Source organism: Magallana gigas, chromosome 3 (genome assembly GCF_963853765.1).
Source record: "Magallana gigas chromosome 3, xbMagGiga1.1, whole genome shotgun sequence".
In the NCBI taxonomy this organism is placed as follows: Eukaryota; Metazoa; Mollusca; class Bivalvia; order Ostreida; family Ostreidae; genus Magallana; species Magallana gigas.
Window position 1 is genome coordinate 46544750 of NC_088855.1, and position 233799 is coordinate 46778548.

The 233799-nt window shown below is 34.0% G+C and overlaps 19 protein-coding genes and 1 long non-coding RNA gene across 37 annotated transcripts; 10 read left to right on the top strand and 10 right to left on the bottom strand.

The window, feature by feature from the left end:
• Positions 1-8273: 8273 nt before the first annotated feature.
• On the bottom strand, positions 8274-22381 carry LOC105317636 (interferon regulatory factor 8). Of its 3 annotated transcripts, none has more exons than XM_011414342.4 (9): positions 22194-22381; positions 13608-13794; positions 12377-12554; positions 11218-11273; positions 10685-10901; positions 10315-10410; positions 9794-10088; positions 8707-8968; positions 8274-8572 (listed from the first exon to the last, which is right to left on the bottom strand). In XM_011414342.4, the coding sequence occupies exons 1-9, from the start codon at positions 22217-22219 to the stop codon at positions 8462-8464; spliced, it is 1428 nt and encodes a 475-aa protein (XP_011412644.2). In that variant the 5' UTR covers positions 22220-22381; the 3' UTR covers positions 8274-8461. The 3 variants fall into 3 exon arrangements, with proteins under 3 accessions (XP_011412644.2, XP_011412645.2, XP_011412646.2); XM_011414343.4 differs by lacking the exon at positions 22194-22381 and adding an exon at positions 18107-18244; XM_011414344.4 differs by lacking the exon at positions 22194-22381 and adding an exon at positions 17938-18065.
• Positions 22382-25053: 2672 nt separating this feature from the next.
• On the bottom strand, positions 25054-30976 carry LOC105317637 (mitochondrial import inner membrane translocase subunit Tim21). The gene is made up of 6 exons (XM_011414346.4): positions 30691-30976; positions 29637-29699; positions 29433-29530; positions 29199-29272; positions 28273-28372; positions 25054-25557 (listed from the first exon to the last, which is right to left on the bottom strand). The coding sequence occupies exons 1-6, from the start codon at positions 30932-30934 to the stop codon at positions 25468-25470; spliced, it is 669 nt and encodes a 222-aa protein (XP_011412648.1). The 5' UTR covers positions 30935-30976; the 3' UTR covers positions 25054-25467.
• A 220-nt stretch (positions 30977-31196) lies between these two features.
• On the top strand, positions 31197-34045 carry LOC105317638 (mediator of RNA polymerase II transcription subunit 10). The gene is made up of 4 exons (XM_020062957.3): positions 31197-31356; positions 31544-31627; positions 33519-33621; positions 33768-34045. The coding sequence occupies exons 1-4, from the start codon at positions 31226-31228 to the stop codon at positions 33861-33863; spliced, it is 414 nt and encodes a 137-aa protein (XP_019918516.1). The 5' UTR covers positions 31197-31225; the 3' UTR covers positions 33864-34045.
• A 3259-nt stretch (positions 34046-37304) lies between these two features.
• LOC105346025 (uncharacterized) lies at positions 37305-50335 on the bottom strand. 9 transcript variants are annotated; one of them, XM_034443232.2, is made up of 19 exons: positions 49844-50335; positions 47658-47829; positions 46896-47103; positions 45767-45904; positions 45350-45621; positions 44518-45039; positions 44062-44226; positions 43805-43958; positions 43403-43583; positions 43024-43119; positions 42507-42761; positions 41890-42017; positions 40660-40898; positions 40232-40370; positions 39798-40038; positions 39374-39494; positions 38883-39033; positions 38541-38653; positions 37305-38365 (listed from the first exon to the last, which is right to left on the bottom strand). In XM_034443232.2, the coding sequence occupies exons 2-19, from the start codon at positions 47746-47748 to the stop codon at positions 37545-37547; spliced, it is 4035 nt and encodes a 1344-aa protein (XP_034299123.2). In that variant the 5' UTR covers positions 47749-47829; positions 49844-50335; the 3' UTR covers positions 37305-37544. The 9 variants fall into 9 exon arrangements, with proteins under 9 accessions (XP_034299123.2, XP_034299122.2, XP_034299119.2 ...); XM_034443231.2 differs by having other exon boundaries at positions 40663-40898; positions 46896-47106; positions 49844-50334; XM_034443228.2 differs by having other exon boundaries at positions 46896-47106; positions 49844-50334.
• Positions 50336-62867: 12532 nt separating this feature from the next.
• On the top strand, positions 62868-86346 carry LOC105346022 (calbindin-32). Of its 2 annotated transcripts, XM_011454471.4 has the most exons (12): positions 62868-63259; positions 63338-63423; positions 76531-76620; positions 77231-77317; positions 77516-77572; positions 78463-78546; positions 80750-80805; positions 81695-81740; positions 82589-82621; positions 84276-84332; positions 84512-84583; positions 84762-86346. In XM_011454471.4, the coding sequence occupies exons 1-12, from the start codon at positions 63064-63066 to the stop codon at positions 84924-84926; spliced, it is 1029 nt and encodes a 342-aa protein (XP_011452773.3). In that variant the 5' UTR covers positions 62868-63063; the 3' UTR covers positions 84927-86346. The 2 variants fall into 2 exon arrangements, with proteins under 2 accessions (XP_011452773.3, XP_011452774.3); XM_011454472.4 differs by lacking the exon at positions 82589-82621 and having other exon boundaries at positions 62869-63259.
• On the bottom strand, positions 86173-90406 carry LOC105346023 (fatty acid hydroxylase domain-containing protein 2). Of its 2 annotated transcripts, XM_011454473.4 has the most exons (6): positions 90233-90406; positions 90007-90142; positions 89236-89357; positions 88095-88300; positions 87469-87741; positions 86173-87343 (listed from the first exon to the last, which is right to left on the bottom strand). In XM_011454473.4, exons 2-6 carry the CDS (start codon positions 90062-90064, stop codon positions 87220-87222), a joined length of 783 nt encoding a protein of 260 aa, XP_011452775.3. In that variant the 5' UTR covers positions 90065-90142; positions 90233-90406; the 3' UTR covers positions 86173-87219. The 2 variants fall into 2 exon arrangements, with proteins under 2 accessions (XP_011452775.3, XP_065936115.1); XM_066080043.1 differs by lacking the exon at positions 90233-90406 and having other exon boundaries at positions 90007-90180.
• Positions 90407-90605: 199 nt separating this feature from the next.
• On the top strand, positions 90606-117647 carry LOC105346024 (large neutral amino acids transporter small subunit 2). 2 transcript variants are annotated; one of them, XM_066080042.1, is made up of 10 exons: positions 90606-91347; positions 93176-93301; positions 96016-96121; positions 96680-96724; positions 97651-97774; positions 97964-98164; positions 98424-98573; positions 102670-102847; positions 102958-103024; positions 117513-117647. In XM_066080042.1, the coding sequence occupies exons 1-9, from the start codon at positions 90897-90899 to the stop codon at positions 103008-103010; spliced, it is 1434 nt and encodes a 477-aa protein (XP_065936114.1). In that variant the 5' UTR covers positions 90606-90896; the 3' UTR covers positions 103011-103024; positions 117513-117647. The 2 variants fall into 2 exon arrangements, with proteins under 2 accessions (XP_065936114.1, XP_065936113.1); XM_066080041.1 differs by lacking the exon at positions 117513-117647 and having other exon boundaries at positions 90608-91347; positions 102958-103205.
• LOC136274031 (uncharacterized) lies at positions 109527-117043 on the top strand. Its single transcript, XM_066080040.1, has 2 exons — positions 109527-115576; positions 116075-117043. The coding sequence occupies exon 1, from the start codon at positions 110839-110841 to the stop codon at positions 115231-115233; it is 4395 nt and encodes a 1464-aa protein (XP_065936112.1). The 5' UTR covers positions 109527-110838; the 3' UTR covers positions 115234-115576; positions 116075-117043.
• On the bottom strand, positions 117527-128734 carry LOC105334517 (uncharacterized). Its single transcript, XM_020069851.3, has 6 exons — positions 128483-128734; positions 127591-127678; positions 120094-120267; positions 119660-119833; positions 118248-118418; positions 117527-117750 (listed from the first exon to the last, which is right to left on the bottom strand). Exons 1-6 carry the CDS (start codon positions 128498-128500, stop codon positions 117527-117529), a joined length of 849 nt encoding a protein of 282 aa, XP_019925410.3. The 5' UTR covers positions 128501-128734.
• Positions 128735-130603: 1869 nt separating this feature from the next.
• Positions 130604-145500, top strand: LOC105334519 (neuronal acetylcholine receptor subunit alpha-7). Its single transcript, XM_066080044.1, has 6 exons — positions 130604-130864; positions 133163-133314; positions 137171-137215; positions 138099-138208; positions 143650-144194; positions 144285-145500. The coding sequence occupies exons 1-6, from the start codon at positions 130810-130812 to the stop codon at positions 144743-144745; spliced, it is 1368 nt and encodes a 455-aa protein (XP_065936116.1). The 5' UTR covers positions 130604-130809; the 3' UTR covers positions 144746-145500.
• LOC136274033 (uncharacterized) lies at positions 133174-139458 on the bottom strand. The gene is made up of 2 exons (XR_010712297.1): positions 138881-139458; positions 133174-133347 (listed from the first exon to the last, which is right to left on the bottom strand). It is a non-coding gene; the product is annotated as an uncharacterized lncRNA (long non-coding RNA).
• A 7274-nt stretch (positions 145501-152774) lies between the features above and the next one.
• LOC105334520 (uncharacterized) lies at positions 152775-154018 on the bottom strand. The gene is made up of 2 exons (XM_066077887.1): positions 153650-154018; positions 152775-153377 (listed from the first exon to the last, which is right to left on the bottom strand). Exons 1-2 carry the CDS (start codon positions 154016-154018, stop codon positions 152775-152777), a joined length of 972 nt encoding a protein of 323 aa, XP_065933959.1.
• Positions 154019-154087: 69 nt separating this feature from the next.
• Positions 154088-171639, top strand: LOC105341736 (abnormal cell migration protein 13). 2 transcript variants are annotated; one of them, XM_066080045.1, is made up of 5 exons: positions 154088-154142; positions 160045-160317; positions 168375-168515; positions 169157-169395; positions 169671-171639. In XM_066080045.1, the coding sequence occupies exons 1-5, from the start codon at positions 154103-154105 to the stop codon at positions 169896-169898; spliced, it is 921 nt and encodes a 306-aa protein (XP_065936117.1). In that variant the 5' UTR covers positions 154088-154102; the 3' UTR covers positions 169899-171639. The 2 variants fall into 2 exon arrangements, with proteins under 2 accessions (XP_065936117.1, XP_034299129.2); XM_034443238.2 differs by lacking the exon at positions 154088-154142 and adding an exon at positions 155434-155594.
• Positions 171640-172633: 994 nt separating this feature from the next.
• LOC105341735 (sorting nexin-16) lies at positions 172634-179696 on the top strand. Its single transcript, XM_011448415.4, has 9 exons — positions 172634-172746; positions 174828-175012; positions 175400-175643; positions 175958-176044; positions 176423-176571; positions 176929-176998; positions 177357-177493; positions 177599-177751; positions 177967-179696. The coding sequence occupies exons 2-9, from the start codon at positions 174843-174845 to the stop codon at positions 178151-178153; spliced, it is 1197 nt and encodes a 398-aa protein (XP_011446717.3). The 5' UTR covers positions 172634-172746; positions 174828-174842; the 3' UTR covers positions 178154-179696.
• A 603-nt stretch (positions 179697-180299) lies between these two features.
• Positions 180300-187416, bottom strand: LOC105341734 (coiled-coil domain-containing protein 149-B). 4 transcript variants are annotated; one of them, XM_011448413.4, is made up of 12 exons: positions 187259-187416; positions 186903-187061; positions 185899-185949; positions 185472-185579; positions 184851-184973; positions 184399-184571; positions 184243-184315; positions 184013-184097; positions 183778-183916; positions 183593-183669; positions 182922-183476; positions 180300-182579 (listed from the first exon to the last, which is right to left on the bottom strand). In XM_011448413.4, exons 1-12 carry the CDS (start codon positions 187328-187330, stop codon positions 182293-182295), a joined length of 1902 nt encoding a protein of 633 aa, XP_011446715.3. In that variant the 5' UTR covers positions 187331-187416; the 3' UTR covers positions 180300-182292. The 4 variants fall into 4 exon arrangements, with proteins under 4 accessions (XP_011446715.3, XP_011446714.3, XP_034299135.2 ...); XM_011448412.4 differs by having other exon boundaries at positions 182922-183479; XM_034443244.2 differs by having other exon boundaries at positions 183593-183684.
• Positions 187417-187643: 227 nt separating this feature from the next.
• On the top strand, positions 187644-197637 carry LOC105341733 (exosome complex exonuclease RRP44). Its single transcript, XM_034443241.2, has 23 exons — positions 187644-187981; positions 188864-188926; positions 189572-189666; positions 190021-190205; positions 190378-190451; positions 190583-190735; positions 190842-190997; positions 191455-191580; positions 191975-192112; positions 192315-192461; positions 192874-192990; positions 193088-193189; positions 193542-193606; positions 193823-193907; positions 194049-194176; positions 194491-194577; positions 195498-195654; positions 195918-196138; positions 196277-196367; positions 196490-196567; positions 196684-196830; positions 197043-197165; positions 197323-197637. Exons 1-23 carry the CDS (start codon positions 187766-187768, stop codon positions 197401-197403), a joined length of 2835 nt encoding a protein of 944 aa, XP_034299132.2. The 5' UTR covers positions 187644-187765; the 3' UTR covers positions 197404-197637.
• Positions 197638-198146: 509 nt separating this feature from the next.
• Positions 198147-204383, bottom strand: LOC105341731 (DENN domain-containing protein 11). The gene is made up of 9 exons (XM_011448410.4): positions 204181-204383; positions 203751-203850; positions 203410-203568; positions 203052-203199; positions 202412-202550; positions 202054-202176; positions 201679-201829; positions 201448-201516; positions 198147-201330 (listed from the first exon to the last, which is right to left on the bottom strand). Exons 1-9 carry the CDS (start codon positions 204356-204358, stop codon positions 201132-201134), a joined length of 1266 nt encoding a protein of 421 aa, XP_011446712.1. The 5' UTR covers positions 204359-204383; the 3' UTR covers positions 198147-201131.
• Positions 204384-207431: 3048 nt separating this feature from the next.
• LOC105341730 (uncharacterized) lies at positions 207432-208992 on the top strand. The gene is made up of 5 exons (XM_011448409.4): positions 207432-207615; positions 207740-207836; positions 208036-208294; positions 208396-208465; positions 208561-208992. Exons 1-5 carry the CDS (start codon positions 207512-207514, stop codon positions 208691-208693), a joined length of 663 nt encoding a protein of 220 aa, XP_011446711.3. The 5' UTR covers positions 207432-207511; the 3' UTR covers positions 208694-208992.
• Positions 208993-209414: 422 nt separating this feature from the next.
• LOC105341729 (hypothetical protein) lies at positions 209415-214846 on the top strand. Its single transcript, XM_011448408.4, has 4 exons — positions 209415-209604; positions 211579-211888; positions 212141-212342; positions 212446-214846. The coding sequence occupies exons 1-4, from the start codon at positions 209533-209535 to the stop codon at positions 214574-214576; spliced, it is 2715 nt and encodes a 904-aa protein (XP_011446710.3). The 5' UTR covers positions 209415-209532; the 3' UTR covers positions 214577-214846.
• Positions 214847-216414: 1568 nt separating this feature from the next.
• On the bottom strand, positions 216415-220108 carry LOC105341728 (ras-related protein Rab-22A). Its single transcript, XM_011448407.4, has 7 exons — positions 219928-220108; positions 219380-219459; positions 218234-218315; positions 217461-217532; positions 217179-217302; positions 216797-216889; positions 216415-216653 (listed from the first exon to the last, which is right to left on the bottom strand). Exons 1-7 carry the CDS (start codon positions 219961-219963, stop codon positions 216532-216534), a joined length of 609 nt encoding a protein of 202 aa, XP_011446709.1. The 5' UTR covers positions 219964-220108; the 3' UTR covers positions 216415-216531.
• Positions 220109-233799: the final 13691 nt, after the last annotated feature.

A 233799-nucleotide genomic window follows, 5' to 3' on the forward strand; every position in this document is an offset into this window, starting at 1 on the left:
AAGCTCAAGTGAGCTTTTCTGATAACTTTTGGCCGTCGTCCGTCTGTCTGTCTGTAAACTTTTTACATTTTCGACTTCTTCTCCTGAACCACTTGGCCAAATTCAACCAAACTTGGCACAAAGCATCATTGGGTAAAGGGGATTCAAGTTTGTTAAAACAAAGGACCACGCCCTATTGTAAAGGGAAATAATTAGGATTTATTGAAAATTTAGTGATATTTTTAAAAAAATCTTCTCAAAAACCATTTGGCCAGAAAAGCTGATACTTGTGTGGAAGCATCCTCAGATAGTGCAGATTCAAGTTTGTTCAAATCATGGTCCCCGGGGGTAAGGTGGGGCCACAATGGGGGGTCAAAGTTTTACATAGAAGTATATAGAGTTAATCTTTAAAAATCTTCTTCTCAAAAACCATTTGGCCAGAAAAGCTGATACTTGTGTGGAAGCATCCTCAGATAGTGTAGATTCAAGTTTGTTCAAATCATGGTCCCCAGGGGTAAGGTGGGACCACAATGGAGGGTCAAAGTTTTACATAGGAGTATATAGAGTTAATCTTTAAAAATCTTCTCAAAAACCATTTGGCCAGAAAAGCTGATATTTGTGTGGAAGCATCCTCAGATAGTGTAGATTCAAGTTTATTCAAATCATGGTCCTCAGGGGTAAGGTGGGGCCTCAATGGGGGGGGTCGAATTTTTACATAGGAGTATATAGAGTTAATTTTTAAAAATCTTCTTCTCAAAAATCATTTGACCAGAAATGCTGAAACTTGTGTGGAAGCATCCTCAGATAGTGTAGGTTAAAGTTTGTTCAAATCATGGCCCCTGGGGGTAAGGTGGGGCCTTAATGGGGGGTCGAATTTTTACATAGGAGTATATAGAGTTAATCTTTAAAAATCTTCTTCTCAAAAATCATTTGGCCAGAAAAGCTGAAACTTGTGTGGAAGCATCCTCAGATAGTGTAGATTCAAGTTTGTTCAAATCATGGTCCCTGGGGGTAAGGTGGGGCCTCAATGGGGGGTCGAATTTTTACATAGGAGTATTTAGAGTTAATCTTAAAAAAATCTTCTTCTCAAAAACTATTTGACCAGAAAAGCTGAAACTTGTGTGGAAGCATCCTCAGATAGTGTAGATTCAAGTTTGTTCAAATCATGGTCCCTTGGGGTAAGGTGGGGCCTCAATGGGGGGGGGGTCGAATTTTTACATAGGAGTATTTAGAGTTAATCTTTAAAAATCTTCTTCTCAAAAACCATTTGGCCAGAAAAGCTGATACTTGTGTGGAAGCATCCTCAGATAGTGTAGATTTGTTGTTTCAAATCATGGTCCCTGGGGGTTAGGTGGGGCCAGAATAGGGGGTCAAAGTTTTACATCGGAGTATATAGAGTTAAACTTTCAAAATTTATATCTCAAAAACCATAAGGCCAAATAAGCTGCTACTTGTGTGGAAGCATCCTCAGATGGTGTAGATTTAAGTTTGTTCAAATCATGGTCCCTTGGGGTAAGGTGGGGCCACAATGGTGGGTCAAATTTTTACATAGGAATATAAAGAGAAATTTTATTTTTAAATCTTCTACACAGATCAAGACTGGCCAGAAAAGCTGTTACTTGTGTGAAGTATCATCAGGTAGCAAAATCATATTTTATTAAGGAGTAGGATGGAGCCACATGGGGTGGAGGGTCCAATTTTACAAAAAAAACAGTTTAAATTCACCAAAGTTCAAATGTTATAATATATGGTTTAACTTATATGCAAGCATTTTGACATATTTTTGATTCTTTAAAATTGTTTAGACTTTGGCCCCTGGACAATTCTTTGGCTGACACAAGTTTGATGCAGGTTTATATCCCAGTTGATTTTGATCTTCTTGAGAACTGTAATGCTCAATATGTGAAATGAATATACTGTGACAAAAAGGGATCAATGATAAACAGAATATCTTGGGAAAAAATTGAATTTTTGATATACAGGATCTGTTAGACTACATTGTCCATATTTTTTTGGTATATTATTACGTAAAGCTGATTTTATAATGTCTATTGTTGCTCAGGTGAGCAATGTGGCCCATGGGCCTCTTGTTTAAAAATCATGTTGCAACAATAAAAAAAATAAAGATAATTTTCGAAAATCATTAATTCCTTTATTTTGGCCTTTCACAGCTCAGATTTTGTTATTTACTTATCATGCAAAAGTATTTAAAAGTTGCTATATGTTCCTTTGTATATCTCGGGAGACATTTCATCTTTATCATTAAAGCGCTCTGATTTTAAAAATGTTTACCCAATTAATGATATTTTTTAAATCAGTTCTAGTACTGTCGCCTCTTTAATACATGCCATTTGCAGTCACTTAGTCTACTCATCTACTAGATAGTAGATGCGATATACATGTAAATGTTTGATGATAGATATGGATTATGATGCAATATTTATATGAGATAGCAGGTGAGTTGACGAACGATGTACAGGTTAAATATGGGACTCTCGACCCACCAGTTACATGTATGTCACATGTATGTCAAAATGCAACCTGGTTATGACGACATGGGATATGCAACTTATTTTTATTGATATACAACAAAGTTATGTCGACATGCAACTTATTTATATTGGTATGCTGTTTGTTTTCAAAGAGTATAGTCTAATAAAAAAAAATAAGCTGCATGCCAACATGAATAAGTTGCAACATAAATAAGATGCTTGTCAAGATAGGTAAATGCATGTTGACATAAATAAGTTATTAATATATTTATCTCGTATGTTGTCATAACTAAGTTGCATGATAAGAACATGTCAACATAAATAAGTTGCCTATTGGCCTAAATAAGTAGCATATTGGAAGTCTTATGAAGGCGAAATCGATATTTTGGAAAAAAAAAATTCTTATCAAATTGCAATTTTTTTATTTATTTTTTTTTATTGTCAACAGAGTTTTGTTACCTGTTAACATAACTATTTTGCATGTCAACATATTTATTTTGCATGTCGACACATTTGAAAGAAAAGGAACATATTGCCACCAAAGTTGTGAAATTGATGATGTTATAACTTAAATATACATTTCTGGATAAAGTCAGACAAGAGTCACTGCTCTCAGTGTATCCGTATTTACTAGACAATGACTTGACAGTTAACCGTGAGTTGATCCCGCCTTCATCAGATCTAAGTTCTTGTTAAAACGGCTCTAATTGAATGTTAAATGTGATCCTATAGTCTGTCCCAAGTTATTGCTTCCATATCACGTTCTGATAATTTTTAATAAAAATACACATACCTGTGAAAGAAGCACAGTTGAAATTGATGAAATGGAAAATATCCAAGATATCTTCTTTGACAAATTATCCCATTTCACACATCAAATTTCACAGGAACTAAAACACATTTCTTACGGAGATTAATAATCGGAAATGTTTACATCTTTTCTCTATTCGGAAATACTTGGGATACCTTGCGCAATTTTTGAACGTTATCATCCGGGCTTATTAATGGCTGATGCAATGCGAAATCCCCGTAGACTTTCTATTTTTGGATGTGTATTGAAACCTGAAGCGGTAGAGGGGGCGTTTCAAAACAGATAATCTGGACATTTTTCATATTAGTGGATGAACGTAGTTTAAGGTACTTCACTACACCTAAACTTATACTTTTTAAGACACTACGCCACAAGATGGCGATTTAAATATTTTGTTAAACTGTTTGTATCAATCAGTTTAGATGTATATCGTCATAGCTCTTGGTTAAAGTATCAGGAATGTGAACCGCAGATCATGAGTTCGAATCCGCCTGTGGCTTTTTTTTCATGTTTACTGAATGAAATTTTTAGAAATATTATTTTTTCCAAAATTGCACAATTTTTCGCCTGTTTGACATATATACTTCTTATCCATCATGCTCTCTATCATAATCAATTAATTTTCTGCTGATTTGAGAAACTATTTGAAGGTGTAGTGAAGTACCTTAAGCACAAAGGGTATTTATTATAAGCGAAATATCAAGGGAAAAGAGGTGAATGCAAAAACTCGGTACAGAGTATTGTAGATGTATGTGAGATATGTGACTGTTGACATGTTGTGAAATATAGTACTTATATACTAGAAATAGTGTTGTGTTGTGCATGTACTATGCCTAAATAGTAGTCAGGGTTCGATATATAGTGCACGGCTCGTGCACTGTGCATCTAACCCTGACTACCATTTAGGCATAGTACATGCACAACACAACACTATTGTTATTATTATGCTGACTGTTGTATAGCCTACTGATGTGCTTCGCTATAAGTAGCTGTGACGTTTGAGTGTTGTGTAGTCCCTAAAAATAATCATCGGAAAAGCAAACGTTTGCTCTTTCATATTAATAAATTTATTTGATTGATTATCTTATTAACAAGTTGCTGTACACTCGCAAAAAAAAAATCATTTCTTAGAAATGAGACACGATTGACCTTACCGAGAAAATTCGAGTTGATTAGCAGACGAAATCTCATTGAATGTTTGTCTATAAAAGTTTGTATATGCTTTTTTTTTTTATAACGCGTTTTCATGATTCTCATGTACAATTTCTGTGCAAAATGATTAATCAATTTGTTAAAAAATTTACTAGATATATAAATTTAAAAATCCCGTCAATAATTAGGAGATTTTGGAAAAATTTATGAATTTAATTGCTTATAATTGATATCAATTGTATGTATAAGATCTACGGAGAACCGTCTCTTATGTCATCGACTGCTGTGGCGTAACAGTAGCGCATTGGGCTCTTGGGTGTAATGATTTTGAAGTCGTGAGTTCGGAACCCGCAGTCGACGCTTGTAAGATTTTCATCAATAAAAACATTTGCCGTGTTCTTTATCGGCATAGTAAGTTTACGCTATATAAATCCTTTGTATACTATGCGAAAATAGATTAGTAGTGTATAGATCTATATAGAGACAATTTGACAGGAGGCATAAACATGTCTGATATGTGACTGTTGACATGTTGTATAATTGTAAAGTGTAATATGTGACTGTTGTATAATTGTACTGTATGATATATGACTATTAACTTGTTGTAAAGTCTGTGGAGTGTGATATGTGACTGTTGACATGTTTTATAATCTGTACTGTGTGATATGTGACTGTTGTATAATTGTACTGTATGATATGTGACTGTTAACTTGTTGTATAATCTGTAGAGTGTGATATGTGACTTTTGACATGTTTTATAATCTGTACTGTGTTAAATATGACTGTCAATATGTTATATTTACATTCCACATATATTTTGCATGTAAAGCTACTGCAGATATAGCACCATAACACAGACAGGGTACTAAAAGGTTAAATCACGAGTTTTAATTGTGACGTCACAAACGTTGAACGCTAAAAAATACAACGTCACAAGCAAAAATCAAAGGTCACGCTTGTGGCTGTTACTGTGGCTCTTCCATTAATTTGAACTTACCCATAGGATAATACAGTAATTTTGAGGTATATTTCGCATTTGCGTACAAGGCAATAAGGTAAAAAAATGTAAATATAAGCATTAAATCCTTATTTTTTGAAAGATATAGTCTCATAACTGCAACGGTGTGTGCAAACAAATTTTCATAACACGCTAACGCGCGTTATTCAATTTGTATGCACACACCGTTGCAGTTATGAGACTATATCTTTCAAAAAATAAGGATTCAATACTTAAGTATAATCTTTACTGTGTGATATGTGACTGTTTGACATGTTGTATAATTTGTACTGTGTGACATGTGACTTTTGACATGTTGTATAATTGTAATGTGTGATATGTGACTGTTGACTTGTTTTATAATTTGTACTGTGTGCATATGACTGTTGACATGTTGTATAATTGTAATGTGTGATATGTGGCTGTTGACAAGTTGTATATTCTGTAGTGTGTGATATGTGACTGTTGATAATGTTGTTTAATTTGGACTGTGTTAAATATGACTGTTGACATGATGTAATATCTGGACTGTGTGACATGTGACTGTTAACATGTTGTTTAATCTGGACTGTGTAATATTTGACTGTTGACATGTTGTATAATCTGTATTGTGATAAATATGACTGTTGAATGATGTAATATCTGGACTGTGTGACATGTGACTGTTAACATGTTGTTTAATCTGGACTGTGTAATATTTGACTGTTGAGTTGTTGTATAATCTGTACTGTGTTAAATGTCATTGTTATACCCCTGTAAAACAGTTACTATATAACTCTATACGAAAAAAAGTCCAGCATTTTGACTGTTGGACTGGAACTGTTAGATTAGAACTGTTAAAAGCGACTGTTAAAAAAGACTGTTGACCGGTGACGTCACATTCCGGGAAAACGTGTTATTGATTAGAAGGGGTATAACAAAACAGTTGTTGACTGTGTCTCGGGCAACAGTTGATCTGTCGGACTGGCTCGCAAACTGTTGGCCGCGGTCTTCGGCCTTGGGCAACAGTTTGCGAGCCGGTCCGACAGATCAACTGTTGCCCTCGACCCCAGTCAACAACTGTATACTGTTGACGTGTTGTATAATTTGGACCGTATATATGTGACTGACGATATGTTGTATAATCTGGACTATGAAATATGTGACTGTTGACATGTTGTATAATCTAGACTGTGTGATATGTGGCTTTTGACATGTTGTATAACTGTAATGTGTGATATGTGACTGTTGACTTGTTTTATAATTTAAATTGTGTGACATTTGACTACGGACATGCTGTTGTATATTAGTTGTGTGAAATGTGACTATGAACGGTTATTTTTAGGACTGTGTGATATTTGACTATAATTAACATGTTAAGCATAGTAGTTCTATTCAAGTATCTGCACCCATTTAATGAAATAATTGATGTCAAAATTATATGAATATATGCTCCCTTTTTCTATCCTTTTTACAACTTACATGTACCTGATTCAGTTCATTTATTTGTTGGTTTCCCAAAACTCATCTTCTAAAATGTTGTGACAAAAAAAGGAGAAAAATTGAAAACAAAACTATTTATTTATTTTTTATTTTTTTTTGTAATATTTTCATAAATTTTACAAATGTTATTTTTATGCAAGCAATTTTGATGAATATTTAAAATTATTCCTTACATTTTAGATTAGAATATTCAATTAATCATGTCTAGCCTTTAAGATATTATTTGCATTATCGATGAAAATAATGTTTTTTGGTAGTAGCATGACCAAACATTATAGATTTTAAAAAATATAAATTACAGTAGCGGTAAACATGAAATGATGCTACAATTTGAATAAATTTAAAGTTCATGCTACATACTTGCATATAATGATCATTTTTTTTTTTTACAATATATACAAATTCAAATCATATTGTTAAAGATTACATACATAATATTCATATTTTCATTATGTTGTAAAATGCATTATAATGTATCGGGGGTAATCATTCTGCAACACTGCATTTCATAATATGAATATCATGATTCAAAAACAATAACCATTAAAACCAATAAAAACACATAACAAAAATTAATATTGCGGAAAACAATGCAGCATTGCTAGTTATTATATAGTTGAATGGGTTCCTTCAAACTCTTTTAACACCAGATCACAAAACAAAGGCTATTACAGCAAGTGCTTAGAGTAGGAAGACTGAATACATGTGAATATACACACATTTATTTCAACAAATCAAAATAGCTTAATTAAAGATATCATCAATTCAATTTAAAAATAACATGTTTATTTACACCTGACTGTTAATATGTTACATAAACCAACCATTATAAGTAACTACTGTAGATTCCTCATTAAATGCAAGGAATTAATATCTGCGTAAAATCGCAAGAGGCACATCTCGCGAATTTTAAAATCTCACTTTCATTTTTCAGACATATGTAAACTATATGAAACTATGATTAGAATTTGGCATTCACGATTTTTTGTTCTCGCAATTTGATGGAAAACCGTTGAATCGCAGAATTAAGTGCTCGTGTAAAATAAGGAATCTACAGAATGTAGTATCTAATCATCATGATTCTAGCAATCAATTTTCTTGCATGTATGTACTGAAAAGCTTTTCCTAATGAGTAAGTTCACTATAAAGAAATATTGTTTTGTAAGTAACTTAAGTAACTAATTTGGTTTCACTTTTAAAAGTACTTGACTTGGTCTCTTATGTATTTAGGAAAACACTTACCGGTATGTCACCATTATGAAACAATAAATCTCAACAAATGTTTAGACCATCTGATAGACCAACTTTGAAATCAACATTAGAATGAAAAAAAAAATCATAACCATTGATGGTTACATATTTTTATCAGACTGAAATAGGTAATATCAATGTCCCACAAAACACAATTAATGGGTGTCACTGTTCTTAATATAAAAGTAAATTAGCACTAATCAAAATCAAAATAAAATGTCTAATGTAATAACCAAAACAACCAATGAAAACAACCAAAGATGATGAAACAAGGGATCCACACTCTGGGCGTTATGATCAGGTTTCCATTTGTCCATGGCATCTGTCTTTGACAAAATGTAGAAGCCTGTCATAATCATCCGGCAAGGAGATTTTGATTGAGGATGACAAGGGGCTCGTACAAGCAACCTGAAAAGAGAAAAATATAATCAACTTTTTGATATCAAATTTTGACAAAGATTATGCAAGAATTCATATTTGTAAGTTTTTGTAATCTAATTTACAACATATACACTGCATGTCCTTAGAATCATCCATTGTACCTGATTCAGGCGATGTTTGGCTCTGCTATGGAACACCTGAGCTGATATAAGCAGGCCGCTGAGGTCAATATTGTTAGATGTCAGTTTTTGTCCAAATCCCACGAGAAAGTGGGCCAGAGGCTTCTTGGCAGCCCCAGTCAAATATTGTTGTAGCGCCGTTTCAAAGTATTGGAGGAAATCATAGACTGCCGTTTTTGTATTCCGCTCCAACTTAAAAGGTTCACCATTGTTAATACAGGGAGATGAGATAAAAATAACACATCTGTAAAAAAATAAAACTATTAATGTATATTAGCTAATGAAAAGATCAGTACATGTACTACTAAATAAACAGCAGTCAATACTATATGTATTGGTAGGTCTATCAAGTTATCTTCATGTCTATAAATTGTAAATTAATACATGTAAATGTCATACATGACCTATACAGATATATTTCATCTTTACCTGTTGATTTACCAGCAAAGATATCTAAATCTACATGACTGAGATTTTTATCAAAATGATAAATGAGCTACTATAGTCTGTCCCAGGTTACAGTTTCCTTCACTTTTTGATGAATTTTAACAAAAATACACATACCTGTCAAAGAAGTACAACTGAAATCAATAACTGGGAGGGGGGGGGGGGGTCATCCAAGATTACTTCATTGACAATTCATCTATTTTTACCCAAAGAAATTCACAAAAATTAAATCAAATTTCTTATTGAAATTTATAATGGGAAATGTTTACATCTTTTCTCCATTTAGTAATACAAAAATATACATGTACTTGGGACATGTTGCACAATTTTTCAACATTTTTATCAGGGTACTTTTCATGTCGTTTGCAATGCAAAGGCCCATAGACTTCCTAATTCTGGTTTTGTATTTAAACATGAAGCAGTAGAGGGGGTATTTCGAAACACAATAAATGGACTTTTTTCATTCCAGTGGATGAATGTAGTTTGGTACAAGGATATTAATAATTACTGAAATATTACCAGTAAGCAAAAAGTGGTGGAAGCAGAAACTTGGGACAGAGTATATCATCCAAAAAACGTTCAATGCCCTAAATAAAACTAAATGCAGCAAAATTACACAAACCTGGATTTTCGAGTTGCATAAATAACACCCTCATGGCACTCCAAAAGCAGCCCCCTGTCTAACGCCACCAAAAGTTGGGAAGTGTGCTCCCTCTGGCCAGGGTTGCTTGTTTCACAGGTGGGGAACTGTAACTGTTCAAACAGCTCTGGTCCAAAGAGTTCCTGTTTGATGGCACCATCTACAAACTGGTCATTCCTCTCCGGATCATAGAAAAGCCGACATCCATACGGACTGCAGACCCCGTAATTACAAACTTGTTGTTGGCAATATCGAAGTATTATCTCCATTTCATGGTCTAAACATATAGACAAGAATATGATTAATGTAAAAACTTTCCTAATTAAAAGTACTTGTATCTTACAAGCTTCAAGATTTCATGTTACCTGCATGTACTTATATTTCGGTAAGTTACATAAAGGTTCTTTTCAAAAGGGTTTGAAAATATAACTAAAATCATGGAAGCAAGTTGCACTAAATTGTGGCAATTAAGAGACCCCAACTTTTGTTCAGGGAGTACTAACCTGGAGGGTCCTGCAAGAATGGCGTGGTCTGTGGGGATATCAAGGCGGGAAGTGTAGGGCCCCGGGTTGTCATCTGGGTATACTCCTCACACAGATCTATAAAATATAAATAGTCCATAAATAAAACCACAGTTTCTGAAAGCATTACCTGTAATTGGTACCGGTAAATTGTTGGGAATGTTCATTTATGGGTAAAGAGTACCCATGAAGTCCTTGAAAATTGAGCCACCACAAATACTGAATGATTCCACAGTATTTCTATAAAATTCAGCAGAGAACTACAAACATACTTTTGAGTTTCCATTGATTGTTGATTTCATTTCTCTTATTTAGTGAGGTCCATCAAGCAGAGAAATCGTCGGATAATTACCTTTCATATCCTCATCCCCTTGTTCTTCCTTTATGTTATCTGCTGGAGTTGGGATTAATTCTGACTGAATCATTGGTGCAAGATTTGGATCAGACTTTATTGGTTCCAACATCAAATCCTCTAGATCAGATGGAAAGTTTGGCATTTCAGACACAGGTTTCACCTCCGAGAGTACAATAACATCAGATGAGGTTATTTCCTTGGGACTTGAAGCCTTCTACAGAAAAATAAGAAAACTGGATTTATATATCAAATACAGTCAACATATTACACTTGGCCATGTTTTCTTTTAGGCATTTTTGGTGAAACTTGGCTTCCACTAATTAAAATACATCATCAAATGCAAGCATAAATATGTTGATATATAGACTCAGAAATGAGCTAAATCAAATCAGTCTAACTTATATGTTGAAAAGTCAATTTCTGCCAAATACTAAAACAACCTTGATATAATACAATATCTTTTAATATGGAATGTTGCTGAAAAATTCTATACATTTTCTAACAGGTTCTAAAGAAATAAGTAAACTTACATTTAAAGTGCAAACCTCCCGGTATTCTTTGTTATTGGATTTCATCTCAGTAAGTTCTGTAATATTAAAATTTCATATTTAAACACAGGACCAAAAAACCCAACTCATTTGCTGTACCTTTTCCATAGAAAAAAGTGTAGGCACTTTTATGATGCTATTATCTAAAGATAAATACCTCCTTCAATGCTCTCTATTGGTTTCAATTAAAAACAGAATTTGATGAAAATACCATTCTGAATCAGTGATCTTTATCAATTACTAAGGGGCTGTGTAGCAGTAAGGGGCAGTGTAGTGCCAATGGGTTGTGTAGTTTTGTTTAAGGGCTGTGAAGTGCAATGGGGCTGTGTTGTGCTAAATAGCTGTGTAGTGCTATGGGGCTGTGTAGTTTTGGTTAGAGACTGTGAAGTTCTATGGGGCTATGTAGTGCTAAGGGGCTGTGTAGTTTTGTTTAGGAATGTGTAGTGCTATAAGGCTGTGTAATGCTAATGGGCTGTGTAGTACTAATAGGCTGTGTAGTACTAAGAGGCCGGTTAGTACTAAGAAGTGTATAGTACTTATTGGTTGTGAAATACGAAGGGGCTGTTTAGTGCTAAGGGGCTATGTAGTGCTAGGGAGCTGGTTAGTATTAAGAAGCTGTATAGTACTAAGGGGTTGTGTAGTGCTATAAAGCTGGTTAGTACAAAGAGTTTGTATAGTACTAAAGGATTGTGTAGTGCTAAGGTGCTATGTAGTGCTAAAGGGCTGTGCAGTGCTAAGAGGCTCTGTAGTACTGAGACGATGTGTAGTACTAAGACAATGTGTAGTACTAAGGGACTGTGTTGTGTTATGATGCTATGAAGTACTTAAGGGCTGTGTAGTGCTAAGGGGCTGTGTAGTAGTAAAGGCTGTGTAGTACTTAGGGACTGTGTAGACCTTAGGGGTTGTATAGTGCTAAGGAGCTGGTTTATACTAAGGGTCTGTGTGGTACTAAGGGGTTGTGTAGTACTAAGGGTCTGTGTAGTACTAAGGGGTTGTGTAGTAATAAGGGGTTGTGTGGTGCTAAATAGCTGTGTAGTGCTAAGAGACTTTGTAGTGCCAAGGAGCTGGGTAGTTTTTTTTTAGGGGCTGTGTAGTAATAAGGGACTGTGTATTACTATGAGACTCTGTAGTAGCATTATACCTTCTTTATTGAGGAACTTATAGGCCCTGTAGGGATCACTTCCATCCAGCTGATTGTGATCCTTCATTTCCTGGATATCAGGGAGTTTATTGAGGGCACAGCGGAATCGTGTTTTCCAGGTGGGCCAGTCTGCATGGTCCACCCCCTCTCTATAACGGCCCGTGTGTATGGCCCATTCCTGAAAGAGTCAAGTGATCAGCCATTACAGTAAGAAGCAATTATAGTTCAGTAGAGTAATATCAGTACATGTACATGTATGCAATCAACTGAATACAAAACAGAATAGGTAGAATGCAGCTAGGTTTAGAAGGTCCATGTGAATGAAAAATTTTATATGTGTATACTTTCAAAAGGTGATCAATTTTGTTTTGAAGTTAATTGTCTTACTTCTGAATATCAGAGAGTAAAACATACACACTTACTGTGAAAGATGCATGTTTATTTTAACATGCATCAATCATTTCATTATGCAATTTAAACTTACACTAAAAATAATTAACTACTAACTGAATCAAAATTTGTTAACATATGATACTTTTTTTTTCAAAAACAAAGAGAGGCCTCATTATTTTGCATGAGTTGGTACGTATATACATAGGCCTCAACCTTATTACCCTGGAAATGTCATTACATTTATGTCATTACATTTCTAGTATTTTGCTGAACCTCTGATATGTTGTGTATTGGTTGACTAGTTGTCATTTGTGTCCAAGTGTGCCGGTAGCCCACATGTAGACTCATAAAGCATCACAATCATATAAAGGGATAATGAAATCAAGTGTTGCAGCTTAATATTTCTTTACCATATTGAAAATATATTTCAATTAACTCTATACATGAATTTCAATTATTCACTTTTCATGCTGATAATTTTAACAAGCAAGTTTTAGTTTTGGTCTCACACTGTGATAACAAGGTCCAATTACGTAATAGATGTATATTATGACAATTTATGATTCATTGTCAATATCATGCATTTTAAGATTCCATGGCTCACAGAATATTGTTTAATTTTTTTTTTTCATTATGCAGATTGTTTCATTTTGAAAGTAACAAACTGCTTCTATGTTAATGATCTAGTATTTAATTTTTTCTGATAATCAGAAAACTTTTACCAAAAGATGACAATAAACATCGTTAGAGAAGCATCCTTCCACCTTGAAAAGTTTCTGGTGCAACATTCCAGTTCCCTACATCTAAACCCTGTTCATTCTAAACCCTGTTTAATCACCTTGAATATTGTGGAGTCTGCCTCATTCCAGTCATGCTTGCCCCCGTGTTTCCAGGGAACCCTGAAGATCTTTTTTTCCCGGTCTATCCAGGCCAGACCCGGAATTTGTCCAGACTCCACTTTGGACTCGAGCCACGGCCTCATTCTCTGTCGTGTCTGACCACTGTCCATGGTGACCTCTAAAAATCTGAAATAGTAAAGGAAAATGATTTATATTTTAACATGCAATGTGCATGCATGCTGGAACTTTAATCCATGATACCGAAACCTAAACTCCTGTATATTTTTACCTGTCATCATTTAATGCTAAAAAATTATGACATAACTCAAAGTGAGACAAAAGTGTTTGCAAACTGAATTTTACCAACGGTTAAAGGGGCATGGTCATGGTTTCAGCTAAAATGTTTTACAACAAGAGGCCCATGGGCCACATCGCTCACCTGAGGAACAATAGGTATAATAAAATAAGCTTAATGGAGTCATAATTAATACAAACTATCTGGACAATGTACAATAATACATGTAGATCCTGTATAAATAAAATCCATTTTTCCCCTGGATATTCTTATGTTTATAATCATTAGTCCCTTTTCTAACAGGATGATTTTATAGTCATATCATATGTTGAGTATTGCAGTTCTCAAAAAGATCCTTAACAATAGTTTATATATGGGATATAAACCTACATCAAACTCTGAACCTTCTTGTAAAGCCAAAGAATTGTCCTGGGGCCAAAGTCTTCACAATTATAAAGAATCATCTGGCTGATTAGTTTCTGAGAAGAAGATTTTTAAAGATCTACTCTATATATTCCTATGTTTAATTTCAACCCCCCATTGTGGCCCCATCCTACACCCGGGGTCATGATTTTCACAACTTTGTATCTACACTACCGGAGGAGGCTCCCACACAAGTTTCAGCTTTCCTGGCTGATTAGTTTCTGAGAAGAAGATTTTTAAAAATTTACTCTATATACATGGATTCATGTGTTAAACTTCGACCCCCCATTGTGGCCCCACCCTACCCCCAGGGGTCATGATTTTCACAACTTTGTATCTACACTACCCTCCACACAAGTTTCAGCTTTCCTGGCTGATTAGTGTCTGAGAAGAAGATTTTTAAAAATTTACTCTATATATTCCTATGTTAAACTTCAATCCCCCATTGTGGCCCCACCCTACCCCTGGGGGTCATGATTTTCACAAATTTGAATCTAAATTACCTGAGGATGCTTCCACACAAGTTTCAGCTTTCCTGGCTGATAAGTTTCTGAGAAGAAGTTTTTTAAAGATTTACTCTATATATTCCTATGTTAAACTTCGACCTCCCATTGTGGCCCCACCCTACCCCCGGGGGTCATGATTTTCACAAATTTGAATTTACACTACCTGAGGATGCTTTCACATAAGTTTCAGCTTTCCTGGTCTTATGGTTCATGATAAGAAGATTTTTGAAAATTTCTCGAAAATTTTCATAAATTCCTAATTATCTCCCTTTGCAAAAAGGCGTGGTCCTTAATTTTCACAACTTTGAATCCCCTTAGGCTAAGGATGCTTTGTGCCAAAGTTGGTTAAAATTGGCCCAGTGGTTCTTGAGAAGATGTTGAAAGTGTAAAAAGTTTACAGACAGACGGACAGACGGACGACAGACAAAATGTGATCAGAATAGCTCACTTAAGCTTTCAGCTCGGTGAGCTAAAAATACAAACTATGTAAACAAGCATGGCATGAGCCTTGTTCACAAAATAAATGTGACCTCGCTAAGTATCTCTCTTGCATATTATGACCATGCCCTTTAAAAAAAAATTATGTGGATGAATCATTCATTGTCAAACCTTTTTTCTGAGAACTAGATGTGCTAATTAACAACAAAGTAACATATTACTCTAGAGTTACTATAATCATAATTTCACTTAAAGTTTTTAATTACTGCACTTTGCATGCATTATTATCTGTACATGAGTGCCAACACTAACCACATAGAGATAGTAACAGCTCAATCTTTTTCCTCATGCCAGTATTTGACAAGGAAGGCTTTGTCATATTCACAGTACAGGTTTCCTCTCCTTTATCCATACTTTAACATGACAATCAATATTATATAAGATTGGAAACTGAGTAACTAAATTTCTTCTCCTTTATTAATATATATGACAACAAATATAGAATTTGGTTCAGGAGTTGAATTGCCTGCTCCTAAGCAAAGTTGGACAACTCTTGAATCTGGGAAATATTTGTTCAAATCATGTTCTGCTTTTTACTGTGTTAGACAAAATGTGCAGTAGTCTAATATAGAATGGTCATAATTCTCACTAACTTTAAGTCAGTGGTTAAAAGGAGATTAATTATTTATCAATTACATCTAAACTTTGTGAGTTTTACCTCCAGTATGTCTTTAAAATTAAGTTCAATATATATATTTCAGGGACTGCACTGACAACATTATATATATAGTGCATGCTTGGAAGGGTAACACCTCAATAACCATTGTCAACCTTCGCTTTGCGTCGGTTGACAATGGTTGTCAATTTCAAAGGCTATCCTCCCAAACAGGCAATATTTTTTTTTTATTATAATAAATGTCTTAATTTTAAAGAAAAATTTACTGCTTTTATAAAGGAATCATATGAATTCTACGACAAAGTGTATGCGCAAAATTTATGCGCATGTAACAATTCGTTTTATTTTTCTTTCATGTTAAATACTGAAATCTGATTGGTTTAGATGCAATTTATAATCAGTTCTATTACCCTCGACTGGTGTCATTTCAAACTGTTACCCTCCAAAACAGGCACTATTTATGTATTATTATACTTTCATGTTAAATACTGAAATCTGATTGGTTTAGACGCAGTTGATATTACCCTCAGTGTTAGCAACACACTTAGCAACGGGTAACACAACAAATTGTTACATGCGCGTAAATTATGCACATACGGTTCACTGTGGAATTCATGTCATTTCTATATAAAAGCAGTAAAAAATCTATAAAAGTAAGACATTCAGTATAATAAAATAAATAATGCCTGTTTGGGAGGATAACAGTTGAAATTGACACCCCTCGAAAACCATTGTCAACCGACGCGAAAGACAATGGTTTCCTCAGGGTGTCAATTTCAACTGTTACCCTCCCAAACAGGCACTATTTATATAGTATTACCCAACTGCCAAGTGTAACTGCTAACGCTCAGAGTAATAAAACAAATTATAAACTGAAGCAGATTTCGGCAAACTACATGTAGAACCTATTCTTTTCAGATACATGTATATAATACATGTATTGTTTAATTCAGGATATATCTTCACTATAGCAATAGTCATAACAAAGATATTCAAAGTCAGTATTTCATAAATAATGACTAACTAAAAATAATACACAGAGAAAATTTCAATGCTAGTAAAATGCTTCTCATTGAATGTTACCCTCCAAAACCATGAGCATTGTGATAAGGTCAGATCAGTTCAATTACTGCCATTGCTAGCCAAAGATCGCTAAGTTCATAGAGCACATGACTAGAGATTCAAAGGGCCCATCCCATTACATATCATGATATGGTGCCATGCTGGTCCCTGGAACTGACAAGTTAACTCCTGTCAGGGGAAAGGACCTCAAATATTGATCTTCTGGCAAAGATCAATAAGGGGGAAGGAATGTGACAATTTGACTTGTTTATTTGCCAGAGCAAGATAGCTCATAAGAGAACTTGACTAAATATTCAATTGGCCCGGGTTCAAATCCCAGCCTGGTCCATCATTAATTCTCCATTCCAATACACTCCCCTTAATTCCTTCTTTTGTGGCAATAGGGGAAAAAAAAAATGTATGCATTGAAACTTAACTTTATTTAACCTCATGAGTACCAGTTAATTCCCTTGAAGTACACAAAATTATTAAAAACAATGGTTTTAATTTCTAAATGAGAAAAAAATCAATTAACCAGTAGTTTTATGTATAAGTACAAAATAAAGACCCCACTAATCCAGCTGATTTCCATGAGTTCAGAAATGAAGTTCACTATCAAGCTACACTGTACATGTATGCCTGAATTATTATCATGCATTTCCACTTTGTACAATAGACCTAATAGATCTATTATCAATTAGGGTTCCACACGATTTAGAAAGCATTCCATTCTATAATCCTGTATAGTACAGCTTTGATAATTACGCTGCTCATTTCATACACAAATAGGCCTTTGTGTTATTTAACAAAATAACGTTAGCTTCCATTGCTCTGTGATTTTCATCGCATATTAATTTATAATTCTTAAGATCTAACTTTGTGTCATTATATTGTGCTAAAAAAATCAAAAGGCCAATATACAAACTTACCTGTGTATATAGAGAACGACTATTAATAAACTACAGCTATGTAGGTGTTTCTGTTCTAATTAGACCGCTCTAAATCCACGTCAAAAATGTAAAATGTTATATTAGAGGGTGTTCTAACTTAAGTATTTCAAATGTGCTAATAGTTCTTGAAATAATATAACATACTAACCTGACTGTAGATTGCTTTATAAATAGATACTCTCATGTAAATATTGTCTTCTTTATACTTGTATTTTTAATGTTTACTATTCCAGAAATATGCATCGAAAGCGAAAGTAGGAATTCCCATTCGGATTATAGTAGTCAGTGATATAACGGATTGGAATTTCCGGTAGACCAGTTTGACCCCAGTAGATAATGCCATTGTCAACTTGTATTAACAATGATATAGAATGACTGGCAAATAGAGCAGTGGGTGTAATTGGGTGTCAATTCTTAAAATTCGGCATGCAGTTCCAGTACTCAAAATCTTTCTTTGGAAGTAGACTTATAATAATACTTATATATATACATGCAGTAGTTTGCACGGTAAAAATAGTTTAATCATGTTAATTGTACATTGCTTTGCAAAAAAGAGCCGGTTTTTCCATTTTAAGTGCAATTACAGGTAAAAGTAGGTCAATTTCAGGGTGCTTAAAATATAGCCCATTTATTCGACTCTGAACTTGCAAAGTCCATGATGGGCACATTTACAAAATAATGATACATTTTTGGGGGGTTAATTAATATGAAAGTTGCGACGATGCAAAATAAATTACGTATCGGTGGGTATATACATGTACTTTTTAGATCTTTATATCCTCATAGCCTTTAGGTCCACCATCTCTCTCTCTCTCTCTCTCTCTCTCTCTCTCTCTCTCTCTCTCTCTCTCTCTCTCTCTCTCTCTCTCTCTCTCTCTCTCTCTCTCTCTCTCTCTTTTAATTGTCAATATAATATGAATCATTTTGAAGTACCAGTATTTTTTGACATTAAAAAAAAATCATCGACCAATATAACATTCTTATTTTTCTTTTACATCAAAAGAGAATTCTAGATGTCAACAAACAATTTCTTGATGCATACAATTTTTGATCTTTTTATGGCAGAAACTCGTTTTCATCAATTGATATCCGAATGAACTACCAGTTTCTTTCACATAATTTTAATCAACAAATAGTGCTTAATAAACTGAACACTATTAAAAGGCAGTAAAATGGAATGAGCATGTAACACAGCTCGAGTCCTATATATTTGTGTTTAAATTACAAAAGATTGTAAAGTAAAGAAATTACCATTTCTTTGACAAAATAACTTGTGCCAAACAAGATGAACTGATTCAATGTCTTCATAAACTATTTTTTTTATCAACGACAAAACATTAGATTGAAACCTAGTCTAATACAACACATAAGTAAACAATAACAAGGTTCAAGCTATGTTTGAAAAGGATTCTAAAGGAAGAAAAGGATTTGAAAAACAAAACTAAGGATTCTATAACTCGCTTGCAATTCAACATTTGACTTTAAAATTTTGACATACCATTAAAACAGCCTTATTGACCATTCTAGACAATTAAAATGAAAATTTGAAGTTCAAATTGTGACGAAGTCACTTCAACATTGAAAAGTTGTGTGACAAAAATAAAAAAAAATAAATAAAAAAGCCCTGCAGTAAGAGATAAGATTTTATTTTCTGGTATGACATCATCGTCGGAAACCCACGGTTGATTACGCGTCGTTCCTCTCTACATCACCGGGCGATGTGGAACGACGCGTAATCAACCGTGGGTTTCCGACGCTGGATGGCATGATACAATTCCACAGACTGTGCTATAAAAACAGAGAAATACTGTTCAAAGCTAAATATTTACATCTACCGAGCATGCTTCCGTCCATCTCTTTCGGAAACTTTAGTGAACTGAACTCTACACGCCCGTTTATCGATTGGTCGAAACCTACAGCGACTGAAACTGACAGGAAATTGACAGGACTGAAATCTACACGGACGCCCCATTCATCGATTAGTCGAAAAATAATATGTAGCGACCTAAGAAAAATCCCGAAATGCACGAAATAATCATGATGATTTGGCTCTTTCTTTTAGCTAACATACTAATGTACAGTACTTAAACAGTAATTCAGTTAATTTACCTTACTTTTTACAATCAATTTATTAATTTGTTAAAAGAAAGCTGTAAATATATATAAACAATAAAATGCTTATAATTAACGCGAGTTATGTGTTTTTTTCTGCAATGTCGCCAACTTCATATCTCGCATGAATCACCAAAGGAAGCATTTTATCGTTTTTAAAAACGTTAACGCACATTTGGTTTAAGAGGTAGTTCTATCTTATTATTTTAGCTATGTCTGATAAACTATTCTTGAATGTAAAATTAGTTTGATTTAATGGTTGGTGTAAACAAAACGCAGTGGCGGATCCAGCAATTTGGAAAAGGGGGGGGGGGGTTCCAATTGATGATAATCAATACGTGCAAAATTCATTATTTTTCAACAAACAATGCCTTTTGAACGTTTTCCATGCGTAAATTTAATTATCAGTTATCTCGTCAATATCTAATGCATTTCATACCTATTTTAATATCAGAGTGCACTGCATTTATTAAGCGTTTTGGGTTAGGTAAGGAAGATTTGCACAATTTCTAGCCTTAGAAAAAAAACCAAGTCTCCAGCAATGAGAACGTGCGTCTATGCTTAATAGAAAGAAACACTAAAAACAAAAAAACAAAAAAAATGATTCAGACTTATTACGATTATTATTATTATTTATGTCTTTGATGTTTAAATTCTGAGCTATTTATCGATTTTGATTTCTATTGATTGCCTTCTTAAATAAAGGTCTACATGATAGGATATGACAAAAAATGGGGATACTTTATCTGCTGAATAGATTGTACATGTGTTATACAATGGTACAAGCAATAGTCGTCCCAGGGAACTTGATGTGACCTCTGTAACTGGTGCGCAACATCACCCGGCACTAGTACAGATGAGATCATATTCAAGAAAGTTGTGAAAAGTTGTGCATTTACATAATGGTTTACATATAAACCCCTTACACGGTATTTCTGTAACGTAATTTCCGATTCTTTGGGGAAAAAAAAGCTTCGTTTGTGATTCAGGTATGAAGATAGCTAGCATTCTAGAAAAATAGCATAACCCGCATAAGAAATTCTTTAAATGAGCAATTTTAAAAGCATTTATTTAAGATAATTAAAGTATTTATGGTATAAATGGGAAAAATTGCCTTTAAATAGGCATTACAAGTTTTCGAAAAAATACATATGTCCCAGAGAAAGGGGGGGGGGGTTCCGACCCCCGGAACCCCCCTCTGGATCCGCCAATAAAACGTTAGAAATCTCTTAAATCCACGCCGTGCATTTATTATAGTTAATGACATGACTCTGCAATTTATAGGACTCAACATCTTTAGAAAGAACAAAGATTAATGATAAATTTAGCAAAAATGTTCTTTGTATTTTTCTTTCATTTACTGTTTTATATCATTATGCAATTAACAAAAGCAATTTTTTCAGTTTGATTTTTTTAACAAACCAAAAAAAAAAAAAAGAAAAGACCCCCCCCCCCCCCCCAAAAAAAAAATGTCGGAATTTTTGGTTGTATTGAAACATCATCTTGAATAGTTCAGCTACTTCAGAATTTGTGAACCGACAATTTTATGATTTGGGTTCGCATACACAAGTTCGTATCAATATATTTCAAATATTGAACTTATGCAAGGGTAATTTTTTTTATATAAATTATCTTTTTATTTCATATATTTCAGTTTTCTTGCCCGTACTATTATAGCATTATTGAGTCTATTGAAAGTTTGGTAGTACATTGTAAATGCCAGGGTGCTCTGAAGTATGCCTTTTATTTTCGTTGACATACAGTAATAAGAAAAAATAAACCCCTTCGTTGGTCTTCCTTAACAAACAATTTTAATGTAAACAGTCATATAATATATGTTAATAAAATGATCGTGCATTTCTTAAAAACATTAAGTACAAGTATGTAGTACTAAATAGTTTTCTTCCAAGAAATTCGACTCGGTAATATGATTTCATCAAGGTTACACCTTGCCGCACTTCCACGAAACATTGAAATATGTTGGAATAAAAATAGAATGCACTGAACAAAGATACTACGCAGTTAATCATATTAACATTCATGAATGCACTGCAGAATATAATGCATTAAATGTACAATGCTAAAACTGAGATACTAATGTTACGTAACTTTATCAAAATTACCTGCGAATATCAATTTCTGTTGCCATGTAGACAAGGGGTAAAAGTTACGAGAAGATACGGCTAACTCTTTTGTAAGAACGTAGTCCAAAGACTGCTAGGAGTTGAGTGTTGGATCGTGTTGGAGATACGAGGCGCCTGGATGCATGATGACTGTCATGCAATGCTAACAAAGGCCATACAGGAAGTATGCTTCCTACAAGGAGGAAGTATTTCTCTAAAATACCCCTTATTTGACTTTTTTTTAAATTCAAAAATCGCACCGAATTAGTCGATATATTAAATACCGAGATAATTTGAATTATTTCCTTAATTACTTCGAGGTTTAGACAATGAATGTTGAACATGGTGAGAATAAACAACACACGCACTTGGTTTTGTAATTGAATTTTTTGGAAATTTCATACAAAAGCTGAGCTTTTCAGTACACGTGCTTGAGATATGCGTGCAATGACCAAAAAAAATATACAAGAGGCTCATGGGCAACATTGCTCACCTGAACAGGCTACAATTTGACGAACATGAAATTTATCCAAACTCTGGATATATCTCCACTATAGACCTTTTACATTAAGAGGGTTCGATGGTCGTAGATATTTTAGACTGTAGTGATCTCCGCTAGAAGAAGAAGAATTCTATTTGTATATAAAAATGTAGGAAAACACACAAATTTAAAAGGTAAAATATATGGATTTTATCGTTACTTAATACATGTAATAGTTTTTAGCTAAACAATTCTTAACTAAAACTATTACGTAGATCTGTTGGTCAATTTGTTGACCATCCAGCCTCCTTAACATAATAAATAAAGCATCACATTCCTTATTTCCTCTCCATGGTCCCCAATAATGACTGTGAACATGAAGTTCCTTCAAACACGCAACTTTCATTTTAATTTATTGTCCTTAAAAATATTCTACATGAATAATTCAATGTAAATACACCCTAGATGCAGGTCTAAGGCTCCCGGTCTGAAAAATTCTGATGAATGACAGTTTCTTACGTCGTAAAAATTTGCAGTTTAAGACGCACAAAAACGTGCGCTAGTTTTGGATTGAGTAATCTTATTTAACAAAAAATATGTGGAAATAATTAGAACCAGTAATTTTTCAAGACAATTTACAACCAATTTCGTCACAGTACTTGCCTCAGTCTTTCTCTTAAACATAGCAACCGACCTCAGAAAATGAAGTATGTCAAATTGACGGGCAGATTGAGAGTCGCTATTTTTTGCATGTAAACAAACAACACTACTTATCTTTACGGGTCTGGTGATCGTGTTTAAAAGAATATGAGAGGCAAGTGAAATGATGATACAAGTAGTATAATGTCGACCCATGAATTTTTGGTATTGAATATTTGTACAAAATGTTCGAGAAATTAAGTTAGTTTAAAAGTTCAAAACTAGCGCAATTTTTGTACACTAAATTTTTGTGTTTGAATGGGAGAAGCTAAAGCTCTACGATCTGAAACCTGAATTTTCTCCGTAGAGGTAAATAAACCCATGTCCATTTTATCCTATTTAACATCATTTTGTTTAAAACTTCATTTTTACCCTACAAATCTCTGGAATTTTTTTGCTATATTTTAGGAGCTTCAATAGCTCATGGTTTAAACAAACTGTATACTGAGTAAGTAAGAAAGCTTACAGTATGAAAAAGATTTTATATAACTTCCCATCTTGTTTGGGAGATGATTTTTTAACACCTCACTTGTTTTTCATTATTTCTTAAATAATCACCCTTTGTGATGGGTGGAATGTGTCTGGTCCTTTTTTTTTTTTTAAAAATAAACCCTTCACCCATTAATGCCTAGTGCCAATTTCAAGTTTTCCAGAGGGTCCTTGAGCAGATGAGAAATGATATGAATGATGCTGACACATACAGAGTAAAGCATACTACAGCTTTTGGTTCAGGTCAGCTAAGAACAGTGTGCAGATCAGCACCTTACTTTGTGTAGGAATTAGTTATATCTGGGCAAGATTTAGAGGTAGGTAGGGTTTGAATATTTTAGAAAAAAGTCTTAACTGATAATCTTTGGGAAATGGGAAAGACTCAGCAGATATGAGGCATCTACAGGCTCAGATACATGTACTGTACAAATTTAACCACACAATATGCAATGACAAAATACTTGGGAAAGGAAATTACCGGTAGTAATCTGGTCTTGTTATCCTATGATAAAGCTAGTTATACATCTGCATTATTATCTATATATTTTTTTTTAAAGCATGTGTTAAAAAAAATATTACTATTTTATATATTTTTATCTTCTGACCTTTTTCTTAGAATTACGATTCTAAATATACTCTCAAAAATAAATCCCACCACAAATGCGCTTAAAAACCATATATATTTGTTTTATTATTTTTATCTCTGCAACATATATAAGAAATGGTAAAGAACTACATGTGAAAATATATGTTTATCAATCCTCTGAAAAAATCAGTCAAGTACTGACAGATTTCATCATGATTATCTATAATTATAGAAGATAACTAATTACCACTCAATATGGAAAAAAATGCCACAATCTAAACCTAGAGACTTGCTTGTGACACAAAATAATAATTATATAAATGGAAACTTGAACAACAAGTTCTATTATACATATAAGGAGATAGCTGTAGCTCGCAATCTAAAACAATTTGGATGATATATTCAGTCAAAAACTAGTTTTTGTGTGCAATATAAATACACAATTTTTTCAATGAGTGGCACTGTACCTCCCGGGTCGTCCACCCATATCTTTTTTCAGACTTTGAGCTACAGACCTGCAGCTAGGAAGGGGAGGGTAGAAAAAAATCTTAAATTTCTTTGAACATATCCCCAATTTGAAATGTTATCAAGAAAAAAATCTTAACATGTATTCAAAATTTATTCCATCTAAATAATGCAAAACTATTTACATGGTTTTTTCTATTACGGTATTTAACATTTTACATTCATTTGAAAGTCATCAGAATCTACAGTCATTATATACAAATAAAGACCGAGACACTATTCACAGCATGAAAGTTTACATATGTTCCATGGTATTCTCTATAGTTTTGTTTATTCTGTTGTTTTTGGATATTCTTATGTTCATTTCCAGGATAAATAATGTGTCAGCTCTGTAACGGAAGCTAAGTAGTAATTACCAAATGTTAGAAAACCTAGAGAGTGTTCGATAGTTAAGGAAGACAAACATCATTTCTTTATTCTTATCCAAATGGTCCTATAAGAGGCACTATGATTTAAAGTCTGAAATCGTGGCTTATTGCAGGCTTCAGTAGCTATCATCGCCTGTCATATATGACGATGGTTTTGCTTGGGAATCCTTTCATTTCTACAATCAGGTAGACATACTCGCTCTCTTTGTCTGGTTCCTGCAAAAAAAAAAACTCAGTTTAAAATCCATAAAAGTGAAAGTTGAAATGCTGGATTAAGATATTTTTGACTCTGCTTAGTGTACATAAGATCAGGAAATCTTAAGTTCTAAAAATACTTTTCTATGATTAGCACAATGACAATCCAGTTAATTACTATTCCTACCACAAACTTGATTCAGTTTTCCTTATTGATTTTTTAATCATTCAAGTACTGCTATAAATACAAATAGGAATACCTGTAAATTAGGCCAGATGTATTTTCTGTGATGTGTTCTTGAATAATAAAACTAGCCACTAGCTGTCTCGATTTAAATAGATCATTTGCAATAGGATCCTCTCAGAAATAGATAATTTCATCAATTGTGTGGTGATTTTTTTTTTGGTACTGAGAAAATTCAATGTACATATGCTCCAACATGTATGCAAATCCAACATTTAACTGATTAAATAAACTAACTAAAATTATCAAGGTATAGAATGTGGCCTTATGGAATGCAGTTGAATCATCATATTTTCAAAATTTAAATTTCTCCGAAGGAGAGGGGGTATACTGTTTTACCCTTGTGTGTCTGTCTGTCCGTCTGTAACAAAAATTTCTGTCGCATTTATCTCAGCAACTGTTTATCGCAGATGCTTGAAATTTTAACACACTATTTGTATAGGCATGCTATATCGTGGGATGTATTTTTGTACCAATCGGACGTCAACTTCCTGTTAAATGAGTACTTTGTTTATTTTTAGCCAAAATTTTCAAACAAATTTCAGTCAAAGATTTCTCAGCAATTATTTATCGCAGATGCTTGAAATTTTAACACACTATTTGTTTTGGCATGCCATATTGTGGGATATATTTTTGTATCAATCGGACGTCAACTTTCTATTAAATAATGACTGTTTATTTTTAGCCAAAATTTTCAAACAAATTTTCGTCAAAGATTTCTCAGCAGCTATTTATCACAGATGCTTGAAATTTTTACACAGTGTTTGTTAAGGCATGCCATATCGTGGGATGTATTTTTGTACCAATCGGACGTCAACTTCCTGTTAAATGAGTACTTTATTTATTTTAGCCATAATTTTCAAACAAATTTTCCTCAAAGATTTCTCAGCAGCTATTTAACGCAGATGCTTGAAATTTTAACACACTATTTGTTTAGGCATGCCATATTGTGGGATATATTTCTGTTCTAATAGGATGCCAGCTCTCTGTTAAATGTCGACTTTGCTTATTTTGCATATTCACATCAGTGCGGGGGTATCACTAGTGAGCATTGGCTCACAAATATCTTGTTTAATTAAAAGAGCAATATTACATTCTTGGATACTAAAATGCCATTTAAATATTATTAATTCCTCACAAATGATATTTTTAAAAATTGGCTATACATGTATATACATATGTGTTTAAACTGTGATAAACAGAATCTCTCATGTGATGTATTATAATACTCTCTCTCTCTCTCTCTATCTCTCTCTCTCTCTCTTGTATGAATAGTGAACAGAACCAAGTTGGCAGCATGACATCAGGATACTTCTAAGTGAACAATTCACATGCAAGTATCCAGACCATCTACTGGTAATTTCACTTAAATATTACAGAAACAGAATTGTGATAGCAATCTTGAGTTAAATGTACTGGTACAATTTACATGAAATAGATTCTGCATACAACTTTGTTTCACTCATTCTTAGACAAACAGAATGAAAGAGATAATTGGATATATGTGTGTATAGTGATAACTCCATCCCGGTTACCAAACAGTAATGTGTGGATAAGGGTGTGTAAAGGGAAGTGGTAATGTTTATATTCAGCTTGGCTGAGAAATATCAATGTGACGTTAAGAAAAATGTCAAATGTTGTAAAAAGACGTCTGACAATGAGGTTCTTTTTTGTCCTATCACATATAGGTAAATACATGTATGGATAAAATACACTGATCTGAAAGAGAAACATGTACCTAATTGGGCTTATGTACTGGTGTCATATAATTTTTTGATAAAACCCGGGTTCAATAATCTATGTGAAATTATGAACCCGGGTTCAATATATCGCTGCGAAATATTGAACCCCCCTTTAAAATATTAAACCCCGGATTCAATATATTATGGCCATGATATATTGAACCCCCCTCTAATTTTTATTGCTTTTGGAGAGAGGGTTCAAAATATTATGGCCGCGATATTTTGAACCCCTCTAATTTCAGTGCTATCAGAAAGGGGGTTAAATAAATATCATAGCCATAATTTTGTTTAATATTTTATTGGGGGGTTCAATATATCACAGCGATATTTTGAACCCAGGTTCAATATATCACAGGGTTCAAAATATTATATGATACTGGTATTTTAAAGGCTTTTAAGAGTTGGGCAGAGCTAAAAGTCTATTGGAATACCAGTAGAATGTAAACAGTGCACCACTACCATATATAATGATGGGTCTCTTCCAAGTGGTTGTTTCATCTTGGATAAAAAAGGGATTCTTTGAGGGTACATATATTAAAGATTAAGTACAAACAAAATGAAGCAGATATTCCAATATTTATTTCTTCATAAATTAACTGGGGGTCGTATTTCACATCATCCTTTGTTTTGAGCTCAAAACATGACAATGTTGCTTTAAAGCTAGGATAATAAAAACTCTGGTGACACCCAGGCATGGTTGGGTATTAATGGCAAGTCCTTCAGGTAGACCTAAACAATGTAGTCACTTACCTGCTTAACCTCAGCGTATACTGTTGCCATTTTATGAGAACTCTGGAGATAGAACTTCATTCTCATGTGTTTAGCCCCATCAACTATGAACTCTTCATGGCTGGAAGAAAGCAACAGTAATCAGTCAAAAAGTTCAGATTAAAATGAGCAAATGGCTGATACTTCGAAGAAAATGAAAATGGGAATAACTGCATATCAAATGCAGACCTAAGCCCCAGTAACAGTACAAAAGAATTTCATGTAACCATTGTATAGCTATTAACTGTTTTAAATACATCATATTTCATCCTGCAACAAAAAACTTATATTTTTACCCATTTCGCTCAAGTCTTAGAATGCAATATAATGTCAGTTTTATCTCAATGTTGATGCTAGAGACAGCGGAGTCTGATAGGAAATATTCTTGAAATCAGAAAACATAGTACTGTACATCAAATCACCAAAAGGAACTTTCGTATTGAAAATTTTGGAGATGCAGATATCATTTAACTGTTTTTGCAGATTTTCTAATTTGAACATTAAACACTAATCACTTCTACAATGAAATGTGAAATGATAGCACCTGTTGTTACAGAGTTATTGCCCCTGCATTCTCTATGCCAGGTAGATCATGCTTGATCATGCATTGTCTATGTGAAAAAGTTACTGTCCCTGCATTTTTTATATGTGACCAGTGTTAGTTACACTACTGCATTCTGTGTGTAGGAGAGTCATTGTCCCTGCATTATCTGTGTGAGAGACCCTGTATTCTGTGTTTAGGATGTTATTGCCCCTGCATTTTCTGTGTTATGTAGTTACTGTCCTTGCATTCTCTGTGTGAGAGAGTTATTGCCCCTGTATTATCTGTGTGAGGGAGTTACTATCCTTGCCATCTCTTTGTGAAGGAGTTATTGTCCCTGATTTCTACGTATTTTTTCAGGGCTTACCTGACATGTCTCCGTCTGCCTCTTCTGTCTGTCTCTCCATACACCTTGATAGGTTCACCCATTGCATTAATCACCTGTAAGGAAAAAAAAGATCAGTATCAAATACAAGATAGTTTTCATATATACTCTGCATGTATGTATCTATCGTCTTCAGGCTGTCAAAATTAACAATTACAACAGGTTCTCTAGAAACATGTCTTCTTCCTCCTTTATAATACTGGAGACTATGCTTACTCTGCCATCGTTTTTACAGATTTCTGCGGCAGCACTGTACACACTGGTGGCGCCATCTGTGGCACACAGCTCTTGATACAAGTTGTACAGGATGTAGCCTGAAACAAGTAAACAAAAAGACTTCTCAATTTTTATCAAAATCTACATCGTTATTACAGTTCACTGACCGTATACCAAACTGATTTGTATGGTAATATATATTACCGATTAATCCGCCGCCTACCACTATCACAGCTATGTATGTCAGGTCTTTTCCTGCCTCCACAACTATAATGAAATAAAAGTAAAACTTGATAGTTGCATGTCCAAGACGTTAAATAAAATGGGATGGGGGAACACATACGACATATATATATATATAAAGGAGAGAGGAGTGTAGTGATTGAAGTTGTATGGACTACAGTATACATAAGATTTCGGCCTAGATGATCGGCAGTAAGGATTGTATAGTCCAAAATATCTGACGTTTTCCTGGCCTTTCTAACGATTGCGATTTTTACATGCCATAAAAAGTGTCAGGACTGGGTTATTACAAAAACTGGAAATTCACCGCCTCCACCTAAAAGCGGCATGATTTTAAATAAATAAATATTTATAAACTCAATTATACACCTTAAAAATATAATTTTACTGCACATTTTAATAATCACAATGATAAACAATAGTGATGTTGACCTATTTTCTCGAGAGATAAAAAAAAATGCACAAAATCCAAATAAATCTCAACGGATTGAAAGAGTCTGTTTATGGGATGTAAGGACCCATAAACAATATTAGTGAGCAGTAATATCATCGTTTATTACGGTAATTAGTTGTGACTGAAACATTTGATTTAAGTTATAAATATTTAAAATCAAGCCAAGAATAAACTGGAGGCGGCAAATTTTCAGTTTTCGTAATGGCGCTGGTTCTGACGTTTTCCTGGCATGTATATCAAAATCGTTAAAAAAGTGAGGAAAACGTCAGATATTTCGTACTAAGATCTAACTAGAATAACAGAGATCCCTGGTTTGAGTCCCTATTCAGTCATTATCGTTTCCTCACTTATTACAATATTGACGGATCAATGGAAAAGGGCATTTGACCTGCTAACATGCCTTCTGTCATCTGTAGATCCTAAACCTATACATGTGATGTCAAGCAAAACTTTGCACAATAGTTCAATATGACATTTACAATTTAACATTTGACGATTCATGATAATATTTTCATGACATTCTTTAAGATATATTCATCCATATCCATAAAAATCCTTTACCTTTCTGACCCGCTGATAAACCTTCGTATGGACTCTTTCTCTTTACATCCAACTCTGCACCGGTCTTGGGTTTCGAATTTTCTCTGGTTTCTTTGCTTGATTGCTCTTGGTTTTGGGTTGAATAACATTTTAAAATATTTCTTTTACAGTTAATAACATCCACAGAAAGAATCCTTCCTGATATGAGCACTGTTCTTGCACTGTTGCATTGTGATAAAGTTTGTAGTAGTTTTAACGACAACATGATGATGAATCGAGGTGAACTGTTGAAATGAAAGTGAAAGCAGTTTTTCTAAAAAAAACAATGCGCATTCGCATCAGTAAAAAAATTAAAGCAATTATTCTAAAACTTCGGTTATTTTTATCACCATTTGTTTGTTCTAATGACTAAGTTGTGCAATATTTGAATATCAATTCTTGTGTATATTAGAAGATAGATTCGATTTTTACTGGATCATTTTTTTTATAAAGCATAGAAAGGGAAATCATACAAAATGCGACCGCGCGCATTTTAGCAGGTATTTTTTTTTTAAAGATGGCGGACAAAGCAGATAAATTCGAGGCATTGGAGCAGCAATTGGAGTTGTTTATTGAAAATACAAGACAGCTAGGGATAATTGTTAGCGATTTTCAACCCCAAGGACAAAATGTTTTAAACCAAAAGTTGTAAGTTTTAGCCATGGTACCAGTAAATTAACATCAAAACGTCACCTATCTTGTCTATTATTCAGTTATATGCAAAATGTTACAAAATGATCTCAGGAGGTTTGATTATTATCAAACTTATTAAGAATCATTTGTTTATTATTATTGATTATTATCAAACTTATTGAGAATCATTTATTTATTACAGGCATACTATGGTAACTGGTTTGCAGGAGATAGACAAATTGAAAACACAGATGGGGGATATTCAGGTTCCTCTTGAAGTGTTTGAGTAAGTAATGATTGGAAACAGAATATGCGTTGCCCACAAGGACTTGTGTAAAAATAAATCGTTAAAAAAGTGGGTACCTCCAAGAAAAAAATCAAACGGGGGGAATTATCTTGGATATTGCCTCGTTTTATCGGCTAATTTCTCATGTAAATTGTTAACACTTACAGTCTAGACAGACTCCCAAAACGGAGTCAACGGAAGTGAATTTCTGCAAGTATTTTGAACTCCGTTTTGGGAGTCTACGCATGTGCACATGTACAAAAAATGGCGATTTTTTTTTTGGTTAAAACATGGGGTCCACAAGAAATCATCTTGCAAAGTGCTGCATGTGTTGGCAGACTTCTAACATGTTTTAAAATACCCAGGATATAATTTACTATCGATCGTATTTGCACGAAATAGGGGTTTATTTACACTTAAGAAAGTTATTTATCTCCGAAGTTGGTTGTTTGGACGATGCTTAAAAAGGGATATTTTGTGTTTTTCACAGAAATTTGTCGTTAAACTAAAAGGTAAATTGCATGAAATTGTACCTTTTTCGTATTGTAAAATTGATATGTGCTTAAACGAAAAGAGCCCCGATCACTAACAAAAACTGGCTGCTCTAGTGATGATTAAAAACGTCTTATTTGTATTGAAAAAATAGGATTGATTGTTTAAAAACCTAGAAAAAGAAACAAATTGTCACTCTAGATACAATAACTCTTTGAATTAAACAGATAATTATCATCAAAACAGTTATAATCGCTCGTGGCGTTTCCGATGTTAGGAAACTATGTTAAATACATAATTATTTAAAATAATTGAATAATTAAGCCTGAAAATGATGTAAATGAGACTATACTTTAACAAACAATGATAAATAAATAATCATTTCCAAGCATTTGATTTATTTCTAAAAAGTTATAGTTATGCGCGATCAAAGATATGGGTGAATTTTTCATTTCAAAAATTAATCTTACATAATACAAGTAAACAGTTATAAACATGTGACATAAATATGACACATAAACGTTCAGAAATGTTTTTGAAAGTTTAAAATTAATTTTTGTCGTGTTTTTGGCCAATTTTAGAGATTTATTTTGAACTAAGGGGCATAACTCATATGTTGTTTACATTAGAAACGCCATTTTACAGCAATGCATGATGGAGCCAAAGATTCCATTTTGGGAGTTAACTCCATTTTGGGAGTTCCGTCTAGACTGGTTAAACTATAGACATATGTGCCGATTCATATTCCTTAATAAATGATTCTTCTTTGAGGCATCACCTCAGGGATGCGTTTTACAACGGGACTTATGACTTACGACCAAATTAATAAATGCTTATTCATCAAAATCTAATAAATGTTTTAATTTAATGGCTGTAAAATATGATTACAGAAATCAAAATAAGATAAAATTACGGTAATGGTTTCATACAAATTTTGTAACTCATAAAGCATTCCATGAGACTGAAAGTATTTACGACTTTATCGTAAGTTCTTTTGTAAAACGCAGCCCTGGTTTAAACTTGTTGATTCCCTGCGTAAACATCAAAATCAACAACTCCTTGGCTTTTGCAGAAAGCGAAAGTACGGTACATGAGTTTTGTTTTATGATTGGTTATGGGAAAAGCCAGGAGATAAAATTGGTTGATGTAAACGTAAATAAAATTAAATTGGAGGTGAGATCCTAAAGAAGAATCATTTCTTGAGGATTATGAATTGACTCAAATTTCTAGTTTAACGTTAAAATCAAAAGGAAAAAGTGAATATTGATTTATTTATTTTTTAATTTACGTTATTACTAAATAAATACATATTGAACCATTTCAGCTTTTTAGTACATGTACTATCATTACTATTTATATAAGACAATAACAAATTGAAATAAATGTTTACATTTTTTAGCTACATAGATCAAGGAAAGAATCCAAACCTGTACACTAAAGATTGCTTGGAGAAAGCTCTTGCCAAAAATGAACAAGTGAAAGGAAAGATTGACAATTTTAAGGTGACTTAAAAGAATAAGTGTATTCATAGTTTAATTTACATTTGATTTTTAATCTATATAATCAATAATTGAATTTTTTATTTATGTTCTCGACAAATCGCTAAGGTGGTCTCTCTTAAAAGTGGTTTATTAAATTTGAATTTCAGAAATTCAAGGCAGCCTTGTTAGTGGAGCTGGACAAGGTCTTTCCGCATGAAATCAACAATTACCGAGCCATGCGAGGAGATGACAAGCCATCCTAGTAATAGGCTGTGTATTTGTGGAACATTCTGTGGAACACTCAAATTGGTTTTTGATGTTTGTAATTAAGTAATGTACTACTGTGTCCAAAACCCTCAATTTTGTTGTCAGAAAGATGCATTAAAATCCAGCTGACCAAAGGGGGCCTGAATTTTTACAATAAAATAGTTAACAAAAAAAGATATTGCTTGTACATGTAATATATTGAATTAGATGGAATTTGTGTGTTCAGTAAGAGGGTCAGTTCATAAATTTTAACCGGGTTTTCAAACAAAGAATCTGATTATTAAAATGATGAAAATGGCGGGCAGCCGGGCTGTCGGCTGCCAAAAGGGTACCCTTATTGTACGGATAACTCCTTCTACAGTTTTTAAGATAGGAAGTTGTTCTTTTGTAAATTAATTGTGCATATATCAAAGGTGTGCATGTTGCTAGGATTTTGATTTCTGGTCATTAATGGAGAAAAAAAATACCAGCTTGTGAACTTATTCATTTTTTGGCAAAATATTGCATATAGGGTGCCCCTATTGTACGGATAACTTCTACAGTTTTCAAGATAGGAAGTTGTTCTTTTGCGAAATAATTGTACATATATCAGAGGTGTGCATGTTGCTAGGATTTTGATTTCTGATTGTTAATGAAAAAAATACAGTGTACCAGCTTTTGCACTCATTTTTGGCAAAATATTGGATATAGGGGACTCCATCTCTGGATACTGTACCATAGTTATTGTTTATTAATTCAGGGTTGACATTGACTATGGTGTAGTTCACATACCGATAAAAGATAACCTAGTTTACGGTAACATTGCCAGCTTTTCACTTATTTTAAGTTAGAAAACACTGTAAATTGCAAGTGTTATTTAGACAAATGTCTGATCAGCAAGCAAACTTAAAATAGGGCATGTCCATTGGTTGGTCATAAAATAGTGACTCCATAGAAATATGCCGGTATCATAAGAGGACAAAAGTTTCCAAAATTTTCTTTTTATGAGGGCCAGGTAACAGTATGCCACTTTGGATTTATATGTCTCAGCATTTTTGATGTAGTAATTTGCCATCTGAGTTTATTAGATGACTTGAGTATGTCAAAATGAACAAATTATAAAGAATTTTAACTTGTCACACAAATTGTCAGTTTTAATGATCTAGAGCTTTAGATTTCAAGTGATAATAGATATTTACTTTGAATTACTTTACATGTATTACCCGGTACATTCAATCTAATTAAATCAGAAAATTAGATTAACCCCTTCAATATATAGTTTATCATTGTTCAAGCAGCTCACACAGCAAAGTCTTCAAAGTAAAATAAAAATAGAAGAAACACCATCTAGGCTTTATACGTGTAGCAATTTCATTTAATCCACAGACATAGAAAAAAGATCAAGGATGACATCCTGATGATATAATGTCAATGGGAAAGGGTTCATTTTTATTAGTTGTCTTCATGTTGTTTCTGCTAACTGGAAGACACTGGACTTTGTTCATTATATACATGTATTCTTCAAGACTAAGCACCAGCTGAGTTACAGCCCTTGGACTGTGAAAAGTTTAGAACATTTCTGAAAATTTAAAGACCTGTTTTTACACCGTTGATACATAAAGTGAGCTGACTAGATTTCTGTATTCTTTTTTTTTTTTTTTTTTTAGGAAATATCCCTTTAACATCCTTAAAGTTTTAGTGTACACTATGTATTTTATACAAAATCAAAGAAAAAATGATTTTAAGAGAGCTGGTTGAGTGTGGCCATTTCTAGACTTAATTAATCTCCTCAAGAAGAAGAGCTCTGTATAAAGATAATAGCAAAATGATCAAATTAAAAGGTAAAATATAACAATATTTTCTCCAGTGAATTGAAATTTATAGCTGAACAAATCACATAAAAATCTAAAGAGGAACTGATGGTTATTAATTTGTTGACCAACCAGCCTCCGTAAGTTAACAGCTGTGGATGTTGTATTTGCCTTTAGTTATGTTTCAGAAGTCTACTTGAACATGGATGTATTCTCCATGCTATATGGTTATCATATTTATAATGCTTATGTACTTTATTGCAAAAATAAGAGGATGACTTATAAGTTAAGTATAATAATTGCCTTTCATGTTTGGGTCTATAACACTTTCTGTTATGGGTATCAAAATTCCTTTTGTTGGGAAAGTTCATCCCTAAAATGAAAAAAGCAATCCCTTGATAAAAGCAAACAACAATGGAATTTTCCATTTTTTTAGTATTATATAAATTTACTTTAAGAGTCGGTGTACTGATGTAATGAACAATTGAAACTTTAATGATGGTACATTGAAAAAAAAATGTCAAGAAGTACTTTCATGGAAAATTACAGGAATATAGCACTTGACATTCTAAGTGGTGTAAATATACAATGATATTTATTCTGAATACATGTATTGAAATTGATACCCCGGCATAAATTTTTTATTTCCTAACATAATTGAGTTTTTTAAAAATACTTATGCGAGTTTGGGTTCTGACAATCCAATTAAAACCAGGTCCTTAGGTTAGCTTTTACTTATATCTGTATGGATTTTCTTTTGTTAAGAACGGGGTCTTGAATGTACAAGTAGTCCAAATTCATACACATGATGATGAATCAATTTCATATTTACATCTACCAAGTATTTTCTACTCTATTTCTTAAAAAATTATAGACTGCATGAAATAATCATAATGATATCAGACTCAAATTCCCATATACATGTATATGTAAGACAATTTGGCTATATATTTCTTTTATCTAATGTACACTGACAAATAAATTAGTTACCTCAGCTTACTCTTTCCAATAAATTCATTAATTTGTTGGAAAGAGTAATTATAAATAAGAAAATGCTTTCTCTGATGATTCATGCAGGTTATAAAGGTATAGTCGATTGCCGAAAAAATTACATAACCAGCTAACACATCATATTCAGCATGATTCACATAGAAAGCATTTTAGTGTTTAAATAATTAAAAAATTAAATGTCAAATAAAAAACTCAAATCAAGGTTATAAATTTTTGAACTCGTATAGGCTATATCATTTTCTTTAATAAAATTTAAGGATCACAGTAAAAAAAATTTCATTGTATTAGAAAAAGATGCATTCAGTCTTGCATAGCTAACTGATTTCTGTTCCAAAGTTTTTGAGTGAAAAAAGAATTTTATCTCATAATACGAATAATAAACATGCTTGCTGGTACATAAATCATACATGTAAAAATAAAATCAGTCAATACTCATATTGACAAATACAGTTACTCAAAACTACATATATACTAAGTAAAACAATGATTGACATGAAAAATATTACAGGTGAAAGGTCACTGCATTGTTGTTATAGTAATGCTTTATACATACACAATGTAAGGTGGCAGTTTTTTTCCGCCGGCGATAATAATGTAGTTAATAAATATCACAGATCCTAGAGACAACTCCTGCCCTCTACAGGGGCGGGATAACAGCACCGTTTTGTTTTTTTTTTTCAAAATGGACAGTAGAGAGGCTTCATAAATTAAGGTGGCAAGCTTTTATGTTCTTATGAATCATGATTCATGGAACTGATTAAATGGGAATGTTTGCGAAAATGGAAGACAGTCTTGTCAGTAAAATTGTGTTCACTACATATTGTTTGATTGACTTATGCAAGGCCAATAAAAAACAAATGTAATGACTGTAAAAAATTATAGTGATGTGATTGTTTGACAAAACTCAAACGTCAAGTTTTGAACTATCTCTTTGGAATTGTCGCTGAAATAATCACTGGTAGCGTCTGCTCTTTCCCCTGCTGTGGGATAATTGTCCATCAGTGAAATGCTAGGATCAAGCTGTGTGTGTTCCCTTTGGATTTCCAAAGAATGACGATGAGGCTTTTCCAATGTATTGGAGGGACTTTCGTCATGGATTTCAAAATATTCATGATTTTTCTGACTAGGTTGTGGGGAGCTAATGCTATTGCTTCTGGGTCGTCCAAGTATGGCCGGCACAAATGTTTTAATGGAATACTTGTTTTGAACTTTCCCCCCTTGACTGGCCCCACTGAGTCTTTTGCCATCATTAGAGGCTGTGGAGAGCCTATTTAACAATGTTGTAAGGTTGAGAGAATGGGATTTTGTGATGGTGTTTTGTTGAGATGAGGTCAGAAGTTCTGTATCATCCGTGTCCTCCACACTTGTAGTTGGGGCGTCTAGACATGGCAACAAGAAGTCTGGATGCTTCAGAAGCTGGTCTATGACTTCACCAGCATCAGGTCTGTCACATGGCTCATAGGCCAGACAACTGTAAATAAATGTACACAAGTCCTCGGAGCACTGTCGCGGCAGCATCAGGCGGGATCCTGCCTTCACGTACTCCACCACTTGACTGTTAGACAGACCCTGGTAAGGGAAGCTACCAAACGTCACAATCTCAAACAACAGGACTCCATAGCTCCACATGTCGGACTTGGCTGTGAAGAGTCCATCCGACAAACTCTCAGGAGACATCCATCTCACTGGCAGCATACCTAGGGGCAGAATAGAGAGGCATATCACTTAATATGTAAGTACTTGGGTAGTATACTTAATTACACAAAAGAGATATATATTTAACATCTATCTCCTGGCTACATTAATATAGTAGGATATTCTATGGGGTTTTTTTATGGCAACAGTTTGGCTGCTTTGTATTACTGCTGTTACCTTTCTTTGTAAATCTGTAGTATTCTGACTCAATAATCGGACGTGTCATCCCAAAATCTCCAATCTTTACACGACCACTGGAGTGGACCATACAATTCCTGCATGCCAGATCTCTGCCAAATGCATGGAAAAATGAGAAAATGTTTCACTTTTCAAATATACTTTTAAAACTGGCTATCAAAGCATCAAAATATCATAATAAGTTTGCAAATTTTACATAAAATTATAGTGAAAAATACAGATTCTGGTCTAGTTCTCTTCCAAAGAATGTAGAGACAATCAATCTAACAAAATTAAGAGTCTACCTGCAATCATGTTAACAATTAAACGTAGAGTGCCCACCTATGTACGTATTTCAAGTCGTGGATATAACGTAATCCGCAGGCAATGTCCAGTGCCATCATGGTCAGCCGCTCCGGTCGGATTTCATCTGCCTCCTTACACTCCAGACCGACCAGGTTACGGCGAGACAACAGGTAGGTCTTCAGGTCACCTGTACACATCAATATAAGTACATGTACACTCAGAATTTTGGGAAATGATTGCAACTACATGTACATACCTAGATCTTTACTTTCATTTATCATAAAATTCATTAATTATCAAAATATCATTATATGGAAAGTAGAAGCACTGCATTGGATTTGATGGGTTTTGCATTTCAAACATCAGTTGCTACTAAGAGGATATTACACATAAAAGCAGCCTTTTCCAATCTAATTAAAATTAGATCTTTGATCTGCTCCTAATAGATTGCTATACAAAGATAGATTCTACTTTATGAAATCAACTGCTTGTGTTATCATAGGGTGGCTCTATAACTCTGTCCTTACCATACAGGTGGAACTCCATGATGGCCATGAAAGGCTCCCCTCTGGTACACACCCCCAGGAGTTGTACGATGTTAGGGTGGTGAAATCTCTTCATTACATCAGCCTCACTGAAGAAGTCAATCTAACGAGAAATGTTGGACAGGATATCAATTAGTGTGAGTGCAGTTCATGTAAAAATCATAGCAACAATCCAAAAGAAATGTGTTCAAAGGGGAGTAACTTTGCCTACAAACTGTATATCAATGGTCATAAAATGTGTTAAAGGGGGGTAACTATTTATTTCAATTCATTTTTAAAAATAATTCAAAAGCTAATTTAGCATCAATTTATGATTTGCTTTAAAAAAATAAAATTTCAAACAAAGAATGATATGAAGAGCCTTTGATTCACTGCACATTAAGTGTAAATACAGTATCATACAAACCTTTTCTTCCAGGCGTGAGTTAGGTTTGAGGGTTTTGACGGCTACAGCCACCCACAGTTCATTATCTTGGTAGGCCTCCCCACCAAACACAGTGCCAAACGCCCCCTCCCCTAGCTTCCTGTTCAGCACCACCTTGTCTCGGGGAATCTCCCACTCGTCCAGGGTAAAGCACTTGATAAAGTCCGGCATCAGCCCTAACTCTTTCATACGGTCATGTGTGCTGCGCATTTTCACGTCATACCTAGAATATCGAGAGCAATGGTAACGAATAATTCTGCTAAAAACAGGTCAAGAGTTGAAAAATCTGTTGCAAAAAAACTTGATCAAATAACAGTGACTAGTTTAACCTAGTTTAGCCTTTTGAATTTCCTTAAACTGAAAACTTTGATAAAATATCCTGACCTATTAATATAAAGAAATGTATAATGTCTGACCTGCATTTGATGAAGAATATGATAATCAGAACCACAAAAAACAGAAAAGCGAAACCAAGGACATTAGCGATCACAATGGCCATCTCACAGTTGACACCGAAGAAATTTCGGAAGTTCTCAATCACACAACGCTTATTCACTGAAACAAAAAAAAGGACTATAAATATAGGTCTAATCTAATGTACAACTTACAATTTCCAATGAAGCCCTTTGGCAAAAGACTTCATTGACAATATCAATATTTCTGATAAATTCTGATTTGTAATGAACATATATAAAGTGTATAAAAATTGTACATTAATAATTAAAAAAAAACACATCTGATAAACTAAAATTCACCTGGTCCCAAATTATATCTTTATATAATTAGTTAAGAAGAAAAAAATCAATGGCTTTATAAATAAAGAGTAATAAACTTTGAACTTTACCACCTTTCTGCCCATCATTAGGAGCCTTTCCCCCGGGGGTCAGCCACTTGATTTTTGACCTGTCTAGGATTAGCTGTCCCTGGTTGCCCTTAGTGATCGGGTTGTAGGAGCCGATGACACAGGTGCCATTGTGAAAGAACTGCATCACATCAATGCTGCTGAAGCGGTCCGAGCCTTCAAAGTGAACATCTCCTGATGCCCCTGGGAAGTGAACCCTTCCTATGTTTTCCACTAAATGCCTGCAAAAAATTTTCTTTGACTTCTGTTTGTACATGTACATACACGTGTACATTCACAAAATTTTCCTCATGGTTACAATTTTTCTATGTACATACACTTGTATATTCACATAAAATTTTTCTCAAGGTAAAAATTTTTCTGTTTGTAATTGACATTAATAAACTTTGTTTGACAAAAGGACTATGTGCGGTTTTGTGCATTTTTTGCCCCCAAAATCAAAGTTTTAAAAAGAGCTTTAAAAATAAGGTGAAAGATAGTTAAAATCATATTGGAAATAAAGGTGTAAAAGGTTATCACCACAGTGACGTCATAATGTAGAAATGACGTCATGAAGATTGCATTATTTTGATAAATTGTTGTTTTGTAGCAAAATATGGGTGTTTTCCGATGGTTTTTCGACTGGGAAACATCGAGCGCAGGCTTGCTCAAGTACCATTTTTTAGTATAATGTGTATAACTATCTGAGGAAAACTATATGTTAAAATCGCACTTGAGCAGACCTGCGCTCTATACTTCCGAATGCAAAATATAGAGCAAAAATGAGAATATTTTCATTTGTTTGCAAATTTGCGGGAATTAGGTCATTTAGATGATGTCATAGATAAACAGCGAACAAGCAATGATGACTAAAATTAAGATTAAAGTTATAGGCATCCTCTATACAATGATTTGTGAAGATTTGATTTTTATACGACACTGTTTAAAAATTGGTTGAAATTGGGGGCAGATATTTGACCATACCGCACATAGTCCTTTGGCAGAAATTGATTACTTCTTATCTTTAATGACAATTTTATATAAGAATAATAGAAAAGGTAAAGGTATATTTTAATTTATACAAGAGAGAGACCTTTCTTGTATCTAATTCAACACATCAACACACACACTGAAGTATTACCCCATTGATGAGAGCTTAATTTGCTGTCATTGACGAGCACCTAGTACTGTTGATACTCTTCTTGTATCATCACCTTCTACCATTATACCAACCTTGTGTTTTCATCGGAGTGCAAGTGTTTGACAGCAATGGGGTCGGACTCCAACAAAGTATTCAAGGCTAAAGCGTAGACCCACACAGCATCATATACAAAGCTTGCAAAGGAACTTGGTGTTGTTTTCTGTAAGAACAAATAAAAAAGACTTGTTTTTTTAAGAGCAGCAGTCAATAGAAAATTAAAAAGAAAATTCAGTTTACAGTGAAGACAATCGATTTTATTATATTGAAGTAAAAAAACACCAGTAAAAAGATTTCATTGTCAAATAAAATAGTGGAATTAACTGCATAAAAATTGCGAGAAGAAACCCTCATTTTTTAAAATCTTGCCTTCGTTTTTCTGACAGTTTTGAACTACAAGAATTACATCACAAGTTTGGTGCTTGCAATTTCATATCCTTATACTCTGATACAAAAAGAAAAACTCATGGAATAAAGAACTAGATAAAAATAAGGAATCGTCAGTATCATAGATTATATGTACTCTAGACCACATTGTGTATCATAGATTATATGTCCTCTAAACCACTTTGTGTATCATAGATTATATGTACTCTAAACCACTTTGTGTATCATTGTGTATCATTGTGTATCATTTGCACGATTCCTTTACCTCCTGCCCGATTTTTTCGGTGTACAGTTGTTTGTATCGTCCTACAGTAAGATTCCCTATCACCAGAGACTTGATGGAGCCTGAGAACGCCTTCGACAGCATGAAGTGTCCGTCCACAGCGTATCTCAGCATCGCAGTATCGCAGGGAACCACATCGTGCCGGTTCTCTTTTTTGTTGTGGTGGTCAACATCCCACCAATCGTGCTCGTACCACCCAGGGAGGAACCAAACATACCCCTCATGGGCGGTCATTCTCTGAAATAACAATTTAAATTGATAAATATAAAAATGCTATAAGGTAATTTTTATCTTTATTTTGTTTACTCCTTTATCACAACAGTAAAAGATTTCACTCATTTTACCCTAAACATTATTGTTTAAAGACTTTTAAAGATATAGCATCATAATATTTTATATTTACTCTTTTTTTATGAAAGCAAGTTGGGCAATAAAATTCTGTTGTAAAGTTCTCTCCTTGCATGGCCAATAAAAGAAATATCAGGGAAATAGTTCCTACCTGTTTGTATGCTTCACACATGACGACCCTGGCCGTGGAAGGAAAGAAGTCGGCAATGATGATCTTTATATTGGCAGATCGCAGGTCTGCAAACACCTTCAATTTAACAAAAACAAAATTATATGAGTCCTTAAGTACAATTTTTATGTTTTACATAATGTCTTCTTCAATATGTACATGTAACTACACAGATTATACGTGCCAGTCATTTATCTGTTGGGTTTTTTGTTTGCAAAATGCAAAAAAATAGATCATCTTTAAAATTATGAAATATACCGGGATAATAGCTCATGCAACAATGAAGAAGGCATTAAGCAAATATAATATACAAAATACAGTAACAAAAATAAATTTTGTCAAACATGTCATCTGTAATTACCTGTGTGAGGTCAGTGTGAGAGCCGACAGCTTTGAGGTTTTGTTTCACCACCATGTTGATTCCATGAAGCTTGAGGTAGTCCTGTAAAGTCACATGGTAGGCGGGAAAGTCCTGTGTGTCTTCTGCCAGAGCTCCAATCTGTTCCCAACCCATCTGTGAAAACATTTGCTGGTAGATGTACCTGGAGAACGAGTGACAAAGATACTGATTACAAAGTCAATTTAAACATCTCTTTATTGCAAAGATGATTTTTACAATTTAACTGATTTTCTATGAAGTATTTTTGAATTGAGAGAATAGCAAAATAGATAATATAAGTAAAACAAAAATAACATTTTTTATTGATTTTTAATATTTCAGTTATTATATTAATGATAGCATTTTCTACTTTTCTTTTCTTACTTGTGTAGCCCTGCATGTGGAATGGTTCTAAAGAAATAAGGGTAGGTAACTCTGTCGGACAAAGAAGAGGAGTCTGCCCCATAGCTGACTGTCAACATGTTGAAATGCTTGGAGAGTGAAGCTATTGGCTCTGCTTCATCAGAGCAGGCAGGGCCTACCAAAGAGGCATCAAAACATCCATATACGGTATTTGTAATCTATTAAATCAAGTTTTACAATATTTCAAGAGAAATCAAAAACAGTCAGTGATATATTACCTAAAACTCCAACAATGGGTCCCATTTTGTCATTCTGGACATATTTGATGAACTCCTTCATGGCTACGTCTGCCTTACACTGGCTGTTGATATAGAGGATCTGAAGGTCGTACTTTGGAAGCACTGCTTTATCCTGGTTGACTCTACTAATGGCCAACTCAGCAGCTATTTACAAACAGAATGAATAATCATTTAGCTAGTTGCTGTGAATTAGCATTGAATATATCAAGCAAGATATCTTCATGGAAGTTTTATAAAAAATTGCATGGTCATTTAAATTAACTATCTTATAGATATCATTTCTAACCTATATCATTGAACTTTTACTTTTTAAACTGTTACCATTTTCCAAAAATAAAATTTCTGGTACTAATACCCAAAATCAAGTCAACAATTATTCTGGAAAACCTTCACATCAAATATACATGAATGACTTTAGAGAAGCAAGAATCTCACCTGCTTTAAGTCCAGGTTGATTCCACAGACCATTTTCCAGGGGAAACATTCCCAACAGAAAGATACGAGGCTTATGGGATAGATTAGGTGGTATCCACGACCTCCAAATGACCTCATTGTCCTTCAACCAATCACAGGCCACTTTTTCTGCATATGGCTTCTTTGAGTAAGCTTGAAGTAGTGCCTGATACTGGTGAGCTGAAAAACCCAGCTTTGAGATCACATGGGCAGCCTCTGGAGTGTTCACATAGATTTTGTTCCACACAAATTTCTCGTAGGTCCTCTCCCTGAATTCACAGCCTATGGTGACTGGGTCTTCCGAGGGGTCGCATGCTATCAGATGGAGGCTGGTCAGGTTGTAGGTGGAGGTCAGAGGGCTGGGGTCAAAATCAAAGAACAGGACCGGCTGCTGTCTCTGTAGAAGGTCAGAAATGAAGGGAATGAAGTTCTCCCCAATCCAGGCCACTATGAGAGGAAGGTTGAGCTTCTCTATCAGAGGTTTCAGGATGTACCTATCATACTCTGGAAGCATAAAACAAGCTTGATCTCAGAACTTTATGTAAGTTTGCTCAAGTCTCAATGTTTAATTTCCACTTCTCCATTTTAAACTTTTGATAATGCCAAAAATAAATCCATTTTAGTAAGGTGAGGTTCAGATTATTTAAACACAATAAAATATTTACAGAAACAAACCTGTGGTAACTTGGTAACTCCATGACCACGCAATGATTGAAAATACATATGTACTTACACAAAATACCACCATATGTATTAAGAGGTATTTTTGAATGGTTTTTTGAATGGTCATTCAACATCTTACACAAATATTTACCAGGATATGTTGAAAAGAGCACGGAACAGTTCTGGTGTTGATTGCTGCAGCCTGGTCCATAATACAGTCCTCCATGACAGCCCGTCTCGCAAAAGTGTTGAGGGTTGTCACTGATGTCGCTAGAAAGAGTTAAGTTGACCAGGGCTGAGAACGAGGATTTAAAGGAAAATTTCTCAATAAACCTGTCCAGGAACAATGATCTCCAGTGGTCAGTGATCACTTCCTGTTCCCACAATTCTTCCACTGTGTACTGCGGCATGAAAATCCCCAGCCTACAAAACCATTGATAACAATGAACATTATATTTTATGTACCAACAACTAGAGTTATCTCCCTTTTGCTTTGAATTCCTCAGTCTTTATATGAAAGACATTTAATGAAATATGAAAAGATAAAACTTGATATAAAACCGTTTACCTGGCTGACGGTCCAAGACGACCCAAATCCACTACATAACCAGGGGTGGTCCATTTCCATGTGTTTAGTTTTGAGGTGACTGGGACCTCAATGTTAACCATGGACTTGGGTACAATATGGGTCCCACTACTGGTACAACTGTATGAAGGCAAAACACATGTACCTGTTTAGCTGCAATAATGTAGCCCTCTCCTATTTTTATATCTGATGTTTACTGGAGAGGTCTACAATTCCTCTCCCAAAAAATAAAAAAAATCGGGAGAGGGCTACATTATTGCAGCTAGTACCTGTTATACACTTCATATTATGAATGAAATATTCTGTACCATGCAACAAGCTTAAGAATATTCCCAAATATACACCTACATGTAAATGAAACAAGTTCTGTGAGTATACCCATACAAAACAAAACTGCTATATATCAATGCACAGAAATCTCTTAAAGAAAAGGTAGCTTCTTATTTGAAAATACTTTCATCAGCTTATTTAAGCTGTTATTAGAAGTGAAGCCATGTTCCAATTTTACCTACACTTTTTTGTATTTGTTAGTAAAACAAGTTATATATAACTGTAAATCCTGTAGATAGTTGAGGATGATTGAGGTGTTGTATGTGGAAAATAACAGCGAGATACTAAACACACCCTTGTAGACACAGTTAAGGATGAGTGAGGGATTGTATGTAGTATGTATCACTTACATTGTAAAATCCTGTAAATGGTTGAGGATCAATGAGATACTGAAGGGGTTAATTATAACACTTACTCTGTACAGCCGTGTAAATGGTTTAGGATCAATGAGATACTGAAGGAGGTATTATACTTACTCTTTACAGCCCTGTAAATGGTTGAGGATCGATGAGATGCTGAAGGGGTTATAACACTTACTCTGTACAGCCCTGTAAATGGTTGAGGATCAATGAGATGTTGAAGGAGGTATTATACTAACTCTTTATAGCCCTGTAAATGGTTGAGGATCAATGAGATGTTGAAGGGGTTATAACACTTACTCTGTACAGCCCTGTAAATGGTTGAGGATCAATGAGATGTTGTAGGATGTATAACACTTACTCTGTACTGCCCTATAAATGGTTAAGGATCAGTGAGGTGTTGTAGGGGGTTTAACACTTACTCTGAACAGCCCTGTAAACGGTTGAGGATCAGTGAGGCATTGTAGGATTGGCCATGCTCCTGTTGTACCTCCACTCTGCTGTAGCCCACCACCTCCTCCAGTAGAATCTTTAGGACGTTGTTAGTGATATCATGAGAAATCCGACCACTGCTTTCCAGCATGATTGTCAGGGTTTTGGCATTGAAGTAAAACTGCCGCTTCTGCACAACTGCTATTTACCACAAGGATAATTTTTAAATAATTACCGGTATATTAAAAATATATAATCATATAAATGATGAATAATTACAGAATCTTAACTTTATAAAACAATACCAGGTATGCTATTAGCATTCTGATTTTGAGTTCATGGTTATAGGAAAATATATATGTCAAGAGGAGATAGGCCTCCTGGGGTCATGATCAGTTTGCAGATCTCCATAAATCAAGACAAGTTTACACCTCCTATCAATGAGACCTCAGCTGTGTTTTAAAAACTACCAATATATATTGAAACAGGATATATTGATTCACCCCCTCTCAGTTGTATATGCATGGAAATGAAAATATTTCTCTGCAATTTGTTGAACATGTACTTAATATATTCTTTAAAGAATATCTGAACTTAATTTAGCAGTCTCTTCTACAATCTTTTCTTATCTAAGGAAAAAATATCATGAAAGGTATTTTTTAACCATTTATTGATTGAAGTTATTTTCTGTTTGCTTTTTTGAAAGAATTGTGCTAACAATACTCAATGAGACAAAATAAAGATATGCATACCTGAGGTGTTGAGGCATTCCGAGTGTGCTGGGGTGGGGATGCATGTGGCACAAAGAACCACCCACAGACACACAGACAGGACAGGAGCCATCAGTGACCTAGCAGTGCCCTCATCCCGGGGGACATCCCAATCTCCTCAGAGGAGCACGACAGCGACACATCCATACAATGGCTGAAACACAAACAAAGATACAGTTGTGTAATCTACTGTCAACAAGTCTGGCAATGGATTCAAAAAACAAGCTAGCCCTCTCCTAAAATGTCAGTCAGGCTGGGGGGCTTGTTGTGCACTGTATGTACCCTGACTGTGAACTCAGTGCCGAGACAATCTGGGGCCTGGCTCCCATTCTGTTGCAACACTTCAACATGCAATGTAAATTCACTTGCAGATCAATGTGCATTGAAAAAATAAAGGTTTTACCTGGCGCAACCAAACTTTAATTTGCTAGCCGTCAGTTTAAGTTAAAAAGTGCCATAAAACGAATTCTTGCAATCTAGATAAGGATAATTCTCTGTGTGTGTGCACTCGCAGGTGTGTTCAGGGCCTCCCCTCCATTGTGCTGTGCAGGCCTGAGAAACCTTGCCTCATTGATCTGTTACCAAGTCTGGCGCTTGGAGAAATGAAAATGTAGACTTGTTTTTCGGCATAAACAGTCCGTAAGGACTCTTTTAAGTGTTACAGCTTATCATATGCCTATTCACAAAGGAATGATACAAATCTTATGTATTAATCAGAAAATCGCTTGATTTTACCGTTGGCCTTGTCAACTAGGGTGTACCAGTGGGTGTGTTTACACTGACTGTCCCCATTTGATGACAAACCGTCATATATTAAGCACAGTTAACTGCCTGATTACTTAATCTGATATGTTTGTTTAAAAACAATGTACGTGTTTGCATAATGGAAAAGAAATCTTAACGGTCCTTCATCAGTGCAATGTGAAACGAGCTCATGTCATGGTAGTGAATAACCATAATGAAAAAGCTCAAATAAAAATCTTTGCAGACTTAAAACTCAGGCCCCACAAAAATAAACACAAGAGCATTAAAGCTTTTTTTCAAACTGTAATAAAAACCTATATACATACACATTCTTACAAGACCATGGGAAATGTGGCAATGCTTTGACAACATGCCTTTGCACACAAGAGATTTCTCCATTTGGAGTGCTCTCTCAGAAAACCATTTCTTTAGAAATAATTAACAAAAAAGCAATATACAGCATAGTTTCCCTCTGACGTTAAACATTTCAATATTTACCCTTTTAGAATAAAAATAAACTTTTTTTCCTTTCCTTGTCAACCTTTAATGCCTCTATCACGACACCTCAAAAACTATGAGAGCTTTCATGTTGAAGATAACATATCACTGTCATTTAATACAATCTGTAAAACACCGTTTTTGGATGTATATGAGGCCAGGATACATACATATCGGAGCAAGCACCTGCTGCATAATGACAATAAAACCCCGCCATGACAACTGCTCTGATGGCTGGCGAATTCTGACATTGACGGGCTCTCACCTTCTAACTCGCTGGTCAACACTGGCTATATTTATCCTATGGACTTTACACGACAATTATAAGCCATGCAGCGATGACAAATAAATTGTATCTTTGTGTGATTTAATATTAATCAAATAAACAAAGAGTGTCAAATTTGTCAAGAGGAAGATATAGTCCTAGTTGTGTTCACACAGAATTAATAAGGCACAACTTCACTGTTATATAGTGTACAGGCCCAGTAAAAAAATCTTTAATCCTCAGGAATGTATAAAAACACTCACAAACAAACACACCACCGAGTTGTACTGACTGGTCACAATAACTAGCCTATTTGAGGTATTAACAGTATTAAATACTTGTATGCATATTGTCATACATTTAAATCTCCACTAATATTTCATTTACACCTGTTTATTGAATACTTGATCTACACACAATGAGGCCCAGTGATTAATCTTTGTTTGAAATCAAACTTTTAATAAAAGGTGTACGCACAATACTGAATCATACAACAAAGAATACACCTGAATACACCTGTGAAGGTATGTAAGGTATCATCAGTCACATGTCACAGGCCAAACACGAGGTCCCATCAACAGCCAGGGCACAGTGTTAATTCCCAATCAGAGTAATTAATCCGGTGCAATAAGGTCACTCTACAAAAGCTTTGTGCACCTACCTGAGGAATCTTGATGATAAATGCTTCAAAGCAATGGCTCACAGTTGTGAAAACCCCACTACTGTGTACAAGTATAAATTCCAACAGAGATAAAGCCACTAGATATCATCTGGGATTTAAAAGTCCCTTCGCATTCTCTACTCAGCCAAAGACTGCAATCTTCAATCCATCTTCCCACCTCAATTTTCACATAAAATTCCTCAGAACACAGCAATAAATGTACATAGATCTCTTCTGACCTTATCTGACATGGGCCAGGTCTATAGCCATATTCACCACTCGTATATAGCGCGGCACTGTTCTCTAGAATGCCAGCAATTTTTATTTTCCACTTTCCTTTCAGAAATCAAAACTTCCCACCAGTCCACATCAAAGCCTTTAACACAAATAAAATAAATGTAAGGAATAAAAGCCGAGTGTGTGTGTGGGTTAACGGAGAGTAAGGGAAGAGTACGCGGCCGCCTAGAAGTTGGTCTTTGTTGGCTGCTTGGAAGGCCTCCAACCCCAGATTTAAATCTTTCTGTCCCAATCACAAACACCCAATTGTAACAATAACGCCCCTGTCTACCTATCCATAAAAATCTCACAAATTCCGAATTCCAATTTAAATTCATATAGAATGGACCTCATATACAGGTTTAATTGAAGAACTCTCTTAATGCCTACTTTAAATGGTGGTATCTTATTTCTGTGAATTGATGAAAGGGAATCGAAGAATCTGTTGACTAAGAATGGATTTATAAATGCATTTGATGTCGTCACCACATACAAAATGAAATGTAAACTGTTAGTACTCTTACGTTCAGATATCATTTCCTGAGAATAGAATCTATTCGCAATGTACCTTAGCACAAATATATAATTATATATACATGTATGATACAATTTTTGGTATTTATTACAGGCATTATCGAGCTCTTTTATTGCTGTTATGTTACATTCCGTTGATTCATGTATGCATGTAAAAAGAAAGAGATGAATTTATATATTTTTGCAGTACATTTCCTTGACGTGTTATTTATAGGTGAAAGATGACTAATAAAGGGCAAATAAACTATCAGTCTTCTTCTCCCAATCAAGGTTACAAGACAAGCTCTACCTTCAATTTCCTTTTTAATGTAGATATCTTACAAGTTCTAAAAGTTCTTTAATCAGTTCAATCCAATTCAATTCAAAAGGAAAAAAAAAGGGGGGGGGGGTATTAGACTGGTCAAAATTTTCTCATGATCATGATTAAGCTCGGCTGGTTATGGGTTTTACCTTTGTTTGATGCTTTTTACGACCACCTCAGGTAATTATGGGTACTTAATTGTTTCCATACTGTACCATAACTCCCTGTAACACCCGTTTTATTTATATTATTTACTGATTTGTAGATCCTGATCCAGCCTTTTGAAAATGTTATACAGTGTAATTTTATCGACACGGGCGTCTTCCATAAACTCTATCCTTCCAAGCTCAGTCTTAGAGCTTAAGAAGCCATATTTCTAATAGTACAGGGATTAATGAATGAGATGCTTTATCGACCACAGTAACTTAAATTAATTTACGTTCTAGGCTGCATTCTCCATATAAAGATTATACGTAAAATTTTTCGATTTTTTGCTCATGAAAATTAAGTAACAGTAGATTAATTGTATACCGAAGCCCTGAGTGAAGACCTTGATCCAGAACCCGTAATTGTGTAGTGGGAAAGTCTACCGACCAATTCACTGTAAACTAATCTCCCCCTCTACAACTTGATTACACGATGCTCTCTAGCCAAAGCAAGACAGCCTCATTAGAGGTCAGCAAGGATCAATGCTGGATGCATGGCTGGGAGCTATCCTCTTGTCACCGACCCGCTTCCCACATCTCATTATTAGAAGCAGGGGAGTCAGCGGGAACCCTCTAATCCCCGCCATGTTTACCCCCATTACACAACTCTAAAGAAAGGCAAATAATAATCCTCCCCGGCGAACGCTATAGGGAGCTGGCTACTTTTGGCAATAAGTTTAATCTGTCATTATGATCCCATACCCGTCTGATTAATCCCACCATCCCGTTAAACATCTTCTTGCACAAGTTGTCTCTCTTGGTTTACAACGTGAGAACAGAGACCCTCGGTTCTCTTGTACACATACAGAAACCACATGAAACATCGGATCGCTTAATTTATATTAAATTTATCTGTTGATGGTTCCAGCGACATTCCTGTGGCCGCCGTTGTGGTTTCGTATTAAATTTATTAGTATTCAGTAATCCGCCAGTGTGGTTCAAACTGGTTACGGAGTAATAATTTACCTTTTTCTCCGGACATCAGGGATGAGTATCTTTGTCATTACAAGATCAGTTTGTAAGATAGAAAATTGTAGTCCTTATGATAATCAGTAAATATATATAATGCACGGTCGATGAATATACATAAAAAAGTTCATGTACATCTAAATTCATAAACATATTTGTTAACACGGTCACCGACCCCTTTTAAGTTATTATAATACTTTTGTATACTCTTGCACTTTTAATACAGCTAGTTTTTTGTGGTTAGTGTCTTAAATCACATACAAATTTCCTAAACAGGGCGTAACGAAACAATTTTAGATGCCATATATCGAAATACATTGTACATGTATTCGTAATAATCAAAGGAATGAAAGTACTTAACGGGAATTTCGTCATGTTTTGCATCAATCTGATGAATATGCATGCCGCCTTTCTTGAAATGTCATGTTAGCTAGAAATTGGAAAAAATAATTTTCAGTAAAAAATAAAATATACCTTTATTCTAATTTGGGGAAATGGTCAAAATAACAGGGACTATAAGGCGTTGGATACCTCCTCCTAAAACAATGAAGACGAAACATTTTCAGAGGTGATAACAATGTTCGTTTTTGGCTTGTATATATTTTTTACAGTATAGATTTCCTGAAACAAATCAATAGCGCGCTTTCTTTTGTTATCATGAAAAATATAATATTCAGAATATAGCGACACTGACTTTTATGCATGAATCTTGATCATTTACTGTGCTATATTGCATATAACCAGATCTTGAAGTGATGAGCGGAGTCATGTACACACTTTTTACTGGCTAAGAGAGTGTTCGAATCCTAATGGACGTTTTAATTTTTGAGCCTCTGCTTTCTTTGTCAGTAAAACACCTTTTTGATATTTACTTTTCTATGTAGCAGGATTGTTTACTGTGGAAATTATTTAAAATCTTAAAGAAAACGATTGAATATACACAATGTTCAGTTAGATATAAAAGAAGAACAATAACATATATCTATTGTTTTGCTAGATAATGCAATTTCTATATTTATGCATGCACATGTACATATGCAAACCTTTCAAACTGGCTTTCTATTATCCTGGCTGTAGGGAATTTCCTCCATAAAAAAAACCAAGGACCGAAAATGATGATTTAAAGGATAATTTCGCCTGCATATCTCACATATCGTCTGGATCTGCTTTTAGTTGCAATACTCTGGCTATTGAGATCAGAAGCTTCAAAATAAACACAGAATAGCTTTACATACATGTATTTGCTTTCTGTTAGCTTAAATTTACACGTAAAAATATTTTTAAATGTGAATAATTATTCTTAAGCAATTTGTCAGTTAATTACGCCAATCCGTGGGTGGCATTTGTGAACATTTAAAGGGCAGTTTTAAAAAAAATGCCATACCATTGCTTTAACAATTTTTGTGATATAACTCTTTTGAAAAAAAAAATCATACGAGAAATTAAGAAATTCTAAAGAATATGCATCCCTCTGAACTATATTAAATAGGCAAACTTTAAGTTTTTGGGTATATGATGTCAATTAAAAATGTATTGCTCTTTTGTGTTATGAGTCTCTGATCCCATTCTGGTATACCCCGTCACCGTCAGACATGACTATTAAAGTACAGCTGGTGTAAGTGTTAGGTCATCCATTTACAAGAAGGCAAGGGTGGTCAACAATTCTCCATCAGATCTACCTTAGAATTTTACATATGCTATTTTTTAGCCATAAACGCTTATATATTCTAAATATTTTAGATTTAATTAGAATATAAATATTTTCTTTATTTTTAAGCAGAAATGGCTCTTCTTCAAAAGGAGTCTATAAGACCAAGTGGCCATGACCGTCTAGTCCTCAAAAAGTCCTCTAACACAAACTGTCTGTGACTAAGTACTCGACTCGTGTTGTACTGTACAGTAGACGTATGGAAGAGTATGGTTCCAAACACCTCATAAACCAGACGTACGAGCAGTGTACTATGGGGGAAACTTCACGTGGTATTTAAATTATCAGTATTATGACAATCTTCCTCTGGTGATTACCCAGAGACATTTTCCCTCAGTCATAGAAAAGGATGCGTTGACAGCCACCAAGCGCTTCTTACAGAATCTGAGAGTGCTCTAGGGTTATAGTGTAATGGAAAAGCGAGAGACTGCAAAGTTCAGATGTAGGAGTACCTCCGGTCGATACAAATATCACAGCGTCAGACTAAAGAAGCATCTGTCTTTATGACATTTCTAAGTTTATCAGTAAATTTATCATTGACTATAATTGATTAATGCGGAGGGGGGTATGCAGGGGAACACCAGTATACACAATTACACATATGTAGCATGGAATTGATGTATCTCCATGAACTAGTATGTTATCTGATAAAACAACCACAATACGAAAACATGAGCAAATTTTTGTACTTCAAATTATCAATTTTAAACTATTTTTATTGAATTGTGTAAACTTGCATCATATTTCATCTCCCGGGTAAAAATTACAAATTACAGGTTGATGACATATGACGACCGGGAATGTTTTCAGAAAAGGTATTTTCTGTGAAATTAAAACACATCTCAATATATCTGTTATTTATAAAACAAAATTAGAAAGGATAAAAAATAACACATAGATGGACTTTTAGTTTAGGTCCTCATTTCTTAATCGCCACTGAAAAATAATTTACCTTAAGTCTGTTTCTTAAGAAAATGAAGTTTCATTAATTTGGTCAGAAACATGTTTTATTATTACAAAATATTATACGTCTATATATATATATATATATATATATATATATATATATATATATATATATATATATATATATATATATATATATATATATATATATATATATATATATATATATATATATATATATTTCTCTTTACTGTATATTGCAATTTTATGTGTTTTTCTGGGTTCCATAATTCCCGTGCCTGTCCTATGTTTATTTACGTCGTCTTCTATTTGGTCAAAATGACGTGTAAATCATGGTTAGCTGTAAGCTCTGCTATAAACATTGAATGCAACAAGAAATTGGTTATTTCCTCATGGTAAGATATTACCACAAAAACCAGACAGAAGACAAGTAAGTGATATAAAGAAATCAAAGTACTTAAAGTACTGGAAAGCGCTAAGCCGGGAAGAAAGTGTTAAATCATAGACAGTCTCTTCTGCGGTATATTTTAGGGTATATCATTAAATTTAATGAAGTCTTTAGCTCACATCTTATCATACGTAAAAAGTAGCGTGTTCCGACATAATTTAATTTAATTTAAAGGGTGTTGTCATGGACACCGAAAAATGATTTCCGATTTTTCCTTCGAATTTGGGCCATTTCCACCTGCGACAAGGGATAATCTTTTATGTAATGAAAAAGCATGTGTAATGTGTCTGACGATCCAAGTTTTGTAATAATGTAAGATCATTTGAATTTTTTTTGCATGTTTTTTTTTAAGGGGAAGACGGTTGAAAAGTTCTTGACTTATGGTCTTGTGCTTTTTAAGCTCACGTGTAACTTCGACGTAACAAACTCTCACGCCTTAATGGGTGCACATGTGTTTTTTGCTAAATTATTCCACAATTCACAAATAAATGCATTTTTCCCCAAAAATTATAATTGGAAAGAAATCATCATCATGAATGTGATATCTTTAGGAGCACCCATATCCGATATATGATAATAATATTCATTAATTGAATTTATTCCCAATTTAATACTGATAGAACAAATGTATTTGCATGCAGGATAACTTGAAGAAATGTTTTCCGTACTGCATAGTTATGAGTTCTCCCGAGTACGACTTCTCCAGGGTACGACTTCTCTAGCATCCGCCAGTAGGTGGCGGTATTTCGGAAATGCAAAATCGAAAGTGGAAGTAGGATCAGAAATCTGGCGACAAAAAAGCGCTGCAGCTATGCTTAGCGCTTTAAAAAGGAACTTCATTACCAAGAACATTGTCAGAGAGAATTAGAGACCAGCGGTCCCGACAGGTTACAATGGAATCGTGGAATAATAACTCATATTCTCACGGAAAAATTTAATAACAGAAATTTTTATCAAAAATAAAGGTTAATATTACTTGGCAAAAGAAACAGTCAATATTAAACTCAAGGTTATGTGAAGGTCACATATCAAAGAGCATGTGTTTGATACTATGTTTCGTGAATCTTATGTTTACCAAGAAAGGGGGCTTCCAGATCAAAAAGTAAAAAAAAAATATGGCACCATTCATTTACTAGTAAACTTGTACAACATTGTCCTAATAACATGTTCTTTTTTAATAATTCATAATAATACAAAAAGAAGTCAATGCATGTAAAAACAAAACTTCATAGATCAGATATATCGATATATTTTTCAGAATTATCGCGACTCATCATGATACCTTTAAATTTTCTTCCTCGCAATGCACATCCGAAATAAAAACTATTTATTAACATCTTAACCCCAATATTTGGTTATCTTCGTGTTAAAGAGTATTTTTTTATATGAAGAAAGTATTTAATGTTTTCAGATCTTTACAAACTCATAGTCCTCAAATTTCGTTTGATTTGTTCTCAAAAGCATCGATATTTTTCATAAACTCACCAGTGACTTGCAGAATTACAGAGTAAAGGTCAGATGAAATTACAGACAATTCCAAGAAACAATCATTAGTCAAAGACATGGCTGGTTAAATGACAAAGTTGAAGATATTGGGTTCACATATCCTAAATAACGTCTCCTAATGATCTCAATTCAAAATAGTAGATAGCTTTATTTTTCAAGATGTCAGACTTTAGAGTTTAGCTAGTTGTACCACTTTACAGACATTCAGTACAGTACTCGTAAAGATTCATCACTTTACACAAACATTTTTTGTTGTTGATGCAGATGCTTGCAATATATGACCTTAATTAAAAGAATAAGTTGAAGCTTATCAGATAATATTACACATGAAATTGTAATCGAAGGCCTTGGATGAATTTGAATCGTAAATGATCATTCTCTTCAAAAATTACACGCATAAACCAAAGCTAGAGAAAAGTTGATTACTCCTAAGTACTTATTGGCACTGTAGACTAAGTCATTCGATTTCAAGATTTGATTGAAATCTGGTGCAAACTCGATTCATTAATTAAGCGGGTCTTTAAAGCTCTATGGCCTTGGATAGAGGTAGATAATCTGTTGAAAGCAGTTGATAGCGTGTGATCTGATTACACTGACAAAAGTCGGTTGCTTTTATACACAGAAAATTACATCAGGCACTAGGGCATCTTGTTGTAACATATTAATACAACCATATGTCATTTATATCGGTCATTTTTAAAGATTGATTGTTAGAGGATGACAAGCTGGTCGGGGCTATTGCAACTTCTCTGGTCTTTCTGACAGGATTTGAAAAAAGGCCATGAAACATTAAAATTGTTTACAAAATGGCGCTGTTAATTACATGTCTCTTCATGTATCAGTTTTAGTGTGATTAATGTTTGGTTTAAGATTTTTTCTTGTCATTAATAAAAGTAGGTTAAAGTTAATAAACTTAATCAAAAATTTGCCCATACAAATACATTGGCTTCAATATTACAAACAATGATAATCATAGATTACAAAGGTCATCGAAACGATGCAACATCCTCGCGAGATCACCTTTATTATATTATGAAAATCATAGTTAATGATCTTTAATAAAATATTGGATACTTTGCCAAAATATCATATAAAATCATATAAAACATAATTTTATAAGAACAATATTATATGTAAATTTTATACTGTATTGTATGATACAATACTTACCAATGCACTACTATACAATACAATATCGAATCCTATGATAATATACAATATTGTGTCCAATTATAAATCATATGGTACAATTAAGAACTGAATAATATCATGATATTGTATAATGATATGACATTGTATCAAGATATGAAAGTGTATCATATAATGTGACATTGTATCAAATTATCTTATACTGTATCATATTATACGACAATGTATCATTTCAAATGATACAGATTCGAATAATATCATATAATGAATATATCATATTATATAATACAATATCGTATCATATGATACTATTGTACTAAAAATATTGTATCATATGATATTGCATCATAAAATATAAAATTGTATCGTATGATACAATATCATGATACAACATAGTATTATTTCATGAGATTCAATATCTAATCATACAATATCATAAAATACAAGATCTATTTAGACAAAATTATATAATTTCTTATATCTTACATATAAATATCAAACAAATCATATGATATATAATATTATATATAATACCATTTATACAATTTTGTACTATTTCATAAATATCATATAATACAATACCATAGGATACAATATCATATGATGCAATATCATATCATATGATATTTTACAAAACCTTGATTCAATATCATATCGATATCATATAATATTTTACAATTATATATAATTGAATATGATATTGTATCATATTATACAATACCGTTTCATATCATACAGTACAATATCATAGTAATCATAAAATACCATATAACAACAAACACATCTATAAAGCAAGTTCGACTGAGGTAGTGCAAGGTTTTCTTAGCATTCTTGATAAAAAAAAAAAAAAGATCTGTAGCCCCTTTCACAATAAAACTTAAGTTTAATCTTAACCATTTGACTTACGAACTACCTAGAATTTTTTTTACTGAAGTCAAATATTTGTCGTAAGAATTTTTGTGAAAAGGGCTGCAGGCTGTATCTGAAGCTAGCCTTATCATAAAACTTAGCCAGGACAGCACTTATGTAACATTCAAACCTGCAGTTAACTACTTAAAAAAACTTACAAATGTTCCAGCATCAAGACAATCAATATCAAACTCTATTCACACATCCAAAATTATTTTAACTGTTTTAGTCTGACTAGGTATGAGCAGCATTTACTTCATATTTTAACCAGCTACAAGAGGAAAACACAGTTTGATCATGAGTTGTTCTAAAATCTTAAACCAGTATAAGCATCTAGATAATCAAGATCACTCTCTGTATCTGAAGCTACTTCTGTGATTCATTTATATAGTTAAATCAATTATGCACTGTTAATTAGTGCTATTATTTATATAAACATGTGACCATCTCTAAAAAACCTAACCTTCTGCAGCACCCGAAACCTATGGCTTAGATTCAGCAGCCATGCCTGTGGAGTGCCTTAGTATCACAAGATGCGCAGCATCCATATTTGGGAAGGATTGAACCAATTATAACTAAGATCTATCAATCAAAGGTTACCTGCTCCAGAAACTTTCACCAGCTCCATAAACCTTAACCTCATTTAGCATCCGAACTTTTGCATTCAAGCCAGTAAAGCGCATAAGCATTATAAGATGCATCATCCATGCAAGTTGGGTGAAGTGAGAACCAGTAATAAGTAAGATATACTGTAGTCATAAAGAAGCATATGCTCCAAAAACTTTAGCCGGCACCAAAAATTTTAAATTCCTTCAGGATTTAAAACAAATGGCTCAAATTTAGCATCCAAGCCTATCTCGTGCATGAGTATTATTTCACCATGCAAGTTTGGTAAAGTATGGACCAGTAATAATTAGGATAGAGTCATCAAAGAGCACCTGCGCCAAAAACTTTAATCAGCTCCAAAACCCTGAACCTCATTCAACATCTGAAATCTTTAGCTCTGATTCTGCATTCAAGCCTGTCAGGTGCATGAGAAATATACATGTAGGACGCACCATCCACGCAAGTTTGGTGACGTTAGGATCAGTAATAACTAAGATATATTCATCAAAGGTCACCTGCTCAAAAAATCTTAACCTGCTCCAGAAACCTCAACCTCCTCCAGCATCTGAAATTCACGGCCCAGATTCAGCACCCAAGTCCTTTAAAGGTCCAGATACACAATCAAGGTAAGTTTGGTGAAGATAGGACAAGCATTAACAGAGATACAAGTAATAACTTAGATACAGGACCTGCAACAAAAAATATAACCAGGTCCGGACGCAAACGCCAACGCTGACCCCGGGCCGGGGGTCTCGATGAGCTAAAAAGAGCTGTTTTTAGAGGCGTGCGTAATACAATTTCCCCCTGTTGGAAATGCTCGAGAACTTGCGATCGTATCATGGCAGTGATTCCAAGATGAACAAAAAAACTCGATGGTAATTCGTGGTCGTGGGACATAGAACTCCTGACGTCTAAAAGAACAGACAATAACGGAAAACATTTCAAGTTTAACGCTTCTTTATTCATTTCAGTCATTTGAATCGAAGGAAAACAGAACACAAACAGAACATCGGCATCTACCGAAAAAAATTTCAGCTAGCGGAGCAAAGATGCAAAATTATAACCCCAAAACGTATTACTTTCAATTTGTGCACAACATTGCGATTGAATGCGCTAATTTCACAACGTATTAATTCTACTGGGGACTGATATTTTCAAATTGCGTTAAATACTGCGACTGAATGCACTAATTTCACAACGTATCAATTCTCTTGAGGACTAATATTGTTCTATATAAAATTGTTATTAAGTAAAGGTTTATAAGTCTAGCAAGATAGAAAAACTCATTTCGAATAAACATGTATACGTATATGTACCAAAATCCTATATCAAATTTAAAGAAAAAGTACATGGCGTGCTGAATGTAAGATTGTTGATTGCACTACTGAATTAAAAGGCACGTTTATTGGACACAACATTGCAAATAATACATTTAAGAAGATGCTGCTTGCTTACTGTCATACGAGTTCTTCAAATGAAATTACAGGCCATTCACCGAAAGGTTTAATCTCGTCACGCATTGCATTAAGCAAAGTTAAGTCATTGATTGGAATAAAACGACTTTTTCAGGCTTATCTTTATTGTACCAGCTCAAAATGGCACTTAACAACGAACTTTTCGATAAAAATTTCACAGAGAAGCGACTCGGGCAACAATTGGGTGTTTTCTGCAAGGCAATTATAATCGTCGGCACAGCGAGCTGTCTGGTCTCGTCAACACCATAGCAATCTCAGCCGCTCTGGAACTTCTGGTCAACATCTTAGCTCAGAAGTTGTCTAACTACTTGTGATAAGCATGGCGGGATAAAATTCAAATTTGTGACGATTAATCATTCATCTCTTGAAAGAAAGTCGGCCAGGACCTTTCACATTGTAAGAGAAAGCGTAGAAACATGCATTTCGGGTTTTGAGATTTTGACCTCTCTTAAAATGATACTAATCTAATTTATCTTTCTATTTGATGTTTTGAATTAAACGGGAGATTATTGATCATATTGCTTACATGGGTATACATACACATTTATTTTGGAAAGCAACAAATCGAGGAGATACCACTATTATTTAAGATATACGGAAATAATCTTTGAGCATTATGAGGTGATAATTTTGGTCGGGGCGTGATCAAATCCAATGAAGCCCGAAGGGCTTTATGATAGATTAGATCACGCCCCGACAGAAATTATAACCTCATAATACTCAAAGACTGATTCCTTATTACTTATATAATTTTCAGCGTATTAAATGTTGGAATATAAATAAGCAAACCCCGAATGCGCCCCAATTATTGTACATCATTTGAATTTACTGGACTGTATAGTACAAAATCGATGCATAGTGTTATCACAGGCAAAAACACTGAAAAATGTAAATATATGCGTTAAAATATGATATCCAATAGGTTTCTTCAAATATTGTTATATTACATACATTGTGATAATTACATACTTGCCGGTTTAACAATATATAAATAGTGCCAGTTTGGGAGGGTAACAGTTGAAATTGACATCCCTAGAAAACCATTGTAAACCGACGCGAAGCGGAGGTTGACAATGGTTTTCGAGGGGTGTCAATTTCAACTGTTATCCTCCCAAACAGGCACTATTTATATATTGTTATACTGAATGTCTTAATTTTTAAGAAAATTTTACTGCTTTTATATAGGAATAACGTGAGTTCTATAGCGAACCGTAGGCGCATATTTTTGCGCATGTAACAATGTTACCCGTTGCTAAGTGCGTTGCTAACGCTGAGGGTAATAGAACGAATTATGAACTGCGTCTTAACCAATCAGATTTGAGTATTTAACATGAAAGTATAACAATACCAACTGGAACAAATATAGAGGTGGAGAGATATTGGGCACCGAAATCTTCTTAGAACAGAAACTGACAAGATACTGTTTAACCTTTGAATTTTGTACCAACAGGATTGATTGCAGAATCATACGACTGTTAGAAAATAACTAATACAACCGACGACTTTAGCATTACTTATATAAATTTACTCTATTACTGCACGTAGACTGTATCATAAACAAGATTTACTCATAAAAATAAGTCTAGGCACTCTGATACACTTGAACACACCAACAAAGAAACAAAACCTAATAATCAATGATTACCCATGAACACTGTTTGTTTTGTATGTAAACTTTCTGTTTTGAGGACGCCGCCTATTCTCCACGAATGTTGATCTATTTGTTCCTAACACCCTTGGGGTATATCAACAAATTGCAGTTAATTGTACAGATATCGATCACGTATCTCAGTGTACGGTCGTAAAGATGTAGTAGATGGGAACATACGTATAGAGTTTGATACGTATAGATTAAATAATCCAATACGAAGATTAATTTTCAGTGATAAAATTGAAATTTTACGCCACAAGTCGCAATTTTTTTTTCATTATTCTGGCTCAAAGTGCATTAACTGCGCCTTGTATACTTTCCTGTCGCTTATTTCCTGTCGGAATCAATAAAAATTACAAAACTGTTGTGAGAATGCAACTTGATCCTCCGCAAGTCAATAAGCCGATATAGGAGGCTGGGCGGACTCTGGGCCACAGAACTACTCAGATCAATATCGACCCCGGTTCAAGTTGGGGATTTATTTCTTAAAAAAAAAAATGCAACCTGTTACTCCTGCTCTAACGTCAAAATATTTTGGTTAGTGCGCATGCGCGGATGACAGTTGACATCTGTCAAAAGAGCTGCAAAGTTGTGAAGAAGTTGATACAGGAGATATTCTCAACCATGGCTACATCGGCGGAAGACAAGAGCTCTAACTTTCTGCGTCAGTTCAGAGATTTAAAAACTCGTGAATTTAAACTGTTATCCGCCCAGCAGTTTATGGAAGTTTGGAACCATTACGATACTGATGGTAAGTCACCAACACGAGGACTTGCGGTATGAACTGTTGTATTTGATTTACTTTTCATGGACTGTTTTTCCTATACAGGTAATGGATTTATTGAAGGAAGCGAGTTGGACAGTTTCCTTACTCAGCTTGTGACTAGCATTAACTCACAAGACATAGGACCAGAGGTAAGTGATTGGGCTAGAAGTACATCTCTCTCTCTCTCTCTCTCTCTCTGAAGCTTAAAGTCGATAGCGTTTAATAATTATGTCGTTCGAATGACACAAAAAGCTAATATTTGCATGTTTGTCTTTACAATCAAAGCGACGTGTAATTGAAAAGGTTGCAGTGACTGTGACATTTCAGTGATCACGCTGCAGGCCTTTCCCTGTAATCACGGCACTACGGTTACAGCAACATTGCATGCTGGAAACAACCATCAACAATATAAAGCAAAAATTCCTTGAATGTAACACTACGCACATTAGCTTAATAGCCAGTATGCTTATTACAAGCAATTGTGCTTAAGAACCATATTTGAAAGAAAACATACCTATAAGTTTTTGTTTTGTACAAAAAGTTTCGCTTGAATATCCTTTCCGATCAAAATTTTGCAGAATTACAAATTCGATTGTTTTGTTTTATCTAAACATTTCTATTTCCTGGGACCCAGACAGACTGTGGTATATCTTAAGTCCAAAAGCTACAGTTGTCTGTCATTTGACTAAGGGATATTGGAAAATTGCTAAAACGTGACATTCATTTCCCTTGTGGTGAATACGGTTCTGTTTTGGTCCTATGATTATATAACACTCGATTAAAAGAGGCTCGACTTAGGAAGTTAGGCTACTGTACGGAAGAAATTGGGATGTAATAAGAAATCTAGCCACCTGCCCCAACATTCGGTTTCTACGTCTTGGAACCCCTTGATTTATCGAAGACTCAGACGCCCCAACGATAGTACGCTTGAGAATAACAAAGGGGAAACACTACATGTTTCCTTTCAAACATTTTCCTTTTTAATTAATAAATTGATCATGAGAAAAATGAAAATGTATTGACTCTCTATGTCAGTGCACGCTTTATTGACGGTGCACGTTTCTGCTGTGAGGTCTTTTGAAAGAGAGATGAATGAACATTCTTCATATAGTTTGGGAACGTTTTGTGGCAAGTCTACGAAAAGAATTCTCCAAAGTAATTAACAGTGATGAAAAAGAGGATTGTTTAAAGAATTAAGTCGCAACAAAATGCCAATTTTGTTTTAAGCAAAAATGAGGCCGACACACAATTGGCAATAAATTTGGTTGCATTGACTTGAACATTCGATCTAAAAAACCTCGTTGCGATGTAAAACCATTTTATTGCGAAAATTAGACACATCTTGAATTGGGAAGTGTCTTAATCTCGGAATTCAATCAGCTTGTGTGACTGTTAAAAGTTATTTGGTAACGTTACAAGAGAGAGAGAGAGAGAGAGAGAGAGAGAGAGAGAGAGAGAGTATTTTTCGATTTTTTTGTAAACTCTATTACCTTGATTCTCCTTGTCAGTTGTATATAAACCATTTAACCCATACAAAATAGAAAACATAATCATTATTTAATCATAAAAGTAGCTTCAAACTCTAAGGTTGAATCATGGAATATGTTTCATCGCTATATGCTATAAAAAATTCATCCACCTTTGAAACGTTTCAAAAATAGGAGTTTCTAGCTAGTCTATCTAGCTAAAGACTTTCAGATCATTGCTTGCATAATAAATAAAGTACAATGAGGAGATATAAGCCTAGAAACGAACTGCATTCAACTCGTCCCCAAACTGACCGGTATCCGGACAGACTCAAATGGTCCGCTCCTACATGTACCCAAAACTCAGGGTTGGTACTGATACACAAGATCTATTGTTAAATTTGAGTTTTTTGCAAAAGGTTATTTAGGAATACTTAAGAAATCGTGAAAAATGTTTACCTTTTGCAGCAAACCAGATCTGCATAAGGAATAAGGAATCATTGTTTGAGTATTATGATATGATAATTTTGGTCGGGGCGTGATCAAATCCAATAAAGCCCAAAGGGCTTATGATAGATTTGATCACGCCCCGACCGAAATTATCACCTCATAATACTCAAAGAATGATTCCTTACTACTTATATTTATATAATTTTGTGCCATTGTACGATTAAATATTTAGATATAAATAAGCAAACCCCGCTGGCGCCTCAATTTGGCATTATTTGAAGTTATGGGTTTTATAGTACAAAATCGATACGTAGTGTTATCACAGGCAAAGACACTGGAAAATGTAAATATATGTTTTTAATGCAAGTAGTATATCTTCGATGAATCATGGTGAGCAGGCTTAAAGAACAAGCATTAAATTTTCATCAAGGATATTCATATCAACACTAACTTACCAGAAACTGGTTTTTTTTTCAGCTGTTCTCTACATTTCAATTAAAAGTAACGATTTTATTTTTTGACGGCATAAAAATTCAAAAGCACATAATGGGGAAAACTTTTATCGGATATAAGCTTTATAATTATACAATAATACATATGAGTGTACGCAAACTGCAAGATTTGTAAGGACTTTTTGCCTATATTTTTGTAATGTTCACCTTATAAGTGCTATAAGGCGTATGTCTTTTGCAATAAAGAAATTGAAATTGAATACCATACAACATACTTGCAACTTTTTTTAAAAGTAACGACGGGATCGACTTGAGTGAAATCTGCGTACCTAGCATGTTATGATACATGTATTGTTTTTCAAAAATACAATCGCTTTAACTGTCCTGATTATGAAAGTTAACGAACATGTGTTCAAAATAAGTACAAACTTAATGCAAAATTTAAAGATAGTATCGCTTCTGAATTGATCAAACTATAACAAAGATGTTAAAATACATTTAGTTTATTGCGCAAATGCAACATAACAAAATCTATTCAAATATACATGTAGTATAACATTTTCATATTGATCAGCCACATCTATTTACGGCGAGTTTTGATATATAAATTAACATCCATCGTTTGTATTTGTAAAACAATATTCAATATTGAAATACAAAGGAAAGTTTTTCAGGCAACTATGTTGCCAAAAATATGTATGGCAAATACTTGAAATGTTTTAACAAAATCTCTTTTAGTTTGAGTCCTTTGAAACTCTGTACTTCAAATGGTTGATACTAGTAATTTTGACTTCTTGTCTTTTATTTTCATTTACTTTTAGATTCCTAACACGCTTTTTATATGCTTTATAAACACTATGCACAGTGGCTTTTAAAACGGTCAGTTATTTGATCATTATTTTACAAAAAATACGTTGAATTACTCGAATAGTTCTTGTTTGTTTTACCCTCTAATGTCTATCTTACATCAGATAAATCTATTTACGGTTTTTACTTTACTCAGGGGGACATGATCGACCACAACCACTTCACGGGGGGGGGGGGGGGGGGGGTATCGCACGAATTATATAAGTAGGTACACATTGATAAATAAGCAAAGCCGAATGAAGTTCCGATAGACCGAGTGTACTGTAAAAAGAATTTTCGTTCTTTTATAATTGATATTGATCATTGAGTTGTAAACGCTTAACTCTATTTAAAAATATATATAATTTAGTGATTAACGTACTGTAATATTGTTTACTTAAACATGAAACATTTGTGTTGGTTACAACAAAGCAAATACAATAAATATTTCTTTTACGATGTAAATTCAAATATTCGCTTTCTTTTGATTTTAAACTGAACAAAAGAAAAAAAGTTTTTAAAAACACGTCATAATTTTCTAATAATTGTTTGGCCAAATAGTATTTCCGATTATTGTTTAAAGAAGAGAAGCTCATATATAATTCGGATTTTACAACAAACATTTTGAAAACAGCTGCGTCGTAATGATTTATTTTCTTCAAAAATCACGATCTACAGCAAAAATTGCCGCCAACTGAGTATTTTTTTCCATCACATTTATATTGCATTGACGAAATTTATCTTTCATTCTTTATGCATGAACTTAAAGATTTATACCTCATGCAACATCACTCTTTGGATGAACACCCAGAAATACGTGTACACTTATGTGCCAAAAGTATGTCAATTTTTTCCGCTATATATTTCATTGAAAACAAGACTTATTTTTAAAAGGTTATCTGGTGTTATTTTTTTTGTCCGATTTTAGAGAAACTTGTAGTGATTAAAGTAGATTTAATTTGCAGTTTTTTTGAAATACATTTACATTGCAACAGTTCTTAGACAACTCATTGTAAAATTTGATATTTCAAACACAACTCTAAGATATTTTTCAGAGCTCTACTGTATATCTTTTGCAATCTGCCATCCGGAAAACCTTATTTTGGATTGTTAAAATCAAATCTAAGGAACAGAAGGTTGGAAAAATTATTTCAATATGATCCCTAAAAAAAGCTAGAGAAATTCTGAATTTAATATCAATCTTAGTCTTTACAATTGGTCAAGGGGTTAATATTCATTGTTATACTTTCATGTTAAATACTGAAATCTGATTGGCTTAGACGCAGTTAATAATATTTACTATTACCCTCAGCGTTAGCAACGCACTTGGCAACGGGTAACATTAAAAAATGTTACATGCGCGAAAATTATGCGCGTACGGTTCGCTGTAGAATTCACGTTATTCCTATATAAAAGCAGTAAAAATTTCTTAAAAATTTTAAAAAAGACATTCAGTATAACAAAATAAATAGTGCCTGTTTGGGAGGATAACAGTTGAAATTGACACCCCTCGAAAACCATTGTCAACCTCCGCTTCGCGTCGGTTGACAATGGTTTTCTCGGGGTGTCAATTTCAACTGTTACCCTCCCAAACAGGCACTATTTATATAATACTTATTTAAAAATGTTGGTTTTCAATGAAAAATATTGCAAAAAGAAAAAAAAAGTTGACCTACTTTTGGCATCTGAGTCAGCGTACTTGTATTTTGCAATATGCATTCATTAAAGATGTACACGTAATCAATTAACAAGCATAATTCGTAAGATATTTAATTTGAGTTTTGATGTATTCTTCTTATCTTTCTGAAATAAAATATTCATAGATCGGTGGCTGATATTGTCTTTGTTTAAAGTGTTCCTTAAAAAAAACCCCAGCTTTTCAGATTTCACAAAGGTGATTACCAAGTAAACCGTTGAAGTGCCGCAATGCAATTAGTTGAAGCTTGCATAATTAATAACCAGGTTTTCTTTTTGATTTTCCATCAAAGAGAAGTTTAATTACGAAGAACAAAAGTCTTTTTGTTTAAATAATACACAGATAACCAAAATTAAAACACTAATATTAAGAACTCAAAAAGCAATAAGTTCGATCATAATTAAGTTTTTCTAACTCATATCTAATTAGCATGCATGATACCAAGATTCTTATGTACAAAGAAATTTTATTAGTAAATAAAGATATCAATCCTGCATCGCTTCTTCGATTGCATGGACATGCATTTCAGTGAAAAGAACCTTCTGTCCAATATCTGCTATGCATTGATTGTTGTTGTTGTTTGTAATGATAGGAGCCTGTATTTTGTAAATTCTCGGGAATTTATTGATTTTCAGGAACCTTTTTTTTTTTTTAGAGTAGATGAGTTCGTGTAAATTTGACACTCACCGTCCCCACTTCATTTCTATATCACAGACACCACGGCGGTAAGCCTTGTCTAGCTAGGAATCAATACATCGGCGGGGTCTTATTCAACGCTGTCACGATTTTGTACGAATCACATCTTAATATCACCATCAATCGTAATTCCTTGACTATTTGCTCAGTATTTTAAATGCTTATATAATTAACATTGCAGTTTTCCTTCATTGAAGTAGAAACTTAAATAATTAATGTCCTCAAAACATAACTAATGAAATAAAACAAGTAGTAAAAGAACATTTAGATAAGTAAAGCATTAGTACCGGTGACCATAGTCGTAGTACTATATGTAGTATGCAATATTGCAAGCGATGTTCGATCGCTTGCAATATTGCATAAAAATTGTCGTTCACACCTTTGACTGAAAATCACTGTGTGAAATCAAAAATATTTCTTTGTTTCACCTTCATTGCGAGAAAGATTGAACAAAACTCGACGTCCTTACGCCAGAATTGTAGAATTCGGAATATTAGACTAAATGATTACCAACCATCCAGGGATTTATAGCTGAATCAGAATAACCAAAAGAAAAACTATTGTCGCCAATTTTCCTGTCCAATATTTGGTTGCATATAGATATAAAATATATAGTAGGTGTAGAACACAGATATAAAACAAATTCCACACACACACACACACTCTGAATCCAGGGATCTAGATTCACGTCTTTTTTGACGTCATTTTTGCCAAATAAAATCGTACGAAAGAATTGATCAATCATTTATTGAATCTTCAGTGATATCAAAAGAACACGATATAGTTCGTATTTTAAGTAAGTAAATCAATTGGTTGCTTTCGGGGAGTATTCAAGGTCTTAAATTAACCGTTGTACTCGTGTGCTAAAGTGCGCAAGCGCAGTATAACGTAAGCGTTTGCTGAATTGGTGCCTTGTAACCTCTGTTTGCTTGTTAAAATTGATAATAAAAGTACATAAATGGGGTAATAACTAATAACTTGACATAGTCACATTGTATGCAGTCATTTCTAAAGGTATTTTTAATTTTGGTAGAAGATCCAATATTTTATTACGTAATACCAGTTTATTTACTAAAATTGGAGCTGATTGAGCTAGAATAACACCAGAAGGAGTAAAGAAGAATTAGTCACACTAGTGACACTGCTTTACGGGTAAGAACCCATTAAAAGACGCGTAAAAGACAAATCTTTGGCTGTAAATTATTGGACTGCAAAACCGGGAAACAGAATGATCCAATTAAAAGACCCTGAATAACATTTTGAAAATTATTTTCCAGGTTTTAAATTATCTAGGTTTGTTATCTTTAAGCTTCGTTTTAACAAAATATACAACCAACAGAAATAGATAGATAAAAACGTAGAAAGGAACCCATGTCCACTATATTTGAAACTAGAGAATCGAAGGATTGACCATGGTAAATGCAGACATAGTACAATTTTCCTGATGTCGATTTGTTCGAATCAAACAGTGCTCTTAGAACTCGTCATCCATTCCTAGGCCCATCAATGTGACAATGCAAACCACCGGCTTTCCATCAGAAGAAAGAAAACCATAAAGATCTTTTATAATTGTCTTTAAAATACGGCATTAGCTATGTGTTTAACACGAATGTTACATGATATGTGTTAACTAGTTGTTGAATGAATGCTGTCGATTTTGATACATTAATTAGTAATTACTCTTATTTTCTTGGTGAACAACAATACGTACATTAAGGTAAATCACTACACCTAGACTTCTACTTTTTAAGACATTGCGTAACCAGATGGAGATTTAAATGTTTTGTTAAATTGTTTGTTTCAATCTACTTGTTGTATATTGTCATAGCTCAGTGGTTAAAGCATCCAGATTGTGAACCGCAGATCATGAGTTCTAAATCTCCTGGGGCTTTTGCTCATATTGACTGAACTAAATTTTTAAAATTATGAAGATTTTTTTTTATCCCAAATCGCATTTTTTTCGCCTTTTTGAATTATATACATTTAATTCATCATGCTTTCTATCATAATCAAGAAATTTTCTGCTGATTTGACAAAATATGTGAAGTCAATCCCCTTAATTAATATGCAAATGTATACTGTCAACCCCCCCCCCCCCCTCCCCTAACAAAAAATACCTCTTCGGAAACATATATTCGAAAACAAATTATTTATAAGATAAAGATGAAAAACTATAATGAAACTGTCGCCGAAACATTAAATCAGATGAATGAATCCAGGAATCTTAAAGAACATCTTGGTCAGTCTAACAAAGAGTCAATGCATCGTCTGTACGTGTACGTATCGTTAAATCAGATGAATGAATCTAGGAATCTTAAAAAAACATCTTGGACAATAAAGCCTAATAAAGAGTCTACACGATGTCTGTACGTAAATTTTATTACGTATCGACCATATGATGTCGAGCAGTGTAATCCCGTGGTACCGTCCCCGTAATCCGATATCTTGATTACTCTGGCTTCTCCGACGTTTCATGGGGCTGAGATATACACGTACACTACGACACTAAATTGAGAGGAGCTCGAAAATTCTGGGAAAAATAACATATTAAAGGCGAGAGGCAAACAATACTTTGATGTATATACGTGTTACATTACTAGGCATACTAGTCTGTCTCGCAAACTTTTGAACGTTTTGTCTTTTTTCAAAACTTCGTGAATAATTAACAAATGCATCTTTGAAACATCATTATGAAATAAACATCAAAGTCAACCATTGACATATTACATGTTGATGCATATCTATTATTTATAATTTCTCCATTTTCTTCTTTTTTTCTTATTTTTGGATTTTAAAATAAAAGTATCTATGTTTAGTTGATTGCTAGGTCCAATATTAACGAAAAGGGTAAAATTCATATATCTATCATGACGAACATAGAATAATCTCTCTTAAAATAGGACGACAGTTCTATAGCAATAATTTGCTTTGCTGTACTTTTCACTCATGTGATAAGTAGACCAACGGTGTTATGTACATGATGAAAAAAAACCATAACAACGTTTGACATTAATGCGTAATCACTCACAAACATTGATTTCATTTCGTATATGACACGGCTATTGTAATATGCCGTGTAAACATTAATTATAAACATGAATCATACTGGCCTCTATGTTGATTCAGCTGAGGCCAACAGGGTTTATTGATGCTGGATGTATAATGAAGTCATTTCATTAGGCTGGCGACCGTCCGACACAACAGGGTGTCAGATGAAAGAAAAAAATGTGAGCTCTTCTCATTAAAGCTATTCCGCCGTCTCTCTGTGTCCCGTTTCGTGTAATGCGACGCTTGTCATCTTCAGATACTATTCTAGAATTATCATTAACCTCATGAATTGTAGATTTCTTGCGACTTTTCTTTTGGTTTCCTAATACGAACCTTAAGGAGGCTGGGTGGTCAACAAACTTAACCAGCAGATCCACCTCGAATTTTCAAGAAGATTTGTTTAGCTAAAAACTATTATTAAGGAAAGAAAATATTCATAGATTTTAACTTTAAAACTTTAAAGTTCTAATGTTTTCCTAATTCTTCATACAGAGCTCTTCTTTTAAAGAAGATATATACGGTCTAAAAATTGACACGACCATCCAACCCCTTTAAACTTGTTAAAGTATTTTTACCGTTTTCCTTGGAAGAAGGTATAAAGAGTGGAAATAATTAACAGTCTCCGGGTTGTGCACTTCCTCTCCTTTGTGATTGGTAGAAAATGCATGATGTGAAAATTTACATTTATTTCATTGGTTGAAATACCGATGATCGTTTTTACGTACGACTTAACAATTTTCGTAGATTTCAAATCTTAAAAAGTGAGAAAACGTAAGAACAATAAAAATGGCTCTTAGTGAAAATCAGGCTTTCTTTTTTCTGTTAATTAGTTGAAAGCAATATTCTGTAACATCTCTTGAAATGATTTGTTCTTTTTTTTTTAATTTTGATTATACAAATACCAATGAAATTTGATACGGCATGGCTAATATCAGTAAACAAGTTTGTATATTAGATACGGTGAAACTAAGTAATGGATAAATAACGAGATGGTGTTGAACAGCTGTTGAATAGTTTAGAGAAAACATCCCCTCCGAGGGCCTTCGGCCCTCGGAGGGGATGTTTTCTCTAAACTATTCAACACTATCGAGTTATTTATCTTACTTAAAAAAATTCCCCCCATTGAACCTCAAAGAAGCATTGACCCATTCAGATATCCAACTGTGCTGTAATACAAAAGCATTTAGCTCATGTTATGATTCCAATAGTACCGTACACAATAGCCTAACCAAACACACCTTTTATTCATGGACGAGTGAACAGGTGCGCATGTTATAGTAAACCATTCCGCTGTACTGAGCAGACTAAATTTAGATGAATAAAAAGTGATGAATTTTTTTTAACGCAAAGTACATTCGATGTGTATAGAAGTCTACACTACCGGGAAAGACACGGATACCATTTGATATTTTAGACTTGCAAGGAGAAAGGACAAATCGAAAATTTGAAGAAAATTAACAGACGATGATTTGTTAAAAATTTTGATAGGAGTTAATGAAGTCATAGTGCGACAATATTCCCTATATTGTTAAAACTAAGGAAAAGGATTGATATGGTTCAAGGTTCAAAGAGGAAGTCTAAAAGTGTTTATGGAAGTGATTTATATGTGATCCCAAATCTATCAAAATTAAGAAAAGGAGATATTTCTGCTGAAATTTCATTCGTGGCTTATCGGATATACATTTATGGATGACAAGATTCTGTGTTATAAATTTGGATTTCTGTTGGAAATACACGTTTCAACATTTTGTCATTTTTATTTGTTTTTTGCACTGTTGGATGTTTGAATATCCAACTGATGGGCGGTTGGATATTAAAAATATCCAACTGCCCATCAGTTGGATATTTATATATCCAACAACTGTTGATTGAATAGTGAAAATAAACGTTGACTAAATACAATGGGTGACGTCATAGAAGTTTTTTAATATCAGTTAAACTGAAAGATACTGAATGCAGTTGTATTAACTTTGACTTTACTATAGTGATACAACCCTTCCTAAGACCTCTATTACCTACTACAGTCGATTTCAAATGAATATCACGCTGTAAATAATTTTCAATTTTAAGCACACACGCTTAAAAGATCGGCGCGCTATTGCATGGAGAAGAAGGCGACATTTATATAAAAAATAATTAAATTGTCTTTGATATCTTATTGCTGTTAAGAGTTTGCTCTAAAGACGGTAAGCTTTTTTTTTTAAAGCTAAACTTGTTTTAAAATAAAGATTGACTGATGTTGTCCTTGCTCGGAGACGTCAATAACTTGAATGGAATGAAATCCCCGGATGTGCATCCCACAGAAAATATAAGTGCAAATCGTGGTTCTCTGTTCATTGCGTCTGTAGCAGATACAGTAGATAACCACTCGCATGAAAATTGAGATTAACGAAATACATTGAAATCAGTCAGTGCTTTCTTATTTTTAATGACGTTTGAAAGAAAATCTTGCTTTTTTTTATATTGATTATAACCATTGAAGTTTGTTATAACGGCCATGTTTCCAAAGTTATTCCCGGCATTTCCCGATAAATATTTCATAATATGCTTCAAGATTAATTTGCTGATGGCGATCGTTTATCATAGATAATGTTACATAATATCGTTCATGGGCTGTGGTAAGGAATTCACATCGAGCGGAGTAGAGTTGGACAAGCATTTATCACACATAGTTAAGACGAATCTCAATCTAGGCCGCAATTTGTTTTTAACAATAACTCAAGCCGCGTTTATGTACTTTTTATTGAAACCGCTGAACAAACCAGCAACATTGCTTTATTTTTATTATAGCTATATTTTATTCTAAAGGACCATTCGAATTATGTAATGGTTTCTGACGAGGAAAAAAAAAAGCTCGAGGCAGTCATAAATGTATTAAACGGACATAGTCGGTATTGACATATTAATTTCCTCTGAGAATTCAAATTCATAAAACAGACTCTTTTTTTGAAAAGAACATCAATAAAACCTGACAGTGTTCGACTTATATTTTAATCTTGACCTGCTCAACAGTCCGACACAAATCCGTTATCATTAACTAAATATTGTATAAATGACATGCATGTATAATGCTAATGCACAGCAATTTCAAGTCATTTTCTTTATCATACATGATACAGACTCTATATTAATTTTGTTCTGAGAGAGAGAGAGAGAGAGAGAGAGAGAGAGAGAGAGAGAGAGAGAATATTGATGTCCTACGGACCCGGTTTAACGATAGAATTTGTCCCCTGTACTTGCTTCGTAGCAAAAGAGAAAAATATCGCGTTGCATAGACGTCGGAACAAGGGGGGGGGGGGTTTAGACTTTTTGCAAAGTTATACATAACCATAACCAAAGACCTTTTTTTCTTTTTTTATTCTTCTTTTCTTGTTTGTCAAGATTTTTGATAAGTCTAGCCTCACTTTCAATTTGCTTCCCTACAATGTTGCTCTTTTATAATCCCATTTTACCACATTGACTATTTTTGTGACCTGAGCGTAGCCCTAGTTACGGTAAGATCTTGAGAGAGAGAGAGAGAGAGAGAGAGAGAGAGAGAGAGAGAGAGAGAGAGAGAGAGCTCTGCTGTGTGCATCAATCCTATATGGCACTGAATAACACCATCTCGTGCCTGTCGTCTCTACAGAGCGCGATTCCAATCACCATCCCTTTAATCTCCCATTTAGTTACGGCCTTACAACTATTTTCCTGACGATTATTCCAGTATTGATGTGGCAGGACTTATATCAGGGCCCGAACTCTACCGCCCAGATTGTTTGAACCATCATTCCGATTCCACGTCCCAATGCCGCTGGCTTTACAAGTTTCTTCCAAATTAAGAGCAATTACATGATCAATCTAACTTGCTCTGAATGGAGGCTGTAGCAAAAAGCTAGACTAGATGAAAAGGAAAAGTAAGGGTGGAGTCACTAGATATCCCTATTACTGACTTCACCGTATGACTAAGTGTGTAATTTCATTATCAGTTCCATTCGATTTATCAAAAAGTTCGTTAGAAAACTTTACTTTCCTATAAAGATGAGGCTTAAATTGAAAAATGATCCTTGACCGCCCAAAACTATTGATAGCGCCATCGGGCGGTCACATCGATGTTGGTTCGCCGTATACTGTTTATAGACATTTTTTAGATCAGTCTCTCATTATATTAGTATGTTACGTTATTATAGTGGCAAGTCTAGACAACGCTTCCGATCCCAGTTTATTTTCTGGTGGGAATAAGAAATGACTTTTAATGATTTAAAAGACTTTTAATGTATTTTTCTATCTTTGTGGAAAATTAACAGTCGAATATGATTGTTGATATCGACTGGAATAATACACCAATAATACACGCGACGTATCAACCCCTTAACTAAATTCACTAGTGCCGTTTAACTTTAAATATATTTTAACGTGTTAAATTTGTTTTTTTTTTACTAGCAATTTACCCGTCTACCTAGCCGCTAAAATGCACTTTTGTAGACATGACATCCTTTTTCTTGACCCAACATTTTCCATTTATTTCTTGTGCTGCTTTTACAAAAATTTGTTACTTGACTTGTCCCTAGTAGTTTTGACAATGTACTTCTGTATAACATTGGTTGTGTATTGTATCTCTTTAAGGTGGTGTCCCCAACCGCTCTAATGGATGCTAAAACATTACTGATGAACGCCTTTGACGAAAACAGCGACGGCAAAATTGATATCGCAGAAGTAAGGTCTAGTTCTAGCTTGATGATAATGGTAACTGAAAGCAAGAGCTTTTCCTTGAAGCTAATTTCGGAGACACTTGAATTAGGTTGCGCTTGGTTACGAGTAAAACCCACATTGTGTTTAAGCATACGAGTAGGAGAAAAAAGGAAAAAGTATAAGTATACAACTTTTGTAGCAAATGAGCAAATGAATTATTTTTATTTTTTAAAAAATCTAAGAATTATTCGACGAAAGAGTCGTAAATATCCAGATAATGATAAGATTTACGGGATGGCATTGAGCGTTCCTTTTCAACGGAGTCATTGATGACCAAATGGTCAAAGGAACTCATTCGTCATTGTCATTTTCTTTTCAGATCTCGTTAATCGTATCAGAAGTTTGATCTGTGTAAAAGGGGTCTTCACCCTCAGTTTTTTTCTTCAAATTGTCTAGATTTATTATCCGCTGTCGTTTTTCCTGAATGATATAAACTTCATCTTAAAAGTATTAGAAATGTACTTTTAAAGTATTAGAAAGGTACTTACATGTATATAAATGGTAATAATGATTTATTTTTTTACCATATGGCACAACATTATTTTAATGGATTAAACTGTATCATTTACACTAGCTTGCCCAGATTTTGCCCACAGAAGAAACCTTTCTTCTTCTGTTCCGTAGAGACAATCCATTAGAATCCAGTGTAGAGTTTATGAAGGTAAGAAATTGAGCTTTATAGATTATCTTGACTACCATTTGATTCATCTGATGAACTATGTTTGAAGTACCTGGATCTTTACTAAGAAGCTAATATTTGTAATCGCTAATTGGTTTTTGTAACACGGTTGTGTGGCCAATCCTCTGATATCCGTTATTAAATTTTCCATTTAAGCATGCTTGTAGATGATAATTTCAGGTTTGGAGAGAGTTCGACAAAGACAGAAGTGGGTACATCGAGGCCGATGAGCTGAAGGTACGCTTCTGGGTAAACCATGAGCTCAGGGGCTCGCACTGGAAACGAATCGTTAGCAATTGCTCTTGGCGAAATCATTAAACCCATACTAACATCGTAAAGGAAGTCAAGAATCACGGCTTAATGATTTTATATCTGATGTTTCCTCAATTTTGTTTGGATAGGATGAGAATGTTTTTTCCAGTAACTGGTAGTGTCGATAGCATAGAGTTTGTTGGCCTTGAGAATTCCGGCCGCATTATGCTGTAATCTGTTCATGATTTCTCGTAATGACATAATTACGAAATCGCAGACATGTCACATGTCTGGTACACGAAAACTCATTACACTAGAAACATTTTTCGTATAATCCTGAAAACTGAATATTTTACGATTTTACAATCCATGAAAATTATTATAGTTTAGAAAAAATGTTTGCTTTGATTTATCATTTAAGAATTCAAACAATAAATCCTTTATATTTAAAACTCACTTTTAACCAATTGATAAGTTGATCGTTAAAAAAAAATAAGTAGAATTAGCTAAATTATTGTTAATGTGCATCAGGACGTTAGATAAAAGGAAAAACCAATTCGTCTCCTAAGGGAACTTGAGTATGACTCAAGTCATGCTCATAATGTGAAAATATTATCATTATTTCGTTCAGTCCGTGATATATATGTAATTAAATTACAATTATTTTCCGTATAAGAAATAGAGGGAACCATACATATACGTAGGTGATGTAAATATATATATATATATATATATATATATATATATATATATATATATATATATATATATATATATATATATATATATATAATTGACTTCGTGATTGATTTGAGTTTTTCACTAATAAAATGCATAAATGAATTTTGCTGATTGCATGTGTGTTTTCTTTGTAGAACTTTTTGTTACATTTGCTGAAGCAGTCCAAAAGAGATAATGATGTATCGGAAGAACAACTCATTACATACACAGACACCGTGGTATGTTTACAACTCATTACATACACATACACCGTGGTATGTTTACAACTCATTACATACACAGACACCATGGTATGTTTAACAACTCATTATATACACAGACACCATGGTATGTTTAACAACTCATTACATACACAGACACCATGGTATGTTTACAACTCATTACATACACAGACACAGTGGTATGTTTAACAGCTCATCACATACACAGACATCATGGTATGTTTACAACTCATTACATACACAGACACCATGGTATGTTTAACAACTCATTACATACACAGACACCATGGTATGTTTAACAACTCATTACATACACAGACACCATGGTTTGTTTAACAGCTCAATACATACACAGACATGGTGGTATGTTTAACAACTCATTACATACACAGACATCATGGTATGTTTACAACTCATTACATACACAGACACCGTGGTATGTTTACAACTCATTACATACACAGACACCATGGTATGTTTAACAGCTCATTACATACACAGACATCATGGTATGTTGACAACTCATTACATACACAGACACCGTGGTATGTTTACAACTCATTACATACACAGACACCATGGTATGTTTAACAGCTCATTACATACACAGACACCATGGTATGTTTAACAGCTCATTACATACAAAGACACAGTGGTATGTTTAACAACTCATTACATACACAGACACCATTGTATGTTTACAACTCATTACATACACAGACACCGTGGTATGTTTAACAACTCATTACATACACAGTCACCATGGTATGTTTAACAACTCTTTACATACACAGACACCATGGTATGTTTAACAACTCATTACATACACAGACACCATGGTATGTTTAACAGCTCATTACATACACAGACACCATGGTATGTTAAACAGCTCATTACATATACAGACACCATGGTATGTTTAACAGATCATTACATACAGAGACACCGTGGTATGTTAAACAGCTCATTACATACACAGACACTGTGGTATGTTTACAACTCATTACATACACAGACACCATGGTATGTTTAATAGCTCATTACATACACAGATACCATGGTATGTTTACAGTTCATTACATACACAGACACCATGGTATGTTTAACAGCTCATTACATACACAGACACCGTGGTATGTTTACAACTCATTACATACACAGACACCGTGGTATGTTTAACAACTCATTATATACACAGACACCATGGTATGTTTACAACTCATTACATACACAGACACCATGGTATGTTTAACAGCTCATTACATACACAGATACCATGGTATGTTTACAGTTCATTAAATACACAGACACCATGGTATGTTGACAACTCATTACATACACAGACACCAGGGTATGTTTACAGCTCATTACAAACACAGACACCATGGTATGTTTAACATCTCATTACATACACAGACACCATGGTATGTTTACAGTTCATTACATACACAGACACCATGGTATGTTTAACAGATCATTACATACACAGACACCGTGGTATGTTTAACAGCTCATTACATACACAGACACCATGGTATGTTTACAACTCATTACATACACAGACACCATGGTATGTTTAACAGCTCATTACATACACAGACACCATGGTATGTTTACAGTTCATTACATACACAGACACCATGGTATGTTTAACAGCACATTACATACACAGACACCATGGTATGTTTACAACTCATTACATACACAGACACCATGGTATGTTTAACAGCTCATTACATACACAGACACCATGGTATGTTTAACAGCTCATTACATACACAGACACCATGGTATGTTTACAGTTCATTACATACACAGACACCATGGTATGTTTAACAGCTCATTACATACACAGACACCATTGTATGTTTAACAGCTCATTACATACACAGTCACCGTCGTATGTTTACAGCGCATTACATACACAGACACCGTGGTATGTTTACAACTCATTACATACACAGACACCGTGGTATGTTTAAATTAATTACATACACAGACACCATGGTATGTTAAGCTTATGGACCAACATGTGTAGGCAATCTACTTAAGTCGATTTTTTTAGAAAGAAAACTAACATTAATGTCTATAGCTAGTACTGATCAACCAACATATACTTGATAAATGCCATGGCATAAACTTTAGACATGTACATAATCGTGTAAAGTAAATGAAATTGAAAACATATCTCTCTTTGTAGCTACAACTTTTTGACAGAAATAAAGATGGGAAATTACAACTGAGTGAAATGGCAAAGTAAGATTACCAACTGTAACTGTAATATATTATATTAATGAAAATCTGGTACAGTAATGGTTTTGTTTGCTATGGATCAATTTAAAGATTACCTTTTATTAATGTAAACTAAATTGAAGTTACTTATCTGTATGTTAAAAAAAAGTGATAATCATTTTTAATAGCCATAAGATCATGACACTTTGGAATTACAATGATACAAGTATACCATAAAAATATGATTATATGTTGTTCTAGTTTTCAAGTAAATACAGTATGATAAATGAATGTGAGGAACCTATTTCTAAATCTGTTATAGGATGATGATTTTTAAGTTATTGTCCATAAGTGTACCAGTCAAATTATACAGCCTTCCACCTCCCCTATCCCAATGGACATTCGATGTTTGCTCATAAATTTTACAGCAAGGCGCTCACAGATAGCAAAGAATAGAATTTTTAAATATAAACTCAAGTTTACTATTGGCTAACAGTAGTCCTTTAAACTGTTCGAGTCTTTATACGTCATAATTGATGGGTCACTAAAATTAGTGCAATTAATTTATTCAAAGAATAATTGTATGTTCTAAATCAAATACACATGTACACTGCAAATATAACTTTGTACTCAGAAGTTTTACATTAGAGCCAAAGTGCAACAGAATGTGATTTTACGTTGTACAGTTTGGCAGTATTAGGGACTAATAGTTTCTAGACAGTATGATGTAAGGAAGTTAAATATGAATGGTAGAGTTTTCTGCGACATTATCGATTAATGACAATTAGATTCAGATTACGTCCATCACAATGCTTTTAAAAGGTCAATTGGTCTGGAGGACAGGCGTAGATTGTTTTAGATTACTGTCAGGCAAAATACTTTCTGTAGTAAAATATCTAATGCTACATTTCAGGCTTCTTCCAGTGAAAGAGAATTTCTTGTGTCGCCCAGTATTTAAGGTATTTAGATATCTTGTATTTCAAATAAATCAATGCTGTCTAGTTGAAATACGCAGGGAGATATTTCATTGACATTGAATGTAAAATAATATGCTGGGATAATGATAAAAACAACATCATAGCATACAAAGGCAACTGCACTGAACGGTACAAAAGATGTAATTTACGTAGTGGCAACATCATTAACTTGCTGACACATTTTTGCTGTACTGCAATACATGTATCTTCTTTTTCATACTTTTTCTCTTAGACTAAAATGCTTTTCAAACACTTTCACGCTGAAAGTTTTTCTTGTCTTGTTTTGTTAATTTCTGTAAAATAGCAAACAAAATGTATAACTATAAATGTTCAAAAATACAATATTTTTTCTTTGTAGTACACGCAATACTAAATATACAATAATTGTATATCCTTGTACATGTAAATTATACTAGAACTACAATACATGCATGTACATAATACTAAATATAAGCCCAGGAGCTCCTGGGATATATGCACATAAAAATTGTAGCGAACTTCTCAAATATTACAAATACAGTCAAACATTATTTTCTACAAGACGACAAGTAAACAGGAAAATTGATTCTTTATAAACAGCATTCATTTAAAATTTCGTTAGAAAATATTAATATCTATCAAAAAATGGTATCAAACGGAGTCCTTTCTTGCAAATCATTTCCTGAGAGATAATCTACATCCATCATTCTCACAACACAAAAATTCCAACAAGTACATAGACGATGCTTGTAACTAAAGATAGAACAATGTGGCCACTCACACGTTACCTTACACCATATCTCACCCGTTTCTTGATAAAACGTCAATTTGTTACATGACACTCTTTTCAGAGACAGTTCAGAAAGAACAGTTCTGTGTCTGGTGTAAGTCTTTGTATCTCTTTACCTACCGTTCCTTCATCTCTTTACCTACCGTTCCTCCATCCTCACCCTCTGCAGTTATTGCATTGCTTCTCATCACGTTCGCCACGGGAAATCAATCGGTTCGGTTTTATAACGGACAACAAACGTAGGATGATCAGTATATAATTTCCTCGTAGAATTTTTTTTTTATATATTATAAACCTTGAAAAATGATATATATATATATATATATATATATATATATATATATATATATATATATATATATATATATATATATATATATATATATATATATATATATATTATATATATATATATATATATTAAAATCATAATCAAATGGTACTTGGAAATGTTGCTGAAGAATGAATAATTGCTATTCTATTCTAGACTTTCCAAAACCACCAAGTGAAAAAAATCTGGCAATCGGTTTTTTTGGAACGCAGTTCGCAATTGAATAGTGAACTGCGTTCTAGAACGCAGTTCGCAATTCAAAATTTAGAATTCATATTTGGAACGCAGTTCATTTTTCAATTGCGAAAGAGCTAAAATCTCAAAAACTAGAGAAGACCACGTCACCAAATTTTCACGGTGGCAGTTGTATACTACCATTAAATGCCCCTGAAAATTTCGAGCTCCAAATATGAATTTAAAATTTTGAATTGCGAACTGCGTTCTAGAACGCAGTTCACTATTCAATTGCATATAAGCCCGATTCTCAAAATCTATAGATAACTGCATCACCATATTTTCACAGTAGTAGTGATATACCACTAGTAGATGCCCCTGAAAATTTGGGGCCCCAAATATGAATTCTAAATTTTGAATTGCGAACTACGTTCTAGAACGCAGTTCACTATTCAATTGGAACTGCGAATTGCGTTTCAAAAACCGATTGCCAAAAAAATTTCGATATGCTGGTTTCGATAACACATGTACTAATTTGATAAGCTAATCATATATTTTCAAAATTGTTGTTTGTTATGACTTATATATATTTACAATTTTCATCAATTATAGTAATATTTCTCAAATAGTATTTCTCAAACCTTATTATATTTGGAGTCATTTTTATCACTTAAAATTGATTGGCCTTTTCATTTTACAATACGTCTTATAAAAAAAAAACCAAAACCAAAAAAAACCTTCAGCCTAGATGCATACTAATATCAATTGTCGTTATTGGGTACACTGGCAACCGTGAAACTTGGAATGTTTCCTCTTGCGAACGAGATGACTTGTTTTCTTCGCATAAATATTCTGTTATTTCTTACTAAGGCAAACACATCACTCTGCACAAAACCCATTTTAGAATAAAATATTTTTATATCCATGTATCTTAAAATATATATTAATTATTATTTCATATTTTGAAGTTTTTTTCCTACTCACCCTTTTTGATATTTTTTGGGCAAAGTTTACAATTTTTTCGTGACCTTTTGTGGGGTTAAATCTGGCGCCTGTTATTGGTATATGGACGCTGTGTGATGCCAGATCAAAGAAATGTGTATATTACTGGACAAACTATTGCTATCAACTCTGTGTGTTATGAAACTGCATTTTGATTTTTAATCAAAACTTGGTCGTCTATTCTACTGAATTGACGACGATGTTGACAGAGATACATGTATTGTATTATGATATTTTGCAGAGTGCAAGCAAGCTGACAAAAGATGACATTGATAAAGTATTCCGTCTGTACGATAGAGTAAGTCGATTTTTAAAATCAATTTAACCTGGGCTTTTTCTCACGCTTACAATGGCTAAGATGTAGTCAAATTTAGAAATATATTTACCATCCGAATTTGTTTTTTAAAAGACCAAGTATTGTACTTAAATACTTCAATCCTTGCAATTATTTGAGTTTGTTTTTTTATACAACAACAGGATAATAGTCATTATATTGAAAACGAAGAACTAAACGGATTTCTGAAGGATCTAATGGACCTCGTGGAAGAAGTAAGAAACAGTGCTCTTATGTCTCTAAGCGTGAAAACGTTTGTAATATTATGGTAGACACATCCAGTCACCCGCCATTACATACCATTCCTCGTGAAACAATTTTATAGCTGATGTTTGAATTACACCTAAATTGTACCTATATCACATGTTTACCTGACCTGTCTTTTTTTCAAAGGACTATGACGAAGCAGACCTGATCCAGTGCAGAGAGGCATTGTTAAGGGACTGTGACCAAAACCATGACGGCAAAATCGACTACAACGAACTCCGCATGCTGCTGATGTCCTATAACCAGGTCTCAATCGATAACCCAGGTTTCGAGCAGGAAGACTCTTCCTAGGTTACATAGGCTGATTTGTATCCTATAGGACTGTAGTTATTTATATATATCCCTCATAACGTATTGGAGGTTTGGGTCTCTTAAAATTCCGCTGATATATTGTTATTGATTTTGTATTTTGACATCTTTGGTGTTTTAACGTGTATTTCTATTGTATTTTAACTGTATGTATACATGTAGGACCAAAACTGCATTAAAGATTTTCAAATATTTAACTTATTGTAAGCAAACGCTTTCAGTGTGATGTTATTAATCAAAATATTGATCGTAAGGCTTGTTACTATGTCATCATTTGAAATACTCTGTACATGGAACTGCTGCATGGTCACTGCATCACAGTTTGTTACAAATTCTAGCCCGCCAAGCTGTGTAACAAAAGAGACCGTCATCAAAAGTTGTGTTTAAACAGAGAAAATTTTAACACTGATCAAAGGCGTCAATAATAGTAAAGAATTTACCTAGTGTTATTTTGGGTTTATTGCACGAGTAATTTAACTCGTATGTATGCTAGAACCTTTTGCATGTTTATAAGTATAGACTAATGTATCGATTAGAATTGAAGATGTATATATTTCATTTTGTTGTTTGGAAGTTGTACGCACAAAATGTGTTAAGAATAATGTAATCTCATTAAACAGACCGTTTGAAGTAATGAATTATGTGCATTTATACCAAGTAAGTAGCTTTGATTGTTACGAGATATTTCTTTGTTAATGACTATATGCCAATTTATGTTGGTGTTGTCAATAATAAAACAATATGATAATTAAAGCTTAGCCAAAATGATTAGATAATTATATAGTTGTGTTTGAAAACAATATAACCCGATTTTATTTATAGCTTAAACATCTACATGTACTTTTTAATTCCATGAAAAGTATTGATTTACTTTACAGTATTTCATTTCTATTTCAGTTTCCTTAGTTGTTGTAGCACTATTATGTAGTACTATACACGTATTTTATTTCTTGGTACTTGCCAACACTCCCACAACGATATTGAAAAGTAATCGTTTCACCTTTTTAATTTTTTTTTATTGTGTAAATATCAAAATACGACTTGATATTAAGTTTAGATAAAATAGAATAGTAAACTGTCTTATTTTCTATTTTTAAAAAATCGAAATACTCATTTGTTCATGTCATTTATAAAACTAATAGCAAAGTCGCATTGATGTTACAATGTAACTCGGGTTGCTTTTAATTGTCGTTTCTTTAATATTTTCTTGATATTTTTGGTAAAGCTATTGTGTATTATTGTAGTTTTCTCAATTTGTCATAGTTCAACTAAAACAAATTTTTTGTAGATAGCAAAATTGTTAACTACGATGTGATGGCAAATATTGTTTTGCATATCGTTTATTTTGTAGTTTTTTGTGGTAATTTTTTGAAAGATTAATAAACATGCTCTCTTACATGTACATCTAATGTTATAGATTTTCTTGGGCTTATATTGTATATCGGCTGTGAGTTTCTTTTAAACCTTAATCCCTTCGTCGTGTATTTTGTATCGCGAACTTTGTATTATTTGCTGACATTATAAACATGAATACCTAGCTGAAATTTATGGATTAGAGAAGGGAATTTTAGTCGTCATGCTAATTATACCCAGCAATGAACTACACAGGCAAAGAGTATATAGTTTATCCCCAAATGGATTAGGTCTATGCCACTGATTTCCATTTTGTTAAACTTGTGGTTCCACTATGTCATGCGGCTCTACTGTCTCTCCTTCGTCCGTCCATCACTTGTCCGGTCCATATTCTTAACCAATCTGACTCATACTATAGGGTACGTATACTTTTAAGTAAAGGGTGTGAATTGGTCTTCAACAAAAAGTTTCTAAGTCAAATGGCGAGGTTATAATAGACATCTGTAGAAATCTGAATATTTGTATACCCCTTTTCTCCCCTAAATCCAACCTGACGCATGCTTCATCCAAATTATACCGTTTTAGTGTAAACGGTGTTCAGTGACTAATTGATTTTTAACAAAATCTTTAGATTCAAAACCATAGCACACGTCTACTAAAAAAATGGTCGTAGTATGGACGAAATATTCTCTCCTCCAGCCTTAACTGGCTCATAAAGCGTGCGGGAAAATGGCTGAAAAAGATTTTTTATTCATATCTGATAAATAAGCATGCATTTATTCATAATATCTTCAATTCAAGGCTCATTGTTCCGTCCCTAAAATTTATGAAGACAATTCTCTAGTATTGACAATGAAAAATGTTTCCTTAAGTGACAAATTCAGTGTTAGAATAGAACCTTGCACATGAATGGGGACTGGGTCTAGGTTAGTGCCTTCGCAGAAAAAATTAGTCGATGTTTCTTGAATCTTGAACTTTCCCGAAAAACTTTGTCTGTACCGTGCAATCTGTCCAAAACACCGAGGACTCCATAGTTACCCGTGAATCTATAACAAAAGTAACCATGTATATATTTAGTCATTCCGGTAATTGTTGGAAACCATGACATATCGTTTGCAAAGCATACTTTATTAACGCAGTGGTCATTGCGAATTTTATAAAATTATCTTACTTCAGGTGATGAAAGTCGTGAAACTCCGGTGATGGTAACAGTGGTAGATGGTAGCCACTATGGTGAATAATAGTAACACTAAATGCGATCGCAAACCACCACAAGGTTGTCACGAGGTTACTTCCAAAAATCAACGGTCCGCATAAAAACGGAATCAGGTTGGACAGTAGCATTTCTACAGGATGGGCGTACACTGCGGTCAGTCCTATTGGCGCCGTCCATTCGTGGTGTTTTTTGTGTATCCGTTTATATAAAAACGAGGTGTGTAGAAGCCTAAAAAATTAAGCATTTTGAGGACATGAAACAAATAGCGAATTATTCTCATCTACTGCGCTGGAAATTTCGGAAAGTTGCAGCAGTCCTTTGGCAAAATTCTAAATGTTGTTAACATTGGGGGATATTAATTAAAACATTTCCAATAAAATTACTTTGTATATAAACAGAAATCTAATGTTCACGTTTTTTCAGCATTATTTCTATAAAGTATACATCTATTTGACAATATTTACAGCTACTTAAAATACGTAATGTACCAAAACAGTTCTACGTTTAAAAAAAACATGAATATAGTTAAAGTTTAACAATTCGGAAAAGTGTTCATCTAATTAATGAATGTATGATCAGACCTGTGAGCGTAGTAAAAACCAATTTCTTCAATCATCATAAATCCAAGCATATGGACGAGGAATACTGTAGTCGATGGAGGCGTGAACGACAGATCGGAACCCCGCCATTTTAACAACAAATAAAACACTACTGCTCCCGGAAGTAGAACTACGGTACTATTCACCAGGATGTTGTTTATCAGACTCCAAAGTCGGCTCTTCTCTATCTGATGAAAAATTGAATTAATATTTATATCTTTTTGTATATCTTAGGTTTCTAGGAAGCATAGGACACGTGACTTTGAGTTGTGACTTCGTTTTGTAACAAATCATTTAACTATATATATTTTTTATTGTTATACTTTCATGTTAAATACTGAAATCTGATTGGTTAAGACGCAGTTAATAATATTTACTATTACCCTCAGCGTTAGCAACGCACTTGGCAACGGGTAACATTAAAAAATGTTACATGCGCGAACATTATGCGCGTACGGTTCGCTGTAGAATTCACGTTATTCCTATATAAAAGCAGTAAAATTTTCTTAAAATTTTTAAAAAAGACATTCAGTATAACAAAATAAATAGTGCCTGTTTGGGAGGATAACAGGTGAAATTGACACCCCTCGAAAACCATTGTCAACCTCCGCTTCGCGTCGGTTGACAATGGTTTTCTCGGGGTGTCAATTTCAACTGTTACCCTCCCAAACAGGCACTATTTATATACTATCACACTTTTATTGTCTAATAATGCGATAGGTATACGCATTGGCTACTGATCTAAAAGTCATGTGTTAGGGAAAATTTTAAATATATGGGGAATATTGCATAATTTGAAATTTGTTAAAATTGATATTTTTGATTATGATGTTCTTTTATTCAGCTCGAACAAGAAACATTCCTTTTTACGCAGCGGCATAAACAATTGAGAAAAAACACCAGAATGGTGTTAGGCATGCGAGGATAAAAAAAAAATGGAGGGGGGGGGGGTGGGTCCTACGGTTATTTGAGTTTGCGAGGGAGGCATATTTTTGGTATTAATTTTAAATGTTTAAAGAAATTTGAATATTGCAGGGGGGGGGGGGGGTCTGGACCTCCCTGGCCCCCTCTAGAATATAAGAATTTTACGAAGTACAAAAAAAAGTATGATAGAAAACCAAACCATAAGATTTTTGCCCTTTTGGATTTTGAATTTTAGGACCCATCTTGGTCTGTGATAGATGTCCACCAGAAGAAACCCGCCCCCGACGATCGTCAGGACAGACAGATACACGGAGAAAGTGGCTGAAAAAGACAGACAGTTTCACAGAGAAAGTGGCTGAAAAAGACAAACATGGTTATCAATAATAATATAATGTCAGTTTAACAAGAGCAAGTGCTCGCAAAACATGGTGTATATGTAGAAGATACTTATCCTCATTCCTCTTAAATACGATAGGCATGTTGCATGTATTGCGATCTATGTATAACATTTTTTACTGAAGAAGATCATCAAGTTAATTTTTTTTAAAGAATAAATAAACTATAAACTGTATACATATTTTAGGTCTTTCTGAGGATGCATTTAATCTTGAGAAATTAATTACCTCTGGCCACAGGGGCATCGTATCCGCTCTACACTCTATGACATATATATAATAATGACTGTTTTTTGACAACATTTGCAACATTGTGTGCGAGGATTTGCGTAACTTTTGTGAAGTAAGTTGTTTTTGACATTGTTTACAAATCGTGTCCTACTTTCGATTCTTCCCTTGTGTATTATTATATATATGTCATAGAGTGTAGAGCGGATACGATGCCCCTGTGCTCTGGCTTAGTAGTTTTACGCCAGATAATAGCTTTAAATAACATTGTACCGTCATTCTTACATGTACATGTAACATAACACTTGGGTAATATTTGTTAAAACAACTGATTAAAATGTACTCACTCCACACAACTCGAAAGAGCTCCTGTAAATTCAGGGACTGCAGTAAAGTCCCCTCCATTGTTACTTAGTCATCATATGTAGAATAAACAAACCCGGGATACATCATGACATAGATAGATGTCTTTATTTGGACAGCCTAATCAGATAACAATACTATGTAGTTACATGTATCTGTACTTTCGTTAAACTTAAGTAAATATACAGTATTAAATAAAGCATGAAATGCCTTTAAGGAGGCTGTGTGGTCAACAAATTGCCCATCAGTTGCATGGTCGGAATTTTTTAAACCGCTTTCATGGGTAGAAAAATCAAGGATCGAGTGAAGGACTTTAAAAATCCCAATGATCATTTGATACAATCACTGTAATTACACGTAACACTGTCACAAGTGTTATAATTACTGTACTGTCTTATCAGTCTGATCGAGATAAGAAAGATTTGAATAATTAAAATCATGATTTTATAATCTTTCACGTTCTGAAAGGAAAGAGATAGATAACTCTAACTGGGATATGAATAATATCCTAATAAATACTGTTGCAATTTTTTTTAAAATCTAGATTGTTTAGATTACTAAATTACGTTACTACTTGTCACGGTTAAACTATACCTACAATCACAGTTGCTGTGTAATAAATTACTGCAAGTGTGTACTTGAAAGAGTCTGGGATTGACGACGGAAAAATGTGGTCCTTGCATAAGAATTCAGAGATTTAAGGATCGCCAAAGACTTCCTGTTATGACTCTCGGAGATGGGGCAACCTGGCCCAAATATTTTCAGAGATAACCACTGATAAGTGGACAGTCGGACAGTGTACGCGTCAAAGAACACATACACATGATAAACCTCGACCTCTGCTTCATTGAAACAACGAGCGAAAGAAAACAAAATGGCAGATCAAAGCACTGTTCAAATTCAAACCGAGGAAATTCGAATGAAGAAGAGTATGAACTTATTACATTGTGTGGCTGTGCTGGTAGCTGTAACTGGACACATTTCTATATTTATTTCCCCCGGTGTAATATTTTCAGCTGCCGGATCCATCGGGTTGACGATCATTGAGTGGATTTGCGCTGGTTTGTTAAATATCGGGGTTTGTTTATGCTTCGTTGAGCTTGCAACTGTATTCCCATCCGCAGGTGGTCCGTATGCTTATGTAACTAATGTTTTTGGTGGTCTGTCGGGCTTTGTCATCATGTGGGGGTATATCATTTTGATTGTCGGGCCATTTTGGGCTTATCTCACATACACAGCATCTGTGTATATCCTGGAGCCGTTTTTCCGCATTGATTGCCACCCTCCTGCTCTTGCAGTTAAGTTCCTGGGAGCGTGGATATTATGTAAGCATCAACAGCAATCATTTGTTTCAATATATATTGATTGATTTATTTTTCATAATAATTGCAAAAGTAACCACATTAGTTATTAATAACTTTAAGGTGGGTCTTGATCTTTTAATACTCTTGTATTTGAAAGGTTTACATTAAAACTTTCAATGGAGACTCTACTGAAGTCATGTACCTGAACAGAGATTTTTGTACAAGACATTGGAAACAGTTTTTCGTTGTTATTGTCTGACAAATAAAAACAACAATTTATTTTAAAATTGCATAATTCATAAGGAAACATGTCAATAAGAAAAACACAAGTCATTTTAAAAATATATATGAAGTTTTAAGAATGATATCTGAACATTTATAAAAAAAAAAATTGGTGTTTTACGATTTATTTTTTTAAAATTACAAAATCAGGCATGAACTTTACAAATGCATGGTTTACGTACATATATTTTTTTCTGTTTAGATTAGTAGGTGTACATGACAAAAAATCCATATCTTTCCATAATAATTCTAAATCTATAGCCTATGGCTATGGGGTATGTGTACCCCCTGTAAAAAAAAAAAATCGAAAATCTGACAATACACAGATAACCTTATCAAAATTACTCATAGATAAATATTTGATGTAATTTCATGAAAAACAGATATTAAAATTATTCCTTATCAACCTTATAATTCATATACTTTTCAAAAATTTGCACTGAAATTGTGAGAAATGTAACTGCCAATTGCGAGAACATGACAGTTCACACAAATGTACATGTACTATAGATAACTGCTAATAATGAATAGTTTAATAACAATATACTTTTTAAATAAGATTAAAAATGATATTTTTTTTAAGATTCCACAGATAAAAATACCTGCTTATAAACATACATTTAATGCACCAGGTAAAATTCAATAGAGATAAATACATCACATTCAACAAAAAAAAAACATTGTTGTCAACTGAATTCGATTACTACTGTGATAATAAAAGTTATATTTAATTGCAGAAACACAGTACATGCAAATACAACATGCACTTGTAGACATAAATTCAAAGTGTATTCATATATTCAACAACTTTGTTATAACATTTTTTAATTAAACCAGACATTGGTTCACTGAACACATTGCCTGTCAACATTTGTGTATTACTTTTATCATATAACATTACCTTGTACCTACCTCACCAATCTCTCAATTCAATTTCATATTCTCTCAGAGTTTTCAGGATTTTTACGCTTCGTATCATTAATAGGGACCTGGTCACATTTTTTTTAAAAATTCTACTTTTCAGTTTTTAATGTTTACAATGCATAACTAAGGTTATTCTTATAGGTAGCCAAAACTTTATCGTCATTTTTCGAGTTAAAAGCAATATTCACACTTCTTATGTCGGTGTTTTTGTAAGCAAAGTGTGTGTCTTGTTTTTGTTTATGTATGTTGAATATACCGACGAAAGCTTCATTATTTTATTTTATTTTTTTTTAGATTTTTTTTTTCTATCTGCGAGTTTTGTAAGACCAGATTGTAACAATTTATAGGGTTGTCACTTGTTATTTTTTTTAAATAATGCGTTTTCTGGTTTTTCTCTCCAGCCCTGAATGTGTAAAGAAAAACATGGCACGAGCATTGTTTCCGTAGCAAAGAATTGTGAACCCTGTATTTCGCATATAAATTGTAAAATGGTGTTAATTTTTGTTCTGATCATTGAAAATATCTTAGTTAAGCATCATACCGGTAAATATTAAAATTAGAAAAGTAAAATTTGAAGAAAAAAATCGTGACCATGCCTCTTTAAATGACAGCTGAGTATCATCATTATGGTTCTAATTTACAGCTACGTTGGTTGTATTGAACTGTATCTACATGAAGTATGTGACCAAGGTACAGACTGTTCTTACAGCGAGTAAGGTGGTGTGCCTGATACTGATCATAGTGCTGGGAGCTGTGGTACTTGGCAGAGGTATTTGTTTTTGTTTAAACTGACTTATATTGTTTCTAAATAAAGCCCTATTATGAAAATAAATTGCATCCTAACCTGATTGGAAAATTTTTTCATGATTTTCATGAACAAGGATTGGAAAAATTTCGCGATTGCAACATAACAAGAACTTCCATGTCAAAAATACATGGAACACTTTGAAAGTCAACATGCTTCTGGACATGTAGAGAAACAATGCCTATATTGTTAATGAATTGCGATTTCTGTTAGATTGCATCGATCCATCGTTGGAATATACAATTTTAAGGGTATTTACACATGCATTTGAAATGATCTTTGAATTACTTCACGAAATGCACTTGAATATTACGAAGGGGTTTTGCTATACCAAAATAATAGTGACTTCCTGTGGTAAATAAACAAATCTTTGCCCCCCCCCCCCCAAAAAAAAAAAAGTATTGTATCTGTTACAATTACATTTAAGAGTATCTCAGAGCATCTCTATTCTCCTTTACAATTCTGATAAGTTTTAATAATAATCATGGTAACCTTTTCCATTAAAGCGGAATATCTATGTCTTAGCGCTGAATTAACGAGATTTTTCTATCGTAGATACGAAATCAATCAATTTTCCTGTATGGCATTGTATCAACGCTAACTTTATCCAACTCTTTTTATTTTTTAATCACCATCGTATTAGATCACTAGAATTTTCCTGCACTAATTTTTTAAAAATATTGTGCATTTATCATACTTCTAATTTGATTTATATACCAATTTTAGTTTTAGAATCGGAGGCTTTTTCATCTTACGTGATTATGCCAAATCGAATAATTTTGCTTGCAGAATGTCTTGCCATATAATAAGACAACTGCTTGTAGAAAACGGAATTAACCATGCTGGTGTGTTCGAGTTTATCATTACTTTACTACCAACCCTGCATGTAAACTAACAATCCAATCAATACGGGAAACCCACGACCGGTCTCGGATACGCCCGCTCGGGGAACCGACACTTGGTCTTGGTCATTAGGAGTCCATGTATGCGAGACTGATCGCGTGTTTCCCACGACTAACGATATTTGTTTTAGTACTAGTAATCAGAGAGAGACATTGTAACCATTTTCATTAAAAGACAAATTCTCATGATACCATCTTGATACTGGAAATTGCTCGGGGAATTGATTTAACAAGAACGATCTTTTTTTCCCTGGTTAACGACACAATACTAGTATTCAAAGAAATTAATGTGCACGCAACCACATTTTTATTCAGTGTCTAACTTATAACTGCCTTGCTGTTAATATTTGTTGCCATGTATACATGTATTTCTTGCTTCAGCTATTGTTCAAAGGAAGGATTATAAAATATCGTACTCTGTAGAACATTTTTCAAGTTTACATGTAGGTCGATATGAACAATTAAATTTCGATACCTTAGTTATCGAATTGTTGTTACTTATCCTTAATTTACAGGTATTTAAAGATTTGATTAACAAATTGTTTGTATCATAACAACGATTGGGTGTAATAAAACGCGTTCAAATAAAAATTCTGGCTGTAAAGGTCTTGTCATTGATGACATTTTTGAAAACTTACCGCCAATTTAGCACGTTTATTGAACGTGGGCCAACTCGCCTAATTTCTTTCGTTCTAATGAATTATTTATGAATTATTCCGATTAGCCTCTTCACACATTCGTGAAGGAAATCTCACCAATTGCATAAATTGCCTCCACATGCACCTGTTTAAGCCTCAGTCACAACTGGCAGTACGTGTTTGGTGATCGTGCGTGTGTTACGGGTTTTACCAGATGTGGCTACCGTGGCTGACCGTAGCTTTAACAATCGTGTTGAAGTGATTGAGAGTGCAACGTAAGACAAACGGACGATTGACGTGCGAGTCGTAGGTGTCATGTACAATTTTATTAGGAGACAGCCGCAACGTACAATGCCCATAGTATAGTAACCGTACTTCCCGTCTTATGATTACCGTGCAACAGACGTAAGTGTGCCTTGCGAACGGAAGTAATAACATCTGCGTCGTAGGTCACTTGCAGGCCAACCATATAGACGTCTTCCTTTGCCTCACGGCAGCTGCACGGATAATTATTTGTTTTCACATTAAATAAGGAATATTTTTTTCTTTATACATGTACTAAAATACATGTAAATCTGCCGTAAGCAAGTGAATATTGAAACGTCAAAAGAACTCGAAGAAAAAGAGGACTCTTTTTCTGTAAATATTGCTGATTTGGTGAATAAACTATCTAAACTGGGCAAAACAAACGAAGAAGAATGTTATGAAAAGCATAATTCATCTTTCGTATCTGATACCATAAAAGACAGAAAATTTATCTGAAATGAGATCTAGAAGAAAGTCTACGCAAAAATCTAATTTCAGCGAATTAATTTTCAAATGCTAATTTTCCCTGACCAATGTTACATCTGTGAATGCTGTAATTACAGAATCACTTTTTATTGGTAGATCAGGAATAATATTAATATATACAGATTCATAATTCAATGAGGTTCCTCGCGGTCAGATTGGTTTCAGATAACACACAACTGTAGTACATGTATTTGTTTGTTGATGCGTTTGAAAAGTAAACGTAGTTAAATGCTTGTACTCAAATCCATTCTCAAGAGCAATTCTTTATTACTTGCTTTAATAAAACTCAATCTTCTGTTCATCTTTTGTATCAACGAAAGTAGATTTGATAGACCTTTCTTTGAAGGACATGAAACAAAGAGCAACTTTGAGGACGTGTTCGAAAATACCCCGTCGGAGGCCGGCCCTGTAGCTTTGGGGATCTTCTACTCTCTCTTTGTCTATGGTGGCTGGTAATTAGGACACAACTTAACTTTTTGACTTTACTTTTGTGTGAATATTCCTCTCTCCTGGTGTTTAAACCGAATCGTTATACCCTTATAAATATTCTTCTATATAATTCTTACTAATAAAAACTCCAATAAAACGAATGTTATTTCATCCGGTCTGACAATTTCTATGTTGACATGTCTACCGGTCCAACACCGCATTTGTTTGACTGCTACATTACAGCTAATCAATTTTCATCTGAATTCGACAGAACGGAAACAGCCAAAGTTTAGTGCAGAAAGACTTGTCGTTTGATATGATACGAAAGATGGCGTCACAGGCTGTTCAAAGCATATAAGTGAAGGGTATAACAAAACAGTTATTGACTGGGATTCGGGCAACAAATGAATTGTTGCACCTGAATATGAAAATGTTTCCTTCGGCCTGCATCCTCAGCCAACATTCTCACCTTCAGGTCCAACAATTCTTATGTTGCCCTCATACCCAGTCAATAACGGTATAATATGTTATAATGTGATTCCTAATCGTTCTCATTAATTGTAAATTTCCACTACTTGCAGGCAGATTGTGTGTGGGTTGATGGAGGAGGTCAAAGAGCCGGCCAGGTAATTGTCTGTAAATTAGCGTAAGGGTTGGGCTGGGAGTGGGGGTAAGGGTGGTCGTCTGGGTTGAGGGTGACGTTCCATGAGTAGAAATATTGATTTTTATTCATGTTTTCTATAAGATTTCTCTTGTTAAATCCTTATCAGGTATTATTATATTGTTTAATGTACCTTACTTAATCAAGACTTTTACTTTTTTATACCGTCACAAGATGGCAATTTAAACGTTTTGTTGAACCGTTTGTATGCATCCATTTGGTTGTATACCACCACAGCTCAGTTGTTGAAGTATCGGACTTATGAGTTCGAATCCGCCAGGGTCTTTTGTCAAAATTTACCGAATTAAATTTTTAAAATCATAATTTTTATCAAAACTTGCATATTTTATCGTCTGTTTGACTTATATATACTTCTTATACATCGAGCTATCTATCATATCTATCATAATAAAGTAATTTTCTGCAGAATTGAGAAACTGTCTCAAGGTATAGTGAGCCTCCTTGAATATTAGATACTAGTATAGATATTTTTTTCGACAATTTTACAAGCATAGAAAGCTTGTGTAAATTTCCTTGGTAACTCTCATAATACCCTCGAGTATTAGTTACCCGCATGAAAGCCAGTAGGGGAATTCCGCTACTTCAATCAAACTTATAACTTTTAAAAATTTGATCCTTAAATACAGTTTAGAATCGGTCTTATTTCCTCTTTAGAATTAATAGAGATTTTGCTCTGGCTCTTTTTTGAGAAAGTAAAATAGGAAATTAAATGTAGATAATGCGGTTTAAAATTGTTGATGTACATTGAAATTGTAAATATTGATTTGAATTTACTATAGGTATATTCAATTTTTGTTTTGTTTTGTTTTGTCATGTTGTTTGAATTAGTATGCAAGTCATGCAATCATTATCATCTTTTTGACTGTTTAGGGATATTCCACGTGCTGTGTACATCTCTTTCACAATTGTCATCATCCAATATGTTCTCGTCAACATCTCGTATTTTCTCGTTCTTACTCCTGCTCAATTCCTATCATCAAACGCCGTAGCTATTGTAAGTATAGAAACACGTTTTGAAAAAACTAATGACATTTTAATAGTGTTTGATTAAGGTGTTTTTTTTTTAATAATTCAGAAAATGTTATTATTTATTACTAAACTTAAGAGAAAATGTTTTTCATATTTAGATTTAATCCCAGATAAAGAGTTATGGTTTGGTTTTTTGGTGTTTTTTTTTTTTTAGATTTTTACACAAGTGCACTTTCCTTACCTTACCCCTGTGATGTCTATTTTGGTCGGGATGTCAGCTGTCGGGGTCCTGAACGCTTCCATAATGGGACACTCCCGACTTATATTCGCTGGTGCTAGGAACGGCCACGCCCCGCCCGTGTTTGGAATGCTCCACGTGCGATATTTAACTCCATGGCCAGCTATTATCATAAAGGTGAAGTTATTTTTTAAATGGAATATATCAAACAATTTGGTTTTAGAATCAGTTCATTTCTTTATTATATTAGTCAATTTTTTCTAATCTAACTCTTCTTTTTTTATCACTATCGGGGACTTTATTTCGCGATTCATCAAGACAATTTTTTTCGCCGCGATTTACAAGTGAGCCTTTATCATTCAAGAACAATATTTGCGATGAAGTTGATCTCGCGACCTTAATTATATTTAACTTATGTTTTATCTGAAAATTGAAGGCAGCGTGGAGTGCAGTCATGCTTTTCTCAGGCAGCGTTAAAATCTTCATGCAGTTTATCCAGGCGTTCTCCAGTGTAATGACACTGTTTGTCGTCTCCGCTCTACTTTATCTTCGATGGAGTCAACCACAGCTAAAACGGCCGTACAAGGTATGTTACAACCCACTTTGAAAAATTACGCACTTTGAAATTTTTTTTCAAAGTGCGTTACTTTTTGGACCAAGTCAACGCACTTTGAAAAAAAAATATTTTTTTCAAAGTGCGCTGATATTGTCGATATTAACCCACTTTGAAAAAAAATTGTTCAGTGTTTAGTCAAAATAATTGATACTTTTATATACAATAAATGATTGTTTTAACCTTATGTAGCTTTATTTAAAGAAGAACCCATTGCATTCTCGGCTAACTTGATAAACAGTTTCTAGATGATAAATTTTTTTTCTCATAAGACAATATCGATAATTTAAACACAAAGAACAATTCGGGAGATTTGAATTATCCAAATATGACATAAACTTCATTGCTTAATAACAGCATTTTCCTATTTTGAGTATGCAGCAAATTTACTTCTTATTTGGTATATTGAGCTATGCAAGAACGAATATGATTTGTATACATTGATAATGGAGATCAATGTATAACATATTTCAAATGGCTTATTGCATGTGCTTGTAAACAAACATAATGTGATAAAAGGATACGTTAGTTATGTTTATCAAAAACAATATGATCTTTTAGAAGATCAGTGCAAGAAAAAAAACCCTCATCCTAATACTCATTTTAAGTTTATAATAATTTAATGTTTGTAAATGTAATATCTTTTTATTTTGAAGTTATTTATTTGATTAGAAAATAAAGACAGAATGTTGAAACTCTTATAGATTCTTTAACAATGGAAAAATTATTTTTTGGCCAGCTCGTTTTTTCAATATCACTCCATGTACTTGATTTACAACAGAGCATATTTCTTTTTCCGCTCTGAAGCGTTTAAGTTGCAGAATATCATTCAGGGTGTCCCATAATATCTGACATTAAACTACTATACGTTTTATTTGAGTCATAGTTTTGGCCAAGCAATAATTAATTTACATGCATTTCAAATGGTATCAGATATTCTGGGACACCATGTATGTTTTGGAAGGAAAAATGAGGGTTAGGGGTTTTCCTTCCTGTAATCAAGTAAATGATGCACTGATGATTGACCGGTATCTTTGGGTAACCCCCACCCCATCCCCGTTCTCAAATACAGTAAATTATAGATTCACCAGTGTTATCAAATCATCATACTATCAACAAATTAGATATTCAGTTCCAGAATTTGTGATTTATACATATTTTTTCAAAGTGCGTTAAGAGTTTCGATACTAAAATATGTTGATGTACCATCTTAACGCACTTTGAAATTTTTTTTCAAAGTGGGTTAACTTCGTCCAAAATTTAACGCACTTTGAAAAAAAATTTCAAAGTGCGTAATTTTTTCAAAGTGCGTTGCCACAAAGGTATGTTACTTGTAAAATCACGATCTCTTTAAATATTGAGAATTGTGATATAAAATGCATTTTGGGGTTTTTTAAAACAAATACATGCAGACCTTTACTGAATTTTGGGAAGTTCATGGGTCAGATCAGGTATCTTATGATACAATTCGTAGGTGGAGAAAGAAATTTCTGACTGGCGCAGAGTTTGTCAAAGATGAAGGAAAATATGGGCGACCCGTGACAGTAACAGGCAAGGCAAATGTCTCAAAAGTCAGGGAAATGATTGAAAGTAATGACAGATACACGATTTGTGACATTGCCAAAGCTGTTGGCATATCACTATTTCGGTTGCATTTCATTTTGAAGGTATTTTGAAAGAACAAACGGTTTTTTGCCAGATTGATACCGCACACACACACACACACACACACACACACACACACACACACACACACACACACACACACAGATATATATATATATATATATATATATATATATATATATATATATATATATATATATATATATATATATATATATAAAACGGGAAACACGACAAAAAATTGCATGCGCGTAAATTATTCGCGTACGGTTCGCCGTTGAATTCACATTAGTAATAAAGTTTTCTTTAAAATCAAGACATTTAGTATAATAAAATAAATAGTGCATGTTTGGGAGGGCAGTAGTTGAAAGTGACATCTTGGGGTGTCAATTTTAATTGTTACCCTCCCTAACAGGCACTTTTGATATAATGTGATATTATAACCGTACAAATTCCGATGCCAAAGGGCAAAAGTGTTACCGGTCGGTTTTACCAAGGTGTTATATTAAAAAAGCCCATGAAATATTATCAAAAACGATGCCCTGTGTCAGGATATAGGCATATTCGTCTACTTCATGATAAAGGTTCACCTCATACATCTGAGCTTGTAAAGCAATTTTTGCGGAGAAGGTTACCTTTTTGCCACACCCACCATACTCTTCAGATTAAGCCCCATGCAACTTTTCCAAAAACAAAAAACTTTTTAACTGGTCGTCTTTACAAGACCTGACAGACTCTTGGCCAAGCTATCAGTCAGTGCTGCAGAGGTCTACCAAAATCAGCGTATCCATTTCAGAAATGGATTCAGATATTGAAATTAAGTACTTCAAATCGCGGAGACTACTTTAAAGCTCACAATGAATTCATAAATACGCATTATTTCCCTTTTATCTTCGACTACCGCCATAATTATTAAGGGTCCTCCACGCACCTGGGAAAAGTTCTTCATACAAGCACATTCTTCTAAATTACTTAAAGATATGGATTTTTAGCACGTGTTCGACTTGAAAATGATCCAAAAAAAAAAAAAATTCTAGGGAAAAATCAACTTTTTAAATTTTCCAACTGTTTATGAAAATAAAAGTCCCTGCAGTATTCGAACTAGGGAACTGCAAGTTGGTAGACCGAAGCAACTCCCATTGCGCCACAGAGATAGACAACTGATTTTGGCGATGTAAACTGTTTCAAAATCGCCAGGTTGTGACGTACTGTCATAAAAAGTAGAAGCCACGGAGTGTCGAGGATTTTTGATTTTTGATTTCTATTGTTCTGCTCATCGCTACAACCCCCTAAATAAGGCCGATAGCACTTATAATGCAACCAAAGACGTTACACGGAGGAAAAGACATGTAGAAACGCGTTTTGAACAAAAATAATATGACAACCGCTGGACTGGTAAGGAATATCCAATGAACGACGAAACAAAACAGACTAAAATCAAGACACAAATATTTCAAAAATTCTCGATAATTGAAGAACATTTTCCTGTGTATGTTGTAACATCGCACATGCGCAAAACACACAGTATGGCAGATCGAGCAATGTCAATGACCGTGTGGATTTTAGAAACGGAGTGTTTTTGTAGAAACCGATGGACACGGTGTTATGTTCCTACTTTCTTGGATTTACTTTCATTTATTTACTGTGTTGGATGTAGTGCTGCCGGGGTCTTCAAAAGATGTATACGTTATGCACTCTATATGAACGACACACGTGTTCGATGTGCATGCGAAGCACTATCTGTGCAAAATAATACGGATACTTGGAAAATTCTTTCAAAGAATAAATCTTATTTTATGTTTTGTTGATTGTAGTTTCCTTTATTCTTTTTTTTTTTACAAACACTGATCTACGATGTGTAATCATGCAATTAGGAGTCCGTGCAACCTGAATGCCTCGATGGAAAGCAAAAAACCGTAACTCTCTGTATACATACCCCAGTAGCAGTTGAGGAGCGATCGAAACCAATATGGCGACCAAAAAATTGTATGAGTTTGTCATCTTTAGTTGGTTGTAGAACGGAAACCAATAAACCCCCTTCATATTTTTAAATCTTCAAAATAAGGTTGTAGCTGCGCAGTTCGACAGCTGTTCTTAGTGATTTAAAAGGCATTGTCTTGTTCTTGTATGCATACGTTTCAAACAAAATGACGTGTAGGACTTTACATTTATTGCTCTGATATTTTTTGGCAACATTTTGGCCAATTTCGGGCCACTTCAAGAAATGTTAACACTCTAATCCTCGAATGTACAAGATGGCCGCACATCCCCTTAAGTGATTGTAATGTTCTTGTCAACACTTTTGAGATATTGTACATTACACATAACATATCGAACACCCCTCGTACATGTAGTTGCAGCGGAATGCACCAAATGTGATCACAGTATTCAAGTATTAAGAGCTTCGATAAAAATAAGAAGTTTGGTTGTATTTTATTTCCAGACACATCTGTTGAATGCTGTGTTTGTCTGTATCTATCAGACCGTGGTCCTATTGTTTGCTCTGTACCAGGAACCACAGAGGATAGGTCTCGCTCTGCTAATCATAGCGGCTGGCATTCCCGTATACTGGGTTGGAGTTTTGTGGAACTCCAAACCCGAGGCATATAAACTATTGAACAGTAAGTTCCGCTGTTATTTCAAAGTTTAAGTAATGTACTTTGTATTAAAAGAATACGGTGTCCTATTTGACATAATTTTAAATTGACTTTAACTTTGTATTGTTTTTCAGAAAAAGTAACTCTAGGTCTACAGAAAAGTTTTCTTCTCAGCAAAACATCATAAGTATGGGAAACCAGGTATATAAGTGCTTCCAGGAATCATAGATATATTCTCCGCCAGAATTCATAATGATATATATGATGTTTATCTTAAACATGCCTTGCTATATTCGCATGATATAAATTGTTCAGTAAAAACACAAAAAAAAAAACACATTGGAAGGTTGTAAAGTAAAATGAACTTAAAGAACGAGTGCACTTAAGCTATAGAGAATGGGCCCTTTTTCAGTGCCGTTTTTATGTAGAAAATATCAACATATTGCTTTTTTCGTAATATTTAAGCACTGATAGATACTTCTGAATTAAGCACTGATGGGTACTTCTGAATTAAATGCACGCTTAACTTTGTCAACATTAACATACATTTAAAACAATTGGGAATTTTTAAATGTCTATAGTTGATCTAAATCCGAAAAATCGTACCGAACCTATTTGAATTGTGTAAATTGAAATCAGAGGGCGGAAACATTTAAATCGACATTATTCTGTTGGTCGATCGATTTGCGCGTTTGCTGAATTTATACTTTATGCGTTATTTTATGTCTGAAAAAATGAATCGAATAAACTCTGAATTTGCAAATTACATCTACATTACATGTACAGTATCAGTGTTCAAAAATACATTCCTGACCATACAAAAGTCGATGGAAAGCGATTTAAAACGTGCCAGTGTTTTAAAGTGAGAACATTTGACAAACTTATACCTGGATAGAAACCACGTGACTATTTATTCCATACGTGGGTTCAACATGGGTCACGCAGGTAATAACTCTCGCTTGCTATAGGTAAACCCCTGAAATGAATACATTTTTCATTTCTTAAGTACCAGTCTAATATTGTACAAACTTCTTATTTTCTCAGGAGTTGTTTAGATGTATAATGCGTCTTATGTCTCTTCCATAAGCTTGTACATGGTTAGGCTGACAGTAAACAACGGCTTTGAAATGAATGCCCGTCCTCGATTTACTGTATAAAATAAAAAATTTCGGCTGACCCCTGCTATATTGTAAAGCTTAGTACTTTTTATATATACTAGATTCAGCGCTCAATCTTGTCAATAGATGATGGAAGATAAAAAAACTATGCTTAATTTGACCCCCCCCCCCACTTTCTACAGTGGACCAAAAGTGAACTCATTCTTTATAGGGAACCAGTGCACATGTTAATTTTGCAATTTTTAACCAAAATACGTTTAAAAATATTTTGGAAAGATAAAAATTAAAAAAAAAAACCTCAAGCGGGATTCGAATTCATGACTTACTGATTCGTATAGAACCTTCTAACCCACTGCGCTACGCTGTTTTTCCTGATACATCGAATACAATGGATATGTCGAAGTGATTTGTAAGTCTCAATGTTTTTAAACAGCCCCAACTAGTTCGGGAATAACGAAATTTGACTGTATTAGGATAAATAATACTACATATGTCTTATAGAAAGCATCTAAGTCTTTCAAATATCCATGTAAATATTTAATATGATTGAATATTATATATATATATATATATATATATATATATATATATATATATATATATATATATATATATTCTGCAATTGTGGATTTAATGTTATGAAATGCTTTCTGCCTTTTTGAATAGGCCTAGTCTAAATTTTATAAAAATGTATAATCATTTTTTATTACAAAACATCACTATTATATTTCATGAACATTTTTCCCCATCATGACATTTATTTTATACCTGCTTCCTATAGTTTTTAATGTTTTAATGGATTTATTTATGAATCTGTACTATCAGGATACTCTCACTCGAGTTTTAAAGAATTCTCAATATTTTTTCTCGTCTTTTGTACCTCGCTGATACCTTCATTTAAGTGAAAAAATGTCAATGGCATTTTATTTGTTGTGTTCGAAATATTGATATTGCGATAATTAATGAGGCTAGGTGGGCGTCACAATTCTATGGTATTTTTTCTACCTCAGAACAGAAAAGGGTGGGTAAATTTTAACTAATTGATGTAGATCTCAACAGTCATTTTACAGAATACGGGTGTTATCATTATAATTGTGATTTCTGAAATAAAATGAAATTTAAAGGTTTATAGGAGCATGACCACGGTTTTTGGTCAAAATTTATTTTTCAGTTTTTAATGTTAACAGTGCTTCATTAAGGCAAAGCGTGATACAGAGCTCACAATTCTTTGTTATGTAAACAAAACTCAGGTCATTTTTTTTTAATATTTATTATATGTTGAAAAGAAAATTCCAGGTTTAGACCTAAAATGAATGTGACAAGCGCTAGAGCCTGTTCAACCTGTTATGTTCAAAACGAATTAGCACATAGAAAAATCAGCTTAAAAAATTTTGCCGGTATTTTGAACCAGTGTTAACAATAACATAACACGAGCCTTGTTTACATACATCTACATGCAGCACAAAATTATGAGCTCTGTATCTTGCTTATAACTCTACGACTGACACTCAAATTTTGGTTGATCATTAGATATACTTATATATTATTATACTTTCATGTTAAATACTTAAATCTGATTGGTTAAGACGCAGTTGATAACCCATTTTATTACCCTTAGCGTTAGCAACACACTTGGCAACGGGTAACACAACAAATTGTTACATGCGCGTAAATTATGCGCGTGTGGTTCGCCATAGAATTCACATCATTCCAATATAAAAGCAATACAGTTTTCTTTGAAATTAAGACATTCAGTATAATAAAATAAATAGTGCCTGTTTTGGAGGGTAAGAGTTGAAATAAACACCCCTCGAAAACCATTGTCAACCTCCGCTTCGCGTCGGTTGACAACGGTTTTCTCGGGGTGTCAATTTCAACTCTTACCCTCCAAACCAGGCACTATTTATATACTAAAGCATTGTGAACAATAAGAATTAAAAAATAAAATATGACCAATATTGTGACCATGCCCCTTTAAGGACCCCTTCATCTTTGGAAAAAAAGCTTGACAAACCGATCCAAACTTATACATGTACCAGTATCTCTCTTAAAGGGGCATGGTCATGATTTTAGTCAAATTCTATTTTCCTGTTTTTATTTTTTACAATACTTCAGGGGTGCATTTCTAATGATCAAATTAAATTTAAGAGTCAGTCTTTGAGTTTTAAGCAAGATACAAAGCTCACAAATTTGTGTCATGTAAACAAGGCCCTGTTTTTGTTTACATAGGTTCAATATACATGTACCAATAAAAATCTTTTTCAAGCTGATTTTTTTATCTTATTATTCATTTTAAGCCTAGATAAACAGTTCCTAACGTACATTCATATTCATTTTAGGTCTAGAATTAGAATTTTCACTTCAACATTCAAAATGTAAACAAAAGCCTTTTTTACATGGCAAAGATTGTAACTCAACAAATGACACTCAAATTTTGGTTGCCTATTAAGAATACCCAGCTGAAGCATTGTAAACATTAACATCGGAAAATTAATTTTTGACCAAAATCGTGACCATGCCCCTCTAAAGATGTTGTATTTAAATAGCGTTCGGCTTGAAAATGACCTATTAATAATTTAACTCAGGACCTATGTGTGTGACAATCACTGTTCATATCGAACACACCCGATTTTATTTTCCCCATAATTCTTTGCAACGTGCTTGGCCGACCCTAACAATAGGCGCTAAGTTATACCCGGCCGAGCTGTCCAGCGATTAAGACGTGCTTAGTGTGTGAAGGGGGTATCGTGTTAGAAGCCTGTGTGGCATGTTTTAGTTTCACAAGTTCAGCATTTGACGCGGACACGGATAGCTGACCGTGGTAAGTATTTATTAGCTCACCTGAGCTGAAAGCTCAAGTGAGCTATTCTGATCACATTTTGTCCGTCGTCCGTCTGTCCGTCTGTCCGTCCGTCCGTCTGTCCGTCTGTCCGTCTGTAAACTTTTTACATTTTGAACTTCTTCTCTAAAACTGCTTATCCAATTTCAACCAAATTTGGCACAAAGCATCCTTATGGGAGGGCGAATATAAATTGCAAAAATTAAAGTCCGATCTGTATTCAAAGCGGAGAAAACCTTGAAACTGTAGAAAAAGGGGGGTGCATTTTTAAAAATCTTCTTCTCAAGAACTACCGAGGCAAATTCAACGTAGTTTAGCATAAATTATCCTTATGGGAAGGAAAATATAAATTGCAAAAATTAAGTGGTAATTTTGTTTGAAATCGAAGTTATTACGAAAATAATAATAAAGGAAAGGCGTATTTCAATCGGGCTCGGCATCCGGTAAAATGGGTAGGCAAGACTTGGCCTGGGCAAAACAAAAGATTGGCAGTTATTAATCTGCCAATCTCATTAAAATTTCAGGATATTTGATGGACTAGTATATTTGTATTCGCTGTAGATATTGCTTCAAAATAATGCGTATTTGGAATTGACAATTGCCGATCTGCCCTGGCATTTATTTTGCCACGGCCCGGGTTTGCATACCCATTTTACCAAGACTCGTATTCCATACTTCTAAAACGAGGTTCTTTGTTTAAAGCAGCCATGACATTATACGAAAAGGGTCGATCTGACTATGATGAATTTGCTTGTTGTGCAACAGTTCGCGTATGAAGGGAAGTTTTGAAACATGAAAAATATATTGGTGCCGATTTTGTGAAGTAAATTGAGGCTAAATATTTCAATGCGTTGACAGTTTTCACACATGACGTTGGTGTTAGCTTGTTCTGATTTTCGTTTCGTTTTCATTATTTATGCTTTGTAACCTGGAAACTATCGTCTGTATTTCGTGATTTTTCGTATCAAATCAATCAGAGACTTCGGTAAATCAAACAGTTACGTTAACTGTTTACCTGCGCATATTAAGCAAAGTCTGATGTAGGGGTACTGAAATACAATTCATTCTATCGGTAATTCGGCATTATCTTTTGCGTAATGGTAGATTAATGCAATAGGTTTTGTTGAGATGCTCGGCATTTTCTCTAGTTTATTCAGTTTAAATAGAGTTTAATATCGCTTACGGAAATATGTAGGTATATCCATGTATATATATATGATTCATTTCGAAAAAATAAATTGTTTTCTTTATTTGTTATACATGTAGTGCATGTTGTTTACAATTTCTATTTACTAACCATATTTGAGTGTTAAGCAAGATACAGAGAATTGCTCACAATTCTATGTTTGTACACAGATCTTAAAAGCTAAAGATTAAAAAAGTATAAAAAATTGTCAATATTTATTACGAAAATTTTCAAAATCTGTTCTTCCAGAAACCCACTTATTGAATTGTAAACTTAACCTTTTTAGCTCACCTGAGGATGGGACCACAATGGGGGGTCGAAGTTTAACATGAATATATAGAGTAACTCTTAAGAAATCTTCTTCTCAGAAACTAATCGGCCAGGAAAGCTGAAACTTGTGTGGAAGCATCTTCAGGTAGTTTAGATTCAAAGATGTGAAAATCATGACCCCTGGGGGTAGGGTGGGGCCACAATGGAGGGTCAAAGTTTAACATATGAATATAAAAAGTAAATCTTTAAAAATCTTCTTCTCAGAAACTAATCGGCCAGGAAAGCTGACACTTGTTTGGATGCATCCTTAGGTAGTGAAGATTCAAATTTGTGAAAATCATGACCCCCGAGGGTAGGGAGGGGCCACAATAGGGGATCAACGTTTTACATAGGAATATATACAGTAAATCTTTAAAAATCTTCTTCTCAGAAAATAATCAGAGAGGAAAGCTTACACTTGTGTGGATGCATCCTCAGGTAGTGTAGATTCAAATTTGTGAAAATCATGACCCCCGGGGGTAGGGTGGGGCCACAATGGGGGATCGAAGTTTAACATAGGAATATATACAGTAAATCTTTAAAAATCTTCTTCTCAGAAACTAATTCGCCGGCAAAGCTGGAACTTGTGTGGAAGCATCCTCAGGTAGTGTAGATTCAAATTTGTGAAAATCATGACCCCTGGGGGTAGGTTTAGGCCACAATGGGAGGTCGATGTTTTACATAGGAATAAACAGAGTTATTCTTTAAAAATCTTCTTCTCAGAAACTAATCAGCCAGGAAAGCTGAAACTTGTGTGAAAGCATCCTCAGGTAGTGTAGATTCAAAGTTGTGAAAATAATGATCCCCAGGGGTAGGGTGGGGCCACAATGGGGGGGGGTCAAAGTTTAACAAAGGAATATATAGGGTAAATCTTTAAAAATCTTCTCAAAAACTAATCAGCCAGATGATTCTTTATAATTGTTAAGACTTTGGCCCCAGGACAATTCTTTGGCCTCACGAGAAGGTTCAGAGTTTGATGTACGTTTATATCCCATATATAAACTATTGTTAGGGATCTTTTTTAGATCTGCAATACTCAACATATGATATGACTATAAAATCATCCTGTTAGAAAAGGGACTAATGATTATAAACATAAGAATATCCAGGGGAAAATGGATTTTATTTATACAGGATTTACATGAATTATTGTACATTGTCCAGATAGTTTGTATTATGACTCCATTGAGCTGATTTTATCATACCTCTTGTTCCTCAGGTGAGCGATGTGGCCCATGGGCCTCTTGTTTAGTTTGGTGTAGTTTATTTGTAAATTTTTGCCTTTTTATTAGTATTACGCAGTCGTCCTATAAAGTCACCTTGACCATTGTTCACTGTAGAGTTACCTGTGTGTTCACTGATGTGTGACTTTAGCGAGAGTGTTTAAATGGAATTCGTCTTTTTCTATAGTACAGTTTGTGCTATTGCTGTATAAAGAAACGGTGATTTAAAGGGCTATTTTCTATGCGTTATTTTATTTTACAATTTATTGTCACTTTTTCCACTTAACTACTTGGGCGGAAGTGCGTCACCGGAAGTCTCAGACGCCATATTGTTTACTGTAAACAAATAACTTAGTTACCATATACTTACAATATTTTGAGATGTTGCCTTTAATATAATACTATTTATACATTATCATAGTTTGATACTATCAGTGAGATACTTATATGATGTATTATACAATATTGTTTTTATTATGGTGTTATGGTGTCACTTGTACACTTATTGTAGTGTCATATTGTTGATGTTGATGACGACGATGATGTTATGATGTCGATGACTACGATGATGATGATGGTCATGTCGATGATGATGATGTAGATGATGTCGTTCATGGTGAAGTCGATGACGATGCGATGTTGACGTTGATAACGACGATGATGTTATGGTGATGTCGACGACGATGATGATGGTCATGTCGATGATGATGAAGTAGATGATGATGGTGATGACGATGATGTCTATTATGATTATGGTGTTGTAGGCGATGGTGTTGACGATAGTGTCGATGATTATGATGGTGATGATGATGATGATTGTGGTGACGAAACTACTCTAGTTGTAGTTGTCCGTAGTTGGTCCAGGACTACAGCCCCGGAGATTCGGACACTCTTCTAAGTTATTTTTGGTCATTTGTATAAACATCATATTTTTTCTTGTTGAGTGAAAGTTGTGTGAGTGTTTGTGTGGTTTAGTGTTTATATTTCTATCTTTTCTTTCTTTCTCTTATTTTTTTTGTTATTAAATTTTGTTAAATTTAAGATGTCTTGTTGTTGTTTGGAGTAGCCTCCGCTCATCCCGTTACAATTGGTGGCAGCGGTGGGATGAGTTGACTCCTCCAGATACTACAAGATATCTTTATAAGTGAACAGTTGCCAAGGTTTATTTTATTTTTCATTTTTTGATCTCTTTTGTAGTACATGTAAGAGCAAGTGTAGGTCGTTGTTTCCTTTTCCCTTGGTGAGTACATTACGTTAGGCAGATTGTTTTGTTAAAAGTTGAGAAGTTAGTCCCTTTATGAGATAATTTTGAGGTAAGTTGGTCTGTCAGTCAATGCACCATGTCTACTGTCAAGGAGATGCTGGAGCTACTTGAAGTGGGGACCAAGATGGGGATGAAGGATGAAGACCTTCAACAATTCGTGAAGGACGAACAGGCCAGAATGCGGGACGAACGTGAGAAACATAGAGTCGAGAGACAGGAGGAGAGAGACCGCGACTTCAAAGAGCGCGCCGCAAGAGAACATGATGAGCGAGAGCACGCCCGATTGATAGAAGAAAAGAGACATCAGCAAAAACTAGAAGAACTGGAACTTGATCACAAACTGCAACTCGAGAGATCTCACATGAATCCGAGTGTTGTGACTAAAGAGGAGAAAGAAACTTCTCAAGTGATAAAAGGACCAAAACTTCCTCCGTTTGAGGATTCGAAAGACAACATTGACGCGTACATTCAAAGATTTGAGATATACGCAACAACGCAGAAATGGAATAAAGACACGTGGGGGACTCATCTTAGCGCATTACTCAAAGGAAAGGCACTGGATGTGTTCGCAAGACTCTCACCCGAAACAGCACTTGATTTCAACGAGTTGAAGAACGCCCTGTTGAAACGATTTGACATGACGGAGGACGGTTTCCGCAAGAAGTTCCGATTTTCAAAACCAGACGGAAGTGAAACTTTTATGCAATTTTCTACCAGACTGGACAATTACCTTGAGCGGTGGATTCAGCTGTCTAAGACTAACAAGACATTCGATGATCTGAAGGACTTGTTCTTACGTGAACAGTTTTTATTGTGTTGCTCAAAAGAACTTGCCTTATTCCTAAAGGAGAGGATTCCTACTTCGATCCAAGACATGGCGAGATACGCGGACCAGTTTGCTGAGGCCAGAACAGTGACATCTTCTTCACTTACGCAAAAACCGCTCTTTGACAGACGACAGCAGTCCGATAGACAACCGCCGTACAAAGATTTCGTGCAACAAAACCAATCTGGAAATGCAGTGAAGTGTTATGAGTGCGGACGACAAGGACATAAAGCCTTTAACTGCAACTTCCGCAAAAGTCCGAATAACAGGCCGTTTAATTCGAGCGAGAAACAAGAAACAACACCGAAACATACTTACCCTAGTGATTTTCAACGTGGGTCGTACAATAATGGGAACCATGGATATCCAGGACGCGGTAGAGGTCGCCAAGGAGCCGCGAGTGTCGTCGAGAAACATGGAAACTTACCGTGTGTTGGTGATTCGGTTGCTTTCTGTGAAACGGAAATGCCAGTTGTGAAGGGATGTGTTGGCAATAAACTAGTGACTGTGCTAAGAGACACAGGTTGTAGTGGTGCCGTTATTCGTAGAGAACTGGTAAACGATGATCAACTAACAGGGACATCTCAACGATGCAAGTTAGCAGACGGTCGTATTATTGATTCAGATGTGGCTAGAATTGATGTCGATACTCCTTACTTTACCGGAAGTGTTGATGCTTGGTGCTTTGATTCGCCTTCGTACGATCTTATTCTTGGTAATATTCGTGGAGTAAGGAAACCACATGAACCAAATCCAGCCTGGATTCATTCCGTTGAAAACATAGCAGCTGTTGAAACGCGTGCGCAACTGAAAAAGAAACAGTCTCCATACAAACCATTAAAAGTATCGGAAGCAATACGGGATGTATCGCCGGAGGATATCTTACAAGAACAACGAAACGACGAGACACTGAAAAAGTTATGGAGCTTAGCTGAGAGTGGACAGCTTAAACATTTCAGTGACGGCGGATTTTCAAAAATGTGTGAACGGAAGCAAATGTTGTTCAGAGAATTTTGCAGTCCGAAAGTGTCCAGTGGAAAAATTTTCCGACAGTTAATCGTTCCCCGGAAATACAGAACTATCGTTATGAAGATAGCACATGAAACGCTGATGGGTGGTCATCTGGGATCAAAGAAAACAACCGACAGAGTAGTGTCCGAATTTTACTGGCCAGGAATTCAGTCAGACATTAGACGGTTTTGCAGATCATGTGACGTGTGTCAGCGGACTATTCCAAAAGGAAAAGTACCTGCAGTACCGTTAGGACAAATGCCGCTAATTACAGAAGCGTTTCAACGAGTAGCAGTTGATCTTATAGGCCCTCTGCAACCAGTTACCGACAAAGGGAATCGTTACATTCTGACGCTTGTCGATTACGCAACCCGTTATCCCGAGGCTATTCCACTTCCTGGAATTGAGACAGAGCGAGTAGCGGAGGCACTGGTAGACATCTTTAGTAGATTAGGAGTTCCGATCGAGATGCTAACAGATCAAGGATCGCAATTCACATCGGACGTAATGAAAGAAGTGAGCCGTCTGTTGTCATTTAAACGGATTACTACTACTCCGTATCACCCCATGTGTAATGGACTCGTCGAGAAGTTCAATGGTACGTTGAAACAGATGCTAAAGAGGATGTGTGCTGAGCGACCAAGAGACTGGGATAAGTACATCAACCCATTACTCTTTGCATACCGTGAAGTACCACAGGAGAGCCTTGGTTTTTCGCCGTTTGATCCTCTCTATGGACGTACTGTTCGTGGTCCGATGACAATTCTTAAAGAACCCAGGACAAAGGAAATTCCTGACGAGGACGTTAAGACAACGTATCAATACGTACTTGACTTACGCACACGATTGGAAGAAACATGTGACATAGCTCGCCAAAACTTGGAGAAAGCTTCAAAACGTCAGCGCAAGTACTACAACAGGAAAACGCAAGGTCGTCAGATGAAAGAGGGAGACACAGTACTAATTCTTCTACCGACAAAGTCAAACAAACTCCTCATGCAATGGAAGGGACCTTATAGTGTAATACAGAAGATAGGACATATGGACTACAAGATCGATATGGGAGGCAAGCTGAAAACTTTCCACGCAAATCTTCTTAAGAAGTATGTTGAACGAGATACATTGAACTGTGGTGTTTTGTCAACATGTGCAATTTCACTCATAGACTTTAGTGACCTAGATGATGATGAACAACAGGACTCTATTCTTATGCCACCTGTTACTCAAACCGAAACAGCAAAGGACATAAAGTTTGCAGACAGACTAACACCAGATCAGTTGGAAACTGCTAAATCACTGTGTGATTCGTTCTCAGATGTATTTACGGATATACCTGGAATGACGAACTTAGTGGAGCATAAGATTGTTGTGACGTCGTCTGAACCTGTGCGTGTGAAACCATATCCAATTCCGTTCAGTACAGAGAAAACAATTACAGAAGAAGTTCAGAAAATGCTACAGTTGAATGTGATTGAGCCATCATCTTCCCCTTATTCAGCTCCAGTTGTCATAGCTCGGAAGAAAGATGGAACGAATCGATTTTGCATTGATTATAGACGACTGAACTGTGCTACGGTATTTGATGCAGAACCAATGCCCAGTCCAGAAAGCATATTTTCCAAAATGACCGGAAAGAAGTTTGTGTCAAAGATAGACTTAAGCAAAGGATACTGGCAAGTACCGATGGCTGACGAGAGTAAGCCGCTTACAGCCTTTTCCACACCATCCGGATTGTACCAATTCAGGACAATGCCGTTTGGTCTTGTAAACGCGCCGGCAACATTTAGTCGTATGATGAGAAAACTACTTCAAGGTATGAACGGCGTAGAAAACTTTATCGATGATGTCATTGTTTTTACAGATACCTTTGAAGAACATCTACACATACTGAAGACTGTGTTCGAACGACTCAGAGATGCGGGACTTGCGGCCAGACCGACAAAATGTTTCATCGGATTTGACAAGATTGACTGTTTGGGACATATGGTGGGCAACAAGTGTCTAGAACCAGAACAGGACAAGATTGATGCAGTCAGAAATGCGCCAATACCACAAACCAAGAAACAGGTTCGTGCCTTCCTAGGCTTAGCAGGATTCTACAGAAAGTTTATTCCGAATTTCTCTGCGATAGCCATTCCACTTTCTGATCTCACGAAGAAGGGCCAACCAAATAAAGTTATTTGGACTGAAAGTCAGCAACGAGCTTTTGATACATTGAAACACATGTTATCAGAAAGGCCAATATTGAAGTTGCCAGAATTTAATGAAATCTTCATTTTACGCACGGACGCTGCAGATGATGGGATAGGTGCTGTGCTGTTACAGATGGAGGATGACGAGAAACTACCCGTAGCGTACGCCAGTAGGAAACTTCAACCAAGAGAAAAGGCATACGCTGTTATCGAGAAGGAGTGTTTGGCGGTAGTGTGGGGAATACAGAAGTTCCACCAGTACCTTTATGGACGCGAGTTTCTACTTGAAACTGATCACCAACCCCTGACCTACCTTAACAAAGCAAAGACAGAGAACTCCAGACTGATGCGTTGGGCTTTGCAGCTTCAGCCATACCGCTTTAGGATCATTGCGATCAAAGGAAGCGACAATGTGGGTGCGGATTACCTGAGTCGTCAGTGAGATGTATAGTAGACAGTACAGGTATGTGTATAGGTTTTATTGTAAATACGTGAGAATTTTCAAAATTCAGTGATTGTTTATTTGAAATTGCAGGACAATTTTTTAAGGGGGGAGGTGTGTGACAATCACTGTTCATATCGAACACACCCGATTTTATTTTCCCCATAATTCTTTGCAACGTGCTTGGCCGACCCTAACAATAGGCGCTAAGTTATACCCGGCCGAGCTGTCCAGCGATTAAGACGTGCTTAGTGTGTGAAGGGGGTATCGTGTTAGAAGCCTGTGTGGCATGTTTTAGTTTCACAAGTTCAGCATTTGACGCGGACACGGATAGCTGACCGTGGTAAGTATTTATTTAGTTTGGTGTAGTTTATTTGTAAATTTTTGCCTTTTTATTAGTATTACGCAGTCGTCCTATAAAGTCACCTTGACCATTGTTCACTGTAGAGTTACCTGTGTGTTCACTGATGTGTGACTTTAGCGAGAGTGTTTAAATGGAATTCGTCTTTTTCTATAGTACAGTTTGTGCTATTGCTGTATAAAGAAACGGTGATTTAAAGGGCTATTTTCTATGCGTTATTTTATTTTACAATTTATTGTCACTTTTTCCACTTAACTACTTGGGCGGAAGTGCGTCACCGGAAGTCTCAGACGCCATATTGTTTACTGTAAACAAATAACTTAGTTACCATATACTTACAATATTTTGAGATGTTGCCTTTAATATAATACTATTTATACATTATCATAGTTTGATACTATCAGTGAGATACTTATATGATGTATTATACAATATTGTTTTTATTATGGTGTTATGGTGTCACTTGTACACTTATTGTAGTGTCATATTGTTGATGTTGATGACGACGATGATGTTATGATGTCGATGACTACGATGATGATGATGGTCATGTCGATGATGATGATGTAGATGATGTCGTTCATGGTGAAGTCGATGACGATGCGATGTTGACGTTGATAACGACGATGATGTTATGGTGATGTCGACGACGATGATGATGGTCATGTCGATGATGATGAAGTAGATGATGATGGTGATGACGATGATGTCTATTATGATTATGGTGTTGTAGGCGATGGTGTTGACGATAGTGTCGATGATTATGATGGTGATGATGATGATGATTGTGGTGACGAAACTACTCTAGTTGTAGTTGTCCGTAGTTGGTCCAGGACTACAGCCCCGGAGATTCGGACACTCTTCTAAGTTATTTTTGGTCATTTGTATAAACATCATATTTTTTCTTGTTGAGTGAAAGTTGTGTGAGTGTTTGTGTGGTTTAGTGTTTATATTTCTATCTTTTCTTTCTTTCTCTTATTTTTTTTGTTATTAAATTTTGTTAAATTTAAGATGTCTTGTTGTTGTTTGGAGTAGCCTCCGCTCATCCCGTTACAATGTGCAAAAACGGGAACACGCCGATCGAGGCTATATCCACTACGTTAGAAATAAATGCACTTTAAAATTACTTTCACAATGGATTAAAATCGTCATGTTTTGACGTAATTTTAAAGAAAGTAGAGATCACGCGGTGTGGTGGACCAATTGAATGCATGGATCTCATGGTTGATCAATCAGTCTCATTCGTTTGAATTTTACGACATGTTCACTGGTTTTAATTGATTTTACAATGTATGTAAAATTATATCAATTATACAGCTTGTTCACTGTTTTTTATTTTAAAATGTATGTAAAATTTTATCAATCATAGTAATACATATCATATTACCAAGGACTGTTTATACCTCATAGTGCTTTGTTGAATATAAAATGAATAAATCTTGCACTTGCTTTATATCATTTATTTGGAAGAAGGGGATCAGGTTTCCCTCACTCAGGTTTTAAATCATTTATTTTAAGAATAGTTAATATGATATCCAACTGCAAAGAAAAAGATATAAACTTAACCTGGACATTGATTTTGTATTCCGTGTAAATAGATATGGGTCATAGTCTTGCTTATTCAAGTAATTAATACTCTATTGTTTGTATAAAAACAGTGTACTATATTTTGGACATCATCTACAACATTTTTAAATAAATAGTCAGTAATGCTCGATGCTATTAAGATTTATTACAAGAGCACGGAAGCTCAACAAGCTAAACATAATATTCTATCTGGACACATTTTTCTTCACGAAATCTGTGAAGTGTACAGTCTATATATTGTAACAAATTTTTTTCGACTGCCCCTGCAAAGCAACAAAGTTGCGTTCATAAGTTGTACATTATCAAACATGTTTAGTTGTTTTTTTTCCAGTTTGCTCACAATATTCAATAAAACACCCCGCATGCGTATTTGCTGAGCGCGGTACATTCCTTGTCCCGGAGATGCTCCGTGTCGTGGAAGTGAGTGCACACCCTCATTGACTCACTGGGGTTATTCACGTCCCACACCGCCGGGGCAATCGTTTTGTTAGTGACCATCCACCGGTACTGACCATCGACCAGCCTCCCTCCCACGTGTATATCGTCCCGTTCATCTACATTAGTCAGGCCTGAAACAGTTCAATGTCTTCAAAACGACAGTTCTCCTAATGTGCTTCCATCTTAATCATGTGTTTCTTTGATTGGTTGATAGCAATGTAAAGGACATCAAAGTTTTGTTGCTTTTTTCGGGGGATAGGTAGTGACGCTTATTGCATAATATTTACATTTTTCAGTGTCTGTCTGTGTTAACACTATGAATCGATTTTGTATTTGACAGTCCAATAAATTGAAATGACGTATTGTTGGGACGCAAACGCGGTTTGCATGAATAAAAGATATGAAAATCAAATTAATATATCATTATTCTAATATTTGATCGCACAATTGGTGAAAATTTTATAATTAACAGTAATAAGGAATCATTCTTTGAATTAAATGAGGTGATTATTTCGGTCGGAGCGTGATCAAATCTATCGTAAAACTCTTTGGACTTTATTCGATTTGACCACGCCCTGGTCAAAATTTATACTACTCAAAGAATGGTTCCTCAACCTGAAGTACTTACTCCTTAAATATTCTGTGAGGATGGTTACTTGGGACGGAGTGTTGATATTGATCAATCGCTGTGAGTAGTTTTGACACATGGTGTCGGCGTCATCCCAGGTGGCGGGAACATCGAACACGCGGATACACAGGCCCTTTATCATGTCGTGGTGAAAAGACGCCGGGCACTCATCTGAAAGGGAAAAACTTTATTCAATGCTTAATTACATGTTCATATAAACTGGGTTATTATAATCTGCTATCCCAAATAATTTACATGCAGTTTTAGGGTTGGTATTAGCATATGTTTTGTTTGCATTTGTGAATAATGCTTCTAAAATTCATTGCAACTAAAAGTTTCAAATATCGATGTCAACAAAGAACCACGAGTTTTGGTAACTATTTTCGACATCGCCGTTATACTTTGCATCAAACAAGAAAATGGCAATACATGAAATGGTTTTTCTTCATGCTACCGAAGAGAGAAAACATTTAAAATTCAATGAGATGGAATGGATTTTTTTTTTAAATGTTCAATTCATTCTATATACTCCGCCACAAGATACCCTCAATTCACATTAATTACCCGATTATAAAAAATACCTCAGGTTTTGATTGATGTTTATTCATAAGTATTAAATTTTTCAAAGATTTCTGTTTTGAAACGCCCCCTGTACCTTATCGGGTTTCAGTGCACGGTTAAAAAAAGGACTCAACGGGGTTTCTGCATTGAGCAGTGCCCGGGCGATAACGTTGCAAAATTGTGCGAAGTATTCCGAATGACTTCCAAATTTTCGAAAATATCTTAAAATTTCCCATTATAAACTCCGTAAAAAATCTTTTTGAGTTCCTTGTGATTTTTTCGAGTGAAAAATAATTATGTTTCAATGTAGATATCTTGGATATTTTTTAATTCATCGATTCCAGTTGCACTTATTTCACAGGTATGTATTTTTTTAAATTAGAAATCGTCCTAATCGTCGTGCTGCATAAAAATCTTGGGACCGACAATTATTATTCATAATAACATTTTCCCTTAATAAATTGATTGTAAAAAGTAGGTGAAGTTCTTTAAATTACTGTTAATGAACATCAGTACGTTAGCTAAAATAAACAGCCGAATCGTATCTTATGGAATTTAGTCTGACATCATCCTGATTATTTCCTGCATTCCGTGATTTTTCTGAGGTCGCTGTAGATTTCGACCAATCGATAAACGGGGCGTGTAGACTTCAGTCCTGCCAGTTTCTACAGAGCTATGAATTACAATGTTAAGTCTCCGTAAGAAATGGGGGGATCATACTCGGCAGATGTAAAGATAATTGAATTTAAAAAGTTTTGAAATCATGACTAAAAGTGATGGCGATTTACCTCATTGTAAGGTTTGTGATGTTTAAAATGTGCTCAGAATTACTGCAAAAACTGTACACTTACGAATAATACACGTGGTGTTTATGGCTGACCAGTTTCCGTCCCCCTGACACGTGATGGTGTTATCGGGTGTAGACAACATGAACCCTAATTGACAGGTAATGTTACGGACAGCATTCTGGTAGTCGAACCCAGGACCCACGGCGCCATTAGGAACAGAGGGTAATGTTCCACACACTGCATGTTGTAAAATGATTGTATTATTTATTAATAAATACCAAATCTGTCAGATATATTCGATTTAGTTTGATAAATATTTTATTGATTATAGAAATATGATTGGGTTAGGGTTAGCTGAAGCCTTGTCTGGGTTTTTTTCTAACCACTAGCAATGTAATTATTATTATTAAAATGAAATACGAAAATGAGTAAAAAGTGAGAAAAGCTTTATAAAAAATGAAAAAAAAAACCATATAATTTTTTAGAATTAGCTCTACCTTTGCAATATCCGGTAATATGTGACCAGACCCCGTTCGATTGACACACAGAGGTTAGATTACCGACAGGCGTTCCAACGCTGTCACATTGATACAACAGGACCGTACCAACTGCTCGCAGACTTGACAGAGAGCTTGGTATCGTATTGGTGACAGCAAACGGTTCTCCGCATTCTACAGTCACGGAATAATGTGTAAGATGACGGAGCAAAAAGTACATATTACGTAAATTTTGTATATTGCCAAAAAACCTGGAAGAATAAAGTCATTAAAGTAACTTTTAGATCCATTATAATACGACATTGGACTTTTATGATCATCGACATATATTTCTTGCATCAAAACAGGTAAAAATGACGCTGGATTCGAGTGAAATATATAGAGAACTAGTAGGCTAATTGTTCGAGAACAATTAGAGGTCTTTCCACCTAATATTTTAATGAATTGCTAGATTGCTCTATAAGATTTACAAAACATTACTATACCTATGATATATGTTGTACTATAAAATGGGAAGACCACAAGGCCATTAATTGATAAATGGTTTTAAAAGAGATTTTTTATTTTTATTATTATCAAGCCATTTTTTTTTAAAATTCCATGTTGTATATATCGGTAAAGATTTAGCTAATTACTTTTCTGAATTTTTTTCCACTTACTATGAACAAAACTGAGCCAAGTGAATATTCTTTACACAATCGTATAAACAGTAAAGCTAACAATAGAAGAGAGTGTTCTACAGGCTAGCTGTCTTTGTACAAAATGAATAACAAGTTCCACTTGAGTAGCCACAGGACTTTATGTGATACCTGGCTGACCCAATTGAATACCTTATTGCGCAATCCAGCAAGCTATTGAAACCCTTACTATAATTCTGTATTTCAAATGATATGAAAATTCATTAATTAAAAGACTTCTAAATGACGTTGACCTTTGACCTTTATGTCATTTTGTTTGGCCAAGGTAGACGCTTCTATTCCAAGTGGTCCGAAGTCTGTACGACAAATAATAAAAAAGGTGGAAATGATTTTATAGAAAATTAAAAACTTTCATGGGGAATAACTACTAGAAGAGGGCCTCAGATCCTTTCGGTATGAATAGATTGAAGAACCCTCCAAGTATACTGAATACATTGGTAAAAGTTCCAAGTCTTTATCTCTTATAGTTTCAAAGGAGTAGCGATAACAAGCATTTCGTACAATAGGGGATATAACTCTGTAATTATTCAAAGGTATGAGCCAAGGGGCTATATTTTAAAATGTCTTAAGATGTCCTACTACATCCATAAAAATGTTTTTCTCTACCACCCTAAACAAAAGAGATATAAAAACTCGTTAATTAACAGCTTCTCAAATGACCTTTGACCTTTGACCTTTATGTCATTTTGTTCGGCCAAGGTAGACTCTTCCATCCCAAGTGGTCCGAAGTCTCTATGATAAATAATAAAAAAGTTGGAAGTGATTTTATGGAAATTTAAATACTTTCAGGGGCAATAACTACTACAAGGGGGCCTCAAATCCTTTTGGTATGAATAGATTGAAGAACCATCTAAGTGTAATGAAGACATTGGTAAAAGTTCCAAATCCGTATCTCTTATGGTTTCAGAGGAGTAGCGATAACAAGCATTTTCTTCTCAAAGGGCAATAACTCTGTAAGTTCTGGGAGTTCTTTGACACAGGGTCAATTGGTACCATAACTTTTAATGAGCAATTACATAAAGTTTAAGTTGTTTGGATAACTCTAATAATAAAAAAGTCACCCCGAGCTAAATAGAAAAAAAGAAGAAGAAGAAGAAACTAGTAGGCTAATTGTTCGAGAACAATTAGAGGTCTTTCCACCTAATATTTTTAATGAATTGCTAGATTGCTCAATAAGGTGTACAAAACATTATTATACCTATGATACATGTTGTACTATAAAATGGGAAAACCACAAAGCCATTAATTGATACATGTAAATGGTTTTTAAAGAGATTTTTTTTATTATTATCAAACCATTTCTTTAAGAATTCCATGTTGTATATATTGTAAAGATTTATTAAATTACTTTTCTGAATTTTTTTCCACTTACTATGAACAAAACTGAGCCAAGGTTATATTCTTCACACAATCATATAAACAGTAAACCTAACAATAAAAGAGAGTGTTCTAGAGGTGTGGTGTCTTTGTACAAAATGAAAGGGTTCACTGTAAAAACAAGTTCCACTTGAGTAACCACAGGACTTATTGTGATACCTAGCTGACCCAATTGAATACCTTATTGCACAATCCAGCAAGCTATTGAAACCCTTACTATAATTCTGTATTTCAAATGATATGAAAATTCATAAATTAACAGACTTCCAAATGACGTTGACCTTTGACCTTTATGTCATTTTGTTCGGCCAAGGTAGACGCTTCTATTCCATGTGGTCCAAAGTCTGAACGACAAATAATAAAAAAGTTGGAAATGATTTTATAGAAATTTAAAAACTTTCAGGGGTAATAACTACTAGAAGGGGGCCTCAGATCCTTACGGTATGAATTGATTGAAGAACCCTCCAAGTGTACTGAATACATTGGTAAAAATTCCAAGTCTCTATCTCTTATGGCTTCAGAGGAGTAGCGATAACAAGCGTTTCGTACAATAGGGGCTATAACTCTGTAAATATTCAAAGGTATGAGTCAATGGGCTATATTTTAAAATGTCTTAAGATGTCCTACTACCTCCATAAAAAAGTTTTTCTCTACCACCCTAAACAAAAGAGATATAAAAACTCATTTATTAACAGCTTCTCAAATGACCTTGACCTTTGACCTTTATGTCATTTTGTTCGGCCAAGGTAGACCCTTCCATCCCAAGTGGTCCGAAGTCTCTATGATAAATAATAAAAAAGTTGGAAGTGATTTTATGGAAATTTAAATACTTTCAGGGGCAATAACTACTACAAGGGGGCCTCAGATCCTTTTGGTATGAATAGATTGAAGAGTCCTCTAAGTGTAATGAAGACATTGGTAAAAGTTCCAAATCTCTATCTCTTATGGTTTCAGAGGAGTAGCGATAACAAGCATTTCCTTCTCAAAGGGCAATAACTCTGAAAGTTCTGGGAGTTCTTTGACACAGGGTCAATTGGTACCATAACTTTTAATGAGCATTTACATAAAGTTTAAATTGTTTGGATATCTCTAATAATAAAAAAGTCACCCAGAGCTAAATAGAAAAAAAGAAGAAGAAGAAGAAGAAGAAAAAACATAAAGAAAACAAGAGGTCTTTCACCTGAAAGGTTGAAAGACCTAACTAGTAGACTAATTGTTCGCGAACAATTAGAGGTCTTTCCACCTTATTGTTTTTTATGTTTGAAATAAGATTGCTTCAATAAAATAAAGTATTTTTTCTGCGTTACTTCATAAAAAAGTGTCAAACGATTAAGTTTGCAATTTTTTATTACTTGACCTTGACCTTTGACCTTTATGTCATTTTGATCTGACAAAGTAGACGCTTCAATACCAAGTGGTCCGATGCATCTATGATTATTGATTAAAAAATTGTTTGTGTTTTAATTAAATGTTTGAAACTTTCAGGGGCAATAACTGCATGAAAGGGACTTTGGACCCTTTCGGTATGAATAAATTAAAGGAGCATCTAAGTGTACTGAAAACATTAGTAAAAGTTTCAAGTCTCTATCTCTAACGGTTAATGAGGAGTAGCGATAAGAAGCATTTTGTACAATAGGGGCAATAACTCTATAATTGTTATATGGAAAGGGTCAATGGGTTACATTTTGAAATGTCTTATGATGTCCTTTTAAATACATGAAAAAGTTTTTCTCTGCCACCCTAAACAAAAGAGATCTAAAACCCATTAATTTAGAGATTTCCAAATGACCTTGACCTTTGACCTTTATGTTATTTTGTTCGGCCACGGTAGATGCTTCCATCCCAAGTGGTCCGAAGTCTCTATGATAAGTTATAAAAAAGTTTGAAGTGATTTTATGGAAATGTAAATACTTTCAGGGGCAATAACTTCTAGATGGGGACCTCAGATCCTTACGGTATGAATAGATTGAAGAACCGTCTATGTGTACTGAAGACATTGGTAAAAGTTTCAAGTCTCTATCTCTTATGGTTTCAGAGGAGTAGCGATAACAAACATTTCGTACAATAGGGGCAATAACTATGTATTTATTCAAAGGTATGAGCCGAGGGGCTATATTTTAAAATGTCTTAAGATGTCCTAATACATCCATGAAAAAGTTTTTCTCTACCACCCTTAATAAAAGAGATCTAAAAACTCATTAATTAACAGATTTCCAAATGACCTTGACCTTTGACCTTTATGTCATTTTGTTCGGCAAAGGTAGACGCTTCCATCCCAAGTGGTCCGAAGTCTCTATGATTAATAATAAAAAAGTTGAAAGTGATTTTATGGAAATTCAAATACTTTCAGGGGCAATAACTGATAGAACGGTATCTCGGATCCTTTCGGTATTAGTAGATTGAAGAACCCTCTAAGTGTACTGAAGACATTGGTAAAAGTTTCAGGTCTCTATCTCTTATGGTTTCAGAGGAGTAGCGATAACAAGCTTTTCGTAAACAAGGGCAATAACTTTGTAAGTTCTGGGGGTTATCAGGAACAGGGTCATTTGGTACCATAACTTTTAATGACCAATAACATAAAGAAAAAATTATTTCAATATCTCTTGAAATAAAAAAGCTGTCCTTGGAAAAAAAGAGAAGAAAAAAAATAATAAACTAGTAGACTAATTGTTCTCGAACAATTAGAGGTCTTTCCACTTTACTGTTTTTAATGTTTAAAATAAGATTGCTTCAATAGAATAAAGTATTTTTTCTGCGTTACTTCATAAAAAAAAGTGCCAAACGATTAAGTTAGCAATTTTTTATTGCTTGACCTTGACCTTTGACCTTTATGTCATTTTGATCTGACAAGGTAGACGCTTCAATACCAAGTGATCCGATGTATCTATGATTATTGATTCAAAAGTTATTTATGTTTTTATTGATTGTTCAAACTTTCAGGGGCAATAACTGCTATAAAAGGAACTTTGGACCCTTTCGGTATGATAGATTGAACGAGCGTCTAAGTATACTGAATACATTATTAAAAGTTTCAAGTCTCTACCTCTAACGGTTAATGAGGGGTAGCGATAACAAGCATTTTGTACAATAGGGGCAATAACTCTATAATTGTTACATGGTAAGGGTCAAAGGGTGATATTTTGAAATGCCTTAAGATGTCCTACTACATCCATGAAAAAGTTTTTCTCTACCATCCTAAACAAAATAGACACAAAAACTCATTAATTAAGAGATTTCCAAGTGACCTTGACCTTTGACCTTTATGTCATTTTGTTTGGCCAAGGTGGATGCTTCCATCCCAAGTGGTTCGAAGTCTCTATAATAAGTAATGAAAAAGTTGGAAGTGATTTTATAAAAATGTAAATACTTTCAGGGGCAATAACTACTAGAAGGGGGGCTCAGATCCTTTTGGTATGAATAGATTGAAGAACCCTCTAAGTGTACTGAAGACATTGGTAAAAGTTTTAAGTTTCTCTCATGGTTTCAGCGGAGTAGCGACAACAAGCTTTTCGTACAAAAGGGGCAATAACTCTGTAACTATTTATAAGAAGGAGCCAAGGGGATATATTTTGAAATGTCTTAAGATGTCCTACTACATCCATGAACAAGTTTTTCTCTACCATCCTAAACAAAAGAGATACAAAAACTCATTAATTAAGAGATTTGCAGATGACCTTGACCTTTGACCTTTATGTCATTTTGTTCGGCCAAAGTAGACGCTTCCATCCGAAGTGGTCCGAAGTCTCTATGATAAAAAATAAAAAAGTTGGAAGTGATTTTATGGAAATTCAAATACTTTCAGGGGCAATAACTGATAGAAGGGGGCTCAGATCCTTTCGGTATTAGTAGATTGAAGAACCCTCTAAGTGTACTGAAGACATTGGTAAAAGTTCCAAGTCTCTATCTCTTATGGTTTCAGAGGAGTAGCGATAACAAGCTTTTCGTACACAAGGGCAATAACTTTGTAAGTTCTGGGAGTGATCAAGCAAAGGGTCATTTGGTACCATAACTTTTAATGGCCAATAACATAAAGAAAAAATTGTTTCAATATCTCTTGAAATAAAAAAGTTGTCCCAAGGAAAATAGAAAAGAAAAATTATAAGAATAATAAAAAACATAAAGAAAACAAAAGGTCTTTCACCTGAAAGGTGGAAAGACCTAAAAACATAAAGAAAACAAAAGGTCTTTCACCTGAAAGGTGGAAAGACCTAAAAACATAAAGAAAACAAGAGGTCTTTCACCTGAAAGGTGGAAAGACCTAATAATACATACCCTTTTCTATATCACAGCCTGTATCGGCCCAAGACTCCAATATCAGCCCGAGGGCCGATACTTATTACATACTTAGTAATAAATTATGTAAAAAGGCATCAACTTGAACAAAGTGATTTTAAATATTATTTGAAAGTAGTCTGTACATGTATTAAATAAAAATATGAGATCTTATTGTTTTACCAACATGTCGCTACAGAACCGGAATTTCCTCGTGTTTTAAAATTAAATGCTCCAAAACTAAAGTTTTCAACTGCATTTAAAAATGTCGACTGCAAGAAATGTTTCATTTTTCGTCTGTAAACATGCACAAATGCCGAAACAGAAAAGGGCAGAGGTGTTCCGCAAGGGGTGTGATACGGATCCGTATCAGCCCTAGGGCTGATAACCTGTATCAGCCCCGGAGGCCGATATGAGTTGTGTGATGTCATCTGTATCACATATGCCAAAAACCTGTATTTATTACTAAGTATGTAATAAGCATAGATATTTTAAGTTTAAAGCCAGACAAATCTTGTTGATTTCAAAGACCCATGGCTGTGTGGTCAGTAATGAAATAGACAGGCCAACGTCATATTGCCGTTTGACACAACTACCCAAAGTCCAAGCTTTTGTTAAAGCGTTTCTATGAACCAATCGGAGTACAGTTTATCTTATTCTCGGTCTAAATACGAGTTTACTAATCTAAAATATACGTGTATGATTGTATAGATAGCACTGCACCGGAAATCGATGGATAACTGTTATTAAAAAAAATGAAGTGTATATCACGTGAAAAGAGCTTCATGTGAATTCACGTAAAGCTTAATGTGGAATTCACACGAAAACACGTGAAAAATTTCACGTGAGTCACAATTTCCTTTGTATGAAAAACAACTAAAATCAATTGAATATTTTTGTAATTATTAATTAGGATAGATGTTTGAGAAGAGTAAATTTTTTAAGCCTAAGACCTACACGTAATTTAGATTCTAACAACCAGAGCAATTTTAATTCTAAAGAAACAAGACTAACGAGTGTGTAAAACAGCCAAGACCGGTACCTTCTAGTAAACAAAACGGTTTCCCGTAAAAAAAAAAATACTACAGTAAATTTATCAAAAAATATTAATCACAATAAAACGACTTGTTATTTATATCAAGTAAATCACCTGTAATAATGCAAAGAATTCCATTGGTGGAAGTGATGCATTTCATATTTGGCCCACACAATATACCATTACAAGGATCTGAAAATTCCTACAAATACATTTCAAAATGTGGATTAAACACAAAAATCATCGATGTATCACGTATAGATTGATCTAAATGTGGAACTGTTCCTTCCAGTTATATGTATAGTACATGTACTAGTAGTTAAAGACAAATTATACAGTATAAGCATAATACAAAGCAGATTAATTTGATCAAAGTTCATAAGAAGGAAGGCTTGGGCGAAAGATCGCATTCTTGTGATACATGTACCACGCTCCTATAAAAATATATGGAGTGATATATACAACCCTAGCGCTGATTATTTAGCGCCGAATGTTATATTCTTTTTTCTCCAAATAGTGGGTAGTATTTTCTGGAGCTCGCGGCGTATCAACTGTCCCAGACACTATAAATTTACATCAAGAACTATCGTTGGGAGAAATCCTGTTAAGATTGATAGCCTAGATGAAATCTAATCAACTCTCGTTCTACAACTTCTCTATCGCTTCTTGTAAACGAAATTCGCAATGTAAAAAAGATATTAATTTCTATGAGGTTTTTAGAAAACCTACAGTTACGGATCTTTTTCTATTCAAATTCATTCTAAGTCACTATTTAATGTTTTTATTTTTACACTCAATAGATAGATTCAAAAATTAAACAAAAGTAATACTGTATGCAACATGAACAACTCAATCTTACTTTGTAATCCAACAAAATCATTACTTAATTAAAAATTTGCAATGTTCATCGGATCTATTTTGACCCATTTAGTAAACTGTCATTTAGACATGTAGATTAAAAGTTGTTGGCAAAGACTGATGACAATTCGACATTAATTTTTCCCACCTGTTTGATATTGTCCATAGAGAAAGAGTGATATAACTCAGTGGCGTTTGATTCGTTAAACAAGGATCCATTATACGAACTGAGCTCACACTCAAAATTGCTTAAATCATAGTTAACAGAGGCACATTTTGTCGAAGAATAACACTCCAGCTTGCATGCACACGGGCCTATGTCGCTTATGACTCTTATGACAAAATTATCCAGGTGAGCAAAGGAAAAGGTACAGAAAATTGCAAGAAATGCACACACACTTCCAATGCATTCGAACATTTTAACAGAAACGTCATATGACATATAAAATTGGATAAAAGGCAAGTCATTCAACATTGATAAAATATCCGGCATAAGTTTTCGTTTATTGACTCTACATTTTTCTTTGTTTACCCAACTAATGGTGATTGAATTCTCTCTCTCTCTCTCTCTCTCTCTCTCTCTCTCTCTTTTTTTAAGGAAGGGGGTACATTTACTAATACATTGCTGTTCTGTTGTATGATTAGATTGAACATATTTTTTAACTAAAATACTAAGAAATATTTTATTTTGATCGGTCGGATGAATATTTCATTTGTTTTATCACTCACCAGTTACTCTCATACTATTGCTTTACAACATGAGAATATCACGTATATGAATTTCATTTTCTTTTGTTTGTCAGAGGCATACAGATGATTGAGAACCCGATCATTTGGAACCTTTCTACTCAACCATGTTTTAGTACTAACCGCCTTAAAATTTTAACCTCTTTCTATTTTTTTCGCAGTGTCTTATTATACAATTCATGTACATGTAGCATACAGAGTCTAACTATAACAAAGTTGTTTGTCCACTTTTGCAATCCAAATTGAATGATACACATTTAGTTTACCTGAAAAGAAAAAATTGCATTAAGGCACACTCGACGTTTCTTATTTATAAAAATAAATCAATGAAAATGTATTCCTTCTTTATTTGCATCAAAACCTGTTTATATACCAAAACATTCAGGGTACATTACCATGCCATTTTTGAAGTTTGGATATCTTGAATTTTCCTTATTATAGCATGCAAAATGCAATTGGATGCATCTAAATATTGTTACAGTATATATTTCAATTGAAACTATTATAGAAATAAAAAAGTTTCATAAAAATATCGATTTGAGATGAAACACATTATTTATTTTGTCCAAAGAGAATACAAAAATCAATTTAAAAAGTATACTTTGATTAGGTTCATTTACGTCAAGCAGGGATTTACCATTGAGTGTTATCTGCGATAATACTACATATCAATGCTTTTATAATCTTCACAATGTCAAGGTTTTGTTATTATGGAACTTCACAATGTAAACTTCGGAAATCCACAATGCGGACTCCGGAACTCCACAATGTGAACTCCAGAACTCCACAACGTGGACTCCAAAACTCTACAATGTGGACTCTGAAACTCCACCATGTGGACTCCAAAACTCCATAACGCGGACTCCGGAACTCCATAATGTGGATCCATAAGGTGATCAAGTTGGTTGTTTTGAAATGTTAATGTCCTACTTACAAACTTACTACAATATTGACATGGAGTTGCCCTTGCCCCCCCCCCCCCACTTTTTTTGGGAGCATGTAAAAAATTGATATGAAAATAAGGAAATGAGGAGTAAAATTGAAGTTATATACTACACCAGCCCCCCTCCCCCACGGATTAGGATTTTGAAGATTTTGGGAAACTTTAAATCTTCCTGTTTCCTTTTTTTTTTTTTTTGCTTGTCAAGATTTTTTGGATGGGTCTGCCCCCCCCCCCACTTTAAAAAACGATGCTACGTGCCTGATATAGGTGTATACCAATACATTGTATCAACTTGCTGTGTGTGAGAGTCTGTGAGAAAGTGGTGTTCTGTCTGTCTATATACTAAAAAAAAAAGTTGGTTGTTCAGAAAACAAAACACCATCCAACTGATGAATCAGCTGATAGACTAGCAACCTATTGTTATATAATGCATATAATTTGTAAATAATCTAAACCTGAAGACACCAAGTGTGCTCAAATATTCAGAAAGCCGTTATCGTGTTTCAAATTCAATATATACATAATATTAAACAGAGATGTGTCATTTCCTGCCCTGCGCTACAGCTGTCCAATTCTATGGCCAGAATTCTCATGGAAATCGGGCCCGTTTCTCAAGCTGCATTACAAACATTCAAACGTTGTTTGAAATACATTTTCTTTCAATGTACCTAATTGGTATTTTCTTGTCATTGCTCTGAGGGGGAGAGATCTTCGCGCGCTATCGATCGGCGCGCGTAACGAGCCCTCCGATTTGACCAAACTTCTTATTCGTGTCAGTATTCAAGATGTGGAGGGCTTATAGAGTGTGGAATCTAATCATAATTATCATTGGATACCATGGTAAGTAGAGAGATTTAAATTATCGTTAAAGTTTAATGCATTGATTTTTCCCCTCACTTTGAACTACCTTTAAGAAATGATAAAGTAAATATTAAATTTAATTTAAATGTCGATAAGTTAGAAAACCACGTCAACAGGTTTTTATTTTTGATCTCTGTTGATTGGATATAAAATAATTGTTTATTATTTAATGAAACATTTAATATAAGTAGGTTTTTAATGGAAATGTCAATTTTAAACTTTTGGCTTAGTCTAGGTTTTAGTCGAGCGAAAGTCGAGTACTCAATGATTTAGTTGAAACTATGTCCTTTTCAAATCAAATAATGCTACTGTCACATAAACCTTATCTTAAACTCAAACAATTTAAAACTAAAGCTAATGATAATGTGTAGTATATCTAAATTTGAGTAAAATAAATTGAAACGTAATTTATCTAAATATTCGTTATCAAATATCTTTGCTTTTCCTTTCTCTTGTGAGACTTGCAGATATTTGGGCTCAATATCATCAAATGTGACCTGTTATATGTCAAGTTATTGTGCCATGCCTAATCAACAAATAAAGATTAATGTTTATGAAAACAAATGCGTTGAGATGATTATTAATAAAATCAAATTTTTGATTATATAAACATCTAATCCAATATATAAATGATTAGAAGAAACACAAATTGTTCCTCTCAGGTACATGTACATGCTATTCAAAACAATAATTTGATCTAAAAAATCGGAAGAAATCAATTATTAGCGGCTTAAAATACACCAGTGAAACAGAGTGTAACTTACAGATAAAAATGCCGAGAAAAGAAAACTGTTATTTGCATTTGAAGCTCCAAAACTACAACAGAGTGTAACTTAAGGATCAAAATATGCCGAGACAAGTTGCTGTCCTTTTATAAAAGGACTGCAATACGTGGACCAAACGCATGTGTTTTTAACGAAAACGTGAAAGCCTTAAGATTATCAGATTCCACATACTCTAGCCCCCTGCTTTTAACCACTTACTTTGTACGTTGTATTACGTATATGTATAATCCTGACTTTTTATCTCAGAATTTAAAGGGTTCACACTTCTAAAATAATCATGATCTATATTAATGAAGATTGCATGTATAGTATCAGGCATTCGGCGAATTCTACTATTTGCGCACACATCACGCTTCGCATTACTTTGCAGTGACAGCTTTGTGTAAATTTATTTCATATTTTGATGCATTTTTCTTGAGATTAAAACTTTTATACAGTGACATAATTATTCAGTCATCTATTATATACAGTCACAAAATCATTTAATCATACTTAAATGCTTAAAATAATTTAATCGAGAAGTACTGTAGCCTCGCCTAGTATAAAAGTAAAGTTAAGCTACATGTGTATTCGGAAAACAACAAAACATTGCAAATTTTGCAATGTTGGAGTTTCGGCATAACATTAACTTATTTCATGATACTGACAGTTTATATTACATGCCGATGATTTCTTTAAAAGGATGCTTTGTTTCTGTACTGTTTACCGACAATTTCACAATTACAGCGCCTTTGAACTTATATGTTCATATGGCATGGAATGCCAATCTGGATTCAGATAAACGTGTGCTAACCTGGTTCCCTGAGCTACCCATTACGCACAGGAACCAAGCTAGCTCATGCGCATGCTAAATTTTCCCCATAGCATCCGGTTTATCATCGCTTATATATTTTTTGCGTGGACTTCAGGGTCCACGCAAAAAGAAAAATTGTAATTTACATTCGTAGCCCAAAAACTGCCGCTTTAATAAAATGTTTTGAATTTTTTTCACTTTACAACGAGTAATTGACATCCATAGTTTCAAATACTTTCTAAATTATTGCGTAATACTACCGTATATTTTAGTCAACAAATGTATTAGTGATCTAAATTAGCTTCTAAATATCTTTCTGATGTTAAATTGTTTCTCTGTTGTGAAGGTGTAAAAGGCGACATAAATACTTTTATCTCGATATGAAAATCTATAAATAATGGAGAGTATGTGTGCAAAGGATTTAAAGAAATAGTGAGACACAAAAAAAAGAAGAGAAATAAGTTTTAAAAAAACAACACCAAAAGTGAAATTACAGTTAGCTCACAAATACATCATTTGTAGGGATTGGTGTTTTTTCTTGGTCCCGACACTTTGCCTCCACCTGTCTCCTATGGCTCTCAGCAGAGGACTTAAATCGTTCTCCATCAGTGTTCATTATCAGAGAGCGCTAAAACTGATATAGAATCAAATTGAAGTTGCAGCTCCTCCGTCTACTTCCGTTGTTTTGTATCTTTTCAGTCCGTTGGTGCTCGGGCTCCTCGTCTGATGACATCGTCAATCTTCACGACTCTCTGTTCAAGAATTACAGAAACAACGTCCGACCCGTCAGGAACCAACATCACGCTGTCCACGTCAACATCTCGTTCAACATCATCATGATCCACGACCTGGTAAGGACTCGTACAGACAGGCAACAACATGATCTATCAATAACATGATACATGTTATATAGCATCATCGAACCATTTTCATACATATAGCATCACTGAACCATTTTCATACCTATAGCATCATTGCACCATTTTCATACATATAGCATTGTTGAACCATTTTCATACCTATAGCATCATTGAACCATTTTCATACCTATAGCATTATTGAACCATTAACATGCATATAGCATTGTTGAACCATTTTCATACATATAGCATTATTGAACCATTTGTATTTTGCATGATTGAAACATTTTCATATTGCATTATTCAATCATTTTTATACATACCAAAGGAGGGAAAGGATATACGAAGGGTAAATTACCTGGTTAGCATTATTAGTTCATCGCTGAATTAAGCTGTTTTTGGATCCACTTATATGCCCATCGAGGTATTCTCGGGATCATTATGAGATCCCTCTGGTTTCTTAACATTGTACACATACAAATTTGTTTCTTATATTGGTTCACATCAAAATCAAGCAACCCTATGGGGCAAGCAATGCAATCATACTGCATATGGTTTACCGTTATGCTTGTATAAAAGGTCATTTCTTTCTTTATAGTGTCTCGTTTCATTGGTGAATGTAAAAGATTTCTGTGAAATATATTTAGAAATAAGGCACATGGTATGATGTGAGAGATGCTATATCATATTGATTGTAATAATAAGCACTGGGTTTTGAAGTTAGTTAATGATTAAGGGAGTTCCAAAATATTGATACAAACAATTAACGGAAGAAAAAAAACATTGAAAAGTTTTGTCTTTAATCAAAATGGGATGTACCTAAGTTGAAACTCGAGATATACATTTTTATTGAATATTATATATTTTTCCAAACTACAGATTACGTTAATTGTATCCTTCATGACGGTCGTTTCAGAGGAGTCCGGTTTCAGTACTTCTAGTACTTTGATTTGCTTCGATGAACGGGTCATTCAATATCAGTCATAGCTGTCTGTACTGTACTATTTATAGGCAACTTAAGATTTGTGTCAGCCAGAAACAATCACTCTAATAAAATCTTATTTCTCAACCAGTTAACTTGAGGACACCAATCTCTTACACTGCAGAGGCGAAATCATTCGATAAAGTGATATACGATTTCTTGGGATAGATTTTGTTATTTCAATTCCATTAAATATTGTTATTGCATTTGTTCATTCCTATACTTTGATCATATTGCAATTTGATCAGGATTTATGTTGTTTTAGATGAAGGGGTGGAAAAAAAATCTTGCCAGAACTTTCTGTCATTTACTGTTATATGTATGTAGATTTCTTCCATCTTTTTATTTTTAACCCATTCCTCACTCTCAAATTTTAACTGGGTAAAAAAGTAAATGAAATATAAAAACTGTCATTAATCTATATCTGTAAACAAAGCTCTCGTCAAAAGGATGTACGCATAGCCTACCACAACCAACCAGCCCTCTTAATAATGGTCAACGAAACAAAGCGTTAGACATGTTTAAAGAAGAACGAATCTTATTGCAACCTTTCTTAAGTAGATATGAAACTATCACATTAGAAGATTATTGATTTTGACCCTTAAAAATCTACATGTATTTAAAAAACACTGGTTTACGTTTGTAATGAGTTCTTTTGGATTTTGTCGGCTGAATGAAAAATAAGACTTTTAAAGAAATAAAAAAGTTTAATTTTATAAAAATCAATAAACAGAACAAATCAATATTCTCACTCCCCCTTTCACGCCACTCTCATTCGAAAATAACTTGAAAAAAAATAATAATTCAACTAAACAAATATCTGATACTATCAACTGAATTCAAAATTAAATCACACTGTATCAGATATAAAATGGAAGTAAACTATAAAATGTTGTTTAGAAGCTATTTCAACCACTAAAACTCTTGTTGAGAGAGAGAGAGAGAGAGAGAGAGAGAGAGAGAGAGAGAGAGAGAGAGAGATTTTTTAACTGATCTCGAGTGCTGAATGAAAATTATTGACCTCATTTTATAAAAGTCGGTATTTAGGTTTATTTCTAGTATCAAAAGTGTCAATTAATCTGATATTTTAGTACATTGCGTGCATGTTCTTTCGTTCGAAGTAAAAAGTGGTACCTATTACTGATTATTTTGATATAAAGCTGACATCAGTGACCATTACTACCAATATCCCAAAGTTTTTAACTTAAGATAATGGATAAAGGCGTCAATTTTTGTCGATATCACCAATAACATTATTTTGATTTTTCAAGATTTATTTTTATAGATACAGATTTGGATCATAAGCAAGCATTTTTGTGGTCATGCGCAACTGATTGCTCCAGATTCAGGTTGTCATTAGAGATAACATTAGATGAATATCATATCTCGAAAATATCCTGGAATAATGATTAGAGATCATGTTTGGATGAAATTTGTCTCTGGCTGAACACCTCAAGTTTCATTTTCTTTGTTTTCATAAATTTTGGCCCATATTTATGTCTTATAGGTATATATCCATCTCTAAAATATCAAAAAATAGGAAACCATGATTAAAGATTTATTTTATTCGCCACAAAAGTATAATTCGTAAATAACCGTTAAGTTAAACTGGGGGTAAAGGAACTGACTGCGCTATAAACATGAATTCATTATAAGTGTTCTCGCTGTAACAATTTTTTACTGAATTTTAACATATCAAATTTTTATATGCACATGTATATATGAAAAATGACGCTAGCTTTATATGTGTTTTTATCCGATCCTGTTCTTAAAACAAAACAAATATTGGTTCTAAAGAGAAATGCTGAAAATTCTTCTATATTTGTATTTTTAAATTTGTTTTAAGCGAATAAACTGTTACTAATAGCAAGATGTCGTTCATTTAACGTTGCATGACGTCAATTTGATTCAATCTGTGCTACATTTTTGCTTTTCTACAATTAAGGAATGAATTCAATATTTTTTAGTTTTATACGATATAAAATGGTTTGGGGCAGTTTACGCTTTATAAACCGCGAAGCGGTTTATAAAAAAGCGTAAACTGTTCCAAACCATTTTATATCGTATAAAACTAATAAATATTGAATTCATTCCTTATAATTTAATTTATTTGCGATCAATTGTTGATAAAAACGGTCATTTGATCTATAAAATGACATCAAATTGTACAAAATTCAAATGTAACGTCAGGCGGATTGATACGTTTTTGACGTTTGTCATACTATGACGTAGGCAACATTCTTTATACGATATAAAATAAATTTTTCAACCAATCAGAAAGCGTGTTACAACCAGAATTAAATTATTATGCTATAATTGTTAAAAAGAAAAAGAAAACCATTCGCTAAAAGCTTATATATGTTAACAAAATGGTGACATTTTTATATGTTGAATTTGAATTTGTAATGATATTTTCTGTCAAATAACACATTACGTCACTAGTGACGACTTCCGGATACTTTGTGCGGTAAATGTTAGCATGGACAACTAAGAAATATCTACAACATTGTTCGGTGTAATGTCTTTCTCACGCGTTGCATCAAATTGGATCTATAGCCATCTTCCCAAACCTTAAGAGATCAATTGAAGAGAAGTTTGCAACTAATAACCCCATAGAAGCTTTGCAAGGAATGTATATTAGCGAGCAGTCCCCTTGGCCCAATACAGACAAGCCTATCTATTCCCCTTTCATTGTTTGACAGCAAAAAATCTTTTTCTTTATGACTGAGATGCTATGATTAAGGATGTAATTGCATTAACCTCGCCGCTCTCATTCATAGCCGGTAACCCTCGGCGACCATATTCTGGACTCGGGAACTTTAACGCCGACATGCATGATATTCCTTTCATTGCTTCTATTTTCAGGATCTGAAGAATCAAGTATTGACGACAAACGCCTGGCTAAGAATTGTACGTAAGATTGTTTTGTTCTTAATCATTTGTACACCAGTTTTATACATTCATTTTTGGAAATTGGGAGGGGGTAAATATCAACAAAAAAAACAAAAAAACAACAACAAACAAACAACCAGGCATACAATTGAGGGTTCACTGTAACTGTTTTATGTTAGTGGTAAATCTTCTGTAATTTAAAAGTCAGGTTTGAAATAATTACCAATGTTATTACATGAAAAATAAATTGCATTACTTTTATTTATGTTGCAAATAACTGTAAATATCAAATATACACGTTAAAATTGAACTCTTCTGTGTGCTATTTATTGAAAATTCAAGACAATGTTTGTTATATGACTAGTTAGAATTTCATATAAATAAGCCCTCGAGAATTATATCGTGCAAGCTGTTTCCACTATGTCCCCAGCAACACATATGAAGGAAGAGGCAATTTTTTTCCTAGACATGCGAGAAAAAGACCCTAATTTCCAAAAGACACATTGTTTTTCGATCATTATTGTTGATCTCAACGGAGTATATACCATCTACACTTTACATCTTTGATTTAAACTGACCAGATATGTCATTACACTACAAACGGTATTATTTCTTCTACATGCACTAGACTTTCGTTAGAAACTATAAATTTTACATTGTTGTATAATAAAGTCTAATGGGCTTAAGGGTCTGGAAATAAAATAAAAATAAATGCTGGAAACAACAGATGCTTGCTTTTTAAACCGAAAAGTGTGCACTGAATAGAGCAATAAAAGGGTATTGCTCGTCAAGAACTAATTTGGTGATTTCTAGAAGACAGAATCCCAAAGGTGAACTTTTCTGGATCGAATAATACTCTTCCAGTTTTACAATTATATAACTATTACAATATCTCTTTCAGGCGTGGAGAGATGAATTCTTGACTTGGAATGCCTCTGATTTCCATAATGTCACAGAAATTCTGGTGTCCAGGGGTGAAGTCTGGACTCCCGACCTTCTCGTGGAAAATACGTGAGTAACGGAAAACTTATTAAAATAAAAACATTGATCGTTTACCATGCCCTATAGTAAAATGTTTAGATATCATGATTATAACAATATTGGTTATTTCATAAGATAAGAGGCAAAACAAAAATCCCACCAAAAAAAACCCCAACAAACAAAAAACCTCAAAAAATAACAAAACAAACAAAAACATACACAAAAGCACTTTTTCTCGAGTACTAGTATTCTATCGAACCAAACTATCGTGCATGTCAAGTGAAGAGTTAACCACTCCAAGACGTTGGCTTCTGGATTCTTTTTTGGAATGTTCCCAAAAATGGTATGAATTATGTATCGACCTAAAGAAATAGAGTACACACAATTGACATAGCATACCATCAATGATTCTTGAATTCTGTTTTATATCAGAATCTGGGTCGTATATCTCTCTGATTTATCTGGCCGCGATGATGTGCGTTTGAGTTATAAAGCCATTATCAATTCAATATAGGATTATTTATCTTATTGGTTTCATTATTTTTCATAAATGTCTTAGATTCTTATTTTCAGTTGACAAGAACGATTGCTATCATCGTTTTGTTAATCCTACAGATAACCGGTAAAGCTACAAAAAATTCCATTTCGTGATCTCTCATTCTGATCACCAATTCTACATCATAATAATTAAGTTTGCCATACGGTAAATCCTAGATCCTTGGCAAGTAATCACGGGCTGGTCCCACTGTTCAAAGAGAAAAACAAGATCCTCTCTCTTTCTCCAATTGCCTCATGTATGTGAGAGATCACGAATCTTTTTAATTAAAGGTTTGGCACACAAACGTATTCGGTGACAAAGCAGTACGTCCATTGTTTACATCTAACAAGTAACCCATGTTCTGTGTTGGTGTGCTGACGGTGGCAGTGAGGCGCAATTCTATGAGGTTTCTTTTCACGCATGAGTGACGCCCCCTGATTCGCCGTGTTCGAGTCGTTACCTTATCCCTAGCGCTATAACAGCTAATAACTCGACTTCATTCAATTCAAGAACGGGAATCTCGACAATTTAAGGGGAAATAGGAAAAATCAGTGAGTTTCGCATTACCAATGATTCTTTTCTTTGTTCAGAGCCGATAATTACAGAGTATCATAGCAACACCAGTGATTTCATTTACATGCATGGATGGGCATGTCTTGTACATAGAGCTAGTTATATGGCAGGTCATTTAAGGATTCCATCTTGATATGTCTAGAGAAAAAACAAAGCTGATTTCTATATGTGTCTTTTTAAAAATATGTTATGTATTCAGAATGTACAGGGTGTCCCAAAATATCTGATACCATTTATGATTCATAAATTAATGTTTGACTCAAATAAAAAGTAAGAGTTTAATTTTCCCACCAAAAATTTTATGAGAAAACATGCGTTTTATCGAATTATGATGTTACAAAATTGCAACATATTTCTTTGGTTGAATTGAGTTTTATTCGAAATGAATCTAACAAGAGATCTAGAGCAGGCATCCTTCATTTTAAAACTGTTTTTCCAACACAGACTCCAGATATAGTTGTACGAATTATGAAATAAGAATACCCTGGGGAAAAACAACTCAACAAGCAAAAGATTCTTTAAATAGTAAAAAGATTTGAGAAAATTGGATCTGTACAGAGGTTGTTGTGATGAATATTACTCAACAAATTGTCGTTGACATTGGTAAAAGGGACGTCATTTTGACGCACTACCTTATTTGTTGTGTTTTTAAAAACAATGCTCAATTTGTCAAAAACTAATGAATGTTTGTGAGGTTTTTTTTTTAGTTTAAATTTTAATCATATACAGTTATAGTAATGCATTTGCTATTTTGCTAGATGAGTTTAATCAAAAGTTATATAAAGAATAAATGGTATCAGATATTCTGGGACACCCTGTACAACTGCTAATTCAAATGAACGTTAAAATTAACTCCTTAAAAAAGAAACCTATAAGTACACAACAACAATAATCTTTATAATTTGGGTTCCAGTAAATGTAAAATTAATCAATATAAGTAATTCTTACATGAGTTAGACAATATAAAATCTATGATTAATTTAAACAAATATTGCGAATGAATGAATTGTAAACTGGTAGAATTGATTTATTCTTTTTGATCTAGAAATACCATTTACCATAATCGGGGTCATTAATGTGAATGTATGGAATGGTAAATTCTAGTACGATATTAAAAGCGTTTTTCATAGATAGATACAAAATTGTATGGTAGAACAATAAACGAATAAATGTATATGATCTTGATTGAAATTCTATTTATCAGATTTGTGTCATAAAACTGTACGATTTGTGGATTCATGTGAAAAGTGAGAAAGTTGTTTGCTGTATTTTAAAAAAGATGATACATGTTATATGTATGTGTATCGATTCAAATCTAAAAAAAAACTTTACTTAACGGGACATGCTACATATGAATACTAGAAATAAACCCCAACAAAGTAGTATTTCGTTAGTAGTCAGATGTTTTCTAGGTCTCACCGATTTATTAGTTACACTAAACTTTTATTTCAACAAATCTTGAAAAAAATAGAGCTCTAAACAGTTATCATATTCATATTATAAAAGAAGTTCGCGTAAACATTATTTTTCTTACATGTTGAAATAGCTAATTTTGAAAATTGTTCATAGCATTGGAGTCTTTCGGGATAAAACTTTGTGTCAGATCGATAACATTTTATTTCTCTTAGCAGCCCTCGTCACGTTTTGTAAAAATCATTTCAGTTTTCAATTAGAGTATGACCGTAGAGTGTGCTAAAACGCTAAAAGCATTGCTGTTTTCTCTATGAAAGCAAAACTGTTTACTTACTGGATGCCAACAGAAACTTTTTAATGAAGTAAACTCCAAATTAAACAATAAAGTCAATGTAAAATGCACTTTTCAGTATAGGTCATCGTGGTGACTATTCGTACATTTGCTAAACGATCTTTTAGAAATCTATTCAGAGGGGGAGATAGGAAGATAATCTTGTTAACAAGTATTTGTTATGTAATATATTGTGTTTTCAATTTTAAAAAGGTTCAAGTTGAATATGTAAGATCTGGCTTTATGATATTACAACATGCTACATGCATCATCATCTATTAATCGCAACTTTACTATTTTTTTATATTATAGTATAGCGGCATATTACCGGGGGTATACTCCATCTTACAAGAATTCTAGTAGTCACTATTGCGACAGTGTGCTTCTATAAGAAGAGATAGCATTTTATGAGTGTTGATGGTGCTTTTGTGTTCGTACAATATAGCAAGGTTTCCAATTTGATATTGAAATAAAATTTAAAAAAGAGTAGTTCTGCGGGTGCATGTATACCCATCTCGGGTTTTACTTATTAATTTATGATATATTGACAATGTTTTACAAACTCGAGACGACCCCTAAATCATTTAATATTTATTCGTTTGATGAGATATCGGCGCTTCTGATTGGTAGAAAAATTTCTTTGATACCTGCATCATTTTGCCGGATCTACTTTTCCCAACTCTATTTATAGAACGGGAATTTCCGGGATAAACACAGTCAACAAAATGTAAAGTTGTGTCTGTTTATTTGTCAGGCTGTCAGCAAACAAAATACAACTTTATAAATGTAAAAATTGAAAGTTTAACCTTCAAAAATAAACAATACACATTATTTAATTCACGAAATAGAAAATTAAGCGTCTTTTCACGATTTCGTCTGCTTGAGATCTACGATCAACATATACGGCGAAGCTGGCTGTTCCTGAGACTTCCAATTCTAGGAATGATAACGAGCATATAGGCATATACACTTTCACGGTAACACTGCAGTTCAAACTTGGTAACGATGAGTTTAAGATTAACATACTTACACTTACGTCATCAGAAAAAGCATCGTAAAACTTGTTCAAGCTATGGGTAGTGCATCAAGTGAACTCTTTCGGCGCATTCCATAGTCTTTCGAATTAACATGGTATCTATATTATTGGTCAATTGCAGGTATAGTTTGAAAGAGACTAACACGGTTTGCTCTAACTTTTTACATTATACTTTAAGTAAATTGAAGAAATACATTTTTTAGAGTTTTTAAAAGAGATTAAAAAGGTTAAAAAGGTTTGCACTATCTTGATTTTAGAGGTCAACTTGCTCCGTCTAAAAGTGTATGGTCACGTCAATAACTCAATAGCGCACTTCACTCAATTCTACATTAAATGGTTTTTTTAAAACCCCTGTCCTTGGGGCTATGAAATTTTTAATTATCGTATAGCTCCCTAATAATCATCAGTATATACATGTATACTTAATATGTTTGCTTGATGGCTAGCGTAGGGGATATTTTGGGAACTTTATACTATATGACCAGTATAACCCCATCCTAATACCGAAATCCCGATGCTTGAATCATCAAGAAAGAAGATGGTGGGGGATAAGATAGCGCAAATGCCCATTCGATTCAGTCGTGAAAAACCAATTTTAAATTTATTTTTTCCCAATTAAATCCATTCAAACATATTGTAATACAATTTTGCAAAAGCGCAATTTCTAACTATATTCAGTTTTAAATATATTAAACAAATGATACGGAAAAAATATTGCATTAAATTATGGTGGTATCGAACCCATAAAATAAAAACCCTAGATAAATAAGATTAGTTTTTGTCAGGTGCGCTTAGTCTAACCACTGAGCCATTTCTGACACAAGAAAGTAGGCTGTTTAAATACTATGTGTGACTTTGACCATGAATTTCAGACTTGTATTGTTTTTTCAAAACGTTCAATTGTTGGGCTACAAAATGATATTTTTATTGTATAGTGGGTCATCTCTCCACGTTTTTTTTTTTTGTTATTGATTGAAATTTGTTTGTTTTCCATTAGACTTTATTTACTAGACTATGAGAAAAATATGGAGCACAGACCCACTCTCTGAAAGAAAATGCCTTGAACTCTTAAGAAATGACACTATTTGCAGGTTTTGATACGTATACGCCTGTTTGAGTCAACATATTCCAAGTATTGAACATATTTACAGGTTACAAATCAATGAATGTTAAATACATTTATATATTGTTTTAAATGATTTTTAAAAACAAATATCAGATTTATTGATATTTTAATTTTTCAGTAGCTTGTCCGACCGTGTTTTGGCATTTTACACACCTTATCCACCCTTCTTCTTTATAATTAATTTGTAATTTTAAGGCTCTTCAGGAGTAGGGATCATGGCATTTTCAACCTATGAATCTTTCCTTGCACATGTTTTATACCACACTTGGTCAAGTTTGTGTCTTAGATTTTTTAAGAAGAATGTAATCTACATCATAATTTACCAAAAAATTAGTCAAAAACTTAGAAGGGGGGGGGGGGGATAGTTGTTGTTAATTTTGTATAATGTCATTGTCATTTTAATAATCTATGTTTTTCAAGAACAACAGAAATAAATTGGATAAATCTTTTCCAGAGCTTTTGGTTACCGAGAACTTGGAATCGACAAGATGTTACTAAATTTAGATCACGAGGGGCAAATAATATGGGAGCCTGGACTTATCACGCAAACAATATGTGAGGTGAATATAGCAAAGTATCCATTCGACAGTCAACATTGTTCGATTCGTGTGATGTCTTGGATGCACACCAACCGTTCCCTACAAGTGTCTGTAGCCAGCAACTCCATAGATACGACGAACTATTACCCTAACGGAGAGTGGGATCTTGTTAACACGTGCGTCAGGGCGTTTTCCCCAGAGGACGGAAGCTACAACGTTGGAGAGATCCTTCCAGGCGCCGAGGCTATCATAGAATTAAGGAGACGTCCCGTATACTACATCATCTCCACTATTCTCCCTATCTCGATGCTGTCACTGCTGAACGTTTTGGTGTTCATGCTTCCGACCAATACAGGGGAGAAGATGACACTAGCTGTGACTGTATTGTTGTCTTTCACTGTCTTTATGAGTGTCGTCAATGAAGTTATGCCCAAAACTTCCAACAGTGTTTCCATCCTAGGTAACGTTTGAATGTTTTTTCACGACTTCTATTCAAATATTGATCAAAATTTAAGTCGCTCAAACTTTATTTCGTCCATTTTCTCTTTAGCTGTCTATCTGACTATCCTGTTGACCATGAGTGGACTGTCCGTGGCATCCACAGTACTGGTCCTACACTTTCATCATCACGCTGATATGAACGCATCACCGAGTCACCTGATGAACGATGTTCGAAATTCCCGCGTTTACAAGACACAACGATCCCATAGCATCAACAACAATAGATGTCGCAAAGGGTCGGGAATAGGGAAGAGTGAAGCCATACCTTCCACGGAAAAACTGCTGGAAGATTATATGGAAGTTGAAGATTCCGAGGACCAAGCCAGGTCAGAGATCAATGTCTGTTGTCGCAAACTTCGAACAAAGTTGGAGAATTGGCAAAAGCGCCGGAAACGTCGAGTTCTTGGAAGAGAATTCGCTGAGAAGCTGGATAGAGCGCTCTTCTGTACGGTGACAGTGCTGACTTTGGGTTCTACTGTTATTGTGATGATTTTGTTGATCTATTGGTAATGATCGACTAATGATCGACTATCGCCAATCTTGGTGTTTTGTTCACTTTATATTGGAGAAACTTTGCGAAAGAAATTCAAGTGTTCTTTATTTGACAGAAGTCATTTTTAAAATATTCAAATTCCAGTCAATATACATATGTACCCACACTTTCTATAAACATAATTCAGGTAAATTGTGGTTACCTTGTCTCCCAATCTATCTACTTCTCTATCTGTCTGTCTGTCCGTCCGTCCGCCTGCCAGTCTGTCGCATCATTTTGTTCCTTCCATACTTGTAAGTTGTAGCTGAATCGTCTTTGGAATATAGTTGCATACATCTTTATGTATAAAATTAAAAGCTCTCAGAAATTATATGTGTGAGCCATTTAAGACTGAATATTGTCCCTAGCTAAGAACCTCTTGTTTGTTTGTTTTTTAACAACAGAAACTGAATCTTCATGGGAACCACTAGCATGAGTGGGTTTTAATTATTGCAGTGATGTTTCGGAATTCTCGTCTGCACCGTTGGAGCTAATTATGGAACGAAATAACGATTTTCTACGGATTATTGTTCCAAGAACGTTTCTTACATTCCAGACAGTAGCAATGTAATTACATTTTGCATACGGTTGCTAAATTAATTGAAATATGATTCTTGACGTTTTGAACAGGTAGTCAAATTAAGTATGAGAGACTTTAGGGATACTCTCTGTTCACTAAAAAAACATGGTGGCTCCAATTTATATAATGTTCGATTTACAAAAAAAGAAGGACAATTTTATTGCACCCCCCCCCCCAAAAAAAATGAATCAAAGTAGTGAAATTACTCATGTGAGTTGAACTAGCATAAATTTATTTTCATTAGTGTGTTTGTAGTTGTACAATGTACGTTAATAACTAGACAACAATGAGATGGTCACCATCTCAAAGGGTCCTGCTTAAATAATGGACAATAGAATGAAAAGAATTTCAAAGAACTTTGCTTTGACATTGGCCCATAAGTTAGAAATTTTCCAGCTGGCTAAGAGCGTTTCTTTACAAATAAAGATACCTGTTCGAGACGATTCAATAAAACACATAGATATAGCCGACACTAGGGACAGTACTTAAGGACCATTTTCCACAAATGATTCACCTATATTGCCTGATAAAGCATTGTAGCAATGTGTTTTTAAAACAAAAATAATTTGGCAGATCACATGGATTTAAATAAACATGTGCAGCATACTGACAAACGTGCTGATACAGCTCATCTTCATTTTTCTAAATGAAATCTACATCTCCTGAAGTCCAATCCAGAAGTTCCTTAAAATTGAAATACTTGTACAAAATACTGATGAGTGCATTTGAAACACACTGCCTTCCTCGACTCCATTCTGGAAATATATTAGAACCTTGGTGAAAATTACCAACCACACTTTCTTCAACATCAGTGCAACCACAAGCACGTTTTTGGTTTTTCTTCCTTTCATTAGATCAAGAAGGTGATATATATCTCTGGCATATTGGTTTCAATTTTAAAATTCCCTCATAATAAGTTGATACACTGAACATGCACGTATCAATACGCCCTTTCCTTTTCTTGATGTATGTCAGAAAAATAACTGTTCTAGTCCCATGCGGTGCGTCGATTTACCCAAATGGACCCAAATGAACCCAAATGGACCCAAATGAACCCAAATGGACCCAAATGGCGACCCAAATGAACCCAAATGGCGACCCAAATGGCAACCCAAATGGCGATTAAAGTGGAAAACAATTATAATAAAATCCTTATTACTAATATTATTACTTGTTTTAGTCATTTCATGGGGCTGTTAGCCGTTATTAAGAAAATAAAGACCCAAATGTCGATTCAAAAGGCGATTCAAGAAAAATATAAATTACAATAAAATCATTTTTACTAATCTTATTACTTGTTTCATGAGGTTGTTAGCCGTTATTCAGACGAATTAAAGATAAATCATGATGAATTAAATGAACGTAACTGTTGGGAACAATTTAATAACATTTTTATAAATAATTTAAATATTATAGCTCTCTTAATTAGCAGGATAAGAGATGAATAAAACAAATTGTATTAACAGTGTTCAAACATGATGTTAAAAGTGGCAGTGATTTTGTTGCAAAAACATTTAATGTGGTAATATGGGATTATAAAAGAGCAACATTGTAGGTATTTAAGACCAATCATATGAAAATTAAGGCGAGATACAGCACGATATAATATTTTTATTTGCTACCAAGCAAGTATATGGGACGAATTCTATCGTTAAACCGGGTCCGTAGGATATCTGTCATTTTAACGATAGAACATTCCATCTAGGAGGAAATGAACAATAGGACATTTTGAACTAAATAGAAAGGAATAAAATGAAAAAAAATAAACAGTTAAAAAATTTACGTAGATATTGCATAATATAGTCAAACCATTAAATTTTCTCTCTCTCTCTCTCTCTCTCTCTCTCTCTCTCTCTCTCTCTCTCTCTCTCTCTCTCTCTCTCTCTCTTGGGGTAGGGGGTTGCTCTGTATGTATCATAACCATTAAAATTAGTACCTTTGGCATACTTATTGAAAAAACATCGATGTTACGTTAAATATAGTTGCATTGTTTTTAATTATTTTTTTTAAATTTATCACATATTTTAATTTTGCAGTATCTATTTATTCCTCATATGGGCATTTTACACGACTTATTCACCCATCTACTTTATGTTCAGTGATGACTGCCATTCGACATATTGTTTCACAATTATTCTTAGAGTTGCTATTTAGTTAGTACAGCTACTGTTGGATCTAAAACCTGTCTGTTCGTCCCGTAAAACTTTATGCACTGCATCTTTCATTTTGTTTACAATAACTCTACAGAGGATCTTACTAGTTTTCTCATTTCAATTACAAAGATATACTGAAATAATTCTAATTATTGTTTTGGACCTTCGGCTTTTATTTTTCCAAATTTCCCTAAATTATGGCTCTTTATTGGGGTGGCCTCCTCGTGGCAAGAGCTGGGCAACGTTATTAAATAGACAAGTTAATCATAATTCATTTTTAACTTGTCTGAATAACGGCTAACAACCCCATGAAATGACTAAACAAGTAATATAATTAGTATTGAGGATTTTATTATAATTGTTTTCCGCTTAAATCGCCATTTGGGTCTTTATTTTTCTTAATAACGGCTAACAACCCCATGACATGACTAAAACAAGTAATAATATTAGTAATAAGGATTTTATTATAATTTTTTTCCACTTTAATCGTCATTTGGGTCGCCATTTGGGTCCATTTGGGTCGCCATTTGGGTCCATTTGGGTTCATTTGGGTCCATTTGGGTTCATTTGGGTCCATTTGGGTAAATCGACGCACCCGTCCCATGTCCTTGATTTGCATTAAATTCCTCTCTTTTGATTGTTCATCCCCAGAATGTTCATCTCTTTGTTTGTTCCATTTACCATTGGATGATCAACTCTACGATTTAATCTCAATAACCAACTCTACGATTTAATCTCAATGATCAACTCTACGATTTAATCTCGATGATCAACTCTATGATTATTAAGAGTTGAAATAATTTACAGTCTCCGGGTTGTTCACTTCCTTTCCTTTGTGATTGGTAGAAAATAAATGATGTGAAAATTTACATTTATTTCATTGGTTGAAATACTGTTCGGCGCAAGGGAGATAATTTTCTGATGATCTTTTTCATGTACGACTTAACAAATTTCGTAGATTTCAAATCTTAAAAAGTGAGAAAACGAAAAAGCAATACAAAATTGCTATGAATGAAATTCACCCTTTGGTTTTCATGTCTAACTAGTTGAAAGTAACATTCTATAATATCTATTGAAATTATTTGTTTTTCTTTTAGCATTGTTTATTCAAATATTTATCAAAATAAAAAAAAATTGATGCGGTATGCCTAATATCGGTAAAGTTATTTGCACCTTAGATAGATATATATATGCAGTGGGATAACTTTGATTTTATAGAAATAATACGAGTCTACGACCCTACCTAAGATCTCTTTTACCCTATAATCGATCTCAACTTACAAGCTCGGGTACGCAGTTCTCAATTTTAGACACGAAGGCTTAAACGACACATGACATGAAATGTTCCACTCGCCATGCTATGTAGAGGAAGGTGACATTTATATAAAAAGAATTGAACTGTCTTTGATAACTAATTGCTGTTTAGGGTTTGTTCTAAAGACGGTAAGCTTTTTAAAAAAAAGCTAAACTTGTTTAATCTCAATAATCAATGTTAATTTTTTCATCTCCATGTTTTTCAACTCTTGCCAAGTTCTTTATTTATTGAAATTAGTTCAACCATACTTGCATTTGTCGTAAAAAGCAAAACTGAGTAAGATTTCTAGTATATAAGGGGTTTTAAATCAACTTTTTATTTATTTCACGGAACAAAAACCTGCCAACTTATAAAACGTTGCCTCTTACACCCTGCAGCACAATGATTTCACAGATCCCTACCATGTACAGTCATAGTAAATACTATTGCACAAATTAATAAATACCACTGAAACATCAACATCATATCATTTACACACACCCTCAATCATTGTAAAAAGATATTTAATTACTTTCGAGATTCAGTGCACTCAAGACTTCAATTATTATAACATTCAGATTCGCAGACTAACAAAACACACTAAATATGAAACACACAAATCACGACAAAAGTCTTTTTCAGGGTTCATTCTAAAATATTCAAATAACAGATTCTTATATCATAGACATAAACGTAATCAGACGATTTTATATTGGCCATATTGTACCTAAACCACAAAACGAAAACACGTGAACATCGAACATATCGGCTTGCACATATATATACAGCTCTAATCTAACGGAATTGTTCACTTTCTGGGAATGCTGGAGAAAACGTACCCAGGAGAAAACGTACCCAATCTATAGGGTACGTTTTCTCCAGGAGAAAACGTACCCTATGAAAATAATAAATAACGGTTTTCATAGATATTCTTAAATGAAAGAAAATAAAATATACAATGAACATTTGTATCATTTATTGCTGTTGTTTTTAAATGCATAGTCACGTACTTAAATTAAGACGATAATTTATAACATACACGAACATGGCCTGAGCAGTTTAATTAGTCGACAATTAATCCACCATAAGCGAAACCGTTAAATTATTAGTTTTTATTGCAATTTCATTTGAAGAACTAAATGATGAGTATCTCAAGATGTCGATATCGCGGGTTTTTTGGTTTTTTTTTTTGGTTTTTTTTTTTACATTTTTTTTTGAAAATTATCTAAAACAAGGTTGCTTAATATAACCAAGTCCAAGTCTGTTAAATATTTGTTTGATTCATATATATGGAAACTACTACGAGATGTAACTTTGAACAGTCAATTTTCTTCCGACTCCACTGACATGTATAATGTGTGGAGGGTGAATATTTCTCTCCTGCACGGGGAGGCAATATATAATACTACATAATAATAACTGCTCAGGTATTTAATTGATTATCACTATAATTAATATCAGGGGATCTCGCATAGAGAAACTCAAATCGGTAAGGCTAACGGTAAATGGATAATTAGCTAGAAGAAGGAGACTGAAAACACATTATTATGACAGGTCATTATTTCGTACTAAAATAAAAGTTGTTACAATTATTATAAAGATATTATTCATAAGATTAATACATTTCTATACATATATGCATTAAAATATGCATTAAAGTAGCATTTGAAAATTATTTAATTTGTCCAACTCCTTTAAAATTATAAAGTATTAAATTCATATATCTATAAAACTCTTACATTTCTGTATATTTATTATGTAAAATAGTATTTAAAAGTATTAAAAACTATTAAGTAGTATAATTATGATTTTCATAGGGTACGTTTTCTCCAAGAGAAAACGTACCCTATAAATTGGGTACGTTTTCTCCTGGGTACGTTTTCTCTTGGGTACGTTTTCTCCTGATACCCTTTCTGGTGAAAATACGAATTCGTGCAGTAAAACGTTGTTTCAGCATTTACCTTGACTTTGATAGGATTTGACAAAAACCTGATTTTCTTTTCTTCTCCTATAAACAGTTTTCTTCGATCTTCTCTGAATGTAAACAAAACTTGATGACTCTATCGTATATGAATATTTTAGTGTACGAAAAGTAAAACCGATGAATTTTCACACGAAGACTTGTGAGGTATTCGTATACAAATTGTTCCAATATACTCAAAGTATCTATTAATTAAAAGATATTAAACAAACAATGAACTATTTTTCATTACACTCTACACATTGCAAAGCTTTCGCGCCAACGTGGTCGTCTCGTCAAGCGCACTACGTTTAAAAGCACGTTTCGTTACAAAACATACACAAAAACAATAATTCATTACTCTCCAGATATCAATCTAAAATTGAATAAGAATTTGAATTGAAAATATGAAATTCATATTATGAACATCATATTCATCTGTTCATGTATATTATCAACATCGATTAACACGGATTATTTGAACGCGAAATACAAAATTGACATTATATTGAGTAGTTTGCCCCACTCAAATTATTCTCGCGCTGAGTTTGCGTGACAGCCTAGGGAGGTTGAACATAATTCAACTCCCAGAAAGTGGGAATGTTATATGTGTACATGTATCTGCTTAGCCATATAGCGTTGTCACTATGATATAATGCCGTAACAATACATCGGTATTTTGCTATGTAATATGGAACAAATATAGAACAAGGGGGAATTATATACATGTAAGTCAAGCATATATGCTGTGTTTTCATTCACTAAAATTAACGTAAAACACAAACACGGCATAACAATCGAATGTATTTTCCTTCATGTTTCTTACAGTTAATAAACAAAAAGCACCGTACACGCGTTCGCCACTTACTTTGACAGTTTCAGTGATTATTCTTATATTAAACTGAGAGTAGACGTTAACGTTAGGTGTGATGATGTATAATAATTCAACCTTTATTGATATAACATGTTTAAAAACGTGTAAAAAAAATTAACGTACGAGTCTTATGTTTTAAAATATAATTCATCCACAGGACTCGTTCGGGTTTTTTTTTATACGTCCCTGACAAATTAAAGATAGGAATGGTGAGAGGATATCAAAAATAACAATAAAATGCTGCAAGATGAATTTTAAGGTGGAATGCTACACCAAAATTTTATTTTATGGATCGTTAGAGAATCATTTCTGTAGCAAGATTACGTTGTTCATAGAAGGATATATGCCCTAAAAAAATTTATACGATTTTTTTTGTATTTTTTACGAAAAAGTATAGAAAATCTATTTTGGTTGCAAGTAACGCACTGTAGAGCTTAAAATTTGATGTGAATAAATTTATAATATAAATATCTAATAAATCGTGTCCAGTAATGTCAATAAGACGTTTTATATTTTTAATTAAAAAAAAAAAATTCTGAAAATAAAAAACTTCTTTTGATAATATTTTTCAAACCTATGGATAAAATTTTTCTTAAGAAGTGTGTTCTCTGGAAAGGAAATGTAAGGCAACCATTTTTAAAAAAGAAATTAAATCAAATATTGACTAAATTTTAGAGATATTGCAAATTTTCAACATTGAAATTAGGAGAACAATTACAAATTCAACATATTTCTTGTCTGCAAATGAAGAAATATTGTTGATTTTCAATTTTTTGCAATTTAGATCGGGATCAGTTTGTTTCTAATTTACAACATGACAAATTTACCGGGTGGCAGTAAGTACAAAATTTACAACATGACAACTAGTTGTCATGTTGTAAATTTTGTATTTACTGCCACCCGGTAAATTCAAAATTTACAACATGACAATTAGAAGGCATGCTGTTAAACTCATATATCTGGCCATATCTAGTTAAACTTATGAAAACTATAAATTCTTCTTCTTCTTCCTGTATAGTTCAGACCACCATCTGGTGTAATTTCGAACTGTTGCGCTAATGCGCGGTGCGAGCGAACCATCTATATACAGGTGCATTTTAAAAACCATGGTGGCACTATATACACATAAAATCATCCAGATGGTGGTTACTGAAATAGGACATTGTGCAGCTCGTTCCTGAAGGTGTTGATGGAACTGCACTCAATTACACATGTTGGTAAACTGTTCCACAGCCTGATGGTCGCTGGGAAGAAGGAATATTTGTATGTATCAGATCTGGCGTAAGGGATCAACAATCTTTTGTTGTGGCCTCTCAATGTAGTCCCAGTTGGTATAAGGTAGGAGGTTGGTATGGCCACCAGACCCCTCACAATGCGGAACATCATGATGGCTCGATCCGCAGATCTTCTCTCTTGGAGTGTTGGCCATTGCAGTTGTTGTAGCATGGTGGTAACGCTACTGGTGCGATGGAAGTCACCAGTCACAAACCTGGCCGCTCTCCGTTGTACCATCTCCAGGTTGTGTATGTGGGTGGCCGTATGTGGGTCCCATATTACGCTGGCAAACTCCATTTGGGGTCGAACCAGGGTTTTGTAGCACAGTTCCTTGGTCTTCTTTGGGCACTGGTAGATGTTTCTCTGGAGGAAAGCTCTGGTGTTGTTAGCTTTCCTTGTCACCTGGTTTATGTGATGATTCCAGTTAAGCTTGTTGTGGATGTTGACCCCGAGGTACTTTGCTGTTTCTACTATCTCCAAGACGTGTCCATGGATGGAATATGGATGATTTATAAGCTGTCTCTTGTTGCTTATTTGGAGAACTTAGCATTTCTGGAGGTGGAATTCCATGAGCCAGTCCTTTTCCCACTCTTGGAGGGCCTCCAGGTCTTCTTGGAGAAGGACTGCATCCTTAGACGTTTTTATACGTCTATAAAGGAGGCAATCGTCAGCGAAGAGTCTCACTGAGGAGCCATTCTTTATATACTCAGGCAGGTCATTGATATATAATAGGAAGAGTGTCAGACCAAGGACATCCCTTGAGGAACTCCTGATAGGACAGGAGCTGGGTCAGATTTTCCATTCTCAAGGATTACTGTTTGTGTCCGATCACGCAGGAAGTCAGCAATCCAGCTATGAAGGCTTCCCCGAATTCCATAATGATGTAGTTTGCTCATCAGCCTAGTGTGCGGGACTTTATCAAAGGCCTTAGAGAAATCTAACAGAATAACATCTGACTGGCTTTTGTCGTCAATAGCTTTGGCAAGATCCTGTATAGTAACAATCAGCTGAGTCTCACAGGATCGTTGCTTTCGGAAGCCGTGTTGTGCGTCCATTAGCATTCTCTGGCCTTCAACATGCCGCATGATGTTGCTGGTGATGATGTGTTCAAGCATCTTACATGTTATAGATCTGAATATGTAAGTCCGTCGCCTGCTTTTAATGGCGCTACCCCTGTACTGTCCTTGTTCTTGCTGTTGATGAATCCCCAAAATTGCTTTGGATTGGATGTACAGTCTGGTGAGATGATGTTATTTATATATTCATTGTATGCCTTCCTGCATGCATCTCTAGTTTTGACTTTTAGATGTTGGTGTTTTTTTTTATCCTTAGGATGTTTTGTTGATTTTGCCTTGTTGAATTGTCTCTTCTTTCTCCGAGACAGAGCTTTTATCTCTCGGTTTATCCGTGGTTGGTTAAATCTGCTGCTTGACATCTTTGATGGTACTGTAGATTCAAGGATCGTGTTGAGTGTGGTACTGATGGAGTTCCACATATCCTCTATCAGCGATGAAGAGTCATAGTTGTTAAGGAACTGCTTTTAAAATTCAATGAATTCTGCCTTCATCTTATTTTCATCAGCTTTCTTCCATAGATAGATCTTGCGTTTTACAGGTTTTCCACGTTTTGCCACAGCTGGTGTTTCAACAAAGACTGCATCGTGATCTGATAAACCCGGTATGGGGGTGCATCGGTTGACGAGGCTTGGTCGGTTTGATAGGAATATATCCAATGTGTTGTCTAAGCGAGTTGGGAAGGTCACCATCCGTTCCAAGCCACAATTTTGCAAGGTGTCTAGGAATTTCAGGTTAATTGCTGAACTAACATGGTTCCCTTTGATGGATACATCTGTCCAGTTGATGTCAGGCAGGTTCATATCCCCACCTATCCAGAATATGGCATTTCTGTTGTTGTTGTAAAGATTTTGGATTGTGTCACAAAGATGTTCTATGTATGTTTCCTTACTATAGACGGTGGTCTATACACACTTCCGATGATAATTGGTAAGTTTTTACCTAGGTGTAATTTTGCAAAGACAGCTTCTGATGTAGTGTTGATGTCCACTGAGTCTATAATAAAGTCCTTCTTGATGGCTAGTAGAACTCCACCATACCCATCATGTCTGTCTTTTCTAATGACTTCATAATTGGGGGGGGGGGGATGTTTCGATGGATTTAGCCATGTTTCTGTGCCCATGATGATGCTTGGGTCTGCTTGAGCTATGAGATTCATGATTTCTTCCTTTTTGTTTTTAATACTTTGGAAGTTAATGATAATGATTTTGTGTTGTTGTGTGTGTGGTTTGTTCCTCTTGATTGGATTAGAGGGTGAAGAGCATGAAATTACATGTACACAAAATCTGTCAATTCTTACGTAATCTAAAACGAATATTAATCTTCACGATTAAAGAAGGAACTGATATAAAAAATGCATAATGTGTATTCAGTGCCAAATAATCAGTGATATTAAATATATAAAATATACAGCCGGTATCTCTGAACGACTCTTTTATGGACGAATTAACAAAACCTTGGTTCCCGGAAATACCAATTTTACAATATGAAGTAAACTTGACACATCAATTATTTAGAGACAATTACTTATTACGACAAACAATGGCATACTTAGGACTAGCAATTTACGTAATATGTTTAGTAGTGATTTCAGAGATATTTGCGATTCCTCCAAAGTGTAAGTATACGTTCAGATATATGTTCGACCAAATAACGAAATATTTATTAACAGATCAATGGTTGTTGGCCTAGATGATGAAATTTTTCATTTGCCAATTAACGATGGCGATTTCTCTAAACAAAGGTCTAAAAGCGAAATGATTTATTTTAAAAGCTATCAAAATCAGTATGCTTACAGACGTAAAATAATGTATAATAAATCTACATGTTACCTGGTTACCGTTGTGAAATACAAACGATGTTGGGATTAGGGTAAGACGTGAGCGAGGGCAAACCATTCAATCAAGCAAATGGAAGCATTTCCAGACAGTGTAGATTCATAATCATTAAAACTACGACCTTCATACTGGGGCCTCAAGATGGGTTCAAATTTTAGTATAGAAAGGTATAGGGAAAATGTTTAAAAGTCTTCTTTTATACTCTGTTCCAAGATATCCTCAATTCACATTTTGCTTAATTACTCAATATTTATAGATACCTCAAGGTTTAAACAATGTTCATTCAAGAGTATGAACATTTCCAAGATTTTTTCTCTGAAATGCTCCCTCTTGCCAGGGTTGGAAATTCACCAAAAATAGCAGCCAGCCACAGGGCTGGCTACTTTAAAAAGTTACCAGCCCTGCCCAAAATCTGCCAGTCCTGATAAAAAAGTTCATTATTATCAGGGACATATATACTAAGTGTATACGTCCCTGTTATTATGAATGAACTATACATAAAGCTTAATATTTACATCTGTAACACAGGCCCCTCAAAATCTTTAACTTTTACAAGTATTTGAAACCATATCTAAACATAACCCAAAGAATATGCTTATTATTAAGTTTAACATGCTTAAGAAAATTAAACTATTCATCTACATGTACTATATAATTATAATCCCTCTTTTAGAAGCCACCTAACAATGTCATGATCATGATCATGATCATGAACTTTCTAAACAATTTCAAAGATTGACAATAATATGATATCAAATATTGAAAGGGATTAAATTAAAACAACTGTAATGTGATAAATGTGTTTTGGTATCACAACACTATTTTTCTGTAGGTTCAAAATATGGTCAAAGCAAAATAATTCCAGATTTCTCGTTTGTTTTGAGGGGTTTTCCGCCAGTGACAGGGTTCTATTTTCAATGAGATAAAAACGGTTAAAACGCATATTTTTTCCGTTTTTGTAAAAATACGAGGTAACTTGATATTCTTATGCCAATTACTTGCACAGGGGATGAAAATGCTTGTACTTGATTTTCAACCACATGAGTAACTTCGATGTCTCCGAGTAAACTCTTGTGTCTTTGTGTTTATTTGCTACTAATCGTTTATGAATTATTGTTTTAAAAGTTGTAAAAGGAGATTTCGCCAAAAGATTGTTTAAAATCAACTACCCACATCTAAATATGCGTAATTTTGGTCAGAATATATCGTAAAAAATAATAATGGTGTACAACCTATCCACCCTCGACATTGTTTACAATAGAGCTTCCCATGTGTTTCAACTGTACATCGGCGTCTTTTGTTTTGGTTGTATACTATTTTTTCCCTTAGCGTCAATCAAGGAACGCTTTTTGGGAATCGACAAACTCAAAAACTTGCGCATCATCAAGCATATTGCTTCTATTGCAATAGTGCCGAACAAAATTGTATTGCGAACACTGGTTGGCTATAACAATCATTCAGACCAATGAGCGAATAGATTACAACTTGTAGAGCTTACCTAATTATCAACGAAACCTAACAACCGACATTGTCTGTACTTTTTGTGAATGAGGTAAATAAATTAAGATAGAAATTGTCGGTTTTAAACTAGGAACTGGATATTAAAATTAGCCCGACCGCCGGGCTGTCTTTTGAAGTTTCGCCCCCGCCCGCCTAAGAAACAGACCGTCTCGGGAGGTCGGGCGGGCTCTTATTTCCAACCCTGTAGCTTATCAGGTTTTAATACCGTATTTTCCCGACGATAAGTTGGTATTTTTTTCCCCTGAATGCACTCGACTTATCGTCTTGATCGACTTATCGTCTTGATTGACTTTTCTAAGGCTTGAGGTCAGAAAATTGTGAAAAATAGTATGAAAAATCTTGGTTTTAATCATCTTGAGCTGGCTGTGTTATTGAAAATTACTTTGTTGAATTCAATGTTCATCTTTAATTATTATCATTTTCACTCATCTGTTAACACTAGAATACATAATAATAACAGTTATTAAACAATAGTGCATTGTCTTTAATCAATTAAAAGTTTTACCGTTCCGTTTTTATAAACACATTGTCACATGATTCCATATATGACTATAGTGGGAAAATAATATTGCGCAGTAAAATTTAAACCAAACTTGAATGGAAAAAATTATTGCAGTAGGTCAGGGGAATGTTTTCAAGTTTTATTATTTTATTAGTAAAGAGTTGTTAGTGGAAAGTATAAATAAGAAATATTTTATGGTCAAAATCAATCTTAAAATACGTAATCGGCATTTATCATCTCTATTGTTTATACGGTAGGCTGATCCCGGTTGTGCTAATATAATCTTGCTAAGGCTGACATCTATACGGCAATTTCACTCCCTGTGTATATAAAGAGTACCGTTATAAGAGTGATTATAGTTCATTGATTAATTCTTTGATTATTGTTAAATAAAAAATTTAGGAAACGTATGTATGTCGTATATCATCATTTTTAAGTCGTACAAATTATCGATCTATTTCTAACAGTGTTTATGTAAAACAATAGCGTGTACCCAGTAACTGCATTTATTGGATACAAAGTAAACAAGTTTCATCAAATCATAGTAATTGCTAAGCTTTCTGCACTTGAGTACCCCCTTTGAAGTCCGACACGAGACAGGTGCATGCCTCTGACACCGGAAATTGTTGAACAAACATTGACCAAGCGCCGAGTCAACAGGTGGCTGGTTACGTAATGACGAATACACTGGCGATGGTCAGAGTGGCTGATTATTTGATACATGGGAAAAAAATATTTCTGTCAAAGTAAGTTTAGTTTTGCACATCACGCGATATCAGGAATTGTTTACAATGCCAGCGACTTTGTAGATGTTGCCGGTATATGAAAATATGATGTATAAGTATAAAGTATAATTGTTTAAATGTTAATCATTAATAATAATTGGTATCGGGGACATCGTGGCATCATACACTGATAATGTTACTGCAGTTTTATACGCCATTTTGAAGTGATGAGATCGACGTGTTGTCTGAATCGACGTATCGTAGGATTTTGTTGAAATTTTTGCTAGAAATGAGCAATTCGACTAGTCGTCTGCATCGACGATTCATCGGGAAAATACGGTACATGGCTAAAAAAACGGAGTCTACGGGATTTTGCATTGCAAGTGCAACAGACCCAGATGGTAACGTTGAAAAATTGTGTGAGGTATTCCGAGTGACTTCCTTACAAACTGTAACCCTGCCCCAATACTGGGGTCTCAAGAGGGGTTTAATGTTGAAGTACATGTATATAGGAATAGTTTAAAAATTTCTTCTCAAGAAATACAATGCAATATTTAATTACATTACTATGTAAGCTTCCTCATATCGTCATATCCTCAAATCATGACTTTCTCATACTTTTTATGATAATTTATAGTTCATTTTACAACTATATGTAATATTTAATGATATTCTTTGATACATTGAGGCCAAGGATAATAATATTGGTCAGTTGATGCATCTTATGATGTCCAAAAAAAAGTATGTCTCTTTTTTAAAATTTTAATGTAATGTATGATTATATGAGAATTATTTTGAGTTTAATTACAATATTTTTAAGAGTTTCGTATTTACAAATGTCAAAAGAAAATGATACAAAAACTATTGCTCAGGTGAGTGATATGGCCGGTGGACCTCTTGTGTTGTGGAACTACTTACTTCTTCATGTTCTTGACTCTTGCATAAATATATTCTTACAAGTGGGTGAATGAATAATACAAGTTAGTGATGGAAAATTCCCCCTTCTTGATATGGCACTGTAAAAGTGGTTATTTATGCGTAAGGAAAATTTATACAAGTTAAGCAGTAAGCTTAAACACCCCCCCCCCCCCCCCCCCCCCCCCCGGCATACTGTGAAAAAAATCAACTTTTGGTGTGTTAAATCAATCCTCTTGGTAATTAATACCCATGCGCATTGTTTGACCATAGAAAACGCGAAGTTAACCACCAGTGTGAAAACCACATCTACAGTATAGACTATGATAAAACATGATGACATAGTGTATTAATAAATTGGGTAGATGCAGTCCTTATTGAAAGCTGTGTCAATGTCAGTCCACTTTTCTGTAGAGAATAAATGTAAAGTAGATAAATACAAACCAATCCTTTCAAAAAAAGCTTGTGTTTGATCATAATGAGTTTAATATACTCTCTCAGTGAAATGGGGAACTGATTTGGAGTAAATATATGTAAATTTGATTATTTTTTCATCAATTACTATAGATTACATGGACCAGAGATGCGGTAAAACACTGACTATAGGCTCCTCAACTCCATCCATTCGTCTTGACTTGACCAGATACAGCAAATACAAGAATAGAATGGACTGTAGACTAACAGTAAGGGCTTCAAATATAAGTGCCACGTCTCGGACTAGACTTATGTTGGTATTTAGGAAGATCGATATCAAAGGATATGATTTTATAGCCTGTGATGAAAGTGATGATGTTCTTTACATACATGATGGATCTTTGACGTCTGACCCACCTGTCAAAGGTATGAATGTTCTTAGAATGTTATCTACCATATATTACTGTCATTCATATACACAGTGAGCAATTAAGTATACAATTATTTAATGCCTCAGCAGTCAATTGACAAGAATATTTTTCCTGAGGTGCAGGGAACAGCTCAGTCTGTTCTATTGCCTTATATCGTTTTTTTTCTTAAATACTGGTATGTTGCTTGTTGCTGGTCCAGTAGAGGCATTCTAACCAGCAATTCAGTAAATTGGTTTCTATAGTTAAGGAAAACTGAATGCGCAAACAAAAGAGTTGAAAATGTTTAATCTGCAATAAAACAACTAAATCCCTTTGACAATGTAATAGTTTAAAATATAGGAACAGTTTTGTTTACTAGAATTTTTTTTACAAGTTGAATTTTATCCCCTCCTTGAATATGAAGTGAAAAAGAATTATTCTAAACTGCAGGACATGTACTGGTATTTCGATCACAGACACCTGTTGTTAATAGTCAGATTATATTCCATACTAAGATAGAGATATTTTTGATATCAGGTGCCTGTGATTTTAATCAGATTGACAAAAACAAATATGCTCTATGATTTGAAAATCTTTAAGTAATGCCATTTAAAGCTGCTTGGTCTGATTTAACATCAAATTTTGTTTACGTGTTTCAACAATGGTTATGCTAAGTATGTGTATAATAATGGATATTGCAGTAGTTTTCCCGGTCAATGAAGCCAGATTTCAATGAAAAAAAATATGTACGAAATTTGTTAACAATACAAAGGACATAAAAGGGTATCGAATTATTTTACCTACTGTTAAAATTCACCCCTGACGTCGAGACCAGTATGGTTGTATGGTTGTATTACGGCTTTGACATTGCTATAAATAATGGTCTTGATGTTCAGGAAAATTAAAAAAACCTGTGTACATTTTTTCGCTAATATTTCTGAGGTTTGCTTGGTTTACAATCGAACATAACATGCGCGGTGAATAAACCCAATCATTTGGGGGAAGAAACGAAACGGTTCCATTTTCTAAACATTAGCATGATGTGTTTTGGTTTGTTTTTTCATTTGCCCAAAAAAAAAATTATTTTTATATAATACTTTGAATATTTCTAACTTTGAAAGGAGACCGATTCCGCTAGGGTAAATAGGAAAAAGTCCATAACTTTTGATGATGGGTTTGTATGGAAAATTATTTGATGCTGTTAAAACCAAAAAATCGGACCAAGTAGCTTTAAGCATACAAGCTAGCAAACCCCCAAAGACTACATACATGTATTTTAGAACCATTTTAACAAGAGCTTGGACTTTCGGTAGATGTGTCAAACAGCAATGTTACGTAGACCTGTCTATTTCATTGCTGGCCACTCAGCCATACGTCTTTGAAATCAACAAGATTTGTCTAGCTTTTGAGCTAAGACTACGCAATTGGTGCATATTTCGCTTGAAACCGTGTCATTTTTAACTTGTTTTGACGCAAAAAATAGATAGCTATGTCTAACCGAAAGTCCATTGTCTTGTTAAAATGATTCTAACTTGTATAAGACATTTCAGAATAAAAAGAAAGCATTTCATCAGTGATGGTCTTGATTTATTTAGCAATCATATGATGATGAAATCACTGAAGACAAGCAGAAATTATCATAATGATTTATAACAAGATGATTGGAATGTTCTAACTAAATAACCTTGTAATTTTTATTTGGTTTTCTGAAGGAAAAATCTGGTTATTGAAATGGTGAAAAAAGGCAGTTAGGCGGCCAGACAAGCTGGTGCCGCGGGCAGGCAAGTTGGTGCCTGCATATATGGTACCCCTATTGTATGCATAAATCCTCCTACAGTTTTCATGTTAGAAAGTTTTTGTTTTGCAGATCAAGTGTATATATATCAGAGATATGCATATTTACTTGGGTTTTTATTTTTGATAAGTCATTAAAAAATATCAGATGTTGAACTTAATCCTTTTTGGCAAAATATTGCATAGGGTACCTCTATTGTATGGATATCTCCTACACTTTTCAAGATAGGAGATTTGTCTGTCATCTGTCGTAAACTTTTCACATTTTCATCTTCTTCTCCAGAACTATTGGGACGATTTCAACCAAACTTGACACAAAGCATCACTAAGTAAACAGGATTCAAGTTTGTTCAAAAGGCCACACTCTCTTTAAAGGGGAGATAATGTAGAATTTTGAAAATTTGTTGGTATATTTCAAATATCTTCTTCTCAAAAACAATATGGCCAGAAAAGCTGAAACCTATGTGGACACATCCTCAGGTAGTGTAGATCAAGTTTTTTCAAATCATGATCCCTGGGGGTAGGGTGAGGCCATGGTGGGGGGATCAAGTTTTACATTTGTACATGAAGAAAAAATCTTTAAAAATCTTTTTATTAAAATCAATCATCCAGAAAAGCTCAAATTTGTGTGGAAGCATCCTCATGTAGTGTAGATTCTCATTTTTTTTTTCTAATCATGATCCTAGGGTAGGATGGGGCCACAATGAGGGGATGAATTTTTACATTGGAATATATAGAGAAAATCTTTAAAAATTTTCTTTTCAAAACCTATTTAGCCTGAAAAGCTCAAATTTGTGTGGAAGCATCCACAGGTAGTTAAGATTCAAGTTTATTCAAATCATGGTCCGCTGGGGTTGGGTGGAGCCACAATGGGAGGATCAAGTTTTACATAAGAACATATATAGAAAATCTTTAAAAATCTTCTGGAAAAGCATTCAGCCCAAAATGCTTAAACTTGTGTGAAAGCACAAGCTGTACAGATTAAAGTTTGATCAAACTATGATTTTATGGAGAAAAGTGGGTCCACAAAAGGGGGGATTTTATAGTAGGAATATTAATACTTATCTTCTCACAAATACTTTAACAACAAAAGGGCTTGGTATTTACCATAGAAATAATGGATATAAAATATGGATAAAAATTGGCAGATTTTTAAAAAAATTTTGTGTAGGATCTACAGTAGTTAATTGTCAAGATATTTTGAATTTGATACTGTATTAATGCTTATTTAATCAGAGTTATGGCTATTATTGCTCAGGTGAGCGATGTGGCCCCTGGGCCTCTTGTTTTGCAGATCAATTGTATGTATATGTAGAGATGTGCATATTATTTGGATTTGGATTTTAAGACGGAGGCTCTATGAGCCTCCTCTATTGCTACTGGTCAGCTCACATGTGACGTCGATAGTGGATTTGACGGACACCTAGCAGCAAAAATTGCAATATTCGTTTGGGATTCATATTTCAATACATGTATTACTATTGAAATAAATATCTTATTTGAAATTACAATAAATAGAACTACAGCCTACTCCGGATATATTGAAATTCAGGGGACCATGCAAATTATTTCAATATATCCGTATTTCAATGTAAGCGAAATTGACTGACGTGAAGCCGCCATTTTTGAAAGTTCAATCCCGATGTAAGCATAGAAAACCAAACCCGATCAAATTATTAGATCATCATTTATCTATTACAATAAACGGATTACATGGAACATTAATCCTTGAAAGTTTGATTAAAATTATATCCGAAAGTTTTGTAAGTTTCGTTTTGTTACTATCTTAAACCTCATCATAATCTCGGATCGCATTCTTTTACGTTTTAGAAAAACGCTAGAGAAAAATTACCACACTCAAACGCTTCAAATATTGCTGAACGCTGCTTGTATATCATCGTTAGTGTACACGCGATAATCTCAAAATCCTTAGCTATTTCGAATTTAGGCTTTGTTCTTTCATCAATAGCCATAACTAGTTTGTATTTAGCGTCCGGAGATAAGGTATCTCTTTTCCGTTGGGTTTCCATATTACGTCTAGCCTCAATACATCCGTATTCGTAAAAACAAAAAATTAAACAGTGAATAAATTTTACTTTTTAATAAAAGTATAAAAACACACACGAAGAAAACTTATCAATTCACACCTTTGTATATCAACCGGTCAGTCTGGCATAATTACTGTCACCAACTGTGACGACAGCCGCCAGGGAGAACTTCAATATAACCGTTATAAAAACAACTAATTATCACCTTTGGGGACCATTCAGTGGCTTCAATATAAGCGATATTTCAAAATAACCGATTTCATTATATCCGTGAAATCAATGCAAAGAATATGAGAGGCAAAAACTGGGGATTTATTTTTATTTCAAAATAAGCGGAATTTCAAAATAAGCGAGTTCAATATAAGTGGAGTAAGCTGTATATATATTGCAATCAATAACATAATTTCTCTCGAAAATTTTAGTCAATATGTCAAATTCCAAGTAAGTATGAATATGCATGAGTTTAAGAATAGCAATGGTGTGTAATTGTTTAGTGGCTATTTATACAGCTACCTGTCTGTGATGTTAAATAATGAGGATTCCTCAAGAACCATCTTGTGTTGACCGAAGTGTTAAATAATTATGAGATTCAATGGATAAACACGGCGTGGTTCTTAGTCTGTATTGTATTTTACTTGCGCATTATCAATTCATCTCCTGAGGAGATATATCTTCTATGTATAGCTACACCCCCGCCCCCGACATCGATCTAATAAAATGATTAAAATGATTATTCAACAAGTTGAACCACTGCTATGTGAACTTGAGTATTCCCCCAATTAAGTACAGACAACCGTGGTCGTAGCATGGCACATTTTAGTTTAGTTTTACTTGGCATGCATACTAAACCTACTATAAGGATAGTGAAACAAATAAATTAAACATCCAGATTACATCCTTTAACGCAACCCCCCCCCCCCCCCCCCCCACACACACACACATTCAGTGTGTGCATAGGTAGAGTACCCAGGCCACGTTCTGTGAAGCTTGATTAATCCTGCATTGTCTGGCCAGCGCTGTCGATTTCAAAGTAAGTTGGGAAGTCAGTGTTTTTGCAAGCCGATAAGAGAATTTCGCGTGTAAAAAGTGTAAAAACATTTGACAGAATGTACATATTTTCTTTTAAAAGTGACGTAAGGGGTATTACAAGATTTACCGCGGTATATTATTTTAAATTTAGCTTTAAAGAGATATTACAGTGAATTCTCTTCATCTTGGATATTTCCCTTTTTAAACAAATAGAGGTCGTGCATATACTGAAAGATTGAATCTTTTTACAGCAAAAAAAGCCCGCAATTGCGTGTTAAATATTTTTTCGAAATTCTAAATTTATATCTCTAAAATTTTGTTTAAACCACAAGTAAAATCTGTATAAATTCGTAATATTTTCATCCCTTGCACAAAGTCACGATGAAATGTTTACAGTTGATGCGCTAAGCTGTTGATGAAAAGGCTGAGCTAGCAATATTTACTTTTTGGACCGCCTGAAATGATTAAATCAATTGTAATTTTGAGCAAAATTGAGCAAAATGAGCTGTAGAGTCTCTTATACAGTCAAAACTGCCGAAGCGGCGACCCTTATTAAGCAGTCACCTTTCGTATGCGGTCATTTTATTTCCTCCCGATGAAAAATCCTATATAAATGCCCTCTAAAGAGCGGTCACCTGTATAACACGGTCAGCGGTCATCGTATTTTGATCTGAAACTTTACAGTCGACATGCACTAGGCGGCCATTTTGGCCGATCACATGATTTACACCCGGGGATTTTAAACATGGCTTCCGAATGCCGGGTTATCAATGTGAACAATAATTATACGCTTGAGGCGAGAGAAACCATATTAATCGATGTATTCAGAATACATAATTGGCAGATCAGATACCAATGGGAATCAAGTGAATTGTTTAAACATGTATTAACAATGTTTCTTTTATAAACATGAATGAAAAAGGTGTCAAAAATGTCGGCAGCGAGGCAAGAGAAAATTGCTTGATTTAATTATATAATTTTGAGTTCAGATACAGTCGGTTAAAAACTTAATTGTTGATTTGTATTAAAAGTGTTTGTTTTTTTATTTATACGGTACTCATAAAAATAGTGTTATAATTCTGAAAATGTCAGCGACAAGATTATACCACGTAATGACTTTTTTCAATAATTTATAAAAATATAAAAATTGCATTGTTATGTATTTGTACTTATTTGTAAATATGATAGATACTATAAGAACATCAAATCAATTACTTTATCTATCTTTTTGATACATTATGCTAAATATCAAGTATATAATTAAAATAAAGTTGAATAATTGTTTTAATAAGGTATTTGATGCCGCCAAATTCACAAGTCTCTATTCAAAAGCCACCTCTGTTAAGAGGTCACTTTGGGTGCCTCCCGCAGGTGACTGCTTAATACAAGTTTGACTGTATATAAATATTTCATCTCCATAACTTTTTGAAATGCTTAGAAATATATTTTATCACTCTCTACAATCGAATCATACATTCTGAAAAAGAAAAAAAAACAACAACTATGTGAGATTGAGATCATGCATGTACTACCTACATGTAACATTAGGGGTTTTTAAGCATGAACGATTATTTCATATGAAAAAAATTCGCTGTTCAAAAGTTTTTATTGATTATATATCATAAATTTTCGTTTATATTGTGAATCATTAGATATAGTGCTAACTAACAAAATATTTTTTTGTTTGTAATTTGTTTTTGCATATTCCATAAAAGAGCATGAATATGTTAGCAAAGTAGTTTCTGTCCTGTAGTATTTAGTATTGCAAACTCTTAATTGATACTCTAAACCTTCTATACCTTAAAATTTGAAGAAGAAAAAACCATTATTATTTTTGGGAGTTGATTTTTACCAACTCTCCTATACAGTTACTCTGGCAAACCGGAAGTGAAACTTTGTTTGGACCTATAACCACAGATCATCGCCGCTGACAAGACCTTGTTCTCGAAAATAATCGATAAATTCGATGTAATGCATTCTGAAGCAATAAATATTATTATAGTTAAATATTGCTTGGATCCATATAATTTTCCAAAAATATTTACATTACTGATAAATAGTTTGATGGAATTTATTCTATCTTAAAATATTATGCAACATGATTCATATGATGTTTTCCTAGAATTCCGAAAATTCATGCGTTATTCAATTACAGATAAGAAACTACTTGGCATGCGAAATTACATATCATAGATTTTAAGATAAATATCAATCGATGATGTCAACTCCCATCTGTACTTCAAAACTTGGAATTCTTAGATTAATCTCCTCCGCAATGATGCCTCCGTCTCTCAGTACTTTCAGTACTTTGATTGATAATGTTTACAAAAGATTAAAGTTTTTGAACTTACAGGTTGTCATTTTAATATTTGCAAAATATTGCATTATCTAGAGTATCCCATTTCTCTGGATAGATAGTGTTTTTCAATACAGAGCTCATGAATATATATTTGGGGATACTGTTCACACAAGAAAAAACCTAGTTTGCTGTCAGGTTGATAGCTCTTCTCTTGTTGATATTAAACTATTATTGTTCAATGCGTTCTATTCTTTGAATGATATTCTTAATCCCTTCCTTATTTTGTCATGAAGAAAACACTGTCATAAAAATTTGCCAATATTTAAATGTTAGTTACGTTGGTTCAATTTTAGATTGCCTTAGCTTAGCTTTTTCTGTTGCTTCTCATGTACAGTAAATAACTCTGAGAGATTTCATCCACCAGTCACTTCTAGGTATCTTAAAAAGCAAAAAAGAAATGCTCAGTCCAACAGAAATAATATTTTAAACGAATTAGTTTGTTTAGTTTCATTTCAGTCTATAAAAATGCAGAAACTGAAATTTAGTCAAAACTATTGACTATATATGAAGTATGTTTTGACCACTGTTGAATTATGTCTTGCAAATACATAATGTATAAATATTCAATTTAGGAATTTTATCTACTTTAAACAAATTCAGTTTTATTTCAAATTGCAAATGGAAAAAAATGTTGAAGATATACAATATTCAAAGTTTCTCAACATAAAAATCAGAATAGCCAACATGCTACATGCATGTTTTCACTGTTACAAGCATGTGAAGACAAGTAAAACCTAATCTATAGCTGCACGTTGAAACTAATTACTGGCTTGTTTTTTTTATGTTTAACAGTATTTATAGCATAATGAATGTAATTTGGCATCACTCTGGTTTGTATGATAGGTTTGGCCCGGGCCCTTTGTGGGGAGAGAGAACCAGTGGGAAGTTACGTGTCAACAGGGGATTCCCTTACTCTCAGATTCAAATCAAACTTTTGGAATACTGATGATGGTTTTAAGCTGCTCATCACACCATTCCATACAGGTAAATGTAGATCTATTAGTATATGTAGGGTCACCTGATCTTTTTTTTTATTATATATGTTACCAAATTGTTGAATTAATGATATACATGTACTACATTGTAGTATGTAATTTTTGACTTATTGATACTATGGTAATATACAATGTTCTTAAACAAAATGGCCAATCTTGATTGAATACAGGGTATATATTATCGGTAGGTATTTTACATCTTCCAACTAACTTCTCTATTTCTGAAGGAAAGTGACTGTGATTCATAGCTCTATAGAAACTGGCAGGGCTGAAATCTACACAATCCTGTTCAAAGCATGCAATCTAAGAAAAATCGCAGACTGTATGGAATAATCATGATGATATCAGACTCAATTTCCCATATAAGACAACATGGCTATTTCTTTTATCTAACATACTGATTGATGCATGGACAATAATTTAGTTAATTTTACTTACTCTTTACTATCAATTGATTGTTAAATATTAACAACATAATAATAATATTCTTTGATGCTTTATGTTAATATAATGAAGGTAGCGATCATTGCAGAAAAATACATAACCCGTAAATTTTTGCAATGTCGCTACCTTCATGTCCAACATGAATCTGACATCAAAGAAAGCATTTCATTGTTTAAATATTTACAGGATCCTGCCTTGGATCTGAGTACCGTTGTAATGGCGGTCAGTGTATATCTGGTGGCAACAAATGTGACAACTACCGCCAGTGTGGGGAGTCCATTGATGAGTGTGAGGTGACCCGCACCCTCTCCTGGATAGCTGGGGTGGTTGTCGGCGTTATATTCATCTTGGTTATCATTGGTGTTGGAGTTTTCTGCCTTAGGCGATTTCTCAGAAGACGAAACAATTCTGGAGGTGTGGTCAAGGTATGTTACAAATTTTTAAATAAGAATGCGTCATCTGAAACCTATACATACATTGATTGTAGATGGTTTCAATTCTCAAGTCAAGCTAAAATGACATTAGTTTTTTAACCTTGCATTTGATAAACAAAAACTTATAGTATTGACTATGTAGATTGCAAAAAAAATGTGCATGTTAATCAATTCCATATTGCTTTGGAAGATTTTAACTAGAATTTTTTTTTTGTAAAATGTAACTTAGTTTCATATACAATCAAGTTTTCTTATATTGTTTGCAGTACTCTGCTGCCCCGCAGCCAGTGACCGCACCACCGATGTACCAGCAGCCAGGGTCTGTCCCACCCTACCAACAACCGGGAACCACTCCTGGCTACTACCCTCCTGCTCCAGAACCCCAGGGCTATCCCCCACAGAATGCTGCCTATCCACCCCCCTACCCCCAGCAACCACAGGGGTACCCACCTGCTTCCAACCCTTATCCCTATGGTGCTCCCATGGGGCAGTGATAAATCCGAGAGGAAGTCCGGTTTTATCTCCAGATTCCTACTTTTTGTGTAGTTTGAAACAATTACTAAGGGTTAATTCCATAATGCATACTGATAATTCTTTATTAAGAAATCTTTTTCATGCTGCTGTATTAGATTAGAAGTTCAATTTCAAAATGATCTTTCTATTTGGAATGTTAACAACCTAGATTAAATGTGGATTTTGAAGAAAGATGTCATTGTGTTGAAGTTTTTTAAAACTAGCAATTAATATGGTAATATCTTATTCAGACTGATTAGATATTCATTACCAGTAGATATTGTGTCATTAGAGCAATAGATCAAATTTATGGGAGTGAGAATAATCGTAGTCTTCTTTAATACGGTAGTAAGATTTCTCTAACGTTTCTATATAAATGTATTCAACTGTAAGTTTTATGACAATGTGGTGTTAAGCTTGAAATTGTTGGTATGTTACACATTTACAATGGAGTTTTATCACACTCTGGTGTTTTCTAATATTTTATATTTAGAGGTGTTTAACGATAATAGCATGTTCTTTGTTGTGATGAAATGAAGATGCATGTTTGCTCTTTTTGTATTTATGCAAGAAAAAACCCAAAACCAATCTACATGTACATATATTTACATATATACTGATTCCCAGATGTTTATTGTACATGTTTCCAGTAATATCCTTTTGAATTTGAAGATTTGTGAACAATTTTGAGAGTACATGTACTCGGTAGGCTAAATTATTCAATACTAAAAGATAGCCATTTATTCAGAATTTTTGTTTAGAGTCTATACATATAGGTATTGCACAGTAAAAGATAGTCTTTTTATCCATGGCATGTGAAAGTTTGAAAATATCTTTAAAACTGTGTGACTTTTTTTGTTTTTATTTCTGTGAAGATATTTATGTACCATTTTATATGAAGTTGTGACATTGATTTTGTAAAAGTTTGAATAACTAAAATTTATACTTGACACAGAGTCAGATAATTTTAAAATTAAAAAAAGGTAATTAAAAGGCCAAGAATGTGTGTATAAACCTAACAGAGAGGCAACAGGGTCATCTTAGGTATCTCACTCAAAAATTAATTGCATTATAGTACTAATTGTTAAAAGTATCATGTTTAGTGTGTATATTAAACTGTGCTATCATCTAATAAGCACATTTTTCTGTAGAACAAAAATCATTCTTTACTTGTTTGTTTTGGGTAATATTGTTCATGTTTTTCTTTCAAGTTGATTTTTCATTTTATTGTAAATTTTTAGAATGTTGTAAAAATAATCATGTTATTAGGTTTTCTATATTAAGAAGGTTTTTTTTTTTAATGAAAGAGGGATATTCCCACTAGCACATGTTTCTGCCATAGCCAGAAAGTTTACCCCTTAATACAAAAATAATGTTGATACTATTTGCAAACACTCCAATACAGAAGTAGGTGCTTGTGGGAATTCCGCATTGTTTGGTTTGGGTTTGTATTAGAGTTTTGTTCTTTGCAATTGTTGATTTTTAAATTTTTACATTTTTCGATATCATAAATGCATCTCTATAACACCCAGTAGGGATATGAAAACATTCTACCTTTTTTACCTACATGTTTAGTGGCATATATGTAATTTTTCTATCTTGTTGATATACATGTATTGTTGTTGTTAAATTTATACTTGAATTAATTCATAATATTCCTCCAAAGTTTGTTATACATACATTGTGAATATATCTTCAATTAAACATGTGTTATGATTTCAATTGCATCTCTTCTCTTGTTTATGAAATATAAGGTTATGAATGACATTAATGAAAAGTCTAGTCTTAAATGACCAGAGTGAAAATTCTTCATATAGCCTTCTTTTGCAAAAAAAAAAAAAGGGGGAAACATTTTTGAAATCCATGTTTTAAATGAAATAAATTATCCATCAAAATGGTAATGTAGTTTCAACAATTTAGTAGTTTTTTCCCCTCACAAAAAATCATTATACTATTGCTTTATTTTAGGTCAAGATCTAGTGAATGAATTAAGAATGTCTTTATTGGTACTTGTACTATTGTGATGTCATTATTGATTTGATAATTTTCAATCTTTCCCCCATACTTAACAGATTTAAAGGAATTAAATTATGTAAAAAATTAAACAATTTCTTAACATTCTATATTAATTTGAATCATGGGAAAAGTAATCTGGACACCTATACTCAATACATCATTTTAAGGAGGGGATCAAGACCGGAGGTGTGTTCAACAGAGCGAGCTCTCTTGATCGCTCGCCAAAATTCCCTATACCAACAACGCAAATTTTGGCGAGTGCTCGCATGAGCTCTCTCTGCTGAACACACCTCATGTTTAATATAATTTTTGGAAAAACTAAGTATTCTAGATATGTTTCATGAGACAAAAAATGCACAAAAATTTTGCTTCTATAATTCTTCTTCTTCTTTTTTTATTTTTATTGAAAACAACAATTTAAAACAAGATTTTTCATTATGTTTGCCAAAAATTAAGCCTATATACACATTAAAAACAAAAAGCTAATTAAGGCTAAAAGAATATATTAATTATGTATTATATATATTATAATTCACAAACCTTTAGAAGCCTTTTCATTACTAGAGTTTGAACTTAAAACAAAGAAAAGTATAAGTAATTGCTTCTGTTATAATTTTAAATTACCAATACACGAATCAGTGAGGATTTTCAGTTTCAGGCCTAAAATGGTAAATGGTGCCGAACGCCTTAGTGTCGAATAGTCTTGATCCCGCTATGATAGGTGGCGCTGTGAGTGTTTACAAAAATCATGTGCCCATGTAGTCATGATTTCTCTCACCTGTGGTAATGAAACAGGTGTTATAATTTCACAAGGTAGGCTGTTAAAAGTGTATATTTATTCATAATGCATGAATTGTCAAAAATACGGAAATATGATACGTTTTGTAACCGCTTTTATAGACATGGTTACATAGTGATATACATAGGATCCTGATACAAATACAAAAACTTGTAGGTCTTTATAACTTAGTTATTCATTGTTTAAATGATAAATAAAAGTGTCAAATTAAAACTGTAATTGCCCTGAATTCAAATATTTATTAAAGTAAATTACATCTAATACGAGTTAATAATTCGTGAGTGTCTCGATCCTGTCCCCCTCCCCTATAAGTTATACAGATAAACATAACACTGATGAAAGCAAAACAGCTGATCAATAAGCACTACAATGCATGATATATGTTTTTTTTAATAAATCGAGTAATTGGAAGTTTTTTTAGGGTTAAGATACATCTGACAGTGAATTTATCAGATTAATATGTAATCAAATGCAATAATGAAAGTATCAAATAATAAAAAAGCTATACTACGTTGATCATGATTTATGAATGATTGTTTTCAGACCTGTCAGTTTTTGAACTGCTACAATTACTTGGAACTTTCAACTTATTACTAAAGTTTGTGTACTCACTAATAGAAATCATTTCCTAATGAGAATCTGTGAAACCGAAACCATGCAGGGACTTTAATTTATAACTAATTAACTAAGTATTTGTAGTCCTTGGTCATGTTGGCTGGAACAAACAGAAAGTAGAAAGAGGAACAATAGAATTTGAATTAGTAATTTTAATATGTTCCAAGTTATTGTTAAAAGCACATTTTCATGATTTTATTAAAAATACACATACCTATGAAACAATTAATACAATTAAGATAAATGAAACATCACTTTTCCCTCAGGAAAAATTCACAGGAACAGAAACTGAATTCTTATATAGATTTATAATGGGAAATGTTGACATCTTTTCTTTCACGGAAAATTGAAATACCTTGCACAATTCTTTAATGTTGTCATTCAGGTACTTTCGTGTCTTAATTCTCTATTTTTTCCCCGATAAGCCAGAGGGGGGTAATTCAAAAATCAAGAAATCTTATTTTTTCACACTTTTGAATGGACATCTTTTAAACCCTGTGGTATATTTAAATATCAAGTAATTAGGCAAAATGTGAATGGAGGATATCTTGAGACAGGGTATAAATAAGTGAATAGTCAGAAATCCGTATCAGTCTCCCACTCTCTTACTGACTGCAATCGGATGGCCCACAGTCAGTATATGAGCAGGGAAGTATACTCAATAAATTTATATATACGTCCCTGGTAAGAGTACCTGTTAGCCATATTGGCCATGACATAATATGAAAGTGTATTTGTCAATGATCACAGCCTTAGCTGGTAGAAACATGTTATTTACAAAGCTTGATGAGATCAATTTTTACAAAGCTTTGATTCTTTTCAAAATAACTTTAAAAGCAGATAGATATCATCACAAAGACACAGCTAGCATATATAATCGCATCCTGTTGATTGTTTGGTGAGTTCAAGGTGTTATCTTCAAACCAGCAGAAATTAATTTACCTATTGGGGATAATCCTTGGTAACTGTGTATAAACTTCCCATAAAGCTTAAGCTTGAGGCTAAATTGACTGATTGATAAAAAAAAATTTATTAATGAAACACGTACAGTTGTAACTGTGCTTAAGACACTAGCTAGTAAGAGCTAGTTCATATTGGATTGCAGGTGTATATTGAATAATGGTAAGAATATTAGTACAATGTATATTTGTAGATTTTAGGTAAGGTATAGATTTTCAGACTTTATCAAGCAGACTGGTTTGTTTTAGTAATAATTCATGCATGGTCAACACTTGAATTGTTAAGTGGTTCACCGCTGTTCATATGATATGTAAATTTCATGTGAAACTCATACAAGCCACTTTTGTATGCATAAAAAATTTTCAGGAAGTAAGAATTTAAAGGATTTTTATGAACAGGAAAGGTCACAATTTAGTTATGATTAAGAAAAACATCTACAGGTACAGTTTGACATGAATTTTTATCTTTGTTTATGTTACAATAATGCTTATTATAATTATAGGGAACTGTATCTTTTCAGAGAAAAAATGGCAAAATGGATGAAGATGAAATAAGAAAAAATATCCAGGATTGTGCTATTCCTGGAAATTATGATCCAGCAGAGGTTGAAAGGCTGAGTTTATATGAAAATGGGGTTAACACAGCAGAAAGCAAGTTCAGGGGTGTAGGCGACAACGATGACAGTGGACTCACAGAAACACCAAGGTAAATATATACTGAAGATTCTTAAGACTTAATTAAATACAAGAGATTAATATCGGCATGAAATCCCACAAAACTCCCTTGTAGAATCCAAAATCTACTTTCATTTTTCTATAGCTATATTATATATGGATCGATCATTACAAAAGTTCTCAAAGGGCCCAAAAGTTTGTTCAGACTCATGAATTGATACAAAAAAGCAGAATTGCAAAATTATTTAACAGAATCTAAAGTACTTTTATTTGAAAGCAGAGGGTTTTAAATGGTATTATACATGTTATATGCTATAAAGGAAATAAATGAGGAGTAATTGTATATACCTATAGATAAATGGTATGTTCAGTCATATCTTTCTGTTAAGTTATGATTTTATGTCTTTTTGTTAAAAAGCCGAACATCCAGCATATCACAAGGCACCATTGATCGGATTGACTCAGACCTAGAGTCCATCACCTCCGCTTCACAGCTTACCTCCAAGAAGAGAGATGGCAGTTGCAGCCCTCGGAAAGGCAGCGTCCGATTCCAGACAGATCTGGAGGACAGCCTCACTTGTTCCACAGAAACGCTCAATCCGGAGAATATCAAGGTGCCTATCCTTGGATTTGAGACCATGGAGGAGAGATCCAAATTTACTGTAAGTAACCGGTATTGTACCGGGTACACATTCATGTGATAAATTGTCAAAACAGTTTAAAGGACTTAAAAAAGAAAAAAGTAAATATCTTACTACATGTACCAGTATTTATATACATGCATTTGGTACATAAAGATGAAATACAAAAGTAGGAATATATTTATTGTCTCATGGCAAATATTGTCACTTTTCATTTATTCATTCATTGTAAGTATGAAATTGCTTTAGATTTAACTTTTAATGTTCATTTATAAAATATGTATATACATGTACATTATTTTATGTAAAACTTTACCTCAGTATTTTTGTTTCAGGTTTTTCGTTTGTGTGTCCAGAAGTCGGAACATGATGTGTGGCATATATTTCGCCGCTACACAGATTTTGTGCAGCTCAACGATAGGGTACATAATTATAATATGTGTTCTGTATTACAATATCAGAATTCTGTTGAGAAAAAAATAAAAGAAATGTTAAACTGAATCAGATTGAAATTATAATTGTACTTTGGTTAGGCTTAAACTTGTATTACCCAAGTACCAGTATCTTCCTTTTTGAATTTTTGTTATTGATTTATTTGTTACCTGTCCATATGAATATGATACAATCAAACATGATATTAAGGTTGATAAAGTACCCCGGTATATGAAGTTGAATCATTAAAACATATCCTACCATCTTTGCCATTTAAATCTTGTCATGTACTCAAATTATACAGTTTGAGATTTTTATATCCTGGTATTTGCATGTATAAATACAGTTTGACCTTCCTATGTCTGCAGTTGAGGAAGAGTTTTCCAAACATCCGCTTATCTTTGCCACCCAAGCGATGGTTCAGGGACAACTTTGACAAGAATTTCATTGAGGACAGGCAGCTTGGTTTACAGGCTTTTGTTGACAACTGTGTGGGCCACAAAGACATATGTAATAGGTCAGTGCTTTAAGAGTTGATAGTTTTCAGTAGATCTCACATATCTTAATGATTCAGGCTAGATTTCAGATCTAAATTTGTCTCTAAAAGAAGATACATTCATTTAACAATTAAAAATCTAATTTGTTTGAAAACTCTGAATTCTGATAATGGCCAATGGGCAGATTTTTTTTTTGTCTATTTAGTATACATAGATAAGGTACATGTAAAATTACCCTTTAATTATTAGATAAAAGATATTTTAATATCTTGTATCTTAATTGGAATGTACATGTAAAAAAAATGTCTATCTTGTAATAACACAGATAGTGGAAAAATCTTCACATTCCATAAAAATGACAGTTCTCTGTTTTCCAGTAAGCCAGTGCGAGAATTCTTCTGTTTCGATGACCCCCCAGGGCCTCATGACAGCATTGAAGAGAGCAGGGTAAATGAATAACATTGATAGAGAATGGAATGAGTTATACTTAGCATTTATTAAAAAGGAAGTTTATTTACATAATTTGTCATATTTTATACATTTTTTACAAAGAGTGGTGTTTCTTATGAAATAGGCCACCATTTAAATAAGTTAAATATGCATGTACATGTATTAAAATCTATACATCTATGTTTTTATCCATTTTTCATGTACATATTTTTCATTGTATCATCAGATATTTTGATCAAACAATAATTATTTGAATATACATGATGTTTAAAAGGCGGGAAGAGAAAAGTTTGAGAATCAAGTTGTTTGCATACAGAAGTTTGTGTGATAGTTTTATCAACCTTTTAACTTGAAGGCTCTCTGTGAATCACTAGAAGACACTGTGTACAGGCTGAGAAAGGACTTGGTGGAGAAGAATTCTGAGATTGATCTCTTACATGATGAGCTGGCCCTCTACAAGAGACAAGTGGAGATGCTTACGACTGCCTTGAGGTACTCTGCTATGGCCAAGCAACCATAGTCACTCCCATTAAATTTGCCTGATTTTAGACTAATTCAAGAATACAAGACAGTATATTCATTTTTATCTGCTAATAGGAAACATAATGATGCTAAAAATTCCTCCGAATCACCCGTTTCTTCAACATCATTGGCTGAGTGTGACCTATTGACCTGTACAGAGGCCGACCAATCACAGCTTCAGACTCAAACTCCTATGATGGCTGCAGAAAAAGTTGAGAGCTCTACAAAGCAAGTACCAAGAATACATTTGATTTCATTTTCTAAAATCTTGATTAAGAACATGGATTAGTTATTGCGGTACTCACCTGGATCTTGGATAGTTTGAGATGAATATATATTCATATGAAAAACTTATTTCTCAGAAGATCCTTTTATCTGTTTCTATTTTTTTATTGAAAAAAGAATACAGTTTTGAAAATAATTAAAATGTAAATGGTTTATAGGGTTGAGGGGGAAGTGTGCAGTCCTGAAGAAAAAAGAGACATAACAGGGGAGGAAATTCAAGCTCAGGCAAAACCAGAGACTGCTGAGAAGTCAAGCTCAAGTCCCGAGGACAAAATGACCAAGAAGAAGAAAAGGTCTTCTATATTTAAGTTCCGTAGCAAAGCCCAAGAAGCTGAAACTAACTAGCATACAATAGCTTGAAAAGGATTGGAGATATGGCTTCTCTTTATTAATTGCTTGCTTGTTGTAGTTCAGTGCTTTTCCTATGCCTGTTGTCAATGAAATTCTTGTCAAAGTTGTACCTGAGGTACAATAAAAAAAAAAACAACACCTTTTATTTTTGTTACTACATTTGTATTTCATATAATTTAATAGTACATATAAATGTAATATGAGCAATGAAATTGCATCATTTTAATGTAGGTATTGCTGCATTACTTGGCAATCTGTTATGATTCATGAAATATTCCAATAAATACAATGTGGTTGTGCTACAGATTTGTCTTTCACAATGTATTCACCATTATGATTCTCATGATCCTCTTATTTTTTTCAACTCATGTACCCGATATGTGGATTATATACACCAATGAAGCGTTTAATTTCAAAGCATTATATTTATTTATTTAATTACATGTATATCTCAAGTACTATTGTAAATCCTCATGCTTGGAAGCCACTTTGCTCAATTTTGAACATCAATGAAGAATTTTTGTTATATGTATAAGTACATATACATGTATATGATGTTTTTGTTCTCTGTATTTTTCTCTGTTATTGAATAGTATATCTATTTATGTACAGTTGACATACTTGTACGTGCATCTTGATTCTTAGCACTGATTTTATCTAAGAACTCATTTTATTGTATGATCAAGAATTCCCACAAAATGGTATTCAATTGTTCTGTATGCAAAAGTAGATGTTTCAATGCCAAAAAAAATTACATTCACCGAAAACTTACCAAGAATTGTTGTAATTGTTATAAATCACATCGAGTCCAACCTAGCTTAAGTTATTATGATGGTAGATATAATAATTTACATGTAACAATACAAATACGAGTCATTATAGTTGATATAACAACAGTAATTGGCTCGATATAAAGATGTAAATGTAGTTAAAACATGCAGCTTTTTAAAGAGATCATGGAGGGTTTTGTATATTTTGACTTGATTGAGGAGTTTTTGTGCATTAGATGGTGATGGATGACTTGTATCTCTAGTCTACTTGCTGGTGCTTTGTTTAGATTTTTTTCTTTATAAATACATAAAAAAGAGTTCAAGAAACCTTAGGGTTTTTTTTCATAGGATTTTACTCTGTTTTTTACTGTGCTAAAGTGATTTTGATACATATAGTTTAGTACGTTTAGTTTGTATGGTCAAATTCTCTTTAAGAACAGTCAATTTTATACAGACTTGCTACTAGTAGATGTACTTGATTTTATTTCCCGATCAGCATATTTTTGTAGCTTTGTCCCTTGTTTAGAGAACAAACTAATGTTTACACAGTTGTGTATACATCCAATTTGAAGTGCAATTGTCTTACTGATCTCATTCTTTACCCTTTATAGAAATAACCAATTCATTCAGTGTAATTAAATGAAATGAACAAATCTAATCTGTATATTGGTTTTCCATTGATTATATATTGATTTTTATCTTCTATGAAATCTGAAAACTTGAGAATTTTAATGTGCCATTAATAAAAGTATTGTGTAAAACCAAGACTACAGTGTATGTGAATGCCTTTTTTGTCAGCTATAGCATGATGGATGCAATGCAGATATAGAAACTTAATTCAAGGTCACTGCCAATCCTTATATTACAGGCATTCTTTTGGTATAGTGTGAGAAAATAGGACCAATGGAAAATATCTTATCTCGTACATGTGCATGCCTTATTCTACAGCATTAAAGTGCTTGTTGGATAAATGATGCCAGTTGAAATGATTTATCACAAAATCTTTAGTCAAAGGTTAAGGTCAAAGCAAAGTCTTTTAAGAATGTTTTTCATCCTAATGCCCTTTATTAAAGTGAGACCCTTTGATATGGTAGCTTATTGTATTATTATGAAATTAAGTAAAAAAAAATTACCGGGTAAATTGTATGTATAAAGTATAAGAAATGGAAAACAAATACAAAAAGAAGTATATTTCTGAAAGAGTCTCTATGGTGGGGATTTTTGTATATAAATCAGGAGTTTTTAATTTACTTTATGACATTAATGGGACATCTAGCTGTAGGAACACTCCTCTCAAAATACATTCATGTGATATTTTCAATGGTTAACTGTTTGCCTAATAAGTGCTCTGCTGAAATGAGAAAGTAACCTTTACTTTGTTTCAACATAATTTATTTAAAAAGAGAAAACAATCAAAACTTATTTGATATATTGATCAACAATTAAAAATCAACAATGGTAGAATTAACATCAGACAAACCACACTCGTCTACAACTAAAACAACAATACAATAACACGTGTAAATCCCAGCACTTTAACACATCTAACTTCTTGAGATTCCAGTCTTTCAGATATTAATTAAAGAGTATACAGAACCTACATCAGTATGACATGAATGCCCCATCTGTTTCCACCACTCTGGTGATATTGCTTATCTAAGAAATTAAGAAAAACTTAATTTTATGTTTATGTTTATATTACTCTGATAATCCCTGCTTTTTCCATTATTCTGTTAATTTATACATGTATAAGGGTATTAAATTGTTATTCCCACTTTGGAATGTCCCAGGTATCCCAAGCATATTCCATTTGGAATTACTACAAAATACATAAAAATGACTGCATTATAGCCATAAATGATGTCCTACAAATCTGCATACACAGATGTACCAGTAAATCAAACGGTGAATGAAGCACAAATTGTACAACCCTCTACTCTATCTTACAACATCAATGTATATATACTATATATATATATAATGTGTATATTCTGTACTATTTATCAGGTATATCCAATGTTCAAATGAAAAATGATGCAATAACAAAACACTGCAACAAACATGTAAACCCTGATAAATAAAAATACTTACAAGTACCTGCTCCAAGTACCTCGTTTGTTACAGTACAGATCATTCCATTAAATCAAAAACCACATGTACTTGTATACAACAGCATGGACATTATTCAGCCATCAAAGTTATTCAACATCTACTGATAATTGTAGAATTACATATGTATTTAAAACTAATGGGATATCCTCTACAGGATAAATATTCAGTTTGAGATTGCAATTCATTTTTAAGGCCATAGACCTTATACAATTACTATCAATGAATTATTAGCATTTGCAAAATTGTTTCACCCTTGAGAGAAATAGCATTGCACTTTAAAATTTTTTGCCACTTTAGCAAATTAAATTATACAGATACATGTATTTGCATATAGTACTGTAGTTTTGATCAATCAAATTGCACATTGCAATTAAATCCAAATCATACTGTAGATTCCTAATTAAACGCAAGTAATTATTATTCGCTTAAAATCGTGAGAAGCACATCTCGCGAATTTTAAAAATCTCGCTTTTATTTTTCAGACATATGTAAACTACAGGAAACCATAATAAAAAATTTGGTATTTGCAATTATATGTTCTCGCGATTTGATGGAAAACGCTTGAATCGCAGAATTAAGTACTCGCATAAAATAAGGAATCTACAGTATTCTTCAAACCCCTAAAACATGTTCCAATACATTTATAGTATGTATACCATTCAAATAATCAATGAAAAAGTGAAATAAAGATACACATATAAATCAAATACATGTACATCTTACCAACACTAGTATCCATGTACATGTTCTAATGTACTTTCCCTAAATACATTTCAATTCAAACAAATCTGTAATGTGCCTATCATAAAAGTTTGATGATACTGGTAGTAACAGTTTCACAATTAAAGACCAGTGTTCCTTGTGATAGAATTATGCAGGAAAATGAAGACATGGAATGTGTAGTGGCAGTTAATGAAAGGGAAAAAAAAGCAACAACAACAAAAAGAACACAAAAAAATACTTGTAACTGGATTTCACAACCATATTCTAATAAAAAAAAAAACAAGAGAGGATTTGAAAATAAATAAAATAAAAAAGTATATCACACATAATGCATTAATTTGAATCATGTACACTGTACTTGTATCATGAATTTTTAACAAATGATGACAGCTGAACATCCATAATAAATTACACTAGTCTAATTGTGATAGTAAAATCTCTTTATTATGTGTGCAAAATGTGTACGGGTAGATTGTTCCCTCTTAAAAATGTTCATGCAAGCATTGCATGTAAATATTTGGCCTTGACTTAACACTCCACATTAAGGTCGTCTCTGGGGGGGTCATTGTTACCAAGCAATGGTCGGTCAGAAGACCCCTCTCCATCCTCCTGGTCTGATTGGACACAAACATCTGAAGGGACAGTGTCCTTGACCTTCAACTTCTGATTAACACTTAGCATTTTATTGGTCATTGTCTCCATCAACAGATTCATCTGCTCTTCTGTATCATCCATTTCTACCGAAAGTTTTCCATCTTCACTCTCGGACACCGTAAGAAGCTCATCAGTTTCAGCATTTTCCAGCAAATTTTCACCTGTAAAATGAAAAGGAACAAAATGGTTAATATAAAATAACCTTTTATAAAATATACTTTCATGTATTATATTAAACAATGTTGCTGTCCATGACAAGTCATAAGATTGCATGTCTGTTAGTAATGTTAATGTCCAATATAACATGTGCTTGTAGATCATTTCCAGTAGTACAAGACTGAAAATGAATTCTGTTTGTAAACATACATATGCTTGTAGATCATTTCCAGTAGTACAAAACTGAAAATGAATTCTGTTTGTAAACATACATATGTATTTAGCTTGTAATTAAATAAATTATACTAATTGGATAATAAAGTGGTAATAGATATACATGTACTTACCTATGTCGTGTCTTGAATTTGTTGTTGAACTCTCTTTTTCTGGGATCAAATCCAGGTCATCTGTATCTAGGCTCTCGGTGTTACCTTTTGGGCTTAGACTAGGTGAGGCCATGTTGTTACTATGGATTGCCTCGTTTGGGGAGGACTGGGGCGATATCTGTCTAGTACTGCTGTCTGGTGACGTAAGGGAATATATCTCATCATTTGTGATATCACTGTGGTGAGAGATACCACTGGTATCAGACTTTTGACTTAGCGGAACTGAACTTGTGTCACAGAGGGAAAGTTCTGAACTCTCATCTCTGGGACTAATTTTACCACTGCTGTCATACAGAGAGTCCAGAGGACTAGATTTACCAGATCCTTCTGTGTAGTGTGAGGGACTGACACAGCAGGGGGTGCTACTGGAATGTTGGGGGCTGCTGTTTAATGAACTCCCACTGGATCCCGGGGTACTATTTCCATTCACTCCATCTTCACTGGACTGTGACAGCTGAGGTATCAATGTCTTTACCTCCTCACATTCTTCTTTAAGTTTTTCCAAATTTGTAGAAGCTGCTAATGAACAGTGTAATGATGTATATGGATAAATGTTGAAATATTAAAAATCTTTGTGCAAGAAAGCATGAATGGATCACATTTTCAATGATATAAGAAATTATATATCTTACTCGATATATTCCAAAGTCCAGCAACTTCTAATGTTTTGATCTTCTTTTCCAGCTCTGATATTCTATTGCCTAAAATTCTGACAGCAAAATGTCTGTGTAAGTGCAGAAAATCAAAAGACATTTATATAATACAGCTACTTTGTAATTAAAAATTTTATATAAGTTTGTAAATACATGTATCTCACTTGTTTGTTTTCCTTTGATGGGAAAGAGCCAGGTTTTTATCATTGACCGTGTCTAACAGGGCACCTGCCAATGCTTTGATGTCAGCCACTGTCTGAGGGGTCACTGAGCATTCACTTTTATCCTCCAGAAATTGTTGAACTGTATATACACAGAAATCATCCAATAAAATGATCATTTCATTTACATTCAAAAATGTAATCTTAACTCCTCACATATATAATATCTACAGTGTACCTTGTTTCTGAGAAATAATAAGGCCTCCGCTGCGACTTTGTCCTAATTTCAAAGCACTTTTCATTTTTCTTCTCTCCAAAAGTGTCTAAGAAAATGAATCCCAAAATTTACTTTGAAAAGAAAATACACGTATACTCTGAAGAAAACAAGTTGTACTGATTTTTGTATTGTCATACTGTACATTAAATGTGTGCAAGTATATAGTGATATAGTGCTTCTATTATACACACCTTGTATTTAGAAACTGTGGCCATTGCTATAGATTTCTCCTCTTCCATCTGTTTGAGTCGTTCTTGGAGGTACCTAAACATGAGATAATGAATATTAAGTGTAGATCCTAATGTAAGTTAGTACATTAATTTACTCCACATATAACAACTTCCTACTTATTCTCCATGATAAGTGCATCTAGATCCACCACTCGTCGCTCGTCGCCCTTCAGTATGTAGTTTAGCTCCTGATTCAGTCTCTCATACTTTGTTTTATAGGCGTCCCTTTCTGTCTCTTGTTCTTGTTTCTCATCAAGCACCTGCTGCAGGTCTCTCTCTAACTGTGTGTACTAAAAATAGCACACAGATTATTATTAATATCAACAGCAGAAAGTATATTAATATATATAAATATATAACAGGATGGGAGAAATAATGACGGACCAGACCGGGATTCAAACCCAGGCCCCCTGAATCTCTAGTCAGGTGCTCTACCAACTGAGCTATCTGAGCTTTTTGAAATGGTCTGACCGTCACACAGTCAAAGTTTAACTTAATTTTCATTTTAAGGTACTTAAATTTCAATTTAATTTATTCATAAAATATCATTATGAGGAATGAGAACTGACCTGTACTCTGAAGTCTTCTAGCTGTTTGACAAGACTCTCTCTTTCATGTGCAGGAAAATGTCTGGTGTTAATACCTTCATCTGTTGTTCCTACTCTCTGGCGAGCTATCTGTTCCCTTAGCAGCTGCAAATCAATTATTGATATCAGCTAGGTTGTTAATTTATAAAGCATTTTACAATAGCATTATCAACACAACAACGGCCATATAAAGGTCAGCATTGGAAGTTGACTTGTTTGTTGACATGGAGAGGGACTGTGCATCAGCTATCACTATGAAATGGCAGGATCAGGAAGAATGCATTGAGCATTAATTGTGAGAACAAATATTTCCTAACATATTGAAAAATGCATTTTTAATACTACATGTATATGTATTTGTTCATCGCAATAAATGCTTGAACTAGTAGCGGGATGGATATCTCTGTAACAACTTAGTAATTGCACTCTTAAGGATCTCCTCGTGTAGTGACAATAGAAAAACAAGGAGCAGATCGAGAATTTGATTTTAATCTCATTGAAGATTTTTATATACTGGTTAAAGAATTTAAAGGTCTGACAGCAATGTACTGTGATTAAACAGTATTTTAAAAACATTTTGGGTTTACAAAGGGAAAACTGTACCTTTATATCACCCCATGCATCCTGTAGTTTTTGCTTCAGGTCATCAACTTCAAACTGAAGACATTTGGTTTGTTCTCTTGATTCAACAAGCAGAGCTTGTAAAGGTACCTGTAAGGAAATTAAATTTAAATATAAATATTCATACATTGGTACAATTTGTGTGTGGAAAAGACATGACATTATATAATTGTTTTATTACTAATTTTGTGTACTTTTGTTGTTAATTCTTGTGAAATATTACTTTTAAATTGTGCTGCTTCTATATAATACATGTATCTTGTTAATCAAGATGTAATCAAGTCATACTTCTAATGGTCTTTTTAACCCAGTAATAATTTTATAAAACCTTGAAATTCAATGTTACAAAACATTCATTTTGCTGAAATATATAATATAAAATTTTAGGCATATTATTCATCAAACATACCTCTCCCAATCTATGCAGACCACCTTTGCTATCATCAAAGTTTTTGGGAATCTGGAAACATACAACATTGCTTATCAGTATCACAAAATTCATGTAGTTTAAACATTCAAGATATCTACAATTCCAACTACCGTACTGGTATTCAACGGGATAAACATGTACATTTCTCTAGCACTGGTGTTAAATGGGATACACATGTACATTTCTCTCGCTTAGGAAATATTTGATACACAAACGTAAAAAAAATATCTGACTGAAGAGTGATTTTTTATAAATGACAGATGTAATGCACCGTTTTGGTTGAATTCATTGTAAACTAATGTGTTAAAGGACCGATCGGCAGATGAAAGGGAGGGCATAATAATTTCACCGTTGAGTTTCAAGCAAAAATTCCAGCTGATGTGAAAGTTTTAAATAAATCCAAGATGGCGGTGATGTGTGCCTTGTGTAATATTAGGTAGAGGGTATTTTTTTTATCATGAGAAAAATATATAATGTCAAGTGCCTGTGCTGTGTACATGTACATATGTTTCTGTTATTAGCTCTTAGGTCAAATTAATAATAGTCTGAGTTTTCAATTGGCTGACTAAGTTATCACCAATCAGCTGATCAGTCTATCATAGCCAGACTTCTCTAACAAAACATCAGATGTTAGTATAATATACATATTCCTTTTCTCAAGTACCAGGGATAGGACAAAAATATGAAATCAAAATGCTCTGATAATATGTTTTACGGCATGACTGTTGGGGCGGGCGCAGAAGGAACTACACATCTCTCATCATTGTTAAATGTAACCTGTGCCCCAAAAGAAAACTTTGAATTTCTCTTGAATACTTTGACGCTCGCCAAGAACCCAAATTTATAAAACATTTATTCCAAGTGTCCCGATCCAGCTCATATACATAAACCAACTACAACTGAGCATTAATCAAATGTAAAATGATTAAAAATGTGTAACTAAATGTCACAAAGAAATATATTACATAAAAATAAAAGTTTACCTGTCCATGTAACTGTTTCTTAAGACCTTGGTATCTTTCACGAAGCTGCTCAGCCATGAGCTTGAATTGGTCCCTTTCACTTCGACATTGTCCCATTTCTTTTGTAAGAATCAATAAGGCCTGACATTTGCTTTCAAGTTTTCTCTTGCACACTAAATACTTAGAAACATAGAAAAATAATACTTATTAAACAGTACACTGTTAGCCCGTCGTATTCAATAAATTCAATCGAGGTTTTTATTTAAATAACCAAAACACTGCCGGCTTTTGGTCAGAATAACATAAGAGAAACATATTAAGCGCACACAGTGAAGTTTGCAAATGTAACAGCGATTGTCAATGTCAGAAACAACTACCTCATTGCGTAGAGAGTCAAACTTTGACTCTAAATTGTACAGATCATCTTCTGTTTGTCTAAATCTCGTCATTTTTAATGTTAATTGATTATCCACGAAGCAGAAATCAATTTCATCGCTGTTGGTATTCTTCTTATTTTGACACTTTCCTCCACAATAGATTAAAACGTTATACGGATGTGATATTATAGGTGCGTTCAATTTTCATTAAACCTTACATATACTCAGATTAGGATTTATTTTGATAAGTATTTGATTATAGCCGCTCTGATTGTAAAACTGTTATCTTTGTTTCATTTTTTTATTTTCATAATTTATTTACCAAATCATTGCTTACATTAAACATTCAAAATACATCATTGAATATCTCAGTACAACCTACTAATGAGCTCTCGAATGTTTGGAGGGACTAAAGTAAAATCTTTTGGAAACACATGTGTTAGAACTTCAGATTTTAACTGATGAAGTGATTAAGTGAAATAACATTGTCACTAACACTGGTCAGATATGCTGACATCAAAAACATTCATTAAGAAAACAAAAACCGGGAAAATCTTAAAGATTGTACGTGAGCATTATCTTCGAGATGACATAACGTGTGGTGTTGGAAGTTGCAGAGAATGTGATGGGCCGCCCACTTTGGAGGCTGCCTCTACCAGCCCCAGTGAAATGTGCCAAGGAGAGCACCTTCTTTGTCCAGATACAAACGTTATACTACACCAGGTTACAATCTAACTAGTTTCTATTCTGTTTGCTCTTTCTTATCAAAGTTTTCATTAGATATCCAATATTTTAAGAATCGGGAGTACTACATCAAGAAAATTTCTGCCTCTGTCACATATGAAAACTAACTAGGGGCCAACCTTTTTTATTTTTTAGCCAAAAATGTAATTTTTCGGGTAACTTTCAGTCCATCATGAGACCATAGGTGGTCTTCTGGCCCCATTTATCCAGGTTTTTGTCTGTCTTTCATTAATATTAAATTATTGATATACATGTAATGTTCGAAAAAATTAACACAGAATCAAAGAAGAACACTCAGTCACTGTTTTTTGGTTGCTGCCCAACTCAAATATATCATCACTCGATTCAGCGGCTGAGTTCTTAATAATCAGATGAAGATTGATGGACTTTATCACTTTTACGAAGCTAAAGATCATCTCTCTCATGAAAAGATAATTAAAGTGCTGAATATTAATAGATTTATATGTCAACTAACTGTGCTTTTTAGGCAAAAAAAAAATGAAATAAAGAATTATTTGTAGCTGACAATCTTCTGAAATTTTTAACAATAACATCCATCAACTATAATTATAAATTTACATGATATAGATTGTCAGAAAGTACATGTACTGTCAGTTATCAATGACCCGTGCTAACACCCGTGCCAATAAGAGATATTAATATAAGTTATAGGACTTGTTTATCATTGGTTGTAAAACAAATAAAGTTTAGGTTTCAGTTATGTGTGAACATACATGTATTTTATAGTTCAAGGTATATACCGTAAAACAAAAGTTTAGGAAAGATTCCTTTCAAAACCGTTTCTGTCACATATCGCATGGTATTTGTATAAAATATTATATTTTTTTTTCTTTTTATTAGATTGATGTTATTGAGGACCACAGGATAAGAAACGTGATAATTCTACAGACTGTTTTAGAAGAGGTACTAAATATTTTTCTATTATAATTGATTTTGATGTGTACATTGTAGTAGATTACTTTTACTGAATCATTAGGGGCAAACTAAGTGGACAACTTTTTATGATCCATTATAATCAATTTCATATCACTTGTTTCACTTTTATTTCTCTGAGCAAAATCTGATTAAAACAGTCTCACTCTGTGAGAAAGGAATGTTCTAAGAATGTAAGTGATTTTCTAGACCAAATGTCAAGGTAAGAAACAATATCAATGTAAAGTCCTTGTCTGTGGCATATCTAGTTAATTTGGCTCAGACTTCACCCAGAATGTCCCGGAGATTAAATGTGTACGGGGTAATCAAAAGTCAAGGTCACTTCAGACCTTTGTAAAATCCTTTTGGTTAATTATCTGATATATATAGATGCTTTCTATTTTGAGTATTTTCTATTTGAAAAATATATAAATCTTGTGAAAACCTTTGTATTTTAGTGGATTATTTTCATTAGTCCTAAAAGCCAACTTTTACAGCCAGCTACATGTAAAATTCCCCAAGATTCTGTATGTCAATATTCCATGAAGCTTTATGTTTTAATTTCTCTGATAGGCATTAATTTTTAGGCTTGTACATGAATGTTACATTGATTTTAATTGTTTTTGCATTCTTCAGGTTCGTCACAGAAGCATACCAACATACAAGAGGTTGAGAGACATCTTGTGTAATCCAGACAAGCATTTCTATAGTTTCTGTAATGAGTTTAACAAGTAAGTACTTACAAAACAACAACCTTACACAATTCAGTGAACAGTATTTATGTTAAATTCATCCCTTATTAAGTCACTGCCAATGGTTGTAGTTAACTGCTGTTATCTTTCAATATTTCTTATTTTCTTCATGTTTCAATAGAATTCTGACAAATTTTGGTTTGATATAACAATAGATGTTATTAAGAAAATTTTATATTTTCATATTTTATGTAAATAAATGATCTTGTTTAGACCTGAAACAAGTAATAAAAGAACTGCAACAAATGATTCATAAAATTTGACTTTTACTATTAATGTTTCATAATGTCTGCCATAAAAATTTATTGAAATGTACATTTATCATCTTAACAGACACACATATGTAGAGAGGGAAGCTGGGGAGTCCTCTAATGACAGGAATGACCGGGCGATCAGGGAGGCTGTTAAATGGTACAATAAACACCTACAGACCAGCAGACAGATACAGACTCTACTGCTGACCAACGACGCAGACAATAGGAAGAAAGCCCTGGACCAGGGAATTCAGAGTTACACAAGTTAGCTTCTTCTAATTGTTCTCTTATATTTGTTCTTTTATGTGTTTTCTACATACTAAAAAGCCACTGTAAATCAACTTTTATTCATGATTAAAAGTTGGTTTACAGTATTCAGTATGTTGTAGAACAAAACTGGTATTTTATCAAGTTTAAAGATTTTTTTTCATTTTAGTACATCAATATGTGAGGAGTTTAAAGGATGGAAAAGACTTAGTGGATAGATTATCACTTTCTGGCTCTAAAGTGGTTAGTCAGAAAACTTCAATTTCTTGATATAGTGTTTTCTGCAGAGTTTTCTCTGAATGATGAAATTTAGCAAGACTCAAAGATTAGTTATATCTTTTATATTCTGTGCTTATCTGGGTGAATGGTATCAGTTTTCAGGTGACAAGGTGCAATACCCTGAACACCTCCCACTGTCAGCCATACAGAAGGGTCTAAAGACTGGAAAGTATCTCCAGGGAAAGTTCATGGCCAGCCGAGAGAATTACACAGAGGCTAATGTCAGTGTTGCAGATCAAGAGAAAATGGTAATTCCTGGTAGAGATTTGTAGAGAACATAGTGTAGTCATAGTAACATCCAACCAGCTACTTCTGTTATTCTCATATTTGGTGGGTTTTTTTTTTGATTTCTAGATATTCATACAAGGACTTCAGAACTTGAATCGAGCTGTCCAAGATGATATCGTTGCCATAGAGATGCTGAAGGAGGAGGACTGGACTTGTCCGTCATCTGTCATTCTCGTCCACACTGAGGAGAAAGACGACACTGATGAGGAAGAGGAGAAAGAGGTGTGTGTGATAGTTAGAGTGTGAGCAATACATTAACGATGATTTCCATTTACCCTTATTCATTTTAAATTAAATGATGTTCGAAATTATATTCATGATTGATATTTGGTTTAAGTGATAGTTAGATCATATTAAGAAAATTTACGTGATTAAGAAGGGGCAGAGAGCAGACTGACCACCAAGCCCCTTCTTAATGGTGTAAGTTTTACTTAATATGATCAAAATTACTTAGAACATAACCCACCTTTTCTTTGGCTGATCAAAATTTCTGCACCAATCAAATATTATCTCTCTTTTGTTTACAGCTACATGTATGTCGAAAATGTGATGACACTGTGAACTTAGAAAAATTCTTAATGATCAACAGCATCACTTGTTAGAATATTTAGCAACTGCTGGTTAGATGAAAAAGTATGTTATGTTCTAAGGTTTGTATAAAAAAATTTATACACTTTAGAATTTGGAGAAGAAGCGTAGAAAAGTTCCAAAAGAATTGCGACAACCTACAGGCAAGGTTGTGGGGATCATCAAGAGAAACTGGAGACAGTACTGTGGCATGTTACAGCCCTCCATCATCAAACAGGTACAGTGCCATTCTAAATAAACTACCTTTGTATTTATAATTGAACAGTGTGTCAGGTATGGTGGCATCCTTAAAAAAACCCATGCGGTAGTTCTACAGTGTGTCAGGTACATATGTACATTGCTATCTAAATCAAACCACCTCTATGGTTATACTGTGTGTCTGTAAAAGTGACATCTAAAATTAGAGCCTGTACAGATACATGTATATAGGTGCAATTTTTTTATGATAAAATCCAATATCATGATGTTGTTCCCCTCGCAATGACTCTTTCAGTAATAATTTTTGAAAAAAAATGCTTATGTCTGAGTGCATAGGTAATTTTAAGTGGGAAATTAAATTCTTAAGTGAGGGAGAGACATAATCAATGTTTGTTTGTGGTGTTTACTTGAAGGCCACCAGGCATTTAGTGGTCACTGCTGATAAAAGAATTCCAAAGATTCGGATAGAGACCAGACAAGCGGCAGATTTAATGGGTCAGAGGATTGTAGTAGCCATTGACAACTGGCCAAGAACATCTAGATACCCACAGGTAAGGCCATCGTTCCCACTTTAACTTTCTTCCAGTTTATATTCGTTAAAAAAGTTGTTTATCGATACATGCATTCAGCTTTTGCATTCTGTGTCTTAATTTTTTGCAATTGATTGTACTTACCTAATTCATCTCTTGATACTTAACATGTCCTGGATGAAATCAGACTGAATTTAACCACACTGCTGTACTCTGTATTTAGGGACATTTTGTAAGGAAGCTTGGCAATGTTGGAGACAAAGAAACAGAGAATGAAGTTCTGTTGTTAGAGCATGATATTCCTCATGCTGGATTCTCGGAGGCAGTTCTTAACTGTCTGCCCACACTGCCATGGGAAATCACAAAGGAGGTAAGGACGTGTACATTATAAGTTTGTAAGTCAAGTTTGATTCTATATGTTAGCCTCACTGCTTTTTAGAAGTGCTCTTCATGTCAATTACAGAAACCTGATTTACTACATATTTACATCTATAGGGTATAGAAGTATGCATGTTTTTATCATGTTTAAATTTTTTTTAAACGTGTTATGACAGTGTACAGTTTACAAAAAAAAGAAAAGAAATAGACAAACAAACAAAACAAAACGCAGATATTGGTAAAGAAATAAAAAAACCCAAATAAACCTTATTCAGATTGCTGTTACCAAAAATATCTATATTAAATACCATCTATACTGAAATCTTTCACATCAATTTTGCAATAACATTGACAGGTATCAAAGTAAATGATGAAGGTTTTAATGAATTACTCTTTAATTTTAGGATATGGAGTGTCGGGAGGACTTCCGAGACCTCGACATATGCAGTGTGGACCCCCCAGGCTGTACAGACATTGATGACGCCTTACACTGTAGGGACCTCCCAAATGGGAACCTCGAGGTACACTTACAGCATATCCCTACCTCTATGGAGACCTCATCGAATTCAATGTTTGTATACTGACCATTGACAATTTAACTACATTTGCTGTTTTTAGGTTGGGGTACACATAGCAGATGTGTCTCACTTTATCCGGCCAGGGACGGCCATTGACAAGGAAGCAGAGAGGAGAGGGACAACTGTATACCTCACAGATAAGGTAAGATCCTAGACATGTACATGTGAGAACTACCTCACAGATAAGTCAAGATCATAGACATGTACATGTGCATGTGTGATCTACCTCACATATAAGGTAAGGTCATAGACATGTACATGTGAGGTCTATCTCACAGATAAGGTAAGATCCTAGACATGTACATGTGAGGTCTATCTCACAGATAAGGTAAGATCATAGACATGTACATGTGAGGTTTACCTCACGAATAAAGTTACTGTTGCTCTATTACAATCCTAGACCCCCACTGTCATAGGTCATAGACAATGTACCAGTAGTTCTCTGATAACTAAATGTTCTAGTAGAATTTTCCAGTTTGACTATCTGTTTTCAGAGGATTGACATGGTTCCTGAGTTGCTGAGCTCTAACCTTTGTTCCTTGAGGTCCAATGTTGAAAGGTATTGTTAATATTTTTCTATCAAGCCTGTTTTATGAATAGTAAATAGGATAGGGACATTAAAATGTAATATCGTAAATAAAGTGTAATAATTTAAAGATAATCATGTGTGTACATGTATGTGCATATACAAATGTTCAAGCACCTTTTTACCTAAATATCTTGAATTTTAATGATACATTTACATATACTGATATGAACAACCATTTCATTCCAGATTTGCCTTTTCTGTGATATGGGAGATCACAAACGATGCGGAGATTGTTAAGGCAAGATATGCTAAGAGTGTCATCAAATCTAAGGTACATTTACTGATATTTAAACATTTATAATGATAATTTGTAAATACATGTCTAGTGAAACCTATAACAACTGACACCAATCTAATTACAAATTGAAATCAGTGTCCATTAACAGCACAATTTTGTTCCTATACTCTGAAGGCTGCACTAACATATGCTGAGGCCCAGATGAGAATTGATGATCCTAGTATGACAGATGCTGTCACTAAAAGCCTTCGCAACCTCAACAGACTGGCCAAAATTCTCAAGAAAAAGAGAATGGAAAAGGGGTGAGATCAGCATTCAGGTTTCTTCCAATGTACTTTAAACATGTATTTACACAATTTATACTATCAGGTTCAACTGAAGACCACATTTTACAAATAATGAGATTAACTGTAATTAAATTCTCATTTTATATTGTTTTTAAAGCTTTTATGAGAGAGAAAAAGTTATGCTTTATCAATGACATCAATATACTTTTGTATTGCAGTACTTGCTTATTTTGTAAGGAAAAACATTTACCGATAGTTTATCCAAACTATGTTTATTACTCGTAATACATGTAATGATCAACTTTAAAGTTTCTTGACTTATCTTGCAGAGCATTAACTCTAGCCTCCAATGAGGTTCGATTCCATATTGACAGTGAGACACATGACCCCATTGATGTGGAAACCAAACAAATCAGGTAGAGAACTTACTCCATATGAAAGTGTCCACATAAATTTTTGAATTTACAGTATGGTACATGTACATGCAAGTGGATTTGTTGTTGCAAACATGGAGTTCAACTCTGCAAATCTATTGATAACAAATATAAGGGTATTATAAGATGAGGTGAAAGAGGGCATTGATATGAAAAACCTATGTTTTAGCAAAACAATTTATTGTTGTATATCCATTGCAATACCAGAGGTAGATGATGAAATTTAATAGCTACTCTCTAGTTTTTATGCCATCATGTATGCCTTTGAAGAATTCAAAGGACTATGTGCGGTATGGTCAAATATCTGCCCCCGATTTTAACCAATTTTTCAATAGTATCGTATAAAAATAAAATCTTCACAAATTATTGTATAGAGGATGCCTATAACTATAATAATGATTTTAGTCATCATTGCTCTTTCGCTGTGTATCTATGACGTCACCTAAATGGCCCAATTCCCGCAAATTTGCAAAAAAATGAAAATATTCTCATTTTTGCTCTATATTTTGCATTCGGAAGTATAGAGCGCAGGTCTGCTCAAGTGCGATTTTAACATATGTTTTTCTTCAGATAGTTATACACATTATACTAAAATATGATACTTGAGCAAGTCTGCGCTCGATGTTTCCCAGTCGAAAAACCATCGGAAAACACCCATATTTTGCTACAAAACATCAATTTATCAAAATAATGCAATATTCATGACGTCATTTCTACATTATGACGTCACTGTGGTGATAACCTTTTACACCTTTATTTCCAATATGATTTTAACTATCTTTCACCTTATTTTCAAGCTCTTTCTAAAACTTTGATTTTGGGGGGCAAAAATTGCATAAAACCGCACTTAGTCCTTTGTGCCAATAATTTATGATTCAAAGGGTTTCATTTCTTATTTTCAGAGAGACAAATTCCATGGTGGAGGAGTTTATGTTGCTGGCTAACGTTTCTACAGCTCAGAAAACCCTCCAGGAGTTCCCTGACTGTTCCTGTTTGAGGAGACATCCCTGTCCCCCACCCTCAAACTTTGATCCCCTCATAAAGGCAGCACAGTCAAAGGTACACAGCTATTTATATCCATGCCCTCTTAGTGAAAGGCCAATGAATGACTTTTTCTATTTTATCAAAATTTGTCAGCAGTTTGATTTACCAGTAATCAATTTTCTGAATTTTCCACATAGAAGTATTTTGGTTGTTATTTTATCTATTATTCAAAGAAATGGATGGATATGCAAACAGATTTGTGAAAACTGGATTGTAAATTTAAATGTAAACCAGCATATTCGAAGTTTAATTGCCATGGACATTGTGTCTAATTGTAGGGCTTCAGGATTGATGTGTCAAGTGGTAAGGCTCTTGCAGACAGTTTAGAGAGGGCTGTCCTGCCTGATGATCCATACTTCAACGTGATGTTACGAATAATGACAACACGCTGCATGGCCCAGGCGGTCTATTTCTGTAGTGGAATGTTACCGCCCTCGGAATACATCCACTACGGTTTGGCTGCGGAGATCTATACACATTTTACTTCTCCAATTAGAAGGTAAACCAATAGAACATACATTTATAATGTGTAGATGTCAGATTCTATCCTTATGGTTACAGAAACTATGACAGAACGAGGACATAAGAAATTGATTTGCTTTGGAGACTTTTCTGATTCATTGATATGATATTGTAGGTACTCTGACATTATTGTACATCGGTTGTTGGCAGTGTGTATTGGAGCTGATGCTTCTTATCCAGAGTTGACAGATAAATATAAGACACAGGTCGGTGCTCAATTTGAATATGGGGGGGAAAAATACTGTGCGATATTTGAATTAAAAATACCTTATATGGTGCTGTAAAATATTTCAAAGATGTTACAAAACTTGTTGCCCATACATTTTAGGCTGTTTGCAACAATTTGAACTATCGCCATAAGATGGCCCAGTATGCAGGCAGGGCATCTGTGAATCTTCACACACATGTAAGTTTTACATCTAATTTTCCAGTAGTTTGCCTGATGGGTGAAAAATATTATTCTAGGTTCGTAGCTAGAATGCAGTAGCATTTAATTAAATTTCTAAACTCTGGTCTTTGCAGATTTTCTTTAAGAACAGACATGTTGATAATGAGGGTTATGTGCTGTTTGTGCGTAAGAATGCCTTGCAAGTCTTGATTCCCAAGTATGGCCTGGAAGCCACACTGTATCTGGACTCCAAGACAGTGACTTTTGAGTATGATGAACAGGTAAGTCAGGAGACTCAGCCGATTTACTTGTGTATATAGAGCCTTTTACAAATTAATTCATACCAATAACGGACAACCTAACTGAAAAATGCACCTACAATTTGACAAAGTGTTAACTACAACACTTGTATTTGTTTGTGTGTATATAAAATGAAGCATATACATGTACTAGTGGGATTTCTACTTATCTTGTAATACTTTGACACTGACAGGAACACACCCAGACGTGTGGAGACAAGGTGTTCCGTGTGTTTGATAGAGTCATTGTTCAGCTGACCATCGATCAGTCCAACCTACAGCATCTCAAGCTACAGACAAAACTCGTGGAGCCCAAGGTTTGTTTGATACCAACCTCCAGCTGTTCATTGATCAGTATCCATTATAACCCAAAATGGGAATTGTGTAAATCTGTACTTAAATGAGGTGTTCTGTATGTATTTTGATGTACATATACATGTGTGTAGGTAATTGAAGGCGGTTTTGTTTTGGCAGATTGAGGGTTTTAGTGTTCCTCCCTCCACACCTTCAGACACCAGTGATGAACCACCACTGAAGAAGAAAAAGAAAACCTGAGAAGCTATATTTCTAATAGCAAGAGAGCTAGTCGTACATGTGCTCTTGCTGCTTTATTGTCATCAAGTACACTCACCACGAGTTTTGGAGAAATGTCTGTTCAGGACCATTGTTATATTTGTTGATTCCACTTCAGGATGAACTTTGTTTTGCATTTGGTCAAGTGCAATGTTGATGAACAGATATTTTAAACTTTTTTTCACATTGTTAGCGACAATAAAAAGAAGAACATCCTCTTCTGTTTTATTATTATTACTAACAATGCATATGTAATTGAATTTCATAGTTCCAAGATCATGGAGAAAGTGTACACATACATGTACTGGATTACATGTACATTATACACATACATGTACTGGATTACATGTACATTATACACATACATGTACTGGATTACATGTACATTATACACATACATGTACTGGATTACATGTACATTATACACATACATGTACTGGATTACATGTACATTATACACATACATGTACTGGATTACATGTACATTATACACATACATGTATTCAACAAAATTTGTTTTGATAACTTGAGGAAATGCATTACAGTTTACATTCTTTGATTATGTACCATATTAAGAATTATTACCAATATCAATATTTTTTTGTAGTCAAACAAATGATTTGCAATAGGTATACCACTATCGTTGAACAAATTTAACCTGCTATTGAATAAAAAGAATTAGTTCTTAGATGTGGTCATATATAAAGCAACAAATAAAAAACAAATTCCATGTTCAAGATTTTATTTTGTAACAAGATGATATTTTATAAACAAAGCAGTATTGCACATATGAAGTAAACAAGATTTGGCTAGTCTTAACTTGTTAAGCATAGGGTTAAAAGAAAAACAAGGGATGTTATAACATGTATCTTCATTTTCCTTCTTTTGTTTTTAACACATACTTGTAACCAGTCATATTGCTTTAGCAACTTTTACATTACATGATTTTTAAAGGCATTTAAGTGATACAAATCATTATGAAACCTTTAGTCTACGTGAGACTTAATTAGATTAAATCTATTAGTAGTAATAGTCTGCAGGCTCTTAATCAAATGCGTGTATATTGTTAAACTAACCATATGTAGAAATGAACACAATCTCAAACATGATACATGTAATATGTTAAAACTATGGAGAACCAATTGAATTTAATCTCAAACATGATAGGCTAATACATCATTTTTCAAGAAATGATAACCATTACTTACAGCAGGGTTTATAGCTTCTGGAACTACATTAAATTGAGTAGATTTTAAATATATTTCAGAAAATAAGGTACAAAACAAATTTTGGCTTTAACATTTACAATTAAGTAAAAATACATGAAAAAATTTGTAAAGAACACTGAATACACACATGGAAAGCCAGAGTAAAAAAAATTCAGAAATTGCCTTGATAAATAGCGTATTACTTTTATTCTAACTTTTAAAGCAAGAACATGTAGATTTGCAATAAATTTTTCATTTGTGCATAAACAAATTAATGACATGTTTCTTCATTTCTTTTTAAATTTTTATACACATTATTCTCTACATATCTACACTGGAAAAAAAAATATTATTTCGGATATCTGAGCCTGGTATTGTGTTGTGTCAGCATGAAGGTAAAACATGGGGGACATTTTCTCCTCAAGCTTGCCATGTGAAGTTAACACATTTTGTGTGGCTGAATGATTTCTCAATGTAATACATGTACATGTACTGGTTTTTTTTTTTAGGGGAATGAGGATAAAAAAAGTTAATTTCTTTAAGATTACATTTTTGAATCAGCAAATTTAGTTCAATATTCTGCAAAATTGTTTAAAGAAAAGTTTGCCAATAGCACCCAAAAATCGACAAAATTTTAAAAATAGGATGAAAGCTAGAATACATAATAATATAAAGCAAAAAAATACAAGCATTTTCAAAATAAATTTCCAATTCATGTAAAAGTCACTTTCTGGGCTAAATTAAACTTTGTGCCTGTATTTGTTCATGCAGTGAATCAACAATGCATGAACATGCTGCATTATTTGTGTTTAACACTTTTGGTTTTATCAAATACACATGTACTAGCAGGTTAAAAACAACATTAATCTAAATAATATTACATCCATAATAAAGGTGTTGTGCATTATAAAATGTTACATTTAAGTGTCAAGTATTGTTCATAAATTTTGTTTTAATAATTGTGAACAAAGGATATCAATGTACATGGATACAATAGCAAATACATTATATCACATATTAACACCATAGTACAGTGTATTGTATAAACCAATTCTTTTAAGCCATGGGAAGACATCATTCTTGTGTATCAAAGCAACAAGTCATTTTACAAGCAGTAGACGTGGAGAAAAAATCGCAAAATTGTCATAAAAACCATTACTACAGAAAGACCTTCAACACTGTACCATCGATGCAAATATTCATTTGGGAATTATATGCACCAAGATAAACGATTATAAATAACAAAAAGAAAAGAGAATGAAAAAAAAATTAAAAGTGTATAAAATAACTTTCGAACGAAAGTGTTCAACATCAAATAAATAGAATCAGTATTTCTCCTATGCTATTTTTATAAATTACAAAACACAAGTACATGTACAACCTTAGCTGACATATACAAGTTCATGTACTTTACATATACATATACATGTATATCTTAACTTCAGAAAATAGCATCAAATCAATTTATATGAAGTTAACTATTTTCAATATACTACACTGTAGCATATTTATAACAATACTTTTAAATTCATTAACTTTAATCTTCAAGCATTATTTTTAATACTAGTATTCATCATTAAAGAAAGAAATACCCGGTAGATGATTTTTTAAGGTCATATCCTATTTAAAATAACTTCCAACCATGGATAAAATATCTATAAATAAAGGTAATGTATATTAAATTTTAAAACATATATTTTTGTGTTCTGTCAGAGGTTTTTCAATAAAGGTTATCATTAAAATTTTCTTGCAGCCCTGACCCTGTATCCCCACCCAAAAGTTCATACAAATACAATGAATGTAATTTATTTGTATTTGTATTTAGCATAAAGAATAGCGACAAAGCTTGTTCTCGTCATTTAATTAGGGTACCAGCTAGAGTACCAGGCTTGTATCATAAAGTGTCAGAGTTATACAATTTCTTTAAAGTAACATCAGTTTGTATTGACTAAAACCATGATTGGTTTAATTTTTGACTGTTGACCATTCAGTGTGAGTATTTTGTGGTTTATTCACTTCCATTAACATTTTAAAATTATCACACGGACTGTTACAAATATTTACTTAATAGAAAGCTACCTCCCAGTACAGTAAAATACTTTATTGATAACCAATGGGAAACATTGTAATAACTGATGATTCTAGAAATACTGTATTTTTTGTACACATTAAATTGCTTGACCAAGTTCAATATATGGGTATTGTGTATTTTCAAACACTTTTTACACTGAGTGTATATTGAAACACCATGGTTTCCTTCTATTGAGCAGAGCATAGCCATTCATTGTTTGTGAACATTGGTCATAAATGCCAAATTTCTGTCATTCAAACTACATGGTATCACAGACAAACATTGGTCACAAAACATTAATCATAATGGATTGGAATGCTACAACTGATCTGATCTTAGATTTATGATTTAATAAAATGACAACAGTACAGGTTCGTAGACAACTCCTACCGTTGATGAAGAGGCCAAGTAGCCAGAATAACACTACTGATTCACTTTGGACAACAAGGATTGTCTACCATGAGTACAACATCTATCCCATAATGCTCTACTAGTTCCATCAGGAAGGTGCGATCCCCCTGGGGGTCAAGGCCCATGCTGCGCATGTGGTCAGAGGTCAGCTGACGGTCATGTGAGTGGGCCACATCGAGCAGTGTGCTGAACAAGTCATTGTTCTGCTGAGTGAAAAATCTGCAAAGTACACATCCATGTGTACAATTGTATAATAAGTAAACTCACGTACCTCATCTAAAGTCCGATATAATTTAAATTGTGGGAATGTCACAATCAAGTAAAAAAACCACTTACGACGTCACTAACTCCTCTTCATCGATGGCATCTTCTCCCATTCCCTCATACGAAAATTGATTAGCAGACCTTTATTGAAAAAACAAAGACATGTACAATGTATTTACACTTGACAATATGTTCTGAACTTCTTTATGTACTATAGGTTTATAATATACATTACAATAACATGTAATTCCCAACTTTTCAAGTATTTGATAAGACCGAATCCTAAGCAGGTGAGCTGTTAACCTTTGATTGAGGAGTTTGTTGTACTTGTCCTTATCGGCGTCGCTAAGTTTCAGCAGATCTTTTAGAACAGGAGTGTGGGCTGTGATCAGCTGGTTATCCACATACACATCGTGTAAGGAGGTCTTACTCTCAAAAATCTTCTCCGTCGTACCTACAACATCAGAAGGGTGTTATTCATTTCCAACGTCATTATAATGTATTATGAATGTGTGCAGTAATATGGAGGTGTAAATATTACCAAAAAAGTGCAAGAAACAATTGTTTATATATTGATATTATACATTCATGTTACTGTTCTAGGATTTTATGTGAGCTTAAGGACACCAAAGCCAGGGAATAAGTACATGTTATTGTATATACTGGGTATACACCTACATGCTATGTAAGCCACTTCTGATTCCAAGGTCTCTATATCAGCCACATTAACATAGAAATGGGGTTGCACCTCGTGTCCCAGTTTTCCTACTTCATGATTCCCCAGACAACATGCACAGTACACTACAATTAAAGTTATTTTACTGAATAAAAGTAGAACTTACTTCAATAGGGATACACCATTCTCAATCAGTAGTGCACTACAGTGTACAAAAGAACCATAGACATTGATTATCTTGCTCAATTTCAACATTATCGTCGTCAGCAATAAAAATAGAAAATATGGGTTGCAATGAAATACTGTATTACAAGATTAACAATGAAATCCTATGTTAATATGAACTTATGTCAATCTGACCTTTGTAACAGACCACGCCTATTGGGGGTGGGGAGAAAAAGAGTATCCTCTTCTGCAAAAGAACAAGCTTCCACAAGGTGAAGATGTTTGCACCAAAGAACTTAATGAACTGAGAGAAGCAGCCAGCAGGGTGGGTTATCTGTAATGCAAAATCAGTTTATTTCTTAAACTCCCTCCTAGCTTCACTAAGTTAATAATGCAGCATTCAAATAGAAAAAAATTTAACTAGGAAATATTGCTGATTTTGTGACAAAATTGAGTCTTTAAGTTGATACTGAATGACACAAATTTTAATAAAACATCAGTTGAATTGATACAGTTATTTTTCTTTGATGACTAAAGAATTTTTAGAGTTTATGGTGGCTTATTTTTCAAGGGTTTTATGGTATTTCTTACTAATTTATACCCCATGAATCTGCAAAAAATAGAAATCCAAGAACATATGCCAAACAAATTTTAACGATTCCACAGCAAGTAAATTCTCAATCTGATTAAAATTAGACTTGTAAAATAGCTCCTCTACAATGAACTATTCAAGACTTAACAACATCCCATGCTGGGTCATCTCCGAGCGACTATTCCTTGTAAAGGAGCAATTTTACAAGCCTAATAATATTAATTAAATTGGTGAATTTTGAACCTTCATTTCAGGCAGCAGACTGCTGGGGGTGGAAGGGGTGGAGGCTGGGCTCACTACAAGAGAACTAGCTGAGTCTGGAAGCACTCCTTTCTTATCATTGTAGAAGGCCTGAAGCTGTGAGTAGACCCCTGGTAGTTCCAGCTGGTGTCTAAACAGATCAACAAAGATAGCTGAGTAAAAAAAAAGTCTCTGCAGATCATGATAAAAACCATAATTGTTTAAAAATTTTATTATCAATGTACAGGTACAATTTCAAGTTTAAATACATTAAAAAGGTCCAAAATAAATAAAGGATTTTATTCAAAAGCAAATTCATTATCTATATGCACACACTCCTTTGTTGTAAATCGGTATGTACCTGACTTGTGCCTCTAAGAATTGTATGTGTCTGTACAGCAGTGTGTAGGATGTGGACAGAATCCCGACAGATTTCATCCTTGCCCCTCGCTCTATCTCACTCTCAACAGACATCTTCTCATAACAGGCCAGACCATATAGCCGTTCCTTCCTGAAATATCTGTCAAATAAATAATAAAAAGTTTCAAATACATGTGCAGCTATATAAACAATAGAGGGCATTTTTTTTTAAATATTTGAATATATGGTAACAAATTGGTTCATATCGATGGTTTTAAAGAAAAGTCAAATGGTGATTGAGAGAGAGAGAGAGTCTACAATTCATTAATGGATATTACTTACACAAAATCTTTCTGCTGTGTGTGAGATCCACTGACCATAGCTTTAAACTCCACCCCATCCAACTCAAAGTCATCAGGAGCGCACCATTCTATCATGTTTCCTTTAAAAAAAAAGCCATACACGTTTCTAACTATATTTAATTATCGCAGTATCTTGAATGGATATGAGCATCGAATGAAAATAAACAAGGACAGTCATAAATGTAATTCATTTTGTTCCACCTTCATTAAATTATTCACCATGTTCACATACATTTATTTTTTTTATAGCTCATATTTGACTAAAGAAAAGTAAAACGTCCAAAAGAATAATTCGATATAAAAGCAAGTTTAAAATCTAAAATTCTCACCATATCTTGCTTATTTTGAGAAAAACCTGAGTACAGGGTCATGTAATGAATGTTATGATGGCAAAATCTGGCCATACATACCTGAACGCGTGTCAAACGTGACTACGAAGACACACACGATGTGATCCGCCTCAGGGGGCGAGTCTGGGCTTAGATCCAAGCTTCTGTGTATTGTGGGGAAGGTATGGTGGTGCCTAAGTCGAGGGCCTTCATCTTCATCAGCAGACTGCAGTAACGGCGATTTTTCGTCTTCTGCCATGTTTATATTGATTACGTAGTTTCCGGCAAGAGTTATTCCCCGTTTAATCCCCCCTTTCCACCCACAACGGGTTTTGGCAAAACATCTCCAGAGGTTGCCATAAAACACTTACAGAGAGACATAAATAACATGTTTTTATGTCTCTGATAAACAATATAAACTGTTTTTATATCATATTTTAATTGGTATCAAATTATGGTTCCTTGAGAATAAAAGTACATATATTTATTATTATGGTTATTGGCTTAATTTAATAATTTCCATTCTACTACTGAATACACAAACCCTACTGCATGTGAGGAAATAAGTACTTTATAAACCTTAACTTCCAAAACCCCACAGCACGTACGTTACTGAGATTAACCCATTTATAAATAATATCGATATTTTAATTAATTAAATTATCATTTCTTAAACACCTCGCCTACTTACCATAATCAAATAGTTTTAAAAGTTCAAACTAAAGATTTTTTGCTACATGTATGTCAGTCAAACTAGAAAGTTATAAGATACTAGTAAGAACAAGACAAGAGGCCCATGGGCCACATCGCTCACCTGAGGAACAATAGGTATGATAAAATCAGCTTAATGGAGTCATAATACAAACTATCTGGACAATGTACAATAATACATGTTGATCCTGTATAAATAAAATCCATTTTCCCCTGGATATTCTTATGTTTATAATCATTAGTCCCTTTTCTAACAGGACGATTTTATAGTCATATCATATGTTGAGTATTGCAGTTCTCAAAAAGATCCTTAACAATTGTTTATATATGGGATATAAACGTACATAAACTCTGAACCTTCTTGTGAGGCCAAAGAATTGTCCTGGGGCCAAAGTCTTAACAATTATAAAGAATCATCTGGCTGATTAGTTTCTGAGAAGAAGATTTTTAAAGATTTACCATATATATTCCTTTGTTAAACTTTGAACCCCCATTGTGGCCCCACCTACCCCTGGGCATCATGATTTTCACAACTTTGAATTTACACTACCTGAGGACGCTTCCACACAAGTTTCAGCTTTCCTAGCTGATTAGTTTCTGAGAAGAAGATTTTTGAAGATTTACCATATATATTCCTATGTAAAACTTCGACACCTCATTGTGGCCCCACCCTACCCCTGGGGATCATGAATTTCACAACTATGAATTTACACTACCTGAGGATGCTTCCACACAAGTTTCAGCTTTCCTGGTCTTATGGTTCATGAGAAGAAGATTTTTTAACGATTTACTCTATATATTCCTATGTTAAATTTCGACCTCCAATTGTGGCCCCACCCTACCCCCGGGGGTCATGATTTTCACAAATTAGAATTTACACTACCTGAGGATGCTTCCACACAAGTGTCAGCTTTCCTGGTCTTATGGTTCATGAGAAGAAGATTTTTAAAGATTTACTCTATATATTCCTATGTAAAACTTTGACCCCCCATTGTGGCCCCACCCTACCCTCGAGGGTCATGGTTTTCACAAATTAGAATTTACACTACCTGAGGATGCTTCCACACAAGTTTCAGCTTTCCTGGTCTTATGGTTAATGAGAAGAAGATTTTTAAAGATTTACCCTATATATTCCTATGTTAAATTTCGACCCCCCATTGTGGCCCCACCCTACCCTCGGGGGTCATGATTTTCACAAATTAGAATTTACACTACCTGAGGATGCTTCCACACAAGTTTCAGCTTTCCTTGTCTTATGGTTCATGAGAAGAAGATTTTCAAAGATTTACTCTGTATATTCCTATGTAAAACTTCGACCCCCCATTGTGGCCCCACCCTACCCTCGGGGGTCATGATTTTCACAAATTAGAATCTACACTACCAGATGATGCTTCCACACAAGTTTCAGCTTTCCTGGTCTTATGGTTAATGAGAAGAAGATTTTTGAAAATTTCTCGAAAATTTTCATAAATTCCTAATTATCTCCCTTTGCAAAAGGGCGTGATCCTTAATTTTCACAAATTTAAATCCCCTTAGGCTAAGGATGCTTTGTGCTAAGTTTGGTTGAAATTGGCCCAGTGGTTCTTGAGAAGATGTTGAAAATGTGAAAAGTTTACAGACAGACGGACAGACGGACGGACGGACGGACGGACGGACAGACAGACGGACAGACAGACAGACAGACGGACGACAGACAAAATGTGATCAGAATAGCTCACTTGAGCTTTCAGCTCGGTGAGCTAATAAAATTATACACAATTGTATAATGTCAATGCTATGAGTGTTTGTTTAAATTCAAATTATCTTGACACATAGATGTATAAAGTGTCCTTTGAAATATGTTGATACTTGTTTAATATATGCATCTTAATAATTGAGATGAACATGGACAAAGAATGAACAAATCAAAATCATTTCCACGTCAATAAACAAATTGCCCCGGAAAAATATAATATTGTAACGACAGGTTTATTCTTCATAAGAATCCATAGCAAATTGTGTTCTCATAATTCATAATTATGGGTTCACAGTGGCGTCGGAAGCAAATTGAAAGTGGGGGTGCTAGATTAATCCTCAGAAATCTTGACAAGCAAAAAAAAAAAAACCTAATTCCCAAAGTATATATATATTTACCTATAGTTCCCAAAAAAATTCTTACCTACCCAATTTTTTCCCCAAATCATGAAATTCCTAATCCGGGGGGGGGGGGGGTAAATTTAGGAACAATTATCTCTGCTGCGAGAAAAAGTTGGGGGGGGGGGGCTGAACCCTCTATGATGTTATGTGCCTAATGGTTACGTCTAACTTTGCAAAAAATGGGGGGGGGGGGGCTAAGCCCCCCCCCCCACCCCGGTTCCGACGCCTATGGTTCATGCTCGGATCTAGACTCCCCCGGAAAAAAATCTTGGTCCGCTCATGTTAGTTTTTTTTTATTCAGATGCCTAAAGATGGAATTAATTGTGTGAAAAAAATTCATTCAAACCAGACAGAGAAAACTCGTCAATGTGAGTCAATATTTAGTTCCTATCATGCTTACATAATATCAATATATTATATTGTAACGACAAATTTCGAAGAGTTCCGAGTATAAATGACGCAACAAATATAATGCGTCAAAACAATTGTGACGTCATTGCATTGTCTCCATCACTGCAGTATTGAGTTGTGTTTGTGTAGCTGTCAGTGATTTTTTGTAATCATCATGGCTCTCTTTGTTTTCAACTGGACAAAGAGAGGATACATCATGGCTGTATTGTGTCTAGTCCTACTGGTGCTCGCGGCCCAACATCGAGAATACTTCCTCTGGTGAGTCTCAGTGTATTCCAAACCAGATCCAGAGCTGTGCATCACCGCCTTACTTTTAAAGTTTGACCAACTTTAACTATATATTTCTAATATAAAATTAATTTTATATCTTGCATTCATAAAGCGAAGAGAAACATCTGAGCTCTTTTGAAAAGTTTTGCGTTTGGCTGGGTGTGATGGAAAAGCCCAAACCCTGCCCGGGGATAGAGGATATGTACTCCGTGAGTTTAGATATTAATTGCAGTATAAATCGGCCAAGGATTTAAATTAATACGTAAATGTACATAAACTTTATCAACATATGTACTGATTTCAAATGCAAGTTAACGTGTCGTTTTATGTTGAAAATAAAAAATGTCATGATTTTCTTCAATCATTTATGACAGAGGTATTATGTGTGATATGACCCCCTTTTGACAGATGGCTATGGAGATGGGACAAGCTTCTGTGGCTGTGGTAGCCAGTAGTTTTATTCCCTCAGTCTTGAAGTGGACTTGCTCACTATTGGGAAGCGGGGTCAGACTCATCAAAAGAATTCCAAAAGCAATCAAAGGAAGTATCCAATTAATCAAAGGAATCCCGCGATTCTTCAAAGGAAGTTTGTCGTCTGCGAAAGGAATCCCACAAAGCATGAAAGGCATTCCGAAATCTGTTAAGAAAAGTGCCTGGATCATAAAAGGTATTATATTTACATATATGTATTAGAATTATATAATATTGTACATGTAAGTGTATGTAAATAAATGTTCTAAATTTTTTTAACTTTGTTTCTTTTTTAAGATCGCATGCGGTTCGGAAGACGTTCTCTGGGTGCATCCAAGAAGGACCCACCAAAATACAAATATTTCTTGTAAGTATTATACAGAACTAAAAAGCATCTTATTAATATCGAATCATGCCCGATCAATTTGCATCGTTAATTTGTTCGTTCATTTTCTTCTGTAGCTTTCGCAATGCTTACAATCAGCGAAAAGTCGCTATGTTCGTAAGAGAGGGGGAGAAATACAAGGAAATATTTGTTCAGAATCCTCGAACGAAGAAAATGGAATGTATCCTCTCCTACCCCAAGGAGGCATGAAGTTCTGTTTGAAACAGATTCTATAGTCAGAGATCTTGGGGATTTGAAGATCAGCGAAATCTTGAATGAAGCTGGAACTCGTATCTTTTGGAAGATTTCTATCAGAATCCATGTGTGGATTTAATTTAATTTATTCATTTTAACAAATCGATCTTATTTGAGCTCGTTTTGTCTTCTGTCCACAATCATTGTAATGTGTCTCAAAAATTCATCATATATTGTAGTGAATTTTTTTAAACTCATCATCACGTATATCTATTCATGATACTATTGATAATAAAATTGTCATATAAACCTTTTATTTTGCTGTCTTTTTTAAAAGACCTAATTGGGCTTATTTACAGGTAGTATCAATATATTAATGATGTGATTTCAAATTGAATATACAATTGATCTGAGTTATTTATATTTCATAGTTACATTTATATATTTACATGTATCCGAAAATGATCTTATCATAACAATGATTCGATAATAATAATGTCGATATCCTATATCAAGTTCTGTAGTGCTAGTACAAACATACTGTATACATTGAAATGTGACGTAATTGTTAAGATATCAAAATATTTAGAAATTCATATTAAAACTTGAATGTTACTCATTCATTCTAAATCAAGTTCAAAGTATAAGACTTAAGACTCCATCCACCAATAGCCCGCGATTCGTTCTCTCTGGTTTACCACACGTCTATTGATAACACGGGGAGTACGGCCAGCGGGGATATCGCTTGAAGGTAATTCTACTGATGCATATTAATGCAGTGGAGATAGTAGAAATGTCCTCATGGACTATTATTATCAAACAAGTCGTTGACTAGTCCAGACGAGGGATATTGAATGGAGGGTGTACAAAAATGTGGATATCTGGAGGTTAAAGAACCGTCTTGTATCAAAGGCAGAAAACTAAAGGTATTGAATCTTATGATTTTTATTGTATGTATTTTAAAAAAAATTATCATATATACAAGTTGATGAATTCAAAATGACCACTGACCTTAATATGGTATCATAGTTTTTGCATGTCTTGTTTACATGATCAGATGTTAGGCGACGGCACACCAGACTGGTTTTTTTTCTTCTACAAACAAGTTCGGACGGAAGAAAGTAATTACGATTGATTACATTTAACTTTCTATTGTTTACGTATAAAACTCTTTGTAATTCATATGTATACATATACAACGATTAAATAAATGTTACATCAGTCGTGTATAAATGGACCAAAATTTCCCTTTCAGAATAAAAGAAACATATCAAACAAATTAAACTAGAGGCCCAATGGGCCACATCGCTCACCTGAGCAACACTGTCTTTATATGGGCATTCAAAGGATATTGTGCCATGTGGCCCCTCGGTAGATTAACCAAAAATGAATATCCGAATTTTCTCCTATTTTTTCATATACTTTAAAATATCTGACATATTTACCTTTATGGAATACTATTTTTATGGAAAGTAAGATAATAGCAATATAAATAACTAAATTTTCAGTTAGTGTTCACGGTTAACTTCCAGTTCCCTTTATTTTAGCCCCACCCCCACCCCCATCACTTTAAAAAACGATTAAAATACATGAGAGCATAAAGGTACATTTTCTCCCTCCACTACTTACTAGTTATTGTATTTTTAAAAATCCTATATGTGAAAGAAAAGTGTACCTCAATGCACCAGAATGAAAACGCTCAATTCCTAAAATTAAAAACATTGAAAAATTTTATTGGCCTTCTCCATAGAAGACGATTGTCATTTACCAGGCATGAATTCATTTCGCATGAGGTTTCATATTCTTACTCACTTGATTGAAGAATAATCAATCCCCCCTTTTTCTACAGTTTCAAGGTTTCCTCCGCTTTGAATAAAGATCGGTCTTTCATTTCTGCAATTTATATTTGCCTTACCATAAGAATGCTTCGTGTCAAATTTGGTTGAAATTGGCCAAGCGGTTTTAGAGAAGTTCATAATGTAAAAAGTTTACAGACGGACAGACGGACGACGGACAAAATGCAATCAGAATAGCTCACTTGAGCTTTCAGCTCAGGTGAGCTAAAAAAAAGTAAAATTTCACAGAACTCGCGATTAATATATTTTTTTTGCTTATACATATGTATAAAGAGAAAAAAATAGTTTTGTTATACTATTTATAGATAGAATTTTAAAGAACGATACCAATTTTCTCATATCTTAAAAAAATCATAAATTATGTATATAATACGCGAATAAAGTCATATAGAATTTTATAATCTTAGTTTGATATGATCGACCAATAAAGCCTTTTTAAAAGTACTTAATGAACAGATTGTAGACTAATTATGCAGCCGATAAACTGTGCCCCTGCCCTTTCATTCATTATCATAGCTGTGTTTATATTATTATTTATCTAGCTAATTTACATAATGTCACAGCTGATAACGTTTGATTGAAGCCCTCAGATTGTGTATCTAGCTGGAGTCGGGTCATTGCTGGTCCAGGGTTACTGGAGCAAGTTAAGCGACGGCAAAGTGCAAAAGAAAATATCACGTCCTTGGTGGTTGATATAAACAAATATTTTGAGTTCATTATTTATATTTAACAATAAATCGTGGCTAAAAAAAATATCAAGAGGACATAGAACTTACATTTACGATATAACGAAAAAAATGCCAGCTAAAAAAATACACATCTTATATCTCATAAGATCTCATTTACAGTTTATACATTGTACTTCTGTGAAAATAGAAAAACTGTGACAAAAAATATATTTTTCAGATTTATTGTAATTACCAGTATACCTATGATGAGTTATATAGGTGTATTTGACTTTATGTCCATGTTAATAAGCATTACATATCGCATAGAAAGGGAGTGTTTTGAATCTCATTTTTTAACTGATGACTTTTATATTAGACGTGGAGACGACGATGGGCTGTGCTGCAAGAGATGAGTAATTTAGCTTCCGGGACCCTGGCGGCAAAACTAGAGTTTTTCCTGAACGAGACATCATCAAAGATTAACCCGCCACCTGCCGACAAACATACATACCTGCTGGAAAATGTCACTGCAGTTGAACCCTGTCACTCCAAAACACACAAGTTGGCCTTCCAGATTGTACAGACAAAGCCCACTCTGGTTCTGTGCACGGAATCACAAGAAGAGACGGATCTCTGGGTCTCCGCTTTCAAAAAAATATTTTTACCTAACCATAACACAGAGAAAGGTAGTTTATCATTCATTAATAGAATAATACAGTGTGGTCCAGTCTTATCACAATTAATTATAGAAGAAGTTATTAAATCTCGTAATATTGTGACTGAAGTCAGTTCTATCATATAGAGTATTCTTATTCGAACACTTCTTCAGAGTTTGAAATTCGGTGTTTATCGCAGAGGCCCCTTTGAGTTTTACTTCCTCTTAGAATACGTCAATAGAGTCTTCCAATACACATAAACATTGCACTTTCTTATTGTAGATGGTTTCAAAGTAACTGTCGTGACAAATGATGATGCAAAAAGATGTAATATATCTGGAGAATATCGAATGGTCATCACACCGGAAGTAATCGCCATAGAGGGCACTAGTGGTCAACCTGGAATGGAATGGAGACTTGATTGTTTGAAAAGATTTTACATGGATAAAAACCGGAAGAACATCTTTTTTATAGAGAGTGGAGCGTAAGTAATGATAGACTCATGACATACTGGAATTTGATCAAGCCAAAGTATTTTCACGTTTTAAGTACTTCAACTTTCTTAATGTGTAAATTGAAATTTGCAGGAAAGCAAGTTGTGGAGAAGCTAATTTTGAGTTCCAAACCGCATTGGTCCAATCCATATTACAAGCAATTAAAACCAATATCAACAAAGCAATAGAGCTAAGAAGGAGGAGTTCCAGTGTGAGTCAGGACACGCGAGATAGGGCTATGTCAATGGAGAAAGGATTTCACAATCTGTTGACAAACTCGGATCAGAGAAGTAGGACTTCTTCCATGAACAGCAATGTATCGGCGACACAGTCCACGACCAGTTCTCCAACGCTGTCCATTAAGCGTGTCTTGGAGAAAACCGCTATTTTGGAAGAGAATGAGAACTCCGAGCGACTTCGCTGCAATTCACTAAATATGGCAAGCAATGGTTCTAGTTTAGAGGGATCCAAGGAAAGTCTGAATACACACACTAGGAGTCTTTCATTAGATATCAAAAGGTCGCATCAATATGATACTTTGACTTTAAAAGAGAAGAAGAACGTTGAAGTAAAACCCACAATTGTTGCTACAGTTTCTGTCACAACAGAGGGTAGTCCAACCCCAGTGGAGATTATGTTGGATAGTCATGGTTATAGCCACATCCCCGCTGATGTTAGACACAAACAATCCTTAGAAAACAACCAAGAAGAAGTGATAAATGAGACTAAGTTGCACTTTGAAAAAGATTCACAACCAACCCCAAGCACAAACTTAAATAGTGAATGTTTGTCCACACTCGAAACAATCGAAACTGTTGTAAAGAGTGATTTACATCTCCCTGTTGAAACCGATGAGGAGAAACGCTCCCTTTCTGTCGGATCCCACGATTCAGGAGTGTCTTGTCCATCCAGTTACCAACCGTCTACGACTGATGAGACGACCCATCGAAGTAAAGAATCTTTTGATAGTGCTATTTCATATTCAGAAATAAGTGTATCCATTCCAGAAGCAATCGTGGTGTCTGAAAGTATGAATTCTGGGTTCGTGAGATCTTTTTCACATCCACATAGTATGTATCTGAATGAACCGAAGCACGAACGTTCGCATTCTGAACCAACGAAAACGGTAACGAACGAGACCTCGGAATACGCAAACGTCGAAAGTGAATACGAGGATCTTGACAAATATAGGAAAGACTTGAAAAAGTTCCTGGGCATGAGTGACAAACACCCGGATGAGGTTCCTCCAAGTCTTCCCGAAAGGCCATCTAGTTTACCCCCGTCTCGAAGGGTGATAAAAGACACAAAAAAGAAAAGGGTTTCGTTCACTGCCTTTGGACACAATCGATCTTCATCCAGCTCTGACTCGGAGGATGCAGAGCACGAGGTCACGGCTTTGGCATCCTGGCCTATAAAGCAAAATACTGGAAATAATTCTCTGTATTCTAAAGTCAAAAGAAATACAAATGCTGTTGCCGAAACCAAATCGGATTATGACCAAAATTTGTACGAGACCATTCCAGCTGCGGCTGCAGAAGAACGCAAAGAATCTCCAATCTCCTCCATCAAAACATGGCCCTTGCAACGCACTGCACAGGCCCATTGTAACCGTTTCTATGAATCCAACGACACAGTGACGAAACAGCTTATGTCACCAAATACCGACACACCCACCCGTGCTGTGTCATCAAAAGAGGGACAAGGAGCTTCTGAAGATTTTCTAACCGGAGATATACCATTCGAAGCTTCAAAAACACTTCCAGTTTTGAGTCCATCGAAACAAGCACCCGTGGTAGACTTGCTGAGTGGGGACATTCAGGATCAGTCCAATAAGTTACCGGTTCTAGACGTTTTATTACCGTTCAGTATGGACGATATAAAACAGTGGAAGACAGAAACAGAGATAAAACTTAGAGAAAAAGAGAATGTACAACAAAACCCATTCCCCAATATAGCACGATACAGTGGAGCTATGGAAAGTTTCGCAGAAAATTCAGAAATCTCTTCAGATGAACCTAAACCTCTGCCCGGTTTTAGTGATCAGCTAGCCTCAGGGAATATAGAAAACGATGAGTCTAGTGTGAAAACGGAGACAGACTTGATTAATTTTGATGAAATAGAATCATTTTCAAATCCTACGGCTAATGCAGAAGACCTTTACATTCCTATGGAACAGAGAGAACCGGAGTATGTCCAGCCCTCCGAACTACTCGATAATAAATAAGGCAGAAAACAGTTGCTGGAATTAGGTATTTTCTGATTGTTTGCAAGTACTAAGGAACCTCCTTTCCCATTCATTTGATCGTCTCCAGCTGCATGGTGACGTTTGACTTCTGATAAGATTTAATTTATAAGCACAAGAAGATCGTACATTTTGTTTGTGAATTGTAAAAACATTAGTTTATTAAACATGCGCAGCGCTGAACAGTTGTATTCTGAATACTGTAGTATTCGTATTTGAAAATAAAAATGTGTCGACAAATTTGTTTGATTTTTAGTTTGAATGGCTTTATCCATGAATTAAAATGAACTTCAAAACGCACTCTACAAGTACTGGACGGTTGATATTTTTATAGCGACAATTAAGATTTTTTTTCCAATCTGGATGTGCTATACTCACAACTAGGAACCGTCCGATTATTTCCGAAGTTTTTTTCACTACTCTTGTTGGTCAAAGCTCTTTCACATTGTGCTTTGCGTAAAGGTAACGGGTGGGAAATTACTTGGATCAAATTTTCTAGCAGAAAGGTCCAAGTTGATTATAATCTCTGTGAAAATGCTCTACATATATCCCCCCCCCCCAATCTGGCTCATATTTCACTTAAAAGTTGCACAATCACCTTAACTTGACACGATTGCAGGTCAGGGTCCAAGGTAATTATTTCTAATACCTTAGTCCAGAGGCCCTATATGCTCTTCTCTACCATTGACTACATCTGTCTCATTCCTTGCCAAATAATCATAGGGACTTATCCTTGAACTAAAAGTTTACCTCAATTTTCATACAGTGTTTTTAACTTTTATTAAATAAAATCCATATACTAAGCCATTGTTCCATAAATTCTGTCCTTAGTTCGCCATCTGAATCTATATTCAAACTGAGACCTAAATTAAAGCAACAATTTATATAAGATATTTTCACATGTGTTTATTCTCAATTGTTTGTTATAAAACCGTAAAAGAATACAGATATAAAAATCACTCTATTTTCTGTTCATGGAATGTCTTGATTATCAAAAAATAAATACATGTGAGACTTAATGTCACATATAATAAATCATATTAGTTTGTTACATATTCTAAGGTTTTCTACATAATACCAAAGAGTATAGAAAAATAAAAACTTATTTAAAACCAGTAAAATTTCAATGTACCAGGTAGAAAATTTAAAACTTTAATATGGAAATTGTAAATACTGATATGTTCTAACTAAAATCATCTTTTTAAAATATACCGGTAAGCAATAATCATTCAAAATACAGATTGGTTTATGAGTGATATAGTAGAACTATAACACAGTAAAATTATGCTTTTACTGTATACAAGTATGTACAAAACTTAGGCTAAAATTATTTTATGAAAAACATTTTGTGAGTACATGTGAAGCTTACTGTAACCCACCTTTACTCACTATGAGAAAATATTTTGAATACCATGCACTCTGTTTATGAATTAATTTGTTTCAGATATTTAACATTAAAATTTACATTATAATATAGAAATTTCCACACATAAATTGTGAAATAAAGTTGTTGTACATGAAACAGGGTGTAAAGTATTTCTAAATAAACTAATAATGGCTGTTTCTTTATGCCCAGATAATTAATTGATAAAAGCAATTAATGCACAAGTGTAACAGCATTAGTAACTTATCTAATAAAAGCACTACAGAATGTTTTCTTGCCATGTAGAAAGGTCAGAATAAACGTCAAACAGCTGTTCTGATACATTTACATCTACAAGTGTTTGAGTATGCACCCTGAATGTTCCAGTCATAGATTTATAAACTGTAAACACGGTTGAACAAAGCACCTTGATTGTCACGTGTCAACAGTTTCGTAAAAATAATCATTTAAAACAAAAGCATATCACATCTCTAAAATAAACACAGCTAAATTTGTGTTTCAGAGAAAACAGAGTATAAGTTCATCAAGAATTCTCTAGCTATCACGCTATTGGTCATCTTGACTTCTTTGATCCACAACAAGAGGATTTTGGCTGGGCACTTTCGTCCTGGCGGCGTAATTGTACAGTGCTCCCAGGACGGAAAGACACTGGGTCTTCAGGTGGAAGCCCCTCAGCTGTAAACCAAAGACAAGAAAGATCCAATCTATAGCACTGTTGATGTTAAACAATTTACCTGAACAGCAATAACATTTACTGAAAGTGACACATGGTTTTATACCCTTGCTTTCATTCTATTGAGAAATGAAGACAGATTTACCTATTGCAGTAAACAGGTGTGGCACATTGACTGCTGAGAGAGCACTTGTCTCAATGAACAGAGCCCCAATGGACTGGGCATACTCCTCGGCATCTGAAGCATCAAATTTTACTATTTAGATGTGTACGCAAAGGCATCCTCTTTCAAAAAAGAGGTCAAACTTGTTGAAGTTTAAGTAAAATTAAAACTACATGTACATTACTTTAACAATGTAAATGTGGAAGAGTCAGGTCTATAGCATACCTACTAGCTTTTATTTTTCCTAACATCAAACCATTACCCCCTATTGTTAAATGTTGTTTCAGTTAATAATTTTTGCGTAAAATACATATATTAAACTGGAATATCAAACCAAGATTGGAGTTTTTCTTTATGTTCTTACCTCGTGCCCTGACCTCACGAAGGTCATTAAGGTCACTCTTGTTTCCTGCGATAGCTATCACCATGTCTGCTGTGCAGTTTCGTTTCAACTCTCTGACCCAGTCCTTTACTGTTCTATAAGTGGCCTGAAATTATCAAACTAAAATGCACTTACCAAAATCATATTGCTGGTAATTTTTTTTTATTAAAAATCTCAGCTATGAATATGCATAAAGCATATAAGAATTATAACTTAGGTTTTGGGACAATTTTTTTAAATTTACCAGTACAATCTCACACTTACCTCCCTTGTGATGTCGTACACAATAATGGCGGCTGATGCCCCTCTGTAGTACATAGGTGCCAGAGATCTATACTGTAAATGAAATAAAATATTGAGGGTAACATGTTTTTAAGAAAAAAACTTACTAATTTTACAAACAATATTTCTGCATATATAACAGTTGTAGAATGTTGTGCTTCTGAATAAGTGATTCATAATAATAGCAAAGCCATCATTCATAATACATGAACCCTACATGTGCAAGTTTTTCCTATCTGTATATGTATACTGCATTTAGTTATATACTAGTAACATGGATTCAAACTGTTTAAGAAGGGTAACAATGTGATGATACAATGTCATGACTGTTATAAAGGATATCTTTATTTAGATTTTTTCTAAGGGATACAATAATCAATGAAACTATTGAATAAAACTGTAGATTTTTAACAATTCTAGAAAATTAGCCCAAATGGAGAGACGATTGTACATGAATACAAGAACAAATATAGATAATTTTTTCCCTTCAAATACACTGTAAAAGTGGTTATTTATGGGTAGGGGAAATTTACACTCGTTACATAAAACCTAACATAAAAACGTAAAATATACCTGCACACACGGTAAAAAAAATAAAAAATAAAATGTGGCAAATCATGCATCTGCATATTTAATATCCACACGTATTGTTTGACTATAGAAAACGTGTACCGACACCATCAGCATGAATAACCACTTTTACAGTAGTCCATGCGGGCATTTTGCTGACTTTCAGCAGTGTATGTGATTCCTACCTTTTCCTGACCCGCTGTGTCCCAGATCTGAAACTGATAGGACACATCCCCAACTTCTAATCTCTTTGTCATGAAAGAGGCACTGCAATCAAATGTTTATTAATAAAAACATACCAGTAATAATGAATAAGGTTTTATACAATATATAAGAGGAAAAGTTTTGAAATTAATGAAATAACCATGAAACAGGATTTTATTTCCTGTTGTTTTATCTACAGTATTGAAAGAATAAATCACCTATAAAACAGATACTATATCTTTTAATTATGACAATGGAGCTGTATACAGTTCTTCTCTTGTTAATGGGGCATGGTCATGATTTTGGTCAAATTTATTTTACTGTTTTTATTATTTACAATGCTTTAGGAATGCATTTCTAATGATCAAATGAAACATGAGAGTCAGTCATAGAGTTATAAGCAAGATACAGGACTCACAAGTCTTTGTCATGTAAACAAGGCCCGTGCCCTGTTTTTGTTTACATAGGTTTAATTAAACCAGATAAACCTTTTTTCAAGCTGATTTCTCTAGATCTTCTTATTCATTTTAAGCATAAATAAACAGTTTCCAACATTTAACACATTTATTTTACGACTAAAACTGAAATTTTCACTTCAACATTCAAAATGTAAACAAACACTTTGTTTACATCGCAAAGAATTGCAAGCTCTGTAACTCGCTTATAACTCAACGAATCACGCTATAATTTTCGTTGCCTATTAAAAATGCCTTATGAAAGCATTGTAAACATTAAAATCGTAAAAATAATTTTTGACCAAAATCGTGACCATGCCCCTTTAATAAGAATTTTCAAAAATATACTATCTGTTTTAATGCTAATTCACACCCATTACAAATTTTATAGACCAATATCTAAAAATCTTTTGTAGTGGCCTGCATGTGCATACATACTAGTCACGCAATACTGTAAATGTAGTATATTTGGCATATGTATGATATTTGGCGGAAAGTTAGTTTTAGAACAAGCTGGCGTTTATTTGAATTAGCGTATTCATGAACGTGACTATTCTTATACATATAGCGGTATGCATGTGCTTGATTTAGCAGAAGCCAATCTGTCGAAAATGCTAAATAGCATACAAAACCAAATGTAACAAGTTTACATTATTTGTAATGGTCACCCACCCTATGGTGCTTTCTAATGCTCCTTTGAATGAGTCGCTGACAAATCTCAGGACGATGCTGGACTTCCCCACTCCAGATTCCTGTACACACAGAAAAAAACAGTCAACGTCAATACATCAATATATACTGGGCTCATAAATATAATATATAAGCATCATATGCCATGCAATTTAAAATAGACCCATGTCTACTGAAATATAGTCCAACAGCATAACAATTTCTATTCTTGTTGTAATCAGATGGTCAGATTTCTTCAAGACAGAAGAAAATGGTGATATCGCATTAACCTTAGATACCTCAGTGACTGCCTTATTAGGAGATGCATTAATAAATAATAACTACTTGAAAAATTCGTTCCTCTTTCGGATTTCGCACTTATCATGCTTATACTGTACATTTCAAGTCTTTTTCATTACAGTAAAACATTAAGTTACCCTACTAAACTATCTTGACGTATTATCGTTAAAAATGTATAGATAGACACTAAACAAGTCTACTTTCTCTTTGCGGTTGTTATGACTGACATAACCGTCCTAAATAAATCTTACCCCCAGTAAACACACTTTAACTTCACGAACTGCCATAGCTGTTTTCTGACATGCTCAGTTTTTGTGAATTATCCACATTATATGTGGGATATACTTTAAATACAGTAAAAACAACTGAGTTTAGTAACACTAGATGTCTTCCAAATCCACCATTTGTGTATCAGAACGCAAGGTAGTCACATGATCAATCTGTGTTAAGAAATGTAAGAGTTATCGTTCTTAGGAAACTCAAACTTACGTTGGACATACCGCAGACACACACACATATGTATATATATATATATATATATATATATATATATATATATATATATATATATATATATATATAAACCAACAATTTAGATATTTACATTTTACATTGAAAAATGAAAATCCAATTGGAAATAAATTTTTTTCCAATAGGACATTTAGTAAATCCTAAAGCATTTTGAAGTTTTATTTCCTATAGGACAAAAGTGTAGCATTTATATTAGAATAAGGTGTAATTTTCTAAAACATTAGGGCATTTAATTTTCCGATTTTAAAATTCCGTGAGACATTTAGTAAAATCCTAGTGGAATTCTCCGTTAGGATTTTTTCATTCATTCAGTAGGGGGAAAATGTTCTATCATAGGAATAATCATATTCCTATGGGATTTTAAATTTCAAAGGTAAATCTATCATTTGTTGAGTGAGATACACTCAAAACAATAGTGGTTATAGGTTGTACTTTATACATTGTAGGTGATGGTTTATTATATAGGTTTATGGTTGCGCTGGAAACAGTTACAAATGACAAATCCGAACGAAATCAATTAAACAGTCTAATAAAGTCGGATTATTAACTAAAGATATGATGTTAGATCATTTAATCCCATCTGATTAATAAATTAAGTTGATTATGATATAAAATGACATTACTTTTCTATTTATTAGGTTTATTCTGTTTGGAATAAACTATTTTTAAAAGTTTATTTTTCGTGGAGTATTTTGCGATCGATCGATATGGTTAAAGCATAATTGAAAACAATGGACAACATGGACTAAACATATGCTTTTTAGCTCTTCTATGGTACAGTGTATCAAAGAACTTTTCATACTCGAAAGGTATACATTACAATGCTGTATTTGTTATGATCAAACATTTCAAAATACTTAACTATGGTGTTCCGATTGGGCCACTTCGACCTTCACACTTTCGCCTTTAGGTCGAAGATGCGAGAGTGCGAAGTTGCGAAGGCGAAAGTGCCAGAGTGCGACGGCGAAGGAGCGAAAGTGCGAAGATGCGACGGCGAAGCGCGAAGATGGGATGGCGAAAGTGCGAAGGCGCACTCTCGTCTTCGCACCTTCGCACTTTCGCCTTCGCCTTTTTTGATAGCATTCAGAAATTCTCGGTCGATTACATAAAATTTAATGCAGGCACCGTACTCGCCAAGGTTTTCCGATTAATCCATGATATTTTTGGTACACATGCGCTAGGCCATTGTGCTTACTATGAATGTTTATAAATATTTTAATGTGTTTGCCTAATTATTATATACTCCATTCCACCATAATGAATACATATGCACTTCCAGACTCCTGTCACTTACCAGCTGTCTGTTTACCATGGATCAAACACAGTAATATTCTAATTTCGTTATGCGACACTCCTTGCTCATGTATGGATCAAGAGGGGGAGAGGGGGTCCGCCCCCCAGAAAATTAAAAATTAATAACTTCACACATGCAGTATAGGGGGAGAGAGGGTCCGGGTCCCATCCCCCGGAAAATTTAATTTTATTAATTGTATATAATAAAATCTCCAAAATATTTCTCGGACCCCCCCCCCCCCCCCCCCAACAAATATAATTATCCATCGACCCCCCCCCCCCCCCCCCTAGAAAAAGTTAGTTATGGATCTGCGCAGGCTGTTGAAAATAAATTCTAAAAAGTTCATCGTCTGCCTCAGATGTCCTTTTATACAGCTAAAAGTGTCTTTAAACGATAGAGAGCTCCACAATTATAAAAAGGCGAAGGCGAAAGCGCGAAGATGCGAAGGCGAGAGTGCGAAGTTGCGATGGCGAAGGAGCGATGGTAGTATCGCTTCTTCGCCTTCGCGACTTCGCACTTTCACCTTCGCATCTTCGCACTTTCGCTCCTTCGCCGTCGCACCATCGCACTCTCGCCTTCGCATCTTCGCACTCTCGCACCTCGACCTAAAGGTGAAAGTGCGAAGGTCGAAGTGGCCCCATCGGAACACCATAACACCATTCTATTACATATGTAAATACATGTACATGTATATAACTTTTTTTTTTTTGCAAATTATCCTGTAGAACTCAATCACTGCGTTACAACTTTATCATATCCTAAATTATATGTATTAATTCCGACTCGGAAAAACAATTCATATACATTGTATCTAAAACATTGGTCACGTTATTCTATTTTCGGATCATCAACATCCATGAAAACGACTCAGAGGCGACAAAATATACGGAAATCTTTTGAACTAGCGAAAAAAAATAACAGAACAAAAAAATTACAAATTACAAGTACCAAAAATGAAAAGTCTATACTGCATAGAAAGTTTTATTGCGCTCATGCGCAGTGGAGTTAAAACGTAATTCCTCTTTGAAATAAACCAAAAATACATGTACATGTATAAATATGATGTTATGAGGTAAATTTCTGTGGCATTTGGTGGTTATTGGAGTCCACTCTCGGTGAAAAGTTTAATTTTTATATACAATGTATATAACACGTACGTTCACTCAATTTCATTTACTTTTCCAAGCCCAGTAACGACATATGATTATTCCTTTGAATAATAAAATAAGAGATTAAAAAATATGATATTGTAAAAAAAAAAATCTGTCATACTTGTTATAGCGATCACCACATAAGCAATTGATATTCAATTTTGTTTTAGCAATGCTGCTAATTTATATCTCTTAAAAATCACCTAAAAAGCATTAAACACGAATGAACAAGACATTCAGAACCTACATTTATTTCATATAAACATATATATCCTCCATAAAGAATTATAAAAAAGGATACATGCTTTTTAAAAAATGCACCGATCTTGAAACTGCCTTTTAAAAGTCTAAAGAGAAACAGTGTTCGAGAGGATATATGTAAACGATAATTTCCTATCTTTCATTCGATATTTCAGAATTCGCACTGAAACAAAAATGGACGCGTTAAACTTGTTCTTAAGAAAAGAAAGATTCTCTTATTACATTTTCTTATTATTATCAATGTTCTAGATTTGGCGGTGATATCCAGCATTTATAGCCAATTTCTTAAAGATATGGACATTAGCACAAGAAAATCAAAAACAATAGCAGAGCACTTATCAAACAAGATCTCGCCAAGATCTCGCCAGCTTTCTAGAACAGATGGATTGAACTCGCTACACTGGCTTCTTATCGCTCAATTTTATTATAATACAAAAACAAGCAATTTTATACACATTAAAGCTAGCTCATATTAACCAAGGCACTATGATAAATGTTGAATAATAAACCTTTGTTTGCGCTGTTAAGTAGAATGCTAATTTAATAAATACGCGCCTGTTTACAGGAAAATTTCGTCAAAGTCGCAATAGCTGGTTTCTGCGGTGTGCTGAAATGCTATCCTAATTCGCCAAATTGCCAAATTTGTAAGCTCATCTTGATATCGTCGTCCATATTATAACAGTCGACTAATTTCTGGATTTCAAGCATGAGGGGATATCGAAGAACTGAGACAAATACTAACAGTTGGATACGGTGACCGGACGCGGAGCGTTACTTTACAGTCACTGACACCCGTGTTCTTTCAATTTTCCTTCTATAATCTTCGGTAAAATAATATTGAACTCATGAGGCCGTTATTAATTAATGCGTTTATGAAGAAACAGTGAACCATTAAAGGAAAAAAAGAAAACTGAAAAAAGAACCGTTAACTTTCCATTTTGACGAAATGATTTTATCCAAAATTGAACAGTGATGAAATATATATAGGGATTTTAATCAGCGTAATTAAAAATCTATTGATTTAAACAAAATTAAATTCGAAACATAAACATATTTTATAAAAGCATATAAGTTAAAACGTTTAAGTTTATTTAATACAAGCATTGTAAAGTGCTGCATACTGAAATAATTAAAAGCAATTCACTTAAAAAGTCAATCGAATTCGCGAGGTGTGGCTCAATCAAACTCATACAACTATATAAAACATTCCGTTTTCTTTGCCAAACCAATATGATCTGTATTTAAAATAATATATATTCTTATCTTTAGAGGGCGGGTATTCTATTGGTTTGGCTGAAAAGATCAATATTTCAAAAGATATGAATGCAATGATCAAATGAAACAGTCCATTTTTCACCTTGATACCTTTCCTTAGAAAGTGACTTGCTACCATTTGATTTTCTTACATAAACCCAGTAATTATTACGTTTAATTGAATAACACCGTTATCATTGATGTATTGTCTGTAGAGGAATAGGCCCATTAGTTGCACTTGCACATGTATACCATTCTATAAAAAACTTTGATTGAAATTTTATTGGTTTTCAAAAGTCGCAAATTGTTGTCTACTGAAATATATACATGTATACTGTATTTGCACAATTTTAAAACAGTTCAATATTATATATACATCTGGTTTCCCCTGCTCGAGCACTGCTTGCAAATTGCAACAACATGTTTTTACTGTATAGTTGAACGAGAAAATGTTTTTTTCTTTTGAATCGTAAAGTTAACTGAATATTGAAAATGCAAAAGAACTCTGGTCAACCAAGGAAACTAACTACTAAGTAAATCTCTACCATGTACCATAATAGTGATTTATTATATCGTCCTTTACAAAACGTTGTCATGCACAAATTTTGATTCTCAATAATCTAAATATTTGTAAAGGATAATATGATGGTACATTTTAATGTGATGATGCTTTTTTTTAAGGTGGTCACTCGGAACTCATCCTATTTTTTGAAGACTGAGTTTAAATGCTATTATCTCTGAATTTCGAAAGTAAAACAAAAAAAAAAAATGTAAAATCCATTCAATACAACATTGCTAGTTCCTCTTTTTTCTAGTATGATATGTATATAAGGTAACGAGATGATCTGTGTACGACTTTACCTCAACCGAACGTATTAATTGACAACTATTTTATTATTATTATTATTATCTTCAGATAATAAAGCACCATCTTCATTTAACAGAGCAGCATCTTCACATGAAATAACCACAGCTTAATGTAAAAAAAACACCCCAACATTCTCATGCTATGGTGTTCCATACATATACATGTACGTCTTATTTTATTATAAACGCTGATCAATATAAGGAACAAAAATTGGTTTTATGTGCAAAGCATTTTATGAATACATATCAATATTCACTTATTCAAATAATTCAACTTACTTTGAGTACATAATCTGAGTAAAAACGATTTTTTTAAAAAGTATAAGATATCAAGATAATGTATTTGCTTTTGAGTATACAGTTACACACTCATATGACTTTAGCCCAGCACTTGAGGGCATCTGACGACGAGGGATGGATCTTTATCGTGCCAGCACTGATTTTCACACACGGTGTTTGTATATCATCGAGAAAAAAAACACCCAGGATGGAGATCGTGTAGTTGTCCCTTCTTGATATACATGTACTTTATTTTGTGGTTTGGACCTTCCTTTTGTGGTTTTTATCTTCCTGCTACTCTTTATTTAGCAAAAAGATTATTAAAAACGCGACTTCATTAATTGTCATGTACAAGTTTATCAGGAATCTAAATTTTTACATGGTACTTATCAGCTTCCGAATGTTGTACATGTCTCTAAGATTAAACCTAGAGTACTACTCTTATATTTTTCGGGCTAAAGAACTTTTAACATGTATGAAAATACGTAATCTGTTTGTATTCATGTAATAAAATGTTTTCGTCTTTCATTTAAAAACAAAGCAAGGAGTAAGAATTATTTGAAGTTTTATTACACACTTCATTGAAGGCTGTCAAATAAGTATTTTGATATAACATAAAAAAACATACGTTTAATTGTTAATCTTTTCCTATCTTAGTATCAACAAATTTCTGTGATGAATTTGGATAGTTTTACAAACGTTCAATAGGTTCTTAGATTTATGCTAACACACTGCATGTTTCTTGAGCGCTAGCATTCACATCTAAAAAAGTTACGAAACCCGTTTTATGTGATAAATTTCATCTATGAATGTGTCAGGTGTGTTTAATGGTTTTCTTTTCAGGAACTCTGTTTTTGTTTGAAAAAAAAACAACATTTTTTTAATCACATTTCAGTCCCTGGATATGTGATATGTGATGCAATAAATTCGCCGACTCATAATCACATTTTAACTTGACCCTATGTTTCTTCGCGCATCTGGTTTTTGCCTGGTTCGGTGTCAAATTTTCGTGAGATATTCTAGATTCGTAATGAAGCAGTTCAACCCAAGCGTGGAAACGCTATCTCTTAATATTTTTATCCGACTATTTTAAAACAAAAAGCAATAATGTTCAAATGTGGATGTTATCTCGCGTAATCTCGCAGAATTGCGAGTGTTGCGAAGATGGCGCTTTTTGGCACGGGTGTGAGAGTGCAGCGGAAATGACGCGTAACTAAGGCTTGATTAGAAGAGAGCTAATGATCAATTAGCTGCCAACTGGCTGCAAGTGTGCTGTAAATTACAGACTAACACCTGCAACGTTGGACCACCGATCAAGAGTGGTCCTTTTTTGGGATACTTCAGGATGTTTTAGACGTCGGAATGTCTTTTACATCAGAAAATTCTTTCTGATGTACACAGAATCACTTGTAAATGAGAGGCATATGAATATACACAAATTACCTTCGTCCGTTTGCACTATCTTATTTTTTTCTTTCTTTTTCTCTCAAAACTAATCACTGCCAATAAGTAATCATTGTTCAATACCTTGATAAAGAGACAAGAAATCATTCATGTGGCAATGAACTGACGCCCGGAAAAATATGAACTGACGTCCGTAGAATTCAAGAAAAGGGGTTTGATTCTTGTATGCACAAAAGTTGACACTCAAACACCATAAACTTACATTTCAGGAAGTTAAGCGTAGATTTCTCTACAATGTTCTGCATTTATTTGTTTGAGAGCAATATGTACAAAACGGACTTCTTGCAGGTCTACCCATCTGTGACATTTAAGAAGCAGTTCGACCATTCTTTCCGTTAAACAACAGTTGTTTTACTCCGCTGCCATCCTGAGTTATTCAGATTTGTGATACAACCTTCTTGCAGTTTTTCAAAATATGAAAATAAAATGTTGTAGAAGAGACATAGGTACTAAGTAATTACACTCGCTGCTGGTAAATATCTTGCAATTGAGGCTAAGATACAACTCTCACTGGAAAAACAACAAGTGAAAAGCTGTCAATGTGACAGCAAACCGGGTTTTCTTTTATGTGAACTTTATCCATAATCCATGTCAACACATATCCAGTGAAATGGTGTACCCCTATATGCAATATTTTGCCAAAAAGTGACTAAGTTCAAAAGCTGGTATTTTTTTCATAAATTATCAGAAATCAAAATCCTAGCAATATGCACACCTCTGATATACCCTATGTACAATTGATCTGCAAAAGAACAACTTCCTATCTTGAAATCTGTAGGAGGAGTTATACATACAATGAGGGTACCCCATATGCAATATTTTGCCAAAAGTGACTAAGTTCAAACGCTAGTATTTTTTTCATAAATTATCGGAAATCAAAATCCTAGCAATATGCACACCTCTGATATATGTACAATTGATCTCCAAAACAACAACATCCTATCTTGAAAACTGTAGGAGGAGTTATCCGTACAATGAGGGTACCCTATATGCAATATTTTGCCAAAAAATGACTAAGTTCAAAAGCTAGTATTTTTTTCATAAATTATCAGAAATCAAAATCCTAGCAATATGCACACCTCTGATATATGTACAATTGATCTGCAAAACAACAACTTCCTATCTTGAAAACTGTAGGAGGAGTTATCCGTACAATGAGGGTACCCTTTTGGCAGCCGCCTGCCCACCCGCCCACCCGCCCGCCCGCCCGCCATTTTCACCATTTTAATAACCGGATTTTTCCTTCGGAAAACCCGGTTAAAAATCAGAAAAAAGTTAGCGGCTACCTTTTTGAGACCAATATTATCGTACTTTACTGGAAATCTATCGTAATTTGTCTGTCTTTGACAATCTTGGCTTATCATGGACACCATCTTGTCGATTTTTCGCAGCTAAAGTGGCTGTGGAACGACAAGGGAGGCTTTAGTGACCATTCCCAGTAAGGATAAGCATCTGACAAATTACAACATGGCCGCGTCGATTCGCTCCCTGATAGCCAGGGATGAGGTTCTATCCTTTGGAGACCCTGTGATGGGCACTTGCTGTTTTCACACCAAGATCTTAATTTCGATAAAGATACCATATTTAATCCTATATCGCCACGATGATGTTTGTTATCAAATAATAACCACGTACGTTTTAAGGATAATTGCCGAGCAGGTCCGAACGGAATCCCTCGCTCGTGATCTGCCGAGGATAATTTGTAATTGGGTTGGTCTGTCTAAACAGCAGTGGTCCAAAGGAGACGAAAATATTCCGAACGATAAGATCACCCAATTCACATTTTTGATATAGTATTGATTGTGAGGTCGACCAAAAAAGTGACTGCCATGGAAATGGCCAAAAACTGCATGTTAAACTTCATTGGATTAACACGTCACCACTTCTAGCAATTTCAAGAAGCACTAAAAAGCAAGCCATTGATAAACTATACAACACCTTTTGAGACAATGTGTTATTCCATGAACTCGAAAGTACATGAAGAAATAAGAATTATATTTCATCATTAAAAATATTTCCTCGCTATACAATATCTGGTGTTTCATTTTCGAATGAGTATGTTATTTTAGGAACGAGATAATTGTTGACAAAACGAACGTTTGTCGACTGGACACCTTGCACCTCTAGTCGTGTTTCTGGATGTCAGGTTTCAGGTAGGATGAATCAGAGGGCCCGGGGACAGGGGAGGTTACACGCCATGGCGATCATGATAGTGTTGATGGGCCAGAGATCCATGACAACGCAATGAGCACACGTTTATGTGTGGAAACTGAACACCATAGCGAGAACTTGACGAGATCTCGCACGATATAATGTAAAACCATGATATATCATAGGCACCGGCGTGTATTGTATTCGTAGACCATTGAAGAGCAAGAGGATATATGATAGCTGACGACGTACGAAAGGTATCCCATGATTCAACACGGTAGGCAGATGGTGGTGATGATAGTTATCATATTTATCACAATCTTGAATCCAAAAATAATTGTTGACAATGATATTAGTGTAAAATAATGAATTTCAGCACGATATCTGATATGAAACCTGCTTTTAGCACGACAAAGTGCAATGGATGCAGTTGATAATGCATATATATTTCCAACTGATTAGATGCTTTATCTAATCTGTGTTTGTTGTGTATTGAATCCTCTTTGAACATTGCATTCCATTTTAAGATGGTTAAAATGCACTTTGTTGTTTCGTGAGAATTGCCATTTGATGTTTTGATTTGAGCACACGTTATTTTATTTGATGATACATGTACATGTATTAATAAAAGGAATGGAGAAGTTCAGGAAGCCATTTCTGGTAATATACAGTAACCTGATGCCGATATAGTGCAAAAAAAGCTATGTTCAATACCACCATGCACCCATTATGGATACTGTGTTACACCTAAGTACATTTTAATTAAGGGGACTGTATGGTTGTGGTCATATTTGGACTACATTGATCTCTTAGAAAAGAAGAGCAATGTAGTTAAATATGAAGAAAAATGTTAAAATTTTGAAGATAAAGTATATTGAATTTTTCTTTAAAAAAAGAAAGAAAAAAAGGAACAACAACCGCCATACTTGTAAGTTGAATCAAAGGGACAAGCAGATAAAGAGTATACTATCATAATAACAAAGAATAGACAAACAAAAACAACGATCCGATTAGCCCATCCTACTGGAAATTAAGGCTTTACGTTTAATTTAATACATCAAACTCACAGACTTTGGAATGTTTGTTTTAAGTTTTTCAGTTTTGAAAATTACTTTAAAGCACCAATTTACAATAGAAATTAAAGGAATGATAACTTTATTTACATCTGCAATAAGGCTGACACCTATTTTGATAAAGACACATTCGTCGAATAAAGTTAATTAGCATTCCGCATTTACTTTCCTTAGACAGAAAAAAAATTAATTAATTATTATCAAATAGTAATTGTGTATATATGTTTTCTGTTCAAACTTCATTATAAAAGAATATTTAATTGTACATGGTCTAAAAATTCCATAAAGGTCAGACGCCACTTATCTGCCATTATCTTTTTAAAAAAATCTATATCCGCAATATGAAGATTTCCACTGCGTAAATCTGCATCATTTCATTTTTTACTTTTCTTTTTGAGTTTATAGCTTTAATGAAAAAATATATAATACCATGGCTCTATTTATGCGCATTCAGTTGCATTTTCTTTTATAATAAGAAAAGTCCATAATAGTCAGACGCGACAAAAATAGCCTAAAAATGTACCCTGCATGTTATATAAACATGCTTAAATGCATATAAATAAGGAAAACATTTTTAGGAAAAGTGTATCTAAACTTGAGAGATGTCTCGTGCTTCTTAACTGTACCCTGAAAATTAATAAAATCGCACATCGTTTGGTGTTTAATTTTTTTTTTTACTTTTTTCTATGAGAAACTATTTTTGTCTGGTATAATATCATGATAAAGAGCGAAAAAGAATCAAAGTGAAGCCAACTTTCAACATAATTTTTTTAAATGATATGATAGCATGTTTAACCACCGGATCAGAGAGGCAGATGACAAATCGTCCGTTGATTAGCCGATATTTCTGTGGATAAGTAGGCATCAAGTTCCGTACCTTAACTCACTTCTAGATTATTGGAGGCTCATTGATAACACCGTATGTTTGATGTGACGTATTTCACGGACATGTGCTTCATTTTAGACCTAGATATATAAACAGATACAAAGAAAAAAAAAAGAAATATATTTTTATTTATTAGAATAATTGATAAGAAACTAATCATTGTACAAACATTTTGTAAACAATAAAATATGAATGAAAAAAAATCAGACGTGTTGTTCATTGCAGCATGGATACATGAATCGACTAATAAACGCATTAAAACGTTTTAATCATGCTCTAATGTTGATTTGAAAAATGTATAATGTTTCTCGGAAAAATAATTTTTGAGGTAAGAAAAAATCATATAGAATTTCACAAATATATCAGTTTTTTATGGATGCAAATATCATAATTTTTTTTTTGTTATACATTTCTTAAAATATGCATAAACTAGAACTATTGTGACTATATGTTTAATCAAATAAAATATATATCAACTTTTTAATGAAAAATTATATGAAATCCCTTTTTTAATTCCTTGCCCTTTGTCCTTAAATCAAAAAGTTTTAAAATTTAGTTTACATAGCTAATTAAGCATTCATTATATTATACCAAATACGTTGGTCACCTTCATTTTCAATATGATAGTTCCGATAATTCAAATGTATATGTACGGATAAATTAACCACCAATGTTAAATTGCTCACAAAGGTTGGGTCTTAAATATTCTTTAAAAAAAGGTGATAATGATAAAAATTAACCACTTAGTTAGAAGAACAATTATTGTTTATCGTTCAAAATGTTACATTTAAAGTTATTAGGATTGATACTTTTTTCAGGATAAACGCACAAGATATGGGATTCGTATTATAGACACTTCAACCTCCATTATACCGTGGTCATGATCAGTACATCAATTCATTGCAAATTGATTTTCTTGTATGTTACACCAATCAGTAAATTTTTGTTATTAAAAACTGATATTACATATACAGTGTAAGAACATTGAATGTCGTTAGAAAGAAGACAAAAACACACTTAATCCTTCAGCGTGCAAAATGCTAGTGTACTCAAAACAAAGTCGTTATCCCCCGAGATCCTCGTCATGTTTTTTTTTCTGTCTTAACCAACCTCTCAAAGTTCAGACAATAACCTGATAAACTTGTTGATGCATCTGGCAAAACCAAGATGGTGTACTTTACAATAGCGTCTCTTCGTTCTGGGCTATTAAGAGCAATCTGTCTTGTTGACATCAAACGCTGCATCCTCTAGGGTACTGCATACCTTGCCGCGTTTCTGTCGCCAATTCCAGAGACTTTCTAAATTTAGCAGAACCTTTAGGACCCATGCTAATTAGATTTAATTTACTATCTTTAACGGTTCAGTTCTGTGACGGTACGAAACAAAACTATACAAACTATCCAAGGTGATTTTACGTCATATCATTTTAAAGCACGAATTTAATAGCCGGATTAATGTATGTCAGTGAACATTGTGTACATATTGTTAAATCATTTTCAATATGTTAATAAAAAACGATTTATGAGATATGTAAATACATTCTTTTTCAAAGATTCTTTAGTCAAAATGTCAGAATACGTTTTATTAATATCTTTATATACATGTAATCTTTATATCTTTACATGTAATACATTACATATTACTTCCGACACACTCACAACACAATATAAGAGGGAGTTTTCATGCAAAATACAGCTAAAAAGCGTTTGCATTGCCAAGTGTATTAAATATTATCAAGTATAATAAGAATTGAATAAGTACACGATTGAAATAATTAATGTTTGTTCTACTTGGCATGGGAACATTCGTGACATTCCTAATTCTTCTTTAGATGTCCCCTTGTTCTTAATCGATCAATCGATCTTAATTCATACTCTAAAGAAATTTAATATTTCAAGACAGAAACAAAAAACTCAACTCTGATATGGACTGAAAATCAGGATCTCGTCGTTGTAAATCTAACCGTTTTCCAAAAAACTTGAGACAAGCCTCGAAGATCAAGTTTTCGCGGACTTGGGGATAGGTTTCAGGGTAGCCAAGGCGGCCATTGTGTCTGATTTTGACGGCGGCCGAACCCGATATTTCGTGAAGTGTAGTCGTTATTTAATAATACCAAATATCGCGTAATTTGCCAAAATATTTGTGAACTGATATAAAGCTTTGTTGCGGAATGATTTTGAGGAAATTCAAGAAATGTGGGACTTGTAACAACATGGGAGCTTCTCGAGTTCATGGCGGCCCCGGGTCGCGTACTCCACACAATGCCGAAGCGAGGCAACAAGACCAACAGAGAAGTAAAGGCATGCAATGATGTTTATTCATCTTTAGAACGCTGAATTGTATCAGAATACAGTTTCTTTGCTGTCAGTTTACTGTCACTTTTGACTGGTAGTTGTTTAATACTAACAAATAACTCTACATCTATAGTGTTCATTATGAAAGTAACCAATTGAAAGTAACAAAACCCAAATACCTCACATGTCCCTTGTTTTGTACATTCAAAGTTACGGATATGTTGAACGATAAGTACATGTAACTGCTCTATCAAAAATTTGGTAAAATTGGAGAAAGCAGTGGAGAAAGTGCTGTTATACGTATTGTAACGGTACTAGGTCAATGCCAAAAACCCTTATTTCAGACGATAATGTTAAAAAATAATGAAAGAACGGAGAAAAAACCAAGCGTATGTCCTACTAGTAAGCAGTAAAATGGAAGTAATCTTGTAAACGTTCTATAAAAAGTAATTTTATTCCCACTTTGTGGTCCCCATTGTGTTGTTTCAATTTCCGTTGAGTTAGCAGCATCAATCAGATCTAAACTCCCAACCATGGCGTGACCATGCACCCACCATGTTGCCTTGTTTGGCGCGGAAAACCTCACCTCCGGTAATCTGATAAAACACATAAACAGAT

What these genes read in the sequence shown, in the direction of transcription:
- LOC105317636 (XM_011414342.4), bottom strand. Translation starts at nt 22,219, where the DNA reads ATGGCAACAGAAATTGATATTCGCAG. An exon ending in GGGAGGTTTGCACTTTAAAT is followed by an intron (nt 10,902 to 11,217) that starts GTAAGTTTACTT and finishes ATTTTTCTGTAG; the next exon opens with AAGGCTTCAAGTCCCAAGGA. An exon ending in CCAAACATCGCCTGAATCAG is followed by an intron (nt 8,573 to 8,706) that starts GTACAATGGATG and finishes TTCTCTTTTCAG; the next exon opens with GTTGCTTGTACGAGCCCCTT.
- LOC105317637 (XM_011414346.4), bottom strand. Translation starts at nt 30,934, where the DNA reads ATGTTGTCGTTAAAACTACTACAAACTTTATCACAATGCAACAGTGCA. An exon ending in TCTGTAAAAACGATGGCAGA is followed by an intron (nt 29,273 to 29,432) that starts GTAAGCATAGTC and finishes TTTTCCTTACAG; the next exon opens with GTGATTAATGCAATGGGTGA. An exon ending in GGCAGACGGAGACATGTCAG is followed by an intron (nt 28,373 to 29,198) that starts GTAAGCCCTGAA and finishes GCTTTCTTCCAG; the next exon opens with CCATGAAGAGTTCATAGTTG.
- LOC105317638 (XM_020062957.3), top strand. Translation starts at nt 31,226, where the DNA reads ATGGCGGACAAAGCAGATAAATTCGAGGCATTGGAGCAGCAATTGGAG. An exon ending in GTTCCTCTTGAAGTGTTTGA is followed by an intron (nt 31,628 to 33,518) that starts GTAAGTAATGAT and finishes TACATTTTTTAG; the next exon opens with CTACATAGATCAAGGAAAGA. An exon ending in GAAAGATTGACAATTTTAAG is followed by an intron (nt 33,622 to 33,767) that starts GTGACTTAAAAG and finishes TTTGAATTTCAG; the next exon opens with AAATTCAAGGCAGCCTTGTT.
- LOC105346025 (XM_034443228.2), bottom strand. Translation starts at nt 47,748, where the DNA reads ATGGCTCCTGTCCTGTCTGTGTGTCTGTGGGTGGTTCTTTGTGCCACA. An exon ending in CGTTTACAGGGCTGTTCAGA is followed by an intron (nt 45,905 to 46,895) that starts GTAAGTGTTAAA and finishes GCCTTCATACAG; the next exon opens with TTGTACCAGTAGTGGGACCC. An exon ending in GCTCTTTTCAACATATCCTG is followed by an intron (nt 45,040 to 45,349) that starts GTAAATATTTGT and finishes TTATGCTTCCAG; the next exon opens with AGTATGATAGGTACATCCTG.
- LOC105346022 (XM_011454471.4), top strand. Translation starts at nt 63,064, where the DNA reads ATGACAGTTGACATCTGTCAAAAGAGCTGCAAAGTTGTGAAGAAGTTG. An exon ending in CACAAGACATAGGACCAGAG is followed by an intron (nt 63,424 to 76,530) that starts GTAAGTGATTGG and finishes TATCTCTTTAAG; the next exon opens with GTGGTGTCCCCAACCGCTCT. An exon ending in TCGAGGCCGATGAGCTGAAG is followed by an intron (nt 77,573 to 78,462) that starts GTACGCTTCTGG and finishes TTTTCTTTGTAG; the next exon opens with AACTTTTTGTTACATTTGCT.
- LOC105346023 (XM_011454473.4), bottom strand. Translation starts at nt 90,064, where the DNA reads ATGGAGGGGACTTTACTGCAGTCCCTGAATTTACAGGAGCTCTTTCGA. An exon ending in GCTCTTTCGAGTTGTGTGGA is followed by an intron (nt 89,358 to 90,006) that starts GTGAGTACATTT and finishes TGTCTTTTTCAG; the next exon opens with CCACTTTCTCCGTGTATCTG. An exon ending in CACGACTTTCATCACCTGAA is followed by an intron (nt 87,344 to 87,468) that starts GTAAGATAATTT and finishes CTTTTGTTATAG; the next exon opens with ATTCACGGGTAACTATGGAG.
- LOC105346024 (XM_066080042.1), top strand. Translation starts at nt 90,897, where the DNA reads ATGGCAGATCAAAGCACTGTTCAAATTCAAACCGAGGAAATTCGAATG. An exon ending in CCTGGGAGCGTGGATATTAT is followed by an intron (nt 91,348 to 93,175) that starts GTAAGCATCAAC and finishes TCTAATTTACAG; the next exon opens with CTACGTTGGTTGTATTGAAC. An exon ending in AGCTAAAACGGCCGTACAAG is followed by an intron (nt 98,574 to 102,669) that starts GTATGTTACAAC and finishes TTTTATTTCCAG; the next exon opens with ACACATCTGTTGAATGCTGT.
- LOC136274031 (XM_066080040.1), top strand. Translation starts at nt 110,839, where the DNA reads ATGTCTACTGTCAAGGAGATGCTGGAGCTACTTGAAGTGGGGACCAAG.
- LOC105334517 (XM_020069851.3), bottom strand. An exon ending in TATTACCGGATATTGCAAAG is followed by an intron (nt 119,834 to 120,093) that starts GTAGAGCTAATT and finishes TACAACATGCAG; the next exon opens with TGTGTGGAACATTACCCTCT. An exon ending in AAACACCACGTGTATTATTC is followed by an intron (nt 118,419 to 119,659) that starts GTAAGTGTACAG and finishes TTTCCCTTTCAG; the next exon opens with ATGAGTGCCCGGCGTCTTTT.
- LOC105334519 (XM_066080044.1), top strand. Translation starts at nt 130,810, where the DNA reads ATGTGGAGGGCTTATAGAGTGTGGAATCTAATCATAATTATCATTGGA. An exon ending in CAAACGCCTGGCTAAGAATT is followed by an intron (nt 137,216 to 138,098) that starts GTACGTAAGATT and finishes TATCTCTTTCAG; the next exon opens with GCGTGGAGAGATGAATTCTT. An exon ending in GACCTTCTCGTGGAAAATAC is followed by an intron (nt 138,209 to 143,649) that starts GTGAGTAACGGA and finishes AATCTTTTCCAG; the next exon opens with AGCTTTTGGTTACCGAGAAC.
- LOC105334520 (XM_066077887.1), bottom strand. Translation starts at nt 154,018, where the DNA reads ATGCTTGAACACATCATCACCAGCAACATCATGCGGCATGTTGAAGGC. An exon ending in TTCCTCAAGGGATGTCCTTG is followed by an intron (nt 153,378 to 153,649) that starts GTCTGACACTCT and finishes CACGTCTTGGAG; the next exon opens with ATAGTAGAAACAGCAAAGTA.
- LOC105341736 (XM_034443238.2), top strand. Translation starts at nt 155,519, where the DNA reads ATGGCATACTTAGGACTAGCAATTTACGTAATATGTTTAGTAGTGATT. An exon ending in GTCTGACCCACCTGTCAAAG is followed by an intron (nt 160,318 to 168,374) that starts GTATGAATGTTC and finishes TTTGTATGATAG; the next exon opens with GTTTGGCCCGGGCCCTTTGT. An exon ending in ATTCTGGAGGTGTGGTCAAG is followed by an intron (nt 169,396 to 169,670) that starts GTATGTTACAAA and finishes TATTGTTTGCAG; the next exon opens with TACTCTGCTGCCCCGCAGCC.
- LOC105341735 (XM_011448415.4), top strand. Translation starts at nt 174,843, where the DNA reads ATGGATGAAGATGAAATAAGAAAAAATATCCAGGATTGTGCTATTCCT. An exon ending in TTGTGCAGCTCAACGATAGG is followed by an intron (nt 176,045 to 176,422) that starts GTACATAATTAT and finishes CTATGTCTGCAG; the next exon opens with TTGAGGAAGAGTTTTCCAAA. An exon ending in ATGCTTACGACTGCCTTGAG is followed by an intron (nt 177,494 to 177,598) that starts GTACTCTGCTAT and finishes ATCTGCTAATAG; the next exon opens with GAAACATAATGATGCTAAAA.
- LOC105341734 (XM_034443242.2), bottom strand. Translation starts at nt 187,330, where the DNA reads ATGACGAGATTTAGACAAACAGAAGATGATCTGTACAATTTAGAGTCA. An exon ending in ATGCATGGGGTGATATAAAG is followed by an intron (nt 184,974 to 185,471) that starts GTACAGTTTTCC and finishes ATTGATTTGCAG; the next exon opens with CTGCTAAGGGAACAGATAGC. An exon ending in CATCAAAGGAAAACAAACAA is followed by an intron (nt 183,685 to 183,777) that starts GTGAGATACATG and finishes GCACTTACACAG; the next exon opens with ACATTTTGCTGTCAGAATTT.
- LOC105341733 (XM_034443241.2), top strand. Translation starts at nt 187,766, where the DNA reads ATGCTGACATCAAAAACATTCATTAAGAAAACAAAAACCGGGAAAATC. An exon ending in ATGAGGAAGAGGAGAAAGAG is followed by an intron (nt 190,998 to 191,454) that starts GTGTGTGTGATA and finishes TATACACTTTAG; the next exon opens with AATTTGGAGAAGAAGCGTAG. An exon ending in TCCCAAATGGGAACCTCGAG is followed by an intron (nt 192,991 to 193,087) that starts GTACACTTACAG and finishes TGCTGTTTTTAG; the next exon opens with GTTGGGGTACACATAGCAGA.
- LOC105341731 (XM_011448410.4), bottom strand. Translation starts at nt 204,358, where the DNA reads ATGGCAGAAGACGAAAAATCGCCGTTACTGCAGTCTGCTGATGAAGAT. An exon ending in CACGTTTGACACGCGTTCAG is followed by an intron (nt 203,851 to 204,180) that starts GTATGTATGGCC and finishes TTTTTTTTAAAG; the next exon opens with GAAACATGATAGAATGGTGC. An exon ending in TTCTTAGAGGCACAAGTCAG is followed by an intron (nt 203,200 to 203,409) that starts GTACATACCGAT and finishes TGATCTGTTTAG; the next exon opens with ACACCAGCTGGAACTACCAG.
- LOC105341730 (XM_011448409.4), top strand. Translation starts at nt 207,512, where the DNA reads ATGGCTCTCTTTGTTTTCAACTGGACAAAGAGAGGATACATCATGGCT. An exon ending in CATCGAGAATACTTCCTCTG is followed by an intron (nt 207,616 to 207,739) that starts GTGAGTCTCAGT and finishes GCATTCATAAAG; the next exon opens with CGAAGAGAAACATCTGAGCT. An exon ending in AAGTGCCTGGATCATAAAAG is followed by an intron (nt 208,295 to 208,395) that starts GTATTATATTTA and finishes TTCTTTTTTAAG; the next exon opens with ATCGCATGCGGTTCGGAAGA.
- LOC105341729 (XM_011448408.4), top strand. Translation starts at nt 209,533, where the DNA reads ATGGAGGGTGTACAAAAATGTGGATATCTGGAGGTTAAAGAACCGTCT. An exon ending in TCAAAGGCAGAAAACTAAAG is followed by an intron (nt 209,605 to 211,578) that starts GTATTGAATCTT and finishes CTTTTATATTAG; the next exon opens with ACGTGGAGACGACGATGGGC. An exon ending in TAACCATAACACAGAGAAAG is followed by an intron (nt 211,889 to 212,140) that starts GTAGTTTATCAT and finishes TTCTTATTGTAG; the next exon opens with ATGGTTTCAAAGTAACTGTC.
- LOC105341728 (XM_011448407.4), bottom strand. Translation starts at nt 219,963, where the DNA reads ATGGCAGTTCGTGAAGTTAAAGTGTGTTTACTGGGG. An exon ending in ACACAGCGGGTCAGGAAAAG is followed by an intron (nt 217,533 to 218,233) that starts GTAGGAATCACA and finishes TTTCATTTACAG; the next exon opens with TATAGATCTCTGGCACCTAT. An exon ending in TGTACGACATCACAAGGGAG is followed by an intron (nt 217,303 to 217,460) that starts GTAAGTGTGAGA and finishes TGATAATTTCAG; the next exon opens with GCCACTTATAGAACAGTAAA.